Source organism: Malus sylvestris, chromosome 14 (genome assembly GCF_916048215.2).
Source record: "Malus sylvestris chromosome 14, drMalSylv7.2, whole genome shotgun sequence".
Lineage (NCBI taxonomy): Eukaryota > Viridiplantae > Streptophyta > Magnoliopsida > Rosales > Rosaceae > Malus > Malus sylvestris.
The window spans coordinates 10,649,295-10,937,652 of NC_062273.1; the positions used below are offsets into that span (position 1 = coordinate 10,649,295).

The following is a 288,358-nucleotide window of genomic DNA, read 5'->3' on the forward strand; positions in this document are numbered from 1 at the left end:
TGGAGATTTCGGTGTCATCTCTGTACGTTCTTCGGGTGGTACATAGGTATTTTATATCTGCGTCGTACACCTGAAGAACTGTATTGAGATGCTGCCGAAATTCATCCACATTGAAATCTAATCTGATGTAGCCGTAAATTACGTGACATGACTATGCATTCCCAAATGGGATAAGGCCCTTACTGGAGACATAAGGTGACATTATCATTTCTTATGAAGTTGTGATTGTTGTATTGTTATTGTGGTTCTAGGAATTATGGACAGGACGTGGATACAGAACTCGAATAGATGCACAGATGAATACTTGGATGGAATCGAGGTTTTTATTGTTTTTGCATGTACACACAACCCGGGTGCAACTAGAATCTGGTGTCATTGTAGAAGGTGTAACAACACGTTAAGGGAGACAATTGAAAATGTTGGAATTCATTTAGTAAGGAATGGAATGATTGAGACATATAATACTTGGAACCATCATGGGGAATAATTAGACAATGCTTCATCTTCAAACGCCACAAGAGTGGACAATGTTGAACCTGTTGTGGATCCTAATGAACAAGTCATGGATATTATAAATGATGCTTTTCCATTTGCATCGACAAACACCAATCAAGAAGGGGAAGATGACGTGCCTACACCAATAGACAGTGCAGAGTTCAAACAATATGAAAAACTATTAAAAAATGCCAACCAAGAGTTATACCCAAGGTGCGAGAGGTTTTCCGTTTTCACGGCCATTGTGGAACTAATGCATGGAAAAATAAAGTATTGTATGTCGAACCTGTGTTTCGATTGCTTTTTTAGGAGTTTTCAAGAGAATACTTCTGAAGGACAATTGTTTGCCCAAAGACCATAGACATGCGCAAAAGGTGTTGAATGGTCTTGGATTGGGTTATGAAAAAATTCACGCTTGCAAAAACAATTGTATTTTATTCTACAAAGAGAATAAAGCATTGGATAAATGCTTTGTATGCAATAAGTTGAGGTTCAAAATGACATCTCATAATAGAACGACTTAGATCCCACAAAAAGTCATGCGTTATCTGCCTCTAAAACCTAGGTTGCAGCGATTGTATTTGTCGACGCATATTGCCATAAATATGAGATGGCATAAGGAAAAACAGGCAAATGATGATGTGATGAGGCATCCTGCAGATAGGGAGGCATGGAAAGAGTTCAATTGAACATCCCCAAGTTTGCTGCTGATCCTCGAAATGTTAGATTGGGACTTACAACTGACGAATTCAATTTGTTCAGGGTTCTAAACCAACACCACAACACTTGGCCGATTTTCATATTCCCATATAATTTTCCGCCTTGGAAATACATGAGAAAAGAATACATGATGATGACTCTTTTGATATCTGAGGATCCTGGCAGGTTAATCGATGTTTACTTAAGGTCGTTAGTTGATGAGCTAAAGGATTTATGGACAAACGGTGTGTGAACGTATGATAAGTTCATTGGGAAGATGTTCATTTTGCGGGCAGCAATTATATAGACTGTGAACAATTTTCTCGTATATGCAATGGTTTCTGGGTAGAGCACTAAGGGTTATATGGTCTGACTGCCCTGTATGTAAAGATGATGTAACATCTTATTTGTATGCCTGAAATGTTTCGAAGATCGTTGCCATGTGACCACGAGTGGCGGGAAAAGGATAAAAAGTTCGACGAGAACACAGAGCATCGTCTCAGACCTAAAGAATGGTTCGATGATCAGATTTTGGAAGAGCTTAACCGTTTAGATTTTGCTCCGTTCGGGAAAATAGTGAGTTTGACCAAACCTTCTACACATATGAACTGGACGCATAAGCCTATGTTTTTTGAGCTCTCGTATGGGTCGAAACTAAAATTGAGACACAACCTCGAAGTTATGCATGTTGAGAAAAATGTCTTTGACACATTGGTGGGCATGATTCTAGATATCGAGGTGATCAAAGCTCATCTTGATTTGGAAAGAATGGGCATACAGAGGGGTTTATGGATGAATAGGGACAATGATAAAGCTAGAAGGGATGTTGCGTTTTTTACCAAGAAACCGAATGACAAAAAGAGTTTTTAAAATTTGTTTCTTCTGTAAAGTTTCCTGATGGGTATGTTTCTAATATCGCACGTTGCGTGAATGTTGACGAGGGTAAATTTGCTAGACTAAAGAGCCGTAACTACCATATGTTTTTCCAACGCCTACTTCCTGTAGGTATTCGACACTTATTTCCTGAAGATGTAGAGAAGCCAATCATGTTGTTGTCCATATTTTTTTCCCAAATGATGGCAAGAACGTTGCGAAAGACGGACATTAATTAGTTATGCCATGACATTGTCCAAGTCCTATGCAAGTTTGAGATAATATTCCCTCCAGCTTTCTTCACAAGTATGATCCACGTGATGGTTCACTTGCTCGAAAAGGCATTGCTTGCTGGTCTTGTCAACTATCACTGGATGTATCCAATAGAAAGGTATATAATCCTCATCATTTATTTATGCATCATTAACCCACGCTTTCTAATTTTATCTCATCATTTTATTTTGGCAGGCTTCTCGGGGAGCTGAAAAAAAATGTACACAACAGGGAGAAGCCCGAATGATCAATTATAGAGGCTTGGGTTCAATATGAGTCGCTTACTTTCTGTGGAATGTATTTAAAAGTTGTGGAGACAACTTTCAATCATCCTCAGCGCAATAATGACGGGAGTGTGAGAAAGGAGAAACTTTCTGTTTTTGCCCAAAGCGCACGACCCTTTAGAGATTTTGTACAAGGCGAGTCTTTTTCCAAAAGTGACATGGAGGTAACGCATTGGTTTGTATTGAACAATTGTGATGAGATAATGGCATACGTAGATAAGCATGAAGAGATGATGAAGCGAGAACATCCATCACATTTGTATGCCAAGAAGCATCGAGAATTGTTTCCACAGTGGTTTCTAGAATGTGTAAGTTATAAGTGTTCTACATTTGTGATATATATTGTAGTATTCAATTTTCTCAAACTAACTTGTGTATGTTTTTGTATAATATTAGGTGAATAAATTGAAAGCATCGAATTCCCCCACTTACAGTGAAGAGTTATATAACTTGGTGTTCAGCCTGATTTGCACTGAATTGTTCTCGGGCTGCCATGTTAACGGCGTCAAGTTTTTAAGCACTGCACGAGATGACAAGTTGTGTATGCAAAATAGCGGTGTCCATGTCCCAGGTGGAGGCGAAAGTATGTACATTGATTTCTATGGCAAACAAACAACTGTCGCGCGATTGCTTTACAAAGACCGATACCAAGTGATCATGTTTAAATGTCGATGGTTTGATACAAACCCAAATAGGCAAGAAAGTGTTAAAATTGACCATGGTTTACTATCTGTGAGCATAAACAGAACTTGGTACGATGACGACCCTTACATTTTGGCAAACATGGCAAAACATATTTTGTATCTAGATAACCCTAAAGTCGGGAGAGGTTGGAAAGTTGTTCAGAAGATGAATCAGAAGAACGTGTATGTTATACCAAAACAAGACCCAACTGATGACAATGTTGCTTACCAAAATTTAGAATCTTCAATGGAAAACGATGCGAAAACACTTCAAGTTACAAATCTTATCCAAGAACCATTTCAGATATAAGGAATGCCTTCAATAGAAATACCGATTTAGTCATTACAATTGACCTCGGTGATCGTCTGTGATACAATGTTGCAGTGGGCCCGAACGACGACGGTGACATAGTTATCGAGGATGAGGATCAGGAGACCGAAAGTGATGATAACAACGATACCTTTATAGTTTAGATGATGAATAATGCAATTTATTGGGGTCTTGCCATGTAAAACATAGAAAGGAATTTTTTTGTAATTTAATTATCTTATGTTATAAATAAATTGGTTTTATTTGAATAAATATAAATTTTAAAAAATTTACCTAGGTAAATTAAATTTTCAACTCATTGTGCGACGAACAAAATATTATTCGTCGCGCGACAATTAATTACTCTTCGTCGCACAATGAGCTGAAAATTGGGCGCGCACGAAAATAATTTCATGAAAATTTGAATTTATTGCACGATGAATATCTTCTGTTTGTCACGCAATAACCTCGAGATTAAACTGAAATTACAAACACTTTCCCACTTTCCCCTCACCTCTCTTTTCTGAAAACTCTCCCTCCGATAGCCATCTTCCTCAACTCTCCCTTGCACCATTTCTTCCTCCTCCAGCAGCCTTCTCTCTTCCTCCTCCAACACCCCCCTCTTTCTTCCTCCTCCGACAACCCTCTATCTTCCTCCTCTGACACCCCCTCTCTCTTCCTCCTCCAACAAACCTATCTCTTCCTCCTTCGACAATGCTCTCCCTCTAAGGTAAATTTCAAGTTACTTAACTCTAGTCAAATTAGGAATTAGAGTTCTACAATTAGGGTTATGATGTTTTGAATAATTTCTTTGATTTGATAATTGCTTTGAATTAGGGTTCTAGAAGTAGGGTTCTAATATACTTTAGGGTTCTACAATTAGGGTTCTAATGTTTAGAACCTTAATTTCGGGCCTTTTGGTGAAATATTTTGGGTTAGGGTAAGCTATTTCGAATAATTTAGGGTGTGCTTAATGACCTTATACTATTTCAAGTATTACTAGCATTATAGGCTTGATTTTTGTGATGAGATTTTGTTACGGAATCGTTCTAAACTAAATTGTCTTAACAAGCTTTAAGTTTTGCTTGAACATATAGTGGTCCTACTTTCTGTGTCAAATCTTTGTTTTCCTTCTTCCCTGACCGCATATTATTGTTCTCGAGCAACAAATTTGGTTGCTAAAAGTTGCCATATTTTGTTGCATTGATTTTTTTTTTCTTCTAATTGTTGAGACTTTTGTAGTTTTTAGATTCAAATTGGGATTGGAATTGGGACTTAATTAAGAATAAATCAGATTGGGTTAATCTCTATTAGTTGCATTTTTCATGATTTAATCAGATTAGAGTAAGATTATGCTGAGACTTTTATAGTTTTTAGATTCAAATTGGGATTGGAATTGGGACTTAATTATGAATAAATCAGATTGGGTTAATCTCTATTAGTTGCATTTTTCATGACTTAATTAGATTAGGGTAAGATTATGCTGAGACTTACGTAGTTTTTAGATTCAAATTGGGATTGGAATTGGGACTTAATTATGAATAAATCAGATTGGTTAATCTATATTAGTTGTATTTTTCATGACTACACTTTTCACAGATTAATTAGTGAACTGTGTTGATTGGAATTGGTGAACTGTGTTGCATTTTTCTTGGTTGGTTCTTTTTCCTATGGAACTCTCTCTGTTTCACTGATTTTTGCAGCTTCTTTATCTGAAAGTGCATTTTCAGTTGTGTTCTTACTTCTTAATTTCATGTTCTATGTGTCCCTAAAGGATCATTCTTGATATGTAATTATAGGGTAGGTCCTAAATATTCTCTAGTCATACTTGATAATTTTTCAACCAAGCACCATAGTTCCGGTATATGTCGTTAGATTCACTCAGCTTGCATGTTCCAAGAGCATCTACATGAAAGATTTTTCCTTTTCTGTACATCAGTCCTAATTTGTAAGAATTAAGGTTAAAAGTTTGTATTTTGACTATTTTCTTAACCATTTTTATGCAAAAAAATATGGCTTGAAGTATAAGCTTGACTTTCAAAGCATTTTGAAAAATTATTTTAGCATTAGACTTAAGCTTATATTATTGGTACTAGATTTTATGAAATTTATTTTGTTTTGAAGATGGAGAAGATCCATGCTCATAAGAACTAGTTTTAGATTCTTCCATTAACAAATAGTCTCATGTTATGTTGTGTTCTTACTTCTTCATATAATTGTATTGCACAAGATATGCAAGCTTCAAGAAAGCTTCTGAAATGTTTATGGCAGAGTCCTCATAAATTTTGGTTTAATCAACAATCGAAGAAATAAATGTCATCTTCTGTGTGACGGGCTGGTGTACGACCCACTTTCTGAAAGTTCCCATTTAGTTGGACTATATGCTTCTCTTCTTTCTATTAGTGTATCAATTCTTGTGTTTCAGTTGCAGAAATCTAACTGTTTTTCTCTTCCTTCATATTTTGTTAATTTGTGGTTTCTCTTCAGACAATAATGTGAATTTAGTGGCAATGCTTTTTATTTTCAATTGGAAGTAATCTGCCTAATCTGCAAAATGTTTTAATTTGGTTGTTTGAATGTTGTAATCGTAATTTGGTTGTTTAACCATATATATGCATTGAATTTTTTTCTAATTGTGTAGATATCGCAGTGATGTGAAATATTCTAACACTCAAATTAAAACCCTTAAATTAAAACCCTATGATTGTAGTATATGAAAATAGGGATCGTTTTAGGCCGGGGATTAGAAGGGCTGCTAATCTACACAAATTGAACTTTAAAACACTAAATTAGACTCTAGACTCAAAACTGACTCAAAACACTCAAAACAGCAACAAACAATAAAAAAGACTCAACTCTAGACCTAACAAGTGATTTCGACGAAAATAAGACTTAACTTGACTAAAAGACTAAAAGAAAACAGACTTTGACCCAAATAACAAGACTCAATGAAAGGGGAATTGTTTTTGATGAATTTAAAACTTAAAACAAAAACTTTGCATAAAACACATTATAAAAACGAATTTGGTGAATTGAAAAGGTTGAAAGGCTAGTTAAATGGTCATTCTCCACACATGACATATGCATACAAACCAATTTCCAGTTATTATTCCTTTAGACTATGAATGACAACACCCTAAGTTAACCGTGTTGATGCACAAAATCAACGAGGACTTTGGTACAACAAAAAATGTTAAGTTTGTGACCTTCGCTAAATTGTTCCGGTCACTAGTGTGGATAAGTATGTAAATGGATAGAGACAGAGAAGCAAACACAAGATGTACGTGGTTCGCCCAGATTGGCTACGTCCACGAAGTCGAGGAGTTCTCATTAATTGTGAAGGGTTTACACAAGTACATAGGTTTAAGCTCTCCTTTAGTGAGTACTAGTGAATGATTTAGTACAAATGACATTAGGCAATATTGTGAGATAATGATCTCTATTTATAGAAGAGAGTTTCTAGTTTCATTCTGACATTGACATGTGTCGTGTTGTGTTGGCTTCTGATGTTGACACATGTCGCGCGATGATTGGCTTCCGATGTCGACACGTGTCGCGCTGTGATTGGCCTCCTGGTTTGAGGGAAACTCTTCTTGGTCCTTAACGGTATAACATTGACCGGTGCTCAGTAGTTTTGGGATTGGTCAAGTATGGTACAAACAGTGCTTCCTTAAGTTCCTGAGTGAAGGAAGCTCCTCGGTTGGGGACTTGCAAGATTCAAGCTGCTTAGTAATCACGAAACTTCTAAGTACCGAAGTGTGGTATCGTTTTCACTTGCCTTATCTGTCTTATAGGTAGATGTGGCATCTTCTCTGGAAGTACTTTTCCTCCATCTAGGGGTGGTATCTTTAACCAGTGGAGATGCACAAGGTAATATATCAAGTTGACTTAAAGCTTACTTGTAGTTTCAGGCTTGGTCAAGTGCAACACAAACCATGTAGTAAGAGTCCCCTAAGTCACCGAGCTAGGAGACTTACCGAATGAGGTAACAAACAAGGTAAGCAATCAGACTTCCAAGCAAGCAACCTGGATCGGAGGTTCGACTTCGACTTCCGGTTGATTGTTCTCTTTCTCCTTGTGTTGTAAACAACAACAAGGATAAGGAGAAGCAAATGGAGAAGAGATGATATGAGATACTTTTGCTTTTGAAGAAGTAACTTTCCACAGGCTTATTCTTGAACTGGGCTGAAGGGTTTTCTGGTTTCCTCCAGAGTATAAGGCCGACTCAAGAATTTGAGGGTCAAAACAAGTCCATCAAATCTAGAGTACGTTCAACCCTGATGATATGGGATACTTTTTCTGTTGACAAAGTAGTGGATGTATCGGCACGTGTTCTGTTATGTTTGTCTACATATGCTTCCTTGTATCATTCTCACTTGCCCTATCTATTCCTCAGGCAAATGTGGTATCTTCTCTGAAAGCATAAGATGTTGAAGATGAGTACTCGAGAGCAATGCCAGGTAAGTAATCAGGCAAGGGGTTCCAAGCAGCCAATTCCTGACTGGAAGCTTGATTCCAAGTGCTGACTGATTACTTTCTTTCTCCTTGTCTTGTAAGTAAGAACAAGGCCAAAAAAAAAGACAAGGAAAAAACATGATATTGGATACTCTTGCTTTTAACCCTAATGATATGAGATACTCTTGCTCTGGTGTGACTTGTTTACAGAGGTATTATCGAGGGGAAAAGAAGCTGAGTATTTCGAGAGACTCTACTAGGAGTGCCCTCTCGGATGTGAAGAAAAGTTGAGCATTTTTTTTATTTGCAGGTATGCCTGGCTGTGGAGGATGGAGGTCGACATATATAGGAGTCTCCCTAACAACAAGTTGTAGTGATATTCTTGTACCCTTCTTGGTCATAGCAATGTAATGGGAGCTGCAAGCTTCACGTGTTTTAGCTTTGTCATAGCACTTTGAAAAAGTGGTTTGTGGTATCTGGAAAGCTGATGTTGCGTGTAAAGATTGAAGACAAGCTTTATCCAAGGAAATTCGGCTCTAGAAGTTCGGAGAGCAGTGCCTCTTCGGTTTTCGAACAAGCAATCATGTCGAGGATCTGGCTCTCGAGATTCAGAGAACGGTGCTTCTTCGATTTTTTAGAAAGCAATCATGTTAGGAGTCTGACTCTTGAGATTTGGAGAGCAGTGTCTCTTCGATTTTTGATAAAGTAATCCTGTTAGGAATCTGGCTCTCAAGATTCGAAGGGTGGTGCCTCTTCGATTTTGAACACGTAATCCTGTTGGGAGTCTGGCTCTTGAGATTCGGAGAGCGGTGCCTCTTCAATTTTTGAGCAACCAATCTTGTTGGGAGTGTTTTCTCGAATGTGAGTAAAGGTTGGGCATTTTTGCCAGTCTGCCTTGCCACGGAGCACGGAGGTTGACACACATTGGGACTTTCTAGTTATCAAGCAGTGGTGTTGTTCCTTTACCCTTGTGGGTAATAGTAGGGTAGCTGGACCTTCAAAATTTATGTGTCTAAACTTTGTCAGAGATCTTTGGCAAAGTTATCTGCGGTACCCAATGAGCTGCTGTTGCGTGTGAAAAGTAGTGCCTCTTCGGAATCCGAAGAGTGGTGCCTCTTCGATTTTTAAACTAACAGCCCTGTTGCCCTTTCTTTTATAAGGGCACCCATTGTGTGCAAGAAGTACATTCAGAGAATTATTGCTTGTAGGAATTTTCCCCTTACTTCAGAGATTTATTGCACCTTATTTCTCCTTCATCATTTCTAAGAATATCTGGCCCATCTAACCATCGTTTTGACTTGAACTTTAGTGAAGAGGCAGCCATGCCTTCTCAAGAAAACATATGGCGCCCATTCTTCTTATCCCATACTGGTCCTCTTACCGTTGGGGACTCTGTGATGAAGAACGATATGACCGTTGTGGTGGTGGCCAGAAACCTTTTCACTCCCAAAGATAACAGACTTCTTTCCAAACGGTCTGATGAGTTGGCTGTTAAGGATTCTCTAGCTCTCAGTGTTCAGTTTGCAGGTTCTATGTCTAATATGGCCCAACGCCTATTTGCTCGAACCCGCCAAGTTGAATCATTAGCGGCTGAAGTGATAAGTCTCAAACAGGATATCAGAGGGCTCAAGCATGAGAATAAACAGTTGCACAGGCTCGCACATGACTATGCTACAAACATGAAGAGGAAGCTCAACCAACTGCAGGAATCTGATGGTCAGATTTTACTTGACCATCAGAGGTTTGTGGGTTTGTTCCAAATGCATTTATTGCCTTCGTCTTCTGGGGTTGTACCGCGTAATAAAGCTCCAAATTATCAACCTTCGGTGCCTCCTCTTTCTGAGGTTCTATCTAGTACTGAGACTCTGAATAATCACCCTCTGGTGACTCATCTTTCTAGGGCTCTGCCGACTGCTGAGACTTCTCCTGAGCAACCTTTGTGAAGGCTCCCTCTTGTTTGTTTATTTTGATTCATGTATATGTACATATTTGTAACTTATCAGAGATATCAATAAACAAGCTTTGCTTCATTTCAACGTATTATGTTAAATACACCAAGGCCTTCTTCACTAAATTCTTTGAATTTTTCCTTTTGTTGAAGCTTGTATGTTAAAGCTTTGTGAGTGAAGCATGTAGGTTGAGGTAGTGCTCCCTTAATTTCTAAGTGAGGAAAACTTCTCGATTGGAGACTTGAAAAAATCCAAGTTACTGAGTGGTCGTGAGACTTCCGTGTATCAAGGTGTAATAGCATATGGTAGAAGTCCCCCAAGTCTCTGGTCAAGGGAGTTGACGAAAGAGGTGTCTTGCTAGTAGCCAAGTTTCCAAAGTAACAAAACTTCACCATTTTCCTTTCTAAATGGTAGCCCAAAACTCATCATTCATATATATTTGTTATGAAAGTTGTTAGGCCCAAAGAAGAGAAGGCCTAGGCAATTTTTTTTTTTCAAATTTTCGAATTTTCAAATTTTCGAATTTTGAATTTCCGAAAAAAAAAATTATATATATATATATTTTAAGCTTTATAGGTGAAGCTTTGAGGTTAAAGCTTTATTGGGTACCATGAATTGATTTTGCTTCACACTATCTTGATTAAGATAGTGTGAAGCTTTTGAGAATTTGTAGTTGTCCTCTATTGATGAAGCTTTGCTGAATTTCCTTTTTTTTTTCTTTTTTTTTTTTTTTTTGGGAAACTAGAAATTTGAAAATGTGGGAGAGACAACATATACAAATTTTGCTTCCACACTATTGAGCAAGAGATTGTGATGCAAGCCACACCTTGTAGTAGTCGAAGGTTTGGATGAACCATATAAATTGAATTTGCTTCAAACAGTCTTGATCAAGAGTGTGTGAAGCTTTCTACGAGTTGTAATTGCCCTTCATTGATGAAGCTTTTGTTGGCACCATAAATTGGTTTGCTTCATACTGTCTTGATCAAGAGTGTGTGAAGCTTTTGAGAATTATGGTTGAACTCCTTTGATGAGGCTTTTGTTGGCACCATAAATTGGTTTTGCATCACACTGTCTTGGTCAAGAGTGTGTGAAGCTTTTGAGAATTGTGGTTGCCCTCTATTGATGAAGCTCTTGTTGGCACCATAAATTGGTTTTACTTCACACTGTCTTGATCAAAAGTGTGTGAAGCTTTTGAGAATTATGGTTGCCCTCCATTGATGAAGCTCTTGTTAGCACCATAAATTGGTTTTGCTTCACACAGTCTTGATCAAGAGTGAAGCTTTTGTTTGCACCATAAATTGGTTTTACTTCACACTGTCTTGATCAAGAGTGTGTGAAGCTTTTAAGAATTGTGGTTGCCCTCCATTGATGAAGCTCTTGTTGGCACCATAAATTGGTTTTGCTTCACACTGTCTTGATCAAGAGTGTGTGAAGCTTTTGAGAATTATGGTTGCCCTCCATTGATGAAGCTCTTCTTGCACCATAAATTGGTTTTGCTTCACACTGTCTTGATCAAGAGTGTGTGAAGCTTTTAAGAATTGTGGTTGAACTCATTTGATGAAGCTCTTGTTGGCACCATAATTTGGTTTTGCTTCACATTGTCTTGATCAAGAATGTGTGAAGCTTTTGAGAATTTTGGTTGCCCTCTATTGATGAAGCTCTTGTTGGCACCATAAATTGGGTTTGCTTCACATTGTCTTAATCAAGAATGTGTGAAGCTTTTGAGAATTATGGTTGGTTTTGCTTTACACTGTCTTGATCAAGAGTATGTGAAGTTTTTGAGAATTGTGGTTGGTTTTGCTTCACACTGTCTTGATTAAGAGTTTGTGAAGCTTTTGAGAATTGTGGTTACCCTCCATTGATGAAGCTCTTGTTGGCACCATAAATTGGTTTTACTTCACACTATCTTGATCAAGAGTGTGTGAAGTTTTTGAGAATTGTGGTTGTCCTTCATTGATGAAGCTCTTGTTGGCACCATAAATTGGTTTTGCTTCACACTGTCTTGATCAAGAGTGTGTGAAGCTTTTGAGAATTATGGTTGAACTCCTTTGATGAAGCTCTTGTTGGCACCATAAATTAGGTTTACTTCACACTGTCTTGATTAAGAGTATGTGAAGCTTTCTACGAGTTGTAGTGTTTGCATTGTTATAGAGGGGAAATGTCTTTAGCAAATGCAAGAAGGCTGAATAGCTTGATCTTCGTATGTCATGCACTGAAGTTGTTGTTGGCTTGCAATAAGACTTTGTTGATGACTATAACTCTTGTTGGGCATAAGTGCTCCCTTAGTTGAGTTGTAAAACTTGAGGGTTTTTTATTATTTGTGAATGCTAAGAGTTCACATGTATAAGTTGTAGCACTCGTTTTCTGGTTGGTGGAATGAATGGTGAGTTGCTTTCATCACTTGGTTGGTGGTACGAAGGTGAGTTCCTTCATCACTTTTCATCACCTGGTTGGTGGCACGAAGATGAGTTCCTTTTTCACCTGGTTGGTGGCATGAGTGGCAAGTTGCCAAATGATATTAGAGTACAGGTTGTACATTTCATCACCTGGTTGGTGGCATGAATGAGAGTACGGAGTACGAGTTGTACATTTCATCACCTGGTTGGTGCATGAAGGAGAGTATGGGTTGTACATTTCATCACTTGGTTGGTGGCACGAAGATGAGTTCCTTCTTCACCTGGTTGGTGGCATGAGTGGCAAGTTGCCAAATGTTATTAGAGTACAGGTTGTACATTTCATCACCTAGTTGGTGGCATGAAGGAGAGTACAAGTTATACATTTCATCACCTGGTTGGTGGCATAAAGATGAGTTCCTTCTTCACCTGGTTAGTGGCATAAGTGGCAAGTTGCCAAATAATATTAAAGTACGGGTTGTACATTTCATCACCTAGCTGGTGGCATGAAAGAGAGTATGGGTTGTACATTTCATTACCTGGTTGGTGGCATGAAAATGAGTTCATTTTTCACATTTCATCACCTGGTTGGTGAGAATAAGGGCAAGGTGTCGAGGCACAATGTAGCAAGTGTCGAAGACACAAAATATGTTGAACCCTTTCGAAGCATAGTTGGCTTAAGTATGGATGTGTTGGAATGTATGATGTTTATGTATGAATATGTTGGAATGTATGATGTTTATGTGTAAATGTGTTGGAATGTATGATGTTTATGTTGATTGATATGAGTGATGCTTATGAATGTTTTGCTATGCATGAAGGGATCCATGCTTTTGATATGTGAACCATGTTGGTTGTAACACTTAGTATCACATACTTTGTGTCAAAGTACGCATGTTGAAGCTCTGAGTTGGAGTCTAAGGGTAGGTCAGCATAGACCAAGTGTTCCAGTGTTAGGAACGCAAAAGACTCAAAAGAAGTTGTCTGAATTCCCACTTCTTTAAATATTTACTGAATGGCTTGTGTGATAAAAGATCTTAAGCGGTTGAAAGTCAAAACATTTCTAATGTGTATGCCTTCTTATAATAGCATTTGTTTCAGTACCTAGTCCTCCACTTTGAAAGAGTGAGGCATGGACCCATAGTCATAATAGTTGATGGTACGTTCACCCCTTGTTGTCTTGATACAAACTTTTATCCTTCTTGTTGTAATGGGCTTGCTAAGAGTAAAAATCTTTCCTCTTACCAAGAGACATATACGTTTGGTGACTTAGCGAGTAGCTAAATGAGGCAGGAGATGATGCAATGGGTGTCTGAATGGCCAATATCTCCTCACTTGGTAGAATTTGACTTCCGATTCCCACTTGTTGATAGGGGTTAACCATATGGGGGTTCCCTTTGTATGTCCTTGCTTCGGCAGAGGCGTGGTTGTAAGCTTGTGCCATCACCTCAGAGTAAGTCTTCCAAGTGTTGGCATTGATCATGTACTTGAAAAAACAATCACGTAGGCCTGCCGTGAAGGCCTTGAAGGCAGTCTTGTCATCTGCCTCAGCGCAGCGAGAATAATCATGGCTGAAACGACCGGCATACTCTCATAGTGACTCGTCCGGCTTCTATCGAACAGTGAACAAGTCATCTGCAGAATGCAAGCGATCGGTCTGGAAGATGTGTTAAGAGAAAAACAGTTTCCTCAATTCCTCAAATGAGTCTACTGTTTCAGGTGGAAGACGGCAATACCAGTTTAGAGCTCCGCCAGAGAGGGTGGAGGGGAAGAGAAGACATCACTCTTCGTCAGTGTGCATCCGATATGCCATGGTGGACTCAAAAAGGTTAAGGTGTTCAATTGGGTCCTCCCTTCCAGTATAGAGTTGTAAACTAAGCTTTTGTTTTGTCTTTGCTTGAATTGGGTGTCGAGGATCCTTCTTGTGAGAGGGCCAGGCCTGGGTTGGTTCCAGTCAAGTATCTCGGCCTGACGTTCGGCCTTCAACTTGTTTACTTCCTTAAGGAGCTGTAGGACAAGGGGGTCCTGAATGGAGTCATGTACCACTGGAATTTTCTTTCATAAGTCTCCATCGCCTCTTGGAAGTAGGAAAGTTTGAGCAAGGGCATGTGGTTTGTTCTTAGACTCGCCGTACTGACTTCTAAGGCGAGTCTATCAGAATACCTCAGAGTCCCCTGTACCTTCATATTCCTCTGAAACCTGTCGTTTCTTCCCAAGATTGGCAGTTGGTCTGGGTCATGGGAGGGGACTGAGTCTTTCAGAAACCCTTGGGTCATTGATCTTCGAGCATATATAGAGGGGATTCTCTCGACGTTGCTTTAGGAAGTCTCGGCAGTCACGCTAAATGACTTTCGATCCTTCCAACCCTTCTGCAAGAATGTGTCTTTGTCCACTTCTTCTGCTTCGGGTCGAAGCATCTGGGTTGAGAGAAGTCTCATGTTGATCAATGTTTTGATGATTAGCTCGCTCCTCATCAGGGATACCCATGTCGAAAGGAGGTAACCCTCCGTGTTAAGGGGCACCCAAATGATGGTTGATGTCCACAGGGGTAACGAGCTCGCGTGTTTGAGTACACCTAGTTTCGTGGAGTGTCTCAAAGAGCTTCTCATACTGCTCTTGGAGGACCTCATTCTTCATTGCTATGTTGTTGTTCTGAGCTTCTAGCTCGTCAACTTTAGCTTGAAGAACAACCCTCTTTTCTTCCTTCTTTCGTTGCTTCGCACTAGGTGCAAGAGGGGTGTCATTCTGTGTGCTGTGGCTTCCTTCGCTCCCCATGTTGGAGAGGGATGCCTGGTCAAAATGGAGTGTATGAATGGTGGAAACCAGCTTGGCAAAGCTGAAGAGAGTTGGAATAAGTATCGTTCCCACAGACGGTGTCAAATGTTGATGCACAAAATCAGCGAGGACTTTGGTACAACAGAAAATGTTAAGTTTGTGACCTTTCCTAAATTGCTCCGGTCACTAGTGTGGATAAGTATGTAAATGGATAGAGACAGAGAAGCAAACACAAGATGTACGTGGTTCACCCAGATTGGCTACGTCCACGGAGTAGAGGAGTTCTCATTAATTGTGAAGGGTTTACACAAGTACATAGGTTCAAGCTCTCCTTTAGTGAGTACTAGTGAATGATTTAGTACAAATGACATTAGGCAATATTGTGAGAGAATGATCTCTATTTATAGAATAGAGTTTCTAGTTTCATCCTGACATTGACACGTGTCGTGTTGTGATTGGCTTCTGATGTTGACACATGTCGCGCTATGATTGGCTTCTGATGTCGACACGTGTTGTGCTGTGATTGGCCTCCTGGTTGGAGGGAAACTCTTCTGGGTCCTTGACGGTATAACGTTGATTGATGCTCAGTAGTTTCAGGATTGGTCAAGTATGGTACAAACAAACCGTGATAGCACAAATTAACCATCAGATTTTCCTTAACTCATTGAATTGGATGGAATACACATCGCAACCAAATTATCCTTATCAAGTTCCCTAACTATGAAAAGCATGATAGAAAGACATATCAAAGGTCATTAAGTTCTTTGAAAACCATAAGCATTTACGAAGCATTCGTAACTATGAAAAGCATGATATTCCTGCCTAGAATTTACTTAACACAATCATGACTAGTGACTTCCACTACTTGTGAATATAAGTTCATAACAATTAGGTGAAACTCCCTTATACTCTAGCATCAAATTCATGCATGCAAATTAAGTGTCGACCCTCAGTCTACATACATAAACAAGTTTTGATAACTCAGATAAGCAAATCACATTTAAGACTCAAGAAACAATAACTGAAGGTAATAAATTCATATAAAACATATGTCCATGGCTTCGAATTCACCTCCAACTAAAACGGAATTAGTTCCTCATGTTTGCAGAAATTAACAACGAAATCAACACAATTGTAAAACTAAAACAAGGATAGAAGACACCCCAAAGACGCTCCAGCACTCCCAAAAGCTTGGGCATAGGCACGGCACAAAGGCTTCTCCTTTCCTTCCTTCCCCTTGCTACAACACTTGATGAATTTCTGTGTAATTGGTGTGAATTGTGGTGTAGAAATATATGGGGGTGGTGTTTGAATTGTGCCGCAGAAAATATGTATATATAGGCCTAGGGAACTTGGCACAAATCCTGAGATGAGAAGGATAAATTTTGACACAATTCTTGAAGGAAAAGGACTAGGGTTTGGCAGAAACCAAGGAGGAAAGGGACTAAGAACCTACGGCAAATTCTAGACGTTCTAGAAAGGGTCCAGGCGCCAGATTTTTAGGAAAAGAGATAAGACTTCTAGAATCATATTTTTATGTGTCCAAGTCTGAAAATAATCCCCCTTTACAGTTGGAATTAAGGTATGATAAGATTAGGCTATGATAAGATAAGATAAGGTTAGTTTGGATAAGATAAGGTTGGATAAGGTTTGGATAAGATAAGGCAATTTGGATAATGTCTCCTTCTATTGAGCTGATTCCTTATCTTCAATGTCTTGAATTAATTTCTTCAACTCTTTAGCACATTCCTAGCCTCTCTTGAACTTCAAATTTGTCCATTCCTTGTGCTCCATATGTAAGCTATCCATTCCAACCCAAAAATGCTTTAAAATGCTCCAAAATGCACTTTCTTGCCAATTTTGTCATTTGGACTTACAAACACATGAAAATAGCTTAAATCACTATAATAAACAGAAACTAACTATGAAAATGCAAGAAAACAAGCTAACTAAGTTGCAAAAATATGCTCCTATCACACAACTTATTAGAAGTCATAAGGCGGTGATGACCGCACCCCGTTCGATTCCCTCGCCTCCTACTGCAGCCGCCACTGCTCCAACAGAAATGGACCCCAGGCCGGCCAATTTGTTGGATCTGGTTGATCTAGTTGGTCCCTGGGTCTCCCAGGCATGGTTACCTCCCCCCCCCCCCCCCCGCCCCCGCACCCGCATGCCCAACATGACATCGGCATCCACTACTGATGCCTCGGGGTCACAACCAAGTTAAACAACTCCCTATATTTCCTTGTGAATTTAGTCCAAATAGGGGCGACCCGCTATTAGAATGACATTTTGATCAACCAATGTGCAAAAGGAAGACACTTTGAGCGACCAATGTGCAACAAAATGACAATTTGAGCGACCAACTTTTGTTCGTCGCGCAAATAGTTAAATGTAGTAGTGTGTCTATATAGCTCACCAAAATGAGTTTGCCTATTCAATTCAATTGTCTACACCATTGCATTAGAGATGCTTATGCGCTATAAATTTGTTTGATAAACTTCAATATAAAAGTGAACATGGCACGCTTAATGTCACATCCCGGCCTAAAGCGGACAATATCGTGCTACGGTGGTGGAACGGGCCCGAGAAGGATCCTAGAATCAAGGCGTGACGGTCAGCACGCCTTGATTCTAGGATCGGGGTGTGTCACCTAACAAGAAGTTTAACAAGTTTCCAAAAAAAAAAACATGAAATTCAACAAGAAATGAGGTTTTTTCGACCAAAAAGAAAAAAGAACAAAAAGGAAAGAACAAGGCACGCCTAACTAAATAATGATTTATTTAGACTTGCATACCAACGTGTTAAACGGAAACCTAAATTAAAACTAAAAAAAAAAATTATTTATCAAATTTAAAAATAAAAAAAAAGGTAAAAACCAAAGAAACAGAAAGAAAAACCTACATTAAAAATATGAAATTAACCACGATTAATTCGTGGATTTGAGTGGTCATAACCTTAGATTTTTTGTAATTATTAACTTATTTTTTATTGCTTCGTACTAAGGATTACAATCGCAAACTTGGACCTTTTGGCAAGCTAGGAAGGCAGGCCAGCATTGAGATCCTAACTTCTAAAACAATTTCCTTGTAATTTACACATATATATAATTAATAGCCCCACCTCCATGAGTATGAAATGTCAACCATTAAATCTTAATCCAACAGTTGATATATGGCCATGAATTTTAGCCAAGAATTAACAATAGTATAGATTAATACAGAGAGAATATTGAACGTACGTATCTGTTTCCCTATGTACGTAAGCTAGAAGATAAAGATAAAAGAAAGAAAAGTGGAAAATAAGTCCAAACTTTCAAATATATGACCCCGCACAATGAACCCATAAATAGTCATTATGCATTTAGATATAAAATATGTTTTGGTTGAATGAACCGGGACATAGACAGAAGAGTCAGGGGTTTGACGGAGACAAAGGCTACAGCCACCTAACTTAATATCTGTTTTCCGAGGTACCACTACTACTACTACTTCTCTTCTCCATTATTTTATTTCATTTTCCTTCACATTTCGCTTTCACTTCCATTCGAGTCCTCTTATCTTAACCTAGAAACCAATCTATCTGTCCCAACACCTTCACGCTCATCAAGTCCTCTTGCCTCAGAAGCTCCGGCAAGCTTGCTTTATATCCGTCGAGAGTTTTGTCCTCAATCCGAAAGTAAACAACTATACCAGTCAAGTAAGCAAAATCCTGGACCTCTTTACTAATATATGCCCTAATTTATCAATATCTTGACTACATGTTCTTGTTGTATCATTTGGCTTTGAAGCCAGGCGTACGTGTCGATGCTACAACCATCGACGGCGACTACGCTACATGAATTGGATTCATGGGTGGTGTATGTACTTCCTCCAAGAGACTACTCAACGACAATATAGGTGTGTGCAGAGTTTGATGTTGAGGTACTTTAGCATCATATCGGTCATGTTTTTGATCGTTTTGACTGTGTTTCTTGTGGTACTACCGCTGCTTTTGCCACCACTACCACCACCGCCTTTAGTGCTTCTCTTTATTCCGGTTCTGATCATGGCAGTTCTCATTTTACTGGCGTTTTCTCACTTGTCGCAAGTTCCAAATATGGCCGTCGTTTCTGTTTGATATATGAGTATAAATGATGAGGCAGGTTTCAACATTTCATATTCAATGTTATAAAACCCCCTCAACCCTTAATTTCTTTTATTTTATCTGAAAATATATCTAATGGATATTATTAAACATGTTGAGATTAATGTAAAAAAAAACAAAAACAAATTCAACAATATACGTGTAAAGAAATATATTCTCAGAACTTCTTTTCTTTCGGACTCCTGATTTAAGTACACAGTTATAGTCAATAGAAATCATGAATAATGGTGATGCTGGTTATAAAGGGGCCTTGCCTTTGAAATTTTGAGATTTCAGCTTTATATGTTTGATTCAGAATTTTTTCAATATGAAGGTGAGATATGGTCACACGCAAAAGTTTTCCCATTTATAGAGGAGGATTTTTGTCTAGGTTTGTCTTGTCATACAACTTTTCTTTCGGTGAAAGGAGACCGAAAAGAGGAAAGGAGCTCATGCTTGAAGTAACTCTGAATTAATTTCACCTGATCGAGTCCACCATTGTTAAGGTAGCCTCATGCTTGAACTACCCATCTAAGTAATCCAAAAATAACAAAATGGACCTGGTCTCTAAGTTTCCACGCCAAGCAAGATTCGAAGATAAAGATGAATACATGGGAGAGCTGACGGTGGTGCTAGCAAAGCCATCCAAGACGGCCGGCCTTTAGCTAGCTAGAGAAAATGGAGAGAGTTTATCCTACCTCTCAATCTCTACAATGCTTAAACCTTAAATATCAAGGAGGCACAAGTTTCTGTATTTAGTGATGTCATTGGAGTGAAAGAAACTTGTCCACACATATCATTAATTGTCGACAGTACCATTAGACATGACAATTTAATGCACATCTTGTTAACTTGAATGAAATGAGATGAAAAAAAATCAATGTCTAGGTCGAGGCTTAAATAATTGGACTAACATTCAATCTGTTAAGATAAGGGGTTGGTTCAAGTCTACCCATGAGTCTGTTTCATCCCGTTCAGAGAAAGGTTATTTTGGTAATTTTGGAATACTAAAAGAAAGCCCTCTTTCCTCCCCACATCGCCCCTCTTGCATACTCTCTCTCTCATATTATCCCCACCGCCACCAGTGGTGAAGCTAGAAATTTTTTAGAGGAGGGGCGAAATTTAAAAGCATACAAGGTTCCAAACAAATGTAGACAACAAAATCCTTTTATATAGTGAAAAATTTAAGTCGTTCATAATGTATTAATACAAACAAGTTACAATTGTTGCCGGCGATATTCATGTCATGAAAACGTTGCATAATAAGCTTATTATCAATAAAAGCAAAAACATCTCTCTTAATGTAAACAACAAAGCTATCACTCAATCATTGATCTCCTATTTTGTTACGTAGTGATGTTTTGAGAATACTTATAGCAAAAAGCATTTTCTCTACTGAAACAGTTAAAGGTCGTACCCAGTGCACAAGGCTCCGCTTTACGCAGGGTCTGGGAGAGGTGAATGTCGGCTAGCCTTACCCCCATTTATGGAGAGGCTGCTCCCAAGTCAATGCAAGTTGCAACCGATAATACCAAAGTCAATGCAAGAATCTTAAAATCCAATGAAATCACGAATCTTTTGAGTGCCAAAGTCTAGTGGGAGTCTCTACAAGTCTCCGAGTGAGATTAATTACTGAAAAATGTGCTTTAATTTTGTCTTCCTTTTTCTCTTGTGGCTGCGACCCAACCCTTTTTATTTTTATTTTATATCAACTAGGCCCAAGTTTTGGGCCTAACCCCATGACTGCAATAGCCCAGGACCTCATTCATTTTTTTTGTTTTGTTTAAAAGCTTCTAGCCCAAAATTACGATAGCCCACCTCTCCCATTTGCTCACACCTTCACACACCAGCGCTGCTAGTTTTCCTTCGAGCTTCAAACCCCACCTGCGTACGAGATCTGCAAGGTGCAGGGGTTTGAATAGGGAGGGGAGAACGGGTCGCGAGTTTGGGTTTTGATGGCTGAAATTCTCTTTCATCCTCCTCTAAGATTTTTGGAACTTTGTCCCTCACAGCATTGCAAGTTTTTCGAAGGGACTGGAGAGGCGGACCGTCGCTCCTAGGCTTAATTTCCGGCAAAAGGAGGGGCGACCGCCTCTCCTTGCTCCTATGTAGCTTTGCCAGTGACCGCCACAATACCATCTCCATCCCCATCGCTACCACACCATCTTCATCCCCAACCTCCCCACCTGTTTTCCACCATTTAGCGACACTCACTAGTATCAAATATAGAGGTTGTCAAGGTCCAAATCCACTCTTCAAAAGTTTGGGCACTTATTTCATAGTGTTTAGTATCACCACTACCACCATCACCACCACCTGTATTTGTCGTCCTAATTTCCCAGCGAGGAGCTCAAACATCGATTTGCCATTAATATCATTCTATTTTATGTGACCTTATAGGTTCCAACTTAGCTGGTTGTGCATAATTTGATTTATCAAATCAATCTTTTTTTACATAATTAGAAACTATTCCAGTTTAGCCTTATAGAAGTATCCACAAACCAAACAGTAACATCTAGCAATGGCTATAAGCTACTTAGATTAGTTAGAATATGTTTGAATTCATAAAGCACATATTTCTTAGTTATGATACAATGCAATTCAGTTCTTTTATTTACTATATTCCAATTATATATTTTAGAGCTTGGAATAAATTGTCGAACTCTATTCATAAATATGATCACCCTATATACATACATACATACATACATACATACATACATACATACATACATACATATATATATATATATATATATATATATATATCATGTATATCGCTATGGCAAAAGATTTCTAGAGAAAGATCATCAATGAGTTTTTAGAATATGTACCTTCATGATTACCTAGATAAATTATTTGTTGTGCATTCACATGTCTCTATATTAATGTACATGATCTTATACCTTACTCTATAAGGCTCTGCTAAAATTTGAATACTTTGAGCGAGGCTAAAGATCATATCAACTAACACGAGATAGCTAGTGATGCCTGAATTCAAAGAATTAGTTGCATCCATAAAATGGAAGTGTAGTATAATCGACAAGCAGGTAATCTTCCATTCAGACACCTCTATGGTTGGTTGATTTTCAATAAATTCGATTTCATATATGAGGACATTCATCTCTATTCTATGTCCGAACATGTTTAGTCCAAGAGTTATTACTGAGTATGACATAAACTAGCATTTTTGGATGTTTGATAGTCCACCCGATTTTCCTATAAATAGGAACTTAATTTTATGGAATGTGTCCCCGGATTAGAACTCATTTACGATCTCATCCCTATAACTTAAGGTATTCCTTAGACTCACCCTAATCAATAACAAACATTCCTAATCCTCTATTAGGTGACGAATGTTCACACTTGATCTTGTTGGTGATGATTCAACATTCAATTGTCATGAACAACCAATTACGTGTTGCCAAATCAATTTCTTTCGATCATATTCCAACACTTTCATTGCCCATCTATAGCTGGCTAACTTCGTAGGGGTTGAAGTGACAAGTCTCTTATGGTCTAAGGTCAGAACGTATCATAGATGGGTGGCAGTACACTTAGATAGTACGAGGATATGTTCACATGCTAGAACCATGTGATTTGATCTGAGGCTGACCTTTTCAAGCTTCTCTATCCTTTTTTCTGGCTCCTTAGCCTAAAACAAAGACATTGGCCTACCTCATGCAGGCATGTCCAACTACCAATTAATGTGGCTTCTTTGTTAGTTTGGCAACACATTGACACACCCCTACCCGATTAATCATTAGACTAAGGGTAGAGATGTGTTGGCCATCACCACAGTGGTGACAAAGCCATACGAATAGATTAAAGAGTGTCACAATTCTAGGATGTGTGTTAAAGATCAGAAGAAGATGAAGGCTCAAGCTCTCTCGCTGAACAAAGGTTTGGATCACGTATCTACATTTCAAATTGGCATTTCTCCCTTCTTGACTAATGTTGTTTGCCTAGTCAAGTCTGGTCGCGTGCATCACTTAAATAATCATGTGAGCATTACACTCTTTACTAAGTCAGCATCTACTCAAAGTTTGAGCGGTCAGCATTGCACCATGGTTTAAGGTTGGTGGAGTATAGAAAAAGATCCAACATATCAGCTCATCCTTGGTTCTAGCCACAGTTTTTTTAGAAATCCCAGATGAAAAAAAAAATTCCTTCTTGGGAAGTTGTTTGTTCATCTATCATATAGAGGTTGGACATTAGCTCAGTTTTGCACTTTATCTTTACTTGAGCTTATAGCTTTCATATTTAGGTCTTTAGGACCATTTCAAACCTTCTCAATCTATTGATGTTCGATTGAGTAGATTTGGTAGTTGTTGATCAATCTCCATTTTGTATTATAGCTCCCATATTTAGATCTTTAGGTAAAGATCTTTTCTAAATCTTCTCAATCTGTAGATTTTCGATTGAAGAGATTTGTTTGTTGTTGATGGATCTATACTTTGCATCACATCTCATTCTGATTCTAAAGTTTCTCTTCTTAGCTAGATTTGCATTTCATAGAAGTGATCTGAGTTTAGCTCAGGTTTTGATTGTGTCTTTGGTTTGAGCTTATAGCTCCTGCATTTAGATATTTTAGGAAAGATTCATTTCAAATCATCTCAATCTGTTGATGTTCGATTGAGGATATTTGTATTTTATTTCTGGTATTTTGCATCACATCTTAGTCTCATATATATTACTTATGAGACAAGTGAAAAGTGAGAGTTAAGCTGGCACAACTGTGAAGACCGAACTCATCCATTTAATGAAATATAAGTTATACAAAGGTACAAGCTGCTTCTTTAGTCTAGCTTAGGATTAAGCTTGTGTATGTGATACTTTGTATAAACTTGTTTTTCTACTAGTGGACGGAGCTCCTGGGAATTCTTCCGTTTTTTACCAAGTTAATGGTTTTCCGCTGTGTGTGTGTATAATTAATCTCTTCCTGCACCTTACCGGTTATCCTAAATTGCCTTGTTACATGGTTGTTCGAATCTTGGATTGATTTAAATTATAAGTTTTGAACAACACCTATATCAATTATTCATTCTAATTTTTACAGACAAAACTAGGATCCTGTGTCTAGTTAAATTCATATATGTTAACCAAATAATTGTAAAGTTGTTGTCATGTATATTATTTTTTGGTTTCCATTTGAGTAGAAATAAGTTGTGTATTCTATATTGTCACTCATTATTGTAGGCAATTTCACCTGGTACCATTTTTTTTATGGGTGAATTTGGCTTGACATATACCGCATTTGTGGAGCCTAAAATAATCCCAAAAATTTTAGAGGCGACACATGAACTTTTATTCAAGAAAGACAAGATTACCCTCAATAAATGGGCAAACTTCTCAGATGCTCCCACGTGCAGCTCACATCCCTGGAGGTCTCAACAGTTGAATATGATTGTCCATAGCTTACCTGCCCTTGGCAAGGAATTAAAGATAAGGATTAATTACCCAAATCCTATCTTTAATACATTCCTTTTTGAAGATTGACTTCGATCAAGTAAATAATCCAAATTTAAATAAATTGGGGATAATTACAGCATTATCTCAAGATATTATTTCTTATTTAATATATTGGGAATATTTAGAGAATATCTCTCCGTTAAACACTATATGGCCGGCCCTAGCCCTATAAATACCCCATATTCTACCAATTTTTCGGAGCTTTTGCAACCCTAAAAAGCCCTAAACACTTTACTCTCTCAAAGAAACTAACTTAGGCATCAAAGATCTGTTGACCAAACCCCCCCCCATCTCGTGGGCGCATGAGGCTTAGGTCTCTAATCAAAGGTGTTGATTATTTTGCAAGTGCATTTTCGTCAAGACTAAAGACGGCGGAAATTTGCATTAACAAATTGGTGCTTTCATTGAAAGCTGATTCAAAACACTCGAAGAAACCTCTCGTATTTGTTTCTTGAATTTTCTATTACGTTGAATTTCTCACACGTCGTATCAATTAGTTTTTCCTAGAAAAGTTTCTTGATCAATCCCTGGAGAAAGGATACAATGGTAGGAAATTCGAAAACTATGACGAACGGAACCCTGTACATACAAGGATTTGGACCGGAGAGTGGAGACGAGGACATAGCCGCACGACGGAGGTCGTCAAGGCTTAGCGCGATGGCAAGGCCACCAAGCCACGACGCCACTCCCACCACCGTTGCCCCTGCAGTGCCGCACCCTACCAAACCCTAGGTAAGATGCCCAGGTCCATTTCCAAGCTTATAGACAGAAGGACTAGAACTTGGCAGCTGCCATAGCAAACCTTGGGCAGAAGGCCTAGCCCAATGCAGCAGCAGGCGTTGTTGCACAGCAAGCCCAAACCTGAGCCCTGAACGCAGCAGCTACTGCCAGCCAAGCATCTTAACAAGCCCAAGCCCAAGTCACTCAACCAGTAAACCATGATGTGGTAGCCCAACGGCCAGGAAGGCTTACAGCAATGCAAGCTCAAGATGAGCAGGCGCCGGCCCAATGAGCCCCGCGACCCACTTCAACTACCCAGCCCGCACCCCAATCCATTCCAAAGCCACCTTTAGCGATCCAGATTTCGACCATAAGTCCCGTGATCAATTCAGGGTTACTTATACCCCACTTTTCTGCATGACTGCCAGTTTTGGGCCCAAATTTTGTACTTACAGTCCATTACACTTCCACCACATATGGAGATGCCCATTATCCAAACTCTTTTACTCTGTTCCCTCATGCAACTCACCCCAGACGAGGTGTCCCGAAGTAGGACAAGGGTAAAAGAACGTGACTTATTCTAGCGACGTCCTGACAAATAGCTGCTCAGCCCGCCACAAACCGTGCGTTCGGGTAGTATGCACTCTTGTTTGGGCCCTCGAGGATACATCTTTTCCTGTCCAAATGCATAAAAAAACATTCATTACCGTTGGGCATTCATTACCGTTGGGCCCTCGGGGAAACATCTTTTCCTGCCCAAATGCATATAAAAACATTCATTACCGAATAGGCTCACAAGTCAATGTGCATTCGAGGTTGGGTCCATACTCCAACGAGCACTCAGGACCTTCCAGGTGAAGCGTCCATACGAGGCTAGGCCTATAAGGAGATCCTCCTACGAGGTAACGGAGTAGGCAACCACATGATGCCCAAAGAAGAGCACGTGAGTAGTCCAGCTAAATTCCACTGGCAGCCCTCGCTCAAAGTGACTGCGAACAGCACAAGGCAAACCAACGTGCACCACAACCGCGGCACAGACGAGCAAGACGTGCAGAAGAACAACGTAGACCAGCAAGTCAACACCAGAGGCAGCTAAAGGCTCTGCTGCCTTGCCAAGCGCAAAATCCAGGAAAAAGTCTTTCGCCCCAGCAGTAGCAGCTGAAGTGTAAGATGACGACTTTACCTCCGCTAAATAGCAATTACAGCATGCAGGTCAAGAAGATGGCGCCAAGGTTGACAATGCCCTAGAAGATGAATCAAGATGGGAACCCAAAGAATACACCAAACACATCTTCCTTAACCTTAAGCAGCAGTCAGACCACCCCGAATATGCATCCAAAGAAAGTAATCCAGGATATGAAGTCCTCCACCATTCTGAAGAAGATCCAAGGTCTAACCTGACATCACATTCCATACTATCCAAGCCAGAGGCAGTGGAGGATCTATGTGTCTATATAGCGGTATCTGAGGCATCAATAAGCTCTACTCTCATACAAGAAGAGCTGGAGGCCCGACCACTTGTATTCCACAGTTCAAAAGCTCTCCTAGATGCGGAAGCCAGATACCCAAAAATTAAAACTTTGATTTTAACGCTAGTTGTTGCAACCCAGAAGCTTAATATGTACCTTCAAACGTACACAGTCATCATCATGACACGATATTTCGCATAGCCCAGACACATGACGTTAAAGGCATGAAAACTGGCAGACATTCCGACGAGCGCAGCAACTCAACCTAGAAAGTCCCCAGAGGCAGTCGAGCACACTGTAGCCGCACCAACCCCACCTGCAGTAAATTTCTGGAGTTTACACGTCGACGTATCATCCAACTACCAGGATCGGGAGCAGGCCTAGTTCTCACTACCCCGGACAGTTCAATGCTCAAGCAAGCGATCACTCTAAGCTTCAAGGCGTCAAACAACAAAGCAGAGTATGAAGCCCTTGTAGCAGGTTTTTTATTGGTGAAAAACCTAGTGGTGAAAAAGCTCGCGATCTATTCCGATTCGCAGCTAATCACCAACCAAACCTCAGATGAGTATGCAGCAAAGCATTTAAGGATGGCCCGATACCTCGAGAAGGTAAGAAAGCAACTAACGACGTTCTAGGCATACACACTCACTCAGGTTCCACGAGCAGAAAATGCCCACGCAAACTCACTAGCAAGCCTAGGCTCCGCACTGGACCATCAGCTCAAGCATTCCATTCCAGTCGAGTACTTGGAAAAGGCCAAGCATAAATGAGGAACCAACAGTCGAGATGGTGCAAATCAGCATAACCCCGAGTTGGCAAGATCCCATCATCGACTACATAGTCAATGGAACGCTCCTCCCAAATAGACTGGAGTCCAGGAAGCTCCAGATGAAGGCAGTATGCTACTACATGTGGAACAGCATACTTGTTCGAAGATCATTTTCAAGACCACATCTCTACTGCCTATCACCTCCTGATAACCTAAAGATTCTTAGCTCAATCCACGAAGGCGTATGTGGAAACCACTCTAGAGGCCGCTCCTTGGTGTAAAAAACTTTCAATGCAGGCTATTACTAGCCAACCATGCATCAAGATGCCAAGGAGTATGTACAAAAGTGCAACAGCTATCAGCGCTTCAAGCCTATGCCCGCACTACCTGCCAATGAACTCCATCTGCAGATAAGCCATTGGCCATTCATGCAGTGGATGATCAACTTGGTATGACCAATGCCACCTGCCATTGGGGGCTGAGGCATGATAATTGTAGCGACCGACTACTTCACAAAATGGGTCGAAGCCGAACCCATAACTACAACTACCCAAATGGACATCATACGTTTTATATGAAAGAACATCATCTGCTACTTCGGCATCCCACACTCCATCGTCACCGACAATAGTCCGTAATTCGTGGGCAAAGACTTGGCGAAGTTCTTCGAAAAGTATAGCATTAAGCAGCACATGTCCACGCCTCGGTATCCGCATGGCAATGGGAAGGCTAAGGCGTCCAACAAGACCATCATTGACTACCTTAACAAGACCCTCTCAGAGAAAGGCAAGTGGCCAAACGAGGGCGAAACTCCATTATTCCTGGCGTATGGTTCTGAGACGATCATCCCTCCCAACATCATGATGCCAAGCATTAGCATTGTACTGCCGAATTTTTAGCAGAACAAAAAAGAGATGGCCACCAACTCAGACCTGGTAGAGGAAGAGTGTGAGAAGGTTATCAGCCGCATTGCGGCCTATCAACAACAACTCCTCTCTAGCTATAACAAGAGGGTAAAAATCCTTCATGACCACCCGACAAAAAGGCTCCAAAAAGATGGCTCTCATCTGGGAAGGTCAATACAAAATCAGCCAAGTAAGCAGAATGGGTAGTTACACCCTCACCACTATGAGCGACAAAGAAATCAACAAACAGTGGAATGCCTACAACTTGAGAAAGTACTACATGTGACCTTCCACCATTCCTTGGATCCCGTTCAAGACGAAAAAAGTTCGAAGACTCGCATGCCGAGAATTATCAGTTGTTATGGCATTACTGCCTACGATCAAAAGTAATAAAAGCCTCTATTTTCAATGAAAATTGAAGGAATTATTCGCAAGCTTAGGCCAATGCATAAACAAACTGACCAACCTTGTGACAAGCAAAAGATGCCCGCTGCCTCGCAGACATGGCGTAAGCTCTCAAGTACTGGAAGGTAAACTAATTCCCCAACACTCATATGGGTAAGCTATCCAGCGCGAGAAGGTAAACTAATTCCCCAACATTCATCTAGGGTCTGCTCTCCAATGCGAAAGGGTAAACTATTCTGAAATATCCAGACTTGGATGGGTTGTACGACTGCTCAGTTCCCCCTGAATGCATTAACTACCTACGCCAGACGACTTCCAGAATTGGCCACGATAGTCCTTCCCCTGGAATAAACTTAGCCAACAGAATGATTTAATTCCACAAGATCCTGGGTCTCTAACCGGAAGAGACGCTAAGTGCAAGACCCTTAGCCATGAAAAAATTCGCGTGACAAGATGGTCCCCGCCAAATGACTCCTATAATTGGCCACGATAGTCCTTCCCCTGGAATAGACTTAGCCAACAGAAAGATTTAATTCCACAGGATCCCGGGTCTCTAACCAAAAAAGACGCTAAGTGCAGGACCTCTGGCCTTGAAAGAATCCACGTGACAAGATTGTCCATCCTTGATGTGCAAACCTTCATGAATCAGCTGGGTTTTAAAGTATTGCAATACTAATTAAGCGACCTGCGGGATCAAAGCTACAACTTAGAAGGATATGGCATTTGAGAAGCAACTTCGCCTACAGCTCAAGCCAAAAAACGCCTCCGAGAGCTAGGGATGACACCTGAAGTGGGTTATCTACTTTTGTAAGTAAGACATATGGCTGACAACCTGACTGCCAAAAGCCCAAGGTAGCCCGTAAGCTGAAACTTACACCTGCTATGACTACGCGGACTCGCCTGCTTATTTACAAACAGCACTTCCCGCCGACGGTCTATGGTTTAAGTTTTGCTGGGACAAAGTCAAGTGTCACGACTATAGCACCTATGCGGACTTCCTCTGCTTCCTACGAGAAATATGAGCCTGGCCGACGATTTCATAAGTTAAAAATCTCGCAACATGCCCCGGGAAGACCCAAGCTCAAGAAGCCACTAAAGTCGACTGTCACGACTATAGCAGCTACGTGAACCTCCTCTGCTTCTTACGAGAAACACGAGTCCGATCGACGACTCTATAAGTAAAAAATCTCGCAGCATGCCTCGGGAAGACCAAAGCTCAAGAAGCCACTAAAGTCGAGTGTCACGACTACAGCAGCTACTCAGACCTTCTCTGCTTCCTACAAGAAGCACGAGTTCGGCCGACGGCTCTATAAGTCAAAAATCTCGCAACATTCCCCGGGAGAGCTAAAGCTCACGAAGCTACCCAAAGCCAAGATTCATAGATATAGTAGCTACACGAACTAGCCTGCCTCTTATGGAGACAACGAGTTCAGCCGTCGGCTCTATAAGTTGAAAATCTCGCATTTCTTCATTTTGCAAGTAAAGCTCTAGAAGCCCCAAAGCCAAAATTGAAACCTAAAGTGACCGCGTGAGTCAACTGCTCCATCGAAGTAGCCAACTCAACTGCCCGTCTTATGATAAAGTTTTGCAAAACGCCTCAAACAAGCAAGGCTCCCAAATCCCCGAAGCCGAAACTAAAACCTAAATGACGATGTGGGATCAACTGCTTCATTGAAGCAACTCACCCAGCCGTCCGTCTTACGGTAAAGTAAAGACATGGCGAAATAGAAGGATGAAGAAAAAACAAGGAAAGTTGTTTATTAAATTTCTAGTAAAATGATCAACCGGCTCGAAGGCCAGCAAAGTTCAAATAAGCAGAATAAAAAGGAAAATAAGAAAACTCCTAAGTCTAAGCAAAAAGACTACTCATTAGCAGCTTACGCAACCACTGATTCCTCGACTACCACACCTTCAGCAACCGTGCCATTCCCAGTAGCCAAAGCTTCCATCAACTCATCCTCAACCGTCCATACGTAGACTGCCTGACCCTCAGCTGCTCCACCAAAGGTAACCTCAAATAAGAAATCAAGCAGATCAACTGGAGAAATGGAAAAAGTCTCGAAGTCCTTCTCGGAAAACTCATAATATGACGGCCTACCCTGAAGATAGTCTACATAGCCAAGCTTGTAGAAATCGGCCTAACAAGAAGCAAACGCCACTTCGTGACCAACTTTCTCATTCTTCAGCTGCACATTATCCTCAACAAGCCTAGTACGAGCACCCTGCAGCTTATCCAATTCCTTTTTCAAGTTCTCACTAGCAGACATCACGCCTTACAGACTCACTTCCTTGGACTCAAGCTTACTGGCAACCTCCTTGAGGCGAGACACTTCAGCATGTATAAAATCAAGCTCCTCATTCTTGGCAAAACAAGCAGATCATAGCTCCGAATTGACACGCTCAAAGTCCTCAACCACCGGAGAAACACAACTTACTTTCTTCTCTGCAGCTTCCAACATCGCTTGAGTCGCATTAAGCTTAGCATTCAGATGGGCAACCTTCTCACGAGCGATCTCCAGCTGCAAAGAATTGGGAGCAGAGACATTAGACCCTTTCAAAACGGCGAGTTCAGATTCGAGCTTCTCGATCTTTTCAGAAGCCGAGTGAAGTTGAACCACCAATGCCATTTCAGCCTCCTTGGCACACTTGACAGCATCATGATCAACGCACATAGATTCAGCTACCAAGATTAAAGTCTTATGCATTGTAGCAATCAGGAATGACCTTCTCGAGTAGTCAGGACGCTTCATAAAAGAATCTGAGTGGATGATAACTTTCCCAACACTGTTAACAAATTTGGTGCATGCGTCAACATCCTCAAGTAGGTCAGCCTACGTAAAAACCTCATGAAACTCTCCAACCTCAAATTCGGTGGATCTCTCACACTGCCCGTGCGAGCAAATTTCCCTTTCTCAACAGATGAGCTAGTCACCGCAGAAGGATGATCAGGCCCAGGCACCACCTTAGCAACAGAATCCACCTTCCTGCTCTTCATAGCGGCGAGCCTCTCAGAAGCCGATCCAAACTTAGCTCCCGACAGACGCTTTGATACAAAGCCGAACACCGAAGGCCCCACCGAACCCTTCCGCTAGGCAAGTCTCTCAACGATGGATACAGTCACCTTTGAAGCAGCAGGTTTCATAAGCTCAATTTCAACGATCTTCTTCACCCCCTTAGGGTGGTTAGATCAATAACAAGCTTCTCGGTAGCAGACAAGCTCCCAAGAGAAGCGAAAGAAATTATTGGCTTCTTCTCAGCTGAAGGCTCATAAGTAGGTGAACAAGAGCTCTTCTTTCCACCCTTATTGGCAGCGGGCTTTACAACAGCGATCGGGTGAGCCAGCCCCTCGTCCTTTATCCACTTTATCTCTTACTTCGAAGGCAAACCACCTTTCTCCCAACGAAAAGGGTTGAGCAGCCAGTACCACTCACGGTACTCAATAAGAATGCCCAAGGCAACATGCACTTTCTTCATATTTGTCGAGGTCCTTGGAATGGAGCCAAACTCCGAATCTACACAACACAAGAAAAACAATCAAGAAATTAAATACATGAAGCAGCTCTAAAAAAAATTCAAGCAGGGTAAGAATGAAGCAGTTCACTTACCACTGATAAAGGTAGTCGGGACATGCAGCTCAGGAGAAGAGTCAGACTCCCACTCCCCACTCACCTCCAAGGTGTCTCTAGCCCACTCATGATTGCCCTTGCTAGAAGCATCGAGCAGCCTATGGCGAGACCTCAGCTGCCCACACCTTCCTTATGGCCGATCTCAAAGAAGTATCATAACTCATTTATGGTTAAGCCAAGATTAAAGAACCTGCTCAAGTTCAAGAATCCCATCATTGCACAAACTGCATTTGGGGAGCACTGAGCAGGTGCGCATTTCATGGGGCAGATCACCTCCTGGAAAAGACGTGCATGGGAAAAACAAATCCCAACATGAAGTGATACGAATGGAATTTGATAGCTTTCTTCCTAGCAGAGGCACCCTTACCACACGGCCTAGGCCACCAAAGACCAAGAGCTGGCCCAAGCCGGACTCTCCATCTCTCTCACATCTCCACTTGCATGGGCCCCTACCCAACAGCTCACAAGGTTCGGCCCAAGCTAACCTTTCAACGCCCTAACGTCGCCAGTACCTCGGCTAAGCCGAGTCGATCCTCCAGCCGCACCACCTGCAGCCCCGTGGCCTTCCTACCAAGCGCTTCTCACCACCTCGACCCCCACTGAGCAAATTTTTCAAGTCCCAAGGCTCCCCAAAAATTCAAGAAGAAGAAAATTTAAGTTTTTCTTACCTGGTGCAGTACGGAGAAGAAGAAGAACAATGAGAAACGACTCTTTGCAAGGGAAAGAAAAGAAGAAGGCTAGGGGAAGGGAATAAAAATTTCCTCTCGCTTCTCTTCCTTGTTGGAATAATGATTGTTCTCCAAATTTATTTAATCCTCTGCTTAAGGCAGAATTAAATAGGTATTGGGGGCAATTATTTTCCTTTTCCTAGAAGAAGTTTATCTCCAAATCAAGAAAGAAGATCACGTTCAAATCGGGAAACAACTTCACAAGCCTAAGCAGCTTGGGATTCCTACACGTACAATCTTTTTCCTACGTGCGACATGTGGACTTTTATTCAAGAAAGACAAGATTGCCCTCAATAAATGGGCAAGCTTCTCAGATGCTTCCACGCACAACTCACATCCCCAGAGGTCTCAACAGCTAAATACGACTACCCACAGCTCACCTGACATTGGCAAGGACTTAAAGATAATGATTAATTACCCAAATCATATCATTAATACATTCCCTTTTGAAGATTGACTCCAATCAAGTAAGTAATCCTAATTTAAATAAATTAGGGATAATTACACCATTATCTCACGATATTATTTCTTTTTTAATATCTTGGAATATTTAGAGAATATCTCTCCATTAAACACTATATGGCCGGCCCTAGCCCTATAAATACCCCATATTCTACCAATTTTTCAGAGCTTTTGTAACCCTAAAAAGCCCAAAACACTTTACTCTCTCAGAGAAACTTAGGCATTGGAGATCTGTTGACCTAAACCCCCCCCCCCACCACCACCACCTCATGGGCGCGTGAAGCTTAGGTCTCTAATCAAAGGTGTTGATTGTTTTGCAGGTGCATTTCGTCAAAACTGAAGACGGTGGAAATTTGCATCGACAACATTGTTTATGAACAAGAGGCAGGGTTTAAGGTGTTGCAACGTGGCAAAAGTGCTATTATTCGTCTCTCCTGACCGAAGTTGTTGTACTGAATGAATTTTGTTTTTGATGTCCAAGAAATAAGGAAATGACCTCACTCAGATTCAAAAATCTAACAAGTGATTCGACCACCAATAGCCTTCTGGTATTCTAGATTACTATTTTGAAGTATTAATAGAATTACACTTTCCTTAATTAACATTCATCAAGCTTTAGATTTATATCTGACTTTTCATATAATTACGATTTGCTCAAAATTTATACAGTTATTAAGAAAATATCAATTTTGATTTCTCCTTTTTATTTAAGCAAAACTAAGACTAATTATTAAACCACACTCTATTTAGTATTTCTTGTCTAATAACTTGGCTAACTTTGGCCAACTTTTATTCTTATTACAAGAATAACAATAAAAAAGTAGCTATTTTATTCTTCTTATTATATATAAGTTCCATAAGTTTTTTAATAGTGGGATATTTAACTCTCCTGCGCTTCGGCGCATGTAAATATGTTGCCGAGCTAGAGAAAACTGTAGTACTTGTTAGTTATGATTACAATGCAATTCAATTCTTTTGTTTACTATATTTCGATTATATATTTTAGAGCATGAAATAAATTGTCGAACTCTGTTCATAAATATGATCACCCTATATATCTCATGTATATCGCTTTGGCGAAAGACTTTTGGAGAAAGATCGTCAATGAGTATTGAGAATATCTACCTCCATCATTATCTAGGAGGGACAAATTCTTTGTTGTGCATTCACATGTCTCTATATTAATGTACATAATCTTATACCTCACTCTATAAGGCTCTGCTAAAATTTGAATACTTTGAGGTGAGGCTAAAGATCATATCAACTAAAATGAGATGGCTAGTGATGCCTTAAGTCAAAGAATTAGTTGCATCCATAACATGAAAGTGTAGTATGATCGACAAGTAGGTAATCTTCCATTCAAACACTTCAATGGTTGGTTGATTTTCAATGAACTTGATTTCATATATGATCACATTCATGTCTATCTATGTATGTTATCACTCGTTATTGCAAGCAATTTCGCCTGGTAACATTTTTTTCATATTTGAATTTGTCTTGACGTATACCGCATTGTTTGGACAAGAGACAGGGTTTAAGGTGTTCCAACGTGGCAAAAATGCTATTATTCGTCTCTCTTGACCGAAGTTGTTGGACTGAATGAATTATGTTTTTGATGTCTAGTTGTCGTCTTCAACAAGAAATAAGGAAATGTTGAGCTCACTTAGATTCAAAAATCTAACAAGTGATTCGACCACCAATAGCCTTCTGGTATTCTAGATTACTGTTTTGGATTATTAATAGAATTACACTTTCCTTAATTAACATTCATCAAGCTATAGATTTATATCTATCTTTTCACATCATTACAATTTTGCTCAAAGTTTATACAATTATTAAGAAAAATATCAATTTTTATTTCTCTTTTTTATTTATACAAAACTAAGATTAATTATTAAACCACACTACTATTTAGCGTTTCTTCTCTCATAACTTGGCTATCTTTTATTCGTATTACAAGAATAACAATAAAAAGTAGCTACTTTATTCTTCTTCTTATTACAAGTTCCATCAAGTTTTTTAATAGTGAGATATTTAACTCTTCTGCACTTCTACGCATGTAAATATGTTGCCGATCTAAAGAAAATTGTAGTATTTAACATGAATGAATGACTTTAGATGCTTGCTGCAGGAATTCGTCCACTACAATCTATCTTCTGTGCGTCAAGATGCCAACCAGGCTGCACATCGTCTGGTTCATGCGGGATTAGGTTATGGAGTTGAAATAGTTTGGTTTTAGGAACCACCCTCTTTAATTGTGGATGTTTTACTGGAAAACCGTATTAGGTAATGCATGGATTGTACTTTTGGGGGATAGATCTCCCTTTATATGTGCGGGACACTCTTTTTCACTTCGATCGGGTTGAAAACTCCGGCAAAATTTTTATTGAGGCCTTTCATGCGCACTATCCCCCACGTTTGTATGTTATTTATTTCAATAAAATATCGTACATTCTAAAAAAAAAATTAAAAAAAATTGAATGGAACCACATCAGTGAAAATGAGTATTACTCTTGCACCATGGCTTAGGTTCACACCTAATTGGCATAGGTTCACACCTAATCCAACAAATCTATTGTTTGGCAAAAAAAAAAAAAAATTGTAGAAATTTTTTTATACAACAATATTGAGAAATGTATGAATAAATTCCATTTAATGTACGTTGGTTTTTCGGGAAAAAAAATAAAAAACTAAATTTCGTACCGTGCATTGAAACAGAAAAAGAAACTCAAACCGTCTCAATTAATACAGGTACACAAAAATAAGAATGAAAAAAATAGGGAAGAGGTTGAGGACGGCATTAACATCCAAAAGTGAATGCTCATTACTCTTCTAACACCAAATAAATACGATGCGTGCACGTACAGCCGTCCGTTGCAGCGGTGGGTTGAATCAGGACATCCATCTCTCTCCTCCGTAACCTCCCCAAAATCTCTTATTTCCCATTTAGCCCTTCTCACCCACTTCCAACTTTACCCCCCTCAGAACCAACCAAAACCCAGAACACCTGCCTCCTCCGCAGCTCTACTCGTTGCACTCGTATTCCCCTTTTTCACGTATATAAAGCCCCTTATCGACCTTTCACACCCACCATCCTCCTCCCCTCCTCCTCCGATGTTGATGGCAGGGTTAGATTAGTAATTGTAACCAACCGGCTCCTGATCAAAGAGAGAATATTGGATGCATGCTACCGGTCGGTTCCTTGTCCTTCAGAGTGGTTTCAACCATGCTAATGCTGGTGTTCACAGTCTTGCTTCTGGTGCTGCCGCTGGTTCTTCCGCCGCTGCCTCCGCCGCCGTTGTTTCTGCTGTTCGTTCCCGTTATCATTTTCTCCCTCCTCATTCTCTTGGCCTTGTCCCCTTCCGTACGATTTCCCAACATTGACCGCCTCCCGCCCACCGTTTGATCATCACATCCCCAGCCAATGTAGCTATTATATATCATATAAATGTTCTGTTTTTTTGTTTTTAGTTTGTTCTAGCTTATGTATCTTGATCAAATTTAAGATCAATGAATGAAAATGTAGAGGTTTTATGGGTTAATATTTGTAAATTTTGCCTTTTCAATTTCTTTTTTTTCTTCCTCGATAATAATTAGAACAGCAGATATATGCTCATCCGCCGCATTATATACAGTTCTGAGAAAATAGTGAGGGATTCACAGTCATACAGTCGGATGATCATATATTCATTGTGAGAAATTTGATGTATATGTTGTATTCGTCAGATAGACGCATTGATATCGTGAGAGTTTTACCTTGTTCAATCGTGAGAGTTTTGCCTTATTCAATAGGTGTAACAGGTATATAAAATATAAAACTCACTTCCGTAATCATTTTTCGTATTCACATTTTAGTCGCGTGACGTGCTTACAACAAGTAGTCACATTGATATTGTGAAAGTCTCGTTTTCTTCAGCAGGCGTAACGAATGTATATATAACACTACGCTAATCATCTTTTCTATTCACATTAGTTACGTGACATACGTCAAATAATCACAAGAGAGTTTTGTCATTTAAAATATGTATAACTGTCAATTTTACAAATCTATACAATACAACTTTGGCTCTCACGATAAACTTTGACACTGTGTTAGTCAGTGACGAGTTTACATCAATCGCCTGAAGAATTTCTCCATTTAAAGGATTGAACAGTTGGAAGACACACGAGCGCTTTGCAGCAACACCAGTTCATCACATATGATTATTGTTGTTATAGTAATCTAGGGACCCAACTAGGACTGGTACACTATTATTTTAACAATAAGAACATAGGAATTTGCTACGTTGGGTATAGATCAAGCAAAGGAAGAGGTCGAGTCTAGAGAGAGAGAGAGGATAGATCTATAAAAAGAGAGTGAGAGGGGGGGGGGGGGGGGGATGGTACCCTAGACCGAGAATCTAGCTAGCCAAGGCTTTTCAAAGTCCTATGTTGGTAAAGTCGAAAATCTAAATGACGTGTAGATATTTTACTTTTTACATATTCTTTAATTATTTTTATCTGTTGATCTTATTCAATTCATCTGATCTGACAGCCAAAAACTAAAAAGATGTATGACAAGTAAAATAGGATGTGATGGATATCACATCCCAAAATCTATATCTGGCTAGCTGTAATATTACCCTGTATATAAAAGCATCTTCGACACAAAGACTTGAATTTTATGTTTAAGGCTAAATATAAGGCAATATATCGCCAATGCATCGGAGATATAAAATGCATCTCAGATGTTTGAGGTAAAACGGGATTAAAATCTAAATTTCAATATGATATTGAGGTTAAGATATAACTCATGCCAACTAAAAAATATTATTCAATTAAGAAAAATGATATTTGAATTTTGAGTCAAATTATGTCTCCATACACATAAATCAAATTGTTTCAACGTTTTCTTTCTTAATGCAAAAATTCAAATCTTAAAACTCATTTGCATTGGAGAAGAAAACCAAAACATATAAATTCACCACCTTTTTAGAAGCAAATATAAAAATATAAGTCTAGAATTTTAGTATTTGCTTGGAATATAGTTGTTAAAATTATTTATAAAATATAAATGTTGAACTGCATAAATTTTAAAATAATTAAAAAATGGGAAAGAAAAAAGTCAAAGGGGTGGATGACTGGGGGTGGAGAGCACGAGGATGTCATTGAGAGAGAGAGAGAGAGAGAGAGAGAGAGAGAGAGAGGAGGTTTCTTTTCTGTCTTTTCACTTAATTCAAGCCGACATGCATGCATACACGTGGACTAGTCTTGCTTATTTTGGGAGTTACAGACAAAAAGTGATTTAGGGTGTTCCAAGTTTAAACCATGGGCTGCTTAGTCAAACATTTCTCATACATTAATTGTTACATAATATTTCTCTGTGGATTAACAAAACCTTCAATGTTTTCGTTTCTAGTTTTGGTGGGTTTTCATGTTCTTATATATTTAAATTACGAGTTATTGTGTGTTTGGTCATGTCGGTAAAGTGAATAGCATAGGAGCGTTGGAGGTAAAGGTGCAGTCACATAGAATTCCGAATATTCGAGCGTCCTCAAATTTTATTGTCCTTCTACATATTATATGAGTATTAATTTTTTAATAAAAAACATTTAGCAGAAAATAAAATCATCATTGTATGATTTTATCTGTATTACAATTGATTAAGCGAAACTTGTACTTAATATATTAATGTTTTTCATTTTTTTTTCTAACAATAAAAAAATTTGTGTATTACTTTCTTTCACTTTTCTTTAGCCATAAAAGAATACTAACTTGTGTATTACTTTTTTTTTTTTTTACAAACACATGTATTTCCGTATCTATTTTTTCAGTCGTGGTCCATTTTTTAATGGATAAATCCTAAATCATGATTTCATGGCAATTGAAGATTATTCAATTAGTAAGAGTAAGATGTTGATTTCAATTAAGGTTGAATATGGATTGTTAAATTCTATATGACTACATTGTCTAAAAAATTATTATTTTTTAAATAAAGACGACATTTTATTAAAATCACACAGAGCTCCCAAACTATCAAGGGCGACCTTGGTGAATTGATTAGAATAATATACTTATCCACATTATTTAAGTTAAAATTTGAAAATTGCAATGGTGAATTACTCGGGTGGTTAAACTTTCTTCTTCAAATCACTACGTTCATGGTTCAAATCCTATGTCCTTTCCTTTTGTGTAAAATAGTGTCTTTCATCACTTGTATTAAAAAATCAATTTTTAGGTTTAAGTGAGTTGATTATATGTGACAGCCGGTCCCTGATTTTAAGAGCTTTTAAAGTTTTAATAAAGGATTTTTCAAAAATGCCCTTTGAGGCACGCGCATTAGTTGAGGTTAATCATCGTGTCGTGCCATCTAAGATTTGTTTTCTTGGCATATCCTCATGGTATTTGTTTTCTTGGCATATCCTCTAGGGTTCTTCACGGTTTTGGCAAAATTGGAGCTCTTCCAGGCCAAATTGGCCTTGACTTCAGGTATAAAGTTTACTCTACTCGTTGAGATCTTCAAATCTGCAAATTTTGGTAATTTTTTGAAATAATTAGATTTTCCGGCGAACCGGGGCGGCCCGTGCGGCGGCGTGTGGCCAATGGCCCGCCAATGTCATTCTTAGCATGTGTTTAAGGTTCTAGGTTCAGTTTTGATAATTGATGGACGTAAATTGAGTAATTGAACCTAAGTTCGTTTAGATTCGTGGTTAGGTGAAAATGTGAATTGACGATCCGACCGTTGGATCGTCACCAAACTTTGATACGTTGTAATACGTAATATTTGAGGATTATAGGAACTTACAGATTGGGAATCTGATTTACGGATCTTCCGGAATTGGAGTTGTAAGTTCATAAAATAGAATGTTAACCGTCACTTGGTTTTGATAATTATCGGAGATCCGACCGTTGGATGGTAAGGAAATTTTAGGATGTTGTCCTAGAGGTATATTGTGGACCTCTGGAAGTTATGGATTTGAAATCTGAGTTGCAGATCTTCCGGATCGAACTACGTAGTGACGTGTTTTATATAAGTATATATTCTATTGATATGATTTCTGAGGTTGGATTTAATTATTGTTCTAGACGCCGATCGTCATGACGCCTTGATGTGTTGTGCTAGGGAGTTGTTGGGCGAACTCCAGGTGAGTGGGCATTTGTTTTCTATATATACCTATATACTATTGATTTTCCCAGAAATCGAATTTAAATGAAATGCGTTATGAAATGAGTTTTGAAACGCCATGCATACAAATTATATGAATTATATGATTTGGTATATGATGCATATATGTAAAATGGTGTTGTGGACGCACAGGTGAGTATCAGGTGAGGTTTATGTTGTTCATGTGATTTATTGATGATGTGAATTGTGTTGAGAGCTCATAACCTGCACCCCCGGTGTTAGTGCTTATGTTATTCACCCTGCATCACACGCTCACCTTGGATCCAAGTAGATGCTAGTCGTACAGACCACCAAAGGTGGTTCCGACATGCCAGTCGTACAGACCATTAGAGGGGTTCCGACTAGTAGGTGACCTTAGATTATGTGCAAAGATGATTGATGAGAGAAGCACTAGAGCGTATTATTTCACCATCTTAGTCGTACATACTACTATAGGTAGTTCCGACTTATGTGCAATGTAGTGTCGTACAGGTCACAGTTGGTGACTCCGGCAGGGCCGTATAGGTCACAGTTGGTGACTCTGGCTGGATGAGATATTGAGCTATAGAATCAGCCGTACAGGACCACTGTAGGGTCTCCGGTTGATTTATTATTTCACCTGATTTATATTGATGCATTCATATTATATTTTGGCATATGGCATGGCATGGCATATTCTTTCTGAAAAGCGTTGAAGGATTGTGATTTGAGCTTTTGATGATATATATATGTTTATATACTATTATGTTATTTTCTGGGAAAGTATACAGGTTTTACAGCGAGGGGTTAGAAGTGTTTTAAATGAAATGTTATCGCAAAACTTTGTTTTACTGACCCACTCAACTTTGTTTTGCGCCCCTCCAGGTTCTCGATAGCAAAGCTTTGGTGGCCATGAGGAATCCAGCGGTGTTCTGACAAAATTCACAAAAGTAGGACTCACCCTCGGGTGTTTCATCTTAGTAATTGTATTTTTAAAGCTTCCGAACTGTGTAAATGGTTACGTCACTCTCACGTGAGGGCCAGCATGCCCTCCTTCGGGACGGGGTGTGTCAGTTGGTATCAGAGCCTAGGTTGCAATTCTGGACATCTTGAGAATTTCCTAGTGTCTTCTGTCAGAACTATACCGCCTCGTAGCAAGCCACGTAGTTTGGATGAGCCTAATTTCCCTGATATAGTAGTTTGGGGGGAAACTATTGCCATTGTGATTCAGTCTATTATCTAAAGGAACCTTTTGAGACTGGTTATAAGTTAAATTTGAATCACTTTAGGGAAATGAATAACCTAAGGGAGCAGATCGATGGCTTAATCATTTGGGAAAAGACGTTTCAGATTAGGCAAAGTCAAGGAAATCTTCCTCCCGACAAATGGGTCGAGATGACTATCTAGTTTCTGAGTGTTGAATCTGCATTCTGATGGAGATAGGAATGTTATCTGATGTTATCGGAAGAACAATTGTTTAGAAGTCGTTTAAAAATTGTTTAAGGAAAAGTTCATTCCTCCGGCATATTATTATAGAGAGTTTACAGACTTACCTTGTTTCCATTCGGATGTTGTTGCTAATCCGGTTGAGGTGTTATGTCGTTTTTGGCTGGATAATAAGAAGAAGTGGCGTTCTTTGGAGACCACTATTCATTGTACTTTTTACCAGGAGTTTACGAGATGTTGTTGAGCATTGAGGACTCTGAGAACATGATCAGCTAAGAGGAATAAGAAAAGAATGAGAATCAGAAGAAAGATGATAAAGTTAAAGATCCGTCATATCAAAGACCTCGGAAGACTTAGAGCTTCAAAAGAAGTGAAACTAGAGCTAATTTTCCCAGCTGAGGTTTTAGTGCCACTAGTCAGAGGCGAAATGATAGATTTACTAGTGATCCCAGATCTCAGAGACAAGGTGACTCTGGTAGAGGAAATGTATCTTTGCACCGTAGGTACAATATTAGGCACTTTGGAGAGTGTGGGAAGTTGTGAATGTGTTCATGTGGTTAGATGAAACATAGAGGTATGAATTGTCCCTGTGATCAGTTGTTACCCAGCAGTCTTCCTTGACATATCACTTGGAAAATTGATGAGTAAGTCGTACAAGTCACTATGTGTGACTCCGACTTATGTGTTAACATGGATGGTCGAGCTGCAGACTCAGCCGTACAGGTCATTCTAGCTGACTCCAGCTGATATAATTCTTATTATTGACGATGTTGCCCAATGAAGTAGTGAATGAGCACGATCGAGGTGTATATATGTATTTTCCATGTGAGGAGTAAAATGATAATATTGCACCCTTAAGAATTGTTGCTTACTTATCGAGACGACAGTGAGTTATCGTTATTGCGGGCTGCAGACCGTAATATCCATAACTTATTTGTTGGATTCGTTAAGAAAGTAAACAGGTAGGTCATTCTATGTTGGTTATGATTATTCAGGGTGTCCAGTGATGGTGGAAGAAGTAGTTATGCCAGCGAATCGTATCCCGCTAGACATTGTGGATTTTGATGTGATTTTAGGCACATATTGGTTACATTAATCATGCCAATATGGATTGCTACGGGAAATCAGTTACTTTCCATTGTCTTGAATTATCAGAGGTTACTTTTGGGATTGAGCAAAGTGGAGTGAGGCATGCCGTTATTTCTGTTGTGAGAGCAAAGAGATTGTTATCAAAAGGTTGCCAAGGATACCTAGCTCATGTGGTGTTGCAGGATCGTACTCCTAGTATTGTGGATGACGTACGAGTGGTAGACATTTTCCTAATGTGTTTTCGGAATGATTTACATGGATTGCTACCAGACAGAGATGTGGTGTTCACTACTGAATTGTCTCCAAGTACAGACTTTATGCTATAGATTGGTTCCTACAAAGTTAAAGGAATTGAAAATTCAGTCGCAGGAATTGGTTGATAAAGGTTTCAGTCAACCTAGTACGTTACTTTGGAAAATCCCAGCTTTGTTTATAAGGAAGAAAGACGGGACCTTAAGAATATGTATGGATATTAGGTAATTGAATCGGGTAACGAATAAGAACCGTTATCCATTGCCGCACATTGATGATTGTTTGATCAGCTTAGAGGTGCCTATGTGTTTTCAAGGAAAGAGTTGAGGTCTGGTATACTTTTAAGTGAAAGTAAAGCATACTAGTCATTTTGAGTTGGTGTTAAAATGTTTGAGGGAACTTCGGTTGTATGCTAAGTTTAGCAAATGTCAATTTTGGATGAATCAAGTGGCATTTTTGGGACATGTGATATCTATACAAGGTATTCAAGTAGATCCTCAATGAGTGACAACTGGGGAGAATTGGGAACAACCTCAAACCGTCACTGAGGTACTGAGTTTTCATGGTCTAGCAGGCTACTATAGACGTTTGTAAAGGATTTTTCAATCATTGCTTTGCCATTGACGGGATCGACTAGAAAAGAGGTTAGGTTTGAGTGGATGAAAATTGTGAGCAAAGTTTCAGCAACTGAAGCATTATCTCACTCATACACCTGTTTTAGCACTCCCAGATGATAAAGGTAATTATGAGGTCTACAATGATGCATCCTTGAATGGGTTAGGATGTGTGTTGATGCAACATGATTGAGTGATTGTTACACTTCGCGACAATTGAAACCTCATGAGATGAATTACCCTACTCATGATTTAGAATTAGCAACTATCATCTTTGCTTTGAAGATTTGGAAACATTACCTTTATGGAGGAAAATGTAAGATTTTTATGAATCAAAAGAGTATCCAATATCTGTTTATTCAGAGGTATCTTAATCTTAGGCAACGAAGGTGGATTGTGTTGCTTAGTGATTATGATTGCACGACCAGGGTGATCGTGCAAATGTTGTGGCCAATGCTTTTAGTAGGAAGACCCCAGCGAGAATTAATACTTGGTACAATAGCCATGTTCATCTTCTTGTGGATTTGAGATCTACTAGAGTAAAGTTGGGAATGGAAGACCGAAAAGAAAACGTACTTGCTAATTTTCAAGTTAGGCCTATTTGGTAGGTCGTACTCGAGACTCAAGCGTTTGACGAAGAAATTCAAGAATTTATTTAAAGCAAGGAATAATGGGAAAAAGAAAGACCTCAGGGTTAAAGAATCAGATGGCAAGCTTATGCAAGAGAACAAGGTGTTTATACCTAATGTTATAGAATTAAAGGATGCAATTTTGGAATTTGCGTACTGTTCAGCCTATACCATGCATCCTGGAGGTACTAAGATGTATTATACCATTCGATCATTTTACTATTGGACATGTATGAAAAGAGAAATGTTTGTATGTATAAATAAATGTAACATCTGTCAGCAAGTTAAAACGGAAAGAAATAAGTCTTTTGGATTGATGTAGTTACTTCCCGTTCCACAACGGAAATGAGAAAATATTAATATAGATTATGTGTGCAAGTTTCCTCGTTCACGAGATGGTTATGATGAAATTGAGGTGATAATTGATTGGCTTACTAAATCAGCGCAGTATTCTTCAATGAAAGAGCAGTAACCTTTCCAGAAGTGCAACAGTTATTTATCTGTCTTATGGAAAAGAGATTTAGGCCTACAGATATGTTGAACTTCGTGGGTATGTTGGACCTTTAAGTTTGTTCCCGTGAGCAACACCATAAGGCCGTGTAAAGATGTGTCTTGTGTTTCGAAATTGTTAGAATTGTGGACGGATGGTATTCTAGGCCTTGAGTTAGTAGAGGAGACTACTCGGAATATTCAAGTAATTTAGTCTAACCTGGAAGTGAGCCAGGATCGGCTGAAGAGCTTAGCAAACAAACATGCCACTGACCGGACGTGTAATGCAGGAGATTGGATGTTTTTGAAATTATCACCTTGGAAAGGTGCGGCTCGGGTCGAAATGGAAGACAAGTTAAATCCTAGGTACATCAGGCCGTCTTTGACTATTGAAGGAATCGGTGAAATACTTTCAAGTTTGAGTACCTTCGGGATTGGATAAGGTGTATAGTGTAGTTTATGTTTTGATGCTTCGTTATAAAGTAGCAGGTTCGTCGCGTATGATTCCTCCTTAATCTTTGGAATTTAATCCGGATTTGATTTATGTTGAGGAACCAGTGATTATCTTGGATTGGAAGGACAAGTTCTAAGGAATAAAACAGTGAAGTTAGTGAAATTTTTGGATGAATCATTCAGCAGAAGAAACTACTTGGTAGACGAAAGATCGAATGAGAGAGGTGTTTCAGGTTGTTTTATGGATATCGATGGATTGTAAAGATTGGGTAAATTTCGAGGACGAAATTTTTTAAGGTGGGTAGATTGTGACAGCCGGTCCCTGATTTTAAGAGTTTTTAAAGTTTTAATAAAGGATTTTTCAAAAATGCCCTTTGAGGCACGCGCATTAGTTGAGGTTAATCGTCGTGTCGTGCCATCTAAGATTTGTTTTCTTGGCATATCCTCATGGTACTTGTCACTACGGAAGCGTGGGCACAGACAGTTCGTTATTTGGAATTATAACGAAAAAGATTTTAAAGTTTGAAGTTTGGGCATTTTATGAATTTTATTATTAAAATTTGGATGGCTTGGATGTAAGGAAATAAAATAAAATAAAAAATAAAAAATAAAAAGATGTTGAAAGGTTTTTGTGTGTGTATGTATGTGAAGAAAAGAAGAGGAGAAACAAAAAGGAGGAGAGAAGGGCAAACTGCCCAATCGGAACAGGAGAGAGGGAGGAGTTGGGCCAACCAGAAAGAAGAGAAGGTGGAGGACCAATCAGAGGGAGAAGAAATGAGGGAAATGAGGGAGAGTGGTGAACGGGGGAAAAGGAGGAAACGGGTCATCCTTGACCCGTGCAACCCGTGCCTTCAAACCGGCGGTTTCTCGCCATTCTCGTTCAATTTTCCGACGAATTGGATCAAGGTACCACTCCCAATCAACACCTAGGCCTTCCCTCTTCATGTTTCACCCCAAAAATCATGAACTTTGATGGTGGTTTGGTGAAAAACGCACCCGTGGGTGCCGCGACTTTCTTGTTCAAATTCTTCAAATCTTGAAATGTTTTCTTTCAATTACTAACATCATTAGCATTCCCTTAGGACCTGGAACAAAGCCCAAGCATTGATTTGGACGGTGGAGTTGATTTGAAGGTCGAATTGAAAACACCCAATTCTAGGGTTCTTCACGGGTTTGGCAAAATTGGAGCTCTTCCAGGCCAAATTGGCCTTGGCTTCAGGTATAAAGTTTACTCTACTCATTGAGATCTTCAAATCTACAAATTTTGGTAATTTTTTGAAATAGTTAGATTTTCCGTCGAACCGGGGCGGCCGACCGCCACCCGCGGCGGCCCGTGCGGCGGCGCGTGGCCAATGGCCCTCCAATGTCATTCTTAGCATGTGTTTAAGGTTCTAGGTTCAGTTTTGATAATTGATGGACGTAAATTGAGTAATTGAACCTAAGTTCGTTTAGATTCGTGGTTAGGTGAAAATGTGAATTGACAATCCGACCGTTGGATCGTCACCAAACTTTGATACGTTGTAATAAGTAATATTTGAGGATTATAGGAACTTACGGATTGGGAATCTGATTTACGGATCTTCCGTAATTGGAGTTGTAAGTTCATAAAATAGAATGTTAACCGTTACTTGGTTTTGATAATTATCGGAGATCCGACCGTCGGATGGTAAGGAAATTTTAGGATGTTGTCCTAGAGGTATATTGTGGACCTCTAAAAGTTATGGATTTGAAATCTGAGTTGCAGATCTTCCGGATCGAACTACGTAGTGACGTGTTTTATATAAGTATATATTCTATTGATATGATTTCTGAGGTTGGATTTGATTATTGTTCTAGACGCCGATCGTCATGACGCCTTGATGTGTTGTGCTAGGGAGTTGTTGGGCGAACTCCAGGTGAGTGGGCATTTGTTTTCTATATATACCTATATACTATTGATTTTCCCAGAAATCGAATTTAAATGAAATGCGTTATGAAATGAGTTTTGAAACGCCATGCATACAAATTATATGAATTATATGATTTGGTATATGATGCATATATGTGAAATGGTGTTGTGGACGCACAGGTGAGTATCAGGTGAGGTTTATGTTGTTCATGTGATTTATTGATGATGTGAATTGTGTTGAGAGCTCATAACCTGCACCCCCGGTGTTAGTGCTTATGTTATTCACCCTGCATCACACGCTCACCTTGGATCCAAGTAGATGCTAGTCGTACAGACCACCAGAGGTGGTTCCGACATGCCAATCGTACAGACCATTAGAGGGGTTCCGACTGGTAGGTGACCTTAGATTATGTGCAAAGATGATTGATGAGAGAAGCACTAGAGCGTATTATTGCACCATCTTAGTCGTACATACTACTATAGGTAGTTCCGACTTATGTGCAATGTAGTGTCGTACAGGTCACAATTGGTGACTCCGGCAGGGCCGTACAGGTCACAGTTGGTGACTCCGGCTGGATGAGATATTGAGCTATAGAATCAGCCGTACAGGACCACTGTGGGGTCTCCGGTTGATTTATTATTTCACCTGATTTATATTGATGCATTCATATTATATTTTGGCATATGGCATGGCATGGCATATTCTTTCTGAAAAGCGTTGAAGGATTGTGATTTGAGCTTTTGATGATATATATATGTTTATATACTATATGTTATTTTCTGGGAAAGTATACAGGTTTTACAGCGAGGGATTAGAAGTGTTTTAAATGAAATGTTTTCACAAAACTTTGGTTTATTGACCCACTCAACTTTGTTTTGCGCCCCTCTAGGTTCTCGATAGCAGAGCTTTGGTGGCCATGAGGAATCCAGCGATGTTCTGACAGAATTCACAAAAGTAGGACTCACCATCGGGTGTTTCATCTTAGTAATTGTATTTTTAAAGCTTCCGAACTGTGTAAATGGTTACGTCACTCTCACGTGACGGCCAGCATGCCCTCCTTCGGGACGGGGTGTGTCATTATAATTATGTACTTACCCACCTTATTTAAGATTAAATTTTGGAGAAATTAGGTTCTCATCCCTCTTTCTTCTATTCCATTGATTAAAACCTTATTTCTTTGCAATTTTTATCAAGGTCCTTAGGTTTTAATGAATGTCATTATTTCAATAATAAAATGTTTACATATTAACATAATTAAATTAAATTTTTAAACTATATTAATTTAGTGTTAAAAACGTTACATTTGGTAAGTGTAAGACGAATTATCAAATGTAACGTTTTATTTTGTGAAAAACTAAAAGATAAGTGTAAGACGAATTATCAAGATTATAGGGAGAAATTAATACTAAAAAATAATATTTTGTCTTTCAATCAAAGTATTCAAATTGACAAAAAATTTAGTCTAAGACTTTTGGTATAATAAAATTTCAAACAAAATACTGTATCCATATGAAATTTTGGGTACATTCTTAAATAGCTTTACAATTTTTTTAACACTATGGAAACATTATTTTGCTATTTATTTTTTATTTTTTGATAGAATTCTTTTGCTATTTATGATTTCATCATATTATTACATTGTTTTTATTCATTTATTCAATAAAATTTTTTGAAAACTTTGTATTGTAGGCCGTTTCATATTATTACATTGTAATATAATGAGGGACTTTAAATCTTATATGCCACATATATATACACACACACACAGACACATACATACATACATACATACATACATACATACATACACAATATGGGATTATAAATATCATAAATGTCAAACATTTAGAAATATACATATTAATAATGATATAATGAGTCAAAAATTGAATACTATTATAAGGTTTTAGTCAAAAATTAACTACGGACCGAATTCAAAAATCTCCCTTAAATTTTTCTGCTCCCTTAACTGACATCAGTTAACATATCGTCTTGTAAAATGGAATAGTGCAGATAATAAGAGTGCAAAAGTTATTTCTCATTGTTAAATTCATAGATGAATATAATTAAAAGTTAAGCTTAAATAAAGAGAAGAACTAACGATTTGGTATTTGTATACTAATCGTTCAACAGTGTGGAGATCCACGGTAAGTGAGCTTATGTAGAAAAGCAAAAGTATTTTTGAAGAAAATATAAGGGAACTGTTATTAGCACTCTCTAAATCTCAGTCTACACTCCTCCACTTACCGTATTTTTTAAGAAATGTTGTTTAAGAAGCAAAATACCACTAAATGCAAGAAAGAAAGCAAAGATAAAACAAACCACCTGCTCACTTTCGATTATAATCGAGCGTTCACGCAATCTAACAAAAGTATCTGGTAAAATCCCCAGAAACCAAATATGCAAGCTCATGTTCCTTAACAACCTTGAACAATATTTTTGAAGATCGATGGCAGAGTCCCTGAAATTGCCGACTTGGCTTTTGTGTGGCAAAGTCCCTAAAATGGCCGACTTGGCTTTTGTGTGGAGGCGACGTATCCGGTATTGCTTGCTTCTAGAGCATAAAAGGTCTCTACATTTTCCTATAATATTTATGTCATCACACTTAATGAGGTTTTCAAGTGTCTAGAGGATACTAAAAGTGATACAGGGGTAAAATCGGAAATCTCATTAAAAGAATTAGAAAAGATAATTTAAAATATAAAATGAGTGCAAATTAAGGTTTAAGGAGTATTAATAACAGCTCTCAAATATAACCTTAAACCTACTTTTGGTTAACAACTTCGAATCCTATATTAAGTTGATCCAATGATCTCGATGCATGCCACCATGCCACCTAATATCTACTACCAAGTTGGTAAGATTTATTAATTGATTTATATTGGCTTGGCATGGGCATGGTTTTCAAATGCTCAAAATTAACAATTGGGATTAAATGTTGGTAAGATTTATTAATTGATTTATATTGGCTTGGCATGGGTATGGTTTTCAAATGCTCAAAATTAACAATTGGGATTAAATAAGAAATAAAGCAAGAATTCGAATGCTAGTTGAGCCTATATATATAGAAAGCCTTTAAGGGAATGGATTTTTATTTTTATTTTTTTATAAAAATAGGGATTAGTTGTGGGGTCCACACCACATCAAATTTTAACGATCTGAACGTCTATTTTTCAAGTTGTACCTCATAGATCATCCTTGCAAATTATTAGCCAAATCATAAATATTTAAGACATCTAATTGGGTTCAAAGAAATGAACGAATACTTTGTTTTATAAGAAACAATGAAATTTGATCTTAATAATTAAATAGGCAAATGGTTTCGGATTGAATTGAATTTTTGCAAGGATAATCTATGAATCGAGACTCACAAAATAGACGGTTCGGATCATTGAAATTTGATGTGAAGTGAGCCCCACACTTAATCTCTATTTTTTTCAAAAAATAAGAATCCCTTTGCATAAAGAGTCTGTGTGTGTGTGTATATATATATATATCTCAACTTGGATGCATGAGAAACAAACAGCATCAACCAACATGCGCGTTGCACTATTATTAATATAACTATGTATATAGAAACCCATTAGTGTCTAATTAGCAGCCTTTGCCTTTTGGTCCAATAGATTATAGGCGCCCCCACCAAATTAAGGCTGGTTTTTTCTGCCAAAGCATTTGAGAGTGTATTGTATATACACATATACGTACACATATACATATACACATTAACACATACACATATACATATACATATACATATATCATACCTGCATTGCATGGTGGTCTACTGGTTGAGAGTGATGCATGCAGAAGAGGCACCGATCCTTCGAATCTGGTAAAAAATGCAGTGTACCCTTTGAACCGCTTGCATGGTAATAATTAATGCACAGAAGAGGTATATAGTTTTTGGCGCAGTTCAGAAGATGGTGCATGAATGTGTATTTATTATTTTTTTTACTAATATTAGAAGGTGGTTGTTGGATTATATTTGTCAAGAGAAATATATATACGGTGAATTCGGGATACCACTTTTTTATATGATTTTTTTATACATGTTCTTGTGGGTTTACTCCGTAATATATTTTGAAGATCCAAACCGTTTATCTTTTAGAACATTGTTCATAGATCATTCTTGCAAAAAATTGGACAACTCCAAAACCATTTAGACATTCATTTGTAGTAAAGAAAATGGACGAATACGTACGGTTCTACAAGAAACCCTAAACCTTTAATTGAATGGCCATATGGTTTTAGATTTGGGTGATTTTTGATAGATATGATCTTTGAGGGAAGACCTAAAAGATACACAATTCGGGTTCTTAAAATACATTACGAAGTGAACCCTACAAAAATGTGTGTTAAAAGTTGAGTAAAAAATATTAACAAAGTATTAAGAATGCAGAAAATATACTATGAACACTATGAAACTTTAGAGAGAGAGATGAACAAAGAGAGGACTTGTATTGTATTGATAGTGAATGAATTGAGTTTACAATTATGAGATTACAACTTCATACAGCTACAAATGTTAGCTTTCAGCCTAAGCTACTGAGATAACAGCCAAACAAACTCTAGCAACAATAACAACTATCTAACTAACTTTTGTTGAGTTGGACATTTGCACACTTCACAGATATAGTCAACATCCCCCCTCAATCTAAGCTAGGATTTCCTAGCTTGAGATTGTAACAATGTTTGAGAAATAAGGACCGTGTAACCCTTTAGTCAAAACATCTGCAGTTTGTCCTTCTATAGGAATACAAAGTACCTCAAGATTTCCCTTCTACACTATTTCCCTCACAAAATGATAATCTGTATCCAAGTGCTTTATTCTGGAATAAAAGATAGGAATGGAACTCAATGTTATGGTAGACTTGTTGTCACAATGTATCATTGGTGGTTGAGGCAATACACACTTCAAATCTTTTAGTATTTGCCTTACCCAAGCTAGGTCTCCAACTGTGTGAGCAAGTGCCTTATATTCAGCCTCCGTAGAGCTCCTAGAGACATATGATTGTTTCTTTGACTGCCATGAAATTGGATTGATTCCAAGATAAACAATGTATCCTATAACAGATCTCCTTGTATTGAGATCTGCAACCCAATCAAAATCTGAAAAAGTTGGGAGAATTGTTAAAGTTCTGTTAGTTATTTTGTAGATGAAGGAGGAGTAGGAATAGGAATGAAAAACAGATCAAAGCAATGGAGAGAAGATTTTGATGGTGGTGCTCTCTGTACTAACTTGCAGAGAGAGAAATCTATAAATGTATTCCTTCACGCACACACACTGTGCACACCGGATGGGTTACAAAGTATATCAGAAAAGATGATCTCAGCCACACATCTAGATGGATACAAAGAGATCCTTACACCTGTTACTAAGACCCTTTTACAATATGAGCCCTACACTTGGTGAAATTACCAAAGTGAATACATAATTAAATACAGGGCTTATTTACTTATAATTTCAAAGTAAGCTCAATAGCTTATACACTAACACTCCCCTTTAAGCTTTGAGCTGATATAACTCCAAGTTTGTCCCTGAGATAGTTGAATCTCTCCTTCGGCAAAGCTTTGGTGAAGATGTCTGCCACTTGTTCTTTTGTAGGACAGTAGACCAAATCAACTATCCCTTGTTGCAAGGCATCCTTGATGAAGTGATATCACCTGTCGATGTGTTTTTTCCTCTGATGAAACACGGGGTTCTTAGCTATTGAGATTACAGATGTGTTGTCACACTGCAAGGGAGTTACATCTGCTTGTAGCTCTCCAAAATCGTCCAGGATGAATCTGAGCCATATGGCCTGAGCTGTGGCTTCAGAAGCACTTATGTACTCGGCTTCTGCAGTAAAAAGAACAACACAATTTTGTTTCACAGAGGCCCATGAGAACACTCTACTTCCAAAGGAGAAGGCATAGCCTAAAGTGCTTTTGCTGTCTTCAAGTGATCCTCCCCAGTCACTATCGCAAAAACCAACCAAGACCGCCTTCTTGCCTTTCTCATACTTCAAGCCATAGTCCAATGTTCCTCTAACATATATGAGCACTCTCTTAGCTGTTCCATAGTGTTTATTTGTAGGACAGTGGATATATATGGCTAGTAAACTAGTTGCATACATTACATCTGGCCTTGTGGCAGTAAGGTACAACAGACTTCCAACAATTTTCCTATACTGCTCCTCATTTGCTGCACCACTCCCATCATCCTTGCTTTATTTTTCAGTAGCAATGAGAGGTATGGAAACATGTTTGCACTCCTTTAGACCAAATTTATACAATAAGGAAGAAGCATACTTCCTTTGGTGAATAAAGATGTTTGTATCTGTTTGTATTACTCTCATCCTCAGAAAATGATGAAGTAACCCGAGGTCTGTCATTTCATATTTAACTTTCATGTCTTTTTTGAACTCATTCAGCATCTCTTGATTATTCCCAGTGTATACTATGTCATCAACATAGATAGAGACAATTAGAATATCCTTATCTCCCATTGTCTTAGTATAGAGAGTTGTTTCACTCAAGCTTTTTATGAACCCACACTGAGTGAAGTAACTATCAATCTCCCCATACCAGGCTCTAGGTGCCTACTTAAACCCATACAAAGCCTTATACAGTCTGTAGACTTTATCCTCATTGCCATCAATCACAAATCCCTCAGGTTGTTCAACATTGACTTCTTCCTGCAATTTTCCATTCAAAAATGCAGATTTAACATCAAGTTGATATAATTTCCAGCTTCTCTATGCAGCAAAAGCTACCAAAGTTCGGATTGTGTCCAATCTTGCAACCGGGGCAAAAGTCTTATTTCAGTCAATTCCTGGTTTCTGCACATACCCCTTGGCAACTAGTCTTGCCTTGTTCTTTTGTACTGAACCATCCAAGTTCAACTTGGTTTTGAATACCCATTTCACTCCAATAACATGTTTATCACTTGGTCTATCTACCAATTCCCAAGTCATATTCTTCTCAATCATGGACAATTCTTCTTCCATAGCTTTTACCCAAGCCTGATCTTGTGCAGCTTCTTCGAATTTTTCAGGTTCCACAATACAGAGATTGCACTGTGCCATAATATCATTTATGTTTCTCCATTTTACTGGGGTGTGATCAAATGACTGAGAAATCTGCACAGATTCATGAGTGCTACATTCTGGTTCCTTAACATAGAATAGTAGACTAGAATCAGAGGGACTTTCTTCAGCTTCCCTCAACTCATTTGCATTCATAGTAGTTTGATCTTCAGAATGATTCTGAATGTAAGTCACAGCTACAGCCTTTTATGAACTTTCCTTCCAAGTCCATGTCATTGTCTCATAAAAAACTACATCCATTGACAGGATTAGTTTCTTAGCACATGGATCAAGTACTCTATATCCCTTCTCACATGTAGCATATCCAACAAAGACACCTTTAACACTCTTAGCATCCAGCTTTTGTCTTGTCTCAGATGGTACATATACATAGCATACTAATCCAAACACCTTTAGATGACCAACCCCTGGTTTTCTGCCACTGTAAGCCTCAAATGGTGTTAAATTATTGAGTGTTTTTGTAGGTGATTTGTTCAAAATGTACACAGTTGTGTGTACTGCTTTTGCCCACAGAAAGTATGGCATGGTTTTATCATGAAACATTGCCTTAGCCATTTCTACAACCATTCTATTCTTCCTCTCCACTACTCAATTTTGCTGTGGAGTATAGGCCATAGATAGTTGTCTTTGAATCCCTTCAATCTCTAAGAATTCATTGAATTCATTTGACACAAACTCTCCTCCTCTGTCACTCCTTAGGCACTTTATTTTGAGACCCTTTTGTAATTCCACCATAGCTTTAAATTTCTTGAAACAGGTTAGAGCCTCAGATTTTTGTCTCAAAAAATAGAGCCACGACATTCTGGTATGATCATCAATTAGAAGCATGAAATACTTATTTCCAGCAATTGATTCAGTTTGCATAGGGCCACACAGATCAGTATGTATCAGCTCTAAGGGTTTACTTGCTCTCCAAGCTTGCTCTTTTGGAAACCAGTCATGATGTTGTTTTCCCAACTGGCACCCTTCACACACACCCTTAGTATCCTCAAGTTGTGGAAGACCATGCACCATTTCATGCTCCCTAAGTTGTTTAAGGCTCCTGAGATTTAGATGTCCTAATCTCTTGTGCCAAATCCAGATAGAATCTGGACCAATACTAGCATTCAGAGCAAACTGAGTATTTTCCAATAGGGAGAGAGGATAACACCTATTTTCCTTCTTCCTTACTTTGATGACAAGATTCTCCAGTGAAGATCCATCAAGCACACTACACATGTTTCCTCCAAATAATAGGAAGTATCCATGCTCATCCATTTGCCCCACACTTAGTAAGTTTTCTTTCAACCTGGGCAAATGCATGACTTCCCTGATGTACTTCTTTCCTTTATTTGTATCAATTTCCAAAGAACTCATTCCTGCAACATTTACCAATTCACTAGTGGGCATTTGAACCTTTCCAGTAACATTAGTTCTTATATTGACAAGAAGATCTGCATTCCCTGTCATATGATTGTTGCACCCACTATCAATATACCAGTTTCCATTCATTTTGTTTTTAGAAATTTCACTGCTGACGTAGAACAGATTTCTAGTGACTTCTGTTTGATTGGCACAGTTTGCCTTTTGAATGACCTTGCCTGCTGTGCATTCCCTGGCCCAATGTCCAAACTTATCACAATTATAACATTTAGGCTTCCCCTTATACCTACATTCACCAAAATGAAATTTGGAACACACTTTCCACTGTGGTTTAGCTGTATCTTGCTTCATATACCCAAGAGAAGGTGAATTATGTGTAGGATTAGTGAATGACCTTTGTTGAAACTTAGACTTAGACTCCCATTTTTTTCCCTTCGAATTCAAGTGCTTATATGATTTGAATGTACCAGACTGAGCATTACTACTGGTTTGCCCTTTTTGAGTCACAGAGAGTGAGACAAAAGCCCTTTCAGTGGTATCAACACTATGCAAATCAAATCGTTGTTCTTGACTCTTCAAAATTGCTACAACTTCCTGCAGTTCTACAGTCTCTAAGCACTTGGTATTTTCGATAACTAGACATATGGGATCATATGGTTTACTAAGACTAATCAGAACTTTCTGTACAAGCCTTTCATTAGATAGAATCTCACAAAATGTTTTCATCTGATTAATCAATTCATTTAGCCTAATAAGATACCCAGACAGAGTTTCATCATCACGCATCCTAGCATACTCAAATTCACGTCTCAGATTTTGTAGTTTCACAGATCTTACCTAATCACCACCATGGTACTCGCCATATAACAGATCCCATGCCATCTTCGCAGAATCTGCATTAGCTATCTGAGGGAATATCTGATCTGAGACTGCGTTCTGAATAATACCCAGAGCTTTTGCATCCTACATATGTGTAGCAATAGTTTTCTCATCGTCTTCTTCTCCTAAGCTTCCTTCAATCTTTTCCTTCTTTGAGTTTGAAACCGTAACACCTTTTTCTACAAATTTTCATAACCCATGAGATTTGAAAATGATCACCATCTTGATTTTACAGAACTCGTAGTTCCCACCGGAGAAGATTGGAGTTCTCACCTCAGAACTTCCAGATCCAGCCATCTTCGAGCTTTGATGATGCGAATACAAATCGAAATCGGGTTTTATGAAATTCTGGTAACGTTACCCAATCCAGAACGAGCTCGAGTGTAGCTCAATTGGTTTTACGCCCAAATCTCAAATGATCGAACCTGGTTCTGAGGCCATGTTAAAGTTCTGTTAGTTATTCTGTAGATGAATGAGGAGTAGGAATAGGAATGAAAAACATATCAAAGCAATGGAGAGAAGATTTTGATGGTGGTGCTTTCTGTACTAACTTGCAGAAAGAGAAATCTATAAATGTATTCCTTCACGCACACACACTGTGCACACCGAATGGGTTACAAAGTATATCAGAAAAGATGATCTCAGCCACACATCTAGATGGATACAAAGAGATCCTTACACCTGTTACTAAGACCCTTTTACAATATGAGCCCTACACTTGGTGAAATTACCAAAGTGAATACACAATTAAATACAGGGCTTATTTACTTCTAATTTCAAAGTAAGCTCAATAGCTTATACACTAACAAGAATTGACTGTGATGTTGTAGAATACACATTACCACTCTGCATTATTCCTTACAAATATCTTAAAATCCTTTTTATGACGGCACCAAAATGTATCTCAGTTGGAGAGTTCATATACTGACGCACTGCATTGACTGCAAATGCAAGGTCAGGTTGTAAAAGTCAAGTACTGCAAAGAACCTACAATGCATCTATAAGTGCTTAGACCTGGAAGTGGAGTGTCTTCTAAGACCAGTAATTGATTATGAGGTTTACAAGGAGTGGCAACTGATTTACAAGAATCCTTTCTGGATTTATGAATGAGATCCTTTATGTACTTTGCTTGATAAACAAACCCCATTTGGTTTGTATTGAATCTATAAACCAAGGAAATATGTGAGTTTACCCAAATCCTTCAAATCAAAGACTGTAAAAAGCTCTTGAACCACATTTTGAACTTCAACTAAGCTTGATCCAGTCAAAATAATATCATCCACATATAACAAAAGGATGATTATGTATGTGTTATCTGTTTTCTTGAATAAACTTGTATATGAGACTGATGCAATGAATCCCGTTGCTAGCAAGTAACTTGTGAACTTTGAACTCCAGGCCATGGGTGCCTGTTTTAATCCATATAGCGACTTTAACAACTTACAAACATGATTAGGGTGACTTGGATCCACAAAGCCTTGTGCTTGCTTCATATAAACCCTCATCCTACAAATCTCCATGCATAAATGTATTTTTAAGATCTAGTTGTTTCAAATCCCAATGATTTATAGCAGCTAATGCAATAATGATCCTCACTATTGTATACTTGACAACTAGATTGAAAGTATCAGAATAATCAATCCCATGTTCCTGTGAGAAAACTTGAGCTACAAACTTTGCTTTATACCTTAAAATATCGGTATCAGGGTTTTTTTTAATTTGCCAATGAGATATGGATGCAGCTTTTCTAAACCATGATGGTTCAATTGAATTCGTGATCTTAGAAAGAAAAGAAAAACCCTTAACAGAAGGATCTTCATCTGTAACTTGTAAAGATTAAAATTCAGTACAAATAGCCATTAATGATGCATAAGTCTTCCTTTCTACAATACCAGTTCTCAAACTTGTCTGTATTGAATGTTCAGGCATTGTAGATGAACCAAGTAAAGACTTATAAGAGGAATTAGTTAATAGAGGATAGAAAATAGAACCTCAAGTTGTGAATTGTGATTGACATGCAACAAAGGAGAAATACCAGCTGATGTACCAAAGTGATGGTGATGGGGACTGCTATACTGAGATAAATTTTGATTTTCAGTGATGTGTGCCATTGAAACTTCAGAGCTTGATACTTGCGACTCACTTTCTGGAACTGATGTATTGTCATAACCATTTTGAATCTATAAATTCTGAAATGCACAGGTATTTTCACCAAAAGATGGCATATGTATCACAATTTGGACTGAATGACACTGTGAACTGCATTTATATAATTCTGCGCACTTCTGCATTTCTGTCACTAATCTGATTTTGTATGGATAAACTCCTCATCATGAATAAACATGTCTTGATATGATTATCTTCTCACTGCTGAGATTATAACAAGCTACTCATTTATATCCCATTATATATCCAAGAAACACACACAAAGTTGATCTTGAATGCAGTTTATTTTCATTGTATGGTCTTCAAAATGGGTAAACTGCAATACCAAATACTCTTAAGTGCTGATTTTAGGTTTTTTTACCAAAAAGTAACTGATAAGGTGACTCCATACTTAATGTTTTGCATGGCATCCTATTTATAAGAAAAGCAGCATGTGTGCAAGCATGATAACATAATTGAGTTGGTAATTTTGCTACAGTCGACAATGTCACAGCAGTTTCAACCACATGTCTATGTTTTCTCCCAACTAGTCCATTTTGCGGAGGAGTATATGGATAAGATACCATAAGACCGATTCGTTTATTTTCCAGAAAATCAACAAACATCTTACTGAAGAACTCTCCTCCTCCATTAGATTGTAAACACTTGATTGAAGTATTGAATTGATTAAGAACTAAGGCATAGAACTTGGCAAATATTTGAAAAGTTTGTGATTTATTATTCATAGGAAAGATCCACAGAAACCTAGAATAATAATCCACAAAGCTAATGTAGTATATGTACCCTTGTACAGACAACTTTGGATGGACCCCATACATCAGTATGTATTTTCTCAAATGGAACAGTAGTTATAAATTGTTTTATAGGGAAAGGTTGCCTAGTCATTTTACCACTAATACAAGAAGAATATATAGACTGAGAACTATCTATACTAATTGGAACATTTGACCCCTTTAACATTGCAACAAGCACTTCCTCATATGATGTCCTAACCTTTGATGCCAAATTCAAGCTTGAATCTTCTTCCCCAGAAATGTTGCACACCTTTCCAATCTTGCAGCAAATGACTTGGCAAACACATTCACTGGTATTGTAAACAGATCCCCACCATCACTCCTTCCTTGGTACAGTACTTTCCTTGTTGCCTTGTCATGTATAAAGAACACAGTATCATTACAAATAAACCAGCAACCACTATTCTTACATAACTTTTTAACAAATAAGAGATTGACAGTAATCTTAGGCACATAAAGCACATTTCTCAATAATTAATGCATTATGAGGTGCCCAATTTGACTTAGAATAGCCATTACCAAAGTTTGAGTTCCCATTACTAGAGAAAGAACCACCATTTCCATAACTGTTGCCAAAGAAAGAAAGAAAAAAAAAAAAAAAAACCATTCTGAAGACTCTTCCCATTACCAAAGTAGTTGTTGTTGCCTCCATTTCTATTATTGAACCCGGAAGAATAATTTCTTGAAATTGTTGGTCCCATTGCCAAAACTTCTTGAAATTGCTGTTCCTATTTCTGTTATTGAACCCTGAAGATCTGTTACCATTTCCCATAAAACCACTACCTTGAAAATTATTCCCAGATTGATCTCCATTGTATCCTCCTGCCATTCCCTGTGGATTTGAACTTTCACCATGCTCATATCCCTGATATCTCTGTGAGTTAGACCCTTCACCTAGTACACACATTGCAGCCATAGAACTTGTTAAAGACTGCATCTTGGACTCAATTTCTACAACAAGAAGTTAAGCCCTGAAATCCTTTAGAGACAAAGTTGTATCACTTACCAAAATCACTGTTCTTATCATCTAAAATTAGCAGGTACACCAGATAGCACTGCAATCGTCAAATCATTATTCGAAATCTTTTCACCTGCAGAAACTAACTAATCCCTAATATTCTTCAATCTCATCAAGAATTTATACACAGATTCTCCACCTTTTTTTGCAGTATGAAGCTTAGTTTTCAGTTGATTCACTCGAACTACTGAAATTGATGAAAATTTTTCTTGTAGGCATGTCCATGCCTTATGAGATGTCTTGCATTTGATGACATGCTCCATGGCATCAGCAAAAAGAGTGGCAATAAGCAAACTAACAATGCCATATCCTTCTTCACCCATTCTTTGTAAGCTGCAGTGATTTCCTTTGTTACACTAGTTTCTGTACGAATCACAAACTTGGGTGGACATGTAGATTCCCCAAGAAAGAAATCAAACAAATCATATCCCCTCAATACTGACTAATATTAGTAACTCCACTTTACAAAATTGTCATCCTGTAGCTTTACAGTTAACATTCCCAATAACCCTTCAATCTTGACACTTGAATAAGCAATTATATCAATATCACACAAGAATTCAATCTTAACACCAAGAAATATGAAGAAATATACCAAGAGAAGTTCCAAGAAAAACTTCAAAACACTTCTGGCAATTGGCCTTACTAAAGTGAACAAATCTTAACACTACTGAATAAACTTTCAAAATATCTTCATAAACTTCTAGCTCTAGGCCTTACTGAAGTGATTAGACAAAGGGAATGGCTTTCCACCATTCTATCCCTTGACAAACTCAATCAAAAACATCATTGATCTTGAATCTTTCACAACTTTCAGCAAATATGGCTATCGACCTTTAACAATTATAATATTGAAGCAAAATTTTCACTAAAACATTCCATCGAATGATGTGAAATTTAACTAACACACAAATTAAACCTTATCAAACATGTAATTGTAGTATTAAGCAAATAGAGATTGTTCTAGACCGGGGATTAACTAAGGATGCTAAGGATGCTAATCAACACAAATAAGACTCAAAAACACTAAACTAGACTCTATAGACTTAAAATTGACTTAAATGACTCAAAACAGCAACAAACAATTAAAAAGACTCAATTCTAGGCCTAACAAGTGATTTTGACAAAAATAAACTTAACTTGACTCAAAAGATTAAAAGAAAACATATTATGACTCAACTAACAAGACTTAATGAATGGGGGATTGTTTTTGACGAATTTAAAACTTAAAACAGAAACTTTGCATAAAACACTTTATAAAAACGAATTTGATGAATTGAAAAGGGTGAAAGGCTAGTTAGAGGGTCCTTCTCCACACATGACATATGCATACAAACCAATTTCCAGTTATTATTCCTTTAGACTATGAAGGACAACACCCCAAATTAACCGTGATAGCACAAATTAACCATCAAATTTTCCTTAACTCATTGAATTGGATGGAATACGCATCGCAACCAAATTATCCTTATTGTGGAGCCAAAAATATTCACTAGGCGACACGTGGACTTTTGGACATAAGAGGACAAAAATACCCTTGAGGCATACCGGGATTCTTACGCGCGAGCAGTGGGCAATCATTTTTCAACCAAGTCAAAAGTGCCCAAAATAGGTATCAACTTAAAACCTAATTTATTCATATATTTCCCATTTCATTATTTAGCTAATCAATTACCTAAATAATTTACTTATTCCTTTCATATTTCCTAAAATCATAATAATTGACTAATTAAGGGATTAATTACCTAATCAATCCCTTAATTATCAATTTGAAACATCCACTCAAACCTAAAAATACTAAAGGGCCGGCTATCCCATTCAAAACCTAATCCATTACCTTTTTTCTACCTTTTCCCACCATTTCTTCCTTTTTATTAGCCAATCAATACCATAATTACCAAAACATTTCCTTTCATATTTAATTAGCCAATTAATTGGCTAATTAAACCAAAAAATAAAACCTAAAATTCCCACCTAGTAGCCGGCCACATTTTCTCCCTAAAGTTAACCTACCTAGCCCTATAAATAGGTACCTATTTTCACCAAGGAGGAGATTCCAACACTTTGGCAAAAATCCCAAAATTCTCTAAACACTCTTTCTCTCTAAATTCTAACTTTGGCATCGGAGGTTCTTCGGCCAAAGCCCCCCCCATTCATCGTGGGCGCGTGAGGCTCTTGGCCTTAACCTAAGGTGTTAATTGTTTTGTAGGTGCAAAATCGTCCAACATCGAGGAGGAAGAAATTTGCATCCACAAATTGATGCTTTCATTGAGAGTTGAAATCCATACTCGTAGAAGACTCTCGCACAAAAAGGTTTTTTCTTTATTTTCTAGTCCATTTGAATATTTTTCATACGTTCTTATTATTAGAATTGTTTACTTGCAAAGGTTCTTTGATAAAACGTATAAGCAAAATATAATGGCTAGAAATTTAGAAAATTCCACAAGTGAAAATTCTAATGTTCAAGAAATGGGATTGCGGAGATCTGTGAGGCTAAATGCGACAATAAGTGGAGCAGCACCACCACCACGAGTTTCCACCATGGGAACCACCACAGTGGCTACCTTGGTAGCCACCCGTGGCGAGGTCCATGGTGCCTTCACCACGGCTCGAGCCGTGCCATCCAAGGCTAACGGCACCAAGGCCACGGCCCAAGCCATGTCACTCCAAGCCCAACGTGAATTCAACGAGTTTCCAAGCCAAGCCCAAGTCTCACACCTATGTGCATCACACTCCGAGCAGCCTGCTCCCGATGAGCAGCCCACTCCAGTGGTCCAGCCTGCTCCCGACGAGCAGCCTACTCCAGTGGTCCAGCCTGCTCCCGACGAGCAGCCTACTCTTATGGCCCAGCCTGCTCCCGACGAGCAGCCCACTCCCGTGGTCCAGCCTGCTCCCTACGAGCAGCCCACTCATGTGGCCCAGTTTGCTCCCGCCAAGCAACCTGCTGTCGTGACCCAGCCTGCTCCCGATGAGCAGCCCACTCTCGTGGTCCAGCCTGCTTCCGCCAAGCAGCCTGCTCTCGTGACCCAACCTGCTCCCGACGAGCAGCCCACTCCCGTGGTCCAGCCTGCTTCCGTCGAGCAACCCACTCCCGTGGCCCAGCCTGCTTCCGTCGAGCAGCCCATTACCGTGGCCCAGCCTGCTCCTGCCAAGCAGCTTGCTCTCGTGACCCAGCCTGCTCCCGACGAGCAGCCCACTCCCGTGGTCCAGCCTGTTTCCGTCGAGTAGCCCACTCTCACGGCCCATCATGCTCCAGTGGTTTTCCAAGCAGCCCAAGTCGGCCCAAGACTATCTCAAACATCCGGACCTACCATCGAGCCGGGGGCATTCTCACCATATTTTTTCACGAATTTGACATTTCCCAACTCAAATCTCGTGCCCGGAGTCTACGACTCTTCCATTGCCCAAGGAGGCACATTCCTTCCAAGCTCTTTCAACCCAAATGGAGAACAACACTTGTCACGACAGGTCATAGAGTTGATAAGCGTCCTCGCACAGCAGACGACCTTGGTGAACCGGCTCTTGCAACGCACCGAGATGCAACGTGCCCCAGACGAGATGTTCCGAAGTAGGACAAGGGCAAACAAAAAACCTCTCCAGCAGCGTCCCGGTAAACAGCCACTCGACCAGCCACGAACGGAGCATTCAGGGAGTATACACTCCCAATTGGGCCCCCGAGATAGCGTATACTCCCGTCTTAGAGCGTGGAGGAGCGTGCACTCTCGACTAGGCCCACAAACGAGCATACATTCACGGTTAGGGTCACACTCCGATAGTCAACATGAGCAGCCTTCCAGGCGAAGTGTTCATTTACAGCTAAGCCCGCAAGGAGCATCATCCACCTTACATCGGAGTAGGCAACCCGACGGACGGAGAGAATCAATCACTTAATCCGGCTCAAGTTCAACCAGCAGCCTGCGAAGAACTCGTTCGCCTGCTAGGAACGCACCATATGCACTGCATCCGCAGCATGGACGAGCCAAACACATGGAAGAGCAGCCTAGACCAGCAAGTCATGGCTGGGGGCAGCCGAGAGCTCCGCTACCCCCAACAAAGGCAAATTCAAGAAGAAGTAGAGAGACTTTTAACCAAGCGATTGCATGATTTCCAACGCAACAAGGTCACCGACGAGGCACTATGACGGAACATGACCAACATAAGCAAGTCACCCTTCACGGACGAGATCGAACAGGCAGAGCCTCCACGCGATTTCAGCATGCCACATTTCACATCTTTCAAAGGGGATGAAAACCTGGAGAGACACTTAAAGCGCTACCGAAGCGCAATGATCCTTTATCGAAACAACGATGATCTCATGTGCAAGATATTCGCCACCACTCTACAAGGCGAGGCGCAAGATTGGTTCTACACCCTGCCGCCACAATCCATCCGAAATTTCTACGAACTTTCTTTGGTTTTCACCAAAGAATATTCAACATATCGCTCGATCAAAAAGAAGTCTGACCATTTGTTCGACGTCAAGAAGAACCCAAATGAGTCGCTTCGCGACTATGTGAGGAGGTTCAAAGTAGAGAAGGTAAAAATAGTCGGATGCAACGACTCGATAGCTAGAGCAGCCTTCCAAAAAGGACTTCCAGCAGACCACCCACTATTCGGAAAATTGATCATGAAAGAAGATTTAACTCTGGCAGACTCTTTTGCTTTAGCAGAGAAGCATGCACTCTGGGATGAGGTTTGCCAATGCACATTCAAGGACTTGAAGAAGTACCCGACATCACCTCTATAGTAGCAACGGAGGACTTATTCGCATGTTAACAGTATCTAAAGTAGCAATAAGCTCTACTATCATGCGAGAAGAGCTGGGGCCTGACTACCTGTATTCTACAGTTACCTATATTCTACAGTTCAAAAGCTCTTCTCGATGCTATTAAAAATTCAAAAGCTAACTTTGGCGATAGTTGTTGTAACCCAAAAGCTTAAGTTTTACCTTCAAACGCACGTAGTCATCATCATGACGCATTATTCCGCCGAATCCAAACCTGCGACGATAAAGGCATAGACCCTGGCAGATGCAAAGTTTTCTGACGAACACAACAACTCGGCCCAAAAGACACGCCAATGGCAGACGAACACTAGAAGGAACATTCAGAAGCAAGTTTTATCTTCGTCGCCCCAGAAGATTCAACTCTAGAATGGCCTAATACCGGAAGTTGAGCATCTCCTGCTACATGTAACATGGCCCTAGCTCCACGGCTCCCTACCGCGCCTTTAAGCCTAGCCTTGACAACGCAACAGAACGGCCCAACGGCGCCCCGAAGGCAACTGAACACATTTTAGCCACACCTGCTCCCTCAATGGAGATTTCTGGTGTTTGCATGTCGATGGCGCATCCAAAAGCTCGTGAGCAGCCGTGGTTCTTGCCACCCCAGACGTTTCAATGCTCGAGCAAGCGATCATTCTAAGCTTCAAAGCATCTAACAATGAAGCAGAGTACGAAGCCCTACTAGCAGGCCTTCAAATGACAAAAGACTTGGCGGTGAAAAGCTTTCAATTTATTCTGATTCCCCGCTAATCACCAGCCAGACTACTGGGGGCAAAAGCATGACAATCGTGGCAACCGACTACTTCACCAAATAGGTAGAAGCAAAGCCCATGATGACCACGATTCAGACGGACATAGAGCGTTTCATATGGAGGAACATCATTTGTCAATATGGCATCCTTTAATCCATCGTCACCAATAACGGCCCGCATCATGGGCAAAGATTTGGCGAAGTTCTTCCAAAAATATGGCATCAAGCAGCACATGTCTACGCCAAGATATTCTCAAGGCAATAGGCGGGCCAAAGTATCCACCAAGATGATCTTCACTGTCATAAGAAATCCCCTACCAGTAAGAAAAGAAAATGGCCAGATGAACTCCCTAGATGTCTATGGGCATATCGCATCACCAAAAGATGAGCAACCGAAATGAGATGGCCACAAGCTTAAATCTGACAGAGGAGAAGTGCGAGTAGACTTCACTCACATCGCAGCTTACCAGCAGCAATTCCAGCCCAGAGATCTAGTCCTAAGAAAAGCCTTCATCATTGCCCATAGAGAATGTCCGTACAAAATCAGCAGAGTAGGCGGCAAGAGTAATTACACCCTCGCCACCATGAAACGATAAAATGATCGAAAAGTAGTGGAGCGCCTACAATCTAAAGAAGTACCGTGTGTGACCTCCCACTACATCAAAGCTCGAAGACTCAAAAAATTCGACGGGCACCACCTCACAAGCTGAGGATTATCCAGTTGTTATGCAATTCATACCTTACAGCTAAGTTCTCGTTCGTTTCACTCGTTTTTCAATGAGGAATTTAGAAGTAATCACAACTTGGCTCGGCTGCATGCTTACAACAACTAATCACTCATGCACTTCAAAAGAAGACTTCGCCCTTCTTAGAGACTCATCGCAGGAATTGCGCCCCCCCGAGGGACCAACCATGCTCTCCAGTGCGAGAGGGTAAACCAATTCCCCGACACCCATATGGGTTAGCTCTCCAAGACGGGAGGATAAACTTTACACTCTGAATATCCAGACGTGGATAAGCCTGGCTGCCCTAGTGTAACTAGATGCACGATGGCTTGCGCCAGGATTCCTAGAAGTAGCCACAATGGTCTTTTTCAAGGCTTAGCTAACTGAAGGATTTTGAGTCTCTTGGCCTAATCCGCAGGGAACCGGGCCCTAGAGACGGAGGGGGCACATTACGCAGTACGCCCTATAGACGGCTGCCCTGGAACCCTAAAGCTGCTACCGAGTACACTAAGGTAGCCTACGGATTCCGGAATACTGCCTACGGCTTGGCCTTCGAGCAGTAAAGCAGCGCTAGACTTATACAACCGCACATTCTTGTGAAAGGTTAAACAAGCTAGCGCGCATATACGAAGTTTTATCCACTGCCGACATGCTACGTAGTCGATAAGCTTCACCTCTGCCAAGCGCGGAACAACCTACACCAAGTCCTAAAGTGTTGTGATACTTGCTACGCAACCTACGGAATTGAAGAAAGTCAAGGTTAACAACTTAGTGGTTACGCGGACTTGTCTGCTTCTATAAGTAAGGCATCCGGCTGCCAACCCTATGGCTAACAACTTTGCAAAGTTCTACACCAACACCTACGGCTGCATAGGCTACGCGAGCTTACCTGCTTATAAAAAAGTAGCATGCCTGTCACTGGTCTATCAAGTCTAAAGGATAGGGCATGAACAAAAGAAGCGAAGATGAAGAAAAACAAAGGAAAACATGTTTATAAATAACTAGCAAAGGCCGAAGGAGTTCAAGCAAAACAAGAGCTACAAGGAAAAACAAAGAAAATCCTAAAGGCTACCTAGAATACTACACTACAGCAGCTTGGACATCCCACGACTACTCGGTCGCCACACCTTCAGCAGCCGTAACGCTCTTAGCAGCGGCATCATCCGGCACTTCACCCCCGGCTGCCCCAGCCTGGGCACTAACTTCTCCAACTACTTCACCAATGGAAGCCTTAAAAGTAAAAGCAAGCAAGTCTTCCGGAGAAATAGAGAATGTCTTAAAACCTCAAGCCCATCCTTCTCACCCTTCAGCTGCTCATTCTTCTTAAGCAGACTAACACGGACGCACTGCAGCTCATCCACTCCTTTCTTAGCATAAGCAGCGAAACGAAGCTCAAAAACTGCAAACTTAAGATCTTGAATCTGAGAAAAGTGGGGGCAGAAATATTAGACCCCTTCAAAGCAACGAGCTCAGAATCTGCCATAGTATTTGCCATCTCCTTAGCAGCCTTGCTATATTTGCATCATAGCAAGCAGAGCGGTCCTTCTATATTGGGTCGTATGCTTCGCAAACGAGCTTGGGCAAACAACCTTTATGACGCCATCAACAAACTTGGCACAAGCATCCATGTTTTCAAGAGATCTGGTTTTAAAAGCACATAGATCTCAGCAGCCTCCCCAAAAGCAGGTTTAGTGGATTTCTCACAGCTGCCTACGCGAGCAGTCTCCTCATTCCCAACAGGCAAATCAGTCTCAGCAGCTAAGGAATGGGCCTTGATGCCACTTTAGCAGCAGAGTCAACCTTATCGCTCTTCATAATAGAAAACCTCTCCAAAGGCGCCATATGCTCAGATCTAGCAGCCTCATTTTTCGTCCCCTTGGAAAAGTCAAGTCGATCACAAGCCTGAAGGCAGTCGGCGAACCCGCGCAAGCGAAAGAAGTCTTTGGTTTTTTCTCAGCCGGCATCTCTTGAGCAGGCAGGGAATATCCCTTTTCCTACCTTCACTTGTAGCAAGATCCACAACAGTGATTGGACGAGCCAATGCATCTGCCTTGATTCTACTCACCTCCTCTTTCGGGAGCAGCCCACCTTTCTCTCAGCGAAGATGACTAAGCAGCCAACGACATTCATGGTACTTAGTAGGGGAGCTCAACCCAGCATTCCAGTAGGCAGGAGGCCTACATACCCAACATTTCAGCAACCCATGAGGCCCACAATCTCCTCATTTCTCTCAATCGCCAGCCTGGCCCGAGTCAGGTCCAAGAGCCCAAAAGGATATGAGCCATGCGGCTCGCCTAGCACTGCGCCCCAGCGCCACAATCCGTGACCCCAGCCGCACAAGCTGCCCTTGGCTCAAGCCAAGCCAAGCCTGCCCAAGCAGTGGTCCCTGCCACGATATCTCCTCGGCCCATGCCGAGCCAACTTCTGGCCCCTACCAGCCGACGTACTGCACCACCTCAATGGCTGCCCCGCAATAGCACTAATCCAAGAAGAAGGCAAGAAAAATTAAATTTTTCTTACATCGGTGCGGCACGGAGAAGATGAAGAAATCAACGAAAGACGGTCCTTTGCACGGGCAAGATGTAGAAGATTGCTAGAGGAAGGGGAACAAATATCCTCTAACTTTCTCTCTCTTGTGGGGTAGAATAAATTGCTCTCCAAAGTTGATTTAATAACCCACTTAAGGTGGACTTAAATAGGCTTTGAGAGAAGTTTATTTCCCTTTCCTAGAAGGGCCTAATTTCCAATTAAAGAGAGAATCAACATCAAAATAAGAAGCAATCCTACGTTTCCTAAAGCAAGAAGATCTCTACATCTGCTGCCCTTTCCTACGAGCAGCCCAACAGGTGTGGGGGCATTTGTGGAGCCAAAAATATTCACTAGGCGACACGTGGACTTTTGGACATAAGAGGACAAAAATACCCTTGAGGCATACCGGGATTCCTACGCGCGAGCAGTGGGCAATCATTTTTTCAACCAAGTCAAAAGTGCCCAAAATAGGTATCAACTTAAAACCTAATTTATTCATATATTTCCCATTTCATTATTTAGCTAATCAATTACCTAAATAATTTACTTATTCCTTTCATATTTCCTAAAATCATAATAATTGACTAATTAAGGGATTAATTACCTAATTAATCCCTTAATTATCAATTTGAAACATCCACTCAAACCTAAAAATACTAAAGGGCCGGCTATCCCATTCAAAACCTAATCCATTACCTTTTTTCTACCTTTTCCCACCATTTCTTCCTTTTTATTAGCCAATCAATACCATAATTACCAAAACATTTCCTTTCATATTTAATTAGCCAATTAATTGGCTAATTAAACCAAAAAATAAAACCTAAAATTCCCACCTAGTAGCCGGCCACATTTTCTCCCTAAAGTTAACCTACCTAGCCCTATAAATAGGTACCTATTTTCACCAAGGAGGAGATTCCAACACTTTGGCAAAAATCCCAAAATTCTCTAAACACTTTTTCTCTCTAAATTCTAACTTTGGCATCAGAGGTTCTTCGGCCAAAGCCCCCTCATTCATCGTGGGCGCATGAGGCTCTTGGCCTTAACCTAAGGTGTTAATTGTTTTGTAGGTGCAAAATCGTCCAAGATCGAGGAGGAAGAAATTTGCATCCACACTTATCAAGTTCCCTAACTATGAAAAGCATGATAGAAAGACGTATCAAAGGTCATTAAGTTCTTTGAAAACTGTAAGTGTTGACGAAGCATTCGTATCTATGAAAAGCATGATACTCCTGCCAAAATTCACTTAACACAATCATGGCTAGTGACTTTCACTGCTTGTGAATATAAGTTCATAACGATTAGGTGAAACTCCCTTATACTCTATCATCAAATTCATGCATGCAAATTAAGTATGCATCCTCAATCAACATACATAAACAAGTTTTGATAACTTAGATAAGCAAATCACATTCAAGACTCAAGAAACAATAACTGGATGTAATCAATTCATATAAAACATATAATCATGGCTTCGAATTCACCTCTAACTAAAACGAAATTAGTTCCACATGTTCGCAGAAATTAACAACGAAATCAACATAATTGTAAAACTAAAACAAGGATAGAACACACCCCAAAGACGCTCCAGCACTCCCAAAAGCTTGGGCACAGGCACGGCACAAAGGCTTCTCCCTTCCTTCCTTCCCTTGTTGCGGCACACCTTTGAAACTCTCTGAAAATCTCTCAATTACTCTCTTGTATGTGGTGTATGGTGGTGGTGGTGCGAAATTGTGGCTGAAAATATGTATTTATAGGCTAGGGTTTTCACAATTTCTGAAGGGAAAAGGCTTAGGGTTATGTGGCACCAACATCTTGGAGAACAAGGAAAGGCTCGGCCCAATCTAAGGGGAAAAGAACAAGGGTTTCTGGCAGATTTTTAGGAGAGGAGATAAGGCTTCTAGAATCATATTTTTATGTGTCTAAGTCTGAAAATAATCCCCCCTTACAGCTGGAATTAAGGTATGATAAGATTAGGATAGGATAAGATAAGGTAAGGTTAGTTTGGATAAGATAAGGTTGGATAAGGTTTTGGATAAGATAAGGCAATTTGGATAATGTCTCATTTTTTTAAGCTGATTCTTTATCTTCAATGTCTTGAATTAATTTCTTCAACTCTTTAGCACATTCCTAGGATAATGTCTCCTTTTTTTAAGCTGATTCTTTATCTTCAATGTCTTGAATTAATTTCTTCAACTCTTTAGCACATTCCTAGCCTATCTTGAACTTCAAATTCGTCCATTCCTTGTGCTCCATAAGTAAGCTATCCATTCTAGCCCAAAACTGCTCTAAAATGCTCCAAAATGGACTTTCTTGCCAACTTTGTCATTTGGACCTACAAACACACAAAAATAGCTTAAAACACTATAATAAGTAAGAACTAACAACATAAATGCAAGAAAACAAGCTAACTAAGTCGCATAAATATGCTCCTATCATCGAACACTGAGAAAATTGAAATTTCGAGACTGCAAACCTGACAACTTTGCTTTTCTTGAACCCAAAATTGAGCTGAACAATCTTGATCAAAGATTGTCACCACCTTTTAAAGTACAATCAGAGGAAGTACGCCACCAAGGATTGATCCTGGCAATGATACCATATTAACAAAGCATCAAGAATGGAGAAAGTTTACTATGAACACGATGAAACTTTAGAGAGAGAAAGAGAGAGGAAATAACAACAAGAGAAAATTTGTATTGCATTGATATTGAATGAATTGAGTTTACAGTTATGAGATTACAACTTTATATAGCTACAAATGTTAGCTTGTAGCTATTGAGATAACGGCCTAACAAACTCTAGCAACGGTACCAACTGTCTAACTAACTTTTGCTGAGCTGGAACTGATGAGCTAGACATTTGCACACTTCATAGATATAGTGTGAAATCCCGTTCCTAGATTTCACTGTTATCACCTACATATTTGTATTATTGAGATTTTATATTATTTTTCGAGAATTTATTTTAAATTGTTTGAATTTAGATTTTTTTTAATTAAATTAGTTACGAAGTTTGAAGTTTGGGAATTAATTAGTTAAAATCCATGAACCTTTTGAGGTCTCAATTTATATTGTTGAATAAATTTTGAGATCACGAACGCATAGGCAAAAGCCATTTGCGAGTCCAAATTATAACAGTATAGTTACGGATGTTTGAAGTTGTGAACTATAAATTGTGGGAATTAATTAATTCTCACATGTGAGTTAAAGGTTAAATTGGTTAAGTTAAAGGGGGACCAATCAGATTTTGGAGAGGTTAGGCAACAGCCAATCCAAAAAAGAAGAAAGAAAAAAAAAAAAAAAAAAAAACAAAGGGATTTTTCCCCTTCCATTTTCATCCACCCGTGCACCACCAACCCGGTTTCGACCCCGGTGAACACCGGCCAAATCCACCATTTTTTCAGGTAAGTTTCATCCCTCCTTCACTTGAAAATACTTCCACCATCTTCCGTTCACCTTTTATGCCCAAAAATCAAGGGTATTAAAGCCTATTTCAGGTAGAACTCCGCCAGAGAAACCAGGGGTTTTCGTCGGTGTTTCGTCACTCCGGCGAGTTTCACCACCCACCACCACCCTTAATCAACTCCCCCCGGACCTAGAAACAAGACCCAATCAGTTGTAGGGGTGTTGGAACATTGAGGAAATCGAATCGAAGAACACTCATCTTAAGGTTTCCGGCGGGTTTGAGTGAATTTGGAGCTTTTTCCGGCCAAATTGGACTTGGCCACAGGTATAAAACTTGCTCCACTCATTGAGATCTTCATTTCTGTAAATTTTGGTAATTTTTAAAAATAGTTGAATTTTTCCGGCAAATCGGGACCGCTACACACGGCGGCACGTGTGGCGGCGGCCTGGCTAGTGGGCTGACGATGTCCTTTTAAGTTCAAATAGATGCCTTGATTTCATAATTGATATCCCTATGACGTAATTTGATTGTTTGGACTTAGTTTCATTATGATACCTTTCTTGGTCAAAATTTGAATCGACGATTCGACCGTTGAATCGCCACCAAACTTTAATGCGTTATAGAACATAATATTTGAGGACAGCTGGAACTCATTGGAAATGTGCCCTAAAAACAATCATATGATGATACTTTACGGACATTTCACATGTTAAACTAATCTAGTTTAATATCAAGGGCAAAGATTATTGTTTTAAGCTGTCTCATATAAATGTTATATGCTTAAACGATAAGTCCAAGGAATATGTAATTAGGAGAATTTAATTTAAAGAAGTTAGATTCATGAGACCATTCTCTTTCGTATACATATCCTAAACGTTCCTGATCATAGGATTGCCAATTGGGCATTGACAGTCCGTTAAGATCAGTACGTGTTGTGTCTTCTCTCAGGGAGAGTGACTGATCTCGAGTCATTGGTGTGATTGACACCAAGACAAGCATGTAGGTACTCAATAAAGAATGAGTCCACTGAAAACGATCAACGAGGAGTTCTCATACTCATGTCACATGAGAACTCATGGTTGGGATAATGCAAAGTAGTTCTTTGACCTAAGGCATCATAGTTGTCTTGTGGTTAGGTCCTTGATCTTTGACTATGTCAAAGTCACTCTGTCAGAGGGTGTCCACGGCATAGTTGGGGTTAAGTCACTTAGCCATGGAGGCAAGTGAATGCTCAACAAGGGATCTCTAACCTTCAAACCGTTTGAGGGAGAATACTCTATGATATGATTAAGAATCTCTGGCCAAAGTATGAATGATATTTAGGAAGTCGTTCCAAATCACATTCAAGGTAATCATATAAGTAAATGAATCACACTGGATAGTAGACATGATTAAACTATCAAACCAAACAATGTGGTCAAGAGTATTGTATTAGAGAAAGACCGTATTGCATTGTAATCCTAAACTGAATAAGTTCTCCACCTCTTTTGATTAGCTTGGGTAACCATGACATACTGCTAGGTGTCACTCATGGTTTGTGGAAGCCCTAAACGTGTATAATCACTAAAGGGAGAATTGAAAGTAAGTTTCAATTCACAATCGATTTGAAAGAGTTCTAATTGCCCACTACCTCGCTAAAAGGAACCTAATGGATCGTACACCGTGTAAGGTAGAGATTGAAGAAACGATGGAGATGAATAAGGATAATTAAATGGTTTAATTATTTATGGCAAGGATTAATTAATATGTTAATTAATCAAACGAATAAAGTTCGTTAAAGACCTGGGGTTAGTTTTGACCCTCAAGGCCCAATGGGCTTCGAGCGTCAAGCCCATTCACTTAAGTTGTATGACAACTTAATGACTAAATATTCACAAAGGCCCAAACAGCCCAATAACACCCTATGGCCAGCCATATTGATAAAGGAGTGGGTTTTGGACATATTACAAGTTTGCCACTCCAATGAAGGTAGGTATAAATATGACTTTATAGCCTTTTCTTCATTAGGGTTTCTTTTGGAGAAAATTGGAGAGAACATGTCTCTCCTTTTCTCTCTAAGAGGCCGGCCCCCTTGCGGGAGATTAGCTAGCAATCTTTCATCCTCCAAGGTCACTCATCTCTTCTTCAAGTCCCTCCTTGGTGTAGAAAAATTAGAGGTTCTCAATTTTGGGAACTTGGAGAATCCTTTCTACCATCCTCCTCCAAGAAATCGATGGAACTAAGAAGCAAGGAATGAAGGCCCTCTCCTTGGGTGATTAGCATTTGCTTATGCAAAGAGGAATCAACAAAGGTATAAAATATCTCAACTCACTTTGTTCTTGAGTTGAGTCTTGGTTCACCTTTCTACTAGGCTTTGAATTTCATGGGTAATGTTTTTTTTTTGAGTGCATACAAGCATGATTCCGCCTTTAAATGTTAATTGCATGCTATAGATGTTGCTCAAATGAACATGTTTTTCACAAAATTTCCTTCAGAACTGACGGATCGGGAATTTGATATATGGATCTTCCCGAAAAGGATTACTAAGTTAGTAAAATTAATTGTTGACCGCCTCTTGATTTGGCAATTGGCGGAGATCCGTCCGTTGGATCATAATGAAATTTTAGTATGTGGTTCTAGAAGTGTAATGTGTATTTTGGGAAGTTACAGATCAGATATGATAGGCAGATCTTCCGGTTTAGATTTCTAGGGTTGTGACCCTACTATCAACCTTGGTCGACGATTGGCTCTTTAGTCAACTAGTTCGAGTTCTTCGAGTGTGTCAACCATCGTAGAATGTGGTTGAGATTTCATGGAACTTGATGGGCTCATTGTGGTGACGTGTCCTTCTCATTTGACACATGTCTCGAATCGTGTATAAAGTTAAAATTAGTATTAATAGAGGCTCAGTGAGGCGTTGTGGCTTATCTTGGTGAGTGATTTTAATTTTTGTGATATTGGTGATTACCCTGTTTTCGTAATTGTTATCCTGTGTGGATATGGCTTGGTTTTATAAATATGTTTTCTATTGAATTGTTATTTTTAATGCTTAGCCATTGATTTAAGTTTATGAAATGAGATTCGACGTGTATATATTGAAATATGGTTTGATTTGTTTGATTGGCATGTTGTGATGAAATGTGAGGGCTAGTGGTGGATCGTTAAACCATTGGGATGGGGATTTGTTGCTTCGATATTGTTTCATTTCCCGCTTTATTGATTCATTCTAAATTTAGTATTTGTGCCTTATTTCCCTTGGTTGAGCTTTGGTAAATTAAGTAACTTGTGTTTGTCTCATTTCCTTGAGCCGTTGTACATATGGTTGTTGACCTTCCTCGATTCCGTTGAGTGATGGTCCGGAATCATATCCACTCAGATTCCGTTGAGAGATGGTCCGGAATCTCTCCTATTCCCAAAGTTCTAAAAAATGCTAGGCGCTAGTCGGGCGGCAGGCTAGCGCCTAGCGCCTAGGCGGCTAGGCGGGGTCTAGGCGGGCGCCTAGGCGGCGTAGGCGGATTTAGGTAATTGTCTTATATATCTTGTAAATAAGTGCATATTGATACTTACAAAAAATTACACTTGTATGAAATTTATGAATAAAATTTAGTCTCTCTCACAAAACTAACATTACCCATATACAACATATTTACTAGTGGAAAAGGTAACTATTTTTATTTTATTTTATTGAGCACTAGTTGACTATGACATTTCTGAAAGCTACGAGTGGAAACAACAAGAAGTAGTGGGTAATTAATTGGAGACTAAAGGTAAAGGTCGGTAATTAATAGTGGAATGGACACCGGTCAAATCGTCAAAGAGAGGGGATGGGTTATTGAGGCTTTGGAAAACGCAAAGCCTTTATCTCTTCCATTTCCTCTTCCTCACCTTCAATTGCTCCACCCATCTTCTTCTTCGTAAAATTTCCCTGCTCTGCCCATCTTCTTTTTCCTTTGTAAAATTTCCCAAACCTCAAGCGCATCGAAGAAAATTGCGCTCGGTCGAAGAAATCCTAACTGTCCAGGTCAATTTCTTATTTATCCCTGCAATTGCAGATCTGTTTTTCTATTTCCTCGCTCTCTCTTCCCTGATGCTCTCTCACTCTCTCTCTTCAATATTATGTGAACGTTTCCTCTTTTAAGCGATGCTGTGAAACAACGATATGTATATTTTTCTCTTTTAGGCGATGCTGTGAAACAACGATATGTAAATTTTTTTTCTTTTTAACAGAATCACCTAGTCCACCACCGAGGCCGCCTAGCCCGCCCAGTCAGCCACCTAATACCCTTGCCAATTTGTTGAACGCTTTTGGAATAATTGTTACAGCAGCCGGACACCTAGCGCCTAGAGGCCGCCTAGCTCGCTTTTTAGAACACTACCTATTCCACGATTCCGTTGAGTGATGGTCCGGAATCGTATCCACTCGGATTCCGTTGAGAGATGGTCCAGTCCCTCTTACTCCGTGATTCCGTTGAGTGATGGTCCGGGATCGTATCCACCTTGGGTTTCATTGAATTTGGATTGAGATAGCTTCAAAGATGTAGGCTTCGGCCGAACTGTGTCACTCTAGCCCTACTTTTCATTGTGTTGTATGAGATTATGGTTGTGAGATGTTGTGATTTGTTTTAGACGAACCGTTGGATGTCTGGGTGACTCCTTCAGAGTTTTCAAAGGTTTGGTATTGATTCCTTACGAATGATTTATATTCGAGGTTTATAAACTATAATTGATGGCTAATTTTATTATTATTATCACATACTTTGTATTATTGTCACTCACACGAGCTTCGCAACCTATCCGAGTTCTTGATGCCGATGCACCATTCCCATGATGTAGGCACTGAGTGTACAGATGTCAGGTCTGAAGAGAGTACAAGAGGTCGCTTGGTATTTTGGTTGGATTCCGTTGAGTGGTCTGGAATCCCTACTCTTGCTTATTCTCCATAAAGGTAGTCCGACCTTAGAATCAAGTGAATATGAATTGTTCATACTAGACATTGTGTATAAATTAGACTTATCATGTTAGTACTTGGAATCCAGGTGGGGAATTATGTAGGGATCCTTTATTAAAATTTGTGAATTGATATGGGGCCTTATTGATTGAATAGCATAGTAAATGTTGGTATCATGCTTCTTTGATTTTTAGGATTGATTAATTAGAATGATTGCAGAATGATGTGGGATATGATTATTATTATTATTATTAGTCTCGTTGCTCTATGTGGCTTGAGAATAATACTGTGCTTTGTTGGTTCTTGGATATGTTACATGTTGTGGATTAAGGTTTCATGTTGATTGTCGTATTGGATTGTTATGTAGCCCTGAATCTAGTACTTCCATACTTGTCAAGTTCTAATGATTGATTGAGGAGTGGTATATCTTTCGGTTTGAACGTACTGTGGTAAATATAGATGGGTAGTGAATGATGAACTACGAATGGCTTGATCCCTATGTAGGGTACGTAGGCAGTCTAACGAGGAGGTTAGATGCAGCCATAAAGTGTACAAAAAAATTACTACGTAGTTGGATCGTGAATTGTGTTTGTGCATATCTCGAAGGCAGGGTATGTTAGAGATATGATACTTGGTGACGTCACTTGTCGATCCTGGATGTATGTTGGGATTGGGGCGTGACATATAGTCAACAAAAACGTGGTGTTATGGATCATTCCCTTATATAAGGCAAAAATGGTGAAGCTCTCGTAATACCCACGTAGTGGGATTGTGGGTGGTTACGTTTATTATTTTCAAAACATATTTTACTAAGAAATAATAAAATCTAAAATAAGTAAAATTTAAAAAAAAAAGTAAAATAATAAAAAAGCGCCATACGCATAAGCGTGTGACAAGAGGCTAGTAATATATATAAAAGGAGGAAACCAAATTGGTGAAAATTTCGTAATACTAAAAAGTACTTCTCCTTTTATATAAATATAGGAGAAGAAAAAATAGAATTAAGAGGTAAAATAGTAATTCAACTATTTTAATGAAATAACAAAAGAGCTAGTTGCCGCACATATAAATGTGTTATAAGAGGCTAGTACATATTTATATATTTTTTTAAGAGAATGATACTTATTAATAGTCTTAAACATTAATTAAAAATGTACAAAACAGAAATTTCAATGTAACTATAAATCAATATTCCTAATGTGCTAAACTAAAGCGGATAAAATTCGCAAACAATTACAAACTCAAAACACCAAATTCTAGAATAATCTAAATTCGAGTCTGTATAGCCAAAAATGACAAAAATCCTAAATCAAACCATAACCCTAAATCGTAACTACTGTCACAAGTCGAAGTCTAACTACCTCCATAGGATCCACAACATCTACTAAACATGTAGAACAAGGGCAGAGAATTTGGGGAATATTTAATCTCCAATAATTCAACTGCACATAATAGCGGATAAGAGTTGCATATTAGCGAATAAGAGTCCTCATCACAAGATTAACTGAAAGCACATGGACATAATGCAATGAATTGCTCCAATTAGGCATAGAAATAAAGTTAAGAGTAAAGGAAAAAACTGTCAGAGAAACTATTTTAGGTTGAATGATTGGCATGAGAGAGATACGAAGAAGAAGAAAAAAGTGATTGGGCATTACGAAATCCTCCTCCTCCCCTCTTGCGGCTATGCTTTTTCTCTAGTTTTGTTTAATCCTCATACTTGTTATGCTAAGCATCTTAAAAAAGTACAATTATTTTGTTGATGAAAAATAAAGCTAAAATATTGGTGGGACGTCTTAGGCCTTTTTGACTAAGCTAATCAGCCCCCATCAGGTCAATTTTACTTCTGGTTGTCATGTTACGGATAACATAGTCATGACTCAAGAAGTTTTTCACACTTATAGGAAAACTAAGGCAAGGAAATGTTATATGGCTTGTAAGATTGATCTTGCTAAAACTTATGATAAACTCATATAGAGTGTTATTCGTCAAACTTTACAAGAGGTAGGTAAGACACTTTTCTTGAGCTTATCATGAATTATGTGACTCATATGGATTTTCAAGTAGTATTAAATGGAGAATTATGCAGAACTTTTTTCCGCATCGAGGAGTTTGTCAAGGAGACCCTCTTTCCCCATATTTATTTGTTCTATATGTATTGATAAATTGTCTCATCTAATTCAAGAAGCTGTTATTTGTAAATCTCGGAAACCTGTGAAAATCCCACACCAAGGGCCACCCATTACACATTTAATGTTTGCTGATGATATTATCCTTTTTTTAAGGCTTCTCGAACACAGGCTCACGTTATTATTCAAAATTGTCTTGATAAATTTTGTCAAGCATCTGGTTAGCAAATCAGTTTTGAGAAGTCAAAGATTATTTTGCTGTCCCCTTAACACTTCTAATGTTTTGCCTAAGGAGGTAATTTCTTTGTGTCCTCCACTTACTAATGACCTTGAAAAAATATCTTGGAGTTCCACTTATTCATTCTAGAGTAACTAAAAACACTTATAGGGTGCATCTGTTGCATCAGATTATCTCGGATTGGACTAGTTTCAGAGGTTAAGTTGGACTGGTTTAAAATAGACTAAGCCTGACTAGCTTAGAATAGACTAAAGCTGGACTAGCTTAAAATAGACTAAGCCAAACTAACTTAGAATAAACTAAATTAGACTGACTTAGTGAAGTGTTTGGTGCAGTGTCAGACTAAGAAGTAGAATAAAGAAAAAAAGAAAAGAAAAAAAGCCTCATATATAACGAAATATTCATTTTATTTGCTTCAACTTTAATTTCAACCAACATCAAAATTTTCAACATCCAATTCCCAAATCCAACACCAAAGTAGCAAAATCCAATCAAATTTCAACCTAAATTAACTAGTATATGCACTAAATGCTAAAATTTAAAATATGCAGTTAAACAAATCATAAAAAAATTTAAAAAAAATAAAAAAACTAATCACATTATTGAAACTTTGCAATAAAATTTCTAAATCCAAATAATCGACTCACAAATACACTAATTCAAAGCCCATATCGAAATCGAGCTCAAGCAACTAGTATCTGCAATAACGCTAAAATTCAAGATGCCCGGTTCAAAAATTCATGACAATCAATCAAAAGATTGAATTCATAACAAGGTATTAAAAGGCGGGGGTGTGGCCAAGGCGTCCAATGGATAACCCAACCTAGGAACGAGGTATGAGGCGTGCGGTGAAGCCTTATGGAACCTAAAATTTTAATATATATATATATAAGTATATATTTATAACTTTGTAAAAATAAATATAACTATAACTAAATCAAAGATAATATCATCTTCTTTATTACTAGGTCTAGTAGTTGTACTTGGAAACTATGTCATATAGTTTCAAAATGCTATAATTATTTATTTTATTGTAAGCAATTATAGAGAACTTCAAGGAAAATAAGAATGGTCACAATTATAGGAAAATTTCAAGCAAAATAAAGGGTGAATGTTGCAATTATAAGTAATTTAAAAGGAAATAAAGGTTGAATGGAGTAGTATAGGGTATTTAAAATGATATAAAGCAATAATTAAGGGAATTTAAAGGAAAATAAAGGGTTGAGTGGAGTATTTATAGGGTATTTAAAATGAAATAAAAGCTGAGTGGAGCAATTATTATGAAAATTTATGAGATTTGGAGAGAGAAAGTCTCTCCTTCTTCTTTGTTGAAAACCTGATTTTGAAGAAAAAAAAATTCCCAAATGAACGCCCCAGACGCCCTAAGGCGCGCCTCTGCCACCCAGACGCGCCCCGGCAACGCCTTCCCCCCACTCCCTCAAAACAAAGGCGGGAACACTGGCACCCAGCCTTAAAGGCCGCCTAGGCATGCCTGAGGCGAGTCTTTTAAAACACTGATTCATAATCATACAGATGACAATATTTACTTTGGTCATGAATTTCTTTCTCATTGGTCATGAATTCACAATCTTACCATAGCTAAATCAAGTTCGAGTGCATAAATTGAAACTTGTATGCTAAAAAAGGAGGAGCTATCACCAGGAAGAGTTGCTTCAGGTTGGCCATCTCTGCGAAGGAACAGAAGACGATGAGAGAGCGAAGGAGAAGAAGATGATAAGGGAGCAGCTGATGACCGAGTTGACCATCTCTGCAAATCGACTTGGCCATCTCTATATATCCAAAAACCTAATTAAAAAAAACAAGTAATTAGAAGCAACAATGGAGACGATGATTGAGTTAAAGAGAGAAATAGATGACGCAGTCTGAGATGATGAGGACGCCGCGGGAGTGGTTTTTGATAAATCTAGTCAGCAATCCAAGTCAAGGATTCTGCCAACTCAGCAATTAGTCTCCTCTCCATTTGGAATCCAAGCTCCCGCCATTCCAAACTATTCCAGCCCTTTGACTATTAGTCAAAGCTTATCACAGTCTCAGAAACACTAGCTTATCTTAATCTATTGTAATCTGTTATATGTTCCGTATTTTGAATATTTGTATATATAACAAATCTGTAACAAACTCTTCTATTGAAACTCTATATAAATGAAGTGAAAGCCTCACTCATATTTATTGAGTTGAGCTTATGCAATCTGATTCACAAACCCTTTTGGATTCTTTCATGGTATCCAAGAGCTGAAGTCATACTACAACCCTAATTTTTTCAGAACACAACCAATTGTTTGAAGTCCCAAAAATTTAACATGGAATTTTCGTTTAGTTTGTAGGGTTTGTCTTCTCGCTGCTGCTCATTTTCCATAAATCCATTGACATTATGTTGCAAACGAGGATTGCATCATGACTTTAAGCTTATTGCATTTTGACTATATGTATTGGCTTAAGATTGCATGATTGAATAAATCTGGTTGAAGGAACCTTTTTGAATAGGCCTTTTGTGTTTTACGTTCAACTTATACCATATACGTTTGCGTTGAACTTATACTGCATATACTTAAAAGAATTAAAATATTTTTGAATCCCAAGTCTTTCAATTCTGATAGACTAGTTATTTTGAAAAATTTGACATTCGTGTAAGCGCCGTTTACAAGCAAGTCTTTTGCATTCTCTTGTTTGCTTTAAGTACATGTTTGATATGATTGATTACCTATGACAAATTATGAATACTTATGACACGTTATGATTTACGTAGACTAGGACACTAATACTATGTTGATTATTCATATGACGTCTTGCTTGTAGTTTAGAGGATTCAACTTAGATTTAATGTGTTTTGCTCCACTTAAGTACTCTCTGTTAACATAAATTTTTGAGTGAGAAATCAATAAAAGTATTTACAAGTCAGAAATATGATATGTTGAAAGGCAAGAAGCTCACATGAAAAGGAAAACCATTCATGTCACTAACCTGGACCTAATAGACTTCCTATTTTTTATAGAGACTTCCCTAACTCCAAACCTTATGAAATTCTGTTTTGTTGTATTTTAGAATAGATTGTATATACTACAATTTTTTTCACGTTTTTTGGACATCAAATAAATTCATGGTAAAATATTAAAGGCGATACCACGCTGCTGGAATTCTAAATACTTCTGCAATAGTATAGTCTGTTAGTGATATTATTTTGATATACATATGCAAGTCCTAAATTTGTGAAATTTTAGTATGATATACAATGAGATGTCTATTTCAAATTTGAAAATCTTCACAAGTATTGGCTGCAAAATGAATTATTGGTGAATTTTTAATCTCGGGACTGTACACAATTTCTGCAGTTTCTGCAGCTCACTTTTCGAATTCACTAGCAATTGAACCCCGCGCGATGCTGCGGGTTTTAAGACAGTTTAAGGTGGTAATATTTATATATAATATGTTTACACATAAAGATGATATTTTTTAGTGTCAATTACAAAAGCTGATACTATTTACGGTGTTGTTTACATTTATAACATACTTTATATGCTGCTTTTCATGTTATAGTAAGTCTTGTGCTATTTACATATATACATATCTACTGTTTGAGGAGGCTAACTTAGCACCATGTTACACAGATCAAAAGATTGGAATTATTCAACCGCTCATCGCTCGAAATATTGTCCATCGATTATGAACATGTTACTGGGATGTAGATTTTCCTACATTATTCTCGAGCTCATCTCTATCTTCATTATGTAGAGGGGTTTTCTTTTCTGAGTCTTCCTCTGCAAGAGTTTTCAATTGGTTGCTACAAATTTTGAAAAATAGAGTTGTTAGTGCGGGGGATGGTTTGTTAAATTTAATTCGAAACAGTAGTACAACATATGAGAAAACAAATGGGGACACATAAGTAAAGCTAAGACACAGTTTATATGTCATCCTGAAGGTACATATAAAATCCTTATTCCCCTATTTTTCATCTGCTTTATCGTATGCAATTTGAGAGTGAATAAATGAATGCATTCGAACACTGGAAACAAATAACTCGCATAGTGCAACACTCATCAGCGCTCTTGAAAATAGGCAAAACAGCACACCCAATTTCCTTCCAATAAACCGAGACATGGTCATCCTTTCCTTTCGGTTGGCTAAAATTATTAAGCAAAGCAGTAACAAAGTCGGACAGGCTAATCCCGTCACTGGACTGTGACTTAACAGAGGTCCACAATTTGTTAGTTTTGCCCAACAGTGCCTCTGCATCTGCTACTTGTTTCCTAGGTTCTAAACTGGAAAATCCCCAAATGGGCAAATCCAAATTTTATCATCGAAACCAAAATTATAGTAAAAAAAAATATATGTATCATTTCTCCTTCACAATATACTCACTCTTCTCAGTAATCAACAATTCAAAAAAACAGATCCTAGTAAATTATAGCATAATCATGCTAAAATTCAAAATTCAAAACCCAAACCCAAATTAAATGCAAAATTTAGAATTCATAACACAAAAACACAAATTAAACACAAAATTAAGGTGCTTTCAGATAAATAAGTATAGGAAAGCGAAAAACCAAAACCCTTCTGAAGGGCAGAAAGAGAGAGAAAATACAATTTAAGTTCGGAAACTTACAGACTCTAGGTTAGTCATCCCGGATTCAGTTTGCAACAGAATTGCTGCTTCTTATGGTGATTCGCCTATCATTGTCCGGCGAATGAAAACTCTGCAAGGACCAAAAATCCCAAAAAATTAGTATATATCACTCCCTGCAAAACCCCAAAATCAGAAAATTAGAAAATAAAGTTTGATAACATTATACCTGAGAAACCCCAAATTCCTAGTCAAAGGAAAATTAATACAATCTCTGCAAAAAATAATCAGGAGATAAAAACTCAAATCCCAGAAAAAGGAATAAGCAAATTAATCATATAAATTGTGATTTGGAAGAAAATTTAAGATTGGAAACTCACATAGAGGCAGGCTTTGTATTTCTGCCAATCTGAAATGCAATCCCCTTTTCCCATTGGCCCTTCACAAACTTCTCCGAGTACCACCTACACACAGAAACGATATCTATTAAACCCTTTTATACACATATGAATATCAAAACGAAAACCCCAAATTACCATAGCATTCCCTTTCTATCTTAATTTTTGAAAAAGGAAACACAAATGGATGAAACAAAATCAACAATTTTATCTTGTAAATCATTACTTCCGAAAGTCAAAAGCACTTCAATTATGGAAGGAGGGAAAAAGGGGTGCAAATAACTGGTGCTCAATAGAAATCACTGCCTAGTCATCAACTCTCTGTAAGCAAAGATTTTTTTAATTTTTAATTTTTTGTTCAAACTGTAAGCAAAGATTAGAAACCCCGAATAAGTATACCTGCATAGTCTCAGTAGAAGCCAACTGACCAAGAAATTATGGGTTTTGCATCATACCCTTAAATAAGAATTGGAATCGAGCAGGCTACGTAACTGGGCGTTGAGGACTTAGAATCTACAGTAAAAAACTGTTAAGAAAGACTAAATTTCATCCTCAATTAATAGAAAAATAAGAATAAATTTCATCCTCAGTTAATAGAAAAATAAAAAACAAATTCAAGGGTTCAAAATAAAATAAGAACAAATTCAAAAGAAACCAAAACAATTAATAATTCTAATATTTCTTAACAACTATTCAGTAAAAGGATAAAAAAGCCCAAATTCTGATCAAGAAAAATACAAACTTTGTATGAAAATTTAAGCTTTACCTTTGATTCACCTTAAACCGTAATGAATCGAGGCATGCAACGGGTGATTTTGATTTCTGAGATGAAGGGTAGACGATTGGTTGTAACGGTGAGGTCCAATTCGTCGGCGTTGAGCCGGAAACGGTTCGCCTTGGGCACCAACTTAATAAATAAAAATGGATGAGAATTTTTAGAAATAGATTTAAGGGTTATATTGAATGTAAGGAGAGGGTTTCTTTCCGGTGGTTTGTTGGCTTGTAGTTGCCGGAAACGACGAACTCGTCGCCGACCAAAGTGGTGAGTCGCGGAGAGGAGGGAGAAGAAACGGCCAGAAGGGAGAAGACGAAAAAGAAAAGAAAGAATAAACTGTATATATATTTTCTGGTAAAGTGGCAGAAATGTACTAAAACAAACTTATGAGGGGCAAAATAGGGAGTACACTGTTCTTATGAACAGTGAATCAGTGTTTTTCCAGTTTTAGTATAGATTCAATTTTTGGGTCACTTGTAAAATTTTAAAAGTCATGAAATTTTTTGAAATAGTAGCCATATGTGTCTAGTTCGTACCTAAAAATTTTCATGACAATCTAAAGAGAATTGATTTTTGAGTGAATTTGCAAAATACAGTAGTACTGCTGGATTTTTTTTTTTTTTTTTTTTTTTTTTGGGAATTTCGAAGACTAGTTATGTTCTGAAATATTGTTTTCAGTGATTTGTGCACATCTAATGGTATCAATTATTTGGCATGCTTATTTTCTCTTATTTGTTCTTATTTTATGCAAATTCTCAATACTAATTTTTATTAAGCAACACTGATTAAATTTTGGTTGAAAAGATGTATTGGTTTTTTTGCTCAAAATTTTGTTTCGTCATGAATTATGATTATGATGAACATTGTCTTTTGAGACAAAAATTGGAAAGTGGTATCATATTACTAATTGATCATTTTGGTCCCTGTCCAATAATTGAATAATCATGTTTTCTCTTTCGAAAACTCTAATGTTCAATATTAATAATGACATACTCTTCTGCCTGATTTAATCTTTTGAGAATGATTGAATATCCAACAAAACGGATTATTTAATACTGTTCTAAATGATTGTTATGAAAAATCAGAATTCTAATTTATATGGTGAATACTTCCATCCCAAAGGGAATTTCAAGAAATCACTCAGCAACTCTAAATTAGTATTATAGCAAATCATAAGGCACTTCTAACATGTTTTTATCTAGCCAAAGCTGTTGAAACTATGTGTTTTTGTGTATTTTATGATTTAGCTAGCTATGCAGGTATTTTCTTTGCAAGTTTTGTTAATTTATTTTGATCAAGCTCCTGGCTCTTACTGACGTTTCCTGGTGCCGAACACAGCTGGAATCTCTAGACGTCCAGTTGTTTTGCTTTATTTTCTCTTTGTTTGACCTTTAACCCCGTTGTTTACCAAAAAAAGTCACAAAAAGGGTCCATGCTAGTGATTCTGAACATTATGTTTTGCTTATTAAATCTCAAGCGATTAATCTGTTGTTATTCACCAAATCACTAGTCCTTATTACTCAGTTTAGATAGATTGTCAACTGAGTTTCTTGTGTGTGATTCAATTGTAGGTTTTTGTAGTTACATGCGATTACCCTTGTTTTTTTTTTTTTTTTTTTTTTTTTTGGATCAAACGACATATTTTTGTTCAATTAAATATTAGATTAGCTACCGACGAATTTCGAACTAATGTCATCATGCAAATGCTCAACTCATTTTTCATTACTGTGGTAAATAGCCACTTGCTTACCCTTGTTAATGTTAATGTTAGTAAAGGTGAATCCAATTATTAGGGTTTTCAACCAGCAATAGACGCTCCTCCTCGATTAGAACCTTGCACCCACAACTCCGACGACTTCTCGGCTCCCCTTCTTCCAAACCCTAACCCTAGCAATGGTTAAGAGCATTTCACTTTAAACCATTACATCTCAGAGATAAAAATTTCCCTTCCCAATATCGTTTGTATTTACTTCACATGTCCTCCACCTCTTAACGGGTAAAAACTTGAAAACAAAAAACCAGAGTCTAAACTTTGGAAACAATTTCATCGTTTAAGTGAACATGAGCAAGAAAGACATGGATTCATAATTGTAAACCACTTCCGAATAAATGCAACAGGAACGGGACTGAAGGTAAATTCATTTCATTGATTACTAGAAAGCGAGGAACGGGACTGAAGTAATGCACTGTCATCGAAGCTTTCACAAGAGCGACGGAACTCTTAACTACAAACTCTGAACTAGATAGCAATATCAACAGCAGAAGTAGCTTTATTATCAACAGCAGAAGCAGCTTTATTATCAACAGCAGAAGCAGCTTTATCAAGACTAGAACTATACGAACAAGCTGGAATTAACAATTTCTCCCATAATCACTAGCTATACAACTGCACTAGCGGAAAGAATGTCATCATCAGGTTCTTAAGACTCCAGGAAATGACGTTTTTCTATTTGTAGCCCTTCGTCCGCAGCGTTTCCTGTATAACAATCTATACAAGGTAGGTCGGAAACTTTTCGGTTTTTTATATTGGCTTCATACCAGTGTGCCAGTATTGCTCTACGCGGACTGCAAAGTCACCGCACCTGCAGCTGTTTGCTCATAATCTGCACATGCCTCTGGGGTGTCTTCTTCACTAGGTGGAACCAGCTGCCAAAAGAGTGGTAAATATTTGTCCCACTCCTTCAGGATAGCTGCGCCCTTGCCGCTTCCAGTTTTTTCCTTGAACCAAAACATCAATGAAATTAGGAAAACGTCTGTTGAGTGTTGGAATTGGGACATGAACGTTACATAGAATTACGGATACAAATGGAATAGCAGAAAAGTAGGAATTTCAGTAGTCCAAACGATAACAAAGCATGCATCTTTAGATGCATTCTCATACAGTTTTTATTCATCGCACTTACAACATGGGCTTTGATAAGGCTCTTTAGCTGCATCTGCCCCACAGGAGCATTCACTCTTTGGATTTTGACGATCTCCCTATTTACCTGTTCACAGTTTTACAATAACTTGATGAAGCTAAAGCAAGTAAATAAATGTAAAGATGGTAGAAGTCTGAACAGTAGGAACAAGTAAGAAGGTAGAGGACAGCCGACCAAACTGAAAAGAAAAGGGGCATCATTACAAACCTTGGGGATGAAAGTATCGTCCTCATCAAGGATGTATGCCAAACCTCCAGTCATTCCAGCAGCAACATTTCTACCGACTCTGCACAATTCAAATAGAAGTAGCTTGGCGTTAACTCTGTATAGTGCCTATCTTTATGTAACAATAAAAAGCTATGTAAGAGATACTACTCACTTTCCAAGTACCACCACACAACCGCCAGTCATATATTCAAGACAGTGGTCTCCAGTTCCTTCAACCACTGCTTGCGCAAGTGAGTTTCTGACAGCAAATCGTTCCCCAGCTTTCCCTCTAATGAAGATTTGACCCCCAGTGGCTCCATACAAGCAGGTATTCCCTACAATTGTTGCGTCCTCCGGGCAAAACCCAGTATTCTCAACTGGAGTCACAACCAATTCTCCGCCGGAAATACTCTTGAAGAAATAATTACCAATATCAGATTCTCATGAGTAAAACTAATTGAAGTATTCAGTAATTGCTCAAATTTAGACCAGAGAAAATAGTTTGCCAGTAGTAGGAATGAAATTATCCAAGTTCAATAGAACTAAATTTTATGATTTATTTAGTTCTATACATAATAAAACCCAAAAGAAAAAATGTGGTTCCTAGGACAAAATGCAGGTTTTGAACAAGATTTGCTTTCAGTGACAACTTTTCTTTAGTTTCACGGGCCAAGTCTATATAATGATAACCAACCGCTAAGCTAACAAATTATAGTTAACATGGAAAATCCTCTACTTGACTGATTAATAGCAATGAAAAATGTTCAACTAACCAACATAAATGAAGTTTACTTAAAACTTTGAGATCTTGCATTCAGAGAGATACCTTCCCGACATAATCATTTGCCTCTCCAACAAGTTGAATGTTCATCCCAGGAGTCAAGAAGCACCCAAATGACTGCCCAGCACTCCCTTGAAAACTGAATACAATGAAGTAGACTAGTTAGCTTTGATCTAAAAACAGATGGGCTGTGCAGACCCCCGAGTCCAGACAGTATCTATATAAGTTATGACAATGGCACATCTTACGTTATGTTTAGCTGCCCAGCAAAACCAGTGTCACCATATTTTTTGGCAACCACGCCTGCTATACGTCCACAAACTGCACGGTCAACATTGTATATCTTTATGGTCTTGTGGACCACCTTTTCATTCTCAATTGCATCGGATATCTGTACACACACAAATCGTATTTCCTCAAATTTTGTGACAGGAAAAATTTTCACGTAAAATGGCAGAAGAAAGAAATCCTTTTCATATTCTGAGAGTACAGCCTTTAACACAACAAATGGTGCCGGATAGGCTGCCTTAGAGAAAATTCTAATGATTTTTCCTTGGAAGTTAGTAGAGTCATTTATCACAGTGTGTTACCTCAGCTGCGGGAGTTTTAAAGGATCCACTTCAAGAATAACTTGTTTCTCTTGATTCAAAGCACGAATTAATTCTATAAGCACTCTAATTCTTTTTTCTCGATCATCAAGATAATTTTACTTTTAGAAGTAGTTTTCTTGAATTTCAGATTACACATGTGGTAGATTACTAGATAATACCATCTGCGTAATTACTAATTAACTATAAGAAAGGATGGCATAGAAACATTGAAAGAACTACTGCATATTTGAATAAGTTCAAACAAATGATTGGTTGCTAACTAACATAAAAGCACAAAATACTCTTGTTCCCTCATTGTGATATACTAAATTCTAATGTTTAACAACTCATCTTTTAGTATCACTTTAATACCAAATTCCATCCTACAAAAACTGTAGGGCCTGCAGAAACAATTTCACTACAGCATAAATTACATGTTTGAATAAGTCCATTGTAATCTTCTTTTACAATCCTGCTTTTCATGGAATAATCAATTCTAGCTTCTATAGCAAGTCATTTTGTCTGTAACCTATTGTGAATACACGCAGCTTCTACTAAAATATCTTTAACAATGTCATCCAAAACAAACATACAATGAACCACTGAAACTGGAAAAACTCCGGGTTTTTTTTTTTTGTTTTTGGTAAACTGGAAACTCTCTGGTTTGTTCTTAGAAATTCTACTAAAAGGGAAGTACGCAGTCAGCATCAACATGTCATCAGATATATCTGGTGACAAAATATTGGCCGATAGCATATTGGCAGACACTTTGGAACATATTTCAACCTTGCCACCGAAATATCAACAAGAAACAGTTTCATGGGAAAACTGAAGGTTTGTATCTCAATTTCCTTGAAATGTCTGAAATTACCACCAAAATTTTCAGTGGAACATCTTGGTTCCCGCTCAGCTGCTGCAGAAAATATGCAACAGTTTCCAACATACAAAATCATGGTGCAGCATATGAAACATTTTTCACCATACAAACTTGTTATCTATAAAAAGCACCAACCGGTGCAATTGTTTTAAAGAACACAAGTGAATAGGCAGCTTTTTACAGCTACAAGAATTTTGAACATTTAGTGCAAAATATACCCAATTTTTAATGGGTTATTTACACTAACATCCCGAGGTTTATTGAGATTTCACAAAGCCCCCACGTCTGAGACATTACACTAACACCCCCTCAGGTTTTAAATTTGTTTCATATAACCCCATGAGTCAAAAATTTGTTTATAAATTTACTAATTTACCCTTATTGAATACTTGAAACTAATAAAGAAAAACTTTATAATTATATATAAAAAAGATATAAAACATTAAACATTTAAAATTAACAAGAAGATGACCATGTGGACAAAAAAAAAATCAAGAAAAAAAAAATTAAATATTACTTTGCAAACAACGAACCAGGAAATGATGGAATGATGATTTGAACAAGGTGCGAAAGAACAAAGAAAAAGGTATAAGCAGATGCCTGGTAAAAAAAAAAAGATGGCATATAGTTTCAAAAGGAATTGATTCCTCAGAGGGGGTAGGAGAAATATTTTATTTTTAAAATAAATAAATAAACTGTTCATCTTCTTCTTCCCCTCCCACTCGAGCAACCACCTCCATCTTCTCCTTCTTTCTCCATCACCACCACCAATTCAAAGTTTGAACAAACCAAAAATCGATCTCTGTCTAATAAAATAATAATTTGGTACCAAAATCAGGTTGAGGTGGAAATGGCGGTGGCAGTGGAAGATGGTGGGGATTTTGGGGACTTGGGGACTTGGGTTTTGGTGGTGCTGCTGCTGGGAATGCAATTTTCAGGAAGCGGGTTGGGGTTCTGCCATGGCTTCCAGATTTCATCTCCACCACTACAGGCCCTTTATGTTGCTGGATCAGGTATACATTTGCGGATTGTGGGGGTGAAAGGTAGCTAGGTGGCTGTGATGGGTGGGTGATGGAGGTGGTTCCGATGGGAAGAAGATGAAAATGTTAGCTAGGGTCGGAGACAAGTGGTTGCCAAAAGTTTGAATGGATGGTGATGATGGAGAAAGGAGGAGGAGATGGAATGGAGGTGGGACGTGGGAGGGGAAGAAGAAATGAACAGCTTCTTCTTTTTTTTAAATAAAATATTTTTTCAAAGTAATAATTAAATTTTTTTTCCTTAATTTCTTTTTGCCTATATTTTACGTTGATATCAGTTTTTTGCATGTTTATTAATATTTTCTTATTCAATAAAATTTTGAGGTTTTTTTAATTATAAGGGTAAATTAGTAAATATATGGAGATTTTTTACTCAAGGGGTTATATGAAAGAGAATTAAAACCCGAAGGGCTGTTAGTGTAATGTCTCAAAGTGAGGGGGTTTTGTGAAAATTCGATAAACCTCAGGGGGTGTTAAGTGTAATTAACACCAAAGAAGTGAACATGTTATTCAAGTTTAATGAGGGCTCTTCAAATTCTAAAATTGGTCGTTATAAAGGATGGATTATATGCAAGTAAAATGTATACCTACAAAAAGAAAACATTAACACCAGCCTAAACATTATATTTAATGGTATAACCATAACTAAAAGCAGTGGACTGGACGTAAATGAAATACCAGATGCCCTGTGATCATAACTATGTCCAAATAGACCTTCCCTTTTCCTTCACTTACTATTAACATGGAACATCTAGTACTTCACACATTCAGATAATACCTATGTTAAATTCCCACCCACCTATCTGCCCATAAAGCCGTTGGTTTAGAGAAACTAAGGAGAGTTATCAGAAAGTAAAAACCATGTTCATTTAGCTAAACAAGCAAGCATCAGTCCAACTGTTTACCTCAAAAAAAAAAAAAAGTGTTACCTCTTGATCTGCTAGTAAAACATCATCCAGAACAGGTCCATTAGTGTGAACATCTTGGTTCCTGATTATGGTACTGCTCCATTTTGGTAACCCAACATTCTGGAATAAAAAAGAAAATACCATAAGAAAAAAAGGAATTATGCCAAGAATATGACATGTGGACAGGAAAAAAATATATTATTCCACATACTGAGAGAAGATAACTGAGATCAAGATGCTGAGTTTTCACTAGAGATATATCTCGTGGCCTCAGTAAATTTGTCTGCCCAATTATATCGTCTAACTTCTCATATCCCAACTGTGCTAACATACCTCTTACCTGAGAAAACAATAATTAAGAAAAAGAATAAAACTTAAGCACTAAACCTGTTAATACATGAATTATAAAATTTAAATGAGACAAATTTACCTCCTCAGCAACATATAGAAAAAAATTGACAAGATCACCAGGGACTCCAGGAAATCGAGCACGCAGTTCTTCTCTCTGTAAATCATTGAAAAAAAGGGAATGAAACAATGCACCCTCATTTTCCACAGAATGAAAAAGACAAAACAACAGCAAAATGGAAAATGCTAAACATACTTCCCAGACAGTTTTTGAATTTTAGTTTTTCATAACATGGCTACCAAGGTTGCTTGCCATGTTTATCGCTCATACCCACCCCATGCTTGTATCACATGTAGCACAAACCAAATGGCAAACAACATGGTGTGCCAAGCCATGGAGTAAAACAAGTGTACCATTACTGGTAACAAATTACAAGAAAATCAGTCACCGTGATACCTGACTGGCTACACCAACTGGACAATTATTTGTATGGCAAATGCGGGCCATAACACACCCTGTAGCAATCATTGCAACAGAACCAAATCCATATTCATCAGCACCCATTGCTGCAGCCATTAAGACATCGACTCCACTTTTAAAGCCGCCATCAACTCTTAAAATAACTCGTTCTCTAAGTCCATTTGAAATGAGTGTCTGTCAAAATTTTACAAAAAAAGAAAAGCAATTAAAGCATATTCAAAGGACATCCAATAAAAGAAGTCACCCTTTTAGATCTTTCATTGAATCACCTGGTGTGTTTCTGTAAGTCCCAGTTCCCAGGGACCACCAGCATGCTTGATGGAACTTATAGGACTGGCACCAGTTCCACCATCATGACCTGATATCTGCCCAGTTAAAAAGGAGGTTTGTCTCAGAAAAAGAGAGAGATCAGAAGAACAGAACATTCAATTATATAACAATGCTTTAAAAGGCGAAGGAGAAGCCACGGCATTTCATGGATAGCCTTGAGGCATGAGGCGATAGCCTCACGGTACCTAAAATTATTATAATACTTGATATATATAATATAATACTTTGTAAAACAATCAAGCAAGCATGCCAAACAATCAAATATTTGACTATTATTATTATTTCTCCAGTTCACATCATAAAGTCATAATAAACTAATAGAACTAAGTTAAAAACATAAAATTAGCATGAATTTTATAAAAATCCTAGCCAAAATGACATCATTTTGGGTTTGGGCCGTGTTTTAAAATAAATAAAACTCCCAGGTCGCCAACGTGCCTGAGGTGATAGCCTAGGCGCTTGAGGCAATCGCCGAGGCATTTAGGCTAGTCTATAGCTCACTCCCACTGGGCAGAGCCGTTTTCTTCATAGCCCCGCCCCATAAACCGGCTAGGCGAGTCTTAAAACTAGTTTTTTAAAACACTGTTACATAATCAAATAGTCACTTGCACCATGTGCATATTCAACCTTCCTTACACAAGGACTGACTGTAGGATCAAACTGTAATTGCAACTGTTGCTTGTCACTCAAAGCTCAAACTTGTTACACTAGTGGTATAAATACAACCATTTCATAAACATCTACTCCTACATCGATTACACGAAAACTTAGGAAAGAAAGTGATCAATGATGGCTTAAAGTATTAATATTATCTACAAAGAAGTAAACAGAATATAGAATAGGAAAGAGCCCTCTTCACATTAATCCTTTCCCCAAACCCATACGTGTTTCTGTAGGTCTTACTGTAACAGGTTTGTCTGGAAATATGCGCGTACCCATATTTTTCCACTACGGCGACAAGGCTAGTAAGGATACAGGAAATTACAATCTACCCTCCTTAAAAGAAACTCCGTCCTCGAATTTTCTAAACCTTCTGTTCAACTTATCTAATTGGCTCCACAGTATCCCAAGGGTGTCTAGTCCCCGGAACAGTGTCTCAATGTTTCCGAGTTATTTGCACTTAAATTCATAACGTCGACAGCTACATAAAAAGCACAGAGAAGCTAGCCATCAAAATTATCATCCTGCTCAGTACGCAAACATACTCATTCAGTGCCAATTCCGGATTTAGGATAAGTACCTGAATGACATCAGCATTACCCTTTGCAACACCAGAAGCAACAGTGCCAATTCCAGCTTCTGCCACAAGCTTTACTGACACCTTAGCTTTAGGGTTCACCTATTCATTTAATGGACATTGGTATCTTGTATCAGCAATCTTGTGATATCTCAGTTAGAAATTAAGCACACCTAATTTGCATCAAAGTATAACCTGATGAAGATCATAGATCAATTGGGCAAGATCCTCTATGGAATAAATGTCATGGTGTGGAGGTGGAGATATAAGTGGAACCCCTGGTTTAGAATTTCTCAACCTCGCAATATATGCACTGACTTTTTTACCAGGCAATTGGCCACCTTCACCGGGCTTCGCACCTTGTGCAATTTTAATTTCCAGCTGATCAGCATTGACCAAGAAGGTTGGAGTGACACCAAAACGTCCTGAAGCAACCTGAATATATCAAAGCTTTCAGTGATTTATTGCTTATTGGAAATGCATAATCAACTACCATTTCAATAAACATTTATATAGAGGATACTGAAATATATTCCTATATATTGAAACAAGCTAGTAGAAGCTGTTTGCAGCTAGTGCCACAATGGATGTTTAAAATTATGCATTAGGCAGTCCATATTAAAGGAAATAAAATGTTCAATGTAATGACCTGCTTGATAGCACTTGTAGCAGTATCTCCATTTTGAAGACCCTTAAGATGTGGAAGGGTGGGAGAGTATCCATCAACGACATCTGTAAGTGGTTTCCAACGAATAGGATCCTGATGGATGGTCACACAATTTAGATTTTAAAGTTAGAATCGTCACTGAAACAATGAACCAATGACTAAAATAATACATTAAACGAAAACTGTTCATGGAAAGTGTAACAAAGGTGGACGCTTTACCTCACCACCTTCTCCAGAATTGGACTTTCCACCTATTCTATTCATTGCAATGGCAATAGCCTCGTGAGTTTCTCTTGAAATAGCTCCAAGTGACATCCCACCAGTGCAGAACCGTTGAACAATGGATACAGCAGGTTCAACTTTTCCAACAGGAATTGGAGTACGATCACTTTTGAACTCAACAAGATCACGAAGAACCTAAAGGTTGAATTAACAAGGTAAAGGTCAATATCAAATGAATTTTCTATTTTCAGTTCAAACCTCTACAATGAATTTTCTATTTTCAGTTCAAACCTCTACAATGAATAATTGAAAATGCACAAAAACAAATAAATGACTTGAGCACTCACATTTACAGGTCGGTTAGCTAAATGCTGTTGATAAACTGAAAAAGCACTTTCATTTTTTTGGCGGACAGCTTTGTGGAGCAATTTTGACATCTCTGGGTTGTTTCCATGATACTCCCCTTATAATAAAGAAATAAACATTGATAAGCTTAAGAACACAATTATTGCATCAAGCTATTACAGCAAGTGTTAAGGTGCTTTTAAAATATAGGAACACAAACTTATACCATTGGCTAAGTTTGAAATAAGTTGCCCTTACACCTTTTTCTTAAAGATGAAAATTTATGTTTAAAAAAATTGAGTAAACTACACAATGTTTCAAACTCAGCCAGCATTTTACACAATTAAAGCAAGAATATAGATTCTCCACTTCCACCTGGAGTTCTTGTTACCCAAATTTTTCACTTCTTTTATTAATAGTCTAGACACTAGTGAAGTAAGGTCACCAGTCACTGTCAAAACGTCTCCTTTGATAATAACAGTTACCTCCTGGCCTGAATTGTATAAATCCAAAATTTTCAAGTCTTTTAGCTGTATCCTCAGAGAAAGCCTTCACCCAGAAGGACAAAGTCTCCCTTGCAAGCTGTTCAAGAAAACAAAAATAATCATAAATAAATAAGTGGATATGTAGTTCAGAAGAGCATGATACTTTAAACACAGTATAGTTTCAACAGTCCCCTAGCAACCTTGTTGGGTTTTTTCCAGCCCATGATAAGTTGTCCTACGTCTATAAGGAATTATAGTCTCAGAGGATTAAGTTGTTTTCTCAATTGGAGTTGTTTTCCCAATTGGAGTTGTTTTCTCAATTGGAGAAGGATTCATAACTAGATTCCAATTAGGATTAGTAATCCTTATTGAAGAAGACCTTTATTATGTCTATATAAAGGGGCTATTGTACTAGTTTTGAGAAGGGAGCAAAACAATAAATTGTATACCACTCAAGGGATTAGAGTGAGAGAATATTGTAAAGTGTGCGAGAGAAAAGAAAACAGAGGTTATTTCTTGTTCTTGTTCTTCCAGGTTTTTCGTCAAGTCCTAGTTCTAGAGATTTGGCAAGATTATTGGTTGTACTCATTATTGATATAGTGAAAGATTGTTGTTGCTGTCCCATGGACGTAGGCACATATTGCCGAACCACGTAAATTCATGGTGTTATTTATCTTGGTTATTTGTGTTTTGATTTCCGGAGTTTGTTCTTGTTTTTCCCATTCTTAAACGCGATATTCTCAACAAGTGGTATCAGAGCCAGGTTTGGCTGATATCGGTTTAGAATGGAGGGTGCAACCTGCTGTAATTGGGTTACGTGGAAATCAAGAGGAGGACATGCTTTACTGAAGGTGTTAAGAGCAAGCCAGCAAGTATGTCTGATGCTGATTGGACCAAGATGAAGATGAGCGATGTTTTCTGGCAAAGAAGTCTATAGTTGCCTTTGCCAATGACTATGGGTATTGCGATCAGGGGGAGCCTGGTCAAGAGAAGTCTAATCAAGAGGTTCTTGGTTAATGAGCAGTTCGATCAAGGGGAGCTTGGTTATGGGTAATTCGATCAGAGGGAGTCTGATCATGAAAAGTTCGATCAATGAGAGTTTGGTCAAGAGGAGCAATCCTATTTTGGTATACCTTCCTCATGATATGGAGGGGGAGATTGTTGGGTTTTTTCCAGCCCATGATAAGTTGTCCTGCATCTATAAGGAATTATAATCTCAGAGGATTAAATTGTTTTATCAATTGGAGTTGTTTTCCCAATTGGAGTTAGTTTCTCAATTGGAGAATGATTCATAACTAGATTCCAATTTCTTCTCAATAAAAAAATAACTAGATTCCAATTAGGATTAGTAATCCTTATTGAAGAAGACCTTTATTATGCCTATATAAAAAGACCTTTATTATGTCTATATAAAGGGGCTATTGTACTAGTTTTGAGGAGGGAGCAAAACAATAAATTGTATACCACTCAAGGGATTAGAGTGAGAGAATATTGTAAAGTGTGCGAGAGAAAAGAAAAGAGAGGTTATTTCTTGTTCTTGTTCTTTCAGGATTTTCATCAAGTCCTAGTTCTAGAGATTTGGCAAGATTATTGGTTGTACTCATTATTGATATAGTTAAAGATTGTTGTTGTTGTCCCGTGGACGTAGGCACATATTGCCGAACCACGTAAATTCTTGGTATTATTTATCTTGTATATTTAAGAGGTCGCACTTGGTGCCATGGCAAGTGCCTTCGTCCATGAGCGGTAGGTCTCGGGTTCGAGACTTGGGAGCAGCCTCTCCATAAATGGGGGTAAGGCTAGCCGACATTCACCTCTCCCAGACCCTGCGTAAAGCGGGAGCCTTGTGCACTGGGTACGACCTTTATTTATCTTGTATATTTGTTTTTCGATTTCCGGAGTTTGTTCTTGTTTTTCCCATTCTTAAACACGATATTATCAACAAACCTAAGATTGGTTGCCCACTCAGATTCAACTATCGTGTTCTTTATCTCTTCCATGCGGAGCAGGTTTAGGGTTTAGGATTCAATTATTGTGTGATCTTTATCTTCCAATTAAACTATATAGTAGGAAGCTATATTCCTACCACTGTCTGTAAAATCCTTTGGAAGGCAAGTAGGTGTATCTTAATAAGTAAAACTTATATATCTACATAACCCCTAACTTTTGATAGCACTTTTAAAGGGTCTCCTTGTTCTCAAGTTGAAAGAAGAATGATTTGTCTTAGAAATGTAGCTGTAAATGCAACCTGTGTACATAAAGATAGTAACTGAGGTTTAAGATTATACTTATAGAACATTATTGTTCTTTCTACTTTTCTTGTTGCATTAATTCTCAATAACCAGAAGTATAAACATGTGGACAAGTCAGTACAGTGTGATCTGAAAATATATATATACCACAAAAAGTGAAATAAATTATTTATAGAATATAGATATAAATATTCATATGCATGGTGGTAGCAATGTCCAATCTGCAACCATTTTCAAGTTTTCCATGACTCTTACCTCATCAAAAGTTAATCCACCAATACAAGATATACTTCCACAAAATGCAAGATCAACAACCTCCTTCCCCAATCCATAGATCTCAAATATCTGTGCACCACAATAACTATATCCGAGAAAAAGGTAAAATAGATTTGTCAATTAACGAGATAAAACGAGGAATGAGATAAGTTAACTAAAGATAAAATACTTAGAGAGTGAAATTTAAATCAGAATTCATACCATAGAAAGAAAGATACAAACATAGAAAAAAAATAACAATAAACCAGTACCTTGAAAGCAACGAGATGCCCATTTTGGAAAGAATTTTAAGAAGACCAGCTTTAACAGCCTGAAACAGTGAAAAACAACCCATTTCTCAGAATAGCATCCTCAACGTGTGCAATGGAAAAGAGGTATACCTTGTCCATCATTATAAATGTATTGATAAACGCAAATTCCAGGAACAAAAATCAATCATGGCTCATTTAACTAATTACATTTTCAACCGGGTGATCCATAAATACAACGCTTAAGTGCTCTAGATCAGTTGTTGGATAATGCTTAGCATGTATAAGTCACCCCAAGAAAAAACATATAAGCGAAAAATAAGCTACTTCCAAGACTTAACCAAGTATGGGTTGCCAAAATTATTATCTAATTATCCATTAAAAGGGAATCAAATTGCCATAAGTAAACAAATCAAACTATACAAAGAATGCTTTCACTAGTACTCACAAACTTTACTTCTTATAAAGCTACTGTATTGTACTGACCTTGCAGAAATTCTTTTGAGCCTGTTCAATTGTTACAGTAGGCATCTTCCCATTACGCATTAAATTTACAGTTTTAGCACTCAGACGCCATTGCCGACACGTCTCTAATGCCAAGTATGGACAAATAGCACTGGAAAGACCATTCAAAATTGTTAAGAACTTTGAAATAGATAAAAGGTTAAGAAGCAGGACTATACAATTAGTCAAATTCATGCAATGAACATAACAAATGAATATGGAGATCCTTAAACTGCAGACACTACCTCCTCATGTAATGTTCATAATATAGAAGAGTCATTAACGTGGTTAATCCAAACATTCCCATATTTGTAAATGATCTGCTTTAATTTTATGGTCAAACTTCTCTTAAAAGGAAATATGTAATGTAAAGATGATTAGTATGGTAAACTACCAGGGTGGTGAAGCAAATGTTTCTGTATTAGACACATAACTAAAGTACATACACCTATAACTATATTTAAAATTACTATTATATATATTTTTATTGACAAAAGGCAGGAAAAAAGAAAGATGCAAAAGGACCAGATAATTCTTTCAGAAAGAATTCTCATGAAGGAGAAATGACCTTGCACCATATCCAATCAAGCAGGCAAACTGGTGAGTGCTAAAACACTGAGCAGTGTCTACTATGATAGAAGCTGACATTCTCAAGCCATTTTGAATAAGATGCTGATGAACAGCACCAACAGCAAGAAGGATGGGAATTGCAGGTCGAGTTGCCTCCTGAAGAAAAAGTAGAAAAGGCATGAGTGAATTGTTAACGATCTATCATCAACAGAGAACAAGTCCAATCTGATTACAAAAAGGAAAAAAAGTCGTAAATCTTTTAACATTGATTACCATGTTTTAGACAATAGATTAATTCATACTACTTGGTTACATTCAAAGCAAGACTTACCAAATTACAGTAAGGTCATTTTAAGAAAAAAGCTTCAAGTGAAATCATTACTCAACTTATTCCCACTGTATAGGGCAACGTCACATCAAGCTCAAAACTGGTTGAACAAAGAAAAACAAATTTTGCATGAATGCAGAAAGAAGCTAAATTGATTCCTTACCAGCTCATCAGCCCGATCAGAAAGCACAAGCAGTTGGCAACCATTTTGAACAGCTTCATCAGCAGCTTCACAAAGCCTATATAGAGTCTTTTCCAAGGAACCATCAACCCCTTTATGGATATCAAAAAATGTAGGTAAAACTTGGGGTTTCAACTTGGCATCCTTTAGCAACAAATCAAGTTCTCCTTCATTCAGAACAGGACTAGACAAGATAACCTGATCCAGAACATAAAACAAATTTTAATTCACAAGAAATCTCCATTTCAACAACATTATAGTTGCCATAACATATAACTGAGGCAAAGTGGTACATGCTAACAAACCTGCGATGCATTTTCAGGTCCAACCTCCAAAATATTTTGTCGCTTTCCAATGTTGATTTCAAGAGACATAACTAAACCTTCTCGAAGAGGATCAATGGCTGGATTTGTAACCTGCAAAGAAGGAAATGAAAAAAGAAAGAAATATGAAATTAACATTAGAAAAAAAAAACTATTCTTGCAAAATAAAAAAAATAACTATAACATCATCAAATACATAATTATTCATTATCCTCAACAAATTTACAGAAAGAACATACAGACCATAACATTATGAATCATTTGTATGATGCGGTTGAGAAATGATCCCTTTACATTTTTCAGGACTTTTACAGTTTGAACTAATGAAGTTCCTCAAGCAATAGATGACAATATGACTAAAGGACTATCTTCAGTTCGACTAGGGTAAACCATTGCTTGAAACTGTAAGTGACAGACCTGTGCAAACCGTTGCTTGAAATAGTCATAAAGCATATGTGGCCTCTGAGATAATATTGCCAATGGAATATCGTCACCCATACAAAATGTTGGCTCCTTCCCTTGTGAAGCCATAGTCTCAATAACCATTTGTACATCCTCACTGGAGTAGCCAAATGCCCTGCAACAGAAGTGTCGAATGTTTAAGTCCCATTCATGAAAGTAATTATGTACTAACGATATTCAAAGTAAAACCTTGCCCACCGAAAATACTGGAGACGTCAATGAAATAGACCCAATAAAATCAAAAGTAATCAGTGAACAAATGGACACCAATAAGATGCTTCACAAAGAATCATTTAATCCATTCCGCTGCCATAAACTCAATACCATCACTTGGTTCCTATTCTCTACTGCTCATAAAAACTAAACCTAAACATTTGCTCTGAGGTTTTAGCACAAATATTCAATTCAACAGAATAAGCAAAATTCGATGTCTACATTTTGTGTACCCTTCAGTATTAGTACTTTTTAAAAGGAAATACCTACGGCTAAGTAATTGCTCTACATCTTACAATGCAAAAAGATGACAAAACAGCTCCAAACCTTGACAAAAGGTGTCCTTCTTGGAAAGAAGAAAGTAACCAAAAGAACAATATATTTACTGCTACATTCATTTGTTCTTGACAATTTCACAAGCAGAACACACCACCTCCCCCCACCCCTTTCTTCCCACCCCGGTACCATGCGAGCTTATGCTTGTAAAATAATAGAAATGTCCGCAGCAGAAGAGATAATATCTAACAGTATTGGAGAATGAGAATACATTGGTATGCTTCAACCACAGTACATGATATCCCATAGAACAAGAATAAAACTATAAATTATACATACCACATATCAGTTACAGTTATCAGCAAAAAAGCGTGCACATGATAGAAATTAAGTATGAACATCAATCATGTACACTATGGCAGCATAAAATCATGGCAACATTACCAATGAAATTTCTACCATATCTGAATAGCCGGTGAAACAGAAGACTCACTGTTGCCGTCTTAGTATTGCATCATTTTCTGCAACTGTGGCTGAAAGGAAGTTCGCAGCCTTCAACGATCGCATGTTTTCCTGTAGCCACTTTCCATATGGATTTGACAAAGCTACACGCTTTTTAACTTCCGTGTTCTCATAAACCTGCAATTTGAAGTGCTTAAGATTTAACATAAGCTCTAAAACAACTTAAGCATAGATAATGAGTGCCACAGCTGAAAAATAAAAGAAAATTAGAATTTGATAAATGTGAAACAGGAGTCATGCACTCCTAAGGTCCTCATTTTGAGGACCTGTGAGAATCAAATGGATATTAGCCACAAGATTATAATAGTTTATATCCAAAGGCTTAAATTATTTGACACCTTAATAAAGCAAAATAAGAAAATGAGTTTTCTAATGGTTCATAGATTTTAAGTTGGTATTGCTTTATTAAGTGTCAAATACTTTAAGCCTTTAGATCTAAACTAATATAATCTTGTGGCTAATATGCATTTGGTCCTCACAGGTCCTCTAAATGAGGACCATAGGAGAGCAAGACTCTGCGAAACAGATGCATCATACACTTTTGTGTTCTCATGACAAAAAATATGAAATGCTTAGGCCGAACACAAAAATAAAGAAACACATTGTACACAAGCCAGTTCTAATTTCATTTTCTTACTATTTGAAAGAAAGAATTGGAGTAGTTAAACCGATAAGTTGCAACTGCACATTTAACTGGGATCACTGTTTTGAATCGTGATAGCATAACGATCGCAATTTGTGTCCCATAATGCGTAATGGAAGCCATGACGCGTAAGCTTTTTGGGAATAGAAATATAATAATAACAATTCCTAAAATTGTATAATAAAGACATACCTGACTAGGGTTACTCGTCCTGTGCATCATTTATTCTGTAGAATAGCATTCTTTGAAGAATTTGCATACTTTTTAAACAATGATGATTTTATCTAGGTCAATTCCTTTATTTTCTGTAGTTCAATTGGGATATGAAAACAAAAATTCATCACAGTTACTCCCAAAATCCATCTAATTGCAGCACCAAGGAAAGACAAAACCAAATGTTGTACAAACTTGACCTATCACTAAATCCACATTACTACCATTTTAGAACTAAATGTTCATCACAGTTAAATACAAAACAGAAATCCTGTAGGAAAAACAAAGCAACAGAATCGAAAAAGAAAAAAAAAACTAAGTGCTGCACAAAGTACAAACCTGACCACTTATTAAATCAGCAGCTATCATCATTCCAGGACCTAGACGACCTTTCATTGTAATTTTAGAATCATCCACAGGTACAACACCAACCTGAACAAGATAATAACAGCTTCAGATGTTTACCACATCACATCAAACATATTGTTCATGCAGCCTTGGAACAAAAAGTATCTATTATTGTGCAACTATGGAGAATGAAGGACACAACTAGGTCTCTAGTCAAATGTTTTTTAAGTGAAGTAAATAAGTTAATAATGCACCACTAAATAGCTCCCACCAACAACAGTTATTACACTGAAAAAAGGACAGTCAAGCACCAAGCAAATAAAAGAAAAACATTAGCCAAAAAGAACACTATATTAAAAGAGATACTGGCTTCCCAATCCATGTTTACACTGAAGAAAGAACAGCCTTTGAATCCAGAAGTGAATGACGCCCAAAGAAATCCACCACCTCCATATCTTTTTACTCTTAAAAAATGAAACTATTTCTTTAAGACCAAGCCACCAAAAATTTTCCTTCCCCCAACACTAAAAATTCAACCCACATCCAGAAGCACAAAACCTTTCCAAAAAATGAAGAATGACAAGAGCATGCTACCACCCAATTCATATAGCCGCCTAAAATAATCTTAAAACCACTGGACAATAAAGGAAAATGTGTTTCATACTCTTAGCAGCTCCATTGCACATAGGGGCACCCATTAAGGAGAAAGAAAAACTGAAGGCTCTAACAAACATTCACTCCCCCATGAGCAAACACCAAACTCTTAGGTACTGAAACTGGACTCATTTTTCATCTACTCCCTAAGCGTTACTGTTCTAAACAGAATTAATAGCGTCCTTTTTTTCCCGGTTAATTGGTTAGTATTTCTACACACTACTAATACTTCCTGGAGACTTTGAATTCAAACATTAACTACTATAAGTGAGTGACTCTTAGACTATCATTAGCAACTAGACAAAATTAACTTAGGCTATCTTTGTATTGTTCTTTTTAATGAGTTGTTATGTTTTGATTCCAAATAAAGGAATAAAGGTTTATCAATTATCCCAATCATTCTCAAAACCCAATTTAATCTCAATCATCAGTAGAGAGCCAGTGGCATGAGCCAAAGTTGTCCAAGCACTCATGTTTTGTCAAACATCAAGAATTTCAAGCAACAAAGGAAACAGCGCGCACCTCAGATGCAACATATACAACATTATCAGATGTCCTCCAATACCTAGCCGGGCGAAGACCATTCCGGTCAAGACAGGCCCCAACTGTTTTTCCATCACTGTACCACATGAGTTAGAATAGCAACAATCAGAAAGAAAAACTGTTCATTAAAAAAAATTGCAATGCAAATGTGATTCAACATCAACAGTAAGATATTCTTCAGTCTTTCACAGTTCTTTTAACAAAGTGCATAGTGAAACATTTATAGAAAACACCAAGCAATATGGTCAGCAAATATCATTGATCCAGAGACTTGCATTTGTCACATAACCATACTACTGTACAAAGAAAATTTTTCATCAAATCAGATTCTACAAAGCAATAGGAAAACAAAGAAAAGACCTACTTTCACCCCTCATTTATGGTAGTTTACTACCCAAGGATGAAAGTATTGGTGTCCATGGAAAACTGATCCGGATTCGTATAAATATTAATAATCCAGATTTATGTAATTATCAATGAAAACGTCTGTAAAAGTAATGAAAATGGCAAAAGTTTTCATATAAGCATGGAAAACATGAACAATAGTTTGAGTTATACCAGACCAATCAACAATGAAAGAGTTAAACATGTAAAAATTATATAGCAGTATCATCAATTATGTCATTATAAGCATATGAGATCTTGCTGCTGCCCATGTCATAATTCAGGAATTAGCTGCAGAGTTAACTGCTGCCTTCGAACAAAGCTGTTGAAGGAATTTGAACATAAAAAATGAATAAATAAAAAGTACCACTGGAATTTCAGTAAACCCAAGGAAAATGAGGTAGAAAGCCTCAATCTCTCCACTAAGACAGAAATTTCAACAAAACGGTAGAAGGATGTCAACTCTATTTTCAAAGTTTGGTGATCTCAAAAAAAAAAAAAAAAACCCATAAATTGTCCCATATTTTCATTCTGGTAAGAATAGAATATACTTCTCAAACAAAAACTAAGACTAAAGAACCACGTGATCTCCTAGCCAATTTCTGATACCCTAAATCTCTCACCATGCACATCAATATGAAATTGATCATTAGCCACTAGTTGCAATCTAGAGGTATGTAATAAGAATTCTTGTACGATGAAGGAAAAGAAACACTACACTAGCTAACATGGATAGTGTTAAATTATTCTTATGCCACACAATGAAATAGCTTTTAATTAAACTATACAAAATGAGACAATAAAACAACAACAACAAAGCCTTTTCCCACTAAGTGGGGTCGGCTGTATAAATCCTAGAACGCCATTGCGCTCGGTTCTGTGCCACGTCAAATTTTAATTAAACAATACAAAATGAGACAATGCTCCAATTTAATCCATGCATTCTTTAACGTCAAATTTTCATATGCTTTTAGTTATGTAGAGCCTAACAAGGCATCTACCTGTTCTTTAATATGGTGTACACCGACTTTGGAAACTTTACCTGAATAACAGTAAAGCAGGTCCATCCCAAGCCTCCATCTGACCCTTGTAATAGTCATAAAAATCAATCACCTAAAAACAAAAACAAATTAAGTATAAATATAGCATAACCAGAAGGCAGGATAACTTCTGGATCCTACCGGTTTGGTTCAGGATGCAATTTGTTTAGCTGTTTATTTTAGAAAGAAACTAATTTATTGCAATAAACAATAAAACAACAAAGAAAAAGTAGTCAAGCAGACCACTGAAAGAAAACGGAAAAGCAGAAGAGAAACAAACCCCTCCTAAAAACCGAAAAATGGATAGTTATAACAGATTAGAGTACCTAAACCTCATGTGGAATCTAAGGTTTAGTTCCACTATGGTTTCACCGAAAAGGTCAAACAAATGAACATGAAGATGATCAAATGTAACAAAAAAATTAGTCATGAACCATAAGTAAGAAAAGAAAGAAAAACAGCAATGCAACATGCATTTTTATTCCCTTTAAACCAAATGGCGAACACCAACTTAGATTACCTCAGGATATTTTACCGACAAAGTCGGGTGATTTTTGTATCCCTCTGGGACAAGAATCATTAGAGCCTCCTCAGCACTGCGGCCACTTCTTAATAAGAACTAAGCACACGCATGAAAGAAAGAATGAAAGGCAATAAGTCAACTAGATAGAAAAAATAATTATTGAGAAACAAAATAAATGCATACAAGTTTAATTGGTCAAAAGATGATGTATGTTTCAAACAACACAAACACAAAAGAAGATGAGCAATTGAGCCTGAATCAGCTGAGGAACCAAGCTATAGAATATAGTAATGAGGAGCAGACAGATAACCATAAATTTATATGGATAGTTCAAAAGTGAAATCAGGTTTTTCTTTTACAAAAATAATACCATAAATAAATAGAACCAACACACATCCACAAACTGTTTTACTTGCTAGTAAATTTCAGAAGACATTTTTCGTACTATAGATTCCTTGGTTATCCGGCAACCTGTAAGGTCAAGATTTTTAATAGCCTAAATACAAGAAATCCATTGAGACAGTAAAGTTTATGGTATTATTAAAAAACAAGCAATAGTCCATTATTAAAAACCAAAAGAAATGGAAGGATCAGAATGAGTTGGGAGCTTATGTCGTGTACTCAATGAACTAAACATGATCATCAAAACTCACCAACAAAAACAAAAAGGATTCGGGCACGGCAACCCTTTAATAATGTAGGAAGAACTAGAAACTAATTACATGTTTAGGTATTAGATAAAAAATGAAGAAAATATAATTGGGCTACGGGATTCTGCACCCAGACATCATACTCATAACGCAAAAAAGATTCTCTGAACTCAACACATTACCTAAGTTTTATCCTTAAAAGACGTGGGGCCAAGCAATAAGCCTCCAAAAAGCTATAATTCAACCATGATTGGTTCTACTTCATTTCTTAAGACATGCTCGGCAATAAAATAGAAATATTGAACCCACTTATAGAAAGAGAACAAATAAAAAGGAAAAAATGGCCCATGTTACGAAATCCATTCAGAGATAGGTTAGTTTTATTTCTCATTGATTTATTTCCAGTAAGTTATCAAAAGAGAAAGCTGTATAAAATTATAAATAAGAGCTAGATATGTCAATTCCATACTTCGGCTGCACTGTCAAGATTTGCAGAGTCAGATGCCTTCGGATTGCCAAATGGGCGAATTTCATTTTCACGACCATTCCATACAGGTGATTTCAATGAGGCTTCACGAGATTGCATCCAGTTCAAGTTTCCCTGAACATAAACGTGGTGTCAACTTAAAAGAAAAGTATACTTATATAACCAATTTAGAAATTATTATCTAGAAATCTTATGATGTTAAAGAAATGAAAACCTGTATGGTATTAATCTCTCCATTGTGACCAAGTAACCTCATTGGTTGTGCAAGGGGCCACCTGGGAGTGGTATTTGTGCTATACCTCCGATGATAGATGGCAAAAGGGGATTTATACAGGTCACTTTGGAGGTCAGAATAAAATAAACCAAGAACTTCTGACCGGAGCATTCCCTTGTAAACTATTGTTTGATTGGACAAAGAACAGAAATAAAGCTCATTTCCCCAACTTTCTGAGCTTGCTGCTCTCTCGATCAACTTTCGGCATATGTACAGTTCCCTTTCAATGTCCTCAACATTTTCCTCTTTAACAACTTTAACAAATACCTGTTGTATGCTTGGCATTGTTTCTTTTGCATAGTAACCAACTAAAGAAGTATTCACGGGAACAGGTCTCCATCCAAGCACTTCAAGACCCTCTTGTCTAAAAATATTCACAACAACTACGAAGAAAATAGAATGTACAGTCAAACAACAGATAATCTGAACAAACTGAATTTATCTCAGAAATTATAGCAAAACTAAAATAACAGAAACTGATAGATAACTAGACAGATTATAAAAGATACAGGTAGGAAAGCTAGGCCTAGATAAAGATAAGTAGGTATGCTTCAAATTAAGTTAGTAGCACCATTGTAAGTAATAAGAACTCACTCATATAAACTTGTATTTCTTTCTTCTTTTTTGAGAAGAAATAATAAAAATTTATTAAAACAACAGAAGGAATTACAACAAGTGGATAAGAAATCCACCAAACTAGCTTAAGACATTTCAAGTAGGACTACTTTACAAAGCTGAACCAAACTCATTTTATGGTTGAGAACGCATCCATCACTATATAAGAAAGAGAATAATCCCTGAACTCATTCGAAACTGAAGCCCAGTGAGCTGCCCAATATCTTACCCTAGTAGTCAACAAAGCATATTGATAAGCATCGGTACGAATATATTTTAAGAAACAATGAGGACCCATTTCTTATCTCCATTGCTAAAGTTTTCCTACATTTTATTCCTAAATCTATATTGGTCAGTTGCTCAAAGAAATTACAATGGAAAAAAAAAAAAAAAAAAAAAAAAAAAAGTTTCATATCTAATCAAATCAATTTTTTTGAAAATTCAGGCATGTGGAAATAAAACCTCAAAGGGCCTATGGAAATCATGAGTCGTAACCCAACCACACCTTACAGAACCTAGAGAATGCATCTGTACTCTATAAGCCTGAAACATTTCATCAAGCAAACTTTTGATAGACATGTGACCCAACAATTGCACCTTATAGAACCTAGAGAATACATCTGTACTTTATAAGCCTGAAAAGTTTCATCAACTATCAAGCATGTTTTTGATAGATGTAGTATTTGTTAAACAAGCATGTTTTTTATAGACGTAGTATTTGTTAAACGATCAGTACAGTGTCTTCTTTTCTTTCTCCTCTTCTAGAAGATCAGTACATCGTCTTCTTTTCCTACCCCTCATGCTAGAAGATCATACAAAAGTTTGTTTCAGTCTCTTCCGCAACATTTAAAGCAATGTAGAAGGATCCCAGATCACCCATCATGCTTATTCAATGTAAGGGCAGAAACCAGATACAAAAATCCTGACCACATGGCTGGATTAGCTAGCTTTGAAGCTAATAGACTATCCAAACTCACTAAACTAGTGTATGGTTTGCAAAAGGCTGACAATAATAATGTGGAGGACTCATAATTGAATTTAAGAGGATGGTGTAGTAGTACCCACCAAATGTACAAATCTTTACCTGGATCACACAAACCTAAATACTTAATATATGATTCAAAGCACGGTTAATCCCCATAGTGGAGTGCTTTGTGTAAAACAGAGTAAGAACATGATGTTAATGTCTTCTAGCATTGCAATTTCACAAGGCAACATTAAGCCCAGTTGTTAGTTATGTTCAGAGTGGTGTGGGTTTGTCCTTGCCAATAGAAAGATTCGTGAATTTAAACCAACAAAAAGGCAGACTCATTGCGTCGTACCTAAATCATAGATAATACCTAAATCATCATGATACCATAAGAAAAATTATCTTGGTTGGGGCAGGAGCTTGACTTGCTTAAAAATAACTCATGCAGAACCTAACCAAAATTCAAGAATGATACACATTCTTGTACCAGTGAAAACAAAAAGAAATTATTGCAACCCACTTAATTCAAGGATTACAAGAAATCACCATTTTTGGCTTCTTTCATAAGGTTGTCATCTTGTGGTAGGAAAACCATTCCAACACCGGTGTGCAACTTGTCAAAGGAAGCAATTCCTTGCTTGTTAGCCCAATTGTCAAATAGATCCCAGGGGATTGAACTCATCAATCCCGAACCATCACCAGAGTCATTATCTGCTCCACAGCCCCCACGATGTTCCATGCAGCCAAGGGCTGTTAGAGCATCTTCAACAATGCCATGGGATGCTTTGTTTTCCAAATTGGCAATAAATCCAACTCCACAAGCTCCTCTTTCTGATATTATATCTTGCAAGTCTGCAACCTGTTGAACATGGAAGTTAGATTTCCCAGAAATAAGGGCTTCCAATAACTTATTCAGAATGCATGGTAAAGAACTATCACACCAAAAACAACGTATGTGAAAACGAACAGAACGTCCAAGTTTCTGACAACTTTCATGAAAGACAATAAACTGTCATGAGATCAGTCTCTCCTTCTTACTCGGTCCTCATGACGATTGAAAAGGACATTATCCTGCACCACCAATGACATAATTGAGGCCATAGGGGTCATGCCTCCCCCCTTCCTCCCAACCCAAGATTTCACAGCTCGCTTGACACCATAACTATGGGATAACTGTATTTCACACAAATGCTACTCGTACAAAACTTACAGTACATAAATGAGGATGCGTATAACCTTGTAACAACTTAATTTCTGGCATTAACAGTAAAATTTGGTTGTGTGATTACATTTCTGCCCCATATTTCTTATTCATGTTCTGTTTTAATTGGAGGGTTAATTTGGTAATTTCATAGGGTTTTGGTTGACAATGAGTGTTTTATTAATTAGTAGATATATATATCTATATATATATATAGAGAGAGAGAGAGAGAGAGAGAGAGAATGAAAAGCACAATGAGTACACAGCACACACATCCATCATATAAAAAATAACAACAACAACAACAACAACAAAGCCTTTTCCCACTAAGTGGGGTCGACTATCATATAAAAAATAAAAATCAGAAAAAACAAGGCAGAGAGACGATAGTGCAAGGAAGAGGTATGAAGCAGTTAAAACCCTACCCAAAATTTGGGTTTGGGAATTAAAAAAGAAAAAAAAACAAACAAAAAAAACCTGAGGCGCGCCTTCCACCGCCTAGGCGGCTCCGGCGACGCCTTCCGCCCACTCCTTCAAAACAGAGGCGGCAACCCTCACGCCCAGCCTCACAGGGCGCCTAGGCACCCCCTGAGGCCAGCCTTTTAAAACATTGCATTATATTTATACTGGGTAATATCCTGTGAACTTCATATATGGATTATTTTCGGAATAAATATTTTGTACAACAATTGTACAGCTTCAATTAAACAATTATTTTCCCATGCCTTTGAATGTACACAGAAACTAAATAACCACCCACTTGTGTATTAAAAACCCTACTATTGGTGTATCAAATATCAATGCTCACTTTTGTATCTTTCAACCAAAAAGCACACAGGTAACCACATTTATGTTTCATCGAAGTACAAAAAATATTATCACGAATTAATCAAATAAAAACACCAAAACTAGCAATGAAGGTATCACCTGAATAAAATCCAAAACTCTTTTACAATCCTTATCAACTATATTAAGTAAAGAAGCTACCCGTAATGTAAAAGGCAACCTAAAAACATAAATGAAAAGAATTTCTAGCCACCCCAAAGAATTAGTAAGAACAAAAGTCTAGCTTTAATATCAAAAAGTTGGTAGATCCTCCCTTCCAAAGAATCCTCTGCCGCCTAACCTCCCAAGTGACGTAACAATCGACCAAGTGTGCTCCCCAAATCTGACATCCGAAAGAACACTCAAAAACCAAAAATCAAACATGGCATCACCCAAGTCATGTCAAAGAAAGAGGATGCATGCACAGCTCCAAGTCCCCAAGGCACTATATAAGCAAATGATTAACTGATTCTCCCTTTTTCTTACTAATCAGTAATCATAGGAGTTTCCCAATAAACACCACTTTCTGAGATGTATTCATGTGTCATATTTTAGTCATATGATCATGATATAACCTATAAAAGAGCCCAATAGTTCTCTTTACATCAAATTTGCATCCTTCCCACTTTTATTTTTATTTTTATTTTTACGAAAAAGAGAAGACGAAATTTAATTGCACAATTAATAAAAGTACATGAACAGACAAGATGTCCAAACTCCACAGAGGAAAATAAAACATCGAAACTCAACAACTCTACATCTTTTTGAAACTCCCTGAAATTAACTAACAGCAGCTTTCCAGCTAAGCCAGATAGAAAAAGAAAAATCACTAAATTGATCACATAATCTCCACATCTATATTCTAACCTTTCTTGGAAGCCAAGACGTGTAACCTAATTGGTGTGAGTCAGTGAGAGACCTCTTGTAAGAAGAAGCTCCGATTTCAAGTGCCACTTCCTCGAATGTAGTTGATAAGCAAGCAAAAAAAATTTAATGATCACATTTCTTATGTCACATACAACACTATAAGGAAGTCAACAAAATCTATTCATCCAAAACTCCTTTAAAAGTTGGTCTCCTATCCAAAACAATCCCCATAACTTCCAAATTGGAATAAACAAGTGTATTGTTAAGACACACATATAAAATACTTTTCAAATTTGCATCACCACACTGCACAGCTTACCCAAAAAGTAGAAGCCTTCCAATACCTATAATGAATTGAAAAACATTCAAGAATATACAAACATTCATTTTATTGTTCTATCCTTTTCGTATACCATTCCATAACTTTCTACCATGTCACTCTATGAGATTTCTCTTACACCATGCACCATAATCATCTCCACACTTGTTATCCACCACTTTTTGTAAAGACTATCATGTTGTGTGACATATCTCTATAAAACAAAAGGAACCTTACTAGAATTATTGGACAAAAGATTCCAAATCCAGACCCACTATCATTACGAGGGAAATGTTGATTGAAGATCCTTGTTTGATATTCCAATGGATTAGACTCAATGCTGAAACTTTAAGGACAATGAGGTTTATCCTTTATTTTGGATTAAATATTATCTCATGCTAACTTCTGATGTTATGGCACAAAGACTACCAAACACAATCTCGATGACTAAATTGTTATAATTTTTTTATCAATGAAGATTTGTTCAACAATAAAGGTAAAGGTCGTACCCAGTGCACAAGGCTCCCGCTTTACGCAGGGTCTGGGAGAGGTGAATGTCGGCTAGCCTTACCCCCATTTATGGAGAGGCTGCTCCCAAGTCTCGAACCCGAGACCTACCGCTCATGGGCGAAGGCACTTGCCATCGCACCAAGTGCGAAGATCTGTTCAACAATGAGAGCAAAAATACCACTAGACTACGAGCTAGTTGGTGATTGAACTGTTATTAATTGATCAATAGCTAACAGACATGATGATGAAACTAACAGCTATTATAGTGAGATAAATGCACTTGTTATTTGTTTATAACATATAAATCAATAGTTATCTCTCACTTTAAGTTTCAATAACTGTGTTTACGGTTTACCCATGTTGGGGCATTCTGTGATGATTAAAGTGATGGCAATTCTAATAATCAGCACTTGGAGAGAGAGAGAGAGAGAGAAAGGCGTATTTTATATGACAAGGGGCTCTGTGTGGTGCAGCTGAAGACTGAAGTGCTATATTCAGTCTTCTCGGCATGCATGCAGTAGAGGCAGATATATTTGCAGAGTATACAGAATGACTACACTCGTAAATGTAAATCGTGGCCAGACTGAAACTTTCGTCTCTTCGAGTAATATGGTTGATGTACTTGACGAAAATAAGCTCTAATAATCAAAACTACTGCCTCTACTCATGAGCAAAACCATTTGATAATCATATTCAACTAGAAGACACGAGTTAAATAACCCGGTACTAGGGTAACATCGAGAGCATTTTCTTTCTTTCTAAAACACTAGATTAATTATCCCCAAAATCAAAGACTTGTGAACTGTAAGTTTGTAACTGAAATCACAAATTCCGCTTTTCGGGAAAGTCAGAAAAAACATGGACGCTTGAATGCAATGAAAAATGGATACTATACTTCCATGAATGAAGCCAAACAAACACTACCGAGAAGGACCTGGAAGAACAACAAGCTCACGAATACCAAACAGCATAATACTGACAACTAAAACAGAAACACAAAACCCGTTTACAATATTCCCCGCAACCAAACAAACACTTCCTCCTCATCCTCCTCCTCTCAATAAAAGTGAGTGTGAAAGCAAAGCAAGCATACCTTAGGTTTTAAATCAGGAGTCATCGGAGCTGATTGATCCGAGGCAGCGGCGTCGCTGCTGCGTCCGACGTCAAGAACGGCGTTGACCGAGTGGCAGTTCCTGGAGACGAAATGAGGGAAGATGCGATGGTCGGAGGCGGCTCCGAATTTCCTGCGAGTCCGCTTCGATTTACCGCACAAGCCGACGAAATCGACGACGAAGAGTCCGTTCCGGGGCGGCTGGGTGGCGGGGGAGCGGCCATTGCTGGAGCAGTGAAGAAGCTGAGCAATCGGCGTCACCGACTGCAGAGCCATTGTTGGAAGCAGGCGCAGAGACAGAGAGCGATGAGAGAGAGAGGAGTGGGGGTTGAGTTTTAGAGAGAGAAAGTGTGATGAGGGAGAAGGAGGAGTTTGTGGAGAGTGAGAAGTGTGAGAAGTGTGGTGGTGGAGTGGATGAGGAGGGGATGAGATAAATGGGCGGGGCTCGAAGCGAAACCAACCACCCGCGTCTCATTTCACCTCACCTAGCTCGCTCTCTCTGGTTTGGTTGACTGGTTCCGTCGTTTTCCTTCTTTCGATGGGATCTGCTGTGTGCCGCTCCATGACTTGTACGGTGTTCCCTCTGCTCTTTTGAGTTTTTGACTTTTCGGTGTTCCCAAATCCCACTTTTGGTTGTGGGAGAACTGGGAGGGGCGGCTCGGACTTCAGAAGGACTTATTTCTATAAAATAGTAGGAATTGAATGGTCACTCAGTACTAAAATCTAATGATATTCTTCTTTATTGGTAAGTAAAAAGTTGTAGGTTTAATTCTCGCTCCAAATACGATTTTGAATCACATTATTATTAGCCCATTGTGAGGCTTAGTCCATCTTTTCACTTTCTTAATGTAGATAATATTGTTTATTAAAAATAAAAAATAATAAAATAATAAAAAGTAGGTATTGAAGGAAATGATATTTTATTATTGACCTATCCGTCTTTTACTTTCACTTGAACAAAACAAGACGAGCAAATGGAATTTAGTTGATTGTCCTAGGCCAATTCTAGAAATTTCATAAGTTTGAAATATTATTCTAAATCAAAAAATATGTCGTAACTCACAAGAAGTTTGAGCATTTGATATGAATATTTTAAGCTACGAGATTGAAATAGATTATCAAGAGGCATGACTAGGATAAGAAGTTGTAATGAACTTCCGTTTGTACCAGTTATCCTATTCATCATTATTTCATACTCGGCGATGTCCCTCTTTATTTCATCCCTCACCAATAGTAGGAGGGTTTGATGATGTGGTACATTTTAATACTATCTGTGTGCATAGCATGTGCTAAAATGTGTGCGTCATCAAGGACTAGGTATCATGAAGGCTCATCTTTTCTGATTGTGAAATCTATTATTACTTTATTAAGGACTTCTCCCTTTAATTGTACACATTGAGGATCTGCATCCTGAGCTTCTCAAACTCTATCAACAAGGATGGGTCGCTCCTTGATGGTCTACATCGAAGATTGCATCTGTGCTTTTCATCTTTGTCAACAGTGGAATGTAAATTGTTCGAATGGACACCAACTGCTTATATGATTTTTTACCAAGATTGTCGCCCATTACATTAGCTCTGCCAAGATGATACTCGATGGTGCAGCTGTAATCATTGATTTGCCTCACACTAGCATAACATATTGGTCTACCTACAAAGAATGGTCTACATCACACTAGCAGAACATAATGGTCTGTCTCATATGGCATGCGGCATACCCTTCTAGCTGCCTACAAGGGATCTCTCCTATAAATAGCGAAGTCCAACAGCGGAATTCGTAACCACCACTTACTACTCAGAATTCACTCTATTCTAGTTTCTCTCAAATTATTCTAACTTAGGCATCAGAGACTCTTCAATGGATGCCTCCTCATTTTTCTCGGATGTTCGTCAATTAGGCTAACAGAGTTTCTTGTTTTGCAGGTGGAGTTTCGTGATTTCAACCTTGTACAAAATTTATATCCACAAATCCAAACCGCTCAAGCCTTGATTCTTTTATGATATGAGAAATTATTTGACGCATGCACAGCCATCCAGTTTCTGCGCGAATGTTATGAGAGCACGCAACTATTTTTACTAATATAAAGATTTCATGAATCTAAAATTTGGTGGCTGGCATATATAGTATTATTTATCACTCATCTAAGCTGTGTAGCTTACCAAGTCTTGTCAACAATGCAGTATACCATCCAAGGTGTAGGATTTTTGTAGAATTAAGGCTGAGACTTCAAGTTTTTTAGTGATATTGGGGCAGTGTGCTCAGAGTTTAGGCTTCATACCCTTCAGGTTATTCTAATTTAATTTGATGCCTAGTTCGCTTGTGAACTAGAATTTCTTATTAGTTGTTATTTTGCTAATTATTCAATATAATTTATGTATGAGTTCCTTGTACAATGTGTTTGGTGTCAAAGCGTGACAAGAATAAATAAAAAGAATTTTAGGAGAAGCTGAAGCCATTGCCGAAGTGTGAAACGACACCATCCATGTCATTAGTTGAGAGCTCATGGTGTTATGGTTCTAGCTTCTTCGTCCATGAGTTTTGGGATCAAATTCGTCGGTCATCAACGACATTCAAGATGGTTATCATCATAGCATATCTGGATTAACAGATTGATGTTACCATACATGCAAGTTTCACGACATCACGGTGCTACTGTAGATGTGGCAAATGAATACATTGAATTGTTAATGGATACCCCATTAAGACCTATTTGATTTGATTTCACCTTACACTATCATCATCACTACAAATCTCACCTATATATTACAATGATATTAAATGAAACAAGTCTTAACGAGTACCCGTTAATAACTCATTGAGTTTATTTGTCATCTCTTATGCTCTGCTACTGCATTCGTCACAAAAAATTTCTCTCTCCTTCCCCAATGTAATATGAGTGTAATAGAAGAATAATAATTGTGTGGTGTGAGGACCCGTATTTTAATTCATGTATATCTATATATAAAGCCAATGGAAAAGATGAATAGTGATTTTGGTGTCACCAAGTTTCAACAAAAATATTTGGACAAAATGCCCCCAAGACAAAAAAAAAAAAAAAAAAAAAACTTCAAAGGCATCCCAAAATAATGCATCCAATAAGGCAAGGGCATTTTCATCATTTTAATAATATTTTTTAATAATTAATTTTTTTGTGGTTTAAAAAAAAAATTAGTATCTCACAATAAACTAGTAATAATGTGATTCAGTTTCTCTATTTTTAAACTCGTTCAAAACATCTGAAGAGGCGTGTAATGATGATTATAAAAAAGGTCATTCGCACGCGGATAATAATGTGATTAAATTAGTTGACAAATGATTTTTTTTTTAACAAACAATATTTTCTACACTAAGGGGGAGGGCTGGGCAAAACATCTTAAGATACATGTAATGCAGGTTATAAAAAAGGTCATTTGCACGCTGATAATAATGTGATTAAATTAGTTATCAAATGATTGTTTTTATTTTTAACAAACGATATTTTTTTGTTTTTTTTTTGTTTTTTTTTATAATTAGTATCTCACAATATGCTAGCAATAATGTGATTCAATTTCTCTATTTTTAAACATGTTTAAAACATCTTAAGAGGCGTGTAATGCCGGTTATAAAAAAGATCATTCGCACGCGGATAATAATGTGATTCAATTAGTTGTCAAATGATTTTGTTTTTAACAAACGATATTATCTACACTAAGAGGTTGGGGTGGGCTTAGCCTGCAATGAGTTAGCAATAATGTGATTCAATCAATTGTTTATTAAATATTATTTTCTCTATTTTAAACGCGTTCAAAACATCTTAAGAGGTGTATAATGCCGATTATAAAAAAAGTCTTTCGCACGCATCTACACTAAGGGGGAGGGGGTGAGTTAGCCTCACAATGGGCTAGCAATAATGTGATTCAATCAGTTGTTTATTAAACATTATTTTCTTTATTTTTAAACACGTTCAAAACATCTTAAGAGATGCGTAATACCGTTTATGAAAAAGGTCTTTCGCACACGGATAATAATGTGATTAAATTCGTTGTCAAATAATTGTTTTTTTTAACAAACGATATTATCTACACTAAGGGAGAGGGGGTGAGCTTAGCCTCACAATGAGCTAGCAAGAATGTGATTCAATCAGTTGTTTATTAAATATTATTTTCTCTATTCTTAATGTAAATTCTATAGAAGCCGATTTTATTATGAGGGGTTTCTTCTAGCATGATCTAAGATTATTCATTTACTTCAAATATTTGACTTTCTTTTTGTAAATTTACGCATATAAATACAGTTAAAACGTGTAAGTCGCATGTAACATGCCGTGATTCAAAAAATGTCTTCTGCACACGTGTGAGCACGTGCATGAAGACTCGTTTATTATAATTGCGACGACCTTGTATATTATATATATTTCTTACTTTTCATGTATGCATGGAGGCTATTAAATGACTAAGAGAATACTTGTACTAACATATTGCCCATAACTTTTAGTTATTGGTATAAAAGTTCATAAATTAACGAGCTGAGCTTGTGATAGATGAGGGAAATAATAGTATTATTAATTTTTTTTTTTGGCATACTTGTAAGGCATTTCGAGCTATTTCAATAAGAGAATTTTTTTTTTCAATTTTTCTTTTTGCACCAGGGGCGGGATTACTATTTCTGTGACAACCCATCCCTAGTTCTACGATTTTATAAATTTTAAAAGAATGAATTTACGAAAATGCCCTAGAGGTGAAGGTTTTGACTATCATTGACCAACGTGTAGAGAAACGTATGACTTATTCACTTAGCGCATTTGTGTAGTATTCGTTCGTACGAACGCAAAGGCGAAAACCGTTTGCGAGTCCGGATGATATCGGTATAGTTACGAACGTTTGAAGTTTTAAAACTACAAATTGTGGGAATTATTTAATTTCCACATGTGGGTTAAAGATTAAATTAGTTAAAATAAAGGGGACCAATTAGATTTTTAGAAAAAAAAAAGATGGATGGAAGCTGCCTGAGGGCAGCGAATGAGAGGGAGAAAGAGGAGAGTTTCAGGGGAGAAAGGAGAGAGTCTCGGCCAAGGGGAGGAGGAGAGAGAAATGAGGTGGCGAATGAGGAACCAGAGAAATGAGAGAAAGGAGAAAAGGGGAATGCCATCAAAACACTACCCCGACATATGCTACCCGCAACCCGGTTGTAGCCGGTGGGTTTCTCCAGCGAATTTCATCCTTTTTCTGAAGATTTGGGCCGGTCTACCACTCCTAATCATCATCTCGACCCTTCCTCTACCATTTTCACATCAAATTTGAGGAGATTCGATTCGAATTTGGGAAGACATGCACCAATGGGTGTGATGGCTTCGTGGTGGCAATCCATCAAATCCGAAGGTAAGTCCATCAACCACCACCACCAATAGGCTCATCTCAACCTCAAGAACAAAGCCCAAGCAGTGGTGGAGGCGTCGGTGTCACATCCCGGCCCGGGGCGGACCACTTCCCTGGCATACTCCACCACCGTAGCACGATATTGTCCGCTTTGGGCCCCGACTACGCCCTCACGGTTTTGTTTATGGGAACTCACGAGCAACTTCCCAGTGGGTCACCCATCTTGGGAGTGCTCTGGCCTCCTTCTCGCTTAACTTCGGAGTTCATACGAAACCCGAAGCCAGTGAGCTCCCAAAATGCCTCATGCTAAGTAGGGATGGGAATATACATTTAAGGATCACTCCCCTGGGCGATATGGGATGTTACAGTCGGAGTGAGTATGGAGGTCGAATCGAAGCACACCATCTTTAAGGTTTCCGGCAGGTTTGTGTGGAATTGAAGTTTTTCCCGGCCAAATTGGACTTGGCCACATGTATAAAACTTGCTCTACTCATTGAGATCTTCATTTCTATAAATTTTGGTAATTTTAAAAAATAGTCGAATTTTCTCGCAAGTCGCGACGGCCGACCGCCACCCTCGGTGACGGCCTGGCCAGTAGGCCGACGATGTTGTTTTAAGCTCAATTAGATGTTTTGATGTCATAATTGATATCCATATCATGTGGTTTGATTGTTTGAACTTAGTTTCATTACGATACATCACCTGACCTTTATATGAATCGATAATTCGTCTGGTTGATTGTCACCAAACTTTAATACATTATAGTACGTAATATTTGAGAACCATAAAAACTTACGGATCTGGAATCCGACGTATGGATCTTCCCGAATTGGATTTGTAAGTTCATAAAAATAAAATGTTGACCACCACTTGGTTTTGACAATTGGCGGAGATCCGACCGTTGGATCATAATGAAACATTAGGACGTGGTTCTAAGAACATAATGTGAATCTTTGGAAGTAACGGATTGGAAATCCGTGATGCAGATCTTCCGAAGTGAATTACATAGGAATGTGTTTTATGTAAATTATGTATTTTATCGGTAAGAACTTTAAGATGTAATTTGATAATTGTTCTAGGCGACATTGGTTCGTGATGTCTCGATATGCGTGCTAGGGAGTCGTAGCGCGGACCTCAAGTGAGTGGGTCCTTTCCTTTCTATCGTATATATATGATTGATAATTCCACAATGTTTATAAATTGATTATTGCTTATGATTACTGTGAATTCTTTGAAGTAATTATTGTTGAACTATGAATGGCTTGATCTCGTTTGAGGTTACATAGGTAGTCTAACAAGACAGTTAGATGCAGCCATAAAATAACCCGAATTTAACATGGTACTTGATTTCTTTAAGGAAAGAAGTTATGATGGTTAACAGCATAGAGATTAATCGTGATTTTATTTTGGCCTATTACCGAGTTTAGTTCCTATTCAGAATTTTGGGACGTTAAAGTGGTTGTGCCAAATAACGCTGCGGACGCCCAGTTAAGTTTCAGGTGAGTACATGTTGATGATAGTGATTGCAGTGTGTATGGTTATGTTGAGATGTAATTATAGCTCATTATCCTGCACCTCGGTGTTAGTGTTTCGCCCGAGGACAGGGCCCAGCCTTCACGTGATCGTTTACCTCCCGCACCACACGCTCACCTTGGATCCAAGGTAGGTTCTAGTCTGTCGTACAGACCACATTAGGTGGTTCCGACTCGTAGGTGACTTGCTATACTTTGCACAGCCTTCACGTGATCGTAGCACTTGAGCGTATTTATTTACACCTAGCCTGTCGTACAGACCACTTTAAGTGGTTCTGACTCGTGTGCAGGAATTGGTAAATGAGCTATATAAGTAACTTCGACTTATGTGCTAACATTGATTGATGAGATATGGGTAAGTCGTACAGGTCACTATAGGTGAATCCAACTTACGTGCTAGCATTAATTGATGAGATATGGGTAAGTTGTACATGTCACTATAGGTGACTCCGACTTATGTGCTAGTATTGATTGATGAGATATGGGTAAGTCGTACAGGTCACTATAGGTGACTCCGACTTATATGTTAGCATTGATTGATGAGATATGGGTAAGTCGTACATGCCACTATAGGTGACTCCGACTTATGTGCTAGCATTAATTGATGAGATATGGGTAAGTCGTACATGCCACTATAGGTGACTCCGACTTATGTGCTAGCATTGATTGATGAGACATGAGTGTGGTCGTATAGGTCATACTAGGTGACTCCAACTTGCGTACTAGTATGGATTATTAAGCACCTGATTATTTATATTGCTAATGAGATACTGGTAGTGGTACTTCTGGATTTACCGTTAGTATACGTTTGATTTCATACTTCTACGTAGTATAATTTTCTGGAGACTATACGGATTTTACAGCGAGAGGTTACTACCTTTGATAATTGAAATGATTTTGAAAATCTTGGTTTGCCCACTCACACTTTCTATTTTGCACCCCTCCTGGTTCTAGTAGCAAAGTTTCGTATCGACGAGGACTTGTGGCACTCCCACTTCAGGTGGCTCCTTATGATGGTATGATTACTATCTTACCTCATTGTACTTTTAGCTTTAAATTTATTCACATTTTACACATTATCACATTCTATGACTTCATCACTTTTCAGGTATCGGCCAACACAGATCGATTCGGAGTTCTAGTGAACATTCCGGATCAGGATGTGTGTTAATTTCACTAATCCCGAGTCCGTGGCATGACATATGGTATAATGAAATAATTGTAGATGATTTCATGCTACCGAATTTGCAAACGGAGCTCAAACGCCTAAAGACGCCAAGTAAGCAAAACAGCAATTAAGGACAAAAAAGTTTTTTTTTTCTCTCCAATTTCAGCTATGAAGTGTTTATTTATAACTTGGTACATAATGAGGGAGGTCTCACTTGCAACATTCCTGAGAAAATAGGGTAAAATTGGATATTACTTCTCACTAAAAGAGACTATATGTAAATATTCGGGAAAAAATCTCGGCCTCTAAAACATTGAACTTTTTTATAAAACCAAACTTTAGTAAACATAGAGAAAAGGTCTAAACAAGCCTTATACTCTGCAAAATTAGGCAAATTCAAATAGCTGACACTTCAAAGAATTTTGAAACTATGACTCAGGACACCATAGTGTGTCGGTTCATCAGTAAAATACAAAGGGATTTCAGTAAGTGACCACAAAACAATCATGATAAAAACGCCAATTACATGCCACTTGTACAATCAATTTCCCTTTACATGCTATTTATGAAAGCATTTCATCCGAGGACAATACAGAATCCATCTTGCAATCGATAAAAAATAGATATCACCTTGTCATGCATTCTTTCAGTCCACTTTCCTTCTTCATATTAGGGAAAAATGTGTACATTATTTTAACCTTTTTTACGTACAGGGGGCAAATTAACTCATTAGATTGTTAATGGGTATCCATTAAGACCCATTTAATTTGATATCACCATAATATAGAGGTGAGATTGGTAATGGTAATGATGATGTAAGGTGAAATCAAAGTAAACGGGTTTTAATAGGTACCCATTAACAACCCAATGGGTTGATTTCCCATCTCTAAGTAAATATCCATTTATACTTCATTCAACACAACCATAATCTAGTTACATGCACAACGATATAGACAGTATAAATATCGAAAGAACCTTTTAATAAGAAGTTAGGCAAGGAACATAGAAATTTCAAAGCTAATATACAATCCTAGATAGATTTTATCGTTTTTATGAATTAAAGCGAAAGAGTGCTATCCGACAGAAAAAGTTTTTTCGTGATGCTAGCATTTCTATCGCTTCTCTTATCCGACATTATGATCATTTCCTGTCAAATTTTACTTAGTATCCGATGAGAATTTGTTTTTCTTGTTGTTTTTAAAAACGCCACTAATGGATAGTTTCATAGTAGTGATTATTTTCTCTTAAACGGTCGCTACAGAGAAAAACAATAACTACCTCTTTCTCTTCCTTCGAAAAAGGTCCCTCACTCCTTCCTTGACCCTCGGATGGGTGGTGGTTCTAGCTTTCCTTCATGCTCACTTTTCTCATGTTTTCTAGGGTATTTTAGTGATAAGAGCATATTTATGCGACTTTATTATCTTATTTCCTTGCATTTACTTAGTTAATTTCCATTTATTACACTAATTTAAGTTATTTTTGTATTATTGTAGGTCCAATTGGTAAAGAGGACAATAATTAGTCAAATGAAGCAATTTGGAGCAGTTTTGGAATTGGATTGGATAACAGACATCAATAACATATGGGCTGGAACATGTGCTAAAATCTAGAGAAATTAAAGTTGAGGCTTGGAAGGCAAGGAATTACACAAGAAAGAGAAATCCTAGTTGGAGAGAAGTTGTTACTTGTTTTGAAGTCCAAATAAAGAATCTAAGACGAATCTAGCTTGTTAGAATACCAGAAACAGAATGAGAAAGGAATTGAGATATCTAGCATGATTTGGAGGTGCCCAATAAGGCAAAAAACGTGCAAAATAAAGGTTAAGTTGCTGGGATCACTTTGGAATATCTTGTAGCCTCTTTTACCCTATAAAAACTTGCATTTTTGCCACTTTTACATGCCCTTTTTACTCTAGGTGAATTACCCAATTCTGATTACCTATTTTTACTCTCTTTTCATTTACTCTAAAGAAAACCCTAGCCGTGGCCTATATATAACTCTAGGTGAATTACCCAATTCTGATTACCTATTTTTCCTTTCTTTTCATTCACTCTAAAGAAAACCCTAGCCATGGCCTATATATATATGAAGTGTTTTGCAACATTGAAAAGGTGTGCCACGACTACCATTCATTCATTGAAGTTGTTGGAATTTTCAGAGTTATTTCTCTCTTTGTTTTAAGTTTCAATGTTTATTTTAGATTGCTTTTCAGTTATAGTGAACATGTGTAACTAAATTTCTTTTTAGCTAGAAGTGAATTCGAAGCCATAATCATATGTTTTATATAAATTGATTACATCCAGTTATTGTTTCATAAAACATGAATGTGATTTACTTATCTACTTTATAGAAAACTTATTATTGTATGTTTATTAAGGACGCATACTTAGTTTGCATGCAGAGATTTGATTTTAGAATATAAAAAAATTTCACCTAAACGTTATGACCTTATATTTGTAAGTAGTAAAAGTCACTAGTCATGATTGAGTTAAGTAAATTCTTGGCAGGAGTATCATGCTTTTCATAGTTACAAATGTTTTGTCAATACTTACGATTTTCACATAACTTAATGATCTTCAAGATGTATCTCTATCATGCTTTTCATAGTTAGGGAACTTGAGAAAAATAATTTGGTTGCGTCGCTGAGTCAAATTCAATGAATTTAGAAAAATCTGAGAGTTAATTAGTGTTGTACACAGTTAATTTGGGACACTGTCATTCATAATTTATATGAAGAATAACTGAAAATCAATTTGTATGCATATGATTCATGTGTGGAGAAGAATCATTTAACTATCATTTCATCCATATTTCATTCAGAACTCAATTTACTTGCTGCCATTTACTTTTTGTTTTTATTAAATTTGTACAAAATCCTCCAATCATTGTTTTGTTGTTAGTTTAACTTAGTTTTCAATTTTATAAGTTTAATTTGTGTTGATCAGCATTCCTTCTAATCCTCGTAATAGAACGATCTCTACTTACTTGTACTACGATTGCATAATTTATAAAGTTTAATTTGTGTGTTAGTTTCTACCACATCATTTGGAAGGGGAGAATCAGAAACAAGTTTGGCCTAAAAACCCCTTTTAAAAACCTTCCATCTGCTGTTTGAAACCACATCATTTTTCCACTCACGTTATATTCTCATCTCGTATAAAAAGTTTAAACATAAAAGCATTATTTTTTCACCTACCTATATTTTAAAAATGTCCTTACATTAATTCTATTTTTCAAAAAATTAGAATAAATTAAGTTAGTACTACGGTCTAATGATATTTCTTTTCACTTGTAAGTGAAATGTCTTAGATTCGATTATCACCAAAGACGAATTTGAGGCACATTATTGTTAGCCTATTGTGAGATTAAACCTACCCCCTCTCCCTTAATGTAGATAATATCATTTGTTAAAAAAAAAAAAAATAAATTAAAAAGTAATGCTAAGGAGACTAAATTTTTAAACCAAGTTTTGCAAACCAAATGATGTGGATATTGATGATTGCATTATTACTTAAGTGTTGATTAACGTGCTTATTTCTTATTAGTAACACCTCATTTCATTTGTAAATTTGGTTTAAAAATTTCTCCCAGAAATTATCCTAAATTAAAAGTTGATTATTTTTATTAGAGAATCCATCCAACAGAGAAATTTTTAATTATGAAAGGAACACGGATGATACACCATGTGTTTTTATATAAGTGGTGTGAAATTTTACTTTTTAAGTTATTAACTTTTTAACACACATTTCCCATCATTTGCATAATAACACGTGATGTACCATTTCGTATTCCGGTCACACTGAAAAATCTTTCTATCGAACTTCACCAACACACAACAGCCCTTTTCCCAAATACCTTAGGCCTAAGACCACCCTCTAGATCCCAGCCGCTCCAACCTCCACCCCACCTAGAAATCCCAGTCGCAGAACCACATCCCCAAAACCTTAGGCCTAATACAATCACATAAAAATATATTTATTTTCGATGTCCAAACTGTTCACACTACCATTTAGTAGTTCACTCTTCTTTCATTTTTGTTTTTGTGTAGATGAGGATGTACATTTTTCCTCAAGTAATCTGTTCAAGATAAGTACATTGGTTAGGTTTCTGAATCATGGGAGCCTTTAATTGGCTTATAAAAATGCTCATTTTTCATATGAGAAGAACAACCAGTTTAGAGTTTCGAAAGATAAATAAAAATTCCAATTCTTACCAAGAAAAAAAGAGCCAAAGAAATACAGTGGGGTTTGAGGAGAGACGAAGTAGATTTTTGTGAATTTTTGTGAATTTTTGTGAATAATATTGGAAATCAACATAGTAGATGCACTTATAATTCTTGTCTCCCAAATCCACATATTTCTTAACATTTTCTTTTGAAAAAATGTGAAAAGGGGAGGAAAAAAATCAACCTATTAGTAACAGAGTAATAAATACATAATCAACTCAAAGAAATTGTAGGTTAAAAAGATAATTTACCTTTTTTGTTTCTCTGAAAATAGGCTCGACCTTTACTAATTTGATTCGGACTATCAAACATAACGACATCGACACTTGTTTGAACTATGTTTTATACTTGTTAAACACACATTGTCAACAATTTTTGGTCTTTTGTTCTTAGGTTCAAAGCCTGGTTTATCACAAACTTTTAAGCCACTGGAAGAACCAACAATATGGTCTTTTTGTATCATTTTATGGAGTTTGCTATCTCTAGATCTTCTTAACATGGTTGAAAAAAGTTCAAACTCCAAACAAATAATTCACCGGGGACCCTAAAAAAAGTCATTATTAAATATTTAACAATAGCTAATCTATAACCAACAAAACAAACACATAAAAGTCAAATATTAAAACTATCATGCAAAAACCAAAACCAAATTCAGCAAACCGTAATTAACTATCTTGTGCAATTGAAACTACACTGGAAAATGTTAAATCCTTAGGCAGACATGTAATCCAAAATGAAGAGAAATTTGAAAGAATTGAGTCTTACCTGACCAATGATAAAACAAAAGGCGTACAAATAAGGTTTGAAATTGGATTTGAACTATGACAGCTATAGAATACATTTTGAGTCATCCAATTCAAATTGCAAACAAATGGCTAAATTTTCAAACATGCAATCCAAGAACTAAGATTGTCCCAACAGATTATTCAAAAATTAATTCCTAAAGAGTATGGTAAAGTTGTAAATAAGTAGATTACAACATTTAAAAAAGCTCAAAGGGAAATAGTTGGGCCTTCAGGTCACTACGCTCAATCTCTATCTGAGGCAACACTCTTAAGTATCAAAAGAATTCCACTATAATTATAGGACGCATTTGTTACAAATATAAGTATCAAACCATGCATTTTGTTATATTTGGATGTTTGGCTTCCCAATATAAGGAAAGGTCATTTGTCTATTTAATAATTGTTGCAATTGTAGCTATACTATATGTCATAAGCTTAGTCCTACCAAGCAATAAATTGATGTCTAAGAAGGAAAAAGAAAATATATACACATAAATCGAATTTAAAATTTTCCATCACACCTAAATTGTAATTAAATAAAGTAAATACACAGTATCATATCGCAATCACAAAAGCAAGGATTTTATAACGCCACAATATGTAACTACTCTGCACAGTTTTTAAAAAATGAGTATAAGACTAACCCTTACTTTATAGAGCACCTATGAATCAGTTCCAAAATGGGATACACAAAATCTAAAATAGCACCTACCCAAAGTTATAAAAAAAAAAAAAAAAAAACTAATTAAATAACAATTAGACAAGAACAACAAAATGCGACAAAAAACAAAATGAAAACACCAAAATCATATCACGGTTAAGAATCTGTAATTTATTTGAAATGAAGGAAAGCTTATTTATTGATATCCCCGATAAGCTACAAATATGTACATATACATGAGTCAAAATAAACACACAAGAGGGAGCCTTCACAAAGGTTGCTTAGGAGAAGTCTCAGTAGTCGGTAGAGCCCCAGAAAGAGAAGGCACCGGAGGGGGATCATTTGGAGCCTCAGTACTGGACAGAACCCTAGAAGGAGGAGGCATCAGAGGTTGATCATTTGGAGCTTCATTACGCGGTACAGCCCCAGAAGACGAAGGCAATAAATGCCTTTGGAACAAACCCACAAATCTCTGATGATCAAGTAAAACCTGACCATCAGTTTCCTTCATCTGGTCAAGCTTCATCTTCATGTTTGTAGCATAGTCATGTGCGAGCCGGTGCAACTGTTTATTCTCATGCTTGAGCCCTCTAATCTCCTGTTTGAGACTCATCACTTCAGCCGCCAATGATTCAACTTGGCGGGTTCGAGCAAATAGGCGTTGGGCCATATTAGACACAGAACCTGCACACTGAACACTGAGAGCCAGCGAATCCTTAACAGCTAACTCATCAGACCGTTTGGAAAGTAGTCTGTTATCTTTGGGAGTGAGAAGGTTCCTGGCCATCACCGCAGCGGTCATATCATTCTTCATCACGGAATCCCCAACGGTAAGAGGACCAGTAAGGGAGACGAAGGATGGGCGCCATATGTTGTCTGGAGAAGGCGGGGCTGCCTCTTCAACAAGGTTCAAGTCAAAACGACGGTCGGAGGGGCCAGACATTTTCAAAGGTGTTGAAGAGAGAAGAGGTCGGACAAATCAAGATCTTAGAAGTGCAAGAATGAAGCTTCTACTGGTGGAGATTCAAGTGTGCTTTGGAACTTAATGCCAGCCCCTATAAAAATCTGCACTCGACGGAGCTTCAAAAATCGAAGAGGCGCCTGCTCAGAAATCGAAGAGGCGTTTGCTTTCTCAAAAGCTGGGCTGCTTAGAGATCACGAGGGTTGATCTCAGAAATCGAAGAGGCGTTTGCTTTCTCAAAAGTTGGGCTGCTCAAAGACCTCGAAGGCTGATCTCAGAAATCGAAGAGGCGCTCGCTTTCTCAAAAGCTGGGCTCCCCAGAGACCACGAGGGCCGATCTCAGAAATCGAAGAGGCACCTACTTTTCCAGCCTTGTCAGCACCTGTCACACGCACACTCAGCTTTGCGGAAATTATGGGCAGTCTGTCGAAGACTTCTGGGGAAGTAGAAAACACATGAATCTTACTGTTCAATCACCCACTTCCCACACGCAACAATAGCTCATGGGTACCACAGATAACTTTGCCAAAGTTCTCTGCCAAAGTTGAGCACGTGAAGCTTGCAGCTCCCACTACATCGCTCTGACCAAGAAGGGTAAAAGAATAGCAAAGAAACAGCACTAACAAAGTTTATACCCATAAATTTTGAAGGTCTAGCTACCATATTATTACCCACAAGGGTAAAGGAATAGTACCACTGCTGGATAATTGGAAAGTCCCTGTGTGTCAACCTCTGTGCTTCGTGGCAAGGTAGACTAGCAAACATGCCCAACCTTTACTCACATTCGAGAAAACACTCCCAATAAGATTGCTTGCTCCAAAATCGAAGAGGCACCGCCCTCCGAATCTCGAGAGCCAGACTCCCAACATGACTACTTTCTTAAAAATCGAAGAGAGGGTAAAGGAACAGTACCATTGTTGGATAATTGGAAAGTCCCTGTGTGTCAACCTCTGTGCTTCGTGGCAAGGTAGACTAGCAAACATGCTCAACCTTTACTCACATTCGAGAAAATACTCCTAACAAGATTGCTTGCTCCAAAATCGAAGAGGCACCGCCCTCCGAATCTCGAGAGCCAGACTCCCAATATGATTACTTTCTCAAAAATCGAAGAGACACTGCTCCCCGAATCTTCGAGAGCTAGACCCCCAGCATGATTGCTTTCTCAAAAATCGATGAGGCATCGTTCTCCGAATCAATCGAAGAGGCGCTCGCTTTCTCAAAAGCTGGGCTGCTTAGAGACCACGAGGGCCGATCTCAGAAATCGAAGAGGCACCTACTTTTCTAGCCTTGTCAGCACCTGTTACACGCACACTCAGCTTTGCAGAAATTATGGGCATTCTGTCGAAGACTTCTGGTGAAGTAGAAAGCACATGAATCTTACTGTTCAATCACCCACTTCCCACACGCAACAATAGCTCATGGGTACCACAGATAATTTTGCCAAAGTTCTCTGCCAAAGTTGAGCACGTGAAGCTTGCAACTCCCACTACATCGCTCTGACCAAGAAAGGTAAAAGAATAGCAAAGAAACAGCACTAACAAAGTTTAGACACATAAATTTTGAAGGTCTAGCTACCATATTATTACCCATAAGGGTAAAGGAACAGTACCACTGCTGGATAATTGGAAAGTCCCTGTTTGTCAACCTATGTGCTTCGTGGCAAGGTAGACTAGCAAACATGCCCAACCTTTACTCACATTCGAGAAAACACTCCCAACAAGATTGCTTGCTCCAAAATCGAAGAGACACCGTCCTCCGAATCTCGAGAGCCAGACTCCCAACATGACTACTTTCTCAAAATCGAAGAGAGGGTAAAGGAACAGTACCATTGCTGGATAATTGGAAAGTCCCTGTGTGTCAACCTTTGTGCTTCGTGGCAAGGTAGACTAGCAAACATGCCCAACCTTTACTCACATTCGAGACAACACTCCCATCAGATTGCTTGCTCCAAAATCGAAGAGGCACCGCCCTCCGAATCTCGAGAGCCAAACTCCCAACATGATTACTTTCTCAAAAATCGAAGAGACACTGCTCTCCGAATCTCGAGAGCCAGACCCCCAGCATGATTGCTTTCTCAAAAATCGAAGAGGCATCGTTCTCCGAATCTCGAGAGCCAGATACCACAGACCACTTTTTCAAAGTGCTCTGACAGAGTTAAAACATGTGAAACTGGCAGCTCCCACTACCGTGCTATGACCAAGCAGGGTAAAGGAATAACATTACTACTTCTTAGGGAGACTCCTATATATGTCGACCTCCATCCCCAACAGACAGGCAGACCTGCAAAAATGCTCAACCCTTCATCATATCTGAGAGGGCACTCCCAACGAAGCCTTTCGAAATATTCAGCTTTCCTTCCCCCCGATAATACCTCTGCAAACAAGCTATACTAGAGCAAGAATATCTCATATCATCAGGGTTAAAAGCAAGAGTATCCCATATCATGCTTTTTCCCTGTCTTTTCCTTTGGCCTTGTTTTTACCTGCAAGACAAGGAGAAAGAGAGCAATCAGTCAGCACTTGGAATCAAGCTTCCAGCCAGGAACTGACTGCCTGGAACCCCTTACCTGATTACTTACCTGGCATTGCTCTCGAGTACTCATCTTCAACATCTTATATTTCCAGGGAAGATTCCGCATCTGCTTGAGGAACAGATAGGGCAAGTGCGAAGGATACAAGGAAGCATGTGGAGACAAGCGTACCAGCACACGTGCCGATACATCCATTACGCTGTCAAAAGCAAAAGTATCCCATATCAGCAGGGTGGAACGTACTCTAGATTTGATGGACTTGTTTTGACCCTCAAATTCTTCAGTCGGCCTTATACTCTGGAGGAAACCAGAAAACCCTCCAGCTCAGTTCAAGAATAAGCCTGTGGAAAGTTACTTCTTCAAAAGCAAAAGTATCTCATATCATCTCTTCTCATTTTTCTTCTCTTTATCCTTCATGCTGCTGCAAGATGGGGAGAAGGTGAACAATCAGTCGGAGCTCTGATTGCTTACCTTGTCTGTCACCTCTTTCAGCAGACCCCCTAGCTCGGCGACTTGGGGGACTCCTACTACATGGTTTGTATCGCGCTTGACCAAGCCTGAAACTACAAGTAAGCTTCAAGTGAAATTGATACATTACCTTGTGCATCTCCACCAGTTAAAGATACCACCCCTGGATGGAGGAAGAGTACTTCCAGAGAAGATGCCACATCTACCTATGAGACAGATAAGGCAAGTCAAGACGACACCACACTCCGATACTTAGAAGTTTCGTGATTACGAGATCATTCTCCCACAATATTTCCTAATGTCATTTGTACTAAATCATTCACTTGTACTCACTAAAGGAGAGCTTGAACCTATGTACTTGTGTAAACCCTTCACAATTAATGAGAACTCTTCTATTCCGTGGACGTAGCCAATCTGGGTGAACCACGTACATCTTGTGTTTGCTTTCCTATCTCTATCCATTTATATACTTATCCACGCTAATGACCGGAGCAATCTAGCGAAGATCACAAAAAGCGACCGTTTTCGCTACCTAGGATCTATCTTGCAAGAGAACGGAGAATTAGATGGAGATCTCAACCATAGAATACGAGCTGGATGGATGAAGTGTAAGAATGCATCCGGCGTGTTGTGTGACCGTCGTAGGCCACTGAAGCTCAAGGGAAAATTTTATAGGACGGCAATAAGGCCAGCGATGTTGTATGACACAGAATGTTGGGCGGTGAAGCATCAACACGTACACAAAATGGGTGTAGCGGAGATGAGGATGCTTCGTGGGATGTGTGGGCACACGAGAAAGGATAAGATTGGGAATGAGGATATCCGAGGTAAAGTAGGAGTAGCCGAAATTGTAGGAAAGATGAGAGAAAATCGGCTCCGGTGATTTGGACATGTGCAAAGAAGGCCGAATGACGCTCCGGTTCGAAGATGTGACTACGGGACAGAGGTTCAGGGCCGAAGGGGTAGAGGAAGACCTAGGAAAACTTTGGAAGAGACTCTAAGAAAAGACAGTACTTGGATCTAACGGAGGACATGACACAAAACAGAGCGCAATGGCGTTCTAGGATTCATATAGCCGACCCCACTTAGTGGGAAAAGGCTTTGTTGTTGTTGTTGTTGTAGGGATCTATTAATACAAATATGTCACACTCCAATACTAAAAAACCAACCAAAATCATATCACGGTTAAGAATCTGTAATTTATTAGAATTAGGGATCTATTAATACAAATATGTCACACTCCAATACTAATTTTTTTATTTGGCCAAAAACTATAAAAAAACTGAAGATACCAAATTAAAAAGAGTAGGTAAATGAAGAACATTCACACCCACACTTATCAATACACACATAAATTTCAATTTTGAATCGTTTGGGCTTCCAAAAAAATGAACAGAAATGCAAAAGAAGATGAACAAATTGAAGCAAAGTTATATGTACTGGGCAATCAAGACTCACCTGAAATTGCTATCATGCTATGTTCCACGGAATACCTTACAATTAACAGCATGTTTACAAAGGTTTTGAAAGGCTTAGATTCAACTTTCAAATATGTAAGACCCTGAGCTCCAAAACCAAAACAAACCCAATTGCAATTTTAGTTCACTAACCCCATTGAATAAAATTTAATTCTATAAAAAAACAGAAAATTAAACAACCCAAAAATCAAAACAACCCAGTTGTAGTTTTAGCTCACTAATCCGATGGATAAATTGACGCCGATTTCAATTTGAAGACATGAAATTAACAAGCTAGAAGAGCAATCCAAAAACCCAACCAATTAACCAAAAAATACCACTTGCACTTTTAGCTTAGCCTTCTGATAGAATCAGATCTATCATCAAATTTCAATCAGAAAATAGAAAATTAAGAACAACCCAGAATTTCCACTCACCTGCTGTGAAACTCGTCCCTGTTGAGCAATAGTAGGAACGGGTAAACTGGGTGATATATACAACCGATTAAAACACTCAACTTTAGCTGTTTCAGCTACATAACAGAAAAAGAAAAGAATTTAATTCAACTATAATTAAGTAATTTGGTTTAAGATTAATCAAAAAGCTTGGAAATTTCAGCTGTAAAAAATCACACCTCAGGCTGCAAATCCACAAAGTCTGCGAAATCAGAATCCAAAATGCAATCTTCAGTCTTCTGGCCTCTGTTGCAAAAAATTAATCCCACAATCCCCAAAAAATTAAAAACTTGAAGATAAATTCCAAAAATTCAAAATTATATGCGAGAGAGAGACCTTGTTGATACTCGGGCTTAGAGTGAAGAGTTCTCGAATTGGGAGCAGCGGAGTTCTGTTACAAATTTTTCGAAGAAAATTTCCATGGATGAAGGGTGATCGCGATTTTTCGGCTGGAGGAAATGAGGTTTTAAGATTTTTGGAATTTTGAGTGAATAGATGGTGTGGCTGGTTGTGAGCAAGGAAGAAAATATCGGTAATATCGGAAATATCGGTAGTCCGAAAACACGGAAATATCGATGGAAATATCGGTAAAATATCGATATCGATAAAAATTACATGGAAACCACGGAAATTGTAAGAAAAACTTGGAAATTTTTATTGAAACTTTGTAGGATGTTTATTTAGTCAATTATCTATTAATTTATCACAAAAAATTGGAAGGAAATGCATTGCATGATGGATTTAACATTATCAAGTTGATTATATAGCGATCTGACAAATATTGTGAGTGTAGAAAATATGTAGTAATTAATGAAAGAAGTCTAAACACACCATAATCATTTATATATAATGAATTAGTACAATATTTTACACTTTAGTACCACATAGAGTTCCTATGAGGTTCAAAATTTTCACTATCTTCATCATATCTATGTGTAGAATGAGTGTATTGTGAAGAGTAGTTATCAAATGATAAATCCCCAAAATAGTTTTGCATGTAATTGTTAATATGCCATCCATATGGATCCGAGATTGGTTGAGGTTGTCCATAAGAAAAATCATTTGAAGATTGAGGCTGGGATTGTTTCCATGAGTCGCTCGATTCCATCCCAACAGGAATGAGATATGAAGGGTAGGGAAACGGTTGGTTATGAGTATAACCATAGTTACTACTTCCCAATCCAACAGAGTCTAAAGTTCTAGATAACGAGTCATTTTCTTGACTTGACAAAATCCCCTTGCCTATTTCTCTGCGAGTATAGTCCTTCCCTATGGCACCAATTCCTGGTCCTGCCCGCCTACTGCCATGGTCATCATCCTGTGTTGCATGCGTGAAGTTTGCCTCACGAGTGAAGGGGCTCATATATCCGGGAGGTGGTGGTCCATAATAGTTTCCATATCCACCACCACTACCTCCAGCTCCACTATGTCCTTTATCATTCCCACCTCAGGTGGTAGGTGAGTCTCCTGATCTTGTACTAGAGCTATCATTAGTATCAGCACGATGTTGTGGTTGTGTAGGATTGGAAGAAGGTGGAATTCCAGTGTTTCTTGGTCTTGGGTGCAAAAGTTCTTCGAAAGAGTCAGAGCTGCTAGATCCCACCTCCTCCTCTAATACTCTTTCTACATTTATCCCTTCATTACGTGCTTCTTCAGCAACTCTGGGAGCTGGGTTGCCTTCATCATCATCTAAATGAAGAGGTCTAATCCATTGAAAAAGTTGGTTACCCTCCGTATCATCATCTTCACCAAAAATATCAAACACATCTAGTGGGTCACCACGGTCGACATGATCGATTTCTGCTTCCTTATCTCGAATTTGAAGCTTCATGTTGTAGTAGCAATAAACTAATTTTTCCAAGCTACTATGAGCCAACTTATTTCTTTGCTTTGTGTGTATGAGTGCAAATGTGCTCCAATTTCTTTCACAAGCAGATGAGGAAGCTGTTTGTGATAATACTTTTATTGCTAACTTTCTCACAGTTGGTGCATCGGTCCCATACATGATCCACCATTAAGCTACAATGAAAAATAATGTTGATAAGCCTAATAACTCCAACAAATTCTATTATAAACTTATAGTGAAATATGTTTATACTCACTAGGAGACATATTTGTTCGAGCAGCAACTGATGTTGGTTCTCCAAATGTTCTTCTTGCATCTTTAAACCATGTTAGCTGAATACAATAAATTGTGTTAGTTTAATCCAACAAAGTAATTATTATAATTTAAGTAATTGTGTACCTCATTTCCAAATTGGCCAACTGCTGGTGATGCAGGGTCTAATTTAGAGTATACATTATGTACAGCACGTATAAGGTTACCATCATCTCCAACATCGGGTCTGTATTGGTATCGGGGATTCAAATAATATGTTGTTCAAAGAAACACATACTCTAATAAGAGAAATAATACTTATGCAACTAAAGAAATGAATTGCAAATTATGACATAATTTATACCTGCTGCATGCAAATCGTGGTATAATGTTTTATACCATCGGTCTTCAATTATTTTTATGACCCACCTTGCACCATGTTTTCTTTCCAATTCATCCTTCACTACACGCATCAACTCATATACTGCCCCCATAGTAGGATACACTTCTGTGTCAACGATCCGTAAAACTTTGTAAAGAGGTTCAAACACTTGACACACATGTTCTGTTTGAGTCCAAAAAGCATGATCAAGCACTATACTTTCCACCATACGACCTGTATTTGAGCGGCTGAAATTGTGGTTGGCCCAATCGTCACTAGTGAATAGTTGCTTCAACCCTGCTTTCTTCTTGAGTAGGCTGTTTAATGCAATATAGTTGGTGGCGAATTGAGTGGTAGCTGGACGAATAATTTCTCCTTTGCAAAATTCACGCATCTTTGCCAACAACCAACCGTGATTGTAAATATAATTTGTGATCGTTCTAGCTCTTTTGACCACAGTAGCAACATTCTCTCTCTTCCCCATTGCCTCAAACATGAGATCAATACAATGTGCTGCACATGATGTCCAAAACACATTATGATGCTTCATTAACTTTTTTCCAGCTTTGACAAATGCAGAACCGTTGTCGGTCACGACTTGGACAACATTATGCTCTCCCACCTCCATGATTACATCCCTCAATAATTTGTAAATATACTTGTAATTCTTTATATGGTCTGAAGCATCAACAGACTTCAAAAAAATTGTCTTTCCCTTGGAGTATACCATGAAGTTGATGATAGATAATCTGGTTGGGCCGGTCCATCCGTCACACATGATTGTGCAACCATTAGTTTCCCACTTTGACCTCAACTTGTTAACATACTCGCCAATGTCTTTATACTCCATATCCAAATATTTGTTTCTTATCTCATAGGGAGTGGGAGGTTGTACTCCAACACCGGCCTGTTGATATCCCACTACCATATTTTTGAAATGATGTGATGATGCCTTCGCAGCAGGGACATTTTCATAGATAAAGAACTTGCTAATTAGACGCCCCATTCCCTCCTTCACATTACCTCCCTTGAAATAACTCCAAACACTCTTTTGACGTGCGTTGGATGACTTATATAAACTTGGGGCTATTGGTGGTGTTGGTTGTGATTCTCTAAGACTGCCTCCCCGTCTCATTTGTGCACCACCACTTGTCCCGGAACCTTGTCCCCTATTAGGAATTTTATGAAGGTGTTCTCTTTCCCATGCTGACTGTTTGGAGGCACGTAATGCTTGTTTCAAACTGCGTCGTTCTTCAGGTCCCATGTCATCATCACATTCGTCCTCATCGTCATCATCATCACTGTCAACCGCTTGGCCATAGACTTCTCCCCGTAGCCCAGCTCGAATATTTTCCATTCCCTGTGTTATCTTTTCCTTTTGCTGTTTTTTATTTTTTAATAATGTGCTGATGAATGCCTTCACTTCTGGGGGGACATTATCGCATCGTTGGACATTTTTTGATGGATCTAATCCACTAAGATGATACTTCAGTCGTGTCACTCTGCCACTCTTCATTACCCGACCACAATATTTGCAAATTGTGCCATGTTTGTTTCCGTCTATTGGGTCTCCATGTTCCCAAGCTGGATCACGTTTACTGGACATCTTAAACGTACCTATATTTATTTTTCATGAAAATTAGACAATTATTTTTTGATAAAATAAGAGAACCTATATAATAAAGTTATTCTACAGAAGAATTAAATACAAAGTAAAGAAAATGATTGTAAAAATTTAAGTAATTATACAAATAATATGGAATAATAAAACCTAATATTAATGAATAATAATCCAATTTGATAATAATTCAATTTAATGAATAATAATCCAATTTGATAAAAAAAAAATCCTAATATAAAACATAGTGATGAATAATAATCCAATTTGATAATAATCTAATTTAATGAATAATAATCCAATTTGATAATAATCCAATTTAAGGAATAATCCACCAATTTGATAATAATCCAATTTAATGAATAATCCACCAATTTGATAAAAAAATAATCCTAATATAAAACATGGTGATGAAAAATAATCCAATTTGATAATAATCCAATATAATGAATAATAATCCAATTTGATAATAATCCAATTTAATGAATAATCCACCAATTTGATAATAATCCAATTTAATGAATAATCCACCAATTTGATAAAAAAATAATCCTAATATAAAACATGGTGATGAATAATAATCCAATTTGATAATAATCTAATATAATGAATAATAATCCAATTTGATAATAATCCAATTTAATGAATAATCCACCAATTTGATAAAAAAAAAATCCTAATATAAAACATGGTGATGAATAATAATCCAATTTGATAATAATCCAATTTAATGAATAATAATCCAATTTGATAATAATCCAATTTAATGAATAATCCACCAATTTGATAAAAAAAAATCCTAATATAAAACATAGTGATGAATAATAATCCAATTTGATAATAATCCAATTTAATGAATAATAATCCAATTTGATAATAATCCAATTTAATGAATAATAATCCACAACAACAACAACAACAACAACAAAGCCTTTTCCCACTAAGTGGGGTCGGCTATATGAATCCTAGAACGCCATTGCGCTCGGTTTTGTGTCATGTCCTCCGTTAGATCCAAGTACTCTAAGTCTTTTCTTAGAATCTCTTCCAAAGTTTTCCTAGGTCTTCCTCTACCCCTTCGGCCCTGAACCTCTGTCCCGTAGTCACATCTTCGAACCGGAGCGTCAGTCGGCCTTCTTTGCAAATGTCCAAATCACCAGAGCCGATTTTCTCTCATCTTTCCTACAATTTCGGCTACTCCTACTGTACCTCGGATATCCTCATTCCCAATCTTATCCTTTCTCGTGTGCCCACACATCCCACGAAGCATCCTCATCTCCGCTACACCCATTTTGTGTACGTGTTGATGCTTTACCACCCAACATTCTCTGCCATACAACATCGCTGGCCTTATTGCCGTCCTATAAAATTTTCCCTTGAGCTTCAGTGGCCTACGACGGTCACACAACACGCCGGATGCACTCTTTCCATCCAGCTCGTATTCTATGGTTGAGATCTCCATCTAATTCTCCGTTCTCTTGCAAGATAGATCATAGGTAACGAAAACGGTCGCTTTTTGTTATCTTCGCTAGATTGCTCCGGTCATTAGTGTGGATAAGTATATAAATGGATAGAGATAGGAAAGCAAACACAAGATGTACGTGGTTCACCCAGATTGGCTACGTCCACGGAATAGAAGAGTTCTCATTAATTGTGAAGGGTTTACACAAGTACATAGGTTCAAGCTCTCCTTTAGTGAGTACGAGTGAATGATTTAGTATAAATGACATTAGGAAATATTGTGGGAGAATGATCTCGTAATCACGAAACTTCTAAGTATCGGAGTGTGGTGTCGTCTTGACTTGCCTTATCTGTCTCATAGGTAGATGTGGCATCTTCTCTGGAAGTACTCTTCCTCCATCCAGGGGTGGTATCTTTAACTGGTGGAGATGCACAAGGTAATGTATCAATTTCACTTGAAGCTTACTTGTAGTTTCAGGCTTGGTCAAGCGCGATACAAACCATGTAGTAGGAGTCCCCCAAGTCGCCGAGCTAGGGGGTCTGCTGAAAGAGGTGACAGACAAGGTAAGCAATCAGAGCTCCGACTGATTGTTCACCTTCTCCCCATCTTGCAGCAGCATGAAGGATAAAGAGAGGAAAAATGAGAAGAGATGATATGAGATACTTTTGCTTTTGAAGAAGTAACTTTCCACAGGCTTATTCTTGAACTGAGCTGGAGGGTTTTCTGGTTTCCTCCAGAGTATAAGGCCGACTGAAGAATTTGAGGGTCAAAACAAGTCCATCAAATCTAGAGTACGTTCCACCCTGCTGATATGGGATACTTTTGCTTTTGACAGAGTAATGGATGTATCGGCACGTGTGCTGTTACGCTTGTCTCCACATGCTTCCTTGTATCCTTCGCACTTGCCCTATCTGTTCCTCAAGCAGATGCGGAATCTTCCCTGGAAACATAAGATGTTGAAGATGAGTACTCGAGAGCAATGCCAGGTAAGTAATCAGGTAAGGGGTTCCAGGCAGTCAGTTCCTGGCTGGAAGCTTGATTCCAAGTGCTGACTGATTGCTCTCTTTCTCCTTGTCTTGCAGGTAAAAACAAGGCCAAAAGAAAAAACAGGGAAAAAGCATGATATGGGATACTCTTGCTTTTAACCCTGATGATATGAGATATTCTTGCTCTAGTATAGCTTGTTTGCAGAGGTATTATCGGGGGGAAAGAAAGCTGAATATTTCGAAAGGCTTTGTTGGGAGTGCCCTCTCAGATATGATGAAGGGTTGAGCATTTTTGCAGGTCTGCCTGTCCGTTGGGGATGGAGGTCGACATATATAGGAGTCTCCCTAACAACAAGTAGTAATGCTATTCCTTTACCCTGCTTGGTCATAGCACGGTAGTGGGAGCTGCCAGTTTCACATGTTTTAACTCTGTCAGAGCACTTTGAAAAAGTGGTCTGTGGTATCTGGCTCTCGAGATTCGGAGAACGATGCCTCTTCGATTTTTGAGAAAGCAATCATGTTGGGGGTCTGACTCTCGAGATTCGGAGAGCAGTGTCTCTTCGATTTTTGAGGAAGTAATCATGTTGGGAGTCTGGCTCTCGAGATTCGGAGGGCGGTGCCTCTTCGATTTTGGAGCAAGCAATCTTGTTGGGAGTGTTGTCTCGAATGTGAGTAAAGGTTGGACATGTTTGCTAGTCTACCTTGCCACGAAGCACAAAGGTTGACACATAGGGACTTTCCAATTATCCAGCAATGGTACTGTTCCTTTACCCTCTCTTCGATTTTGAGAAAGTAGTCATGTTGGGAGTCTGGCTCTCGAGATTCGGAGGACGGTGCCTCTTCGATTTTGGAGCAAGCAATCTTGTTGGGACTGTTTTCTCGAATGTGAGTAAAGGTTGGGCATGTTTGCTAGTCTACCTTGCCACGAAGCACAGAGGTTGACACACAGGAACTTTCCAATTATCCAGCAGTGGTACTGTTCCTTTACCCTTGTGGGTAATAATATGGTAGCTAGACCTTCAAAATTTATGTGTCTAAACTTTGTTAGTGCTGTTTCTTTGCTATTCTTTTACCTTTCTTGGTCAGAGCGATGTAGTGGGAGCTGCAAGCTTCACGTGCTCAACTTTGGCAGAGAACTTTGGCAAAGTGATCTGTGGTACCCATGAGTTATTGTTGCGTGTGGGAAGTGGGTGATTGAACAGTAAGATTCATGTGCTTTCTACTTCACCAGAAGTCTTCGACAGAATGCCCATAATTTCTGCAAAGCTGAGTGTGCGTGTGACAGGTGCTGACAAGGCTAGAAAAGTAGGTGCCTCTTTGATTTCTGAGATCGGCCCTCGTGGTCTCTGAGCAGCCCAGCTTTTGAGAAAGCGAGCGCCTCTTCGATTGATTCGGAGAACGGTGCCTCACCGATTTTTGAGAAAGCAATCATGCTGGGGGTCTGGCTCTCGAGATTCGGGGAGCAGTGTCTCTTCGATTTTTGAGAAAGTAATCATGTTGGGAGAGTGGCTCTCGAGATTCGGAGGGCGGTGCCTCTTCGATTTTGGAGCAAGCAATCTTGTTGGGAGTGTTTTCTCGAATGTGAGTAAAGGTTGGGCATGTTTGCTAGTCTACCTTGCCACGAAGCACAGAGGTTGACACACAGGGACTTTCCAATTATCCAGCAATGGTACTGTTCCTTTACCCTCTCTTCGATTTTTAAGAAAGTAGTCATGTTGGGAGTCTGGCTCTTTAGATTCGGAGGACGGTGCCTCTTCGATTTTGGAGCAAGCAATCTTATTGGGAGTGTTTTCTCGAATGTGAGTAAAGGTTGGGCATGTTTGCTAGTCTACCTTGCCACGAAGCACAGAGGTTGACATACATGGACTTTCCAATTATCCAGCAGTGGTACTGTTCCTTTACCCTTGTGGGTAATAATATGGTAGCTAGACCTTCAAAATTTATGGGTCTAAACTTTGTTAGTGCTGTTTCTTTGCTATTCTTTTACCCTTCTTGGTCAGAGCGATGTAGTGGGAGCTGCAAGCTTCACGTGCTCAACTTTGGCAGAGAACTTTGGCAAAGTTATCTGTGGTACCCATGAGCTATTGTTGCGTGTGGGAAGTGGGTGATTGAACAGTAAGATTCATGTGTTTTCTACTTCCCCAGAAGTCTTTGACAGAATGCCCATAATTTCCGCAAAGCTGAGTGTGCGTGTGACAGGTGCTGACAAGGCTGGAAAAGTAGGTGCCTCTTCGATTTCTGAGATCGGCCCTCGTGGTCTCTAGGGAGCCCAGCTTTTGAGAAAGCGAGCGCCTCTTCGATTTCTGAGATCGGCCTTCGTGGTCTTTGAGCAGCCCAACTTTTGAGAAAGCAAACGGCTCTTCGATTTCTGAGATCAACCCTCGTGATCTCTAAGCAGCCCAGCTTTTGAGAAAGCAAACGCCTCTTCGATTTCTGAGCAGGCGCCTCTTTGATTTCTGAAGCTCCGTCGAGTGCAGATTTTTATAGGGGCTGGCATTAAGTTCCAAAGCACACTTGAATCTCCACCAGTAGAAGCTTCATTCTTGCACTTCTAAGATCTTGATTTGTCCGACCTCTTCTCTCTTCAACACCTTTGAAAATGTCCGGCCCCTCCGACCGTCGTTTTGACTTGAACCTTGTTGAAGAGGCAGCCCCGCCTTCTCCAGACAACATATGGCGCCCATCCTTCGTCTCCCCAACTGGTCCTCTTACCGTTGGGGATTCCGTGATGAAGAATGATATGACCGCTGCGGTGGTGGCCAGGAACCTTCTCACTCCCAAAGATAACAGACTACTTTCCAAACGGTCTGATGAGTTAGCTGTTAAGGATTCGCTGGCTCTCAGTGTTCAGTGTGCAGGTTCTGTGTCTAATATGGCACAACGCCTATTTGCTCGAACCCGCCAAGTTGAATCATTGGCGGCTGAAGTGATGAGTCTCAAACAGGAGATTAGAGGGCTCAAGCATGAGAATAAACAGTTGCACCGGCTCGCACATGACTATGCTACAAACATGAAGAGGAAGCTTGACCAGATGAAGGAAACTGATGGTCAGGTTTTACTTGATCATCAGAGATTTGTGGGTTTGTTCCAAAGGCATTTATTGCCTTCGTCTTCTGGGGCTGTACCGCGTAATGAAGCTCCAAATGATCAACCTCTGATGCCTCCTCCTTCTAGGGTTCTGTCCAGTACTGAGGCTCCAAATGATCCCCCTCCGGTGCCTTCTCTTTCTGGGGCTCTACCGACTGCTGAGACTTCTCCTAAGCAACCTTTGTGAAGGCTCCCTCTTGTGTGTTTATTTTGACTCATGTATATGTACATATTTGTAGCTTATCGGGGATATCAATAAATAAGCTTTCCTTCATTTCAACGTATTGTGTTAAATACACCAAAGCCTTCTTCGCTAAGTTCTTTGAATTTTCTTTTGTTGAAGCTTGTATGTTGAAGCTTTCTAAGTGGAGCATGTAGGTTGGGGTAGTGTTCCCTTAATTTCCCGAGTGAGGAAAACTTCTTGGTTGGAGACTTGGAAAATCCAAGTCACTGAGTGGGATCGGCTATATGAATCTTAGAACGCCATTGTGCTCGATCCTGTGTCATGTCCTTCGTTAGATCCAAGTACTCTAAGTCTTTTCTTAGAGTCTCTTCCAAAGTTTTCCTAGGTCTTCCTCTACCCCTTCGGCCCTGAACCTCTGTCCCATAGTCGCATCTTCTAATCGGAGCGTCAGTAGGCCTTCTTTGCACATGTCCAAACCACCGTAACCGATTTTCTCTCATCTTTCCTTCAATTTCGGCTACTCCTACTTTACCCCGGATATCCTCATTCCTAATCTTATCCTTTCTCGTGTGCCCACACATCCAACGAAGCATCCTCATCTCCGCTACACCCATTTTGTGTACGTGTTGATGTTTCACCGCCCAACATTCTGTGCCATACAGCATTGCCGGCCTTATTGCCGTCCTATAAAATTTTCCCTTGAGCTTCAGTGGCATACGGCGGTCACACAACACGCCGGATGCACTCTTCCACTTCATCCATCCAGCTTGTATTCTATGGTTGAGATCTCCATCTAATTCTCCGTTCTTTTGCAAGATAGATCCTAGGTAACGAAAACGGTCGCTCTTTGGTATTTCTTGATCTCCGATCCTCACCCCTAACTCGTTTTGGCCTCCATTTGCACTGAACTTGCACTCCATATATTCTGTCTTTGATCGGCTGAGGCGAAGACCTTTAGATTCCAACACTTCTCTCCAAAGGTTAAGCTTTGCATTTACCCCTTCCTGAGTTTCATCTATCAACACTATATCGTCTGCGAAAAGCATACACCAAGGAATATCATCTTGAATATGTCCTGTTAACTCATCCATTACCAACGCAAACCAATTTGATAAAAAAATAATCCTAATATAAAACATGGTGATGAATAATAATCCAATTTGATAATAATCCAATATAATGAATAATAATCCAATTTGATAATAATCCAATTTAATGAATAATCCACCAATTTGATAATAAAAAATCCTAATATAAAACATGGTGATGAATAATAATCCAATTTGATAATAATCCAATTTAATGAATAATAATCCAATTTGATAATAATCCAATTTAATGAATAATCCACCAATTTGATAAAAAAATAATCCTAATATAAAACATGGTGATGAATAATAATCCAATTTGATAATAATCCAATTTAATGAATAATCCACCAATTTGATAATAATCCAATTTAATGAATAATAATCCAATTTGATAAAAAAATAATCCTAATATAAAACATAGTGATGAATAATAATCCAATTTGATAATAATCCAATTTAATGAATAATAATCCAATTTGATAATAATCCAATTTAATGAATAATCCACCAATTTGATAAAAAAATAATCCTAATATAAAAGAATAATAATCCAATTTGATAATAAAAAAAAACTAATATTAATGAATAATAATCCAATTTGATAATGAAAATGGTAAGGGAAATAAAATAATAAATAATATTAAACATATTAAAATGATCCTAGGGAATAATTATACAACATTACTTAATTACTTAAAAAAATTAACATGTAATGGTTAACATTACTTAATTACTTACAAAAATTAACATGCAAGTATTAATTACTTAAAAAGATTAACATACGAGTCCACAAAAATTTATTTGTTGTTGTATAAATTACAATAATATAAATTTAAGTTTGTAAACTTACCTTAAATATGGAACCCTTTGTGTTCAAGCTTTGGAATGGATCTGGAATGACTTTGAAAATGGTAAGGGAAATAAAATAATAAATAACATTAAACATATTAAAATTATCCTAGGGAATAATTATACAACATTACTTAATTACTTTAAAAAATTAACATGTAATTGTTAACATTACTTAATTACTTACAAAAATTAACATGCAAGTATTAATTACTTAAAAAAATTAACATACGAGTCCACACAAATTTATTTGTTGTTGTATAAATTACAATAATATAAATTTAAGTTTGTAAACTTACCTTAAATATGGAACCCTTTGTGTTAAAGCTTTGGAATGGATCTGGAATGGTTTTGAAAATGGTATGGGAAGAAGAAGAAACGAAAATTCTGTGAATGCCTCTGATACTCCACCTTTGATAAGGTGAAAGAATGTAAGTATATAACAGACATTGACACACTGACACTGTTTTGCATGTGAAAGAATCTTACTGACTGTCACACGATTTCATTATGAAAGCAGTATTATTTGTTGTCCATGCTCTGAAATTGCAAAAAGTTATTTGGATCATTGTATCAGAGAGCTAGAGATAGGTTTTGAATTATTTGGATCATTGGATCTTTTTTTTTTCTTACACGCCACCACACAGACAGTAAAAAACAGTGAAGAACTCACACTCCACCACACACACACTTCGAGACCCCCCACACCACACCACACACGCACACCACACACGGAGCTCAGAGAGTCTCGATCATTCCTTCCTTTCTCGAATCGTCTCAATCTCTCTCTTCTCTCTCTGAGTCTTCGTTCTCAGTCTTCTCCCTCCCTTCCCCCTTCTCCAGTTCTTCCACACACACACACATACTCATCTCTTGAATCTCGATCCATCTCTCGATCCTCCTCGTCCGTGTCTCCCTCTACTCCTCCCATCTCACCCGCCCTAAACCCAGCCGTCGACACCACTCGATAACCGCCTTCTAAACCACCTTGTTCCATGGAGATGGATCGGAATTCATCGTAGTCCCAGCCGTCGACACCACTGAGGAGCACGACGTTGTCCCAGCCGTCTTGGATTCGTGAGGAAGACGACGTTCCCAGGCTCCTACTTCTCTTCTTCTCGGCTTTTAATTTTAATTTTTGTACAGATTTCAATTTTTCTGCATGTTGCTTGATTTTTGTACTGAAATCGATTTTAGGGATTTAGGAATTAGGGATTCAGTTCATTTGCTTTGATTTCGAATTTGGGGATTTAGGGATTCGGTTAATTTGCTCTGGCGTTCTTCTCGGCTTGTAAATTACAATTTTTGTACAGATTGCGATTTTTCTGCATGTTGCTTGATTTTTGTACTGAAATCGATTTTAGGGATTTAGGAATTAGGGATTCAGTTCATTTGCTTTGAAATCGAATTTGGGGATTTAGGGATTCGGTTAATTTGCTCCGGCGTTCTTCTCGGCTTGTAAATTACAATTTTGTACAGATTGCGATTTTTCTGCATGTTGATTTTTGTACTGAAATCGATTTTAGGGATTTAGGAATTAGGGATTCAGTTCATTTGCTTTGAATTAGAATTTGGGGATTTAGGGATTCGGCTTTGTACTGAAACCCTATTTGCTTCGGCTTTGTTCTCCGATTTAGCCGATACAAAATATCACGATAGTTTCGAAAATATCGCGATATTATCGATAATATCGCGATATTTTTCCAAAAACAAGTTGGATAGTTAATAAAATATCGGGGTTAAAAAAAACGATAATATCGGCGATATTATCGATATTTTCTTCACTGGTTGCGAGACAGAGAAAGAGAAGTCTATGGAAAATAGGGGTATTGTCATCCCCTTCAGATAGAAAAAGATGATGCAGAAGAGTCCAAAAGGAGGCAGAATGTCTGCCCTCTGTTTGTTTGGATGCCCTTCTCATCTTCTTCTATTTTATGCGATCACTTAAATTATGTTAACATTTTATATTAATTTTTTTTATAGAAATAATAAGACAAAAAATAATAAAAATATAAAATATTAACGTAGCTTAACCGTGATCGCACAAATAATAGAGAATGGGAAGGGCACCCAAACAGGGTATTGTCATCCCCTTCAGATAGAAAAAGATGATGCAGAAGAGTCCAAAAAGGAGGCAGAATGTCTGCCCTACTGTTTGTTTGGATGCCGTTCTCATCTTCTTTTATTTTATGCGATCACGGTTAAGTTACGTTAACATTTTATATTATTTTTTATAGAGATAATAAGATAAAAAACAATAAAAATATAAAATATTGACATGGCTTAACTGTGATCGCATAAATAGTAAAGAATGGGAAAGGCATCCAAACAGAAGAGGAAAAGAAGATGAAAGTAGCGATGACCAACACGTGCAAAAGTGGCCCAAATGAAATTAAATAAATAAGTGTTTCAGTTGTTTTTCTCTTTTAGTACATATATAATTTCATAAGAAGATAAATTTGTTATTTTCTTTTAATAAACTATATTATCTACATTAAAGAGTGGAAGAGTGGTGAAGCCTTATAATGGGCTAACAATAATGTGGTTCAAATTTACCTTTGGCGAGAATTGAATCTAAAACCTCTTACTTACGAATAAAGAAAAATATCATTAGATTGTAATACTAAATGAACACACATATATATATATATATATATATATATATATAACAAAATGACATAAAACTACTCTAAATAAAATGACATAAAACGTTGTCTCGTATTTCAGCTCTCCTTGTCCTAACCCCCTTTTCCACCACACTCCCTTATCTCTTTGGTTAAAGCATAATCAAACAATCATTGAAATCCCTTGTTTCCCTTCCCAAGTTACTAAAGCAAAAGAGCAGCTTTGATTAACCCAAAACTAACAGCAACGAATAAACAAAAATAAAATGAAACATACAAAATACTACTCGAAGTCGTGGTGTTGCATCACTAATATACGATTTACAACATATAGCACGTTTATTTATGAGCAAAGTCTAAAATATCAATGATATCAGAAATATCGATAGTCCAAAAACACGGAAATTTCGATGGAAATATCGGGATATTATCGATATCGATATCGATAAAAATTGAATAAAAACCACGGAAATTGTAAGAAAAACTTGGAAATTTTTATTGAAACTTTGCAGGATGTTTATTTAGTCAATTATCTATTAGTTTATCACAAAAAATTGGAAGGAAATGCATTGCATGATGGATTTAACTGATTTAAGTTGATTATATAGCGAGTTGGCAAACATTGTGAGTGTAGAAAATATGTAGTAATTAATGAAAGAAGTTTAAACACACCATAATCATTTATATATAATGAATTAGTACAATATTTTACACTTTATACATTGCATGGTAAGATACATGAGTGACTTAGTACCACGTAGAGTTCCTATCAAGGTCTAAAATATCGATGATATCGGAAATATTGGTAATCCAAAAACACGGAAATTTTGATAGAAATATTGAGATAATATCGATATTTTAGACCTTGCTTACAAGGAATTTGTTCACATGGAGATGTTAACATTGTTTAGTATGTAGTTGTTGATTTTTAATTGTCTGATAAGAGAGAGGATTTTTAGTACCTGTGCAGATAGGATTAAAATCACACAAATACTTGCAAAAGTACAAAGTAATTATAGTATAAATGTTCATGTAAGGTCGTTCTCCATTTGGATGATTTAAAATAAATTAAAATTAAATCTTAATTAATTATTGAAAACAAAGTTTTGAAAGATAATTGAAATTGTGACTTGAAATAATAAAGAAATTAATTAAAAACAATTTAAAGAAATCAGTAAAAGTAAAGAAAATAAAAGAAAACTGGTTTTGAAAATCAAGTAAAAAAGGCACTAGGATTCCGTTGTACCTTAACAATCATATGTATTTCTTGCAATTACTTATGACTTATATATGCATATTTTGAAGGTTAGGTTTTACTAATTTATGCTCTACTTGGACCCCCAATCTAAAACGAATATCAAACATGCAATCCGTATGTGGTATTCAAATAAAAATTGAACATGCAAGACTCATTAAGCTTTATGAAAATCTTCATGCAACTCTTAAAACGTGCTATTCATCCTAAGTGAAATTATAATTAGTAACTGCAAAAATCCTTCATCAATTTCAGGGACAACCCTCCAACCAAAGTTGTATCAAATTACTTTTCTAATATCCTAATGGTGGCCAATCATTAAGAAAATTAGATTGTTTAAACACAACAGTTAATAATTCAAAACATGCATGCATAATATAATAAGCGAATTGAAAAAAAACTACATATTCTTGCTAAGGCAGAGAACATATTCATAATTAAAAATAAAAGAATATGAAACTGGTCCAAATGGACTAACTTATAATTTAAAAAATGTGTATGTGCTTGTCTGAGTAGTCAGCAACACCCATTAACTAAGCTCAAATATGTTAGTTTACTATCAGCGGAATAAGTCAAATTAAAGTCAGTTTACTAAAAGGTTCCTAGTTAACCAAAGTCCAGTTTAGTGTACATTTTAATACTGACAAGTTTAGTTGCAAGGAATTATGTATTTGTGGATAATGAAAAACATATATCACAACCAAAAGGAAGATAGGGAAACTAGTAAAGCAATAAATTGCACAAGATGTTTTTGGCCGGAAAAACCCATATCTCGGTTAAAAAATCTAGGACTCTCCACTGAGTCCAATCCATTAGTGAAATCAAAATTCTTACAAAGTAACCACACAAGCTCAATTCCTAGATCCCTATCTACGGAGTAGCTTGTACCTTTGTGGAACTTTGCCCTTCACGAGATGGACTCCTTCAGTCTTTACTAAGTGGCAACTCCTTCTGAGTTATTCGTTTTGTGGCACCGAGAACCAATCAACTTATGCAAATGATATTACGATGAAGTTGATGCAAATCTAGATTTGTCGTCTAGTCAGTTTCACCAGTCAAACACTTGAAAGACTGACGCGAGTCCAAAAAAAGGTCAGTACAAAGATTTGAAACTTATAAAAACTTAACCTGAAACAAAGATCAAAATCACAAAAACAATGCTACCGTAATATGCAATGATGTAGGTGTTTAGTGCATGGATGTGATTTTGTGGCTAAGGTTTTTGCAGCTCCGAACTGAAAGGCAGCTCCGAACTGAAATCAACATTTTTTAGAAAATTAAACTCACCTAGCCAAATTGAAATGAAACCCTAGATGAAGCTTTTATAGAGGGCTTGATTCAGACAAGAAAGGGGACAAGAAAAACCATGTGTCATGTGCCAAAGCAATCTGGGACGATCTAGGGCTGAAAAACCATTTTTGGGAAAAAGTTGTTAGATGGCCCATGTGGGTTGTCTGAAAGTATGTGCCCAACTCGCGTGATAGCAGCGAGTAGTTTTGACAAGACAGAACCACTAAATAGAGTGTACTGGAAACAATGACATGAAATGCATATGAATGAACAAACCTTTGATGTAAGAAGTTCAGCTTTTGAAGAGATATTTCCAGCAACATAATCCCAAAAGTAGCATTTTAACCTAAATTTAACTAGAGCATGTGTGGTACAATTTACAACATTTGACAAGGGAAGCCAAACACTAAAAAAATAGACTTCATAGAATATCATTAGGAAGAAAAAGAAGGAAAACACCTTGTAACAAGGTAACAATCCTCAACAACCTAGCTGAATTCTCTTAAAGTTTGGTTCATAGAGAATTCCCTATGGTCGGCAGACCTTATTTATACTAAAATAAATCATTCCTAGAAAATGTCTTGTAAAAACTAGAAAACAAAATAAGTTAAAATAAACTAGGAAACAATCTCTACATGAATGTGGAGAATCTTCCCAGCCACAAATCAGTCACATTCATTGGCCAAATTAGCTCCAAAACTAGCCCAAGAGGTCTCTTTTTAAGGCTTGAGTCATCCTAAACATCTTTTTAGAAGGTCGATCGCTATAAAATGTCATCTTGGACTTCAAAAGCCTAAATAAACATGAAACATTACTTTGGTCTCTTTGCACGCTGGTCATTGATTTATTTTCCATAAATTAACCACTTTGCACAAAAATCTAAAACTTTGATACGAACAAGTTAAAGGACTCATGAACGCCCTCCAATTGGAATCACTTCAAAATTAATCTATTTGATCACCTTTTGCTCAAGAGAAAGTCACATATCCTACATTTAAAATATAATTCAAAGTATCAAAATCTTACCAAAATAATTACCAAAACATACTGAAAATAGGGTAAAATATATAATATAAAATTGACTCATCAAAATACTGCAAACTTAGGTTTTTGCTTGTCCTCAAGCAAAACAAAACAAATAGACTAACCTAACTAAACTCGACTGAAACAAATTTCCACTCTAAGTTGCAAGCAATAGAAAACATTAAAAACTAGAATACCTTTTCAAAAGTTTCAACTAATCCCATCACAGAGTCTAAACCATTTAGAGTCAATTAGAAAAGAATTCATGAACTTCATTTTGTGTAAATTGAACCAACATAGTTAAGGACTTATTAACCTGACCTGAAAAGGCAACGAACTGACCACCCTGCCCCATGCCAAGACTCTTCCATTTGATGCGAAAATCATTGCTTATTAGTACTAAACAAAGTTTTGGGTGGAACAATTATTACTTTATTTATAACAATAACTAAACTTTACTTTATGTAGAACAAAAATTAAAAACTAATTTAATCAGACAAAATGTAAGTGTTCCAATCTCATTCCTCACAAGCTATGTTGGTGTGAATGTGAAATCTTCAAAGTATAACTCATGAATTAATGTCTAAGCAAAAATAAATAGAAAAGACTCAACGTGGGATTTTATCCTTCACCCTGTCAATTTGATCTAACGTTTAAAATAATTTATGGATATTGACTTAAAAAAAAAAATTTAAATGACACAAAAATCTAAAATTTAAAATTTGACTTTCCCACCCCCAAACTTCAATCTAAAATGTGTTTGATACAATAGTTAGAACAACAATCATATTATTGTGTTTGATACAAGTATGATTGTTTTTTTGGAAGGTCCTGACTCCAACTGTTTTGTATTCCGAAACTTTGGATTTTTGTGATCTAAATTACTTTGAAACTTTCGAAACCAATACGATGTGGCTACTTGGATAACAAGATGAACCCTATCAAGAAGTTAAAAAAAGAGGGAGAACCAACAGAAAATAAAGAGAGAGAAAAAAAAAAAAGGTGAGAAATTGAACAAAAAAACTAATTTAATCAGACAAAAAGAATTGTTTAGAAATGACAAACATTATCGATAAACCAAAAATTCACTTTTCCAGTATCCAATTGGATACAAATGCAAATGCTACAAGTCCCCCCCATAGGAAAAGGATCCGGGGTCACGTCATTTCATTCGTGCATCGTATATCGTGCGATCAATTTTCATTAAGTACTATTCATATTTAATTTTAAATTTTAAAATGATTTTTGATGGTACGATGTACAATGAACGAGTGAGATTACGGGATCCCTAGGATCCTGACCTTTCTATCTCTCAATATCAGAGAAAGAGACGAAGAAATAGATTAAAAATGATCAGAAAAATCTGGATTCTGATACAGTTTTACAAGGGTGAATCAATGGACTATATACTGCTGCTTCTACTCACACCAATTTCTATAATTTAGTGAAATATGTACGTACTCTCGTCGTGTTTCCGAAATAAAACTTTGTTGTCGAAATTTGAACAGTTTTCTTGCTAGTCAAGAAATGAGGAGAGAATTCCTTAGTTTCAAGTTTCAAGTGGTTTCTTCCGCAAAAACTTTGTAAATGAAATCACGAAAGCGCCTGGAATATTGCTTCGGATCAACAGCGGATATAGAAGTTGCGTCGTACTGGATGGACTTGTACGCATGCTCAAGCTTCTTGCTTATGTCGTAGTCTTGAAGAATGTCTATGATTCCAAAGAACATTATAACATCATAATACTCCCCAGTTGGATCTACCACAAGTTGAAATTCACAATCAGTTTTTCTCTCTGTCTTTTCAACTCTTGCTGGCATGTTCAAACCCAATTTAATACTAGCCCACCTGCATCTCAAAACCAAATCGCCATAAAAAGCTTCATACTAGTTTTTCATAATCTCCGTTGTGTTTTTTACCGTAAATACTGAGATTGATATATATATATATATATATATATGTATGTATGTATATGTATGTAAATGTATGTATGTATGTTTGTTTACTTGTTTCAAGCACCAATCACGAGTGGTTTAAGTAGAGAGAGATTTGACCTGGATGGATCTAAAAGAAGTTGATCCATGTCTGCTCGAGAAAGACGGGGAGCTCCCTCGCTCTCTTGGTCACCTGAGGGAAAGAAAACATAGCAGCCTCTTGTATGATGAGCAAATTGTTACTGAAAAATGAAGAAAATATAGGACTTTATATAAAAAAAGTAATACCAACCAGTAGGAGTGTGTGCTCCAGAAGGAATGAGATCCCCAGCAGCTGATATATTTCTGAAATGCAGTCCAACCAACAGACTATAATCCATTATTCTCTCCTGTTCAAGAAACTCACAATCCCTATCAATTTGCCTGCAAAAACCCAAACACGTTCATTTAAGTACGTATATTTAATTGTTGTTGTCGTGATAAACATTTTAGCGCGGCATGGCCACCACCAGCAACATCATGGATAATGTCACCAACTTAACCGCCTATTACTAGGTGTGAGTTTTGTCACAAAAGTCCTTACTGATATTATAGTGAACCTCCCACCACATATATTATTTTGTTATATTTCCGATGTGGGACTGTATTCTTCAACATGTTGTTCCAGTATGTTAGCAAAACAATGGAGCCAAAGAAGAAAACAGTTCACCTGCAAAAATCTTGAAACCATGTCTTCTGAAGTCGAAATATAAAGTTAAGATCAAGATCCTTAAGAATAGTCATTTCATCAATCTCTGTCTCGGGCTTATCTGTTGTTCGACCGAGGGAAGATCCCTTCAAGTCGAAACGTCTGTGAATTGTATACTCGGAACAGAAAAGGTTCCCCATGATGATGAACCGCACCTGGATCATAGGAAAATTGTAAATGGTATACTCAAAACTAAAAGTATAAACTAGTTGTATATAGATCTACCAATACTTGGAAAGTACCTTTTTTTGAATAGGTTGGCCCATTAGCTTTACACAATGTAGACCATAAAATTTAGTGACCAGAGTGTTTTCGTATGCTCGAACATGGTTGTAGTAGGCTGAAAGCATCCTTATAAGCACCTAATTCGCCGTTAAACGGAAATTAACCAATTACTCAGTTAAGACTAGTGTTGATTTGAGAGAAAAATATGAGGGGAGTGCACATAGAACTTACTTTAACTTCTGCCTTCTTCATTGTTTTAATCATGTAGCGGTCGTCATTGGTCAAGTAAAAGAAGCTGCCACTTTTACCAGGAGAGGAGAGTTCCCGAAGCGCATCATTCCCGCAAATGGATAACATGTAGTCTGCTTGATCGACCTTGAACAACTTTCTAAGGGTCCTGAACAGAAAAAAACATTTGTACATGATAAACGGTTACATCTAGCGAAATTAAGTGACATTTTCCCCGCTTTGTGGAAACCAGCAACAGCAGAGATATATGTATATTTGTTATGTACAAGGTCAGACCTGAAGACTAATGGACAGTAATCCTTCCATTTAAATTCACAGGACTGGTGTGGCGGAGTGTATTTGGAGCCTTCTGAAGGAAATCTTGTCCAATATTTTTCCCTGGGGTCGAAAGCCGAAGGCTTCAGATCAAGGGATCCAGATGGACCTGGTCTGCCAACAGAATGCCTGTACACGAAATCATTCCACATACATCAAATGACTCACATTAGACTACAGGAATCAAATCCACGACATCTTTACAAGCGAAAGATCTACAATGTGTATGATATTAGCAGTTGAACCAAAATGATAAGATAGAAACAAGAAGGTGCAATAAAATCGTACGAAGTTAATTAATAATGCATTAAAACCTGATTCCTAGCTGCAAATTGAGCATGAGTTCATAGTTTTTGTGGCCCCTGCTGATTGTTTCCCCCTGCCTCCTTGCAGTCTTAGGTACCTTCATTGGGAGTCCCCTTTGATTCCCATCTTCAACATGCAGACCCATCATATCTTCATCCAGTTCTCCCCCGACAGTAGAAGCCCTATGATCACCTGCATTACATGGTGATTCACCGCCATGGGCACTACCATCCCACATTTGCATCCTATCAAATGGTTTATCCAGCCCAACGCTTACCCTTCCATCCACCGACATTCTTCTCGGCTTGACACTCTCACCCTTTGCTGATCTCCACACTGCAAGCTTCTTCTGGGATGGCAAAATCGAAACCTTATCCCCTGGACAAATTATACAATTCTTCAAATCAACATTGTACACATCTTCAGGATTCCATTCAAGATTGGCGTCCGATGATGACTGGGATGGATAATAAGTCCCGTTCTGCTCACTCAGATCCTTACTCCAATTCCCTACGTAAAGACTCCCATCAGGCCATCGGAAAGTCCCATTCCCTTTAGGTACACAGTCTTCCCAATTTCCATCATACCTATTCCCATTACTCCAAACAAATGCCCCTTTCCCACAAATCACTCCATTTTTCCATTCCCCTATGTAATGGTTCCCATCCTTCCATTGATACCTGCCTTGACCTTCCTGCAACCCGCGTCGCCATTCCCCCTCGTACCAATCCCCATTCGAATAATTCTTAGTACCATGTCCATGTTTTAAATTCATAACCCATTGTCCCTTATAAGTATCGCCATTAGACCCTGTGTACGTACCATTCCCATCCATGTATCCGCTTTTAAACTCGCCCTCATACGTAGCCCCGGAAGGCCAGCTGAACCTACCTTTCCCCATGGTTTTGCCTTTAAACCACTCTCCAACATACATACAGCCATCGGTCCATAAGTACTTTCCTTGGCCATGAGGGAAATTTTCGCACCAATGACCGGTGTAGTAGTCTCCATTGGGAAGAATCCTATCTGCATTATATATCATATCTTCAGGGCCACAATCACTTTCATCGCTACTATGGTCATGATCATCATCGTCTGCATGATCCACTGAAATTCCGAAAATGCTGTTAGCACGCTTCCTTGCAGCCTGTGTCTTGCGCACCGTGGCTTCCCATGCCTTATATACACTACTACCACTTTCTTTGCTCATTTCTGCACTAACTCTTTACAATTTCACGTCTCCATGAATATATTCACTCTTTCACAGTAAAATTTTGCAAACTAAACAAGAAGGACGATCAAATAATTCTTTTACGCAGAAATCATGAAGGAATGAATCAAAATACCAATGCAGCATCATGTAATGATGATAAAACAAAAATTATGAATCTTCCATTCGAAGAAAAACAAAATTATTTTGGTTATGGTATTCTTTGGTTTTACGAGGAAAGCGAAAAGAGCGATTGAAACAAAGAAGTGCCTTTTGTTTCCGAACCAGATGAAGAAATGTGTGTCTGTTGTCGAAATTCTGACAAGTGGATGAACTTGTTTCACTGAAATCAACATCAAAACCGGGCGGGGTTGTCGCAGGAGAATTAAGTAATTAAGACAACATGGCTGCTAAATGCATGGTTATGTGTATTTATGTTTGTTAATTTGTGAAAAAAATGGTAATGCTGCTGTTGTATTAATAATAATAATATTATTTTTAATCAGATTACGTTGTTTCCACAAAAAATAAAATAAAATAATGTTGTTTGATCCAATTTTGTCTAAGACGTAATGAAAATTACGCACTTATTTCATTTCGTATATGAATTATGAAGAGAAGAAAGAGAGAAACTTGATTTGGTTGTGGTTGGTGGTTGCATGGGAGTTTCAGCAACGATGGGTGAGGAGTGCAACTATTTTCCTACGTTTGTTCTTTGTGGTTGTGAGAAAGTGTCGTTCATCTCCTACAACCTCTAACAACCATAAAATTTAGAGAGAGAGAGAGAGAGAGTGTGTGTGTGTGTGTCTTACTTTCTAGTATTCTTAGAGTTTTCCTTAACAAAATGTTGGGAATATTTTGTGCTCAGATTTAAAGGGATTAAGTAACCCTCAGCCTAAGCGAGGGAGAGTAATGTATTTGATGTACATTATATTACTAATATGAACAAACTTACTTTGGTTGGAATAAGTAGTTTACTTTATACGAGCGATAATTCACATTAAACTAATTTAAACTACAATGAAGGAGAGTTGAGCTCGAGTTCATAGGAGGGAGAATCAAAACTAATCCCTCAGGTGCGGACTATGTAAGTTTCATAAAAACAACTTTTATTGGTCTTACCTACATTTTTAGTTATCTAATTGATGGTATATGGTTTATGTCAATTGGCTAGGACAATGCATCCCCGCATCCTTGTAGCCATACATAGATCCTCAGCCTGTAAATTAGAGGTTTTTTTTTTTTTCATTTCGACCAGTTTTCTTGTTCGGATTGTAGCGGGTATGGTTTAGTAGTAAAAGTGTGATTCGTCCTCCCACAACCAGGGTTGGGAGTTAACAATTTGCTGCAACAATGTACGAAAAGTTGCTTTATTTTGGCTACAAGATACGTCCTATAAAAAAAGATAGTTGTAGTAGAGACACACAAAGATCGAATAAGATGCAATTTCTTCGAGTTAAGTCAACCACGCATTCCGAAACCATATATATGCAAGCCACTCAAGTTTTTCTAGCATTGAAATTGATTATGTGTGCTTACAAGACCAAATACAGAGACCCTTTAAGCTACAGAGGTCATATACAGATCGAAAAGGAACGGAGCAAAGTATTTGTCATGTAAGAAAAATATTAATTTTCATCTGTACCCCAAGCATCATCTTTCAACTTTTGCCTCATGACTATGCGGCTCTTTCGATCATCTTCCTGTTTCTTTAAATCATTTGACCCAAAGGCCGTGGAAGGTAGTTTCAGTCCCATTCCATGAGCAATGAGCCTCTGAGCAGTTCTAGCTGATGTCTGTGGCCTTTGTCGAGGAGGTTCCAGATCTAGTAACGAATAGTATTAATACAATGTATGAGGCAAACAATATTTGTAGATAAGGGGACAAAAAAATAGTGGTCTCCTTTGTGTTGTAAGAGAATATTATTGTGTAACGGTAAAAAGTTCATGTTGCTTTTTTTACCTTTCGGTGAAATTGAGCTCAAAAGGAAATCATTCTCTTCAAGCACTCGCACTGTCATAGAACATCGAACGCAGCTAAGAGCTTCGAGTGCTGCATAAAAATTAAAATCATGAAATGATTAAAGTAACTGCAAAGCAGAAACTTAAACGCAGACAATGAATCACAATTGTGTGCTTAATTCTTCCATTTAAGCCATCATCACATTTTGAAATCAACAAAAGAATGACACAGACATTGTAGCAAAAGAACATACATTAAGCCATCACCATAGCTAACTGTTTCAATAATGTTTCACCATTTAAGCATATTTGTCATTGAAAATGAAAAAATTAAGCAGCTTGAAAAAATGAAACAGCTCTATACAATTTTCTTTTAAATCATTTTAAGATTACAAGGCAGAAGGCTTTTTAAAATTTTAATCTAAGACACGGGGATGTTGTCAAAATGTGAGATTGATTTGCAACTCAACTACCACCAAGTTAGAACACAAAAAGAAGGGATAATAGAACTCTGTGGTCATTGGTAGTAGAGAAACTTCTCGAAAATAAAAGATAGATAAAATTTCGTTCAAAGAGAATCTTCAGTGATATAGTTAGATAGTATTTTACAAGTCTTATACAGCTTAACACCCAGACTACATAAATAAGCATGAATTGGTGCATAAACTGCCCTCGAACTTGAATGAAAATAAAGGCACTAGGCATTACAAATACTCTTTTCCTCTATAATTTCCTGCTTATTAGGGTTTGATTAATGAAATCGAGCTTCAGTGTTTGAAAGAGGCACAGATTTCCTTATGTCGTTCTGTTCTTGTTACTGTTGAATTTACCTTTCAGGGATCCATGGTGGCACATTTGTGTTTATAATTCCTTGTATCTTTGCTATCCCAAATCAGATCTCTGTTCCTCCCAAATAAAGCCTAAAACCCTAAATATCTCAACCTAATGCTCCTCAATAGCTTTCAAAGCCAAAGTTCTCATCCAAAAATTCTAACAGACCTGTTCTCCCCAATCCACCACACGAAACATGCATAAGGAAGATCTCCTGACCTCCACCCTACATCAGTTTCTCTCTCTACATCCCTTTTGTTCCATCTACTTTCTATATTTCAAGATTGAACAGAAGAGTTTATCCACTCGTTTCGTTTCTGGAAAAATTGCAATCTCTTCTTTCTCATATTGCTAAAAACCAATTTTATTTTTATTGATTCTTATAACAGGGTATTTTCTATGACCAGCATACACCAGCCATGAGCATCTTCAAAAAGTACTTGAGACCACACCCTTAACTTGCATTACCTTATTGTTACTGATAAGTATTGTTGGTTTACCATTGCTTCCAAAACATATGCAGATAGACTGTTGGCCAACAATTGTTAGGCTCTCTCTAGTCCCTACAACTAGAAGGCCCATATAGAATTCAACTTGCATTGAGTGTTTGTATCTATGCCCTATTTTTTTTTTCAATTATAATAAATTGTTAATGATTGTACCAGTTTTGAAACTGCACTTACTGCTCTATATCCTACTGTAGCTCAAATTTCAACATTATGAAGCTTCTTGATCAATGTCTGAAGGATGCTACATTTGTTTCCATTGTACTTTTACCATGCATGAGGAGTCCCATGACTGCAGGTAGTAACGACTAAATATCATAGTCAACCCTCATTCTGCCCAAAAATGGAATCAAATCACACACCCAGCCATGTCTGAACAACATTAAACACTCCTTCCTAAATCTAGGGGCTTTTGAGTTCTTACTTGGAACAAAAGTGAAATTATCAATTATCGGTTTTGTCCATTAAGTACAATGTACAACTGTTTTTGGTCACCCATTTATATCATCATCATACAACATGTGCAGCATAAATAACGAACAACACTAGCAGACCCGAGAAATCCACGTCTAAGTTTGTAATGCAAGAATCTCTAAAATTTAATCATAAACTCCAAATTTATGAAGTTGAAAAACTCAGTAATTGTGTAATTACCAATTGACGGTGTTTGGAAAACTGCAAGAGCAACTGTCTCATTGACCCAGCGAATAATAACTCCAGGATCTCTAATATTCACAAAAAGCTTCTCCAACTCTATTGTCGTAGTGCTTGGTGGAAAGTCAGCCAGAACAAGAATATGTTGTGTTCCATATTTTGCTGAATTCACAAGAACAAACACTCAGTTCCTGCATGCCATCTGAGATAAAATTTAAACCTACAGACTAGAACCCCTGGATGCTATTTGACAATGATTACAAACAAAAAGTAGCCAGAATTTTATAGGATTTATTAAATAATTTACTTGTGAAGTTCTTTCATGTTCAACCAACGTGCAGACTTTCATATGGCATCAACATTTTCTTTTCTGGGTCAGAATCATTAACAGGTTGGAAGCCAAGGAACATCACTATATAAAAGAGAACATAGCATACTGGTTCCTTCCAAATGAAATATGGAAAACAAATAACTTACATTTTATTACTTTTGGATCCCCCTCCAAATTATGGGACACATTTTCATCGTCTGGTGTATCATTATCAACAATTAACTTATCAGATACTTGATCACTGTAAAGTTCATGTTTCTTATATGAAAATGTTCCTCTTCCACGTCGCTTAGGGGTCTGAGCTTTGGTATCTTCCAAAGATAGTTTTGATACTTCAGGCAAAGATTGTGACGAGAGCAATTCATCAGGTGTGCGATCTGCAATAGATTCCCAATCTGCAGTCACAAAATTAACAAGGATTTCATAATTATCCTATAACAACTTGGAAATAGGAGGAAGCAATATCCACCACATCAACAATCAACACTAGCTACTGATTGAAACTTGCCTTCTTCTACTGACGAGTCTGAATGCAGCGGTAGCTCCGTCTCGACATCTTTTGTTAGACCAGTTGATTTACTTGAGGAATCACTCATGTTTCCTGCCATTACAAAGTATACATATGTTTTTAAACAATTAAAGCATCACATAAAAACAACTTTTCCCATATCCATTTATTGCTAATAGTAAGACACAAATGCAGATAGCGTTATTAGTCAAAATGGTCGATGATAAATTTCTCAACATATAACATTATATGTGTTTTGAAATATTTGTGGACTTTTGTCAGTATGACTCCGCTATCCTGATTGCAAATTATTGAATTCACTCCAACATCGAAACAATTACAACACTATGAAATCCACAAGTACGTGTATGTAGCTGCTTCCAAGAAGCATCTGAAAATGCATAATGAGTTAGCCACACCAAAAATTGATTTTTCTGACATTAAAGAGACGGAGAAAAATAATTAACTGTCTACATCTTCCAACGTTTGCCAAGATTAGAACTGTTTGTTTACGAAATAATAGAAAAACTATATATCAACAATGCCCTGACAAGCTGCCCCAAGGGCCCAACCCTTAAAGATTCAAAACAACTTGTAGCTTATGCTATAGAACCCATTAAGTGGCAACAGCGGAAAACGAAAACAGTTGTTTTCATTGCAATATAAGCTATATTACCAATATCACTATGTACTATTCCTGCAATGCAGCCACCTCGACTAAACATTAGAAACTAGATCCAACAGATGCATCGACCCAGACATAAACGTGCATAGACCAGCATACCTTATAACGATCAACTAAACACAAAAAAATCAATGAGCCATGTAATCGAATGTTACGATGAACCTTTTTGAATCCGATAACAAGGAAAACACGCGGTGCTAGTAATTGGGTATTTTACTTACCATCCAAAAAAACATACACTAATCAAACCAAACGCAACCTTCGCCTTCAACCAAGGCCGGAGAGACACAGACAAACCCAGACCCAATTTACCAGAGCCTAAAAACACTTAAAAGCCCTTAGATTCCTAGAAGCTTCGGTCGAAATTACGAAAAAAAATTGAATCTGCTTAAATGAAAGCCACAGATAAATGAGCACGTGAAGAAAAAACACAACAAAGTAGCGAGAGCTTTGAGCAGAAAAGGTCTGCTGAGAATCTAAGCTTTGGCTTGAAACAAGACCTGGGAGACACAGACAAGCACAGACCCAATTAAATCCTATATTCCTAGAAACTTCAGTCGAAATTATGGAAACAGACAATGCAATTGGATGAAGATGTAAAGCAGTAAGCGTAAATAGTTGAGGAGAGTGAAGCAGCAGAGCAAATTGAAGGCAGAAAATTTACCTTTTTAATGGATGGATGGAAAGAGGAAGGAGGAAGGAGGAAGCAAGCGTAGTCGAACAAACGAAAGAGGGGATCTTGCGGGGAATGGGGGATCGGATGGATGTCAACACGGTTTCTTTTTTTATTCTGTGGTTTCTTCGGTCGTTCTGATTATCTGCTTACGTCAAATACTCATGCTTTAGTTTAGTTTTAGGCTAAATTCCTCGCCAATCACAGTTCATATTCTATCTTTAAAACATTTCAATATTATACTTATCTTTAAATTTGTTGCAATATCATACTTTCTATCAGTTTGTTTGTCAATTCCTCTATTAAATACTGACGTGGCTTGAGACGGAACCCACCTCCTATTAAAAAATTAATTAAATATTACAAATCAACTTTGATTATTACTTTGAAAAAAGGAGGCGGAGGAGTCAATTTGGGAGGCGACCACCTTGCTTAGAGTTGGTAAATGGAAATCGATTTGACGAGGGGGCTGGACTGGGAAGCCTAGTTGGCGGCAGAGGGAGCGTTGAGGTCAAGTAAGATGCAGTTGGGAATTGCCTGTAATTTTGGCTATGTTTAAGGAGGACGAAGAAGGAGGAGGATCCAGGAGATGACAAAAAGGGATGACTGACGTTTTGGGGAGAAAGGAGATAATAATTTTTTAATTAATTTTAATTGTTAAATAAAAAATTAATAATTAGTTAATTTTTTATTCTAGTTGGTGAATGAGTGGGTTCTATTCTTGCCACATCATCATTTAACAATCAAATTAACATAAAATTTAACAGAAGTCTGACATTGCAACAAATTCATAAGCTGATGTATGAAGTTGCAATGTTTAAAATATGAGTTATGAGATTGTAGTTTGACTCATAGTTAAGGTAGTTTTATGTAATTTACCCTTATTTTTATTATTATGGGTAAATTACAGTTTACCCCCTCAGGTTTGGGGTCGATTTCAATTACTTACAACATCCATAAAACATTTCAATTTCATACATTTAGTTATCATTTTATTTCAATTTCATACATCCGTTAGAAAATCAGTTAAGTAAACCATTTAGTGATGACATGGCAAATATGAGATCTACATTTGTGCTGACGTGGCTGACAAATTTGTGCTACGTGGCAAAAATTTTTTTTAGGCATTTAAAATATAATAATATTTACCCTATTAAAAAAATTAAAAAAAAAAACCTAGAAACTTAGAACCCCCGACCCACCTCTCTCACTTCCACTCTCTTCGCCTCCCCTCCCATCCAAAAACCCACCCCACCCCCACCTCCCTGCAACCTCCCCACCCATCCCACCTCCCTTGCAACACCATAAAACAATCGCAAACAATCCAAACCCAATAAAATGCATATATGACAGAAAAAAACAGCAATCAGAAGATTCAAAAACCACTTGAGAGGGAGGGTCGGAAGAAGCGACCTCTTCACGGACGAGATCTCCGGTGGCGATGTGAGGAACACCGAGGAGATTCGAAAGCTGATTGGCGTATGTGTATTTTTCGACGCCTGGCGAGCCCAAGAAGACCCACTGCACGTTGCGGTCCTTGGGATCCTTGACAACAAGATTGGGCATGGACCCCAAACTTGGGATTCTTGGTGGCAGATCGCCATTGCTGGTTGGAGGGAGTAGCTGAGGAAGTGTAGGGGGAAGTCGTCGGAAATAGGTGGGTGGGGTGGGGGGGTTGGGGAGGTGGGGGTGGGGTGGGTTTTTGGATGGGAGGGGAGGTGAGGTGAAGAGAATGGAGGAGAGGGAGGTGGGTCGGGGGTTTCTGTGTTTGTTTGGTTTTTTTTTTATTTTTTATTTTTAATAGGGTAAATATTATTATATTTTAAATACATAAAAAATTATTTTTTTTGCCATGTGGCACAAATTTGTTAGCCACGTCAGCACAAATGTGGATCCCATATTTGCCACGTCATCACTTAATGGTTTACTTAATAGATTTTTTTAATGGATGTATGAAATTGAAATAAAATGATAAGTAAATGTATGAAATTGAAATGTTTTAAAGATGTTGTAAGGAATTGAAATCGACCCCAAACCTAGGGGTGGGTAAAAGGGTCCTCGACCTGCGGGTCGGGGCAAATCCTTACAGTTCGGGGTGGGTCCAAAAATTATAAATACAAAACGGGGCGGGCCAGGTCGGTTCCTAGTAAATAACGGGGCGGGTCAGTTCTAAAAATTAGAGAAAACGGGCCTCTGGCCTGGACCGTTCATTCCTACTGATTACTCTCTCTTTCTTATTATCAGATTCAGACCTAATTCACCCAACCCTCCCCTCTCAATCTCTTTCTTATTCTCAGACTCCACTTCGAGTTTCCTCCTCTGGTCTTCCCCCAATCTCTCATCTCTCTCGATCTCTCTCGATCTCGAATACTTAATTTCCTTTTTCTCGATCTCTCTTTCCCACAATCTCTTTCTCTCTTTCTCCCATCTCACCTGCCTTAAACACAGCTTAACCCCTTTCTTACTCTCATTCTCTCCAACCTTCACAAAGCATAACCATGCATATACCCAGCTCACCTGCCAAAAACCCAGTTCCTTCTCGAACCGGAGATCGCTCGACGGGAGCTCGATCTCGAGGTTTCGGACATGGTGGAGCTAGCTAAGGATCTGGGTGGGCCAATTCCGAGAATGGGTCTGGGTTAGGTCGGGCTTTGTTGAGACAATTTCCTTAAGCGATTTGAGGATGTTGAGAAAGGCGACGAGGTCCTGTTAGAAGGTTTGGTTTTCACCTGTTTAACGATATTACCAAAGGTATCAACACATTACTCTGTAATTTTTTTTTGGTTACAACCTGGAGTGATTTGAGTTTGTGTGGAGGACGATCAAAACCGGAAAAAAAAGAAAAAAAAAGAAAAAAAAAAGAGGATCGATCATGAACTGGCCCGTTTCAAACGGGCCGAGTTAGGTCCGGTTCCAGTGATCAGATTTTCAACACCTGGCCTGGCCCGTCCCGTTTCCTTTTTAAGCGGGTCCGGTCCAGTCATTTTAAATTTTAGCCCTGCTCAGCCCGTGCCCACCCCTACCCAAACCTGAGGGGGTAAAATGTAATTTACTCTATTATTATTTACTTGTTATGGCTTATAATTAACTGAGGGAAACATGTGGTGCGGCATGGAGATATGGAGAAAATGACTTCAGTTCTTGTGCCTTTATTTATAGTAAATCAAGGAGGATTTTTTTGCTTTGCAAGTAATTGTAGACATGTAAATTTTGTTGCATGCAAATGATGCATCACAAAGCTCCACGTGGTATATGACTTATCACAAATGGACAAATCATCAATGACATGTGGCACAAATCAAGCAAAGGAAGCTCAAAAGCATTCCTAAAATGCGGCAAAGGGGAATAAATCTCCTTAAAATCAGCAAGTGGCCTAAATTGCTCCCAAAATCAGAAAGAAAGCTAAAGCATCTTCACAAAACATGCAAGAATTGAAGATTGCTCGCAAAATAGGCAAGAAAGCCCTATAAATTTCAGCCAAGCAAGGGAAAGTGGTTGAAATTAAGACACAAAACATGCCTAAATTCTCCCATGGACAAATTAAGACACAAATCAAAGCCAAATCCATCCAAAGACAAGCTTTGAGAATTCTATAAATACAAGGTCCTCAAACAAGCATAAAGGTCGACAATTTCTACATTCAAAGGATGAAATTCTCACATTGAGAAGAACCTTTGCCAAATCTTTAAAGACTAATACGCTGCCAAAGCTCTCTTTGAAGAACGTACAACCAAAGCCGAAGCTTTCTTTCGACCAAAGCCAAAGCATTTCCTTGAAGAATCAACAAGCACTTGTGCCAATTCCTTCAAGACTTTGTTACAAGCTCAAAACTTGTAATGATGTTCGATTCAAGATGAAGTCGCCAAGACCCTTGAATCAACAAAGTCCTACATCAGCATCACCTTTGTCGTAGCCCTAAACATGAGGTGAAGACTATCCACTCATTGTTTCAAGCTCAAAACTTGAAGCAATCGTTCAATTGTTTGTTCGAGATCAAGTCATCGCGACCCTTGGATCAACAACCTACACATCTATACAAAATTTGAAGATTGAATCAGACGAAAATTGTAAACAGAGATTAACCCTACAAATTCATCAATACAAATCTACTTTGTACACGTGTTCTCACTTCATTCGTTATAGAATTTTTGTGTTTACAAATTTGGCATGCTCGGTGGGACCTCTCTGCCTCTCATCTCTGTCTTCAAATCCACAAGAAACACATATGGTATCAAGAAATGATCAAGCTATTCCCGCAACCAACCAGAAGAACAAGAACATCTTTGCCGCAAGTGGTGGCACTTTGGGCGTCACAACCCGAAGCAAGGCAAGAACTATCTCTACCGTGCCTTCCACCCTTACATCAACTCTACTAAAGGAGCAAGAGCACCCGAGGCATGAGCCTGTGATCATGTAATACCCCGTATTTAAAAAAAAATTATTACATATTATGTGTGTGTGTGTGTGTGGATAATTATTATTTTACGTAATGATTTTATTAAATTTATTTTATGCAAGAACCTACTTTTGATATGTAAAATAGTTTCGTTGTAAAATCCTTTTTGCTACAAATTATTTCAAAAACTAGCTAGTAGTATTTCACGTTCGTATGTAATTAGAGATATTTTTAGTTTGAATTGGAGAAGGTGATTATGATGAGTTTGGCTTTATTGTTCTTACAAAGGCTAAGTGACGTTTTGGGCAACCATTAGAGAATAAAGATGAGGAGTTAGTCACTACTCTAGATAGGTTAAGGTGGAGAGTTTGTAACATTAGGAGTTAATGATTTGGTGATTACTCACCACTCTAAATGTGAAGGTGGAAGTCTACTTAAGGGGTGAGTTGGCAAGTTTGTATTCATTAGGAATGTAAGAGTTAAATGTTTGGTGATGATTCATCCCCCAAATTGTTTGGACGTGGCCTTTGGATGCAAGGAACATCTTGCATATTATTCCTTAGTTCATGATTTGCTTCACATTTGTTATTTTGTCATTGGACCACATTTCATTGTGATGATTAGGCTAACATTTGGTGTGTTTTCATTGGAACACATTTCATGATAATAATTAGCACAACACTTGCTTTCTTTCCATTGGCACACTTGTGGAGATTCTTTGGACAAGAAGATGTCATGCAATTTACATAAAGGAAGGAGGAAAGAAACAACGGAAGGACATAAAGAAAAGAATAAGAGGAAAAGATAGAGAAAAGAAGAAGAGGAAAAGATAGAGGAAAGAAGAAGAAGAAAAGGGAGAGGAAAGAGGAAGAAGAAAAGAGAGAGGAAGAAGAAGAACAAAAGAAAGAAAAAGAACAACTCCAACAAAAAGTCATTCTTCCCTTCATATTACCTTCCTATTTTCTTTTACATGTTCTTAGGGCTCAAAGCCATCTTTCATTGTATTTGTAAGTCTACCACATATAGTGAAATACAATGAAAACACAACCCTAGTGGATGTAGCCAAATTGGTGAACCACTTAAATCTTGTGTTGTTTACATTTTGAGATCATTTCCATGAGAAGCACTTCCACCAAACCATAGAAAATCTCCATTTATTTTCCCCTGAGAATGATGTACAAAAAGTGGGAGACAAATCCTAGAAAAATACATGAGATCTTACTCAACAAATCTCTCCATCAAACTACCATCATTTTCATCTATCAAAAGAAAGATATCCAAAAACTAGAAATTCGTCCAGCCTATTTATCAGACCAAAACACCATCATCCATAGATTATATCATAGTATTTTCTTCATGAGAATTGTTTGTCTGTCTCTCTACCATGACATATCAAAATTTCAGGAAAATCCAACGGTGCAATCTTCCAATAGGTTTGAAATACGAACTTATGTTTCTAATTCCACGGAAAACTGGACGGCCATGTTATGAGTACCAAAACCCCATTTTTAGTAGCTCCGATCGAAACGTTTCCCTTACAAAAGTTGTTCCTTATCATCTCCTCTATAACATATCCAAAAACCATGACAATCTAATCTATGTGCTGACTTGTATCCCAGCTCAAACAACTGATGTTTGGTTGAGAATTTCAGCTATACTAAAGAAGAGGAAGAGGATGTGGTGAAAGAAGAAAGAGAACGAGAGGGAAGAAAAGAACTTGAAACAAAAAAAAATAAAAATAAATGATGATGTTTGGAAAGGGAAAAGCTAGAAACATGATTCCATGCCTTGTGGCCTTTGAGACATATATTTCACTCTAACGATTATTTTCTCTAACATGGATGTGTATTCTTTTCTAATAAAAACAGGTTGCCCGACCAAGATGGACGAGACGATGAAATATGGAGTGGTCAACAAGCAACATTTTATATGATGGATTATAGATTATTATTTTGTTAATATTATGATTATATTACTCTTGTTACTAATCAATTTGATTTATGTTGAAGTTGCAGGCTTGTTAGATAAAGTGTGAGTATTGATATCTATGTGAACATGACATATACATATGCATTGCAAAGCAAGAAAAAGAGTTGTGTTGTGTCAAGTGCTCACTTGTGTAAAGTGTTTAAGTTGTGAGGATATTCAAGGGCTAAAGTTTGCCTTGAATATAAAATAATGAACCGTGTATATGTCAGGCGTAGGGTGCAGGGCTTGAGTATACATTTGGGCGTTGAGGGAAGTATCTGTTTAATAAAGTGGAAACTGAGAGTTTAATTATAAAAATTGGGTTAAGGGATGAACGGAAGTTAACTCATATTCTAACGTACTTGGAGCCAAGTGGTATAAGTATGGTATGGGACGTGTAGGCTTGGGTGCCTTAGGTATGTGTTGACAAGATTAGAAGGGAGTGAGCACATTCATACATCTCATTGCATACATTTTATGTATTTTCAAGAGCTACTCATTTCAATTATTATTTTAGTTGGTATTTTTGTTATGAATAAATTTTGTATACTAATATTTGTTACAATTCAATTATTATTTTGTTAGTAGTTTTTGTAGTGAATTAATTTGTGCATTATTGTTATTCCGCTGCGTATTCAATAAATTTTAATTATTTCATTTTATTTTCCACTATATCTTGGTTGTAGAATTTATTTCTATAGCTAAGATATGGCTCACACCCTAGCTCGTGGATAGTATTTATTCGCGAGTCAGGGCGTGACAGATCACCCTAGCCTCGCTAGGGCGCCAAAGGAAGAAAGCCCAATGAGGTACTCCGAGTCGTTGACTTTCGATGCCGACTCAAGTAGCAGCTCGTATCTCATAGCCATGTAAGTCATGACTACTGGTGTGACTTCAATCGAGGAGCAGCTGGCATAAATAAGTGAAGCAATCGCAAGGCTGACAAGGACCGTGGAAGAAAAGGACTTGCAGAAAGCTACACTTGTCAATCGTCTAGAGGCGCAGCACAACGAGAAAGCTGACCCAAATGTTGATCCACTAAAGAAAGAAATCAATGAAGAAGATGAGCTTCTAGTGGAGAAAGTTAAGGAGAAGCTGGATGTGGACCGAGCTACCATGCTCATGGGATCTCTTTTTATCCAACAACTGTAAGAGATGATCACAAACATCATTGAGGCGCAGTACGAAGGGAGCTCACATGACTCTGTGCTATACTCAAAGCCTTACTCCAAGAAGATTGATGCCTTGAGGATGCCAAGGGGTTATTAGTCGCCCAAATTTAAGTAATTCGATGGAAAAGGGCAATCTTAAGCAACATATTGCCCATTTCATTGAAACTTATAACAATGTTGGGATGGAGGGAGACTACCTCGTTAAACAGTTCGTGCACTCGCTAAAAGGTAATGCCTTTGATTGGTGCACCGACCTCGAGCTCGAGTCCATCAACAGCTGGGATCAGCCTGAAAAGTAATTCCTTAACGGCTTTTATAGCACTCGTCGCACTGTAAGCATGTTGGAGTTAACAAGTATGAAGTAGTGGAAGGATGAACCTATCGTCAACTACATCAATAAATGGCATTCATTAAGTCTGGATTGCAAAGATTGGCTTTCTGAAACCTCCGCCACTGAGATGTGCGTTCAAGGCATGCACTAGGGGCTACATTACATCCTCTAAGGCATAAAACCAAGAACTTTTGAAGAATTGGCAACTCGATCCCATGACATGGAGTTGAGTATTGCCAATCATGGGAAGAAATAGTAGATCACTGACTAAAAAAAGGATAAGGTGCTCGCTCCAAAGGTAGACAAGACTTGGAAAAAGCCTGCCAAGGAAGCTTTTACCATCCATACTACCCACATCAAAATCTTTGCTGCGCCCGTCAAGATCTCATCCAAAAGCAAAACAAAGGAAATGAAAGGTGAGCCTTCTCGCACCCAAGATAGGTACAAAAACACCTTGAGGGAACTGGAGCATAATACGTACCTTTTTCCTGATTCTGACGTGGTTGCAATGTTAGACTTGCTGGAAAAGAAGGTAATTGAGTTACCTGAATGCAAGTGCATCGAAGAGATGAATCAAGTTAACGATCTTAGGTATTGCAAGTTTCATTATATTGTGAGTCATCTTGTTGGCAAGTGCTTCGTCTTTAAGGAGCTCATCATGAAGCTAGCATAACAAGGGCAAATTGAACTTGACCTAGAAGACACGGTTGCAACACACACTACCATGATTATGTTTGGATCATTCGATTTGGTGCCTTCGCACGTGACGCATGACCAGTCTCGTCCATGCTTAAGCGACACGACACCTTCTGTACAACCATCATTTGGGGCAAACGACCAAAATACGCCTACCAACGTACACTAGGGAACCTATAGAGCAAGAGCCACACATTCCTTTCTCCTTGTACGAGTACTTCCCAATGGACTTCTTCCAACAGTGCACTACCGTTGCCTGTCATATGGTTGAAGTAGAGCTAGAAAAACCCTTAAAAGGTAAAGTTATTGCCTAGAGGAAGAGAAGACCCTCACACCCAAAGAAGGCCTGCCAACATACTTTAGCATCGAGGAAGCACTATTATTGCCTAAGGAGAGGTGAAAAGCACTAGTAGCAATTTTGGCGAGTCTCGACGATCACAAAATGCAAGAAAGCAAGGATGAAGACTTGAAACTTCGGCCATATGAGTATGCAATCAACTTCACTGACAAAGACTTGTTGGGATCAAAGCTTCACAATCGTTTTCTCTTCATCTCTGGGTACGTAAGGGAGCACAAAGTTAACCGTATGATTGTGGATGGTGGATCGGCCATAAACATCATGCCAAAGTCAACAATGACCACAACCGGCATCAAGGTGGATGAACTATCTCGCAGCTGCTTCCTAATCCAAGGTTTTAACCAAGGAGGACAAAGAGCAATGGGCATAATCTGAATGGAGATGACCATTGGCGAACTTAAATCAAGCACGCTATTCCATGTGATTGATGCAAGAACTTTCTACAACTTGCTCTTAGGAAGGCATTGGATCCACGAGAATGGAGTGGTGCTGTCCATCTTTCATCAATGCTTGAAGTTCTACCGAGAAGGAGTAAAGGTGATACAAGGCGACACCAAACCATTCATCCAACCTGAATCACACTTCGCCGATGCCAAGTTATACATGGATGAAGACATAGTACCCGAAGCTCTTCCAAAAGAGATTAAATCCATATGCAAAGCCGCATTTAAGAAACGAGAGTGCCAATCCATGCCCAAAAAGTAAGAAAGGGAAGCCGTGCCATCTTCAAACAAAGACGATGATGAGTCTGCCAAACCCATAACAACCAAAATGGGTGTGACACCCTCAAAAGGACCAAATACACTCGTCTTCTGATACATCCCAGTATCAAGAAGAAAGAATGGGCAATCCTTGTTCGAAACTGGAACAAGCAAAGCCAACACACAGCTACACAAGGATGATGTAAAACTACTCAAGACAAATGCAATTTTACCTCTGACACAGCTAAATGACGCTAAAGTTTCAAAACCACTGCAAGGTTTTGTAAAACCCTTGCCAAAAGGGGTGAAACCGAGCATTTTTCCAACTAAGAGGACCGAGAAAGGTTTCGACCCAAACGCCTACAAACTCATGTTAAAGGCTGGGTACGATTTCACCTTCCATTAAAATCTTGGAAAAAAGGTTTTAAACACCGTCAACGACAAAGAAGGTGACCTCACTGAGACTCAAAAGAAGTTGAAGAGCATGGTTACGGAGTTGACAACAACAAAGCTCGACTTGGTTTCACACCAAATACACCTGTGAAGATTTCAAGCAAAACAAAAAATGTTAGCGCTCAACACATCAGCGTGAGCGTTGAACAAGATCAAGAGAAGCCTAAACCCGCCCCTCGAATGTCAGTCTTTGATAAGCTGAATGGTTTAAAACCTAGAATGTCAGCACTAGATTGCATTGGTAGTCAAGACTGAACTTCTGTCTTCAAACGGCTCAACACACCAACACCCTAAAGCTGTGTTTTCGAAAGGTTATCAAAATCTATGAAGCAAAGCAACACGGCTAGTTCTCCTCTGCAACGGTTGGCCTTGGAAAGACTTGAATAAACCAAGAAGCCTTCTAGGAAGAGGAAGACAATGTTGAAGGAAGAAAAGCTTGACGGTTTAGCAGAAAAAGACGACGTTCGAAGCTCAATTTCTTCAAGGATGAAGTGCCAAACAACCTTGGAAGTCAACACAAAAAAGACAACTAAAGGTAAAGAGGCGCCTCATCATACAAACTAGCCAATCTTCAGGCTAACAAGCCTAAGAGGACGACATTGAAAATGAGGTCCAAGACATCTTCCACATCACGATCCAAGAAGACAAAAAGAATGAAACCCTCGAGGAAGACGTCACTATTGCATAACCATAGCTCGAGGATGGGGGGGTAAGCCACAGTTGATGATCTCAAGAAGCTTAACTTAGGCACAACGAGGAACGGAAGTCTACCTTTGTAAGTGCACTACTTAGTGAGGACGACATCAAGGAGTACTACCAACTGCTAATGGAGTACAAGGACGTATTTGCTTGGACCTACAAAGAAATGCCCGGCCTTAACCCTACCATCGTTGTACATCACCTTGCAGTCAAGCCTGGAACGCGACCGATAAAGCAAACTCAATGATGCTATCGATCCGAGCTCATCCCACAAATTGAGGCCAAGATTGACAAGCTAATCGAAGCATGCTTTATTCCAGAGGTGTAATACCCTAAATGGATCTCCAACATCGTCATTGCCTTTAAGAAATCTAGACAAATACGTGTTTGCATAGATTTCCGGGACCACAATGATGCTTGCTCGAAGAATGACTTTCCCTTGCCAATCATCGAAATCATGGTGGATGTAACCACTGGCCACGAGGCACTATTATTCATGGACGACTCCTCTAGATACAATCAAATATGTATGACTTCCAAAGACGAGGAACTAACAGCCTTTCGCACTTCAAAAGGTATCTACTGCTACAAGGTAATGCCCTTTGGCTTGAAGAATGCTGAAGGTACATATCAACGCACAATGCAGAAGATCTTCAACAACATGCTACACAAAAATGTAGAATGTATCATGGACGACGTAGTTATTAAGACCAAAAAAAGATCGATCACTTAAAAGATTTACGAATGGTGTTCAACAAACTACGACACTACAACCTTAAAATGAACCTGTTGAAATGGGCATTTGGCATCACTTCTGGGAAGTTCCTCGGCTTCATTGTCAAGCACCGTGGCATTGAAGTAGACCAATCGAAGATCAAGGCCATCCAAAACATGCCCGAACCAAGGAACTTACACGAGATGAAAAGTCTATAAGGGTGGTTAACCTTTATTAGACACTTCATCTCTAACCTCGCTGGACGTTGTCAACCCTTCAGTCGACTCATGAAGAATGACGTTCCGTTCATATAGGATGACGCATGTCGCAATGCCTTTGAGAACATAAAAAGGTACCTGGCAAACCCACATGTCTTAGGAGCTCTTGTGCCTGGAAAACCGCTCATCCTATACATTGCCGCACAAGAAGGTTCCATTAGAGCACTCTTGACACAAGAAAATGAAGACCAAAAGGAAAGAGCACTCTATTACCTAAGTATAACTCTCAATTGTACCGAGCTTAACTACTCACCAATCGAGAAGATGTGTCTTGCCCTAACCTTTGCTGTCCAAATGCTAAGACACTACATGCATGCTTACACTATCCACTTGGTTGCTAAAGCAGACCCAGTTAAGTACGTTATGTCCAAACCCATTTTGACAGGGCAACTAGCTAAATGGGTGTTGTTTCTCAATCAATATGAGATCATCTACGTCTCACCTAAAGTCGTCAAGGGACAAGCCCTAGTAGATTTCCTTACCAACCATCTAATCCCAGCCGATTGGAAAATCTCAGACGACTTGCTTGACGCGAAGGTGTTCTACATCGACATCTTTCCGACATGGACAATGTTCTTCGACATATCTGCACGAACGGACGGAGCGGGGGCAGATGTAGTATTCATGTCACCACAAAGACAAGTACTACCCTATTCCTTCTGACATGGAAATCATAACGCTAGAAGTGTATGACTACTCCAAGCTTATAATCAATCAACTCTTAACTAAATATGAAGTGAGGAAATATGATATCGTCCCATACTTTCGGCTAGCAACTCAACTGCTACAAAAGTTCAAGGCCGTGATGCTAGAACATGTGCCAAGAAAAGAAAGTCAAATGGTGGATGCTCTCGCTAACCTTGCCTCAAGTATGGCACTAGGAGAAGACGAATATGCGAATGTGCCAATTTGCCAAAAATGGGTGATCCCGCTCGTCATTGAAATGCTACTGGATGATACAAATGTCATTTGAGTACTTCCAGTCGACACTGAAGAGTGGAGACAGCCACTGATCTACTACTTAGAGCATGGAAAGCTTTCAAACTATCCTAGACACCGATTTGAAATACGTCGACGAGCACCTTTCTTCTTCTACCACAAAGGAACACTTTACCGACGCTCTTTTGAATGAGTAATTTTGAGATGCCTAGGTGAGGAAGAAGCCAATCAAGCCATGGAAGAAACATACTCAGACGTATGTTGAACGCATCAGTCTGGACCAAAACTACACTTCCAGCTCAAGAGAATGGGGTACTACTGGTCGAGCATGGTGAAAGACTGTTTCGAACACGCCAAAAAGGTGCCAAGCCTGCCAATTCCACACCAACTTCATACATCAATCGCTTGAACCATTACACCTTACAGTTGCTTTAAGACCATTTGATGCATGGGGATTGGACGTCGTAAGACCAATCATACCAAAGTCATTTGCAGGAGAAGCCTACATCCTAGCCCAATGGATTAATTTTCTAAGTGGGTTGAAGCCGTACCCCTAAGGAAATTCAAGAAGGAAACTATCATCCATTTCATCAATGAGCACATCATCCACAGATATGGTGTGCCTTGCTACATCATCATTGACAACGGAAAACAGTTCTCCAACCGACTTATGGACGAGCTATACGAGAAATACAAGTTCAAGCAGTATACGTCTTCCATGTATTATGCTTCAGCCAAAAGTCTTGCGGAAGCATTCAACAAAATGTTATGCAACCTTGAAGGTCTTGCGGAAGCATTCAACAAAATGTTATGCAACCTTCTGAAGAAGGTAATGAGCTGAACAAAGAGAAACTGACATGAAATAATAAGCGAGGCACTTTGAGCATTTAGGATGACACATAGAACTCTTACCCAAGCTACGCCTTATTCTTTCGTATATGGCATGGAAGTTGTTCTGCCACTCAAAAGTCAAATCCCCTCATTAAGAATGACTATACAAGAAGGCTTGACTGAGGAGGAAAAGACAAAGCTACGACTTCAAGAGTTGGAAGCACTTGAAAAAAGGAGGCTCGAAGCTCAACAACACTTGGAACACTACCAAGCATGGCTATCCAAGGCATTCAACAAGAAGGTCCGCCCAAGGTCTTTCTAAACTGGAGATCTTATCTTGGCATTACGAAGGCCTATCATCACAACTTACAAGAAAAAAAGCAAGTTCACATCAAAGTGGGATGAACCTTACGTAATACAAGAGGTCTACACCAATGGTGCCTACTTAATTATGGCCGAAGAAGGCTTAAAGATCGGCCCCATCAATGGCAGATTCTTGAAGCGTTACTACCCCTAAACCAAACAAGCAATGCTCATTGCCTGCATGAGCCTAAACTGCACGTGGCACTAAACTCTTCACCTGCATAAGCCTAAATTGCACACAACACAAAGCTCCTCACATGCACGAGCCTAAACTGCATACGACAACAATGCTCCTTATTTGCACGAGCTTAAAATATGACACCCAATGCTCCTTGTTCGCACGAGCTTAAAATGTGACACCTAATGCTCCTAGTCTGCAAGAGCATAAAATGTGTAGGGCAATACAAAAACAAAAAAAATTCAAAATCATCATCAAAATCACCATTAAAACCGTCAAAACCATAAAAAACAATCCATCACTCTTTTGAACTACGTCATGACTTAATCCCTCCTCAAACGAGGGTACGTAGCCAACTTGAAACTTCAAAACTTCAAGTACAATCACATCACCAACAAAAAAATGCAAACACTTTGAAGAATAAGGAGAAAATTCAAATTGTGAATACTTTATTTTGGAAGAAGTCTGCTCCAAAGCCTTATTAAAAAAACAAAGAAAAAGAAAAGAAGGCTTAAAGTACAAAGAACGGAAGACACTACTTGAAAGCTATGTCCCTAAAACTACGGCGACGATCTTTAAGCAAGCCTTCCAAAGTCTTCAAAGTCTCCGCATTGGTGGGAGACAAGGTGGGCAACTCCATAGCCGTGCCTTTCTCTTACTCTAGGTGTGAAATCTCCTCTTGATGTTGAGAAAGTATAGCTTTCTGCTCCGAGGGAACATCTTGAAGTTGTGATGCTTTGATTTCCAACTGCTCTTGCTCTCGCGCCAATGCTTTTAGACGCACGAATGATGGAAGGATGGCGATCATAACTAAACAAAGATGCGTACAAAACATGATAAATGACTACGTTGGTAAGCATATCTTTAGGCTCAAGACATCTTCAGGCCACCCCCAACAAAACTCAGCAAAGACAGCCTCTCCAGTAGTAGATAAGATGCCATTCCAAGTCATAGCTTTGCTACATATGTGATCGACAAGAAGCTCAAATGAAGTCGGTGGATTGTCATGAATAGGGTGCGAAGGATTCAAGATAAGAATCCTCAACGTACATGCATTCTTCTTCGTATTTGGTCGACCAAAATTTGTCACCTCCTAAGATACTTCAGAAGACCACAACTTGATATGCATTGAGTTGTGTTTTGTAGGAAGAACAAGCACCTTATGGCCAGTCAATGGCACATAAAGCTTCAACGTTGTTCCCTTATCTTGCGAATCACCTTCGTTCGCAAAAATGATGATGGTATTGCTCTTAAAGCACTTGAAAAATATCATGGCTGTAATAAAATAAACAAGGCAACATAAGCATATGAGTGGGGCTACAAGAAGAAAATATTGCTTGACTAAAGCAAAAGATGTGTGAGACGAACCTCGTGAGTGTTGAAAAATGACGATGACAAAGTCGCAACGACAAAAAGAAATCAGTCACAAAGCTTGAGCAGGACAGCAAAGAGGGCAGTTACAAGACGGTCCTTCAAAGCATGCTACAGTAGCAAAGAAAACCAAAATGCTACGTAACCCCGCAACGATTATGCAAGCAGTTTCTTGCATTGCACGACAATGTCACCATCGAAGGAAACTGCGACCAAAAGGCACTACACATCGTAACCTCGTTGCAGTCTTTTGCACAGCACCACGCGGTAAAAAATGACGCATTGCAACAAGCTCCAAACACCAAAACTCATGGCAGTAGCAACAACAAAAATAAATAAATAAATAAAAATCCTATGGCAGCAAGTAAAGTCAATGTGCACGACAAGGTTTGTTGTGCCAAAAGACACACCTAATTGTCCTATAAATAATGATCAATTTCTTCCTAATGCTAGAGGGAGAATACATACCTAATAGCAAAAGGAAAATCAAAAGAAGGAAGTACATTCCAACCAAAAGAAGGGATCAAATTCCAAGCAAAAAATGGCAAGGTGATTTCGGCCACAAGGAAAAAAAAAAACATGTTGTTTTTGCAACAAAATCAGCAAAGAAAAGAAAGAAAAAAAGAAAAAGGAAAGGGCTTCAAAATTTCCAAAACATCAAAGGAAAGTACCTTTCCTCGCCAAAATACAAAAGGTAATCCCTCCAAAGCAAGGACAAGTCTTCAAGTTTCCCAAACCAAGAAGGAAAACACTCCCTTGGCCAAAAAAAAAAAATGGAAAGGGAAAGGAAAAAAAAAATGCAAATCCTACTTACCCAAAGACAAACATTAAATCTTTCCAAAACCTTGAAGGAAATCACCTTTATTGCCAAAATTGAAGGACCTAAGGAAGGAAAAAACCTTTTTCCCACACCCACAAGGAAAACATCCATGCCTCAAAATACACCAAATGTATTTTGTCAAAAAATTATGGAAAATCAATACGCACAATAAGTATGTGCCGATTTATCAATTTTCAAAATTTTCATTCAAGATCAAGCCTTTACGACTCTTGAAGAAAATTTCCATTTCATTTGAGATTAAGCCTTTACGGCACTTGAAGAAAAATTTCATTTCATTCAAGACCAAGACTCAATAACCCTTGAAGAAATGTTTTATCCAAGAAATACGCCTCAACGGTCCTTGATGAAATTCATCATTTCAATCCAAGAAATATGCCTCAACAACCCTTGAAATACGCCTCAACAGCCCTTGACAAAATTCATCATTTCAGTTCAAGAAATACACCTCAACGGCCCTTGAAGAAATGTTTCTTTCAAGAAATACGCCTCTACGACCCTTGAAGAAGCAAACTAATTCAAGATCAAGTCTCGACAACCCTTGAGTTAGAACATTCACATTGCAAGTCTTCAAAACATGTTTCCTATATGTGACAAGCACATGCCTACAAAACGCCTTGAAGTGGGGGCATTTGTAGACATGTATATTTTGTTGCATGCAAATGATGCATCATAAAGTTTCACGTGGCATATGACTCATCATAAATGGACAAGTCATCAATGACATATGGCACAAATCAAGCAAAAGAAGCTCAAAAGCATTCTTAAAATGCAGCAAAGGGGAAGAAATCAACTTGAAATCGGCAAGGGCCCAAATTGTTGCCAAAACCGGAAAGAAAGCTAAAGCATCTTCACAAAACAAGCAAGAATTGAAGATTGCTCGCAAAATAGGCAAGAAAGCCCTATAAATTTCGGCCAAGCAAGGGAAATTGGTTGAAATTAAGACACAAAACATGCCTAAATTCTCACATGGACAAATCAAGTTACAAATCAAAGCCAAATCCATCCAAAGGCAAGCTTTGAGAAGTCTATAAATACAAGATCCTTAGACAAGCATAAAGGTCGACAATTTCTACATTCAAAGGCCAAAATTCTCACATTGAGAAGAACCTTTGCCAAATCTTTGAAGACTAATACGCTGCCAATGCTCTCTTTGAAGAACATACAACCAAAGCCGAAGTTTTCTTTCAACCAAAGCCAAAGCATTCCCTTGAAGAATCAACAAGCACTTGTGCCGATTCCTTCAAGACTTTGTTACAAGCTCAAAACTTGTAACATTGTTCGATTCAAGATCAAGTCGCCAAAACCCTTGATTCAACAAAGTCCTACATCAACATCACCTTTGTCGTAGCCCTAAACCTGAGGTGAAGACTATCCGCACACTGTTTCAAGCTCAAAACTTGAAGCAATCGTTCGTTTGAGATCAAGTCATTGCGACCCTTGGATCACCAATCTACGCATCTACATCAATTTTGAAGATTGAATCAGAGGAAAATTGTAAACAGAGATTGTAACCCTACAAATTCATCAATACAAATCTTTGTACACGTGTTCTCGTTTCATTCATTATAGAATTTTCGTGTTTATAGTAATATAATCATAAAGGGAAAAGATTTTCTAGTATCCTAAATATAAACTATTTAGGCACCAAAGCAACAATACGCCTCCTCATCTTCAGTGGAATTTCATCCTCATCTTCAAGATCTCCGGATGTTGATAACTTAACTGTATTTGGATCATCCTTACTTTGGCTCTGGAAAATCATGGTCCCACGACTACAATAAAAATTCGAAACAGTATCAAGATCATTGTTCTAAAAATTTCCCCTAGCGCCGCTAGGCCTCGCCTAGGTGCTAGGTGACTGGCCACCGCCCCGATTAATGACTAGATGTTTGAAAATTAAGAAAGGGTGTCTAGACCTGCTAAGGTGCCCGCCTAGATCGCCTAGCTCACTTAGATCCGTTTAGGCACCCGCCTAGGTTGCGACTCACCTAGAAAAAAAATAGATAACTTTCATTTTGTATTTTATTTTTTTCAATAAATTGTAAGAGACTTGTTGAATAGTTAAATAAACACACATTATATGTTTGTTCCCCATGTTTTCATGATGTTCCAATACTCCATAATATATATGTCATTCTATTTTGTAGTTTATGATTAAATTATATATATTTTAAGTATAAATAGACATTTATTTACATGAAATATAATAGATTTACTTAAATCCGCCTAGGCACTAAGCCCCAACTAGCGCCTAGAGTCTTTTAGAACATTGATCAAGATTATTTGGCCAAATGGGCATCAGGCTGGCTAAAATGTAGTCCCCTCTTAGCGTTTTTTTAGCCCAGCTCATCAGTTGTAATAATTGGTTCAAATTCAAAATTTGAAAACATTCAGAAGTATTTAGGGGTCTATGTTTGACCCATTCGGTTGAAGATAATATGTAAGTATGGCCTGACATTGTTCATTTAAAAATAACTTTTTGAAGGGCTATAATTCTAGACGGGACTGTATTTAGCCCTTTCAGTTGGAGATGATCTTATTGTTTAAGTCTAGTTTAATCTACATAGCATTGTTTAATTGGGTGTTATATATCTCGTGCATATGCCACATCCATACACAAATTTAAATTTTAACAGAATTTTAATAAAATGACGATTTTGATTTGTGACACTCATATCCAAAACGACATTAACCAACTTTTAATCGAGGGATCATTTTGAGAAGCTGAGTCGATTTGATAATCATGTAATATATATAAATATACAAATACCAATGTATTATCATCTACAACACAAGTTGAGAACCAAAATAGTAATTACATAATTAACAGAAAGGTATAAAATCATTGATAATTTGACAATGATTAAATAATCAAATGTAGATTTCAATCGATGATCCAATATGATGGTTTATACTTTGTTAAGTTTAGCGAGCACGAAGGCAGTAGCAGACGTGATGGCTGGAATGAAGAAAGCATTAGGAATTGCACGAGGCATGATTCTTTGCTTGATGAGGAAAGCGGTGAGTGGAACACCAAACATGTATATGAGTGTGTCTTTGGCTCCAACACCAGTAAATCCTGTACCCACAATTATTTCTTGTAAAATCTTTTGAAACTCTTCCCTTTTCAGAGAGCTTCCCTTGCCATGGTGGTGTTCCTGCAGCATTTTTTTATATTAGTACAACGATATATTTTTACAAGAAGAAGATTTTGGCTAAGCAACACAATGACCAACTTAATTTGGTATCGAATTTGTCATCCATGAGATTCGAACCTAAGATCTCTCATTTACAAGTAAAGATAAATACTACCAAATCATAGTACTGAGTGGCTGCAACTTATTTTAAAATGAATATTATTTTATCATATCATCGTATATATATGCTTGTGACGTAATGTCTAGCATATCAAACTAATAAATTATCTAAAGTTTACAGTCGGCGACCTAATAGTCATTTACAACATATAATCAGATTATACTGGTATATTATTTCACTTGTTATAATGGAAGTGAACAATATAGAATGTCCAACCACTTTTAGGATTTATATTAATAAAAATAGATTAATTCACGTGTTATCGTAATGTATTTTGGGTATACTAAAAAATTGCTTCATATTTGGATCATACTTTCTTACAAAACTAACGGTGTCCTTAAACTCGAACATTTTGTGTGTGTGTGTGTGTGTGTGTAAAATATGACAAGCCCAATATTTATGGTACGTACGGTGGCAAAAATTAAGAACCTCAACAAGAATTGATGCTTACTTCGTATGCTTTCTTGAGTTTGCTTTCCTCTGGGACGCAAAATTGTGTGCTACCGAGCTGTTTGTTGATTTCTCTGGCAAAAATAATTATGGAATTAAAGATTAATTACACCAATTATTAGTATCCTCTGTATAGTCGAGATATATACTCAATGGCAAGCATATGAATGCAACATATTTTCTCTTATGTGCATGGGGTTGTGTTCGCATGGGTGGCACATCACATGTTCAATCTTATGACGCTATAACGACACTCTAGCAACAATAGCCTATGCAACAACCCAACGACACCGTTATAGGTTGTGCATGATCCAATCTTATTGTTGTTGTTGCAGTGTCATTATAGGTGTCAGATTGTTGTTATGGAGTTAAATTATTGTTGTTGTTGCAGTGTCGTTATAGTGTTAGTAGACCAAACCGGATCATGCGCCCCCGATGGCGCACAAAATCCATGCCCAGGAGAGAAAATCTGATGCATGCAGATAGTTTTCCAATATAAAAAATTAATGCGTAGAAGCTAAATGCAGAGATATCATGCATGCAAGGGCTAAAATGACAGCGAGTAATTGATTATAGGATGTATATAGATACTCGACAGCTTCGCATATTGCTCTGTAGAATTCAGTTGTGGTTGGTTCCTCGGTGCCAGCTGCAAAATGAGTGTTATAGAACTCCTCGATTATGGGACTAATTTCTTTAATCTTGTTTTCCTCCGTTCCTGCACAATAAAAATAGTAGTTAAAGGGCTGTTAATCTGCAAAATATACATAAACTTAATAATTTGTGTTCCTGATGCTTCTATCAAATATAGTCAAAAGCGTTTTTTAGCTTTAGAAACCACATTATAGCTAGCTTGATACATAGAAGCAATCCTAAGCACAGATACCCTTAATTTCAGAGAGAGAGAGAGAGAGAGAGAGAGAGAGAGAGAGAGAGTGTACTAGGAGCCAATGTCTTGAGGGTTTGGCCCATTTTTTTTATGTTTTGCAATGTTTTGCGCTGCCGATTAATACAGAGAGAAGAGCTATAAGCTTTGTATGTGTGTGTTTTAACATGCAAGAAGCGCATAAAGCATCAATGTGACTTGCCTTGTGGGGTGGAAATAGCATATATGCATATTATGTTATGCACTCATGCATTGCATGTAACACCATTGTTCAAGGCTTTAAGCAACGCATATTCCAAATTTCCAACTGCATAGTTTGGGCCTCACATATGGCTCATCCTCATATGTTTTTTTTTAGTACAATCAATATTTTACACTAAGAGAATAAGAATAATTTGAACTCAAGACGTAATTAGTTTAAGAACAAGACATTAATTACCACGACTTGTTTGTGTACTTCTGAAATGTTGTCCTGTGGTGCAATCAATCAACTTTTATAACTACGAGTGATTGATCAAAAAATGAATCATGTAAATTAATTAATGGATAATGTTAGGGAGGCCAAAATTTTTAAACTAAATTTGCAAATCAAATGATTTGGTTGTTGATGATTGGATTATTACTTAAGTGTTGATTAACATGTTTATTTCTTATTGGCGACACACATTGTTCTAACAATCCCTGCCTAGCGCCGCCTAGGCGCTAGGCGGCTGGTCATCGTCCCAATTAATGTACATGTGTTTGAAAATTAAAAAAGGGCGCCTATACTTGCTGAGGCACCCGCCTAGATTGCGACTCACTTAGAAGAAAATAGATAACTTTCGTTTTGCATTTTATTTTTTTCAATAAAGTGTAAGAGACGTATTGAATACTTAAATAAACACACATTATATGCTTGTTCCCCATGTTTTCATTATGTTCCAATACTTCATAATATATGTCATTCTATTTTGTAGTTTTTGATGACATTACATATATTTTAAGTATAAACCGACACTTATTTACATGAAATATAGTAGATTTACTTAAATTCACTTAGGCCCCATCCCACCACCCGACGAGCGCCTAGCGTCTTTTAGAACCTTGATATCACATCATTTGGTTTAAAATTTTGGTCTCCATAGCGTTACCCTTAATTAATTAATTCCTTCATCAACAATACTAAAATATTGTTCATATGTAAAATATGAATCTTTCCTTCTACAATAATTTATTTGAGCGAGCTCTCCTCTTGCACTTAAGTTTGAATTTCTCTTTCCACAAATTAGATTAATTTGAAGTAAACTATTGTTCATATGAAAAATAACTATGCTATACATCCTAATTTTTTTCTTCTCATTTCTTTATAATATGATTCTCTATACAATAGCCTTGCCATAATAATTTAGTATCCAACTCGCCATCAAATAAATTTAAAACTAAGACCTCTTACTCACAAGTATAGAGGAATACCATTAAATCGTAATACTAAGTGACATTCACCACATAAGTTAGACAAAAAAATATTGAGAGAAAAAGTTGGGTATAAGCCTTTTCCTATAAACTTCAAAAGGGGTGTGCTATCCACACACCCCCTTTTACTTCATACACATCTTCTTAATTTGCAGCCGTCGGATCGACTGAATTAAAGAAGATCAAAAGGCAGAACTTAACAAAGAATGTGTGAGAAGTAAAAAGGGGTGTGTGAATAGCACACCCCACTTCAAAATCCTTTTGTAGGTTGCCAAAAAGTTTTGAGGAATTTAGAAAAATAATGTCATAATCTTAATATGCGCACTTGCCATTCAGATTGGTCTCTGCAAGATTATTGTGGCTTTCCCAGTCCTTCAAAAAGTTATAAAAATTGGGGAAGCTTTCCCGCTCTACCCCTGGTCGTGGGTCCCCAAATCAGCTAATAAGGTCGTTGATTGGTTAGCATCCTTCAAAATTCAAGGGAATAAGTGTTTTTACGTGGGTCGATAAACCTCCATCTTCAATGGTCCATATTCTGAACAAGAATGGCTTACCATGTCCCCTTTGAGTTGGTTTTGGCCGGGTGTTGGGAAGAGACGCTGCTAGTTGGTTGGTAGTGTCCTTTTACTTTTATCTTCCCAACACTCTATTTTGGTTGCTGTTTTGTTTTGTATTGTTGTGTTGGTAGGCTTCCCCTTGTACTCTGTTTTAGTAATGCTATTTCCAATTAATAAAAAAAAATGAGTATGCTTTAATAAATTAAATTTAAAAAAAAAAATTGCTAAAGCATCCAAAATCACATGACACGTTATCGTTATATTTTTGAATTTTTTTTTCCATGTGCTTCTGGTTTTGAATCTAGCAGCATATTTAATAAGGAAAATTAATGAAAAAAGCTTGAAAACTTTGAGTTTTAACGAAAATGACAAAATAAAGGGTATGTTGTACACCTATTCGATTGAACGATCTAGGGTTTAGAGAGAAAGAGGGGGCCGGATGCACTTAGAGAGAAGAGAGATTGATTTAATTGTGAGGTATATTTGATTCACCCCATTGTGCCTTTATTTATAGTAGTAGAATAGGTAAAAAGTTTAAAAACCTTTCCTTTTAGGATTACAATATTTAATAGGTAATCTACTCCTAATAGGAATATAAGATATATTCCCATATCTACTAGGATTTACACAATCACATTCCTATTCTAAATATGATTGCAACACTGCCCATTGAGTGTGTAAATACTCAACAAACCATCGCATCAGATCTTCAGTAGATAAGTTAGAATAGTTGATGAAGTCATCGGCACAACGGGTGATCACGAGTCTCAAATTTATTTGAAGTATGCATTTGTAGTAAAACTCACAAAAACCTCGCTATGGTAAAACCCAAGGCATGGGGAAAACCCATAGACTAAGGAGAAAAGTGAGAAGTATGCATAATGTCTAAAACAAAAGTCAAATAGGACGAAAGTAATGAACTCAATGGAGTATGATCATCCCAGGATGGGTGCCTAATTAAAACCTTGTTAGGTAGCAAAAACCAGTGGGAAAAATGCTCCTAATTGTAGGAAAATGAGTACATTAAGATCATGAAAGTATGCTTCTAGATACCCCCCTAAGTTAGACATAACTTCTAAATAAAAGAACTACAAGCGATTCAACTCAGATAATTTTTGCATACCGATTCCTTGGACGAGCTTTTGAAAAGTAGACTTAGGCAATGACTTGGTGAAGAGATCAGCCATGTTGTCTTGGGAACGGATTTGCTTGACTTCAATGTTTTGATACTGCTGTTGCTGATGTGAGTAAAAGAACTTCGGCGCTATGTGCTTGGTGTTGTCTCCCTTGATGTATCCCTTCTTCAACTGCTCGATACATGCTGCATTGTCTTCAAAGATCGTCGTAGGCAGGTTAATGACTGATGTAAAACCACTAGTGCTTCGAATGTGTTCCATAACTTCTCTCAGCCAAAAGCACTCACGGGATGCTTTATATAGGGTGAAAATCTTAGCATGGTTCGACGAAGTCGCAACTAGCTTTCGCTTGGTAGACCTCCAAGATATAACGGTGTCTCCAACGATAAAGACATAACCCGTTTGAGAATGTCCCCTATGTGGGTTAGATAGATATCCAGCATCTACGTAACCAACAAGGCGAGAATCAATCTGAGGACCATAGGGGGCGGCAACACTCGAAGATTTGTTTGTATAGAACAAGCTCAAATCCGTAGTACCCTTAAGGTAGCGGAAAATGTCTTTAACACCATTCCAGTGACTGCGTGTGGGAGGATTGTTGTATCTTGCCAAAAGATTCACAGCGAAGGAGATGTCGGGTCTAGTGCATTGAGCCAAGTACAATAAAGCCCCAATTGTACTTAGGTAAGGAACTTCGAGTTCCAAAATCTCTTCCTCATCCTCCTTTGGACGGAAGGGATCTCATTTAGCATCTAGAGTCTGAACGACGATGGGTGTACTCGAAGGATTCGCTTTATCCTTATTAAAACGACACAACACCTTTTGGGTGTAGCTCAATTGATGTACTAGGATTCCATTCGAACAATGCTCGATCTCCAGGCCAAGACAGTATCGAGTTTTCCCAAGATCATTCATCTCAAATTCTGATTTTAAGTGTGCAACAATTTTCTCAAGCTCTACGGGAGTCCCCGATGAGGTTTATGTCATGGACATAAACTGCAACGATTGCAAATCCAGAATGTGACTTCTTTATGAACACACATGGGCATAATTCGTTGTTCACATAATCTTGACTTGTCAAATATTCACTCAGACGGTTATACCACATCTGCCCGGATTGTTTCAATCCATAGAGTGGCTTCCTTAACCTAATTAAGAGAGTGTTTCGTGGTCTAGAACTATTTGAACTAGTCAATTGAAGTCTTTCTAGAACTTTCATGTAAATTTCCGTATCTAGATCCCCATAGAGATACTCGGTTACCACGTCCATAAGCTGCATATTCAGTTTTTCAGAAACTACCAAACTGATTAGGTAGCGAAACGTTATAACGTCCATTACGGGGGAATATGCCTCATCGTAATCAATCTTAGGACGCTGAGAAAAGCTTTGCGCTATGAGGTGTGCTTTGTATCACACTATTTCATTCTTCTCATTACACTTCCTCAAGAAAACCCACTTGTAGTCAAAGGGCTTCACGCGTGATGGTGTATGAACGATAGGTCCAAACACTTTACATTTCATGAGCGAATCGAGTTCGACTTGGATTGCTTGTTTCCAGTTTGACCAATCGGTTCTACATCATCGACGGAATGTGGTTCAATGTCATCACTAAGCATGATGTCAGTAGTTACTGAGTACATGAATGCATCATCGACGATTATCTCATTCCTATTCTAAACCTTATCCAATACTGCATAGTGGACTGAAATCTCACGATTCTCAAGAGGTTGACATGTTTCGTCTGAAGTATCACCGTAATCTAGAATAACCTTATGCGTTGGAACGGATGAGTGAGCTATGGTCGGATTCAAACTAGGGTCACTAGTTGGTGCCATTTTCCTCTTCCATGGTTGTGAATCCTTTGAACCAAGGAGTCTGCCATGCTTTAGGGTTAGAGCAGATGATTGGCTAGTCGCCAATGTACCTTGCCGCATGGAAGGTACGACATTCTCACCTTTGGGGACGATCGGGCCTTCCTAGGCAGATTGTAGACGTACACATGGTATATCTATCCTTGCAGGTGCGTTTACAGCAGGTATATGTGATCTTGTCACCTTTGCTAGATCATTAAAAGCATCCGGCATGCTTTGAGCAATGCTCTGAAGATCTATAATTCGCACCTCAGTTTTAGACTGAGCAGTGCAGGGATTTAAATGAGACATAATGGGAACATACCATGACAATTCACGGTGTTACAGAAACGTTAGCATGCTTATCTCCTCCTAATGATGGGAAGACTGTCTTATCAAAGTGACAATCCGTAAAACGTGCGGTAAAGAGATTTCCTATCAAGGGTTCTAAGCAGTGAACAATTGATGGCGAATCATAATCGACATAGATTCCCATTTTTCTTTGAAGACCCATTTTGGTACATAGTGGCGACCATATTGGCACATAAATGGTGCACCCAAACACCCGTAAATGCGAGACGTCAGGCTCTATCCAGTGACCAATTGTAACGGTGAATATGGTTGAGTAGCGGTGGGCCTCAGGCAGACTAACATAATTGTGTGCAATATTGCATAGGCCCAGGCATATACCGACAGTTTGGTTCTTATAACCAAAGTCCGAGCTATCAATTGAAGACGCTTTATGGAAGCTTCTGCCAGGCTGTTTTGGGTGTGAACATGAGGTACATGATGTTCCACATCAATCCATACTGACATGCAATAAACATCAAAAGTCTGTGACATAAACTCTCCAGCGTTATCCAGTCGAATCGACTTAATCGAATAATCAGGGTGGTAAGCCCTAATCTTAATGATTTGAGTTACGTGTTTAGCAAATGCGGCGTTGCGCGTGGACAATAGGCAAACATGTGACCATCTTGTTGATGTATCAACCAACACCATAAAGTATCTAAATGATCCACATGTTGGTTGGATAGGTCCACAAATGTCCTTTTGAATCCTCTAAAGAAACATAGGGGGGTCGTGAATAATCTTTGTATATGAGGGTTGAGTATTCAACTTCCCTAAAGAACATGCTTTGCATGGTGGGAGTCCAACATAGGGATGTAACTTATGCCCGTGTGAAGATTTCAGGATACGACGCATCATGTCACGTCCAGGATGTTCTAAACGGTCATGCCAAAGCAACAAAGTGTCTTAGAACTCATGCATAGGGCTGGCCACACTGTGGGTTTCTATGCCGTGAATGGTTGTGATGTACAACCCACTTGGTAGACGTTCCAACTTCTCGTGAATACGCTTCTGGCCATATTTGTATGAAATGATACAAAGAGATCCAGAACCGTTATCTTCAATGGTTTCAATATGATATTGATTATCTCGAATATCTCTAAAACTTAGCAACGTTCTTCCGAAACGTGGAGAATAAAGTGCCTCCTTAATAGTTAAGATAGTACCATTGGACAACATGATACGTGCCTTTCTGTATCTTTGAATCAGGTTGGATGAGCCTGAGAGAGTTGTCAAATGAGCTTTCTTGGGTATTAAGTTAGTAAAATAGTGTCGTTCACGCAAGATGGTGTGCGTGGTTGCACTATCTGCCAGACAACTAGCTTCCTTACTAGACATACCTAGAAATAAATTGATTGAATTAGTCACATGTATAAATATAATTTCATTCATTCAATTAAACATTTCGAGAAAATAATATCCATTCAAATGACAATCCATAATTCAAAACAAACCAAAACCAAACAAATTATTCCAAATACTTAGAAAAATTGTTCAAAATTAAATCATAAACCTAGAAAAATAAGGGGGGTAGGGCCGGCCACTAGGAGTAAACACCCTAAAAACATGTCTAATTTATTCATCCATAGGAGCTGACACCTCCTGAAAATCTGATATCTCCATTGATGTAGTTGCATCTTTCGGATAATCCATATGTGCAAAGTTAGACTCACGACGAGAATGGTACTTGGCAATAGACTTAGGGGAAGCTCGACATATGCGTGACCAATGATCCCTTGATCCACAGTGATATCACATGTCCAGTTCAGTAGAAGCAGGCTGAACGGGATATTTGCCCTTGTTCTTGAAGTTTGGGGCCTTAAGGGTGAGTGGTGGACGCTTCTGGGTCACATTTCTTCCCTTAGGTGCGGCACTCTGTTGACCTTGTGCCTGGTGGGGCTTGCCACCCATTTCCATGGCTACGATGATTTTTTCGTTTTTATGGCTGCTAGAATTAATCTCATGCTCTTCAGGCGCGACGTTCGAGCCAATTGATCGAGCTTGATGATTCTTCATAGCTTTTTAGCGAAAAGTAAAACAGAGATCAAATCCGAAAACTTGGTGAATTTATGTGCCCTATATTGTTGCTGCAGGACAATGTTAGTGGCATGGAAGGTCGAATAGGTCTTCTCCAAGAGATCTGATTTGGTTAGTTCCATTTTGCAGAATTTCAACAATGAATGGATTCTACAAACTTCATAGTTGTATTCATTCACGGACTTAAAGTCATGGAAGCAAAGATACTGCCAGTCATGTCTTGCTTTAGGCAAGTATATGTCTTTCTGGTGATCGAAACAGTTGGCCAGAGCAAACCAGAGGGTGCATGGGTCCTCCTTAGTGAGATACTCAGTCTGCAGTGCATCAAGGATGTGTCTTCAAATGAAGATCATTGCAGTAGCCTTTTGAGCTTCGTTAACAGGTTTGTTGGCGATAGGTGTCTCGATGGTGGCTTTAATACCCTTTGCCGTCAGATGAAGCTTCACGTCTTGAACCCACTTTAGATAGTTTTTTCCAGAGACTTCTAGAGCAGAGAAATCGAGCTTGTTCAAGTTCGACATGTCCCTAAACAGAGGGAAAAACGTGATTAGTCATATGGTAAGCCATAGACATATATCGTAGAACATGCAGGTTCTATAGACAAGTATTGGTTTAATTTATACATGAAAACTACAGGTTTCATGTGGTATGTTTTGAATGAAAACTTCAGGTTTCAAAGGCACTAAATTTAAAACTACATGTTCAATTTAGTTTTTATGAACAATTAGTTCATAATGAGAAGTTCCTGCAAGAAACACAGAATGCAATATACTAATTTAAATATAGTGGATTTAAGGTTCTTCGGGAACTCAAGTGTGAGAGTTTCGTTACTATGAAAGGATGTTACGGTTCAAAGTATAAAAATAAAATAAATTATTGAATTGTTAATGTCCAAAAGTTATCTTCAGGTCAATAATTTTGGATCAATTTAGTTTTTATGAACAATTAGTTCATAATGAGAAGTTCCTGCAAGAAACACAGAATGCAATATACTAATTTAAATATAGTGGATTTGAGGTTCTTCGGGAACTCAAGTGTGAGAGTTTCGTTACTATGAAAGGATGTTACGGTTCAAAGTATAAAAATAAAATAAATTATTGAATTGTTAATGTCCAAAAGTTATCTTCAGGTCAATAATTTTGGATTCATTATCAGATTAATGGACTACAGGTCACTTTTAATTAATTCAATAAATCGGGCCATACAGTGTCGATTGTAGAAGCTAAATAATATTATTGGATAAAAAATATAGCCCCAAAAATATTTGGGCTCGTGTTGGGTGCCTTGAGTAAAAAGCAAGGCCCAAAAAGGCCTTGGAAGTGGGTTGAAGGCCACCCGGGGGGGGGGGGGGGGGGGAAGAAACCCCAGCAGTAGCTGGGTTTCAATTTTGGCCTAGGGGAAGGTACAACACAAGGCCCAGCGAAAGCTGGCCTGTGGGTTTGGAGAAAGAAGCCCAGCCATATGGGCTGGCTGTAGGTGATACGCAGAGTGGACCGTAGGGAACAAGCCCAGCCTTGTGGGCTGGCATGCAGGACACGAGTTGTGAAGAGGGCCAAGGTGCAGGCTGCGGGCTTGGGCAACACAAAACCCAACAACCATAAAGGTTGCTGCGTGCAGGGGAAAAACCCAGCCAATCTGGGCTAGTTGAATGGCGCGGGCCATGGTGCAAATGGCCGAAGAGCTTCAGGCCCATCAGATTGACCCCAGGTCGACGCCTGGTTTCTGCATGTACAGTGATGGTGCGGTGGGTGTGCCGCACCATGTCTAATTTCCCTTTTTTTCGAAATCCCTTAGGGTTGAAGAAACCCTAAATATGCTTGTAATTGAATTTTATAAATTGACTCACATATTCCACACAACAATTTAATTGTGTGTTGCATGAAACAAATATATATATCTATATATATATTGACAAATATATGAACATATACAATATATATATCGAAAGGAAAATATAAACATAGAGGGGTTCATGCATCATGGAGAATGTTTTCATGCTTCGTAGACGTTTCAAATATCTTCTTTTATTTTAAGCGTACCTGATTAGCAGAAAACAAAAATAAGCCTTTGAATTTGGTGGAAGATAGCCTCCTCCTACGATGCGTCAATTCCTCAGCTTCGAGCAAGAGCGTGCTGATAACATGTTGTAGGCCTATTTGATTGAACAATCTAGGGTTTAGAGAGAGAGAGGGCCGGCTACACTTAGAGAGAAGAGAGATTGATTTAATTGTGAGGTATATTTGATTCACCTCATTGTGCCTTTATTTATAGTAGTAGGATAGGTAAAAACCTTTCTCTTTAGGATTACAACATTTGATAAGTAAAGATACATTTCCATATCTACTAAGATTTACACAATCACATTCCTATTCTAAATATGACTGCAACAGGATAAAGTGAATAGTACCAGAATTGACTTTTTAGTATAAATTGTGGTTTTTCTAAAGTGAACAGTACTGAGAATTTTTTGTTAAATATTCTGGAATGTTAAAACTGCCATCGATCTGGAGCCACCTATAAAAACTCGACCACACAAATCCCACAAATATTACCAAATCACCGACTTAACCTCCAAAACTTTTACAATGCACTGGAGTATAAGATATCCCAAGCATTTTAATTGTTAAATTTTAATTTGTCTATTTGATTGAAAATATAACTGCTAAAAAAATCTAAAACATTTGATACTGCAGATTTTCTCAACTTCACAGGGGAAGGGAAATATCTCAGTTGGATATTGAGATGCTCTGTGAGAAAACAAAAATACTATTCTTACCATCTATTTGTAGAAGTAGGATTTTCTCCCCTCCTATTCCCCTCATCTCCTCTCACAATTTCCATTTTGATTCCCTCTCTATAAATAAAAAAAAAATTAAAAAAAAAAACATAAGATGCTGACATAATTTAATGGTGACCGTACAAATAAGAGGGGAGGGAAGGGGAGAAAAAGAGAGCAGAGAGAATCCTACCCCATGTTTGTACCAATATTTAGATCATCTCTCTTATAGAAATGTGACGCACATATGTTGATCTGCAATTGCAATATATGAAGAACCAATTTTATCAGAATCATGTTATTGCATTTCTTAACAGAAAAACCAACACAAAGTAAAGGGATTCCAAGGGGAAAAGGAAAGTATCAACCAAGCTAAGTTGGAACATGTCGTTACAGCCATCACCTAACTCGTTGATAAGAAAGCATACATCAATACTCTCGCATCCCAAACCCAAGTAAATAAGCCATAGAAAGCAAACCTAATACTCTCACATAAAAATTGAAATTAGAAGACAAACAGAAATGAAAAAAATAAGAGACCTTGGGACTGAACTCTACACACACCTTGTGCAACTGTTACAGATAAATGACTATTATTTGAAGAAGTATGGTTCTTTCTCAAATTGTTCCAAAGCATCATGTGATCCTTCATCGCCTTAATCCTTCTTTTTTAAATATGAGAAGAAGAAAATAAAAGCCGCATAACCATATTAGTGAAAACTAATTGCACTGTATGGGGCTAAAATTGTGTTCTTTGCTATATTTACAAATTGAATGAACTCACGCAGATTCTGCACCAAGAAAGGAGAGAGAAATCAAAACCTTATTATAATATTGTGGCTTTTATTGTGATGGAAGGGATCATCACAATAGCAAATCCGGTGGGATTATATATATAGATGGTATTAACATAGAAAGGAAAATGTCACAATTCCTGCCAAATTAAAGAAAAGAACTAAACTAATGATAATAAAAATGGATTAAAACATAAATCGGAAACACCTTTTTCGTTCAATGTGATAGTATTGATGCAATACAAAAAGGTTGGAAATTAAGTGATTAAGGTTGTCACAAATAATTAGATTGAAATCAAGACGATGAACAATGTTATGAAGACGGGGCATTTTAAAGGTTGATTGGCTAATTAGGATTGTTTTAACTCTCTTCAAGAGATTTCAACCTGATCACTTGCTTTGCGAGGGCGAGATGCATGATCCATTAATCCTCATAGAGATTCGCAACTAAATGTGGCTTTATTATTTTGTCATCATCTCCATTGTCTTCTTGAGGACTGCTTTTGCTGCTTCAAATGCCAGAAACACGAAATTCTTTTGACTCCTGCCAACAAAATTAAAGCAGAACTTATAGAACTTGGGAAGAGAATACTTACACGGTTAAACCAGAACTTATAGAGCTTATAGAACTTTAAGAACTATCGAGAGGAAAGTCTGAGACATACCTGTAGGAATTACCCACCCACAGAGGGATTGCAATTCGTTTAGTTTCATCTTCCCTTGCGAATTGCTTGTTTCTTTTATGATGTTGTGTTTGAGAATAGTATGAATGGGGAGAGTAGCAGGTTTTCAGTTCTCCATTGAAAACGTGTTTCATATTTCTGAGAGTGGGAGAGTGGGAATGTACGTGGATAACTGCCCTGCGGTCTCATACTCCTGTTAAAATGCCCTTAGTTGTGTTAATTTCTTTTTTTTCTTCTCTATTTTTAATTGATTTGTTTTTGTTAAAGTGCTCATTTTTGTTTTTATTAAAATGTTGTATTTTAGGGCCTTAAAAGAAAATGAGGAATTGGACGCACTTTTTTCTTTGTTTTACATTTTAACCGTAAAACTGCTAAATTTTATAGGATAACCATCCAACAAGATCTTTTCCGTTGTGAGGATCTTGCGGATTTGTGAATTGTATTCGTTCATCGTACATCTTGCGGTTAGTTTTTGTCAAGTACTATTTGTGTTTAATTTTAAATAAATAAATTTAATATGATTTCTGACCGCACGATGTATGATGAACGGACACAATTGACGAATCCCCAGATCCTCACAAAAAGGATCCGGATACGATAACCATAATGCTTTTATTTTTTTTATATTTTTAATTTATTCATTTCCAATACAGTTTTTTTTTTGTTCGATTATGGTTTTGTTTTTTTTATACCAATTTGTCCTAGTTACTTTTGAAGGTTTGATTGTGAAGAAAACAAAAGAGCTTTCTTGGCATTTTGACATACATCACCTATTTGGCCTTTTTCCGTTATATGTATAGAATAGATTAGGGCTGGGCACGGGCCGGGCCGGGCCCATTTTTGAAGGGACCGGACCTGACCCTGAATTAAAGGAGACCCGGGGGCGGGCCGGGCATTACAATTCCGAAAATAGGAACCGGACCTTACTCGGCCCGGTTGAAACGAGCCGGTTCGGTCTGGGTACACAGGTCTTTTTTTTGTTTTTTTTTTTGCTGTTTAAAAATGTTTGCTGCACAGATTGCAGTTTGAAAAAACTGCACAGATTCCAGTTTACAGTTTACACAGATTCCAGTATGAAAAAAAGCACAGATTGCAGTTTGAAAAAAATTGCACAAATTGTAGTTTGAAAAAACTGCACAGATTCCATGCTCTGCTAGAATGTTGGCAATCTTTGAGTGCCCAGATCTCTCAGCAGTGTCAAAAATAGATTCTCCAGATCTGTTAATGATGGTTTTCGCCACTCCCTTATAACTTAACAGCGTTCGAACAATCTGTAAAAGTCCAATCTCAAGGGTTTAAATCTATGATTGATTCAAATAACCATTTTAATACCACGTTCCAAAGCCTAATTGAATAACATATTCATGATAATTCAACTTTAAGTGATGATCGAAAACTCAGTAACAAGCATTGATCCATTTGATCTCTTAAAGAAGTTCGATTTTCATTTGCATATTATATATCAAATTAACAACTTTCATTACCTGAGCTCGACCCTTCCCGGTTGCCACGTGCAAGGCAGTGTTTCCCTTGTTGTCTACCTCGTTTATCAACGAAGGATTTGCCTTCGCTAACTCATCCACCAATTCGACATTCTGTCCCTTGACTGCCATATGGAGAGCTGTCTGGCCATTACTATCTTTTCTTATTGCAGATCCGGTATCTTTGCTCAAGAGGGCCTGGACCACCTCCAAATGCCCCTTCCCTGCTGCAGAATGCAAGGCAGTTTTCCCATTGCTTCTTGCTATGGACATCAAGCTGCAACCAGTCTCCAAAAGAAAACTTACTACTTCAGTGTGTCCCTGTGCTGCAGCGATGTGCAATGCCGTGGTGTTTGCGCGATCAACAGTCATTGAAAGTTCTGGAATCGACTCCATGAGGATCTTCAGTACCTCTGAAACATTAAAAGAACAATTTAAGATGATCCGCTTGATAAGTTACATGTTATCGATTTCAATCATGGTTTACAAAACTTTCCTAGTCTCCTACAAAATTCACAAATCAAATGAGGTACAAACTGTATACACAAGAAACCAGATTTTCTTTTGTGATTACAAGGCCTTGTTTTGACACTCCTGAGAGATCTGGGCACCCAAAAAGTTGTGCAGGTACCAGTACATTCACAAACCCTCTAACTTCAAATAATCCAACGTCTAACCAACTATTCACTACCTCTAATACGCATATTTCTAGCATTTAACTGATCAAAGAGAAAACTAAAAGCATAACCCTTTAACCGTACAATGGTAATCTCACTATGCTAAAACAGCCATCTATCCTCTACCCGCTGTCCATTCACAACCCTAACAAAAATCTTCAATTTTTTTTCGTGATCAATCGAGTAGCGCAAGTAACTCCGTTTCTACTTCAGATTTCCATAATCAAGAGCCCACCATTTAACTATCTACTAATCTAGTATCTAATTTCCTTAAGAACTTAGAAGTTAGAAGGCATCAAAGCTTGCCAAATTACTGCAAAATTATTAATTCAATCATCAATCTACTGCAAAATTGACTCTAGTAACCTAGTTCGAAAACCCTAAAATCCCAAATTCCAATTTAAAAACCCTATCACTACACCCAAAATTCAAATTAATAACAAAACGCTAATTCAAAATTACCTAAATTTTAGAGGGATGATGGCTGGTACCAGTGTCCTCGACGACGGTGATGGGGTGATGGCGGTCACGATGGCGGGGGTTGCTGTCGAAGAGGAGAGAATCGACGGCAAGCGTGATGGCCTGGTTGTCTGGGATGTTGTCGAGGAGGTTGATGGGTGGTGCCGTTGTATTCGCCGAGGAGAATCGACGGTTGGTGAGGGGATTGGAGTCGAGGGAAGGACGATTGGAGTCGAGGGAAGGGAACTGTCGAGGGACTGAGGTCCGTCTGAGAGTTTGAGAGAGGGAGAGTGAGTCGGGAATCGGGATGAGAGAGATAGAGAACTTAGGGTAACACTAAAACAACGGTTCAGATTAGATATGTAGCTTATTCATCAATCTGGTCCTTTCATTTTAATTATAAATGGGGCCTGTTCAAGTACCCGCGGTTCCTATACTTCAGGAACCGGCCCGAATCGAAAATCACAAAAGCCCGTCCCGGCCCGCCCCGTTTCTCCTTTTTAAAAGTAGGAACCGGTCTGTACCCGTCCCAAACCGTCATTACCTACCCCGACCTGCGGTTCCTGTACTCGTTTGCCCAGTCCTAGAATAGATGATATAAATAAACGGTAACTGTATCACTATTCTACTCGTGAGAAAATCAAAACATGTGGCATTGTGTTATTTGTTAAAGATGCTACGGCTCCGGATGTAGCTAGGTCCTTTTCTACACCTACACGTGGCATCTTGTTATTTGTTAGGAGTGCCAAACTCACAGTGCCTGATTTAAACAATTTATTAACAAGGGTACAAATTCATTCATCCTCTCGGCTCTCTGTGTGTGGTGCCTGTTTTGGGTGACGAGTGACATTGCAGTCTCAACAATGGCTGAGAAGGGTAAGGAGAAAGAATCGGATCCATTTCTGTACGAGAGTGAAGACGAAGAAGATGATATTGAGGAGAACAAGAGCGAGAGTGGGAGCAGCTCCACCAGCAGCCATGGCGTCCGTCATGAGGTTTCCTCTCCCGTTAGTTTTTCTTCTCACAAATGGCCTCAGAGTTACAGGTATGTATGTGCGTGTGTGTGTATATATACATCTTCCTTTCATTGTTTTTCACTCAAGCCTTCATTCACCTGATTGATCCGCCATGTTCGCATTCTTAATTGGTTCCCTTCGATATCCTCGAAAATTTTCATGAAAAGTTATGTTGATTCATTTTCTGCATAAAATTTAATTACCAAGATGTTCTGTTTTTTGTGTGATGAGAGTGTGAATCCCGACACCCGGGAGAGAATGGACCTTGCATGTGCTTATACAGAGTAAGGATACTCACCCACACTGCCTATTGATTTTACGGCGGAACCTCAACTTTCTTGATTTTACGGAGAAGATAAAGAAATGGGTCAGCAAGTGACAGATTAATTAGTTAATAATGTGTTTGAGAAGGAGACACATTATAGCCTAACAGTATTACCCATCATAGAAGCAACGGATTTTGTATGCTCATAGACTGCAGTACCGATAAAGCAGCTGCTCCTTGTATTGTTTCATGGTTAAATTGGTCCACCATTACTGTAATGGAGTAAGTATTGAACAACTTAGGTTACTAAAGATGATATATAGCTTACTACACATACATTCTCTCCATACCGTCGTCCTAGATCATAGGTGTCATTAAGTTCTCAATGAGGCATGCTAACTAAACTAATTAGACGCATTTTTAATTTGTTTTCGAATGTAGTTGTTATGTAATATTTTATTAGACGTATTTTCTTTTGAAGTTTATGTACTTGACTGCTCATTTTTTATCGTTATGTACTTTATGTTATTTTGGGCAGGGAGACAATCGATTCTTACTCAATTGCAGCATCACCAAATATTGCGAATCTTGGATTTGTTCCAAGTAATGCAAGCTTTACAAATTACTCGAAAAGCATTTTAGACCTGATTGGAAAGTCTCCATTCGTGTCTACCAACGAAAGTTTTCCTCAAAAGGGTGATTCGGAAAGGTTCTCAGTAAACCAATCATTATTATCAGAGAGATCGACACTGCATAAGCATCTGACCGGAGAAATACCTGTTGGTCATGGGTGTAGCTTCACTCAAACTGTCTTCAATGGTATGCTATTTGATTTAAATTTAAACATCTGGTCTGAGTTGTTCACTTCCCCCAACCCTCGCAAAGTGGGGAGTGGGGTCGCCCTTTTTCTTATCTTAGTTGTTCACTTCATGTATGATATATAAGTTATTGATGTTGGTGAAATGGTGTTTCCTTTGATTGATATGATACTTTTCCCCCGATATTAGAAAAATGATTGTGGGAGAAACTTTTTATGCACTTATTTATTTGCTTCAATTTATATGATTCTGCTTACTAATATACTATAATTAGAAAGCAAAGGTTGTATGTAATAGTAATGCATGGATCTATTTGGTTTCTGCATTCTGTAGGTTTAAACGTTTGTATCGTGGCTGTATTTGCTTGAATTCATTGTGTCACATCTTTCTGGACAGGAATTAATGTAATGGCAGGAGTTGGGCTTCTTTCAACACCTTCTACAATGAAAGAAGCTGGCTGGGCAGGTATCGTGGTGCTACTTCTTTTTGCAGTTGTGTGTTGTTACACGGCCATACTCATGAGATACTGCTTTGAGAGTAAAGAAGGCATCAAAACTTACCCGGATTTAGGAGAAGCTGCCTTTGGAAGATATGGGCGTCTTTTCATATCTGTAAGTTTAAACTTTTTGGCACTGTATATGGTTTGACTGATCAGAAAATGAAACCAAGCTAATTCTGTAAGTTGCAAATTCCATATCAGTTATTTGCAGTACTTTTAACAGTCTAATTAGCATGTTTGGTTGCCAATTTGATGGTTTCATTCTTCGCATTTCCTGTCAGTCAATTCCTCATACTGGATGTTATGCATCTCTGAACTTTATTGATCTACAAATTCAATGTATTTTCTGGATGATTTTATTAAATCTTCCATGTCAGTTATTTTTTTTATACAGTATTCTCTAATATCTTTGGTCTTTTGATATCGGTGCAGATCATTTTGTACGCAGAACTATACGTAAGTGAAATATTGATTCTAGTTTTACATTGTACTTGAACCTTAAGTGGTTTATTCTCAAAAAGATTTCTTCTCCATATATGCAGTCTTATTGTGTAGAATTCATCATTTTGGAAGGAGATAATCTCAGCAGGCTATTCCCAGGAACATCTTTGAATTGGGCTGGTTTTCAGCTGGACTCCATGCACTTATTTGGAGTAGTAACTGCCCTCATTGTTCTGCCAAGTGTTTGGTTGAAAGATCTTCGTCTGATTTCATTCCTTTCAGGTGTCGCAAACTTCTTCTTTTAAATGCCATGATGCTTCCATGTTTTGAAAATATGAAAGAGTTCATATGCAATGCAATCAACTGAATCCTTTGTTGGTTCCTTTTGCAGCTGGTGGGGTCATTGTCACAGTTTTGATTGTTCTATGCGTGATTTTACTTGGTACAGCTGGTGGGGTTGGGTTCCATCACACCCCTCCAGCAGTGCACTGGAATGGAATTCCACTTGTAATTGGTGTGTATGGGTTTTGCTTTGCCGGGCATACTGTCTTTCCAAATATATACCAATCCATGGCAGACAGACGACAATTTAGCAAGGCGCTAATAATATGGTATAAATATGAATTATTTTCAACTTTGTGCATTCACCTTCCTTGACCTTCATTCTTATGCCTTGCACTTTTCTCATGCAGCTTTATCTTGTGCGTTCTGTTATATGGGAGTGTTGCAGTCATGGGATATCTCATGTTTGGTGAACGCACTCTGTCACAGATTACTTTGAATATGCCACCACATGCTTTTCTGTCCCAAGTTGCACTGTGGACAACAGTAAGTGTGAAATTGTGGATTCTCAATTAATAATGGGATATTTGTGTGTTTTACGGTTCACTGAGCTTGTTTTTGTTGCTTTTTAACAGGTTATCAACCCGTTGAGCAAATATCCTTTGAACAAATATGTGTGTGTTCATGTGTGCATTACTTCTGAAAATTCTGTGGATATACTCTGATCATTTTGTGGTTACTTCTTATATTTGCTTCTTTGCTTCCTTGACATTGAGCAAATATGCCCTGTTGATGAACCCGTTAGCAAGGAGTATTGAGGAGCTGCTGCCAGTTAGAATTTCTAACAGTTCCTGGTGTTTCATTCTTTTAAGAACAGCACTCGTCATTTCTACTGTTGTTTCCGCCTTTCTTATCCCGTTCTTTGGTAAGTTTACGCTTCAAGCAGTTACTTTACCCCTTTAAGCTAGGTCACTGCAGAACTTTACCACTCGAGCCCTATAATGAAATAGCTATAATCTTCAAAGCCTAGTAATTAACTTCCATAAGGTAATTTTATCCACTATATATTTCACCGTGTCTTGCAACATTTATGAGTTCAAGGAGTTTATCAGAAAGTTTGCTCATGATAACTAATAGAAAAGGAGAATAGGGCCTGATAGTATTTAATGCATTTATAATTGGTACTCGCATATTCGTTAACTTCCTGTTAATCAGAATGTAAACCTAACCACCTCAGTTGCACTTCTCTTATTTCAGGTCTTGTGATGGCTTTGATAGGCTCTCTACTCAGTATTCTTGTGGTAAGATGACACCACTATTCAGCAATTACGTAGTTGTAGTTCATAAAATGGTGCAATACGTATAAGTAGTTAAAGTCGACATTGGCATTACTAATCATGAAATCTAACCACCGAAGTACAACCGAGCTACCATATGCGTGTTTACGAGTGATCACCATGTGGATTACTGGTGTGCACCTAGAGCACCAATTTATGTGAATTACAATTTTGGCCGTCATAGGAAGCTTATTGAACACAATTAGATCCAGGATGCTGCATATTTTAGTTTCAAAAACCGAAACCAATTAGTGCAGGTAACAGGTAGGGGTGGGTTCAAAAAACCGAAAACCGAAAAAAACCGAAAACCAAACCGAACCGAAACCGAAAAAACCGAACCGAACAAAAAAACCGAACCGAATTGAAAAAACCGAACCGAACCGAATTCTTTTGGTTCGGTTCGGTTTTAGTGATCTAGAAACCGAACCAAACCGAACCGAACCGAATTAATTAAATTGATTTTTTTATTTAATTATTTGTTTTGGATATTATTTTCTAAACCCAATTTGTAAGTTAAAATATGCTAAACCCAATGTGTTGCCAAACTTTAAGCTCAAAATATTAAAAAAAAGTCCTATAAAAACTTTAAACCCTAACCTATTATTTATCCCCCATATAAGGTTCCGGAGCCAAACCTCATCCTGAAGTACCTACATCCATCTCCATAGCACTGTCTACTTTTGTCTCAGCTTTCTTTTCCAAATCTACTCTCATATAACATGTAACAGAATCTATAAACATTTATTTCGGGTAGATTACTTAGGGAATTTGTGATGGAAAAGAATCCAACACACACTAAATAAATCCACCCACGCATTTCTTTTACTAATCAAGTTGTCAACATGCAGTTACAAGCAAACAACCCTGATCTTTGAACAACATCATACAATTTAACTTTTCTAAGTCATTTGTACGATTTTTGTGTTGTGATGTTGTTAGTTTGGACTTTGGAAGACTTGATTGATGATTTTAGTTCAACTTTAAATGTTTATTTTCATTGTCTTTGATTATAGTTAGAATGCTTGTGTTATGATTGTGTTGGATACGTTAAAATTTAAAATTTCAATGTTTTTCATTTTTTGAAAGAAAAAAAAAACAAAAAACCGAAACCGAACCGAAAAAAACCGAACCGAAAAAAAACCGAACCGAAAAAAACCGAAAAAAAAATGAACCGAACCGAACCGAACCGAAATTTCGGTTTGGTTTCGGTTTTGGCAAAAAACCGAACCGAATTAAACCGAACCCACCCCTAGTAACAGGTTACACTTGCCATAGGCCAATGATATTTTACTACTCTAACTACGTTCAGGAAGAAACCAAATCACGTAAATAACATAGTTGATGATTGAAAGTTTTACCAGATGGCTCTGCTGAAACCTACTTGTCTCCAAGGAAAGATAAATTAATTGAATTCGCCGTAAATTAGTGAGAATGAATGCGAGGAATTGTCAGACTTACACAACTATTCCAGGAAGAAGATCTTTAAGCAATAGAGTTTGATAAAGCCGTACTTGTCCTTTTTCTGTATGTGTAAATTGCATGGTCTGTGGTAGCCTGCAAACTGTGATAGAAATCAATTGTGAGCGCTCAACATATGCGAACAGCTCTTATGTTCGTCTATTCTGTTTGTTCCTGTTCTTTTCTTTTCGTTTTTCTTTTCGTGTTGATATAAAATAATTGCAAAGACATCAAAATTAATCAATTTGATGTGTGTGGCTTTGGTTGCAGTCAGTAATAGTTCCATCACTATGCTTTCTGAGAATAGCTGGAAGGAAAGCTACAAGGACACAGGTTAGGGAGTTCTCTGAATACCTTATACGATCTGTTAACAACGTTTTTGCATACGCAGCTGTAACAAAGAGCAGTATGTGACAAGTTTTGGTTCACTTTTCCTCTTATTCAGGTTGTTTCGAGTATCACGATTTCTGCTTTGGGCATCATTGCTGCAGCCCTGGGTACATATTCTGCACTGTCAAAAATTGTGAATCACTATTGAAATATTCAAGGCATTCGTTCGACAGTTCAATAATACTGGTGCATTGCTGGTCCGGCGGCTCATGCATTCTTCCGTTAATCTTAGATTCATATTGTATGTGTAGAAATATAATTGGATGATTTCATTGATGTATAATAGTACATTTATATACACAATCATGACTTGGCATTTACAACAAAACCTATGCCCACAAGGCACGCAAACCTAGCCTTATACATAGGAGAATCCATTCTAACATCCCCCCGCAAACTCGACCGGTCTGGGAGAGATGAGTTTGGAATGCAAGAGTAGAAAGCGTTGCTTGAAGAGGCCTTTGGTAAGAACATCAGCGGGCTGATCAACGGATGGAATGAAAAGAACCTTATGACTGCCAAGTTTGACACGCTTGCTGACAAATTGGTAGTCTAGCTCGATGTGTTTGGTCCACGCATGAAAGACAAGATTGGTTGCCAACGTAGGTAGTGCTCAGATTATCGCAATAATGAAATATGGGTGATGATGCAAGATGGATAAGTTCACACGAGACAGGAGCCAAATGGACTCGGCACATGCATGAGCAAGAGCACGATACTCGGATTCGGCACTAGAACGGGAGACAGTTGGCTGCTGAGCTAAGCTCCAAGAGATAAGATTAGGTTCATGAAAAAGCAGGTAGCCGGAAGTGGAAAGTCGAGTGTCCGGACAGCGAGTCCAGTCAACATCAGAATAACCATAGAGAGTGAGAGGTCCAAAAGAACGTCGAAACACAATACCAAGGTCTAGAGAGCCTTTGATGTGGCGCAAAATACATTTGGCAGCAATAAGATGTGCATTGGTAGGCCTTGACATAAACTGAGCAATATGATTAACGGCAAGGCGATGTCGGAACGTGTCATGGTCAGATACTGGAGCGCACATCAGAGTGTACCAATTAAAAAGGAGAATGGTGCTGCAACTTTATTCGAAGGAAAAAGGTAGCTTAAAATAGACGAACTAGATGAAGACTCGAGCTATAAAAGGAATAAGACATCAGCGGACCGATGGCCAAGGCGCAAATGCCACAAATGATAGGTGGCAGCAGAGAGAGCTGTGGGTGAGCTGGTGGTAGAAGTGACAGGATAAAGAGCATCCCTACAGTGACTCTAAAAAATAGGCGATTCAAGGGCAATGTCAATGATAAGAAAACCAGTGAGGGAAAAATGTAAGGGCAATCGAGTTATCATGAGTAAACTTAAACGCACAAATGATTTTCTATGAAGGCGAGGAACAAGTAAAACATCATTCAAACAAAAAGTAGATGAACCAATAGTTAGGGGCATACTACGAGTAATAGGAGAGATATGGTGAGATATGTGTGTTAAAAAGTTAATAACTTAAAAAATAAAATTTCTCACCACTTACATAAAAAAACGTGGTGTACCACCCGTGTTCCCCTTGCAACTAAAAAGTTCTAATAGGGAGGACATCTCCACTACTAAGAATAACAGAAGCATTACCGTGATAGGGCGTGGGATCCTAGAGAGCACTGTCATTGTTTGTCATATGATGCATTGCGCCAATATCGAACAACCAAATAGGATTAGGTGCAGCGGTATTGTGGATATATGATGGATCAGCAAACAGTGGCAGAGAGGGTACAGGCCTACGGTGATACGCAATCACATGATGACCAAACGTGTTACAAAATGTGCACCAGAATCTAGAAGGGGCGCTAAGAACACCAGCAGCGTGGTTAGGAGAGGGATCCTAATAGTGGTTGGACCAGATACCACGACCAAAGACACCTCGGTTGCTAAAGAAACCACCACGACTAGGATTCGCACGCTTGTGAGGACGAGCCGGAGCAGGATATATCAAGTGGCTGAGCTTGAACCTGGTAAGCCGCTGGTTGAACTGGAGCAGGAGAAGGGTGAGGCTGGGCCTGTGGTGTAGGCCATGAACAACAAGCATCACTTGAGTTGAATAGCAAGATGAGTAAAGAAAAGGTGTTGGGCTTCATAGGTTAGCAAGCATGAACAATGTTCTGAAAACTCCAAAACAAATAGGAGAGGTTCAGGGCCTCGATGACGAACCTTGCATAGTCAGGACCAAGGCCTTTAAGAACAACGGTGACAAGATCAGAGTTTGGGACCGGCTGACTTATGGTAGCAAGAGCATCAGCGAGAGACTTGGCATGTTGAAGATATTCAGAGGTGTTGCGAGTGCCTTTGGAAAGATCAAGCAACTGAAACTGACGTTAAACTGTAAAGTGGTAGAGAGTCCATAGAAAGTCTCATTTTGAGAGTCTCCTTGGCATTTCTCATGAAAATATTTATGTTGGATTTTTAAAATCTGAAAAACCAACTTGATGTTCTAAATAAACAACCTAATGTGAAATCATTAACACCTAATTAATTACATGTGTTTGTACCATACTTGACCAATCCCGAAACTATTGAGCATCGGTCAACGTTATACCGTCAAGGACCCAAAAAAGTTTCCCTCCAACCAGAAAGCCAATCACAGCGCGACACGTGTCGACATCAGAAGCTAATCACAACACGACACGTGTCAATGTCAGAACAAAGCTAGAAACTCTTTTCTATAAAATGAGATCATTCTCCCACAATATTTCCTAATGTCATTTGTACTAAATCATTCACTAGTACTCACTAAAGGAGAGCTTGAACCTATGTACTTATGTAAGCCCTTCACAATTAATGAGAACTCTTCTACTCCGTGGACGTAGCCAATTTGGGTGAACCACGTACATCTTGTGTTTGCTTCCCTGTCTCTATCCATTTACATACTTATCCACGCTAGTGACCGGAGCAATCTAGCGAAGGTCACAAACTTGACACTTTCTGTTGTACCATAGTCCTCACCGATTTTGTGCATCAACATTTGGCGCCGTCTGTGGGAAATGCACTTATTCCTACTCTCTTCAGCTTTGTCAAGCTGGTTTCCACCATTCGTACACTCTCTTTTGACCAGACATCCCTCTCCAACATAGGGAGCGAAGGAAGCCACAGCACATAAAATCACACCCCCTTTGCACCTAATGCGAAACGATGAAAGAAGGAAGGAAAAAGCTCGCTCTTCAAGCTAAAGTTAATGAGTTGGAGGCTCAGAATAACAAGATAGCAATAAAGAATGAGATCCTTTAAGAACAATATGAGAAGTTCTTTGAGACTTTTCTCAGCCAAAGTGGCCGTCTTCCCCACAGCAACAATTACTGGGCTAACCCTAGGAGTAACAGTCGGCCCCAGAGTTGCAGGACCCTTGACCAATGGAGTGATGACCGGTTCCTCCACGGCAGGAATAATGAGGTGAACTTTAGTTACCTGATCCATTGAAGGATTTTGCAGTTCTCTCGTTGAGGCCTCGACGACATGAGGAGGGAGAGAAACGCTAATGCTCCCGTAGTTTGATTAGAGATAACGTGAATCTTCTACTCCCCTTTCTTGGCCAATTTCTTGACACGTTTTTTAGGCTGAGGAGCATCTTCTACCGTTTTGGCTTCCGGGTGGGGTCGTTTGCTCTACGGAGTTGGCACAGTGGTTGTCCCCTTTTTCATAGGAGGGGCAAGTTTTTTCTTAACCACGGTCATCACAACCACTTCGGCCTTCTTTATAGTACGGCCACCTAAAAACACTTGAGTTTAGGTCAGAATGAAGTTCAAAATAAATAGATGAACAAGAGAAATAAGAAGGTCTATACCTTGGGCCGTTTCTTTGGATTTTGGGGCGAGAGTCTTTTTGGGTCCATCGCTAAAAAGCTTATTGGAGATTTCCTCAACCAAAACACTAAAAAAGTCCCTAGTGTAAACATCACACCAGTCGATAAAGGTGATGGCACATCAGGTTTCTGGAGTGTTCGGCCAAAGGTAGAACTTCAAACATCACTCCTCAAACCCCTGCTCGATTATTTCACATTCTCTCTCCGAAGAGCTAGAGAGACGCTATTGGTTCAGAAGCAAATGAGAATCAAGGAACGGTAGGGGGCACCCTTGGAGATAGCCTAGCTGACGAGATGATAAACTTCCCAGCTTCCTCGTCAGGCTTTGCAACCTTAGGGTAGGTCGCGAGTAATGATAAATGATCCCTATGACATTCAAATATCAGCTTCTTTGGCTTCTTCCCATGCTGATTGTGGGAGGACAATAGATGATGGATATGTTCGGCGATGACAGACTTGGAATTCATCATCTGACAAGCCCTCTAGGCTGAAGAAATATTTGAAGATTAATTCAGCCGTGTGAGCAGGAAAAGGGCGTGAGGCCAGTTTCAAGCCTATTGCTTCGGAAAGGTTGAAGCTTGGGACTTCTGGCCGCAACATTGAAAAATAGACCTACAGCCAGAGCTGGAAGACCTAGAGCAAACCATTTTGGTAGGGGTCGATCTTCCTTGCAAAAGCATCTACTAAACATCGATTGAGGTTAGCGAGGATGGTCGGGCTGAGAGCTAAGACATGACCGCTGGCCAGGGCTTTGACAACTGGCATGTTCTCAGCCAGGCACTTATTCGATTTGGCATAGAAAATATACTTGTTGTACCAATAGAATAAGAAGGCCATGTGTTCCCCCTTTTAAGAGCTTCCCTTTCCTATCCGGCAAAGTGGGTGATTAGGGTGTTGTAGTTAAAGAAATTCTTGTGCAGCTTCTGTGCTTCTTTTTTCGACGGCCTTTGGTCTTCTTGCATCAAGGCTTCAATGGAATGATCTTCGAAAATGGTCTTCAAGTCCAAGTCGAATCTATACCTGGATAGAGCAACATTGACTATGAGGCCCATTGGAGAAATACCAAGTATGGTTGTGATATCCAACAACGTCGGACCATGGGGGCCGAGGGGAAGAACCATCATGTTAGTGGCCGAGCACCAAAAGCTTAGAGTAGCCATCACAAGTTCTTAGTCTAAATTCATTTCGATGGTCGAGAGTTTGATAGCATCAAAAATGCCAAGAGATCTCCACTCGTCGCCGAAGTGTGGCTTCAATTGAGTAGCCCAGGCTGAAGTAGTTGAAGGCCAAACACCTTGGGGTTTGCCCGATTCCCATTTCGACCAATCATACCCTTGGAGTAAAGGTTTTAGGGAGTGTACTTTTAGCATTTCGATGATGGTTTCTGGGACATAATCCTTGAAGTAGGCCAAAAGTTTAATGGAGAACATTTGGTTCACCATCAAATGGGATGGTCTTGATGGTGTTTCCATTAGTAATGCTTCGGCACTTATTGCATTCCTTGGTGAACTTAGTAAGGAATGTATTGGCAACCATTGAAGAGGATGAAGGTTTTCTAAGTTTCAAATTAAGGTTGGTTTTCTGAGTTTGAGAGCAAATGGAAAAGAAATTTGAGAATGTTGAGAGCATAAAAGTCTGAATGAAGGAAGTTGGGTATTTATAGGCTTTGAGGAAGAAGACCAATGGTTTTATTTTGAAAAGTTAGGGGTAGATTCAACATCAATGTCATGCAATCATGGTGAATACTTAGAGAATCCAGGTGAAGAGGTTGAAAAACTCGCAGATTAAGGATGCATGATGGCGTGTGATGGCGGGTTTTACAAAGAAACGATGTTTCAATGCTCGCACGAACTCGAGGATGCCGAAAAGTTTGTGAATCAAGGTTACACAATTGCATTGGTGGTGAGTTTATAATGAAACAACATTTCAGTAAGCCACACGACTTAGGCGTCATTATTAGGGGGCATACATGTCTGGAAGATGCCACGTGGCAAAAAGGCCTGACATGTTTGAAATTATGTAATCGTGCTCCATAAATGCGTCTCAGTGGTTAAGAAATTCAAGGTCTCTCAGTGTCCTTTAGTAATATGTTAAGGGGGCGATTTCACTTCTTTAAGGTCAAAATTCGGCCAAGATTTGCAGGCCGAAGACCTCAGAAGGGAGGGGCAATGTTTGAGCCCAAAATAATATTATTGGGTTGAGCCTAGGTTTGTTCTCGGCCCAGTACTCTTCCAAAAGTATTGTGGGTCGTCCAGCCACCATAGACTGCCTAATCAAGTTGGCCGAGTCCTATTATGAGACGAATTGGTTTGGATAAGGGCAAAGAAGTCGAATCCTGGTACAATGAAGGGTCTCAAAGTTGAAGGCGCTAAGAATTAGGAAATGAATATGGTTTATTATATAGTTTAGTTCAAAGACATGTTGGAACTTGGATTGGCCGAAACCTAATCGGATTGGATTTAGGAGCTTTAGTCAGAGTGCATCTTTGGTTCGCCCATGAGTAGATTCGCTGCTATAAATAGAAGACGATGTGCAACATGCAAATGCCCATCCAATTCAACATACAAATTGTCTTGCGCAAATTGTCTCTTTACGCGAAACCTCTTAACAACCTTGAGATTTTTATTTTCCTTTTTCCCGTCAGCACATCTTCAATTTGGATAAATAGCACTGTGAAGGCAACTGAAGACATCTTCAGTTTGGATAAACAACACTGGAGCCGTAAAATCAGGTGATCAAGGTGCACCTTCAGTTTGGATAAACAACACTGCTTCTCAACTGACTAGTTATTTATCTAAGTCTCGATCGACAAGGATTTTCAAGCCTTTGTTGGTAGAGGTCATCTCATTAGCTTTCTCGGCGAAGTGAGGTGTTACAGGTTACTACATTCGGCACATTGAAAGCCGAATTTGATATTGAAGTTCGCAGAACTAGTAGCCTTGTCTTCAGGCTCTAGAACCCGAAGGCCGATATGTGTTTCTTCCTCGGCCGCAGTTGCAAGATCAAGAAGTTAGCTGCGCACTCAACACAACATCAACACATTGTACTCCATGGTCGAACTTGGCCGACGAGTTGGCACGCCCCACACATAATCGAATGACGTAGTTAGCTTATTAATTACTCAGCTTGCGCGCCACTTAGGCTTGGTAGTTTTTAGGGTCAACAGTTACATTTGTTGAGATATTTGTGATTTACCTGTATCCTTAGCATGATTGATTTTATATTGCTCGAGTTGGTTCTCCATACTTATTTGTAGTATGATTTTGAAACTATACGGTTTTACAGTGAGGAATATTATGTTGCGATAACCAAAATTTTTCTTAATTCTTATTTTGCCCACTCACTTTTTGTTTTGGGTCCCGCCAAAACTTAGTAGTTGGATTATGTGGTGAGCAAGGCTTCATTGGCATATTATGACATCCACTTATAAGCTTCATTGGCATATTATGACGTCCACTTATAATAGTTGAGGATTTTTTTTTGTTAGGGTATTTATCACATATGATCCTTGAAATTGACTCACTCAATTAAAATGGTTCTTGAAATTGAACACTAATCAATGCAATCTTTGAAAATAGGCCTTGCAAATCAATGTGGTTTTTCCGTTACAATTCTAGCAAAAAATATTTATTATGCGCTAATGAGTAGGTCCTACAAGTCTAATTAAATAGTGCTATGTGATTTAAAAAAAATATAAGCTTATAAAAAAGGAAAAAAAAGAAGAAGATATTTATAAATAAGCTTTTAATTAATGTCTTTATAAACTCGAGTCGTGCACGTCAATAAACTCACCAGTGGACCCTTTCATCTTCTTTCTCTTCTTAGGTATTTCAGTAATTTCACTGTTGGGTCTCGCTAGCGAAGTTATGGTTATCTCTAGAGTGCCGCCGACTGAGACGACGATAGCGGGGATGGTGCCTGAGCTGGTAGCTTGAAGAACCCAGAAAACCCCATATGGAAAAACACAAAATCAAGCTGAAAAAACGAGGAAATTAGAAGAATTTAAAATTAGGAAATTTCAAAAACATAAAAAATTAAATATTTCCTCTCACCCTAGGGCGGGGGACGAAAATAATTTTTGACAGAATTGTAAAGGAAGGATATATTGATTTGAGACACCCATTTTCAGGAACTATATTGATCAATTTTCAATTTTAGGGGCCATCTTGATGGAGTGGGTGTTAGATCCCACATCGCTCAGTGATAGGAGTATATGTATGCGACTTAGTTAGCTTGTTCTTGTGCATTTATGTGTTATTTCTTAGTCAATTATGTATTTTAAGCTATTTTCGTGTGTTTGTAGGTCATAATAACAAAGTTGGCAAGAAAGTGCATTTTGGTGCATTTTGGAGCAATTTAAGGCTGAAATGGATTGCATGCATATGAAGCAAAGTGGTTGGACGAAATTAAAGATCTAAAGAAGCTAGGAATGTGCCAAGGAAAGGAAGAAAATAAATTGAGGACCAAGGAAGACAGGGAAACAATTAAGAATGAGGAAAGACTAGTCAAACTTGCCTTATCTTGTTGTTACCTTTCCTAAATCCTAAATTACCAAAGATTTAGCCACATGAAGGGTCCTAAATACTTTGGGACATTTCATTACATATTCTACAAGTCCTAAACCTGCCCTAAAAGTCCAAGCCATACCATCCTTCACCATTTCTCTTCCTTGCCGTGCAAGGGAGCCATTCCTTTCCTATTTTCTGCCATAAATCACTCCATTTTACCACCCATGCCATGCATATTCATCCATGTTCCCTCCTTGCACTCATTTGATGCACCATTCCACTTCCTTTCCTTTGTCTACCATGTGCACAATATCCTTTCACCTCCTTGCACTCATTGATTCATCATTTGCTCACCTTTCCACCCATGTCATGCATAATCACCCTTGTCCCCTTCATGCACCATTACACTCATTATCCCTTCATGTCGTGCACCACCCTTGTCTCCTTCATTATTTCTGATTTCATGCACCAAAACATTGAATCATTGCACTCAATTGCTGCATATTCCTTGTCCCCTTCACCGATCAGATTTCATACAACTTTTACCTCCACTACATGCACTCATTGATGCACCATCCACCACATTTGGAATCCCATGCCGTGCATCATGACTCAACCTACACCTTTGACTCATTTATGCACCATTCCACCTCCCTTTCCTTTCTCTACCATGTGCACAATCATTCATGTTCCCCACTTGCATTCATGGCTGCAACACCACTCCATTTTACCCCTCATGCTTTGCATCATCACTTCACTTTCACCTTTGAATCATTTCAACACCACTTCATGCACTCATTGCTGCAACACCATTCCATTTTACCCCTCATGCTTTGCATCATTACTTCATTTTCATCCTTGAATCATTGCACACACCACCATTTTCTTCTCCTTGCCGTGCACTTCCTTTATAAAAGGAAGTGTGTGGGGCAGCCATAGAGCTTAGTTTTTTTGCTTGATCATTCATCCCCATTTCAATATAACCTTCATCCAAACACATCCATTCATCTTTACATCCATTCCTCCATACAAACAAACCTTCAAACACTCACCAACACCTTGTGCCGTAGCAAAGGAAGGAAAGGAAAGTGCTTGGACGTGCTTGCTGTCCAACTTGGATTGTTAGAGTGTTTAGGTGTTTTCTTTCTTTTGTTTCCAATGTTTAAATTCATTTTCTTTCGTTTTGTTGTGAATATGAGTGGCTAAACCCCTCTTAGCTAGGGGTGATTTCAAAGCCACGATTATGTGTGTAATATGATTTGATAAATTCCAGTTATGAACTCTTGAATCGTGAATGCAATTGGCTTAACTATTTGATTGATAACTTATTTGTATTTGTTGATTAAGGGTCGACACTTAATTGACATGCATAAATCCGATGCTAGAATATAAGAAAGTTTCACATAATCGTTACAAACTTATATTCATAAGTAGTGGAGGTCGCTTATAAACGATCGAGTTAAGTTTAATTCTAGCATGAGTGACATGATGCCATAGTTGCAAGTGCTTTGTTAATGCTTATGATTTTCATTAAACGTAATGATCTTTGATTGTATCTCTATTATGATGTCATGTAGGGAGCTTTTGAAGAATGTTTTGGGTTGTCGAATGATGTCATCCAATCCAATAAAACAAGGAAAATTTGAGGGTTAACTAGTGATGTCACAGTTAATTTAGGGCATTATTGTTCATAATTCAATGAAGTAGTAACTGGAAATCGAATTGTTTGCATACTTGTCATGTGTAGAGAAAAAGCCTCTAGCTATCCCATCCATCATCTTATTTCTCAAATTTGTTTTACAATCTATCTAGTTTTTCATACTTGTTTGTTTGTTTCAACTTCATCCAAATCAAAACCCCCCTTTTAGTTTCTTGTTTCTAAGTGTTTCAAATCTATTTTAATTTGTGTTTTAAGTGTTTTGATTCAAGTAAAAGTCAATTTTCGTCCAAAGTCATTCATAGTGTCTAGTTTAAGTTTATTTGGTTGTTTTAACCTGTTTTGAGTATTTTAAGTTTGCCTTGAGTCTTGTGAGTCTTGTTAAGTGTTTTTAAGTTTAGTTTTATGTTTTTGAGTCAGTTTAGAGGTTATTAGCAAGCCCTCCTAATCCCCGGTCCAGAACGATCCCTACGTATACTTATACTACAATTGTCAAAAAGGGTTAAATTTGTGTGTTAAGTTAATTTTTGCATCACTCAGGGGAGTGGATTCTCTATGCCTTATATGTACATGCTTACCTCCATATAGCACGAGGCCTTTTTGGAGCTCATTGGCTTCGGGTTCCATAGGAACTCCGAAATTAAGCGAGAAAGGGGCCAGAGCATTCCCAGGATAGGTGACCTACTAGGAAGTTCTGCTCGTATGAGTTCCCAAAAACAAAACCATGAGGGCATGCTCGGGGCCCAAAGCAGACAATATCATGCTACGACGGAGTTGAGCCCAGGATGTGGTGGAGCCCGGGTTGAGATGTGGCAATGGGTCTTTTCAAGGACTATTTGTGATAAAACTCGATTTCCTATTAGTTGTGAATATTCTTCCTACGCAGTATTGGATATTCTTACCTTTACTGCATTATTGTCTATACTTTTACACTGCATGAATTTCCTGCATTGCGCACTTTCACTCCTAGATTAAATTAGTTCTAGACTTTGGTTTTAATTTATTCGTACTTTTTACACATCATTTGCATATTAGAGCTTGGTCTCTTTCTAGATATCGGCCATCATGCCTTGATTTTGACGCCCATTTTGATATTCGGCTCAAGTTGTGTCATGACTAGCAAGTGTTGAACAAGACTATGCTAACCTTAATGCAATATACACCGACCTTTTTAGATTGTCAATGTCGAGTTGACTTTCTAAATTACTAGGAACGTTGTTGAAGGACTAAGCGACTATAGAATACAAGTCTCCCTACTCTAATCTCAGTTAAGGCATTGTTTCCATACGTTCAGCCTTATGTATATTATCATATTATCCTGCACTAATCTCGTTAAAGACATTGCTTCCATACATTAAGTCGTATGTATATTATCTTATTGTTTAATTAATTAAAATGAAGTTGTTACACAATATCTAATATTACGAATTGGCTTTAAGACACAAGTCCAACAGTTACCATACACATAAGTGTTAATATGTTAAAAGCTGTAATGTTTATTAACAATTAGGAGATTTGTTTGTACTTTGTGCTTATGTGAGATTGTAACTAATAATCGTTTGCAACCATGAGGTTTTATTTAATTTAAACTTAATCCTAGTTGATTTTATGCAGAATGCCATGAGAACGTGTAATGGCAATTTCCATGAAAGTTTATGCAAAATACCAATTGAATCTTGCACAAGAGCATACATAAATTGTATTTTTGTGTAATTTTCTCCATGGCCTTAGTTGTAAGTTTGTCAGTTATGAATTGAATTTGAGAATAAAACTAGCTCAATTCCTCAGAACCGATACCATTCCTCTTTCTTTATTTTTGAATTATAATATAGAACCTTAAATCGAAAAGGAACAAAAAAAAGAACGAACAAAAATAGTAAATCTCTCGGGTGTGTGGTTTTTTTAATTAGAGGGTATATTGGTAGTTAATGTGAGATTTTGGATAATTTTGAATTTTTTTTTATAAAAATTAATATTTACGAATTTAAGAGTCATAATTCTAGGGTGCTCAGAATTATTAAGTGTAACTAATAGAGTTTTACCATTTCATGAGAGTCAACTGTCAAACAGTGCGACTGCAAACTTTACATACATTGTACATGACGCGCGGTGCGCTGTTACCTAAAACAAGGTGTTACACATTGCGCACGTGCACAAAGGAGCGAATAAGTTCTGCCCCCTCTTTTGTTGATCTGTCTCTTTCTAAATTTGATCTACAACAACACTGTACATCAAATAGAAAATCATTTTTTTATATTTTTTATGTTTTCTTTAAAAATGAATCAGCGGATGATTTCGCTACGACAGTCTATCCTTTTGTAGGTCCGAAAAACTCACAGATATGCTTGCGACCTTTTTTTTTTTTTTTTTTTATAATTTTAAAGAAAAGGGGAACAAATGACTCATTTTGGGCTCGGAACGGCTACGGAGACTTTTACTTTGCCTGTGGTCACCTTTTTTTGTTTGCTAGGAGCCACAGTCCGCGCCCTTACCAATGGATCACTTGTTTTTGTTAGAGAGGCATGCGATTCACCAACAACAACAACTAAACTCCGTATTGTGTAGAATAGGGGTTTGAAATTCGTCTCTAATCATTGAGCCATCGGGTGGTCATGCTACTTTTTCAAGGGGTGGGTGGTTGTTGAAAGGAAAAATGTCTCTGACTTTTATCGTTCCTGCCCTTCCCTGGTCTTTGTTTACAACTTCAAAGATAGACACCATCCATCCAGGGCCGGGTCTTTAGTCCCTACACATTCCCAATAATAAAAGATTGAAATCAGAATCTTACACAAAAGAAGAAGAAATCTGACTTTGTATTATTCATCATCGTTCATTTTTCTTCCATTTCCGAATATCTGATCATATATTTTGTATCAATAAATTGATACGGTTCAAGAAACGTTGGATTCTCTGTATTTCGTACCAAATTCGTACCGGAAACCGATCGATTCTAAATCCCATCTCTCCCGATCGGTCTCGTATCTCTGTGTGATTCAATCCAGAGCTAAGTTGTTGGGTTTTGGGGCGCCCGCCGGCCATGGCGACCAACTCCGGGTCACTGAATTATTGGAGGGATTACTTTCGGACTGCAAACTCTGATATTTTTGATATAATCGACCATGCGATCGTGGTGGCGGCTTCCGATTGCCCCACGGAGTTGAGATTGCGGCGGGATCGGATAGCAGAGCGGTTGTTTTCCAGCAGATTGACCCGGTGGTGTTCGGGTTGCGAAAAACAAGTCGAATTGGCCACCGTGCCTGGCGGCGATGGAGAAGGAGATGACGACGAAGGCGGCAGCGACGATGTGCACAGAGGGTGTAAAAGTGGGTTTGATGGAGGTGGAGGGGAAGTCGAGGGCGGTGGCAGTAAAGAGAGCAAGGTGAATAGCAGCAGCAGAGATGATGAGGGCGGGCTTAGCAGCGACAGCTATGGATTGGCTGAGGCCTTGACTGATGAGATTGAGCAAGAGTCTCAAACTCTTGGGGAGGTCTTCAGGATTAGAGACATGTTTCTTGATTACGAACAAGAGGTAGTATTCATTGCAAAATTCTCTCTTGTTACCCATTAATTGTTGTTAATTTGATCTCGAGGTTGAGTTCGTAGTAAATTTCTCCATTTTTTGTGATTGGTTTTCGAACTTGTTTAAGAATGGCTATGCTTTTTGTGTTTTCGGTTTCTGATTTTCGTCTTGTGTCAATGTTCCGGCAGTCTGATACGGTATTGTTTGACTCTTTGAGGAAGCTTCAGTTGATGGCTCTGAATGTGGAGACTCTCGAGGTTCGCTTCTTATTTTTATCTGGTTAAGTTATTCGTTTACATTGCCATCTCGTCAATCGGTTGTTGATTTTCGCCATTGTATGTATGCAATGCACTAACAAGACTTGTTCTTTTCCAGGCAACTGAAATTGGAAAGGCGGTTAGTGGTCTCAAAAAGCATGGATCAAAGCAGATTCGTCATCTTGCTCGAGAGCTTGTCTCGTATGACTTTGTATACCCTAGTTTGGCAATGGTTATTTGTTCTTTGTGTTTACTCGGGGACCATACCTGTATTTACCATATCTTCTAAAAGTTGTTCCATTGATACTTTGATTTGCTTATTGCTTACCATCCCCTAGTCTGCTTTTAGGCATTCCATATTTGCTGCTTCTTAGTTGAAAGCGTCTTTTTGCGTTAACTCGTTTAGTGGGCTGATAAGGAACCTTCTTGAGGGAATTCTTAGACAAAGAAACACCATGACTCATTTCAGCTTCTTTGTGTGCCTGAATCATTTAGATAAGGAAGCCCCTTATTTCTTTACCCTGTAACTTAGTGCTATATGGGGCCATGACTACTTCGATTTTAACATTGTGTTTGTTATCTTAGATTTTGAAACCACTGTGCTTTAACATGATTTTGTGGATTGCAGAGGTTGGAAAGGCATGGTAGATGAATGGGTCAATGCTACAGCAGCTATTGCCAGTATGAATTCTTAAGTTTACGTTAGACATATTTGTACCGTAATTTCAATTCTCCCCTGGTTCATGGAAATTGATTTTAATTTTTAACTTGTAGGCACAAAAACTATGTCAGATTCTGTTAATCCATCTTTTGATGATGAAGAAGGACTACCATCTCCTCCTCTTGATGAAGCTTTCCTTGCTAATCAAACCACGACAATAGAACTCTCGCAGGTATTAGTCCTCTTCCTTGCTTTCTTTCCTCTGGAGAGGAAAGTAATCTTTCTTCCAACATGATTGGCTGTAAACTAATTGGTTTCTTTTCTCTTGGATGTCCAACAACCACACTGAAGTTCTTTGACGGCATGGATGATGATGGAAGTGAGTTGAATTTGCAAAAAATTATGTTTTTGTTGGATAGCTTTGTGCTATTTGGTTCTTTATTTGAATTCCCCAATTATTGGATTCATTGATTATGAACGGGGGGATGTTGTTTCAGATCCTCGAAACAACGGGGAATTCACTGAGTACCGTGAAAATGGAAGAAAGCGAGAAGTGGAGAAAGAAAATACTATTAAGCAGAACCAACAATATTCAAATGAGGCAAATGTGCTTCCCAAGGGAAACAAGAATGAACAAGTGAAGAAACGAGAAGTTGTGAAGCCAAATAAGCCCTCAAACACTCACTATGGGCCTGGCAGACCTCCCAAAGTTAGTATGGATCAAAAGCTCAACAGTGAAACAAAGATCGAGCAAAACACAGATAAGGTTGCCATTCAAAAGAGGCAACACGCTGATCAGCAAAATGTAGGTGCTAGTAACTAATTACTTGTAGCTAGGAGCTAATTACTGGTCTTGTACCTTCAATCTGTAGTTTTATTCTTGATCTGATTTCTGTTCTTGATCTACTAGAAATTCAAGTGTTCAGATGAAGTTGCAGTCCAAGTGAAACTCGAAGCCACAAAAAGGAAGCTCCAAGAGCGTTATCAACAAGCTGAGAACGGTATGTCTTACTGACTACTGACCAAGGATATGATAATGGTGGTTTGAGGTTTTCTCCGAAGGCGTTTTCCATTTATTCTGTTAAAGTCTCAGTCATTGGGTGTTGAAGTGGGTTAAATGCTAGATTTAATTGTTTGTTGAAGATTCAAATTCTGTTTCACTAATCAGTTGTTGTCCAAGTTTTCAATCTGACTAATGTATTCCTACATAATCCTTCTTTGGCTCAACAGCCAAGAGACAAAGGACGGTACAGGTTATGGAGTTGCATGATCTCCCCAAGCAAGGGCTTGCCCGTAGGAATCCACACGGGAGACCTGGAAACCAAAATCGGCATTGGGCTCATGGACGGAGATAAGTCACTTGTGCAATGGAGACTGATAGTTTTGAAGGTTCTGCCATTTTCAATTCAGTGGACAGGGGCAAACTCTCCGGCATGTCATGTCTTGACTCATTTTTGTGTCAAAACTGAGAAATTTATTCACCATTCTTGGCGGGGAGGGGATGTTTCAGATTCAGAAGCAAGAAACTATTGAAACTTGCCGTAAACTCAGTACAGTGAGGTTTATAGAGGCCTTTTAATTCATATTCGGAGGCGGATTATTACTTATGCAGTCTCCTTTTTACTTGGTTCTGAGCCATCCATAGAGAAGTTTGATTTTCGCTGCTCATTTAACTGACTACCCTCGAACATATTCTTTTTCTTCCACAGTCCAAGACTTACGTAGCTCGAGTTATATAAAGTTGCTTACTTTGCTGTTATAACGAACATCTGTAAGCACCTTCATATTAACAATAAGATTACTTTCATGTGTCCTTACTTTTAGGTCTGCATTGTTATTATATTAGATTTACGGATGAAGTGCTCGTTCGAAAGTTTCATTGCCTGTCACACAAGCATTCAATTCATTCACCTGACTGATCTGCAAGGGTAAATATGAAAGATGTTGAAACATTAAGGCCTGACTTGGGCTGTTATTTGTTTGTTCTATTTCTTTATCCTAGAAACTTTTTTAATCGTCTTGACATATTTTGTGGATTCACTTTGTGTTTAAATTCCGTTTTCTTTGTGTGGAAAACTAATGCAAAAGATAGAGAAACCAAAAACATGGTCCCAAGTGGCAAATTAATTAGTAAATCATGTGTTTGAGGCAATGTTTTAAAAGGTGAAGGCGTTTTATGAATAATCTCACCTAGACGAAAGCCTTGTGTCGTGAAGCGAAGTCTCATGAGACTTAAAATTTTAATATTATTATATATAGTTATATTTATAAACTATAATACTTTGTAATTCAAATATAATTGTATCTAAATCAAATATAATAATTATATTATATTATTCACTCCTTTATATAGATGAGCATGAAAATTGTGTCGTATTGTTGTAATTATTTATTTTATTGTAAGCAAATACAGGGAATTTTAGAAATAAGGTTATAAAGAATTTTAAGGGAAATAACGCTGAGTGGGTACAATTATAGGGAACTTCAAGAGAAATAAGACTAAGTGGGCCACATGGAGGCAGTTGGGCACCTATTTGTTAATCAAAATGCTAGGTGGTGAAATATAAATGGGCAACAATGGGAGTTGGAGAGAGAAACTCAGTTTCTTTCTTTCTTTCTTCTTCGTTGAAACCAAGAATGGCAGAGCTTTCCACGTTCTCTTCTCATGGATTTTGAAAACGGACCTGGATTTTTAAAAAATAAAAAAGGCCAAAGAGCAACCAAAAAAAAAAAACAAGCCCTTGCCTAGACACACCCCAACGAAGTCTAGGAAAGTTTTTCGCCAACTCCCAAAGTAGTTGGTATATAAGGTTTCATTAGACGCATTTTATTTTTAGCAATTGATATACTTGACTGCACATTTTTCATCGCCTTGTATATTATGTTATTTTTTAGCACATAGACAATCAATTCTTACTCAATTGCAGCATCACCATGTTGGGTTTTTTGCTCAAAATTAGGATGATGCAATAAATTAGGTTTTGGTGTCCTATTTGGGTTTGGTTTTGACTTGTTAGTTAGTTTCCTTGGTGGAGTTAATTACCTATTTGATTAGGATTTGGATTTATTTCCTATTAGGATTCTTATTGTAACCTAGGTATTATGCACTATAAATAGGACCTTAGGGTTAGTGTATTTAGTGTGGCTCATTCATGTGGCAATTTGGTGAGAGCCAATTTGTGAGTTTGTGAGTTAGAGAGCAATTTGGGAGAATTTTCTCCATTTGTTTGAGTTCTTTACTCGTTTGGTTTAGGGTTTGTAATTTGTGGGATTTGGGTTGTGAGAGTTTAAACACTCTTTCGTAATCTCCATTTGTTTAGTGAAATTCCTCAACATGCTTTGCTCGTGGACTTAGGCTTTACGCCGAACCACGTAAATCTCTTGTGTTAGTTTGAGATTGTTTGTTTTAGCTTTCACCTACGACGTTAATATTGGTACTTTATTAGAATTTGCTTCCGTTTGCACATAAAAGTACAACTATATTGCAAACCTTGGATTTGTTCCAAGTAATACAAGCTTTACTAGCCCATTGCTCATATCATGTCGACAGTTAGGATAAAGCCTGTTAATTTTCAAATTATGTTGTATATTCATTCATGAGGAACCATTACAGGATGTACAAGATACATATATAGCAAGAGAAGGTCATCACACACGATGACTCTTCCCTAAATCACGCCCTTTAAAATCAGGCTTATCTAAACCCTAAAAGTGATGGCTCCTTGAATTAATGAGTTGACTAAATGTAATTGTGTTCTACAAGTAAATAGAAATACTAAATACAAGAAAGGATGACATGGGATAGGAAGCCTAGAAACCAAGCAATGATAATCTGAACGTCTAGTGGATTAATACATGATAATTGACCAAACTCTAAATATCCAAAAACCCTAATTACCTAGTGTGTTTAAGTGAACATCTTCCAACACTCCCCCTCATGCTGGGTCCAGAAGATTGATGGGACCAAGCTTGGAAAGAAGTATTTTGAAATGATTTGTGGCCAAGGGTTTGGTTAAGATGTCTATCAATTGATCACAGCTTCTAATATAGTGAGTTTGAAGCACTTGGGGACTGAACTTAAGAACGAACATAATGGCAATTTACTTCGTTGTGTTTTGTTCTTTCATGGAACACTGGGTTTAATACAATATGCATTGTTGCCTGATTGTCATAATAGGGGACACATGATGACTTGTAAAGAACCCTAAATTACTCAAGAGACCTTTAAGCCATATTAACTCACATGTTGTTGAAGCCATTGCTTGGTACTGAGCTTCAACAATGGACCTTACAATTAAAGGTTTCTTTTTTACTCTTCCATGTCACCAGATTTCCTTCAACAAATGTGCAATATCTAGTAGTGGATTTACGATCAACTGCATTCCCTGCTCATTCAACATCATAGTACCCTATCACTTAAGTACTTGCATTTTTTCCTCATAATAATTCTATGTCCAACTGATCCCTTAAGGTATCGCTATATTCTTTTGACAAGATTAAAGTGCTCAAGTGTGGGAGAATGCATGAATTGCTTGGCTATGCTAACAATAAAGGTTATATCAGGTTTAGTGATAGTACGATAGATTGACTTACCAACCAACCTTTGATGGTAACCAATGTTAAGGAGTGGCTTGCCTTCCAAGATTGTTGTCAAAAGAAGTATGGACAAGTCTAGCATCACTCATGTTAAATTCTTTGAGAAGATCCAAGACATACTTTCTTTGGTTTAGTAACAACCCTTTGTTGAATGTTGTCATTTCTATCCCATAAAGTATTTTAACAATCTAAGGTCCTTGATTGAAAATTTCCATTGAAGTGAGTGTTTGAGATTGAAGATCTTTTCAGCAATGTCTCCAGTGATGATGAGATCATCCACACATATGAGTACTACCGGCTTACTAACAATCCATGTTCGAACAAACATGGATGAATCTGCAATGCTCATTGTGAAACCAGACTCTTCAAAGACTGAGCTGAGCTTAGCGCACCAAGCTCTTGGGGATTGTTTTAGTCCATAGATAGACTTGCGTAGTTTACCAATCAAATTAAACTCGTGGCTTTGAGGGTGACTTGGTGGCAATTTTATATAAACCTTCTCTTGAGATTACCATGCAAAAATACATTCTTTACATCCATTTGATACATGAACCATGCATTGTTCATCTTTGCAACTGGTAAAAAGGTTTCTTAGTAGTCCACTGTATAAGTTTGGGTGAAACCTCAAGCAACCAACCGAGCTTTGTGTCTTTCTATAGATCCATTCAAGTGAAACTTAACCTTGTAGATTTGTTTATACCATATTTAGGGCCTCATATTTAGATCTCGTACAAATACTCGAGGGACTTAAATGTAATTATGTGATAAAGGAAGGGGCAAATATGTAATAAGTGAGGAGTCCTTATTCTATAAAAGGACCCCTTACCCTCACATTAGGAGAGGCCATTCCTAAGCCTTCTCACCACTCTCACATCCCCTCTCATATTACAGAGGCTCTCTCCCTCACTTCTTAGAGAAATACAATACAATCAGTGTGGACGTAGCCCGAACCTTGGGGTGAACCACGATACATCTTGTGTCATTTACAATTCATGCAGATTCACGGTCGGATTTACGTTGTTCCAAGACCTCCGGTTGTGTGCATCAACATTTGGCGTCGTCTGTGGGAATCGATACGAAAAGTTATGTCGGTTCTCTTTCATTTATTCACCTCCACCGTGAATCTGCACATCTGCAAAAACCTGGAAAAACCAAAGGAATCAAATCTCTCATGTCTTTGTCTTGTAGAGCCTCCAAGACCCACACGGACTCCAACCCGTCCAAATTCCTGAACCATCACCAAAATCCAAATTCCAGAAGGAAACAAGCTCTCTGTCTCTACAGGTGCGCCAATCCATTGTGCCCAGCAGCAGTTTCGAGGCTCGAAGATGGAGCCAAGGATGGTTTCGAACCCGGCAGCAGCAGCATCTCCGGATCTGGAAGAGCGCGAGCCCAAAGAATGGATGGCCCAGGTGGAGCCCTGAGTTCCTATCACGTTCGTCTCCGGATCTGGAAGAACGCGAGCCCAAGGAATAGGTGGCCCAGGAGGAGCCCAAAGTTCTCATCACATTCGGTCACCCAGCACCTAAGATCTCAAATTCTCAATGCTTAGAGGTCGGTGACAGGGCCAAACTATCAAAGATCTAAGGAGGATGACTAACCAACCAATCAGATTTTTGAAAATCCTCTGATTTTTCCATCTGGGTTTTGCTGGGCTTATGATAGGGGTGGAGGTACAGAGCTGGGTTGTTCCTAATTGCTACTGTCATTGTCATTTGGGTCACCTCTACAGAAGCCTTACCCGCCACAACCAACCCCGCCGCGCGAGAGGCTCCTCTGATACTGGGACTACAGCGAGAGGCTCATCTGATACTGGGACTACAATCTTCCGCCCTCGTCGACCATGTCGCCTGTGTTGACTGGTCCCTGCTCGATCGACTCCTCGGCGAGCGTAGTGGCTCCATTCCACGTCGACGACCCATTTTTTAGCTCGTGGGGCTTCGTTCATCACCACCGTTAATTTCCCAGATCAGTGGAAGAGCTCCTCCTCACCGTTGCCGCCATCTTCTTCCTCTTCGCCCTCTCCCACGCCCACACGTCATCCGACCTACCCGCCAACAAAATTAGCGGTCGCGATCCAACCGGCGTAAGGTTACCCGAATCCAGGCCCAAGCCCAGACAACCCACCTCCATCGTCCCTAATTATCTGTCTCTCTGGATAACGATACGTATATTTGAGGTGGTGGAATATCGGTTTGGATAGCGACACCATCACGTTTGCTTTGAAAAGTATCGAGTTGGGAGATTTGGGATTTGGACGAGGGATTCATAGGGATGCTTTGAAGTCTGGGTGTAGTTCAAATGGATTTGTGGGTTTGTCGCTTATGGTTGTACTCTCGAGGTGGGTTTGTTAAAGATGCAGCTAAAGTGTTGGATGAAACCGAAAAGAAAACAGTGAGGTCTTAAAGAATAGTGTATGCCATTGTTGTCATTGTTGTCTTTAAGAACGGTGTATGCCATTGTTGTCTATGTTCTTCTGATAAGCAGCGTGGATGAATGTTTTCTTCTATTCTTCTATTCTCAGAGAATGGGTATGAAACTGAAAAGAAACCCATTTTCCCGAAAATACTGTGGATTCAGAAGAGCCAATTTCTAGGCAAGTTCCAGGAGATGGAGATCAGGACCAGATACCTCCACCAAATGGAAAGTGCGATATTTTCTCCGCGGCAATTCCTGTTCCACATCCATGGCTCCACCGCTGATGACATCTGACGGGAAAAACAATGAAGGTAAAGCAGGCTCCTTTAAAAACAATGATAAAGGAATTCAAACATCTAATGATGCCAAGCTGTTGCCATCCCACTACAAGGTCTCAACATCTCCTTGTGTCAGTGCCTTGGGACATTGGATTGACAAGATACTGAGCACCATTATTCTTAAAAGAGCGGTCCTCCAAGAAAGCGAAAGCAAAAGAGAAAGAAAAAGAGAAAGTAAAAGTAAGGAATAAACACCCCACCAGAATGATGTAATTTATTTTCCTTATCTTTCGGAAACATCTGTATAAACCCCATCAGAGGGTAATATGTACAAACCCCATCAGAGGGTACTATGTATAAACCCCATCAGTGGGTAAAAAAATACAAAATAAAAAATAAAAACGGCAAGCCCAAAATAATGGGCCGCAATGTCATGTGAAGGGCGAATGACCATATGCCCAAAAGAGCCAGGCCCTCTATTATCACCAACCAGGTGACCAAAAGTACACCCAGTACTCCAAAAATTATTCGGCAACCTGCTGCTATTACCACCAACCAGGCGATGAAATGTACAACCCGTACTTTAATATCATTTGGCAATTAACCATTCATGCCACCAACTAGGTGATGAAATGTACAACCCGTACTCTCCTTCATGCCACCAACCAGGTGATCAAAAGTATGCCCAGTACTCCAAATTATACATGAGCATTACTCATGTCATTCATACATAAACATTCATGAGCATCACTCATGACAATCATACATAAACATTCATGAGCATCACTCATGTTCACATTCATGAGCATCACTCATGACAACATCCATAAGCATCACTCATGTCAATCAACATAAACATTCATGAGCATCACTCATGTCAATCAACTTCAAAAGCTTCATTTACAGAGCTCTAGCTTCAAAAGCGTCATTTACAGAGCTCTAGCTTCAAAGCTTCACTTGCAAAGCTTCACCTACAAAGCTTCAGTGCAGGGTATACAAATACCGCCTCCAAACAACTGCCACTTCAGCCCATACATGGATTCAATTTGAAGTCTCCAGCCAACAGACTCCATTGACTGAAGACTTGGGGGACTACATTATGTACCATATATTGGGCCTCATGAAAAATACTTGGGGGACTTAGCCCATTATTTATGTATTAAGGAGCGAGCCCTTATTTTATAAAAGGGACTCCCTCACCTTCATTAAAGAGCAACGCCGCCAGTTGAGCAACCGCCTTGCTGCGAGCATCACTCCTAGCCCATCACTTATGTATTGAGGAGCGAGCCCTTATTCTATAAAAGGGACTCCCTCACCACCATTAGAGAGCGTCGCCGCCTACTGAGCAACCATCTCGCCGCGAGCATCAACTCTAGCCCATCATTTATGTATTGAGGAATGAGCCCTTATTCTATAAAAGGGACTCCCTCACCATCATTAGAGAGCATCAACTCTAGCCCATCATTTATGTATTGAGGAGCGAGCCCTTATTCTATAAAAGAGACTCCCTCACCTTCAAATGCCGCAAGCCGGGCCAACCAAGACAACATAAGCCACGAGCCGAGCAGCCGAGCAGCGTGTGCTACTTCTAGTTGAACGTCATTTCAGATTGAGCACTGCCTTATATCGAGCATCAGTTCAAGACATCATCTAGTTACTTCAGCCCACACATGGACTGAATTTTAAGTCTCCAGCCAAAAGACTCTCTTGACTGAAGACTTGGGGGACTACTGTTTATACCATATTTAGGGCCTCGTATTTAGATCTCGTACAAATACTCGGGGACTTAAATGTAATTATGTGATAAAGGAAGGGGCAAATATGTAATAAGTGAGGAGTCCTTATTCTATAAAAGGACCCATCACTCTCATAATTAGGAGAGGCCATTCCTAAGCCTTCTCACCCTTCTCACATCCCCTCTCATATTACAGAGGCTCTCTCCCTCACTTCTCAGAGAAATACAATACAATCAGTGTGGACGTAGCCCGAACCTTGGGGTGAACCACGACACATCTTGTGTCATTTACAATTCATGCAGATTCACAGTCAGATTTACGTTGTTCCAAGACCTCTGGTTTTATGTATCAACAAGATTCATTTGCTCTTAACTTCTTTCCTTTTGTAAGTTTGACAATGCTTCAAGTTTGGTGTTTGGCAAGAGCCTGAAGCTCTTTCTTCATGGTTTCTTTCCACATATCATGGTAATTAGATTTTTGGAAGCTTTGAGGCTCATTTTGACTACGAATGGTACTTAGGTAGGTAACATGAGATTGTGCGACATTTTGTTATGACAAGCATTTAGAGGTTAGATGTTTTGCAGTGTAAGTGACATAATCTTGAATCATTGAGGGAGGTTGTCTAACAAAAGTGGGATTTCGCCTGATTATTGTGGTAAGATATCATTTTCTATGTCAACATGTTCATCATTTTAAGTTTGAGGCAATTCATCACTCCTGGAAACCGCTTCATTACTTTCAGTAGATGATCACTTTCAGCATGGAGAACAACTTGTGTTACTTATGCTTCAAGTAATTGTTCTGCAGCCATGAGCAAAAAAAATAATTTAAGGAGAAACTCCCCCTGATTTGAAGCAACAATTTTCTTGCTGTAATAAAGGTTAGACTCAAGAAACTTTACATCATTTGACACAACCAACCTTATCAATTCAAGGTTATAATCCTTGTAAGTTTAATTCAAGGTTATAACCCTTGTAAGTTTTTTGAAATGATGAATAACCAAGGAAAATGCACTTGCTAGCCCCTAAGGTCCAATTTATCCTTGTGATGAAACTAAACATAGAAAAAACATGGCACCCAAATACCATGAGGTGATCCAACTCAAATTTTCTTCCTTTAAACACCTATATTTGTGACTTAAAACTTAAGGTAGGTTGCAGTCAAGACACCTTGAGACCAAAATCTTTGGGAACATTCATTTGTATTATCAAAGCTCTAGTTTTTTCAAGTAAATCACGATGTTACCTCTCGGTTATGCCATTTTGTTGTGGTGTGCCCATACAATTTGTTTGATGCATGATTCAATGAGTGCTCAAGTATTGCATCATGCTATGGGATATATATTTCAATGTCATTAACCTTAATGTTTTTATTTTGGAGTCAAAAGTGGTTGTTAATAAGGCTGTGAAACTCTTTAAACACTTGAATGACTTCACTCTTAAACTTCATGAGGTGAAACCAAGTAACCCTTGAAAAATCATCAACAAAAGTTACAAAAGTACTTATGTCATCAAATGATTCAAAAAATGGTCCCCATGTATCCGAGTGTACAAGTTCAAACATTTTGCTAGTTCTAGAGAAGGATGAACTACAAGGAAGTTTAGTAAACTTAGGCAAGTGACAAGTGTCAAAATGAATAAACTCCTTACAAACATTTGGAAACTAAGGTGACAAGATTGGTTATAATGGGTGTGCTAGTCTTTGATGCCATAAGTGGGTATCTTGTGCTAGACTTGACTTGGAATCCTTTGGGAAGTTGAAAATCTTTTGCTAGGTAATAGACTTAATCTAAATGAAAATCTCCACTAATCTTCTTCTTGGTGACATAATCTTGAAAATGACATTGTGAGGAGAGAAAATGGCTAAACAATTTAGGGCATTTGTGAGTTTTCCCACAGAGAGAAGTTGAATAGGAAAAATGAGGGAACATATAAGGCACTTGACTCAATCTTATTCGAGACTAGATTAATCTTTCCTTTCCCTAACACCTTGGCACCCTTGCCATTTGCAATAGACACATGGGAATGTTTGGAGAATTTTCAAAATTATGAAGTTTAGAACATTGATTTGTCGTGTGGTCTGTGGCGCCAAAATCCATGACACATAAATCATTCAATTTATTCAAATATAGAGCAGTTTGGAGAGCATTGATGATACTTTACTTGTCTTCCACAAGAAGACCCTCATATTGCCAGCCAAGAACCCATCAAACTTTCCTTACAATGCTGTTGAAATTTCCATCACTTGAATTGGAAGCTTTATCGCTACTATTTTTCCTTTGAATGTACTCAATAAATTCATTGATGAGTGCAGTTGGATTTGAAGTAAATTGCAGCAGTGAATCTGAAACCTCTGGTGGGAAGATGCAACACCATATTCTTGTATCCTGGGTGTTGTGGCTTCTTTTAGACACCCTTATTATACTTCATGAACTTTGGTTTCAACTCTGGATGTACGATCTAATACATTACAATCTTGACATTTTAAATTAAGGTTCTTACCCTTGTACTTTTCGTCATTGGATAAATAGGCTCTTGCTTTTGACATTTACCTTAATGCCTATATTCATGACTTTGTCTTCTTACTTCTTCTCATTGTTGATTGCACACACTTGTAAAATAGGGGAGCTATGGGTTCATGAAAATGTGAATGAGAAGATCCTCATATTTGATGCGTAAAATAAGTTAACACACAAAATTAAACCCTCTTTTTATCAAATGTAGTAAAGTATGTAAGTAGGGATCGTTATAGGCCGGGGATTAGGAGGGATTGCTAAACACTTGAAAACTGACTTAAAAACATAAAAACAAAATTTAAAACACTACACTAGACTCAAAGAATGCAAAACTATACTTTAAAATACTTAAACAAACATAAAACTCAAAACAGCAACCTAATGACTCAAAACTGCCTAAAAACCACTTTCTGGGCAGTTTTGAGAACCTAACAAGAACTTGGACGAAGTTGGATGAAAACTTGAATCAAAACACTTAGAAACACAAATCAAAACACTTTCTAACTAATCTAAGACTTCAAAATAAAGGGGGATTTGTTTTGGACGAAAATTGAAAACAAAACAGAAACTTTAAAACAAAACAGATTGTAAAACGTTTTTGGATGAAAAGGATGGATAAAAGGCTAGTTAGGAGGTTCTTCTCCACACATGACACACTTGCAAACAAAATGATTTTCAGTTGTTCTTTCAATAAATTATGAAACTCAACACCCCAAGTTAATTAGATACGCTTAAATTAACCTTCAAGTTCTCCTTAAGTTAATGAATTGGATGGAAAAGCGCATACAACAATTCAAAGCATTCCTCAAAGGTTCCTTACGTGATGAGCACAATAAAGATACAATCAAGAATCATGAAGCACAATGAGAACTATAAGTGTTGACGAGGCATTCGTTACTATGATGAACATGAAACTAGTGCCAAGAATTCATTCAACGCGATCGTTTTCAAGCGACCTTCACTACTTGTAATTATAAGATTGTAACTATTAGGTGAAACTCCCTCATAATCTAGCATCATATTCATGCATGAAAACTAAGCGTGCACTCTCAATCAACATACACAAATAAGTTATCAATCAAGTAGATGAACGAATTGAATCCGCAACTTATGAAATAACAACTGAATGTAATCAAATCATATTGCAAGCATGTACATGGTTTCGAATCACCCCCCAACTAAGGGGGTTTAGTTCCTCATTCTTGCAATACAAAGATACATAAAATTAGACATTAAAATCAAAGGAAAGAAAACACCTAAAATGCTCCAACTTGGAAAGCAAGTGCATCAATGGATCTCCCTTCCTCCTTGTTGCGGCATGAAGCTTGTGGACAGATTTTTGGGTGGATTTATGGTGTAGAATGGATGGGGAATGATATGGAGGGGTTTAGGGTGAGTGTGGAAGAGTGTTTGATGGTTGGAAGGTGGTGGAGAACTAGGCAAATAGGGTGGAAGAAGGTGGAGTGGTTGTTATGTTTTCTAGGCACTAGAATGGTGTTTTTGGGGTGCTTTGCTTCCTAGGGTGTGTATGGACGAATTTCTGTGATAAAATGATGAATATGGGGGATTATTATTTGGCCAAGGGGTGTAAACATGTATTTATAGGCCCCAAAAACCTTAGAAAATCAGGTTAGGCTAGGGATGAAATGTATGGCAAGTTGGTGTGTGTGGTGTGCAATGGTCCAAGGGTGAAAATGAAGTGATGATGCAAAGTGTGAAGGGTAAAATGGAGTGGTGTTGCAGCTAGGGAGCATGAATGATTGTGTACATTGCATAGAGATGGAAAGGGAGGTGAAATGTGTCAACAAATGGGTCAAAGGTGCAACAACATGTGTGACACATGCCATTGGATTCCAAATGTGAATGATGGAGCATCAATTGGTGCATGTAATGGATGTAAAGGTTGTCTAAAATCTAATGGGTGAAGGGAACAAGAGGTATCAAGCAATTGAGTGAAATAATTAAATGAATTAAAGCATGAAATCAGAAATTATGTAGAGGACAAGAGTGATCAAGCATGGCATGGGAATCCAAAGGGAATTCTATGTGTTTTGCATGGCAAGGAGTGTGCAACTTGGAGTGACAAATTTTTGGGCTGAATTCTTTATCTTTTGGACACTAATTCTTCACATTCTTGGCCTCTTTAGTTCTCAAATTCGTCCATCCACTTTGGCTCATGCATTTGCTATCCATTCCAAGCCCGAAACATGCTCCAAAGGCCTCCAAAATGCATCTTCTTGCATACTTTGTACTTAGAGTCTTTCACTTTGCATGTGGGCTTCTTTGCATGTGTATGAGTTGTCATTGTTTATCCTTGCAATTACACACACACACTTGCACACACATATGCCCAAAACGTCCATCCTCATGCATGCAATCCATTTGAGCCCAATATTGATCCAACATGCACCAAAATGCACTTTTCTTGCCAATGTTGTTATTAAGACCTACAAACAAATGAAAATGGCTTTAAACACTAAAATAACTAAAGAAACACAACGTAAACGCACAAGAACAAGCCAATTAAGTCGCATAAATATGCTCCTATCAATATTCAGAACCCAAGCTAGACAAAAGTTGAAAGATCTTGTCTTCCTTAACCCTTTTTAGTAGCATGGAAGCCTCAGTGTTATGGGGTCAATACACTTCGAGTTCATTCCACATACCTTTCATGCTTCCAAGTAGCTAGACGTTTCCCATCCTGTTCCAAGTTTGCAATGTCTCTCTGTAGTTGAAAAACACAAGCAACATCGTTTTGGTTGCCATACATCTCTTTGACTGCAACCTACAATTGAGATGATGATTCTGAATAAGATCTTTGCTAGCTTTCTCTCCATGGAATTAAGGAGGCAAGACATGACCAGTTGATCTTTGCTGAGCCATGCTTCATAAGTTGGAGATGTAATCTCAAGGACTTCAACGTTTCCATTGATGAAGCTCAGCTTTAATCTTCCACCTAGGGCAAGTGAAACAAGCTTTGACCATGGCAAGTTAACAACCCCACCTCAGATTTATTGGAGAAGAGACATGAGAGCATTTAGCCCCAGACCCAAATGGATTACCTTCAGCGATTGTTGAGGAACTAAATATGAATAAACACTAGTAATGCAGAGACAGGTTATTCTTCTTGCTATGATACCATGTTGATTTTCAAATTTATGTTGTATATTCATTCATGAGGAACCATTATAGGATAGATATAAATAAAGCAATAGGAGATCATCACACACGATGACTCTTTCCTAAATCAGGCTTAATCTAAAACCCTAAAAGTGACGGCTCCTTGAATTAAGGAGCTAACTAAATGTAATTGTGTTCTACAGTAAACAGAACACACTAAACACAAGAAAAGTTGACAGGTGATGGGCAGCCTAGAAACCAAGCAATCATCGTCTGAATGTCCAAACATCTCCCACTAGAGCCCCTCCCTCACTAGTACCGTCAACAGAAACTTAGGCCACCTTCACTTAGTAGGATAAGACTTTGTTATTGTTGTCGTAATACATGCTTTAATTGCATTTCAGACCTGATTGCCAAGTCTCCATTCGTCTCTACCAACGAAAGTGTTCCTCAAAAGGGTTATTCAGATAGGTTCCTAGTAATCCAATCATTATTCTTAGAAAGATCGACAGTGAGCTTAAAAAGCTTAGTAGGGACCTTATGCGTTCATATATATATATAAATGAAAATTTTATTATACGAAGTAATTAAAAACACATTTGATATGGTACGTATGAATGCAATTGATTCCTGTTAATTATACAAAGAACACACAGACCTCACAATCTCATTCTATGCTTTATATCACTCTGTCGCGAATGCTTAACGATGCAAGACTAGCAAGGAGTTGATAAAGACACAGGTTACGGAGCAACTCCGACTCCAGGCGACCCATTTCCGTTCCCGTACTTGTGTCCGTAACCGTCCTCCCTCAACCGACATAAATACAATCAGTAGCCGCGGTCGTGTCGGTTTACCGTGTCGCGTGACATCTCACACTCACAGCATCCGTGGGTTTCGTAAGAGTCATACAAACAGGGAAAAAAAATACAGAAACGCAAGAAGCAAGGCAGTCGTAGGTTGCATAGGAATCTCAGCCAACCCAACCCACAACAAACAACGATTCAATTCACACTTCTCATACACTCGTAGCCCAGATACACACAAAAAGGCACCAAAACCCACAAAGAATCTGTGTTTTTTAGGCTGTCAAGGCTAATGTCCGACTTGGTGGCTCGCACCGGCCGCCACCAGCAGCGCTACGAGGCCGGCCACCGCCTCGTCGCCGGGTATGTATCTCTTCTCTTTATATCTCCTGACATATTTGTCAATTTTGTGAACATGGATGCTCTCATTTATGTTTTTGTTGACTTGTATATGTTAAATGCTTCAATTGGCAGCTTCATGATATTCGAGTTGTATAATTTGTTAGATGCATATGCTTTCTAGCCTTGGAAATAAGTCAAATTTGCTGATTTTCCCTACTTTTTGGTCAAATTTGTTACCTATCAAACCAAATTTCACAACGGTGAGAGTGAGTGTGAAGCTGGGTTGTGGCTTAAATGAAGCTTTGCTGTTGCTCCTGGAAGTTATGCTGGTTGTTTTTAGGTTTCCTGAAATTTGAAATCTGCTTGTTCGTTTACTTTTTTCGTTGTCAAGTTCTTATAAGTGAAGAAAAGGGGCACTCTTCCGAATTTAGGACTGGGGTCATGTAGATTTTTGACAAAATTCAACGACACTGGATCATTTTGATAAACTTTTTATTCGGCTCCATTGAGAGAACAACTTGACCTTTTGTTTTTGTTTGATTAAAGATATATAAGGAAAAGAGAAACCCCCAAATTCATGATTAGCTTTCGACAGCACTTGATCATGCCACAATTAGTAGCGGTATCCTCACTTGCTGGGTCTCGCTGAACCCATTCTGTAGTTTTCGTAATAGTTACTGCAGATATCCATATTCATTCCTCGTCCTTGTTCCAGGGGATGCCACAATAGAGATCTAGTTACAGCATTATTTGCGAAAATGAGATTAAGTACGAAACAAATTGGCAGTCACAAATAGTGCAAAATTGGCTTGAAAAATGCAAAATATAATATGGACTTGATCAGGATGAAAAGTTTTTATTTTTTTTTATTTTTTAATAATGATTTGTATTCAGCAGCCTTAGTTTTAAATATACCAATGCAAGCAATGTTCCTCATGTGACTGATCTTCCACAAACAATTATCTTCTATAAAGCTTACATCTTGTTGTCAGGTTTTTGCTGTCACTGTCTGTAAATAATCTGTTCAACACTACCCAAGTTAACTTGACTCAAATAAGCATAAAACAACTGACTTATTGGGTCAGTTATATCGTTCTTTTTCGTTCTATTGGCTGATTGGAGTTTAAATCTAACGCAAAACAAAAAATCATCGGATTAATTGTTATGTTAAAATCTTGACATTTGTTGCTAACAAGTAGTTATTTGTGCATCAGCGTATTCCATAAATGTTCTACATCAGACCCTGCCAAGCATATTATCACAAGTTTCATCGAGAGGGCATATATTTATTTTATTTCTGCATCTAATTTCAGTTGTGTACAGGTGTATTCCTTTCAAATATAGAAATACTGGAGAAAATAGTGATGGCACATATGAGAAGGTTGTTGAGGTACTAATGATCAGCACAACTAGTGGACCTGGGCTTGTGTTTCCAAAGGTAGAATTTATTCCTTTTCATGTTTCTCATGTTCGTTCTTTTGTAAATACAATTTTCATGTTAATTCTTTTATAAGTACGATTTGCATAAACATATTAATAACTAAAGAGGTGTCATTTTTTTCTCATTTGTACGGGTGTGCGTCCGTTTGTTATTTATGTGTTTTAAGAAATTTCTGGAAGTGGGTTTGAAATTGTTTTAATGGTCACTTTTGTATTGCCACTAAGGGCATTGAATTTCTTTCAAAGGAAGATTTCGTGGAAACTAGCTAGCGGAGAAGTACTACCACTTTGACGTAAATTTAACTGCTTATCTCAAAATTATTGTTAGCTCTTGAAATAACTTGTAAGTACACCTTAATTTTATCTGACATACACTTCGAGTTCTTTGAAGGAATATCTGACTTTTGCAAAGTCTTTCTATTATACTGATTCCAAATGATGCCTATCCTCTGCAAGCCTGCAATCTTACTTTTCAAGCTACTTTGCCCCATAAGGACTTATCTTCTACCTGCTGTTACCCTTTAATCTTGGAAAAGTTCCATCTAACTATGATCTAAAAAGAATCTCCCTTTCTCACCTACATAACCATTTATTATGCAACTTCTTGTAAAAATACAATGGCCAAAATGCATCCTTCTGTTCTTCTCCCAGTCGTAAGCCTTGGGTCTCATGATTTTATTATTTGCTGTTCTGCACGAAATCAATTTTCTTATGTTTAACAATTTTCTAATGCTGCAGTGCACTTGTTATGTTCTTTTAAATTTGGTCACTGACATTAGTAAGGTATTTGAAGCCTGAAATCTGGGTTTTCCATGGATATCACTTTTGATACATCAGTGGTAATACTTGAATCAGAAATCATTTATAAATGTCATACTTGTGTATGTGACTGTTCTTTATTAAATCATAGGGTGGATGGGAAAATGATGAAACCGTTCAGGAAGCAGCAATACGTGAAGCTGTGGAAGAGGCTGGAGTACAAGGGGATATAATGGTGAGAATTAACTGCTTGTTTTTCATATATGCTTGGTAAAGTTCCTCCTTGTGGATATTTGTTTGTCGGATGGTGTATAACGCTAGCATTTGTAGTGAAGGGCTAGTTTGGGATTGCTGTGTTTTTTTTTTCTTTCAATACTGTTTCTGTTGTGCTGTGAAAATAAACAACTGTGAACAAAAAAGGAAGTGTTTGGTAAACAATAGAGGTAAAAGTGCTTTTAGCAAAAAAAGAGGCGAGGTTAGGATTGTCACTAGGAAAGTTTCATTAATTGGTAATGTTCACCCGCCTCCTATAAAAAGCGCTTTTTAAGAAGTATGGGTAGAGTTGCTTCTGCTTTTTGCTGTTTTACACCCATGATTTTGAAAAAATACACTTTTTTTTTTCATTTACTGAACACAATTTTAGCCCCAATTTTTGTTTTCTTTCTAAAAGCTGCTTTTGAAAAAACTGAGCAACTCAAACCAGCCCAAAGTCATCCATTACCATGGATATTTTTGCTATTAGTTTGTGATGTGCATTCACTTTCTTAATCAATGCTTAAATAATAATCGAATCATCAACAATCACGCTATTTGTGGTTGACAAAATTTGGTCTAAATAGTTGGTCTTCCTAGCATTAACCCGAAAGGAAATGTGAGGAGTTATGGTATACATTGCAATACGACCAGGTAATCAATGAAGAAATGATCATGGATAGAATTATGTGCTCGATGCAGGAGCCAAGTTCAAACTTTAATAAATTAGTCTTTCTAGTTTCTTATGACAAATCCAACATGATAAATGCTAAGGAGACTCTCTCAAAGTGTTGACTCTCCATGGACTCTCTGCCACCTCACGGTTTTGGCACAATATTTTATTATGTTGGCACCGAAATTGTGCAAAAAACATGAGGTGGCGAGAGTCCATAGATAGAGTCCTACTTTTGAGAGAATCTCCTTAGCATTTCTCATTCAACATTATTGTCACTTATATGAATGTTAAACAACAGACTTATCAGAAGTATACCATTGCTGCACAGAGAGAGACTTATGAATCTTTTAAGTTATTAACTGCGTGAAATTATTTACAAAGATCAGTTTGGGTTTTTAAGATGAATTGAGAGGCCCGTTCTCCTAAACCCCATGGGTCCAATAAAATTGTGGTCATCCATTGTTCGAACTTAATCCAACGGTGGAGGAGGAAATACAAATGACGGCCTACCATTGGACTAAGGTTGAATGGTGGTTGACCAAAATTCCATTGGGCCATGGGGTCCAGCAGAACGGGATTGAATGATTTGACATATGAAACAACAGGGAATATTTTTGGTCATCAACCTCAAGCGATGGTGATGCTCACTACCTTATTTATCATCGTTGGATGAGTTTAAATTTCAAAATTTGTGTAGTGAATATGCACAAATCTTGAAATTTAAACTCATTCAATGGTAATAAATAGAGTGGCGAGCATTACCACTACTTGAGGGTGGTGAGCAAAAATGCAACCAAAACAAGAGAGGTACAGAGTCCAAGTTTTTAAATTCCTACATTTATAAGGGATTCTAATCCATATAGAAAAAAGAGAAAATATTTTAACAAAAATTTAAGGTTCATTGTGAGAATTGCAATGACCATGTAAAGATAAATATAAGGATATTTGTGCAATGTTGAGACATTATATATAAAGAAGTTATATAAAGAGTGGCGAAGAGTTGGAATGGATATAATTGAAACTGAAATAAAGAAGTTATAGATAAATTCCTTATTTCTAGAGGGTTGGGAAGAAAAAGATTGAGTTAGTAAATGGAGTACGGGCTTCTTGATTGGCTCAAGTTTCATTGGAGGCTCCGTTGTAAAATTCAGATCCTGTAGCTAAATTTGAATTCCCTTCCTCTTCTTGCCTTCTTGCCCCAAGTGGAGTGGTGAAGTCCAGTCTTGAGTATCACTTCCTGCTTTTCTGTTCTTTGAAAGCATTATTCTGGTGTTCTTCATGCATCAATTTCTCGTAAGTAATCGGCAACACATTATGCGAGATAAGATCTATGCCAACTAATTTTCTTCTTTCTGTATATTGATATAGCAAAAAGATTATGTGATATTGATTGCCCTTTCCGTTTCCACTCCCAAAACTGCGTCTGGAATTCGTATAATTATTGCCTGCTGAGATAACCTTATGCCTTATAGTTAGAGAACTACTTTTTCATGACAGCAGTTAACTTTCAACCTTACCTATTTGTGCGTTTCAGGATTGTTTGGGGCACTATTTTTTTAAGAGCAAGACCCTGCAAGATGAACTTAGTCCCGAGGGATTGTGCAAAGCTGCCATGTTTCCTTTGCTTGTGAAGGAAGAGCTCGAGTTTTGGCCAGAACAAAACAATCGTCGGCGAAGTTGGCATTCCATCCCTGAAGCTATAGAACTTTGCCGGCATCAATGGATGAAAGCGGCCCTTGAGGAAGGTTTCTCAAGGTGGTTTGCGGAACAGATGATAAGCACTCAAAAAGAGAACCACTTCATTTCACCTGATTCATCTGCAGACCAGGAATAATTACATGACTGGAACTAATTTCAGCGCATTTTCCTTTCGTTTTTGGGGTTCATAACATTGCAGGCCCATTCCAGAGCTTTGCCCATCCAACTTAGAGAAACATTCAGAGGAGCTATTGTTGTGAATATCGTGTTTAATGAAAGAAAAAAAACATAATCAACTCGAAAATCGAAAACAAAATAACAATGAACCAAGACACCAAAAATTAACATGGTTTGGCTATGTGCCTGTGTCCACAAGGTAGCAACAACAATGTTTCACTATATATAAGTACAACGAATGATCTTGCCAAGGCTCTAGAACTAAGAACTTCACGAAAAACTTCAAAGAAAAAGAACAAGAAATACACTTTTATGGTGGCAATCGTGATTCAATCTCGTCTCACCAGAATTTTTGCCTCTTTTTTCTATGACTAAAGAGTTGTACAGCATCTGCACCTGAAACTTTTCTCCTTGTTTCTTCATTGAACATGCTATCCCTAACAGCGTCCTAGATAGTACACTATTAGAAGAGGAATTGCTTACAATTGCAAGGAAGGTTATTCAACTATCTGACAAGGATCCTAGCAATAATACTACTAGCATCTCTTCTTCAATATTCAGACCCATAGTGGACACTTGATTGATAACGTCCTAAAGGTTGTTAAAGTGCTCGGTTACACTAACATCTTCCGCATACTTCATGTTGATAAGCTCTTTGATAAGGAATGCTCTCTTGGCAGCTATCTTCTTCTTAAAGAGGGATTCTAACTTCTTTCGAAGTGCTTGCACATCAGTCTCTTTAGACACATGATGATAGATGCTTTCATCCACCCATTGTCTAATAGTATCAATGGTTTTACGATCTATCTTGATCCAATGGCATAAAACATACTTGCTAGCTTGTTCTTAATACCTTCCATTGGTCATGAAAATCTTTACAATAAAGCATGTCCTCTAGTCTTGATTTCCAGGTAATCCAGGTGAGTTTCCTAGTCACACCCTCCATTATAAATAGATATTAGCCAAACCGAAAGAACAAGAAATACACTCTTATCTCTTTTTTCTCGCACACACTTTTCCCTTACAATATTCTCTCACACTAAGTCCTTGAGTGGAACACACGTTATTGTCAATAGCCCCTTTATATAGACATAATAAAGGTCTTATTCAATAAGAATTACTAATCCTAATTGAAATCTAGTTATGAATATTTCTCCAATTGAGAAACCAACTCCAATTGGAAAAATCACTTCAATTGGGTAAACAACTTCATTTGAGAAAACACAATTTAATCTTCTAAGACTACAATTTTAATAGACTTACGACAACTCATCATGGGTTTGAAAAATCCAACCTCTATAACACAAGCTCGACTAGCAAATGTACATTTCCTACTAACATAGCTAGTTGTTTGGTGTTGTATGCTATTAACTCCCAGTTGAGCATCTGACTCGGTTTCTAATTAGCTAAGATGGTTAGAGCAGTGTCATCTTCCTTTGCATCCAAATTTGAACCTCACTTGTGTAATTAGCCAAGATTTGAACTAATTAGCCAAGATTTGAACTAATTAGCCAAGATGGTTCAATCGAACGCTATAAGGCTCGCTTGGCAACATAGGAAAAATCCAAGAGTAACGACTATAATCATCCGAAAATAAGATATAATAACGAAAACCGGAGGTTGACGGAGTAGACGACATCCAAACATTGGAATCAATTAAATAAAATGGAAACAGAGCAATAACTTTATTTGAATGAAAACGAAGTTTGTGTGACTTAGAAAGTGCACAGGGCTTACAAAACTCTTTATTTAAAGTAGCCATAGAACCTAAAGATAATTTAGACAAAACTTTGAAGGATGGAAGACCAAGACGAGAGTTCCACAAGTAGGAGGAGACTGCTGGAAGGCAAACTAACGAGACGGAGGCACGGCATAAAGATGATCCTTACAGTGGCCCTAAAACAACGAAGGACTATTATAAAAGTCAGAAATAACTTGACTAAAATGATGAGTACTAACAACCACAGAATTGTTTTTAGTAAGCAGAGAAACAGACAAAAAAAAAAATTCCTAATAGAGGGAACATGTAAGACATTATTTAATTGGAATTGATGAGAACCCAAGTGAAAGGGAAGAGAGCCGGTGTGAGCAATAGGAAGTGAAGCCCTGTTACCAACAAGAATAGATGTGTTACCAAGATATGGAGAGATGTCTTGAAAAGCAACCTCATTATTAGTCATGTGGTGAGTGGCTCCTATATCAAAGTACCAAGTAGGATCATGAGTTGTGCCAAATGGAAAAGCACGATAGCCCACAAAGAGAGGTGGAGGGCGATAAGGGTAAGCAAGAATATGATAACCTGGAGTGTTGCATAAAATTACACCAAAATCTATGAGCGGCACCTAGAACACCTTGTTGTTGATTAGGATGAAAAGCTCATTGATTTGATTGTCAATCACCACGACCATCGTGGCCACGAAGGTGCTGGTTGGAATGACCACGACATGGAGGAGGCCTGTTGTTATTTCCTCTGCGTTGGGCCTGCTATGCAGGTTGGGAAAAGGGATGTGATGTTGGGCCTTAGGCCTGGTACGCAACAGGTTACTGCTATAGTGGGAAAACCTGATATGGTAGTAGTGTTGTAGGTTCTGAGGATGGCCAGGCTATTGGTTGTGGGCCACGGTTGGCTGTGGAAATTGGGCCAAAGGCTGTGGCTAGGCCTGCACAGGAGTCAATCCACTTGGAGTGGTAGCAAACATAACATGGACAGTAGGGTCAACGCGGGTTTGGAACTCAAATTGCAAGAAACGAGATCGAAGGTTGATGAATTCTAGAAAGGGAAGAGAATTAATTACGATGATCAAAACATCGAGTAATCAGGACCGAGACCTTTGAGAACATAACTCACTAAATTAGTATTAGAAACAGGTTGATTAATAGTTTGAGATGGAACATGAGCCCTTTGTAAGTGCCAAGAGTTGAAAACGGAGATTGGTGGCATATTGGCAAGGGAAGCCTGAGAAAAGTGTGCATAAAGGCACTCCCAAAACACCTAAAGAGGTTTTAGCAATACTAAGTGACAAAATAGGTTCGGAAAGAGTAGAAGTCAAATAGCTGACTACCAATTGAATTATAACTCGTTTAGGTAAATCAAATCAATGGGCTTTTAGCCAAACATACTAGTCAACTGAGTAAAAATTGTCAGAATCCCACAAGCATATACATCAAACAAACTTAAAAGGTTAAAACTTAACAAATTGAACATTAGTTAAGTTTAATTCTTAGTACTTGAGTTAAGTTCACTTGATTAATAAAGTGTCAATACTAGCAAACTGATGCAGGGTGCAACGTATATAAACAAAATAAAATGACAGATATAATTGATAGGTAGGGTCCATTATTTCCTAGTGCGAGGAGAGGCCTGAAAACCCTATAAACTTTGGTTCTAGTACCAGCCTACAATGTAGACACTAAAAAGAATAAAGCAGAACAATCTCACAAAGAGTAAGGCACAAAATTGAAACAGAGAAACACTCTGAGTATTTTCATTAATCAAAACGTCCAACTTCCCAACCTTCCAGCAAGAAGTGGGTTTTATCACTAATTTGTAACTTACATTCAGAATTCAAAAGGGCCTTAAACTTAATAACACTGGAAATTGAAAATTACATGAAGAAAGGCTATTATTAGCCATAAAAATGTTATGGCTGTTATGAGCAGCCAAAAAAAGGCCCCAAACTATTATTGAGTTTATTAAGTCATACTTAGTATTGTTAGGCATTCAATTTATCCCAACGATCCATAAATGAACTAGCCATCATATCTGCATCATCTTCTCCGGGTAAGAGAAAATTCACCCCGAATTTGCAGTTCCAATATACTCACATTGCCCTCTTTGAATGGAATGAAATGTTTGACTTTGAACACATCAGAAGTACGAATATGGCTAGGTAACTTCAGGCGTTAAGCATTGGGATTAATCTTTTCAAGAATTTCATATGGCCCAATCTTCCTTGCAGATAACTTATTGTATTCTCCAGCTGAAAAACGATCCTTTGTCAAAACTGCCCAAACAAAATCTCCCACATCAGACTCCACCATTCGCCTTTTGGAATATGCATGAGCTTTATATTTATGACTTGTTGCTTGAAGGTACTTGTGCTTCATGCTATGGACCTGCTGGACTTATCAATGAAACTTTCAGCTTTACCACTACTTCTTTTCGCATTTGGTACATGAGCAAGATCAACTGGTGCTCGTGGAATTAAGTCAAAGACAATATAAAAAGGACGCATTCCGGTGCTGTGATTGACGGAACGATTGTAAGCAAACTCCATAATACGTAACTTTTGGTCCCATAACTTCAGATGCTCACCAACTAAGCATTGCAAAAGGTCCCCCAATGAGCGATTCACAACTTCCATTTGCCCATCAGTTTGAGGATGATAAGCATTGCTGAAATTCAATTGTGTATTAGCTAATTTCCACAAGCTCCTCAAAAAATGACTTTGAAATTTGGTGTCCCGATCAAAAACAATCAAACTTGGTAACCCATGAATTCGGTATACATCACGAAAGAACAACTCAGCAACTTTCAAAGCATTCGTTGTCTTCTTGTAGGCAATAAAGTGAGCCATTTTAGAAAATTGATCCACCATAACAAAAATGGAGTCTACACCACGCTGAGTACGAGGCAAACCCAAAACAAATTCATGCGTATATCCACCCATGGTTGTGATGGAGTGGGTAATGGCATGTACAATCCAGTGTTGGTTGCCTTGCCCTTGGAAACTTGACAAATTTGACATCGTTCCACAAAACAATATACTTCTTTGCGCATGGTAGGCCAAAAATAAGAGAAAGAAACAAGCTCAAAGGTCTTGTCCCTTCCAACGTGGCCTTCATTATGTAACTCTTGTATGATCCTCAATCTCAAACTAACCTTCGGGATGCAAAGTTGATTTCCTTTAAAGAGAAACCAATCATGGAACACATAATATATTCTCAAATAAACTTGTCCCCGAGTTTTGTTTAGTCTTCCTTTGTCTTTTGGATACCCAACAAGTACTTTCCACAATAACCAATTAAGAACCACAAATTTAGCGTGCATCAACATATCCAAATAGTACAAAATTCCAAATAATTTCATTCTTCTCCAGTTTGTCATGTTTTGTTTGGAATTTAATCTTTTCTTGATGACATAAATTGCATTTGAGTGCACATAAAATTTCCAGCAAACATCTTGATATTTCAGACTTTGAAAAGTGCGGACATAATTCGAACAATGTGAAAATTTTCTTTTCTCCAAGTAAAATTTTGTAGCATGACAAGCAATTAACGGTTCCCAAACATAATCATAAAAGTTATAGAAATGTAGAATAGATTTTACCGCAAGTACCTCAACCATTGGACCCAAATCTTCATCACCATTGCATTCATCCAGAACAACACAATGAGTTTCGATTTGCAGAGTAAATTGAATTTCATTAACTACTTTAATCATAAGCATGTAATATTCATCATACTCATCATAAATTGGTAGAGAACTCCAGTCGACTAAATTATCGATTTCGTAAAATCTTGACAACGGTAACATGATAACCAAAGAATCGATTAGGGCTCTGATACCAACTGATTGTCATGTCGAGCCAAAGATTGCTTGGTTTCTGCCATTTCATCTCCTTGGGAATGAACATTTCATCTTGGAAACATCCTGAAGAACGTAAACTGAGCTCTGATACCAACTGATGCATGGCGTAGCAGATAGAAACGAAATTAAATGATAGATAGAATTGATAGGTAGGGTCCACTATCTGCTAGTGCGATGAGAGGCCTGAAAACCCTATAAACTTTGGTTCTAGTACCAGTCTACAATGTAGACACTAGAAAGAACAAAGCAGAACAATCTCACAAAGAGAAAGGCACAAAACTAAAATAGAGAAACACTCTGAGTATTTTCATTAATCAAAATGTCCAACTTCCCAACCTTCTAGCAAGAAGTGTGTTTTATCACTAATTTGTAACTTACATTCAGAATTCAAAAGGGCCTTAAACTTAATAACACTGGAAATTGAAAATTATACGAAGAAAGGCTATTATCAGCCATAAAAATGTCCTGACTGTTATGAGCAGCAAAAAAAAAAAAAAAAAAAAACACCCCAAGCTATTATTGAGTTTATTAAGTCCTACTTAATATTGTTAAGCATTGAATTTATCTCAACGATCCATAAATGAACTAGCCATCATATCTGCATCATAAACCCTACAATATTTAATTCCAACAAGGTTAAGGCTTTGTAAAGTCATGAACATAAGGAAGTTTTTGGTTGAAAAAACCCACCTTTGGTTAAAAAAACCAAGGACTCTCCACTGAGTCCAATCCACTAGTGTAAACAAACATTCATACAAAGATCCACACAAAGTTCAATTCTTAGAACCCTATCTAAGGAGCAGTTTTACCTTTGTGCAACATTGGCTTACACGAGACGGACTCATTTAGTATTCACGAAGTGGCAGCTCGTCCTGAGCTCATCACCTCGTGGCATTGGGATCAACATGATCAATGATATGATAAGATTTTATGATATGCACAACAGATTTGGATTCAACTAACCAGTCAGGTTCTTCAGTCAAATAGTTGAAGAAGAACCTAACATGAATCCGAGAGATTGGTCTATGAAGGATACGAAAAACTTAGGTTTAGACCAAAAACTTAATGCAAAACCATTAAAACAATGCTCCTAACATGGAGTGATTGAGTGTTTGTACAAAAGATGGTTTTGTGGTTAGGGTTTCGCTTTAGAAGCTTAAGAGGTAGCTCTAGACTAAATGCACTCTTTTTCTGAAAATCTGAAAATCCTAATCAAAGAACAAATGAATCCTTGAGAATCTTTTCAATGGGAGAAATGAATGTTTCAGACAAGGGGAATAAGGAGACACATGTCACAAGCTAAAGAGACATTTCCAGATCAAGGGTGAGAGATCCACACAAGAGAAAATGTGTCAGTTAGCCTATGTGGGCTTTCTTAATTTACGTGCCTAGACAACTAGACAACAGACGAAATTTCTGACTAGATAACTGCACTAAACAAAAGGAATCTAGAAAAATAAGCTTGGTATGCAAATTCAAATGTATGATTCAAACCTTTTGTAGTGTATAAGGCTGATGCTTTGACAAGTTCAATCCTAGTAGAATTCTAGATCAACATTGTACCGTAACTCTAAATTATGAGCACGTGTGGTAGCATTTACAAATTTTGACAAGGGAAGCCAAACAAGAAACCTAGTACTTAACATTCATCTACCACTTTTGGACCCTCTCTCTCCGGTCCTAACGTTGCTCACTTTCTTAAACTTACTGATTCCAACTACCTTATCTAGATTAGTTAGATGAAGCCGTTTCTTTTAGGTTATAATTTATTTAGCTATGTGGATGGTATAATTCAGGCACATTCCATTACTCTTCCTGCTGCTAACAGGGCACCAGTTTAACCGAATTCGACTTTTGCTACATGGTTTCAAACTAATCAACTGGTTGTCAGTTATTTGACTTCCACACTATCTGAACCTATTTCATCTTTCACTATTGCCAAAATCTCATCTCAAGCGATTTTAGAGTGTTTTCATGCGCATTTTTTTTGGCTTCTCTTAATAATGCCACCAACCTTTGGTTTCAGTTTATGTGACTTATGAAGGGTTTTCATTCCTTCTCAGGGTATCTTCAACATGCTAAGTTTATCTCTGACTCTCTTACTGCTATTAATTAACATGTCTTTAATACTAATTTGGTGAGTTTTGTTCTCAAAGGCCTTGGCCCTGATTACTCGATGTTTGTCACCACCATAATTAATTCTATTACCTTGCTGGAATTCCTTGATCTCTAGTCCCGACTTCTACAATTTGAGAATCAAACCCATGTGGAACCAATCACTCGGGCCATGATTAATGTTGTGCCTCCCTAAACTGCTCAAAGTGGCTTCAATCCAACCCAGGCCCAGCAGGCTTTGCCTCCCCAAACGTAGCAACTTGTCCATCCACTCATCTCTCATCAGCATCAGCAAACCATAACAACAACTGTAACCGCATGCTGCATAACAAGCCCAAGGCCCCAAATAGCTTCCTTAGCACCGTAACAAGCATCAACCCCAAGGTGGCTTTAATGGCAATAAAAATCAGCCCCGTGGATAGGGCAGAGGTAGATGCGGTGGTTTTTGCTACGGTGGCCGCGGTGGTTAGTAGCCCAACCAATGGGGTTTTAATCCTCCTCCTCAACAAGGTATTCTAGGTGCTCCCCCTAGTTTTTAGTGTAACTTTTGTAACTCGAAAGGCCATCACGTTTCTACTTGCCCGCACCGTCCCGCTTCTTCTTTTACGGGTTATCACGCATTTTCACCTAGTGTTGCTAATGTTGCCACTTGGTATTTTTGATACCAGTGCCACTCACCACATGACCAACAATGGAGCTGCTTTCGATGACCCCACTCCTTTTCATGGTGAAGAATATGTTCTTGTTGGTAACGGGGCTTCTCTCCCTCTTACTTTCTTGTCAGTTTAAATTAAATCATGTTCTTCATATTTCTTCTCTTAAGAAAAATCTTCTTTCTGCCTCTTAATTTACTAAAGATAATTCTGTTCTGTTACTATTCATCATTTTGGTCAAGTAATTTCTGACTTTCGCACTAGTTCTCCATTATTTCAGGGTCTTTGAGAGGGTCATCTTTATCCCGTTCGTCCCCCTGTCATGCCACTACCTATTCCTTGTGGTACTCTCGTCTTGGTCATCTATCTTCCAAAGTTTTGTCTAAATTGTCTTTAGGTTCTATGTCTCAATTAAATAAGGGGTTTTGTAAATCCTGTGCGCTTTCTAAGTCACACAAATTATCTTTTATGTCTATTAAAGTTAGGGAACTGTTATTAGCATTCCAAAAATTTCATTCTACACTCCTCACAAGTGTATTTTTCTTTCTAATTATAGAAAGTTTGGAGTGCCAAATGAGATTTTTGGAGTGCTAATAACAATTCCCTAAAGTTATTGCTATGTTTCCGTTTTACTTAATTCACTCTGATGTCTGGATGTCGTCTACTCCATCAAATTTCAGTTTTTTCTATTATGTTTTATTTAAGGATGATTACAGTTGTTATTCTTGGATTTTTCCTACATGGGCCAAATCCAAAGTTTTCTTACACTTTGAATCACTTTACAACATGGTGCATAATATCTTTAATTCATATGTTAAGTTTTAGGGGTGGGCAAACGGGTACAGGAACCGCGGGTAGGGGCGGGTAATTCAGGTTCGGGGCGGGTACGGGGCGGTTCCAATTTTTTGAGAATAGAAACGGGGCGGGGCGGGGCGGGTCGATTAGGATTTAAGGGGCGGGCCGAGTTCTAGGATTTGAAATAACGGGGCCCCGGATGGCCCGTTTCTAACTATATACAATCTCTAAACCTAAACCATTATCCATCGATTCCATCCCACTCTCCAAAACCCACCCCCAAATTTCATTCTTCGAAATCCCAAACAGGGCCGCCGAGACTCACACTCGTCTCCCCCTCGACAACGACGACAGTCACGACACCACATCACCTCACCATCGGAGAAGATGAAGATTGTGCAGCACTGACCACCCAATCTTGTTCGGTTCTGCCTCTGCTCACTCAGAATCCTAGCTAAAACTTTGATTTTATTTATTTTTCTTAACTTGAAATCAAACATATTGGTCGACTCTCATCCCGATTCTCGACTCTCACTTTTACTGTCTCTCAAACTCTCAGACGGTCAGACCTCAGTCCCTCGACAGTTACCTTCCCTCGACTCTGCAAAAATCGATGTTGATGATCAGAGTGTGGAGCCTGTTGAGGAATTGGAGAAGAAGAGGAGCGAGGAGTTCCAAAAGATTCTGGAGGTTTCGAAGGAGGAAAGGGACCGGTTCAGCGAATGCAGGTTGTTGATCGAGCTGCGGCCGCGATCGCGGCTGCTCGCGCCATTTTGGAGGACAAGAATAATAAGTTGAGGACTGAGGCGGGGGATCGCGGAGGTTCCGGTGGTGGGAGTGGCGGGGGTGGTGACGGAACAATTGGGGCTCGTCAAGAAGGTAAAGATTTGGACATTGTGTTTGATTTTTAATTAGGCAATTTGAATTTCTGATTGTTTGTTTAAATATGGGATTTTAATTTGGGGTAATGAAGATAAAGATGTGTATAGTTTTATTTGTTAATTGAAGTCCAGAATTTCCAAGAACAAAAAAGTTAGAGTTTGATATCCTGCAGGACCTGCATATGTTTTGGATGCTGATGGGATTATTGTTTCACGGAGATCGCATTATATCAAATTGTAAAATGTAAATGGCCTAATTGTTTCACGGATATCCTGCATATGTTTTGTCGGTCAACAATTTGTGTGTTGTGTGTTCACTCTGTTTAATTGTGCTGCCTGCTTGTGTTCACTCTGTTTAATTGTTCACTCTTTATGCCCATTTGCAAATCTGTGCAATCTGTGCAGTTTGCAAATTTATGAGCATTTGATTATAGTGTAGTCGGATTTATGAGTGACTGTGAATCTGCAGGGGCTGGGAATGTGCAAATGTGAATGAGTGAATTTGTGCAAAATCTGCATAAATGCAGTGTCACTGTGATTGTGCAGTTGCAAATTGCAATCTGTGCAGTTTGCAAACTGTGCAGTTAAAAAAAAAAAAAAAAGGGTACCCGTGGATCCGGCCCGAACCGGCCCGTTTTAACCGGGCCGGGTAATGTCCGGTTCCTATACAAGAAAATCCAATCCCCGCCCCGTCCCGGCCCGTTTCGGGTAATGTCAGGTTCTTACAAACTTAGGTTCGGCCCGGCTCGGCCCGGCCCGTGCCCAGCCCTATTAAGTTTCTCCAAATAGATGGTGATACGGAATATTTTATTCATTCATTTAAAACCTTTTGTCACAACCATGGAATGGTCCATCGTGTCTCATGTCCCCACACGAATATATTATTCATTCATTTAAAACCTTCTTTTCATCGTGGTACAACTCATCTTATCTTATTACTTTAAGTGGACAATATTATTTTAACTAGGAATAATTCTATGGCTCTTCGACATTTTATGAATCTTTTAGGACATGAATTTGAGAATAAGGATCTTAGTACTCTTTACTATGTGGGTATTGAAGCTCGTCATACGACAGTTGGTTTCATCTATCTCAAACCAAGTATGTTCTTGACTTACTGACAAGGACACATATGACTAATTGTAAACCGTGCATCACATCTATTGCTTCTCATGCCTAGCTATCCAATTAGGACGGCACACCTCTGTCCGATCCCACTGAATTCCGTCATCTGTTAAGTAATCTTCAATATCTCACCTTGACTCGTCCGAATATTGCCTATGTTGTGAATCATGTCTCTTAGTTCATGTCACGTCCTACTCAGACTCATTTTATTGCTACTAAACGCATTCTCAAGTATGTTAAGGGAACTCTTGACCGTGGGATTTCCTTTCGTCCCTCTTCTAATCCTCCATTACTTCGTGATTATTTGGATGCTAATTAGGCTGGTTGTCCAAACACTTATCGTTCTACTTTGGGTTTTCTTATTTTTCATGGGCTTAATCTAGTTTCTTGGAGCTCAACCAAGCAACCGACTATCTCTCGGTCTAGAGCGAAATTCGATACATAGTTTTGGCTCATGCTTATGCCGAATCTATTTGGCTTTCTTATGTGCTTCGTGAGCTTCGATTTCCGGTTCCTTCCCCACCTTTTTATATTGTAATAATTTGAGTACCACATACATGGTTGCAAACTCGGTGTTTCATGCTCAGACAAAGCATATTGAGCTCGACTATCATTTTGTTCATAAAAGCATCAAGCGGGGTTCTCACAAAGTTCAGTTGATCATTTCGATTGATCAACCAACTAATGTTCTCACCAAAAGCCGTTCCAAACCACACTTTGAAGTTTTACAGTCCAAACTTGTCACTTCGAGATTGCCAAATATGCTGGGGGCTATTAGTGTGGGATGATTATTATGGGCTAGGTTATGTAACTCCACATGGGCCTAGGTTAACTTGTAATCTAAGTCAATTGACTTGTATATATTTGTATTCTTGTGAATCAATGAAATTAAGGAATTATAATTCTTCATGGTATCACAGCAGGTTGTTCCACGTATGAAGCCCAACAACCACACGCGCTCCACATCACCCTGTTGGTGTTGTCCACGTTTTAGGCTTAAATATTCGTCACACGTGAAGGGGCGTGTTAAGAATGAATCACACGTTGATAAGAGGAAGGGGCCTTGCATGTGTGTTTATAAGTAAGTTAGGCTACTCCCCATATTGCCAATTGGTTTTATGGTGGAACCTTAACTTTCTTCATACAATTTACTTTTAGATTTCACGAGCTAGTAAACCCTAAATTAAATGTGATAACTTTTTAACTTCTATTTTCTAGACTAATTAGATTTGAATTTTTTTTTTGGAACATTATTGACAAGAAGTATAATTTCACAATTACAAATGCAACAGACAGACAATACAAAATAAACCATCAGCCACATAAAACACATCCAATTGAAAGATAATGCTCATTTATGAGGGCCTAATTAACCTTCTGGCTGATTAAATAAATTAGTTGAATTTTGTTTTTATTAAACATATCAATTGTTGTCACTTAGTACTATGGTATAGTGATATTCATCTTTATATATAAATGAGAGGTTTAAGTTCGTTTCTCGCCATAGGCGAATTTGAAACATATTATTACTAGTGGATTGTGAGACTTAGTCTATATCTCTACTTCTTTAGTGTAAAGAATACTATTTGTTCGAAAAAGAAAAAAAAAATTCACGTGTCCTTTCTGCTATTTAGAGGTATACGCATCGCTGTGTTCTCGTCGGTGCATCATTATGTTAGGTCCGTTTCTCTCCTCATGCTTTTGATTAATTGTGGACGACAATAAATATCGGCACAGCCAGCCAAAAAGCAGTAAATGAACCCTCGGAAAGTATAAGTATGCAAAGGACAACTACTGTAAACTCATATATATTTAGCACATATTTTAATATTTAGAAAAATGATAAATACACACTAATATTAGTCTCATACGTACTCTTAAAGTTTGATTATACTGTTTTGATTTATTTAATTCGATAATCAGAAATTAAAAAACAAAAAGTGCGTAAGAAGCTAAAAAAATTGAAAATAATCTCCCAAAGATTGTATGAAAGAACTATTAGTTTACAGGGATGGTTAACCAGTTAAGTAAAAGTAATACACAAGATAATATTAACAGAGTTGACTTTGTTTATAAGCTTATTTATCAATTCATAAATTAAAAATAAACGAAGAAACTTGCTCAAAATTACATTTGCATACTAATTGTTGGCTTAAGTTTAAGCACAGTACACATAATCAACATTAATTAATTAAAAATAGTAGTTAATAATTAAGAGGAAGATCCATACATGACAGTGGAAGGCAACAAACCCCCAAAGTTGTCAACCATTTCAGGCACAAAAAGATCATCATACAGCTCAATCTCGTGCTGATTTTTGCTATCATTTGAGTTTGAACTCCCAGCTGCCTGCTCTTGGTAACTAGTAGGACTGGAAGCCACCTCTCGATCTAATGCATAATCATGAAGATGTTCATGATGATGATGATGATTCTGCACTGTCGAATCCGGAAGCGCCTCACCGATGAAACTGCTGTTCGGAGACGATGAGTACACGGCCGAAAACCTAGCGGGGTCGGCCGGGAGCGCGGAGTCTTGGCCGGTGAGCTCCTGAACCAAAGCCCTGAATTGTGAGGCACTCGTAATCACCTTCATTGGGTTGGAGATGTACACAACTTTGATGCCGCCTTGCTTTTTCTTGCTACTGTTACTACTTTTCGTAGTCTTTCTATTTTTGGCTTTGTTAGTTTTACTACTTTGTTGGTTAGGGTTAGGGTTAGGGTTATTCATTGCTAGTAGTGGATAAAAGACCTTGAGGAGCTCCAAAGGGTTTGTTAAGTGGTTAATTTTCTTGCACTTTCCCAGAAAAAAGGTGTTTGGGAATTGGGAAAGATGAAGAGAGAAAATGATGTGGGAAAAAAAGACCACACCAAGAAGTTGTTTTGATGCATAAATCCGAAACTAACAAGAAATCATAGGGGTGCCAAAACTGGTGCTAATCCCACTCGCCAAATGCGCGAGTGTGATATAGTTTCAGAATATAGTTCGCACATTTGAAGCGAGTGTGTTAGGACACGTTACGATGCGCGTGGAGTGGTGCGAGGCTTTTAGTATTGCCAATAATTCTACCACGTGGAATCATACAAATCCAGGTTTGATGTCCTGACGTCATCACCGACGAGAACGGTGACGTCATATGAGTAAAAGGTGGTACTCAGCTGGCTTAGCCGAGTTGGCTCGTGGTAGTGGTGCAGCCTCCTGAACCGTTCAAACTGGCCGAGCCGGCGCGAAATCATCCTTTGTGGTCTGATTTTTACAATAAAAATGTAAAGTATTTCGAAAAGGAAAATATTAAGAAGACGATGCATTTTAATTATATTTTATAGGATACATGGTGTGATGGTTGATGATTTTTAAACTTTTTAATGTTTTAAAGAAAAAAACTAACCATCAACCGTTATATCATATGATTTACATTATATAATTGAAGTAGATAGTGTGTGTAACATCATTTATTTGATTTATTTTGGATTTGTCAATTTGGAAACCATTTGATGAACTTTGTTTTCTTGGCAATTGGGATTTCCGTATTATTTTTAATTAAGCTATTAAATATCTCTTTAAACAGTAATTTACTATTTAAATTATCTTTACAAACCTAATAATATATGTAAATTTATCTTTATGCTCATTTAAAAAAGAAACCCAAAATCAAAGTGTATGTTCTCTCCTTTAATGTTCTAACATTCCAACAGGTCCATCATCCTTCTTTTTAATTCTTCATTAATAAAAATTAAAATCAAAATTTAAGAATTGGTGAGAAATAATTTATCGTTCAGGGTTTAGGATAGCATGAAGCCATCCTTTATGTGATTACCATGTTATAAAAGGCTTGATTTTTTTAGTCTAAGTTCTATAAAGGAGTAGACGATTATGTTCGAAAAGCTTGATAGCACCCTTTGTCCATTTTTTTATGCTTTTATGAGAAATTTGGGGCCCCCGAAATAAATTCATAGATGTGGAACGAGAAGATTGAGTAGCCTAACATGTCGATTCATAATTTAGTTGGAGGATCCAAAATTTCAAAGTCATAATTCATCCGTCAAAATGAGCTTGCTTTTGAAGTCTTATGTTTTTAGCCAAGTAGAACGTTAGAGAAAGATTGCGTAACGATTAGGGTTTGATTATTGAGTGTGAGTTTATTGACAAATTTTAATTTTATTGTTAATTTCATTTTGTACTTTGTGATAATTATATAATAGGATAAAGGTAACAATTCACATTTAAAAGTTTAAGTTAGGTATAAAATGAAGTTATACAAGCTTAAATAAAATTTCTCCTCAATGAATGAAGAAGGGTGGATGAAATGATGGTGAAATGAATGTCAAATAATGTAAATATCATGAGACCAAACATGATAATTAAAATCTAAATGATGTATATGTCACTTTCAGTTTTTATTTTCTTATTCTTTATCATTTATTCTCCCCCTCTGCTACCATTTTCATCTATTTTTCTCTATCCTTAATTTTTGATATATTTAACCTCTATCTCTAACATGAGAAACAAAAATTAAAAACAAAAAATGAAATAGTTATTAAACCGACCATAGACTATTATAAATACGAAAACATAATGTTATTTGTGAAATTAAAACCAATATTTTTACTATTCTTGCACTGGTATCTTATTTTTTTTTAATTTTTTTTATTTAAATCCATGTAATCTCTTTTTAAACTCAACTTAAATTTTAAATCTTAATTGTCTTTTTTACCCAATTGCATAATTATCATCAAGTACAATATGAAATTAATAATAAAACTAAAATGTATCAATAAACCCACACACTATAATTAAACTCTACCATCGCTCCTTGTTTATCCTACATTCATTCCGGTTAAAACTTTAATAGCTCTTAGAGATAAAAAAATAAAAAATAAAAATAAATAAAGTTTTTTTATCAATGAATGGTGATTTTGAAGTTTTAATTCTGTCAACTAAAGTGTGACTCAATTTATGGAGATTTTTTGTTCATTTGATTTCAATTTTTTAGAATTTAGATGATGAGTATTTGAGTTTCAATTTTTTTCATCAATCTCAAGCTGCGCATAGTTTGTTAAACTTTCTGCAACAGCCATAATGAAAAGTTTTAATAAATTGTTGCATACATCAAATTTCTGGGATACATATGAAACCCTTTCTATGAAAAGTAGAAGTACTAATAATTTGTTTGGCATATTAGAAAACGAAGTTGTTGCCGGCCTAGTTTGTCCTCCCAAATTGGTAGAGCGGTGGGCCAATGCATGTTAGAGGAGTGCAGGTTAGATGAATTTCTTTCCTCAAATAAAATTAAATAATTGCAGCAGAAATACACACACACAAACACTAAAACACTAACAAATAAAACATAGCAGCCATGGAAAATGCTATGGTGCTGTACGTAGCTCTAGGTGGAAAATTACTTCAACAAAAAGATCAAAAAGATGCAGTGAAGCACTTGATAGAAAAATCCAGAGAATAATTTATAAAACAAAAAGCTAAGTTTCTAAAGAGCCAAAAGCTAAGAGGAGACGATGGAATAAAAGCTCTGTTTCTAAAGAGCTCAAGGTGGGAGGGGGGACAAATGACCTAGAATGCTTTATGACTTTCAATTTTTTTTTTTTTTTAACAAACGATATTATCTACACTAAGGAGGAAGGAGATTGGTTTTAGTCTCATAATGGACTACTAATAATGTGGTTCAAATTTACCTTTGGAGAATCAAACCTAAAACCTCTCACTTACAAGTGAAGAGTAATGTCACTAGACTGTAAAGTGGTTTTCGAGTTTTTTTTTATTTTTTTTTATTTTTAAGCAAAGCTATTCAATTTGAGATTTTATTTTATAAATGGGTTTAAAAGTAACTTTACATTTTGAATTGGATTTAGGAGGGTAGTTTAGGTAATAAATTTTGATTTAAGGAGATATTAATTCTTTAATTAAAATTTGACACACCCCGACCTAAAGTGTCCACCTAGGCTCGAAATTGAGCTATACTGGCTGACACCAGGAAGGTAACGAAGCCATAAAGTGTAATGATGTGGACAAATGTGAATAAATTTAAACCTAAAAATGCCTAAATATAAGTGTCACATCCCGGCCCGAGCCCCCACCATATCTCGGGCTCGACTCCTCCGTAGGACGATATTGTCCGCTTTAGGCCCGACCATGTCCTCACGGTTTTTTTTTTCTGGGAACTCACACGAGAACTTCCCAGTGGGTCACCCATCATGGGAATGCTCTCGTGCGAACTCGCTTAACTTCGAAGTTCCGTTGGAACCCGAAGCTAGTGAGCTCCCAAAAAGCCTCATGCTAGGTAGAGATGAGAATATACATATAAGGCTTATAGGATCCACTCCCCTGGGTGATGTGGGATGTTACAATCCACCCCCTTTAAGGGCCCGACGTCCTCGTCGGCACACATCCGGTTAGGGATTGGCTCTGAGACCAAATTGTAACATCCCGGCCCAGGCCCTAACCACATCCCTTGCTCGACTTCGCCGTAGAACAATATTGTCCGTTTTGGGCCCCGACTACGCCCTCACATTTTTATTTCTGGGAACTCACATGAGAACTTCCCAGTGGGTCACCCATCATGGGAATGCTCTCGCGCGAACTCTCTTAACTTTGGAGTTCCGATGGAACCTGAAGCCAGTGAGCTCTCAAAAGGCCTCGTGCTAGGTAGAGATGGGAATATACATATAAGGCTTATAGGATCCACTCCCCTAGGCAATGTGGGATGTTACAAAAAAAGTGCGCTTGTGAGCGGGAATGAACCAATTTCACACGTGATGTTAGAGCATAAGTAAAGTACAATAGAGTTAAGATGAGAATTATACCATCAAAGGTAATCTCCTAAACCAAGATTTTCCAGGAATCCTCGTCGACACGTAAACACTGCCACTAAAATCTAGAGGGGTGAAAAATAAGGGTGAGTGGGCCTAAACATAAAGCTTTGTAAAAGCCTTTTCGAAAACATAATAACCCATCGTTGTAAAACAAGTATAGTTTCCAAAATACAATATCTCGTAGAAATAAACATATCAGATCGAGTGCCCATCGACACATGCTGACACACGAGTTCATGCAGAGGTATTCTAATATAAACATGACTAAGTGTAATAATGATTTACGCTTTAGTACTATAATCACATGAAGATTGGCGATATACGCATCACATACGAGTCCTAATTGCCTATAGCAATCTAGGATAGGACTGACACCTACAATGAATCCAAAGTGAGTGTACGGTGCGTGATCATACAAGTGAAGCCTGGCCCTGCCCCCAGCAAGTACTGACACCACTATAGCACATAATGAACATATAACGTAAATATAGTCATGCCCCAGTAATTCGATAATTCTAATCAATACAATGTTATTCATGAATCCAATTAAGGCATCCAATAATACTATGCATACCTGTGCATCCCGTAGGACGCAACATAATTTCATAAATTTCATTAATACGCTAATTTTTATAAACATGAATCTAATCTAAGTGTAATATGGAAAATTATTTATCAAATATATAAATGGAAACTAAACAAATATATATTGAATAAAAGAAAAAACCCACTCACAGATACTTGCGAAGTTGTAGCCATTCAAAATAGGAAAGCCGGAGTCTCCGCTAGTAATCGCACCTAAGCATAATATTTGGACCCATTAATAAAACTCAACTAAAATGATCAAATTTGGGAAAACAGAGTGCGGATTTGGAATCAGGGCGTCGGAATACGCTAAGAAGAGTCATGGAAAATTTTCCTAAAAAGTCAACGAAAAGTCAATCGAGACGCGAAGCCGATCAACTATATTAAATCTTTAGAATTTCACTAAACGGACTCGGGGCGTCGAAATTAAACTAGGACGGTTTCTTAAAAAAAATTCGAAAAGGTCAACACAAGGAATATTCTAAGAATATTCCAAATCCATTTAGGAAATGGACTGGGTCGAATTTCGGGTTTAGATTTAGATCTGGATCGCGAATCTGGGCTTTTTTTTTCCTCTTAGGTCGGGTTGACCCGATCCTAGTCACAGGCGGAAGAGAAGGCAGAATAAATTCCAACTCCGATCAAGGTTAAAACTTAACCATTTTCAGCGTATAAATAGTCAAATTGAAGCTATGGAGATAATGAGTAAGATTTTACCATCATGGTCTCTCACCATGGCCAGACTTGGCTAGAAAAAGATCTGAAACTTATGGACTTCATCGGAATCTGGGAAATAGTTTCCCTGAGCTATTTTCTATCATAAAACCAGTCCAAAACACCATAATCGAACTACGAAGACAAAAGTATAAGATTTAGAGTATTCCTGAGGCTTACCAAGGTAGTAAACGGTAGAGGTTCGTTGAGAAAATCATGGTCTCGCCGGGAAAATATGGAAATCGAGTTCTAGGCTAGAATGTTGATAACCTTCATCGACGTGGTGAGATTTGGTGGTGGCTTGAAGGTTTGGCTCGCCTGAGACTCGAAGTGGTGGTGATTCGAGGTAGTTGCACCATCTCGTTGCTTGCCGAGGAAGAAGGGATAGAGAGTTGAGAGTTTGAGAGAGGTGACGTGGCAAAAAATGAGAGGTCCAAGAGAATGCGGGACACAGGATAGGTGGAGTGTGTTGGATTTATTCCGATGTAAATCACCTTAAATGGTCTTCAACATATAATAGGAATGTAATATTGGAGATTAATGTAGATATTGTGATTTGATTTCCTAAAGATATAAATCTTATGTTAGGCGTCTTGTAAGACAAGTAAGATTGATGGAGTCCTTGATTTTATGTGATTATGATACCTAATTGATAGGCTTAAAAAGTGGGATTTGGAATTCCTTTATGGACAGAACCTTAATACCTTAACCAGTATAAATACTAAGGTCCCTGCAAACCCTAGATACATAACAAATGCTTCCCATAAAGTAGTTGTATCCGACTAGGTGATTTGTAGAAGACTTTGGTGTTGCTGCATCCTACATCATTCTACTTGGTATCTAATGGCTATTGCTTCACAATCAGGTCAGCTAACTCCTTGTTTGTGTTTTAATTATATAACCACATAAAGTTTACAGAGTAGGGATCATAAGTGGGTGAGTTCCCACCAGACAGAAAAGAAGAAAAAAAAATCTCCCCTGAAAATATTAAAATAATCATGGCATATCTAGAATCGTGAATTCACCAAAATGTCCTCGGTAATCGCTATTTCGTAAAATCTTCATCATAGCTAGGATGAGATAAAAGAATGGGTCATATGTCTCGCTACACGACGGTCAACGAAAGTCATCATTCTCACCTTTAGGAGTATTTTCGTCAATCCACTTTTTTAAAATTTATAAAATTGTAAAATTTGGGACAGGTTGTTACAATCTACCCACCTTAAAAAAAAATTCGTCCCCAAAATTTGAAATAACTTGTTATACATAAAATAATGAAAAGATAGAAGAAATCAAGTTAGAGCGATTGCATAAAAGAGAATGTCATTCCATCACAATCGGATTACAATGATTCCTCTTTCATGCCTCCAAACTCAACTTTCCTTCTCCTTTAACACAATACTATTGTGGAGCAAAAAAATAATCAAGAGGCGAGACGTGGATTTTGGGTAAAAATGATAAAATTACCCTCGAGGCACACCAGAATTCCTACGCACGATAAGTGGACAATCATCCCTCAATCAAGTCAAATATGCCCAAATAGGTGTTTATTTTTAAACCTATTTCATCCATCCTCATCAAATCCTATCCAAAAGGCAACCCCCAAATCATTTCTTTTTAATTATATTAATTAGCTAATTAATTGATTTATTATTCAATTATTTCTAATTAGCTACAAATCATGAACCTCACCCAAAATACTAACGAAGTGGCCGGTCCTCCTCCTTCTAAAAGGGTCGGTCACACCTCTATAGATACTACCTTGTTCTCTCTAAAACTCAATTCCAATTCTCTTTCTAAATTCTCTAAATTCTCCAAACACTTTTCCCTCAAAATTCTAACTTTGGCATCAGAGGTTCTTCGGCCACAACCCCCCCTCATTCATCATGGGCGTGTGAGGCTCTTGGCCTTGACCAAATGTGTTATTTGTTTTGTAGGTGCAATCTTGTCTAAGAACAAGGAGGAAGAAATTTGCATCCACAAATTGATGCTTTCATTGAAAGTTGAGTCACATGCTCGTAGAAGACTCTCGCATCTAAGGTTTCTTGTTTCTTTGCCTATTTGTAGATTTTTCGTACGTTCTTATTCTAGGAATTTTTATTTCTAAAAATCCTTTGATAAAACATAAAAGAAAAGTACAATGACAAGAGATTCGGAAACCTCGACGAACGGAAATTCCAATGTTTAAGGATTAAAATCGCGACAATCGACAAGGCTCAACATAGCAGTGAGTAGAGCGGCACCCCCACAAGACACCACCCTGGCAACCACCATGGTGACCACCACTGCATCCACCTTTGGCAAATCCCACGGTGCCACAACCACGGCCTAAGCCCAAGGTGAGACGGCTCGAGCCACTCAAATCCGACGTGAACCCAATGCGTTGCCAAGCCGAACCCTAGCCTTACACCCACGTGGGCCATACGTCGAGTAGCCCACTCTTGTGGCTCAGCTTGCTCGCGCCAAACAGCTCACTCTCGTGGCCCAGCCCGCCCACTCTCGCGGCCCAGCCTGCTCCCGTCAAGTAGCCCACTCTCACGGCCCAGCCTGCTCTCATGGCCTAGCCTGCTCCTGCCGAACAGCCTACTCCTGTGGCATTTCAAACAGCCCAAATTGGTCCAAGATTAGTTCAATCGTCTCGACTTCAAATTTCTAAACCGAAGATTGAACCGGGAGCATTTTCACCACATTTTTCTAAGGATTTGACATTTCCCAACTCAAATCTCGCACCTGAAGTTTACTACACTTCCACTGCTCAAGGAGATACATTCATTCCAAGCTTTTCCAACCCAAATGGAGAACAACACTTGTCTCGACAAGTCATAGAGTTGACAAACACCCTTGCACAGCAGACGACCTTGGTGAACCAGTTATTGCAGTACACTAAGATGCAACGTGCCCTAGACGAGGTGTCCCGAATTATGACAAGGGTAAATGAAGAACCTCTCCAGCAGCGTCCGGCAAGCAGTCACTCGACCAGTCACGAACTGAGCGTTCGAGGAGTGTACACTCCGATTGGGCCCTCGAGATAGTGAATACTCCCGTCTTAGCCCGCGGAGGAGTGTGCACTCTCGACTAGGCTCATGGACGAGCATACATTCACGGTTGAGGTCACACTTTGATAGTCAACATGAGCAACCTTCCAGGCTAAGTGTTCATTCACGGCTAAGCCCACAAAGAGCATCTTCCACCTCACATCAGAGTAGGCAGCATTACGAATGGAGAGAAGCAATCACTCAATCTGGCTCAAGTTTAATCGACAGCTTACGAGAAATTAGCTCTCTGCTAGGAACGTACCACATACACCTTAACCGCAACATAGATGAGCCGAATATATAGAAGAATAGCCCAAACCAGCAGGTCACGATTGGGGGCAGTCGAAAGCTCTGCTACCCCCAACAAAGGCAAATTTAGGAAGAAGTAGAGAAACTCTTGACCAAGTGATTACACGATTTCCAATGCAACGAGGTCACCTTTTACGGACGAGATCGAGCAGGCAGAGCCTCCACGCAAGTTCAGCATGCCATATTTCTCATCCTTCAAATGAGATGAAAACCCAAAGAGACACCTAAAGCATTACTGAAGCGCAATGATCCTCTATTGAAACAACGATGATCTCATGTGCAAGATATTCACCGCCACTTTACAAAGCAAGGCGCAAGATTGGTTCTACACCTTGCCGTCACAATCCATCCGGAGTTTCGACGAACTTTCTTTGGTTTTCACCAAATAATATTCATCATATCGCTCGATCAAGAAGAAGTCCGACCATTTGTTCAACGTTAAGAAGAACCCAAAGGAATTGCTTCGCGACTATGTGAAGAGGTTCAAAGTAGAGAAGGCAAGAATAGTTGGATGTAACGACTCGATAGCTAGAGCAGCCTTTTACAAATTATTTCCAGCAGATCACCCGCTGTTCAAAAAATTTATCATGAAAGAAAATCTAACTCAGGCAGACTCTTTTGCTCTGGCAAAGAAGCATACACTTTGGGATAAGGCTCGCTGATGCACATTCAAGGACTTGAAGAAGTACCCTACATCATCTTCCTACTATCCAAACCGGAAGCAATGAATGACCTATTCTCATGTTTGACAGTATCTAAATCTCTCTTCGATGCTACAAGAAATTCAAAAGCTAACTTTGGCGATAGTTGTTGCAACCTGAAAGCTCAAGTTTTACCTTCAGACGCACGTAGTCATCCTCATGACGCACTATTATGTCCAATCTAGACATGCGACGATAAAGGAGTAAACACTACAGATGCAAAATTTTCTGAAGAACATAACAACTCGACCTAAATGCGCCTAAGGGTAGACGAACAATAGAAGGACACACTCGAAATCAAGTTTGGTCCTTGTCCTGCTACGTGTCACCCGACCCTAGCCGACCCTTGGTCCATAATTCAACTCTAGAATGGCCTAATACCAGTAGTTGAGCATCTCCTGCTACGTGTATCATGGCCCCAACTCCACGACTCTCTACCACGCCTTCACGCCTAGCCTAGGCGACGCAACAGAGCGGCCCAATGACACCCCGGAGGTAGTCGAGTGTGCCCTAGCCACGCCTGCTCCACCCAATAAAAACTTCTGGCATGTGCATGTCGAGATGCATCTAACTACAAAAGGTTCGAGAGTAAGCGTAGTCCTTGTAACCCCAGACGGTTTGATGCCTGAGCAGGCGATCACTCTAGGCTTCAAAGCATCCAACAACGAAGCAGAGTACGAGGCGCTACTAGCAGGCCTTTGGAATGGCAAAAGACTTGGCGGTGAAAAAGCTCACAATTCATTCTAATTCCCAGCTAATCACTAGCCAGATTACTTGAGGTGTTTCAAACTTACACCCTCACTCAAGTTCGTGGGAAAACAATGCTCACACAGACGCACTAGCTGGCCTAGGCTCCGCTCTCGAACATCAACTTAAACGCTCTATTTCGGTGAAGTATCTAGACAAGGCAAACATAGAGGCGGAGCCAGCAGCCGAAGTGTCACAGGTAAGTACAACTCCAAACTGGTAAAGTTCTATTATAGACTACCTAGTCAATGGTACATTGCCCACAGAAAGGTTAGAGTCTAGGAAGCTCTAAATAAAGGCAGCACGCTACTACATATGAAACGGCATTCTCGTCCAAATATCCTACACTAGACCACATCTTCGCTGCCTAACATCTCTTAACGACCTAAAAGTTCTAAGCTCAATCCATGAAGGCGTTTGTGGAAATCACTCTGGAGGCCAGTCCTTAACACAGAAGGTTTTAAACATAGGTTACTACTGGCCTACCATGCACCAAGATGCTAAGGAGTTAGTACAAAAGTACGACCGCTGCCAATGCTACAAGCCGGTACCAACACTGCCTGCTAACAAATCACACCCGCAGACGAGTCATTGGTCGTTCATGTAATGGGCAATCGACTTGGTACGGCCAATGTCGCCCGCTACTGGGGGCAAAGGCATGACAATCGTGACAACCAATTACTTCACTAAATGGGTAAAAGCAAAGCCCATGACTACCATGACACAGAAGGACATGAAGTGCTTCATATGGAGGAACATCATTTGCTAATTTGGCATCCCTCAATCAATCGTCACAAACAACACCTCGCAATTCATAGGTAAATATTTGGCGAAGTTCTTCCAAAAGTATGGCATCAATCAGCATATGTCCACGCCGAGATATCCTCAAGGCAATGGGCAGGCCGAAGCATCCCATAAGATTATCCTTGACTGCCTCAAGAAGTCCCTCTCCGACAAGAAGGGAAAATGGTCAGATGAACTCCTCAGATATCTAAAGGTGTATCACACCACCAAATGACGAGCCACCAGTGAGACTCATTTCTCTTTTACATTTGGTTCAGAAACGATCATTATTCCCAATGTCATCGTTCCAAGTATCAAGACTCAACTGCTAACCATCGAGCAGAATAGTAAGAAGATGGACATAAGCTTACATCTGGCAGAGGAGAAATGCAAGCAGACCATCACCCGCATCGCATATCACCAGCAGTAACTCACCTCCAACTACAACAAAAGGGCCAAGATCCGGCAGTTCCAGCCCCGAAGATCTAGTCCTAAGGAAAACCTTTATCACTGCCAGCAGGGAAGGCTCTAAAAAGATGAATCACATCTGGGAAGGTCCATACAAGATCAATAGAGTATGTGGCAAAGAAAATTACACATTCGCCACCATGAACGACAAAGAGATCGAAAAGCAGTGGAACGCCTACAATCTGAAGAAGTACCATGTGTGACTTCCTATTACATCAAAGCTCTAAAACTCAAGCAGCTCGATGTGCACCACTTCACAAGCCAAGGATTATCCAGTTGTAATGCGGTTCCTACCTTACAACTAAGTTCTCGCTCATTTCACTCATTTTTCAATGAGGAATTCAGAAGTAATTTGCAACTTGGCTTGGCTACATACTTACCACAACTGATCACCCCTGCACTTCAAAAGAAGACCGCACATTTCTTAGGGACTCATCGCAGGAATTGCACCCCCTGAGGGACCAACCATGCTCTCTAATGTGAAAAGGTAAACTAATTCCCCAACACCCACATGGGTCTGCTTTCCCATACGAGAAGATAAACTAATTGCTTTCCATTGTAAAAGGGTAAACCAATTCCCCAACACCCACATGGGTCTGCTCTCCAAAGCGGGAGGATAAACTTACACTTCGAATATCCAAACATGGATGAGTCGGGCTGCCATGGTATACCTAGGTGCACGATGGCTTGCACCGGGATTCCTAGAAGTAGCCACAATGGCCTTTTTCAAGGCTTAGCTAGCTTAAGGATTTTGGGTCTTTTGGCCTAATCCACCGGGAACCGGGCCCCAAAGATAGAGGGGGCACATAATGTAGTACACCCTACAAATAGCTGCCCTGAAACCCTACAACTGCTACCAAGTGCATTAAGGTAGCCTACATTTTCCATAAGATTACCTACAACCTACCCTTCAAACAGTAAAGCCACGCTAGACTTATACAACCGCACATTCTTGTGAAAGGTTAAACAAGCTAGCGTGCATATACGAAGCTTTATTCATTGCTAACATGCTACGTAGTCGATAAGTTTTACATCTGCCAAGCGTAGAACGACCTACACCAAGTCCTAAAGTGTTGTGATACCTACTACGCAACCTACAGAATTGGAGAAAGCCAAGGTTAACATCCTAGTGGTCACGCGGACTTGTCTACTTCTGTAAGTAAGGCGTCCAGCTGCCGACCATATGGCTAATAACTTTGCAAAGTTCTACACTTAACCAAGTTCTACACCAACACCTACGACTGCATTGGCTACGCGGGTCTGTCTGCTTATAGAAAAGTAGCACACATGCCACTAGTCTATAAAGTCTAAAGGTTAGGGCGTTAACAAAAGAAGCGAAAATGGAGATAAGCGAAGGAAACAAGTTTATTAAATTTTCTAGCAAAATTGGTAAACAACTAGCAAAGACCGAAGAAGTTCAAGCAAAGCAAAAAGGAACGAGGGAAACAAAGAAAATCCTAAAGACTATTTAGAAGACTACTCTTCAGCAACTTGGACATTTCATGACTACTTGGTTGCCACACCTTCAGCAGTCGCGATATTCTCAGCAGCGGTACCATCTGACGCTTCACCCCCTGTTGCTCCAGCCTGGACACCAACATCTCGGACTACTTCACCAATAGAGGCCTCAAAAGTAAAGGCAAACAAGTCTTTCGGAGAAATAAAGAAGGTTTCAAAGTCTCTTCCAACAAACTCAAAGTCAGACGTCATTCCAAAGAGATGATCTACATAACCTAACTTGTAGAAATCATCCTGACTCTGACCAAGCGGAGCCTCGAGCCCAGCCTTTTCACATTTTAGTTGCCCAATATCCTCGAGCATACCAATATGGACGCGTTGCAGCTCATCCACTTTTTTCTTCAAACTTTCGTTGATCTTTAGTGCACCTTCGAGTTCCAACACTTAAGGTTCAAGCCTACCAATGACTTTCTTGAAGTGGATCACTTGGTTATAAGCAGGAATCAACTCTTCATCCTTTGCATAAGCAACGGAACGAAGCTAAGAAACAGCACGTTCAAGATCTTGAATATAAGGTATGTGGCATCCGATCTCCTTCTCTACACTTTCATACTTAACTTGGATCACATCAAACCTAGTCTTCAAGTCAACGATCTTTTAGCGAACAGTCTCAAGTTGCAAAGAAATGAGGGCAGAAATATTAAACTTCTTCAAAACGATAAGCTCAGATTCCAACCTCTTGATCTTCTTGACTGAATAATAAGTTTCAGCTGCAACAGCCTTTGCCACCTCCTTGGAGGCCTTACTATATCTACATTATAGTAAACAGAGTAGTCATTCTATATTGGGTCATATGCTTCGCAAAGGAACTTGGGCAAACAACCTTTCTAACGCAATCGACAAACTTGGCACAAGCGTCTATATCTTCAAGCAGATTTAGTTTCAAAAGCACATAGATCTCAGCAGCCTCCCTAGAAGCAGGCTTAGTGGATTTCTCATAGCTACCCACACGAGCAGTCTTATCCTTCCCAACAGGTGAATCAGCCTCAGCAGTAGAAGAAATGGGCCTTTGCGCCACTTTAGCAACAGAGTCGACCTTATCATTCTTCACAATAGCAAGCCTCTCCAAAGGTGAACTGGACTTAGCTCCCAACGGACGTTTTGGTACAGACTTCGGCACTAGGGGGCATGATAGGACCTTTACACTAAGCAATTATACTAGTCATTCTTGACATGGCAGGCACCACAGGCTCATATCTAACATCCTTATTTTTCTTCATATTGGAAAAAGTCATGTCAATCACAGACCTCTCGGCAGCAGGCTGACCCTCACAAGCAGCAAATGAAGTCTTCAGTTTTTTCTTAACCAGCTTCTCTTGAGCATGCGGGGAAGATCTTTTCTTTCCATCTTCATTCAAGTAGGCTCCACGACAGCGATTAGTCAAGCTAATGCATCCGCCTTGATCTTTTTTACCTTCTTTCTCGAGAGTAGCCCACCTTTATCCTGACGAAGAAAACTAAGCAACCAACACCATTCACGGTACTCACTAGGGGAGCTCAACCCATACTTGTTTTTTCCTCATTTTTTTCTCTCAGACCAGCAGGCAGAAGGCCTGTATGCCCAACATTCCAGCAGCCCATGAGGCCCGCGACTCCTCATCTTTCTTAATCTCCGGTCTGGCCCTCATCAGGTCCTAGAGCCCAAACAACATGAGTCATGCGGCTCGCCTAGCACTGGGCGCCAGCGCCTCAATTCACAAACCTAATCGCGCAAGCTGCCATTCTTTCTAGCCAAGCCGAGTAGCCTAAGCAGTAGTCCCTGCCACAACACCTCATCGGCTTATGCCGAGTTGACTCCTGGCCCCTGCCAGCCGACGTGCCGCACCACCCCGACGGCTACCCCGTGACAACATTATCTAAGAAGAAGACAAGAAAAATTAATTTTTTCTTACCTCAATGCAGCGCGAAGAAGACGAAGAAAGCTACAAAAGACGGTCATTTGCACAGGCAAGATGTAGAAGATTGCTAGAGGAGGGGGAACAAATATCCTCTAAGTTATCTCTCTTTTGTAGGGTAGAATAAATCGCTCTCCAAAGTTAATTTAATAACCCACTTAAGGTGGACTTAAATAGGCTTTAAGAGAAATTTATTTCCCTTTCCTAGAAGGATATAATTTCCTATTAAAAAGGGAATCAACATCAAAATAGGAAACAATCATACATTTCCTAAAGTAAGAAGATCTCTACAACTACTGCCCTTTCCTACAAGCAGCCTAATAGGTGTGAGGGCATTTGTGGAGCAAAAAATAATCAAAAGGCGACACATGGATTTTTGGGTAAAAATGACAAAATTACCCTCGAGGCACATTAGAATTCCTACGCACGAACAGTGGACAATCATCCCTCAATCAAGTCAAAAATGCTCAAATAGGTATTTATTTTTAAACCTATTTCATCCATCCTCATCAAAAACCCTCCACAAGGTAACCCCCAAATCATTCCTTTTTAATTATATTAATTAGCTAATTAATTGATTTATTATTCAATTATTCCTAATTAGCTACAAATCATGAACCTTACCCAAAATACCAACCAAGTGGCCGGTCCTACTCCTCCTAAAGGGGTCAGCCACACCCCTATAAATACTACCTTATTCTCTCCCAAATTCAATTCCAATTCTCTTGCTAAATTCTCTAAATTCTCCAAACACTTTTCCCTCAAAATTCTAACTTTGGCATCGAAGGTTCTTAGGCCAAAGCCCCCCTCCCAATTCATCATGGGCACGTGAGGCTCTTGGCCTTGACCAAAGATGTTATTGTTTTGTACGTGCAATCTTGTCCAAGAACAAGGAGAAAAAAATTTGCATCCATAACTATGATATAATACCTTTATAAAATCATAAAGTCAAAAATAGGTATATAATAACATAACGTCAAAATACATATATATACAATAACGTAGTATTTAAAATAGTTGTACTAAAATCAAAACTGATCATAGAAATTTCACCTACGTACTCGTAGCGTCACATACTCCGAAAATAAGCGTGTAGTATCTTTGGGTCAAGCCCAATGACACACCCTGACCCGGAATGTCCACTAGGACTCCATATCGAGCTTTGTTGGTCGACACCTGGAAGGTGACAAAGCCATAAAGTGTAGTGACATGGAAAATGTGAATAAATTTAAACCTAAAAGTGCCTAATCAAAAGAATGTGCGGGTGAGCGGGGTTGAACCCATTTCACACGTGATGTCAGAGCATAAGACAGTATAGTAAATAAGATGATGGTTATACCACTAAAGATAACCATCTCCTGAGATTTTCTAGAATCCTCGTTTACACGTAAGCACAGCTACTAAACCTAGAGGGGCAAAAAACAAAGTTGAGTGGGTCAGCAAAACAACGTTTTGTACGAAAACCTTTATTTTTGAACATAGTAACCCCTCGCTGTAAAACAAGTATAGCTTCCTTAAAACATACTATGTAAGTATGTAAACAGCAGTACAACAGCAATATAACCATAAATCTGCCAAGTCATGATATATCAAATGCCATAGCAATATAATGATATGATAATCAAGTTTAACTAAGTGCTCATCCATCTAAGCTGACACATGAATTTGTACAGATAATATTTAACAAGAACAGGACTGGTGTAATCAATACGCTCTAGTACTACGATCATATGAAGGCTGGTGCAGAAGTACAGTCATATACGAGTCACAATTGCCTAATGCAATATGAACGACACAACTGGCACCTAACTTGGATCTAAGGCAAGCGAATGGTGTGGATGTGAACATACACGTTAAGGACTGGCCCTGGCCATGGGGCAAGTACTAACACCGGGTGCAGCAAGATGAGCATGTACAAGTATGTATGAATGTCATGATAGTAATATCCCAACCATATAGCAGCATTTATCACATTTAATATCACAATAACGATACTTGGCAATATAAGCGTAAAAATGAAGTAACTACACATTTATGGAAACTATAACTATGTATAGGTATAAAAACAAAATATCCACGCACAGATATGCAATTGAAATGAAGCCTCTGAGCCTTGCTTAACCCCGTACATCCTTGGGATACGTTTCGCCTAAATGTGAAATTAATAATTTAATTAGATTAATAATACCTATATGGAAACTTAAATAAAACCTCCGTTGATTGCTCAAACATAAGGTTTGAATATACGAAATCGATCTACTGGACGTCACAGACCTACACAAATTTTCAGAAAAATTTTTGGATGCCAGATGCGCCGCCACGCACAAGCAGAGACTGACAGAAGCTTAACGGCCGTCAAGAATATTTCGTTAAAAGGTAACAGAAGTTAACGGTGTTACCTGACGCCGTTAGAATATTCCGTCAACTTTGACAAAATATTCCATCATCTTCTCCGGTGATGATCCTCGTCGATATTCCATCGTCCGTCGTAGTTTGGTTGGCCGGAATCTTTTTGGAGTCCAAAAAGTGGACGGATGTGGCCTGAAAATGCCTCAAAAAGGACATAAAAATTGAGACTTCTTGAAACTAGGTGGTTTCACGTCAAAACTTCCTCAGACTTGTCCTAGGAACCTCGAGGAGTTGTGCAGACGCTTCCCCGAATCCTAAAATGTTGGGACTCAAACTGAAAATCTTTGATCCAACACTCACCAAGTCAGAGCTTCCGAGTTGGTGAGTCAAACCTCAACCAAATCGAGATCTGGTTACATGGTTGTGTTCTTAGGGTTGAGGTGAGTTCAAATGTGTAGGTTACAAGTCACGTTTGGGTGGTTTGGACGTCAGTTAAGAGAGTTGCAGAGAGAATGTGAGAAGGAGACCTTCGGGAAGCAAGATAGAGAGAGCGAGGTTTGAGTTATGATTGGTGGGACAGAAATGAAAGTGTTTTTAATTGGTTGAGTGAAAGAGGGAAAAAAATTGATTGGGTGGTGAAGAAGGATTTAAGGAAAAGCAAAAGTTTGATTGGTGGATGAGATGGAGAACACAGATCCCCTTTTTGAGGAATGGGATTGGATGGATGGATTTTCAGATTTTGTACCATTTCAAATGTACAAAATATGTATCCTTAACAGTGTTTCTGACAATGATATTTTGTACAAACGTGTACAAAAATACCCATAATTAACATACTTTAACGGAGCGTAACTTTTTTGTTACAAATCCAATTCGGGTCTAACTTACGTCCACGCGTTTGTGACGGTGAGTAATAATTACGTGCGAAACTAGGAAAAGAAACAACAATCAAAACAATGTCCATGTCAGATTCCACTTTTTCCCTAAAAAGGGCAAAATCGTCAAAACACACCAATGAAAAAGAAATTACAGTGAAAAGTAGGGACGGGTCATCACAATTTGGTATCAGAGCCAGACTCACCGTTTGTTCGGATGTGCCGATAAGGACGTCGGTCTCCCTAAGGGGGGTGGATTGTAGTATCCTACATCGGCGGGGTGGGGGTTGGTCTCTGGCCTTATATGTACATGCCCCTCTCTTCCTAGCATGACGCGTTTTGGGCTAAGGCCCAAGAACAAATCTGTGAGGGCGTGGCCCAAAACGGACAATATCATGCTACGGCGGAGTTGGGATGTGACACCCAAACCATAAATAAATAACTAAATGAATAAATAAATAAAAATACTAACGTAGACGGCCTACCTATCCACTTACTTAACGAATCCAATGAATAAGTTATCGATATTAGGGTATGCAGCTCGCGATAACGGCAGCTTACTGTTGTCTCGAACAATACTAGCACCTATGATGGATCCAAATTGAGCGTGTGGTGTGATGTGAACATACACATGAAGCCTAGCCCTGTTCCGGGGCAAGTACTATACCGGTGCAAGCATGCATGATGAGCAGGTAAAATGTTATGAACATGCCATGACAATTTATAAATCTCAACAATATAATAGCACTATTAAAATGAAATAAAACATGGCATGATATGCATAATATTAAATCCAAAAACATTTGTGGAAACCATGAACTTTATAATATATATATATATAATGCACATTCACACTTTTTGTTTTTCCCCCCTCGAGGACTTAGTTAGCTGGATCCTCTGTGGCATACAATGGATCTTTGGCGATTCTGACATTCTGCCGAGTAAATGTTTGAGTTTATTTCCAGTTGTGTAATAAATATCTTAACTAGCTTTGTCTGCTCTACTTATGTTGTATTGTTATCTATACTCTGACTACTTATGTATTATGGGTTCTTCCCACTATTGCACACTCTCTTTATTGGCTTAAATGACTTCTTATTTCAGTTTAAATTTATCCATATTTTATACATCACTTTCCTTTTGGCTACCTCACATTAAGGTGTCGACCAGCATGCATCGACTTTGGTTGGGGTGTCTAAAAAATAATAAGAAAAACTAATAAAAATGGTTTCAAATCTATGCATTTAAATAAAAAAACCATCCACTAACTTTATTTAATTATAAAGACAAAAAAAAATATTTAAAAAAAAAACACAAAAAAAACCCTACTTAAGCTGGGGGCCTCCCCCCCCCCCCCTTTTTCCTTTTTCCACAATTCCCTCTCTTCTTTCTCAATTCCTACGGCTATTAATTAATTATTCTTCTTAATGATTTTCACATCAAAAACCTGTCTCTTTCCTTTCTTTTCTTTCTCAATTCCACTCAGTTTTTCTTCTCTCTTCTCCTTCATTTTTCCAGAAACCATTTCAATTTTACATCAAAAAATCCGGCTCTCTCTCCTCTTTCTACACTGCACTCGTGAGTCGGCTGTCTCCATCTTTGCGTGACAGGCCAAGCGAAGATCTTTGATCATAACTATTTTTTTTTTTCCTCTTTCTCCCTCCCTAAGTTTAATGAGTTTCACGTTAAATCTAACAAATTTCTTCTTTCTCCCTGCAATTTATTGCTTGGCTGTTCGGAAATTTTAATTTCTGGGAACAAATCACATACTAAAATTTTATTCTTGGTTTATAGGTGTATTTGGTTAGGTGAACAAAATAAGTCTGGAGAATTTGGGATGGAGGACGGGGGTAAAGATTGGGATTTTGGGTGTTTAATTTTATTGGATTGATTGAATTTTTGTTTGAGATCAACAACAAAGATGGCTGTGTTGAAAATCCAGTATGTGGGAGGCGATGATAATGCGAAAGGTGAAATGCTGAGATGCAGAATGGGACGTAGGAGAGAAAGATGTCACTATTTCTAAAACTAAACCATTAGGTGAAACCTAATTATGAAGCTGGACTATACACTATTTATAAAACTGGACTAAGAATTAGACACTATTTATGAAACATGACCAATAACTAGGCACTATTTATGAAAGTCGACCAATAACTAGGCAATATTTATGAAACTAGACCAAGGAAGAGACTCTTTATGAAACTGTATCAACTACTATACACTATTTATGAAACTGACCCAATAACTAAACATTATTTATGAAACATAACCAAGAACTATGCACTATTTCTGAAAGTCAACCAAGAACATAGCACTATTTATGAAACTGTATTAATAAATAGTGTAGTATATTTTCATAAATAATGTTTAGTTTTATAAATAGGACGCATGGGTCCAGCGAGTCAGGTTTTTTTAATTTTTTTTTTAAATTGTGTCATTTTTCGTTAAAATTTAAGTCCTTTTGTCTTTTTATTAAAATTTAAGGGTTTTTCATTAATATTTAATTCTTTTTCATTAAATAAAGTTATATCATGGCTTTTGGTTAAAATAAAAGGAAAACTAATGAAAATACCTTGAAAACTTTAAGTTTTAATGATAAGAATAAAATAAAGGGTAAAATGAATAGTACCATGATTGACTTTTTAGTGTAAAAATGTGATTTTTCGTTAAAGTGAACTACTTTGAGCTTTTCGTTAAAATTCCCTAAAATAAACTTAGCTCAAGCTCTTTTCATGAAAGTTCCCAAAATAATAATTGTAAAGAATAAGTTGAAAGTAGAAAAATGTTACAGGGATTCAAATAAAATTTCTTTTTTATGAACTTGCACCCAAAGTCTATAGTTTGAAGAAAAACGAAAACTTAGGTAATTGAATAGGAGGGTTCATATGTAATAACACATATATAGGGCCAGTATTAAGGGACACGTGCTTTTTTTAACACATTTTTTAGAGCCCACTCCTTAACTTATTTCAATGATTCGAATCGTCTATATTTTAAATTATCGCTCTTGGATTAGACTTACAAAAAATTAGACAAATCTAAAATTATTAAGACATTCATTTATAGTGAAAAAAATAAACAGATACGAGTCTTACAAAGAAACACAAAAATGAAAATCCTTTAATTTACCGATCATATGATTTTCAGATTTGGCTGATATTAAGCAGAGATGATCTTTGAGGCAAAAATTAATAAAAGATAAATAGTTAGGATTATTGAAATATATTTCAGAGCAGTTCTAAAAAAAATTGTCAAAATATGTACCTCGATCCCGACTTTGTTTTCAATTTCAACAATACAAGTGGTCAATAGTCGTGGAACTATCACAGTAGTTGTTAATTATTAGGTACAACTTCTCCCTAGCTAATTTCGTTCTCCATATTTTTCTTTGTAACTTGTATTGATCTTTCAATTTTGGCTCTGAAGCCAAGTGAATCTACACACAAACTAGCAAAGCCGCCGGTCTACAGAAAAAAGATATCATCTGCCGTATAGTGGAAGCAATTAATACTATGAAAGATATATCAAAAAGAAAATATTATTGTAATAATAGGAAAAGGTGTAGAGGAAAAAGACACTTCTTACGCAATAAAGTCAAAATATATAAAATGGAGTTATTTGAGTTGCTAGATATTACAGCGGTGTATCAAATATATAAGTAAGACATTCGTCAATTGTGATGGTTTTTCATCAACAATGATGCTCAAAAGAGCTAATAAGGTTGCCTTTATTGTATGAAAAAGGCAACCTCCCCCTCAGTTGAAAGTAATTTTACACGCAGTATATTTTTTTTTTGAAGAATCTTATGCTTATATATACAATGTGATGAACTCGATTACTATAGTGATACAAGAAATTCAACTTCGGTTGAACTTGGATCACAAAATTTCTTGTGTTTTTGTGCGTTAATGCGATTTACAATTTAATCCCATAAGGACTCCCTCCTCTTCCTCCTCCATGACCATCAACAGCATTGGATTGAATCTGTCGGTCAGAGCTTAAAAGCAATCTTCTGACGTGTTGCAAAAGCTTCAGCAACCTCATTTTAGGTTGCCTCCATAATAGATGGGGCACATATTTATTACCTATATTAATGGAAAACTTCACAACAGGCCGACCATGATAATTTTGTTCAAATTCATATTTGGTGAGAATTGAATATAAGATCAATATCTTACTAAGTGGCAAAATACATATTTATTTTTTATTGAAGAAAAGTTAAGGGAAGGGGAGGCTTAATCACTTTTGAGAACTTACAACAAGCCTATTTGAGAACTTACAGAGGAAGTCTTAATCACATTTCACCCCACCAAGAAAGATTATCGACAGCGGGACTCAAATTTATGCTTTGGTTCAACAAAAAGAACGACCCTTATGAACTCAACCAACTCTCATCGATGGTATTAACTAAGCGATAACCAAAAGTATTTTTTTGTAAACAAAGGTGTGAGGTCTAATATGCTACCTACTTGGGTGAGTAGACAAAATTTACCATGGAGCAAAGTTTTGTTTACATAGCTAATTAAGCAACATACAAAGAGGTTTTTTATGGTAGTTCGGAATATGGAATATTCTAAAAAAATTAACCGTTAGTTCTATGTTTAAAAATACAAAATCAGAATTTAACAATTAGAACCCAGAGAATATAAGATACTCTAGAGGACCGTATAATTTTGATATATGAATATGAAATGTAGAAAAGGTTAAAACCATGAGTTTTGGGAGTTTCCAAATTTTGTACCTCTTCCTGTATAAAGCCAAACAAGTTTGAGTTTCCCTATCTTCAACTGCAGTTTCTTGGCCTACCACTTTGCTCGGCGTGCACCACTTGGTATTGGTGCATGGTCCTGAGTCCCGACTCATCCAGTAAGGATTTGGATTCCATCCCAATTCTTTTGGTGAGAATTCCTAGAACCTTCATCCTATTCGTTAATCATACATGGTGCGGTCAAAAATTATTTTAAATTTTTTATTTAAAGTTAAATACTAATTATTTATAACCGTACAATTTAGGATGCATGAATAAAATGTGAAGATCCTTAAAATCTTCACAAAGAGTATGCCCGTCCATCCCATAATACCTTCATTAACTACCAAGCGAGGGTACCATCACAGAAAGTGACCTCATAAATAATATCAGCCTCAAATAAAATTCAAATATCTGTATACCTACTCTTGGAGATGTAGTTTAAAAACTTTTTCAAAATTTTAATTACTTTTTAATATTAATTTGCACACACGATAATGGTGTGGCAATTACATGAACAATACTTGTGTATGACACCTCATACGCATATGATTTAACGAACTTTTTCACAGAATTAACAAAAATGAGAATCTACGAACACGAAAAAATATTAAATACCGAAATTTGAGTTTTAAATAAAAAGTAAGATTAAAATCGAATGTTAGCGAATATTGCAAAAAAATAATGCCTTTTTTTCATAGCACTGAAAACTTCGAACTATTTAGGGAGCTAGCAATTCAGGAAAACTTATGGAAGTTAGCAATTTTTAACCATTTATCATATTTTTCATACTATATTTATGCTATCTTTCCAATAGAGGTAAAGTCCACAAACATATGTGAATCCTATCTGTATGAAAAAGATAATACAAATATGTTATGAAAAATGTGATAAGAGTTACATTGTTGGAAAGACAATTACTTTCAGATGGCAGTGGTGCGATTGTCTTTACAAATTAACAATTTAAGGGAAATTGTTATTGGCACTCCAAACTTTCTATAATTAGAAATAAAAATACACTTGTGAGGAGTGTAGATTGAGATTTTTGGAATGTGAATAATAGTTCCCAATTTAAATTGCAATGTTTACATTGCCAATTTTCAGCATAGCTGAGTTATTGATGGGGCCTGTCATTATTCAGTCTTCGAATTGGTAATGTGGGTTTTTTACCAAAACCAAAAGTTACTCTGACCAATGTCAAATAGACAATTTATAGCATTTGAAGTCATCTTTTATGTTTGAATTTATATCACAAATCATCCCTGAAATTGATCAACACTATTAAAATAGTTTCTGAAATAAAAAATCGATCAATATTGTCCCTAAAAATAGGTGTCACAAATCAATGTGATCCTTCAATCACAATTTTGTCAAAATTTCTGTTATGTGCTGATGTAAGAGTTTTTTTTCACAAATGGTCCTTGAAATTAACCCACATGATCAAGATGGTCCCTAAAATTGAAAATCGATCAATGTTGTCTCTGAAAAAAAGTGTCGCAAATCAATGTGGTTATTCCATCAAAATTCTATAAAAAAAAATTATGTTAGGTGCTGATGTGGATTTAATAATTAATTAAAAAAGTCATCAAAACACCTTTTTGCGTAGTGAGATGATCTCAAGCTAGAGCTTGCCATTCTCCGTGTCACCAAGATCATTGGGAGAATGCACAACAAGCTCTCCAAGATTAAAGTTGTGAGTTTATCAATCGCCCAAATGTTGACGGTGGAGTCATAAAAGTTGTCGCCAATCCAAGCCGTCACCAAATGTGGTCTCAATCTGGGTCCAATTCAATGAAGGGTGTCAAAGAATATAAAGATGAGTGTCTTGAGAATATTTTTCCAGAGAAGAGACGATGTAGGCTACCATAGATGGAGGTATAGTATGGTTTGGGATCGGAGGTGATTAGGGGACTGAGTTTCTGAGTTGACAACTTTTTTTAATTAATTATTAAATTATTAGGCCTATTTCTTATTTATTTTTTATTTACTTAGACTTGTGAGTTCATTTATATGCCACAACAGCACATAACAAATTTTTTGACAAAATTACAACGGAATGACTGCTTTTATTTGAGATATCTATTTTAGAACTACATTGATTGCTTTTCAATTTTTGGAACCATCTTAATGGTGTTGGTCAATTTCAGATACCATTTGTGATATTTAAAAATAAAAAAAAAGACTTGTGGGATCCATTTATGTGCCACATCAGCACATAGCAGAATTTTTGATAGAATTGTGACAGAAGGACTACATTAATTTACGACACCTATTTTCAAGGACTACATTAATTGATTTTCAATTTCAAGGACTATCTTGATAGTGTGAGTCAATTTGAAGGACCATTGGTGATATAAACCCTTTATATTTATCAAATGGAGATCGAAAGCCGGTTTTACATCGTACAAGGGTTTTTTTTTTTTTGGACACACGATATTATCTATGCTAAGGGAGAAGTGGTAACTTAAGCCTCACAATGGGCTAGCAATAATGTGGTTCAAATTCGCCTTTGGCGAGAATCTAACCTAAGACTTCACTTACAAGTGAAGAAAAATACTACTAAACTATAGTATTAAGTGGCACATCATACAAGAGTTTGGCACGCATGGGAGAAAATTTCATAGACACACTACACATCTTATTTAATCCTGTCAATTATTTTCATTTTATTAATTCAATTTAATGACCTTAAACAAAAAAGAATACATGAAAAAGGGTTGAATTTTCTTCCCTCTAAATTTCCCTCCTCTCTAGGCCCTTCATATTAAACAATCACGATTAAAACACGTCAACATCATGTGTTGACATCTTTTTAAAGAGAGAAAGACAAGGAGAAAAGTGAGGGAGGAGGAGAAAGGTGGGAAGAGAATCTTACTCCACGTCAAAAGGGAAATTTGGACCCATATAGAATTATAACCACCACTTTATATTTATGACAATTATAACCAAAACTTGATGTGAAAATACTAATATACCTTTAAATGAGGCTTTACCCGAAAAAAAAAGAGCAAAATTCGGTGAGAACAATGTCGCTTTTGTGGATGCAAATTTCTTCCTCCTTGATCTTGGACAATTTTGCACCTACAAAACAATTAACACCTTAGGTTAAGGCCAAGAGCCTCACGCGCCCACGATGAATGGGGGGCTTTGGCCGAAGAACCTCCGATGCCAAAGTTAGAATTTAGAGAGAAATAGTGTTTAGAGAATTTTGGGATTTTTGCCAAAATGTTGAAATGAATTTTTGGTGAAAATAGGAGCCTATTTATAGGATTAGGCTTGTCTCTTTTCCCTCAAGGTGTGGCCGGCCTTGAAGGGATTTTGTGGTTATGATTTTGGTTTAATTAGTCAATTTATTGGCTAATTAAACCCTAAAGAATAAATTGGTGGTTACAAAATTGATTATTTGTATAAATGGGGTAATAAATTGGAGAAACATGAAAAAGGTTAGAAAGAAAGAGAGATGGCCGGCCATTGCCTATTTTTAGGGTTGAATGGGATATATTTTGGTGGTTAATTTGGATGATTTAATGATATTTAATGGATTAATTGGGTAATTAATCTATTAATTAACCAATTAACATTATTTTGGAGGTTACCTTGCAAAAAGGGATTTGATTAGATAGACTTTGAATTGTTTACCTCTGTTTTGGAGCATTTTTTACTTGGTTGAGGATGATTGCCCGCTGCTCGCACGTAGGAATCCCATTATGCCTCAAGGGTATTTTTGTCCTCTTTTGTCCAAAAATCCACATGTCGCCTAGTGAATATTTTTTGCTCCACAAATACCCCCACACCTGTTGGGCTGCTCGCAGAAAAGAGCAACAGGTGTAGAGATCTTCTTGCTTGATTGAGGGATGATTGTCCACTGTTCGTGCGTAGGAATTCTGATGTGCCTCGAGGGTAATTTTGTCATTTTAACCCAAAAACCCACGTGTCGCCTTTTGATTATTTTTTGCTCCACAAATGCCCTCACACCTATTAGGCTGCTTGTAGGAAAGGGCAACAGTTGTAGAGATCTTCTTGCTTTAGGAAACGTATAACTGCTTCTTATTTTGATATAGATTCTCTCTTTAATAGGAAATTAGGTCCTTCTAGGAAAGGGAAATAAATTTCTCTTAAAGCCTATTTAAGTCCACCTTAAGTGGGTTATTAAATCAACTTTGGAGAGCGATTTATTTTACCCTACAAGAGAGAGAGCTTAGAGGATATTTGTTCCCCCTCCTCTAGCAATCTTCTACATCTTGCCCGTTCAAATGATCATCTTTCGTTGATTTCTTCATCTTCTTTATGCCGTACTGATGTAAGAAAATTTAATTTTTTCTTGTCTTCTTCTTAGATAGTGTTGTCACGGAGCAACCGTCGGGATGGTGCGGCATATCGGTTGGCAGGAGCCTGGAGTCAGCTCGGCATGGGGCGATGAGGTGTTGTGGCAGGGACCACGACTTTAGGTTAATCGGTTTGGCTAGAGCCAAAGGGTTGTGGATTGTGGTGCTGCGGCGAAATGCTAGGCGAGCCACATGGCTCATGTCCTTTGGGCTCTTGGACCTTACTTGGGCCAGGCTGGCGACTGAAAGAAATGAGAAGGTCATGGGCCTCATGGACCTCATGCCGCTAGAATTCTAGGTTGAGCTCTTCTGCTGAGTACCGTGAATGTCGTTGGCTGCTTAGTCCTCTTTGTCGGGAAAAAGGTTGGCTGCCCCCGAAAGATGAGGTAAAGAGGATCAAGGCGGATGCATTGGCTTGTCTAATCGCTGTCGTAGAGCTTACTATGAATGAAGGTGGAAAGAAGAGATCTTCCCTGCCTGCTCAAGAGACGCTGGTTAAGAGAAAACTGAAGACTTTTCCACTGCTGCTCATGATTATCTGTCTGCTGTCGAGAGGCCTGTGATTGGCATGACTTCTTCTAATAGGAAGAAAAATGAGGCTACTAGATCTGAGCATGTGGCGCCTTCCATATTGAGAATGGCTAGTACAATTGTTGATAAAATTGCTCAGCGTAAAGGTTCTATCATGCTCTCAATGCCAAAATCTGTACCAGGACATTTGTTGGGAGCCAAGTCTGGTTCACCTTTGTAGAGACTTGCTTTTATAAAGAGCGGTAAGGTGGACTCTACTACTAAAGTGGCGTCAAGGCCCACTCCCTTTACTGCTGAGACTGATTCGCTTGCTAGGAAGGAAGATACTGCTCGTGTGGGCAGCTGTGAGAAATCCACTAAGCCTGCTTCTGGGGAGGCTGTTGAGATCTATGTGCTTTTAAAACTAGATCTGCTTGAAGTCATGAACGCTTGTGCCAAGTTTGTTGATAGCAGTAGAAAGGTTGTTTGCCCAAGTTCCTTTGCGAAACATAGAACCCAATATAAAAGGATTGCTCTGCTTGCTATGATGCATATATAGCAAGGTTGTCAAAGAGGTGGCGAAGATTATGGCAGTTGAAGCTTATTCCTCAGCCGAGGAGATCAAGAGGTTAGATTATGAGCTTGTTGTTTTAAAGGGAGTGGATGAGCTTGCGCGTTCCATGTTAGTCTGCTTGAGAAGTATGAGCAGCTGAAAGGTGAGAAGATGGGCTTGAGGTTTCGAGACCTTTTCTATTTCTCCAGAAGACTTGCTTGCTTTTACTTTTGATACTTCAATTGGTGAAGCAATTGGAGACGTTAGTGCCCAAGCTGGGGCAGCTGGAGGTGAAGCGCCAGATGATGCCGATGCTAAGAGCGTTACGGCTGCTGAAGGTGTGGCGACCGAGTAGTCGTGGGATGTCTAAGCTGCTGTAGTGTAGTATTTTAGGTAGCCTTTAGGATTTTCTTTGTTTTTCCTTGTAGCTCCTGTTTTGCTTGAACTCCTTCGGCCTTTGCTAGTTGTTTATAAACATGTTTTGCTTCGTTTTTCTTCATCTTCACTTTTTTTGTTCATGCCCTAACCATTAGACTTGATAAACCAGTGGCAGGCATGCTACTTTTTTATAAGCAGACAAGTTCGCATAGCCTATGCAGCCGTAGGTGTTGGTGTAGAACTTTGCAAAGTTGTTAGTCATTGGGTTGGCAGCCAGATGCCTTACTTACAGAACCTGACAAGTCTGCGTAACCACTAGGCTGTTAACCTTGACTTTCTTCAATTCCGTAGGTTGCGTAGCAAGTATCATAACACTTTAGGACTTGGTGTAGGTTGTTCCGCACTTGGCAGAGGTGAAGCTTATTGACTACGTAGCATGTTGGTAGTGGATAAAACTTCGTTTATGCGCGCCAGCTTGTTTAACCTTTCAGAAGAATGTGCGGTTGTATAAGTCTAACGCAGCTTTACTGCTCGAAGAGCAAGCTATAAGCAGTCTTCCGAAAACCGTAGGCTACCTTAGTGCATTCGGTAACAGCTTTATGGTTCCAGGGCAGCCGTCTGTAGGGCGTACGTGTGTGCCCCCTCCGTCTCTAGGGCCCGGTTCCCCGCAGATTAGGCCAAGAGACCCAAAATCCTTCAGTTAGCTAAACCTTGAAAAAGACCATTGTAGCTACTTCTAGGAATCTCAGTACCATCGTGCATCTAGTTATACTAGGGCAGCCAGGCTCATCCACATTTGGATATTCGGAGTGTAAAGTTTATCCTCCTGTCTTGGAGAGCTGACCCATATAGGTGTTGGGGAATTGGTTTACCCTCTCGCACTGGAGAGCAATTAGTTGACCCTCTCGCACTGGAGAGCATGGTTGGTCCCTCGAAGGGCGCAATTCCTGCGATGAGTCCCTAAGAAGGGCGCAATCTTCTTTTAAAATGCAAGAATGATCAGTTGTTGTAAGCATGCAATCGAGCCAAGTTATGATCACTTCTGAATTCCTCATTGAAAAACGAGTGAAACGAACGAGAACTTAGTTGTAAGGTAGGAACTGTATAACAACTGGATAGTTCTCGGCTTGTGAGGTGTTGCCCGTCGAGCTTATTGAGTCTTCTGGCTTTGATGTAGTGGGAGGTCACACATGGCACCTCTTCAGATTGTAGGCACTCCACTGCTTTTCGATCTTTTTTTTGTTGTGTAATTACTCTTGCTGCCTACTCTGCTAATCTTATACAGACCTTCCCGGATGAAATTCATCTTTTTTTAGCCTTCTCTGCTGGCAGTGATGAAGGCTTTTCTTAGGACTAGATCTCTAGGCTGGAACTGCCGGATCTTGGCCCTTTTGTTGTGGCTGGAAAGGAACTGATGCTGGTAAGCTGCGATGCGAATAATAGTCTGCTCGCACTTCTCCTCTGCCAGATTTAAGCTTGTGGCCATCTCCTTTCGGTTGCTCGTCTTTTGCTGGTGCGATATGCCCATAGATATCTAGGGAGTTCGTCTGGCCATTTTCTTTTCTTACTGGTAGGGGATTTCTTGTGGCAGTCGAGGATCATCTTGGTGGATACTTTAGCCCGCCTATTGCTTTGAGAGTATCTTGGCGTAGACATATGCTGCTTGATGCCATATTTTTGGAAGAACTTCGCCAAATCTTTACCTACGAATTACGGGCCGTTGTTGGTGACAATGGATTAAGAGATGCCAAATCGGTAAATGATGTTCCTCCATATGAAGCGCTCTATGTCCGTCTAAATCGTGGTCGTCATGGGCTCTGCTTCTACCTATTTGGTGAAGTAGTCGGTTGCCATGATCATTATGTCTTTGCTCCTAGTAGTCTGGCTGGTGATTAGTTGGGAATTGGAATGAATTGAAAGCTTTTCACCACCAAGTCTTTTGTCATTCGAATGCCTGTTAGTGGGGCTTCGTACTCTGCTTCGTTGTTAGATGCTTTGAAACCTAAAATGATCGTCTGCTCGGGCATCGAACCGCCTGGGGTGACAAAAACCACGTCTGTTCCTTAACCTTCGTAGTTGGATGCACTGTCGACATGCAAATGCCAGAAGTCTCCATCAAGTAGAGCAGGTGCGGCTGAAGTGTGCTCAGCTACCTTCGGGGCGTCATTGGGCCGCCCTGTTACGTTGTCAAGGCTAGGCATGAAGGCGCGGTAGGGAGCCATGGAACTGGGGCTATGTGACATGTGGCAGGAGATGCTCAACTGCCAGTATTGGGCCACTCTAGAGCTGAATAAGGGAGCAAGGGTCGATAGGGCCGTGTGACGCGCATCAGGAGGTAGTGCTCAACTGCCAATACATGTTGCTCTTATGTAGAATCTTATGGGGCGACGAGGACAAAACTTACTTCTAAGTGTTCCTTCCATTGTTCGTCTGCCCTTGGCGTGTCTTTTGGGCCAAGTTGTTGCGTTCGTCAGAATACTTTGCATCCGCCAAGGTCTACGCCTTTATTGTCGCGCGTTTGGATTCGGTGGAATAATACGACATGATGATAACTGCGTGCGTTTGAAGGTAAAACTTGAGCTTTCAGGTTACAAAAACTATTTCCAAAGTTAACTTTTGAATTTCTAATAGCATCGATGAGAGCTTTTGAACTGTAGAATACAGTACATAATACAGGTAGTCGGGCCCCTAGCTCTTCTCGCATGATTATAGAGCTTATTACTGCTCTAGATACCATCAAACACATGAATAAGTCCTCCACTGCTTCCGGTTTGGATAGTATGGAGGTGACGTCGGGTACTTCTTCAAGTCTTTGAATGTGCATTGGCGAGCCTCGTCCCAAAGTGCATGCTTCTCTGCCAGAGCGAAAGAGTCTGCCAGAGTTAGATTTTCTTTCATGATCAATTTTTCGAATAGTGGGTGGTATACTAGAAGGCCTTTTTGGAAGGCTGCCCTAGCTATTAAGTCATACCATCCGACTATCCTTGCCTTCTCTGCTTTAAATCTCCTCACATAGTCACGAAGTGACTCTTTTGGGTTCTTTTTGAAGTCAAACAAATAGTCGAACTTCTTTTTTATCGAACAATAGGATGAATATTCTTTGGTGAAAACCAAAGAAAGTTCGTAGAAATTCCGAATGGATTGTGGCGGTAGGGTGTAGAACCAATCTTGCGCCTGCCTTGTAGAGTGGTGGCGAATATCTTGCACATGAGATCATCATTGTTTCGATAAAGGATCATTGCACTTCGGTAGTGTTTTAAGTCTCTCCGGGTCTTCATCCCTTTTGAAAGATGTGAAATGTGGCATGCTGAACTTGCATGAAGGCTCTGCCTGCTCGATCTCGTCCATGAAGGGTGACCTGCTTATGTTGGTCATGTTCCGTCGTAGTGCCTCGTCGGTGACCTCGTTGCATTGGAAATCGTGCAATTGCTTGGTCAAGAGTCTCTCTACTTCTTCCTGAATTTGTCTTTGTTGGGGTAGCAGAGCTCTCGGCTGCCCCCAGCCATGACTTGCTGGTCTAGGCTGCTCTTCCATGTGTTTGGCTCGTCTATGCCGCGGATGCAGTGCATGTGGTGCATTCCTAGCAGGCGAGTGAGTTCTTCGCAAGCTGCTGGTTGAAATTAAGCTGGATTGAGTGACTGCTTATCTCCGTCCATCGTGCTGCCTACTCCGATGTGAGGTGGAGGATGCTCCTTGCGGGCTTAGCCGCGAATGAACACTTTGCCCAGAAGGTTGCTCGTGTTGACTATCGGAGTGTGACCCCAACCATGAATGTATGCTCATCCGTGGGCCTAGTCGAGAGTGCACGCTCCTCCGCGTGCTAAGACGGGAGTATACAATATCTCGGGGGCCTAATCAGGAATGTACACTGCCCGAACGCTCGGTTCGTGGCTGGTCGAGTGGCTACTTTTGTCTGCCCTTGTCATACTTCAGGATACCTCGTCCGGGGCACGTTGGATCCCGGTGCATTGCAAAAGTTGATTCACCAAGGTTGTCTGTTGTGCAAGGGCGCTCGTCAACTCTATGACTTGTCGAGACAAGTGTTATTCACCATTTGGATTGGAAGA

The 288,358-nt window shown here is 38.3% G+C and overlaps 10 protein-coding genes, 5 long non-coding RNA genes and 1 pseudogene across 24 annotated transcripts; 5 read left to right on the forward strand and 11 right to left on the reverse strand.

The window, feature by feature from the left end:
• The first annotated feature begins 18,675 nt into the window (after nucleotides 1-18,675).
• On the forward strand, nucleotides 18,676-19,389 carry LOC126598518 (uncharacterized). Its single transcript, XR_007614867.1, has 2 exons — nucleotides 18,676-18,888; nucleotides 18,980-19,389. It is a non-coding gene; the product is annotated as an uncharacterized LOC126598518 (long non-coding RNA).
• A 3,835-nt stretch (nucleotides 19,390-23,224) lies between these two features.
• Nucleotides 23,225-34,472, forward strand: LOC126598521 (uncharacterized). Its single transcript, XR_007614869.1, has 2 exons — nucleotides 23,225-33,875; nucleotides 34,191-34,472. It is a non-coding gene; the product is annotated as an uncharacterized LOC126598521 (long non-coding RNA).
• Nucleotides 34,473-53,514: 19,042 nt separating this feature from the next.
• LOC126599020 (secreted RxLR effector protein 161-like) lies at nucleotides 53,515-54,342 on the reverse strand. The gene is made up of 2 exons (XM_050265409.1): nucleotides 54,215-54,342; nucleotides 53,515-54,061 (listed from the first exon to the last, which is right to left on the reverse strand). The coding sequence occupies exons 1-2, from the start codon at nucleotides 54,340-54,342 to the stop codon at nucleotides 53,515-53,517; spliced, it is 675 nt and encodes a 224-aa protein (XP_050121366.1).
• Nucleotides 54,343-84,066: 29,724 nt separating this feature from the next.
• On the reverse strand, nucleotides 84,067-86,723 carry LOC126598491 (uncharacterized). Of its 5 annotated transcripts, none has more exons than XR_007614856.1 (6): nucleotides 86,392-86,723; nucleotides 86,081-86,138; nucleotides 85,608-85,691; nucleotides 85,457-85,501; nucleotides 85,270-85,360; nucleotides 84,067-84,447 (listed from the first exon to the last, which is right to left on the reverse strand). It is a non-coding gene; the product is annotated as an uncharacterized LOC126598491 (long non-coding RNA). The 5 variants fall into 5 exon arrangements; XR_007614854.1 differs by having other exon boundaries at nucleotides 86,025-86,138; XR_007614857.1 differs by having other exon boundaries at nucleotides 86,081-86,151.
• A 1,804-nt stretch (nucleotides 86,724-88,527) lies between these two features.
• Nucleotides 88,528-116,650, reverse strand: LOC126598854 (ferredoxin-dependent glutamate synthase 1, chloroplastic/mitochondrial). Its single transcript, XM_050265217.1, has 33 exons — nucleotides 116,151-116,650; nucleotides 111,882-112,194; nucleotides 109,691-110,133; nucleotides 109,459-109,590; nucleotides 108,337-108,435; nucleotides 107,819-107,889; nucleotides 106,372-106,468; nucleotides 105,187-105,279; nucleotides 103,963-104,108; nucleotides 102,936-103,095; nucleotides 102,501-102,611; nucleotides 102,178-102,393; nucleotides 101,685-101,842; nucleotides 101,099-101,228; nucleotides 100,616-100,674; nucleotides 100,344-100,449; nucleotides 97,837-97,933; nucleotides 97,354-97,469; nucleotides 97,004-97,201; nucleotides 96,767-96,877; nucleotides 96,313-96,552; nucleotides 96,121-96,219; nucleotides 94,820-94,915; nucleotides 94,527-94,724; nucleotides 94,152-94,226; nucleotides 93,933-94,061; nucleotides 93,743-93,841; nucleotides 90,558-90,700; nucleotides 90,355-90,448; nucleotides 89,701-89,939; nucleotides 89,529-89,607; nucleotides 89,304-89,387; nucleotides 88,528-89,118 (listed from the first exon to the last, which is right to left on the reverse strand). The coding sequence occupies exons 1-33, from the start codon at nucleotides 116,442-116,444 to the stop codon at nucleotides 88,957-88,959; spliced, it is 4,887 nt and encodes a 1,628-aa protein (XP_050121174.1). The 5' UTR covers nucleotides 116,445-116,650; the 3' UTR covers nucleotides 88,528-88,956.
• A 7,630-nt stretch (nucleotides 116,651-124,280) lies between these two features.
• LOC126600017 (uncharacterized) lies at nucleotides 124,281-136,282 on the reverse strand. Of its 4 annotated transcripts, none has more exons than XR_007615338.1 (4): nucleotides 136,101-136,282; nucleotides 135,944-136,010; nucleotides 135,747-135,841; nucleotides 124,281-124,447 (listed from the first exon to the last, which is right to left on the reverse strand). It is a non-coding gene; the product is annotated as an uncharacterized LOC126600017 (long non-coding RNA). The 4 variants fall into 4 exon arrangements; XR_007615337.1 differs by lacking the exon at nucleotides 124,281-124,447 and adding an exon at nucleotides 124,577-128,299; XR_007615336.1 differs by lacking the exon at nucleotides 124,281-124,447 and adding an exon at nucleotides 135,032-135,413.
• Nucleotides 136,283-140,802: 4,520 nt separating this feature from the next.
• Nucleotides 140,803-146,676, reverse strand: LOC126600016 (uncharacterized). The gene is made up of 2 exons (XM_050266515.1): nucleotides 145,964-146,676; nucleotides 140,803-140,921 (listed from the first exon to the last, which is right to left on the reverse strand). Exons 1-2 carry the CDS (start codon nucleotides 146,667-146,669, stop codon nucleotides 140,803-140,805), a joined length of 825 nt encoding a protein of 274 aa, XP_050122472.1. The 5' UTR covers nucleotides 146,670-146,676.
• An 8,352-nt stretch (nucleotides 146,677-155,028) lies between these two features.
• Nucleotides 155,029-159,197, reverse strand: LOC126598685 (phosphatidylinositol 4-phosphate 5-kinase 5). Its single transcript, XM_050265041.1, has 8 exons — nucleotides 157,496-159,197; nucleotides 157,143-157,310; nucleotides 156,849-157,014; nucleotides 156,635-156,754; nucleotides 156,354-156,547; nucleotides 155,937-156,067; nucleotides 155,765-155,837; nucleotides 155,029-155,558 (listed from the first exon to the last, which is right to left on the reverse strand). The coding sequence occupies exons 1-8, from the start codon at nucleotides 158,695-158,697 to the stop codon at nucleotides 155,267-155,269; spliced, it is 2,346 nt and encodes a 781-aa protein (XP_050120998.1). The 5' UTR covers nucleotides 158,698-159,197; the 3' UTR covers nucleotides 155,029-155,266.
• Nucleotides 159,198-160,184: 987 nt separating this feature from the next.
• LOC126600628 (uncharacterized) lies at nucleotides 160,185-165,003 on the reverse strand. Of its 3 annotated transcripts, XM_050267228.1 has the most exons (7): nucleotides 164,838-164,998; nucleotides 164,395-164,673; nucleotides 163,489-163,581; nucleotides 163,127-163,375; nucleotides 162,650-162,811; nucleotides 160,660-160,749; nucleotides 160,185-160,522 (listed from the first exon to the last, which is right to left on the reverse strand). In XM_050267228.1, exons 3-7 carry the CDS (start codon nucleotides 163,574-163,576, stop codon nucleotides 160,326-160,328), a joined length of 786 nt encoding a protein of 261 aa, XP_050123185.1. In that variant the 5' UTR covers nucleotides 163,577-163,581; nucleotides 164,395-164,673; nucleotides 164,838-164,998; the 3' UTR covers nucleotides 160,185-160,325. The 3 variants fall into 3 exon arrangements, with proteins under 3 accessions (XP_050123185.1, XP_050123183.1, XP_050123184.1); XM_050267226.1 differs by lacking the exon at nucleotides 164,395-164,673 and having other exon boundaries at nucleotides 164,838-165,003; XM_050267227.1 differs by lacking the exon at nucleotides 164,838-164,998 and having other exon boundaries at nucleotides 164,395-164,812.
• An 18,847-nt stretch (nucleotides 165,004-183,850) lies between these two features.
• LOC126598745 (uncharacterized) lies at nucleotides 183,851-185,934 on the reverse strand. The gene is made up of 4 exons (XM_050265104.1): nucleotides 185,846-185,934; nucleotides 185,496-185,622; nucleotides 184,906-184,978; nucleotides 183,851-184,294 (listed from the first exon to the last, which is right to left on the reverse strand). Exons 1-4 carry the CDS (start codon nucleotides 185,874-185,876, stop codon nucleotides 184,046-184,048), a joined length of 480 nt encoding a protein of 159 aa, XP_050121061.1. The 5' UTR covers nucleotides 185,877-185,934; the 3' UTR covers nucleotides 183,851-184,045.
• An 11,004-nt stretch (nucleotides 185,935-196,938) lies between these two features.
• LOC126598639 (ankyrin repeat-containing protein At5g02620-like) lies at nucleotides 196,939-200,446 on the reverse strand (annotated as a pseudogene).
• Nucleotides 200,447-200,834: 388 nt separating this feature from the next.
• On the forward strand, nucleotides 200,835-206,878 carry LOC126600769 (amino acid transporter AVT1A). Its single transcript, XM_050267415.1, has 12 exons — nucleotides 200,835-201,089; nucleotides 201,864-202,144; nucleotides 202,540-202,754; nucleotides 203,075-203,098; nucleotides 203,185-203,365; nucleotides 203,475-203,694; nucleotides 203,776-203,911; nucleotides 204,001-204,012; nucleotides 204,137-204,290; nucleotides 204,623-204,666; nucleotides 206,431-206,493; nucleotides 206,606-206,878. Exons 1-12 carry the CDS (start codon nucleotides 200,908-200,910, stop codon nucleotides 206,696-206,698), a joined length of 1,605 nt encoding a protein of 534 aa, XP_050123372.1. The 5' UTR covers nucleotides 200,835-200,907; the 3' UTR covers nucleotides 206,699-206,878.
• A 12,343-nt stretch (nucleotides 206,879-219,221) lies between these two features.
• LOC126600195 (probable mediator of RNA polymerase II transcription subunit 26b) lies at nucleotides 219,222-222,814 on the forward strand. Its single transcript, XM_050266758.1, has 9 exons — nucleotides 219,222-220,088; nucleotides 220,268-220,336; nucleotides 220,455-220,537; nucleotides 220,965-221,017; nucleotides 221,111-221,229; nucleotides 221,349-221,376; nucleotides 221,495-221,802; nucleotides 221,908-221,998; nucleotides 222,228-222,814. Exons 1-9 carry the CDS (start codon nucleotides 219,597-219,599, stop codon nucleotides 222,350-222,352), a joined length of 1,368 nt encoding a protein of 455 aa, XP_050122715.1. The 5' UTR covers nucleotides 219,222-219,596; the 3' UTR covers nucleotides 222,353-222,814.
• Nucleotides 222,815-236,261: 13,447 nt separating this feature from the next.
• LOC126598461 (nudix hydrolase 16, mitochondrial-like) lies at nucleotides 236,262-241,937 on the forward strand. The gene is made up of 4 exons (XM_050264828.1): nucleotides 236,262-236,829; nucleotides 238,132-238,246; nucleotides 239,159-239,242; nucleotides 241,470-241,937. The coding sequence occupies exons 1-4, from the start codon at nucleotides 236,759-236,761 to the stop codon at nucleotides 241,767-241,769; spliced, it is 570 nt and encodes a 189-aa protein (XP_050120785.1). The 5' UTR covers nucleotides 236,262-236,758; the 3' UTR covers nucleotides 241,770-241,937.
• Nucleotides 241,938-255,034: 13,097 nt separating this feature from the next.
• On the reverse strand, nucleotides 255,035-255,854 carry LOC126598557 (sigma factor binding protein 2, chloroplastic). The gene has a single exon (XM_050264924.1). It carries the CDS (start codon nucleotides 255,697-255,699, stop codon nucleotides 255,181-255,183), a length of 519 nt encoding a protein of 172 aa, XP_050120881.1. The 5' UTR covers nucleotides 255,700-255,854; the 3' UTR covers nucleotides 255,035-255,180.
• A 15,753-nt stretch (nucleotides 255,855-271,607) lies between these two features.
• Nucleotides 271,608-273,449, reverse strand: LOC126600538 (uncharacterized). The gene is made up of 3 exons (XR_007615464.1): nucleotides 272,634-273,449; nucleotides 271,891-271,957; nucleotides 271,608-271,727 (listed from the first exon to the last, which is right to left on the reverse strand). It is a non-coding gene; the product is annotated as an uncharacterized LOC126600538 (long non-coding RNA).
• Nucleotides 273,450-288,358: the final 14,909 nt, after the last annotated feature.

Bases quoted from the DNA above. Each gene is read 5' to 3' on its own strand.
- LOC126600628 (XM_050267226.1), bottom strand. From the start codon at position 163,576: ATGAGTGATTCCTCAAGTAAATCAACTGGTCTAACAAAAGATGTCGAG. The intron at 162,812-163,126 runs GTAAGTTATTTG...TTGTGAATTCAG, and splicing joins GGATCCAAAAGTAATAAAAT to CAAAATATGGAACACAACAT. The intron at 160,750-162,649 runs GTAATTACACAA...ATTTTTATGCAG, and splicing joins TTTCCAAACACCGTCAATTG to CACTCGAAGCTCTTAGCTGC.
- LOC126599020 (XM_050265409.1), bottom strand. From the start codon at position 54,342: ATGGGAGATAAGGATATTCTAATTGTCTCTATCTATGTTGATGACATA. The intron at 54,062-54,214 runs GTTACTTCATCA...TGAAAAATAAAG, and splicing joins TATGAAATGACAGACCTCGG to CAAGGATGATGGGAGTGGTG.
- LOC126600769 (XM_050267415.1), top strand. From the start codon at position 200,908: ATGGCTGAGAAGGGTAAGGAGAAAGAATCGGATCCATTTCTGTACGAG. The intron at 203,099-203,184 runs GTAAGTGAAATA...CCATATATGCAG, and splicing joins TTTTGTACGCAGAACTATAC to TCTTATTGTGTAGAATTCAT. The intron at 206,494-206,605 runs GTTAGGGAGTTC...CCTCTTATTCAG, and splicing joins GGAAAGCTACAAGGACACAG to GTTGTTTCGAGTATCACGAT.
- LOC126600016 (XM_050266515.1), bottom strand. From the start codon at position 146,669: ATGGATGAGTTAACAGGACATATTCAAGATGATATTCCTTGGTGTATG. The intron at 140,922-145,963 runs CTAGGAAAACTT...GTAGAGGAAGAC, and splicing joins CCGAAGGGGTAGAGGAAGAC to CTAGGAAAACTTTGGAAGAG.
- LOC126598854 (XM_050265217.1), bottom strand. From the start codon at position 116,444: ATGGCTCTGCAGTCGGTGACGCCGATTGCTCAGCTTCTTCACTGCTCC. The intron at 108,436-109,458 runs GTATGGAATTGA...GCGTGTGCTTAG, and splicing joins ATCTTGACAGTGCAGCCGAA to TTCTTATTAAGAAGTGGCCG. The intron at 96,878-97,003 runs GTAAAGCGTCCA...ACCATCCATCAG, and splicing joins ATTCTGGAGAAGGTGGTGAG to GATCCTATTCGTTGGAAACC.
- LOC126598745 (XM_050265104.1), bottom strand. From the start codon at position 185,876: ATGGGCCAAACCCTCAAGACATTGGCTCCTA. The intron at 184,979-185,495 runs GTATCTATATAC...TATTTTTGCCAG, and splicing joins GCAATATGCGAAGCTGTCGA to AGAAATCAACAAACAGCTCG. The intron at 184,295-184,905 runs GTAAGCATCAAT...AAAATGCTGCAG, and splicing joins AACTCAAGAAAGCATACGAA to GAACACCACCATGGCAAGGG.
- LOC126598461 (XM_050264828.1), top strand. From the start codon at position 236,759: ATGTCCGACTTGGTGGCTCGCACCGGCCGCCACCAGCAGCGCTACGAG. The intron at 236,830-238,131 runs GTATGTATCTCT...AGTTGTGTACAG, and splicing joins GGCCACCGCCTCGTCGCCGG to GTGTATTCCTTTCAAATATA. The intron at 239,243-241,469 runs GTGAGAATTAAC...TGTGCGTTTCAG, and splicing joins GAGTACAAGGGGATATAATG to GATTGTTTGGGGCACTATTT.
- LOC126598685 (XM_050265041.1), bottom strand. From the start codon at position 158,697: ATGAGCAAAGAAAGTGGTAGTAGTGTATATAAGGCATGGGAAGCCACG. The intron at 155,838-155,936 runs GTTGGTATTACT...TCTTTCCCTCAG, and splicing joins TGGAGCACACACTCCTACTG to GTGACCAAGAGAGCGAGGGA. The intron at 155,559-155,764 runs GTCAAATCTCTC...TTTGAGATGCAG, and splicing joins CTTCTTTTAGATCCATCCAG to GTGGGCTAGTATTAAATTGG.
- LOC126600195 (XM_050266758.1), top strand. From the start codon at position 219,597: ATGGCGACCAACTCCGGGTCACTGAATTATTGGAGGGATTACTTTCGG. The intron at 220,089-220,267 runs GTAGTATTCATT...ATGTTCCGGCAG, and splicing joins TTCTTGATTACGAACAAGAG to TCTGATACGGTATTGTTTGA. The intron at 220,337-220,454 runs GTTCGCTTCTTA...GTTCTTTTCCAG, and splicing joins TGAATGTGGAGACTCTCGAG to GCAACTGAAATTGGAAAGGC.
- LOC126598557 (XM_050264924.1), bottom strand. From the start codon at position 255,699: ATGAATAACCCTAACCCTAACCCTAACCAACAAAGTAGTAAAACTAAC.